The 238,568-nt window shown below is 51.7% G+C and overlaps 12 protein-coding genes across 18 annotated transcripts; 6 read left to right on the top strand and 6 right to left on the bottom strand.

Annotated features, from left to right (window-relative positions):
- Positions 1–8,801: 8,801 nt before the first annotated feature.
- On the bottom strand, positions 8,802–33,687 carry TADA1 (transcriptional adaptor 1). Of its 3 annotated transcripts, none has more exons than XR_003262687.2 (9): positions 33,516–33,687; positions 33,289–33,380; positions 32,317–32,382; positions 24,132–24,229; positions 20,897–21,106; positions 18,998–19,149; positions 17,845–18,007; positions 14,946–16,819; positions 8,802–12,233 (listed from the first exon to the last, which is right to left on the bottom strand). XR_003262687.2 is itself a non-coding variant. In XM_026123381.2 (8 exons), exons 1-8 carry the CDS (start codon positions 33,587–33,589, stop codon positions 16,667–16,669), a joined length of 1,008 nt encoding a protein of 335 aa, XP_025979166.1. In that variant the 5' UTR covers positions 33,590–33,687; the 3' UTR covers positions 8,802–16,666. The 3 variants fall into 3 exon arrangements, 1 of the variants encoding a protein (XP_025979166.1); XR_010390129.1 differs by having other exon boundaries at positions 8,802–14,486; XM_026123381.2 differs by having other exon boundaries at positions 8,802–16,819.
- Positions 33,688–33,714: 27 nt separating this feature from the next.
- PRDX6 (peroxiredoxin 6) lies at positions 33,715–48,024 on the top strand. Its single transcript, XM_026123384.2, has 5 exons — positions 33,715–33,907; positions 38,366–38,522; positions 45,053–45,199; positions 45,826–45,972; positions 47,288–48,024. Exons 1-5 carry the CDS (start codon positions 33,816–33,818, stop codon positions 47,417–47,419), a joined length of 675 nt encoding a protein of 224 aa, XP_025979169.1. The 5' UTR covers positions 33,715–33,815; the 3' UTR covers positions 47,420–48,024.
- Positions 48,025–50,224: 2,200 nt separating this feature from the next.
- FAM78B (family with sequence similarity 78 member B) lies at positions 50,225–65,140 on the bottom strand. Of its 2 annotated transcripts, XM_026123383.2 has the most exons (3): positions 64,667–65,140; positions 57,209–57,350; positions 50,225–56,524 (listed from the first exon to the last, which is right to left on the bottom strand). In XM_026123383.2, exons 1-3 carry the CDS (start codon positions 64,927–64,929, stop codon positions 56,249–56,251), a joined length of 681 nt encoding a protein of 226 aa, XP_025979168.1. In that variant the 5' UTR covers positions 64,930–65,140; the 3' UTR covers positions 50,225–56,248. The 2 variants fall into 2 exon arrangements, with proteins under 2 accessions (XP_025979168.1, XP_025979167.1); XM_026123382.2 differs by having other exon boundaries at positions 56,371–57,350.
- Positions 65,141–65,435: 295 nt separating this feature from the next.
- Positions 65,436–69,355, top strand: PLPP6 (phospholipid phosphatase 6). The gene is made up of 2 exons (XM_026123387.2): positions 65,436–65,922; positions 67,832–69,355. Exons 1-2 carry the CDS (start codon positions 65,535–65,537, stop codon positions 68,200–68,202), a joined length of 759 nt encoding a protein of 252 aa, XP_025979172.2. The 5' UTR covers positions 65,436–65,534; the 3' UTR covers positions 68,203–69,355.
- A 2,783-nt stretch (positions 69,356–72,138) lies between these two features.
- On the top strand, positions 72,139–76,963 carry LOC112997428 (flavin-containing monooxygenase 5-like). The gene is made up of 9 exons (XM_064515708.1): positions 72,139–72,252; positions 73,111–73,257; positions 73,582–73,770; positions 73,857–74,019; positions 74,348–74,490; positions 74,771–74,970; positions 75,323–75,672; positions 75,758–75,830; positions 76,124–76,963. The coding sequence occupies exons 2-9, from the start codon at positions 73,126–73,128 to the stop codon at positions 76,467–76,469; spliced, it is 1,596 nt and encodes a 531-aa protein (XP_064371778.1). The 5' UTR covers positions 72,139–72,252; positions 73,111–73,125; the 3' UTR covers positions 76,470–76,963.
- A 706-nt stretch (positions 76,964–77,669) lies between these two features.
- LOC135329010 (flavin-containing monooxygenase 5-like) lies at positions 77,670–83,149 on the top strand. The gene is made up of 8 exons (XM_064515706.1): positions 77,670–78,072; positions 79,744–79,932; positions 80,019–80,181; positions 80,713–80,855; positions 81,523–81,722; positions 81,846–82,195; positions 82,281–82,353; positions 82,647–83,149. The coding sequence occupies exons 1-8, from the start codon at positions 77,938–77,940 to the stop codon at positions 83,002–83,004; spliced, it is 1,611 nt and encodes a 536-aa protein (XP_064371776.1). The 5' UTR covers positions 77,670–77,937; the 3' UTR covers positions 83,005–83,149.
- Positions 83,150–83,636: 487 nt separating this feature from the next.
- PRKAB2 (protein kinase AMP-activated non-catalytic subunit beta 2) lies at positions 83,637–92,453 on the top strand. Of its 2 annotated transcripts, none has more exons than XM_064515709.1 (8): positions 83,637–83,772; positions 86,582–86,758; positions 86,918–87,084; positions 88,050–88,143; positions 88,740–88,860; positions 90,439–90,572; positions 90,931–90,999; positions 91,477–92,453. In XM_064515709.1, the coding sequence occupies exons 2-8, from the start codon at positions 86,597–86,599 to the stop codon at positions 91,552–91,554; spliced, it is 825 nt and encodes a 274-aa protein (XP_064371779.1). In that variant the 5' UTR covers positions 83,637–83,772; positions 86,582–86,596; the 3' UTR covers positions 91,555–92,453. The 2 variants fall into 2 exon arrangements, with proteins under 2 accessions (XP_064371779.1, XP_064371780.1); XM_064515710.1 differs by having other exon boundaries at positions 88,740–88,854.
- A 339-nt stretch (positions 92,454–92,792) lies between these two features.
- On the bottom strand, positions 92,793–120,587 carry LOC112997370 (myomegalin-like). Its single transcript, XM_064515711.1, has 38 exons — positions 118,935–120,587; positions 114,944–115,063; positions 113,089–113,208; positions 112,764–112,856; positions 112,438–112,653; positions 111,747–111,905; positions 111,253–111,366; positions 110,856–110,993; positions 110,343–110,522; positions 109,881–110,075; positions 108,831–108,977; positions 107,702–107,780; positions 107,062–107,150; positions 106,557–106,673; positions 105,859–105,996; positions 105,397–105,509; positions 104,532–104,659; positions 100,812–100,903; positions 100,546–100,706; positions 100,123–100,441; positions 99,876–100,044; positions 99,594–99,710; positions 99,043–99,508; positions 98,649–98,884; positions 98,377–98,428; positions 97,839–98,056; positions 97,178–97,372; positions 96,418–96,642; positions 96,110–96,241; positions 95,840–95,959; positions 95,572–95,749; positions 95,346–95,470; positions 94,980–95,081; positions 94,617–94,804; positions 93,879–94,016; positions 93,629–93,767; positions 93,432–93,478; positions 92,793–93,345 (listed from the first exon to the last, which is right to left on the bottom strand). Exons 1-38 carry the CDS (start codon positions 120,081–120,083, stop codon positions 93,313–93,315), a joined length of 6,747 nt encoding a protein of 2,248 aa, XP_064371781.1. The 5' UTR covers positions 120,084–120,587; the 3' UTR covers positions 92,793–93,312.
- An 8,680-nt stretch (positions 120,588–129,267) lies between these two features.
- PHGDH (phosphoglycerate dehydrogenase) lies at positions 129,268–133,108 on the top strand. Its single transcript, XM_064515712.1, has 12 exons — positions 129,268–129,580; positions 129,738–129,889; positions 130,007–130,072; positions 130,154–130,208; positions 130,287–130,385; positions 130,518–130,650; positions 130,730–130,878; positions 131,095–131,247; positions 131,463–131,595; positions 131,945–132,072; positions 132,337–132,565; positions 132,860–133,108. The coding sequence occupies exons 1-12, from the start codon at positions 129,443–129,445 to the stop codon at positions 133,012–133,014; spliced, it is 1,590 nt and encodes a 529-aa protein (XP_064371782.1). The 5' UTR covers positions 129,268–129,442; the 3' UTR covers positions 133,015–133,108.
- Positions 133,109–133,752: 644 nt separating this feature from the next.
- Positions 133,753–136,985, bottom strand: HMGCS2 (3-hydroxy-3-methylglutaryl-CoA synthase 2). 2 transcript variants are annotated; one of them, XM_026123409.2, is made up of 10 exons: positions 136,843–136,985; positions 136,207–136,646; positions 135,735–135,860; positions 135,468–135,632; positions 135,223–135,391; positions 134,972–135,142; positions 134,391–134,497; positions 134,166–134,291; positions 133,950–134,068; positions 133,753–133,855 (listed from the first exon to the last, which is right to left on the bottom strand). In XM_026123409.2, exons 1-9 carry the CDS (start codon positions 136,920–136,922, stop codon positions 133,962–133,964), a joined length of 1,491 nt encoding a protein of 496 aa, XP_025979194.2. In that variant the 5' UTR covers positions 136,923–136,985; the 3' UTR covers positions 133,753–133,855; positions 133,950–133,961. The 2 variants fall into 2 exon arrangements, with proteins under 2 accessions (XP_025979194.2, XP_064371783.1); XM_064515713.1 differs by having other exon boundaries at positions 136,207–136,709; positions 136,843–136,937.
- Positions 136,986–137,399: 414 nt separating this feature from the next.
- Positions 137,400–138,801, bottom strand: REG4 (regenerating family member 4). Its single transcript, XM_026123400.2, has 5 exons — positions 138,717–138,801; positions 138,169–138,250; positions 137,955–138,052; positions 137,642–137,879; positions 137,400–137,565 (listed from the first exon to the last, which is right to left on the bottom strand). Exons 2-5 carry the CDS (start codon positions 138,230–138,232, stop codon positions 137,492–137,494), a joined length of 474 nt encoding a protein of 157 aa, XP_025979185.1. The 5' UTR covers positions 138,233–138,250; positions 138,717–138,801; the 3' UTR covers positions 137,400–137,491.
- Positions 138,802–141,691: 2,890 nt separating this feature from the next.
- On the bottom strand, positions 141,692–234,293 carry NOTCH2 (notch receptor 2). Of its 2 annotated transcripts, none has more exons than XM_064515714.1 (33): positions 234,030–234,293; positions 222,103–222,184; positions 211,927–212,186; positions 210,881–211,216; positions 203,968–204,090; positions 188,058–188,291; positions 187,067–187,222; positions 185,822–186,010; positions 184,544–184,657; positions 183,217–183,330; positions 179,511–179,744; positions 178,874–178,984; positions 177,046–177,238; positions 174,661–174,806; positions 173,311–173,430; positions 173,046–173,198; positions 170,562–170,790; positions 167,855–168,056; positions 164,907–165,060; positions 163,717–163,901; positions 162,752–162,884; positions 160,406–160,651; positions 158,140–158,252; positions 157,067–157,596; positions 155,905–156,252; positions 155,512–155,654; positions 154,433–154,643; positions 153,084–153,180; positions 152,451–152,619; positions 147,472–147,773; positions 146,957–147,104; positions 146,349–146,446; positions 141,692–145,462 (listed from the first exon to the last, which is right to left on the bottom strand). In XM_064515714.1, the coding sequence occupies exons 1-33, from the start codon at positions 234,109–234,111 to the stop codon at positions 144,119–144,121; spliced, it is 7,299 nt and encodes a 2,432-aa protein (XP_064371784.1). In that variant the 5' UTR covers positions 234,112–234,293; the 3' UTR covers positions 141,692–144,118. The 2 variants fall into 2 exon arrangements, with proteins under 2 accessions (XP_064371784.1, XP_025979137.2); XM_026123352.2 differs by lacking the exon at positions 234,030–234,293 and adding an exon at positions 223,139–223,181.
- Positions 234,294–238,568: the final 4,275 nt, after the last annotated feature.

The raw sequence follows: 238,568 nt of genomic DNA on the forward strand, positions 1-238,568 counted from the left end.
AGCTTGTGCTCTTGCAGCATTTCTCCCCCTTCCAGACTGGTCACACGGCTGCCCCAGGCAGGGAGGGGGCCGCGAGCGGCCAGATCCAGCACCTTGCATGGAAGCAGATGGCTGCAACGGGACGCAGCCATGGAGCCTGAGTCAGTGCAGAGAAAAACCCCATTCATGGCACCCCAAGAGGTGCGGTAGAGCTTTGCTGCCCAGCACCACTCTCAGCAGACTGCCCCACCAGGGATGCAGAGCCCATCAAAGCCCAGCCTGGGCCCTGCTCCCTTTGTAGCTCCCCGATGGCCCCAGCTGGCCCTGGGATGCTCCTCCCGATGCCATAACGAGCTGAGCCTGGCCTCAGCCTCTGCAGACCTTGCCTCAGGCCTTGGCTTCCCGCTGGCTTGCGTTCAGGGACAGCTTCCCTGCAGAGTCAAGTCCTGGTGCTATTTCCTAATCCTCAACACACCAAAACCACATCCAGCTCTCCCACATTGAGGGTTTTTTTGGTTTTTTGGGTTTTTTTTTTTTTTTGTCCCCTTCCCTGAAAAAAAAAGCTTTGCACACAAAAGAAGACTTTTCAGAAGAAGAAGCCTACTTTTTGCCTGTCTGTCCCACTTCCTAGCAACCTTTAACACAAAGAATAATAATAGAGCTGTATTTTTTCCTAGGAAAGGCTGTCTACGCTGCAGCCCATCTGGTGGGGGCAGCTGCTGGCAGGCAGCACTGCGCTCCCATGCCTGCCCCCGGTTTGCACCCTCCGGGAGGAGGCCCGAGCACATCCTGCCCCATAGCTTGGGGTCAGCTCAGCCTGGACGCCCACGGGCTGTGCCGCAGGTCCTGCTGCACCGCTCCTGGACCAGCTGGGACACGGGCAGCACGGAGGGACAATGGGCAGCTCAGACACTTGTAGAGGTGGCTTGAGACCCGCATGTCTTTCCTTTGAAACTCAAGCAAGGCAAGAGCCAGCAAGTTTGCCGCTGCCCCATGGAGAGTCTGCCAGAAGCACCTTTTCTCCTGCGCCGCGCAGGATGTCTCTAGCTTGTACGCCGTCTGCCCGTGACTCAACTAGGTCAACTGAAGGCAGCTGTGGTGGAAGCGGTGGTTTCTTTTTTGTTACAGGCGATGAGCTCCAGTTAGTTTGGGACATTTTCCAGGCCCGCTCTGAAGATGGGAGTGGTTGGAGATCCATCTGCACCTGGATCTATTTCTGTGCAAACCCTGGGGCTTTGCTCCCCGATGTCCGCCCAAGCCAGGCCAGGCTGCGATCAGGAGCGAGCCAGTGGCTCTCCAGGCTGGGCTGCTTAGCGGGGAGCTAGGGCAGAGCCTCCCTTTCCAGCCAGTGGGGCACACTGGGGAATCGGGCTGCCACCTCAAAGCTGATGGCCCATCCTGCTTCGGTGCTGGACATGGGGGTTCCTGTAAGAGACCCAGCCTGGCAGTATCAAAGCCACCATCAAATCACAAATGGTTCATGCAGCACTTTGCTTTTCAGGCCCCTTTTCCCATCTCGAGGGCCAAGTCTCTCTCCCAATCGTTTTTCATTGATTTCTCTGTGGTTGTGTTCTTCCTGGCAAGCTGAGCACCATAATAATTGCGATTATGGATGAATAATATTTATGTTTATGAAGCACCGTTGGTGCTGTTATTGCCTACCCTATTGCCAAATCAGTGTAGATCTGGTTAGAGATATTGGTTAGCACTGGAAAAGAAAGTACCCGTGGCTTTCCCGTGCTACACGCTCACCTCCCTCTTGTGCCGTGCCACTCTCACAGTGGCACGGGTGAGAAGGGGCTTTTTAAAGCACTGTCCAGAGGTGTTTCATCAGGCCAGGTGGAACATTTGAAGAGCTCCCTTTGGATTCACTCACTCTTTGCTTTCTAGTATTTGTTTGGTATTAGTTTGTTGCAGTTAGTTTAACTGTGGAGAAATCAGCATTTTGGCTGGAAAAAAAACTTCTGGTATTTGGTGACTGAAAAAAAAAATTCCCAGAAAAGTTCAGCTGATAACGTGGTGGAGTCATCTGCGTAGTGCTGGGAGCGGGTGCAGTCATGTCTCTCCACGCAGCGATACCATCAATACTGCTATGACTTGTGCAGAATATAGGATGGAAAGAACAAAAGTGCTCGAGTTGGTTGGAAATTTTCGGGTGGACTGTGTGTCTGTGGGAGCCCAGCTCAGAGCAGCTGACAACCACAAGGCACAGTGTGAAAAAACTAATGGTCAACCAATGCTTGAATCCCCAGATCTTTGTAACCCTCCTTCAAAAACCTCCCAGAGGCTTATGCATTCCTGGGAGACCCCTGAGGTCTAAGAAGGGAGCCCAAGGGGCAGAAGAGGCCCAACCTGAGCTGCCTTGAAGGGTCAGATCAGCAGAGAGCAGCAGAGCCACGGCTCTCTGGTGATCGGTCAGGCTGTGGGCCACCATCAGCTTGTGGCTCCCAAATTTCTTGGGCAAATCTTACGCTCAGGCCACATTTGCAAGGAGTGCCAGTGCCTCTCTCCCTGTGCTGGGTCTGCTGAGCCCTAGGGAGGAAACCAAGCTGATTTCCTGGGAGAGAGGTCTGGCCACAATGATAGCAGGCAAGGAGGAATTTCATCAGCTTCTGAGACCTAATCCAGAGATGCCCCCTAAGTACATATTTTTATACTTCTTTTCAAGCTGGTGCCTTCTTCTGTCAAGAGTCTCTTGGTAATCCCCTGGCCACCATTTAATCCAAACTTCATCACTGCTATTTGCCCCAGCAGTGTTACCACTCTTTGGGAAGCCTTGGCAAAGAGGGGGCGGATGGGCTAGTAAGGCTGCCTGCCTGCGTCTTTCGCCATCTCGAAATCAGCCGCAGCACAGGCTGCTAAATACTGGGATCCCAGTCTCGGCTGAACTCTGGTGCTTCTGGTGGACACGTTGTTGACAAGATTTGCTCCAGTGCAACAGGGAGACTTGGTGGGAGGGTGTGTGGGACTAAAGCTCCTGGGAGCTGGACTGCAGCCTACTGGGGGCAGAAGAGGTAAGGATGTGTGGAGATTGCTGTTTGGGAAGCCAGCTCATTTAGCTCAAATAAATAACAGCACAAGCTGCTAGCAGAGCTGAAGCAGCCTGTGCGCCAGGGCGTACATGCGCCGTCACTCGGCGGTAGGCCACAGGGCCCGTTTGGCACCAGCTCCAGAGAGAGATGCCTTTGCATGTCTCTGGTTTCCTGCGGATTCCTGCAACATTAAGTCCATGAGTTACTGGATCTTGAGTGTCTCTGAGACTCATGCTCTCATTTACCGCGTGTAAGTTGTCCAAGGGAGGAAAACCACAGGAAATGAGCACACGGAGAGGGGGCAGCTTGATGGCAACTGCTCTGTCAGGCATCCGTGTGGTCAGTGGTATTTTGCACTGACCATCTTCATGGAAGTTAATGGAGATGCTCCGAGTGTGGCCGCGAAATCCGCCCCTTCCCACACGCTGCCTGTGTTCCTGAAAGCAGGATCGTATTCCCACATTGGTGGTGATTACTTGCACGTGTCGCAAGGCCCTAACCAGCAGTGTGGGACTGGAGACTGCTCCGTAGAGCTGTGTTGAAACATTGCCTGTTGTCAGGCTTTTGTTTGGGTTGCTTTCCTTTCCCCTTTTGCCAGGAACACCCCCTGCCAAACAGCACAGCCTGTCTTTGCAGCTAGCTTTGGGATGCGAGAAAATGAGCCTTTACGTAGTTAAAAAAATTATGTTAAAAAAAAAAAATCGAAACCAAAATAAGACCCCCCCCCAAAAAAAAGAAATTAGCTGCCAACACCAGGGCAGCTGTGGTGCCCAACGCGGGCCCCGGGACAGGCGGTGGCCTTGCGATGCGGGATGAGCGGGATGGGAGGATTCCCTCCTCGGTCTTGATGACATTTGTCTCGCGGCTTAGTCAGGCCTTGGAGGAGCGTTTCCACTGCAGGAGGTCACCGGGCCACCACCGGGCTGGGGGACGAGGGCGGAGGGGATGCAGGACCTGCCCCTCTGCCCCGGGGCTCGGCTCCAGCTGGGAATGGAGACGGCAGAGGCGCTGACGAGCTGAACGACCTGAACGTGTCCTTGGCCAGGATTCATGGTGGCGACAGATTTCCGCTGCTCTTTGGCCGTCCTGCAGATCTCTAACTCACCGAGATGCGGCCGAGCCCAAAAGGGCTGCAAAAAAACTGCAGCAAGAAGCAAGCGGAGATCGAGCGCTTGCTTCCCCAGACACCAGCAAATCCTCCTGGGTTTTTGCGGACACGCGCGTCGCTGGATGTAGCCCACGAGGAAGGGAAAAGCAGCCACCCCCATGCCGAGCAGGATGCGTCCCTCGGAGAGGGGACTGGGCCGGGCACCGAGCTGGGGAGCAGCAGCGGCGATGGGGAGCGGTGGGCTCCTGGCTGGCGGTGGCAGCAGGGAATTAGACTTGAAGCGGAGGTGCCTTAAATAGAAAGCTCACTTCTGAAATGAGCAGAAACCACAGATAAGGACAGCGCGAAGATGTGGCTAAACTGCCGAGGAATTCCCCCCGCCGGGGCACGGCGGCTCTGTGGGGCCGGCAGCAGAGCTCGCGGGGCACCGGCCCCGCGCGTGGGTCGCCCACGGGCTAAAGGGGGGGAGAGGAGCTTATCTGAGGTGCTCGGGGATTTCTGAGCGCGCGCCGGCTTTTGCCGGGCACGCTGAGGTGGGCACTGGGCATTTTGTCCTTATAAAATGTGTGCAGAGGCCGCGATGGCTGGCGTGGCCCCGGGCCAGCCCGGCAGCCAGCTGCGTCAGCTCAGACGCTGCCCAGGGACTGTTTCTTTTCTCACACTTGCCACTGTGGGAAAACATTGCAGAATAAACCAGAAAGAGCAGCAAAAGCCAAGAAGATGACTCTGTGACAAGCACTAATGCGCTGTTTGAGACTCCTCCAAGTTTGGTACCGGAGTAATAAATAATTAAAGGAACTCAGAAACGAGAGCAGCCAGGGAGCGCACGGCAGCTGGGAGAGCCCTGCCGCTGCTCCGGCCGCACAAGGCGCTGCTGGTGGGTAGCTTTTATTGTCATTTATTCCTCCTTGTTAGTGATTAATAGCCATTAACTGCCAGCTTCTGAGCTGGGGGGGAGGGGGGGAAGGGGGGGATGGGGACAGGGACAGGACACACAGCCATTCCTGCAGAAGAGTTAGGAGCACCAGGACCAAGTGAGCAAGCAGGGAGCAGAGGGAGAAATCAAGAGTGCCTCTGGGTTCATGCAAGAAGCTTCAGAAAGGGGAAACTTCAGATTATTCCCACAGCACACGCAGCAGCAGTGCTGTGGTTAGGCACCAGCTCTGAGGTATTGCTCATTTGCATCGTGTGCTACCTCAGCCACTTTGATGTCACACGTGAGGTTATGGTGCCCGGATCTCCTGTTTGCCCTGGGATGACTGGTGCACTGGCGCTTCCCTCTAGCAAGCACGGCTGTGGCTGTCAGAGCTGCCCGGGCTTGTCCCTGCTGCGGGCAGTGGGGCTGGGTCCCACTGCCCCCCCCATCCTCACCCCACAGCTGGCTGAGCCGGCAGTGCCCGCAGACCCAGCCCCACTCACCTTGTCGCTGTCCTGGAAGCCCGTGAAGGCTTCAGGGCACCTGCACCTCTTCGGGTGGCTGCGCTGCTTGCAATGGGCAGGGTGCTCCGTCCTTACCTTACTGCTCCATTCCCGCTGGACCTATGTGCTACGGGGCCAGCAGGTCCCTCTGCAGCCGCGGTGCAGCAGGCTTGCACGAGCAGCCTGAGCCGCTGGGGCTGCCCACACCTGGCAGCCGCCGGGGGGTGAAGGAGCCACCGGCCAACCGGCTCCTCGGGTGGCCGTGGCGCACACAGGCCACTGCAGCGCTTCGGCAGGGCGCGAGAGCCAGGCTGACCCCAACAGGCACCGCACAGTCCGTGGGTACCGGGGTTCGTCCTCCTACTTCAGTTGTCCCCGATTGCCGTTAGGAGCAAGCTGGCCCCACCAGCTGCCAGGGCTGTATTCAGCAGCCTCCAGCTGACCAATCTGATGCAGCCTGGTATTAATGCTGCTTGTCAGTCTTTGGGTTTTTTTGGCTGCTGATGTGGATGGTTAGCTTTACCAGGAGTTGCTGTTTGGGGACAGCAGCTCCACTTGCGTAAATCAGTGTCCTAGGCGTGCTCCAATGACCTGGGACTTGATCTTCCCTGTGCCTCTACAATGCCAAAGCTTAGAACACACCAACCATGGCATCCACTTGCAAACCAAGCCCTAGAGCGCTGGAAATACCAGCGTGAGGTGACTCATCATGCTCAGCAGGCTACAGCCAGGCTGAGCAGCCCTGCCTGCAGAACGCGGTGCCTTCCCAGAGCCGCTCTTTTTCTCTGGCAACCCACCTCGGCATGGCACAGCCCCACCACCACTGCAGCGGCGGCGGCTCTGCCTGGCCCCGGCACCCCGCAGCTCAGCCCACCCGCTGCATGGGGTGGCCGGTACAGGTGCTTGCCCAGGGTAAAGCCCGGCTTCAGGGTGCCAGCAGCCCCCCCCTCCCCGCATGCATCCTCCTTCCCCAGCGGTGCAGGGGCTGCTCGGCGGGGAGGGACACGGGGAGCGGGCTCGGGGCAGTTTGTGCCACCAGCACCCCGAGGACGCGGGCTGGTGGCCCCCATGGCTCTTGGTGGCTCTGATGCAGCGTGTTTTAGCGCAGTTTCCAGCTTGGGCTCAGGCCGTTAGTCATTGCCGAGCCAGCAACCAGTGGAAAGGAGAGCAGGGCTCTGCTTGGGTACCGTGTGTGCGTCTGGGTGGTTCCACACCCCCCCCCCCCCCCATTGCTTTTTTCCACCCGTAGGCGTCCTGAAGCCTCAAGTAATACAAAGGTCGGCACTACCGTCACTGTCCGAGCAGGATGAGGGGCGTCGGAGCCCACTAAACCACACGGAGCAAGTGGGGCTGGAGAGCAGCGCTGCCCTGCGAGACGCGCAGCAGTTTCCATGCATGGAGGGCGCGTGGCTCATGCCAGCCGGCAGCGTTTGTGCCCACTGCCGCCACCAGCGATGCCTGCGCAAGGGATGTGCGACAGCTTCTGCTGCAACCCCCATCCCACCCAGCCCCGATGAAATGCTCCCCGGCTGGCATCTGCCTCACACTGGTTTATTTTTTAAGGCTGAACTTTCAGCTCAAAAATCATAAAGCAAGCCCTGCATTTTGTATTTCCCTGGGCAGCTCCAGGAAAGGGCAGGGGGTCCTGCGTGGGACAGAGGGACGCCTGGTAGCAGTGATGGGCTTCCTGGCGGTCGCCTCCCTTGGCTGGGTTTGCAGCACCGGGAAACCGCCGGGAAGCTGCACAACCGCATGCTGCGCCTGTGCACTGCAGCCCGAGCCCTGGCTGCTCCACGCAGCACCCTGGGGACCCAGCGCTGCCCCAAATCCTCACAGGTTTTGGGGCCATGTTGTACCCTTCCTTCCTTGCTGCTCACAACATTGTCTCGTCTTGATACTCTTTAAAAAAAAAGGGCGGGGGGGAAAGAAAATTCCTGCCCTCCCATTTCCTCCCCTTTTGCTCCTGGCTCTCAAGTTCCCTCCGTTTCCCCTTAGGAACATGGATGCCAAAGGCAGCGGGGCTGCACTGGCTGTTTTGGAAACAGGATGCCTGATCTCGGGTGCTGCGTGAGCGCTGTTCGAATGCGTCACCGGCTCCGGCTTTCGCAGCCGGCAGGAGCGAAACTGAGAAAGCCGAAGTGGAGGGATAACGCAGCCGGTGCACGAACAGCCTCAGGATGCAGCGGTCGGCCCCGCGTGGGGGCGGTGGCACCGGCGGGGGCACCCACTCGAGATTCAAATGTGGGGCAGCGCAGGGCAACAGGCCCCGCCGCAGGCGTCCCGCAGCCCTCTGCAGCCCAGGAGGCAGATGCTCCGCCGGCTCTCGGCAAGCTGGCCGGATCTCGCCACACCTCGCACCACCAGCAGCGCCGGGAGGGGACCGCTGCCACAGGGAGGACGCAGCTACTTGATTAGCTGCTGACATCGTTAATTAGGCCCCATATCACAAAAGTGGTTTTGGACAGAAGAGTAGCCATTTGATTTTTTTCCCCCAAGGATTTTTTTTTTTTTTTTGGGGGGGTGCCTTTTTTCAGAGCCACATCTCAGAAGTCCTCTGAACTGTGGCTGCTGCACCCTTGGATGGCTCGCAGGGTGGACAGTGCTCCTGGCAGCTCTGGGTGCCTGCTAGAGGCAGCAGGGATGCCAAGGCAAGCCCCACGCAGCATCCCGGGCACAGAGTGAGGTGCACATGTGGCCTCCTTCCTTGCCCCACAGCCAGACCTGGCAGGACAACAGCCACCAGGCTCTGCAGTTTGCTGCCTGCACTGGCCAGGCACAGGGGCTCTGCTCCCTTCACTCTCACCCCCACTCTCCTGCAGCCCTTGCTCACAAGCTCCAGAGAAGCCCATGCACAGGGGTTGTACCTGAGATGTTTTGCAGGGCATAAGGGATTTCAGCAAAAAAAGAAAGCAAAAAATCTGCTAAACCCCAGAGGGCAAGGTTACATCTAACAACCAAGCCTTTACAATGAGCGCTGGGAGGCCGAGCTGCTGGTTTTGGACCCAAAGGTGCTCCCTATATAGGCATCCACAGAGAAGGCAGCCTGGAGTAGGCAGCAGCATTCGCCACACAGCCCCTGGTGCAAGCTGTTGGCCACATGCAGAACAACAGGGCTCCACCTCCACCCAGCACACCCAGGCTGAAGGACAGCCATGCTCTTGCATCCCCTTTTTTGGCCTTAAGGGAGCAAGATGGGGAGGTAGGGGGGAGGATGGAGGGGAAGCTGGTGGATAAGCATTACTTTGCAATAAGCTGCAAGACGGTAAGAGCATCAGGATTTATTTTAGAAATAAAAACCAGATTTGACAACTTGGAATAGGAGTTTTGGGGCCAGAAATGAAAATAAAGCAGGCTAGGTTGCCTTGTGATCACTTTCTGGTGAGAAAATAGCATTTTGGTGAGAAATGAAAGTCTCAGTGGAAAACATCTGAAATTTTGCTTTTCCCTAGAGCAGCACAGAGTATCTGCTACCATCAGCATTTTAAATGGCCTAATAACAGAATATGAATATCATGTCTGCAATTCAAAGAAAGAATCAGGCTGACCTCCTACAGCTCACAGCCAGCCACCTTGCTGAGGCTCCACACCAAACCCTGCCTGCAACATCTGTGAGACCAACATCTAGTCCCGAGATAAAAACAAAACTAGGTGGAAGGCTATTCCCTAAAGGGACTTTACTGCTACTGTGCAGCCTGAGATGGAACTGAAAGGCAAACAGGATTTTCTACAATTACCTGTGGTATGATGACAATGTCAGGAATTGCTCGGGAAAACTGCTCGGCCAGAGTCATAGCACCTGATGGGATGCTATAGCAAACTATCTCCGACTGTGCATTAAGAGGGATAAGGGATGTGGGCCTTTGCCTACCTGTACCACCCATACCACTGCTAGGACTTGTACAAGAGCATTGCTCCTGCACTCCAAAACAACGTCTAAAAACCTGCAAAGGGTTTAAAGAGGTTATGGACTGCTCTGTGGTGAGGACAGCAGCCCTTCCGGCAAGATGAAAGCAGACCCAGCTCCTTCTCTCTTATCAAAAAGAAGTTTCAGAAGTGGCTGTGTCATTGCACAGAACAAGATATCTGATTCTGGGAGCTTTTAAATTCAAAGACATAACAAAACCCACCAACGGGAAACTGAAGTTTCAGAAATTCAAATGGAAACAATACTTTTTAATGATAACCAACCATTACAACACATACCCAGAGAGACAATAGTTAAGCTGATGTCTGCAATCTTTCTGATGAGACCTCTTTAGAGAGGATTCCTCCAGTGGTTACCCTGTTACGAAACCCAGAGGGAAGAGAGTGAGCTGTCACGCGCCCTGCCAGCCAGACGTCCACCCCAGCTCCTGGCAGCGGTTCCCTCAGGGTGACAGTAAGGGCTAGACGTGCGACGAAGGGCTCTGCTCACAGGCTGTGCAATGGGGACAGCCCCACTGCATGCACGCCCCTGAGCTGGAAACAGGGCCATGAACTGACACTTGCTCCATCAGCAGTGGTTTATAATTCTTTCACAGACCATAGCCCCACTATTGCATGAGGCTGAACCCCCCAAGCAGAGGACCAGAAACAGCTCATACTGCTCAAATGCATAACCATTTGCCCTAATGTAAACTGCCCTCAGACAGAACAAAAGCCCAAGTCTGGCTTGCCTGTGCTGCACATGAGCATCCTCAGACTCGGGATGGTCTGCAGCCATACAACCCACATCGGCCAGATGTTATCTGGACATATAAACTCATTTCCTGGCAAGAAATGAACTGAAAATACCACAAAAAGCTTCACTTATATGAAACACTTTTCAGTGAAAAGTTTCTTTTATACAAGCTCTCTGTCCAAGCCCAGTTATAACGTGATCCTGCCTTGGCCTTTTGTTATCTACGAAGAAAAAAAGGAAAACTCAGCATTTGATTAGTACCTTTGATCACAATCAAACTCAATCCCAGGGCTGAAGGCAGATAATGGAAGCGGCTTAGTGGTGGCCTGCAGCCTGAGTTTGACCTAGAAGAAATCCGCATCTCATTTGTGTCACTGCTACACACCCTCACTCAAGCCGTGTCTCCATAAGGATGCCCATGCCAATTAACAGGATTCCTCAGGAGATGCAAAGTCTTAAAAGAACCTGAAGTGCCCTGGCTTCAACTTGCAGTGTGAACTAAGGTCTCTACACCTGAGGAAGGTAGATATCTAAGGGCTGAAGACACTAATGTCCATGGCCTGGCTTCATGCTCTTTGTTAATTCACAGCTGCTGTGCAAGCAGTCCTCAGCGGTGCCAAGCAGGGGACATTTCCATAAACCTGTGGTTGCTGGGGTGCACATGTTTGTGCTTGCTCAGGGCGTGGAGAATATCGACCTTCTCAGGGACGCAAAGGGTGCATTTACCTGATACCGCCTGGCTTTCCAGCCTCCAGAGGGGTGTGACATTCAACAGCAGTTTCATAAGCTCTTGGGAAGCACATGGAGCAGCTCACAGCAGGACCTTACCCACCTCTTGCCAGGGCTGTGGCGAACAGTTAAAACAAATTTTTCTAACCTGCCTCTCCCTGCCGGGAAGGAGAGGGAGAGAGATTGCTTTTGATCTATAGCGGCACATGAGGAATTTTGCTGCAGTAACTGCAAGGCAGGCTGGTGAATTCTTCCTCTCCTCCTGCCAACCAGACCATGCCAGTAGCCACACTGGTGTAGAAAGGTAACACCACAAACAAACCTCTCAGAAGTGATTTCCTTCTAGGTGCCAGCTGAAGTTATGCTGCTAAAGCACCTCCTGCAGCAGCATGAGCTGTGCCTCTTGCTGGGGGGGGAAGCTTGCTGGCATCAGGCTGTTGCTGCAGCGCTGCCTGCAAACCCTTCTGCACGTCATTTCAGGCCAGCAAGACACATCCATCATCACCTACAAGTTCCTGAAAGGGAACAGCCACCACAAACCTCTCTCTGCAGCTGCTTTCTCAGAACTGAGGAGAGAGTCCCTGTTTCGTGGAGACTTTCTTTGACAACTCCTGACTGCAGCAATATGTCACATGCTTCCTTCCACCCCCGGAAGCCCAAGAGAAAGTCTCCTTTCTTGGTTTAGTTTGGCGCTGCTGGACAGCAGGGCACTTCCGCAGTCCTAGCTTTCGGTTCCTTGGTGTTCAGAGTTAAGTGACACACAAATGCAGAGTTCGTGGTTTCTTCTTAAATGCAAGCATTCTCATTTCCTCATTTTCCTCTCTGCTAGAGGTATCCTAGACACAAAGATCATCCCAGTACGAGGAAGGCGGCACAAAGTCACCAGTTAAGTTTCTCTGCTGAAAAATCTGCTTTCTACAGCAGCAAGATGTTCTGTTAGGGAAGACAAACAACTGTAATAACTGAGGTGACAACTGAAATCCCACCTCAGCTGCAGAAGACTGAAGGCTGGAAGGAGACACGGGAACAGCTAAACTAAGAAAAAGGCAGTGGATTGCAGTGCATGTTCGATAACAAGTGCCATGCTTCAGATTTCTGCTCTGAAGCAGCAACAAGAGATGTTTTTCCCCTATGTCAATGCACAGCATGGGTTTGGAGAACGAGGGATGCAGGTCACCAGTTTCAGGAGCATCAGAGTTTGGCCATTTGGGGTGTTACAGAGGGATGTGTTCATGCCTCTAGGACCCTCCTCAGCATCCAGCTGGAAAGGCTTGGTCAGACTGAAGGTCAGGTCTGGCAGCTGGAACTGTAAAAAAACAAAACAACAAAAAACCCAACACACAGGATTCTTTTTGCTTTCCACTCTCTCAGAGGCATTGGCCACCTCCTAAGATTAGGCAAAGCTCTGGCCATAAGGGGAGTCAGGTGGAGCTCTCAAGCACTTTTTCCCCCCCTCTTCCTGTGGCAGCTGGTAGTTTGCAGCTTCTTGAGGACTTAGGATTTGCAGTGGGAGAGTGGTGACTTACAGCACATTGCAAGATTCCTACTGGATTAAGCATGTAGGATGCAACTCTTGCCATTGAAGATGTGGCAGATGATGTGCCATTTCTTGCCTTCCATCCCTCCATACAGTGCTCTGTGGTGAACAGGACAAGAAGTTCTAGGTCTAAGCTAGAGCAACAGACTTTGATGCAAAGAAAGGCTGAGGACTACGGGAAAAGTGTACAGTGATAAGACAGCTGAACAGCAGAACAGATTGTTTAAGACTATGGGAAAAGTGTCCAGTGATAAGACAGCTGAACAGCAGAACAGATTGTTTAAGATAACTGAGAAAGCTTCCATCATTAGCTTTTAAGGTGACATCCGTCAGGAAAAGTTTAGGTCAAGCCGAGTCTGCTACAGAGCCAGAAGCAGAGAAGGGACTAGATGGGTCTTGGGGCAGAAGATGAATCTTTCAGGGACACTTCCAAACCTAATTTAAGCAAGCGCTCTTTTGAGCCACCCTTTTGAAATTCAGCAGTCTTGTTCATTTTACAGGACTAACTACTGCAGCGAACACACACATACACCACATCGCAGTGAAAGCCATCAGCCCAACAGCTCACAAGAACCAACTCTTCCTTCTCTCATAGTCCACTAGATTTTCAGATTGCCCTCTTGCCTGTCCTACTCCCTAGGGCAGCCAAAAAGCCTCCACGCACAGACAAGGCAGTTGACACTGCAAAGTCCCTCAAGGACACTAGCTCACACCTCCCACACCACTTCAAGCAGCCCTTGACCTAATGCAGATTGCCCAGAGCCTTCCCCTCTCTGCTCTCCCAGAGTGGGGGGAAAGCCCCACACAAGGGGTATGGCTATATATCAATACCATCACCCTGCTCTCAGTGCAGGTCTCCAAGAGTACTACTCTTGGGGTTCAGAGTCCAGCTGGCTACTGGATGCCAGTGGCACTCAATAGTGGGGCCAACACTCAGGGGTCAATACTGGTTTGATGCTGTTTAACATTTTATTAATGACCTGGATGATGGGATGGAGGATACAGGCAGGAAGTCTGCAGATGACAGCAAACTAGGAGGAGCGATTCACACACTGAAGAGCAGGGCTGCTATTCAGAGCGATCTAGACAGGCTGGAGAAATGGGCTGAGAGAAACCTTAAGAAGTTCAAAGGCAAATCGCCAGTCCTGCCCCTGGGATGGAATAACCCCTTGCAGCAGAACAGGCTGGGGACAACCGGCTAGAAAGTAGCTCTGCAGAATTCGGCCTGGGAATCCAGGGGCACAAGTTGCCCAGGAGCCAGCAGTGCACCCCGGCAGCAATATAGCCGTTAACATCCCGAGCAAGGGTGCAGCCGGCAGGGTAAAGGGAGGGCTCCTGCCCCTCTGCCAAGTACTGGTGAGGCCATCCAGAGCGCTGGGTCCAGTTTGGGCTCCCAGCACAAGGACAGTAATGTATCAGAGCAAGTGCTGTGGAGGCCACAAAGGTGGTCAAGGCTGAAGCACACAACATAGGAGGAAAGGCAGAGAGAGACAGGTTTGTTCAGCCTGAAAAGAAGGTGAAAGGGAGATCTTATTGTTGTCTGCAGCTCTCAAATGGGGGTTTACAAAGATGATGTGCACAGGAAAAGATCGAAAGGCAACAGGCACAGGTACAACATGAAAAATTCTGGCTAGAAGCAAGGAAAAACTTTGCAAAGGCAGTCAAACACTGGAACAGTGACCAGGGAAGCGGTGGCACATCCATCTTCAGAGATAAGTAACACGCTCTAACTTTGAAGTTAGCCCTTCTTTGAGAAGGGGGGTGGACAAGATGACCTCCAGATGCCCCTTCCAACTAACTTACTCGAGAAGTAGCACCACTTCTCACCAGATCTCACACTTCGTGGGTAAGTGCATTGAGAACATGTGCCACTCCATTTTCCGATCTGTGAAATAGGGCTGACAGGATTTCCTTACTCAGGCCTTGGCTGTGTAGCAGGTGTCCTGGTTAACCCATTTCTTCAGTGTGGAACTGATGACTCAGCTCTCCAGAGCAGAAGGCTCTGTCTGCAGAGCCTTCCTCCTAGCACATGCAAACAGAAGAGAAAGGCGCTTCTTGTGCTTAGTATTTTGTTTCAGAACTCACTCCTGATACTGTCGGAGGCTGCATGCTTCCCTCAGACCCGAAATCCTCAGAGCTGCCCCAAAGTTTCTAGCAAACAAACTTAGTGCTTTCATTTTATACCAGAAGCATAACAATTATCTGGGAAATCCCCCTCCCACGCCCCAGAGTACGTACTTTGGGTGACTTGCTGATCTCACCACATACAGTTACCTGGGTTCAACGTTGCTTTTAAAAAACATCATGTAAAAGCCACTGGGGTCAAATTCTGAGCTAATGGCTCACTCTGGACAGTTAGGTATGCTTAAATAAATAAAAAATGGCAACTAGGAGAAGGGGACCAAGACATCTTCAGTCTCCTCTCTCGTGCTCCACTCCTGCTTAACCGTACACTGCCGTATTTCAGGAGACGTGACCTACCAGTGCACGATTGCTCTCATCCTGCCAGGCCTGTGGTAGCTCTCCGCTGACGCCTTCCCCAGCTTCTTCATAATCCTAAAACGTTCTTCTCACACAGACAGCCATCGGTATCTGCATGGGCCCTGGCTCTCACTGTGCCTCACTCCAGAGCACATCCCTCAAGGAGGGTAAAGGAAAACCAAAAACACAGTGACAGCTGCACAGCCCCTTGCAACAACTCTGGCCCCAAAAAAAAAAAAAAAAAAAAAAAAACACCAAAAAAAAACCCCAAAAAACCCACTAGTCATGTGGTTCAAAGGAAATTACAAAAAGGACAGATAGCTAGAGGGGACCTGCTCCCTCTTCACTTACAGGGGGGCAGCACATGTGGAAGAGGAAACTGCATAGGAAGAGGGGGAAGATTACAGCTCTCCCATCCAAACACTTCCCAAACAGAGGAAAAGCAGGACGGAGGGGAGCCATATGCTTCGCCTTTCAAGCTGTCTTGATCCCACCCCATGGCACAATAGGAAAAAAAAGCCATCTCATCCTTTGGGAGATACCTGCATATTTGTTGTTAAAAACAGGTCATATAGAAATTAACTTATAATATGAGAATTCTATAAAACTGCTTAATAAGCCTGTTCCCTTCAGCATCTGAGGAGGACGCAGCTGACTCATGAAGACAGTAAAGTACCCAAAATAAAGCAGGTGGAGTTCCCCCTTTTATACACAGATCTGCATGGCTCCCATGTACAGATGGGACTGTATTTTTTTTGATTAAGTAATAAAAGATATCTTTTACATGCTTCTCTTTCACCCAAAGACTCTGCAACACCAGGATATTGAATTGGTGGCTTTAGCGTACGTATGTAGGAGTTGCTGTCCCCCCTTGGGGATGGTCAGGCTGCTTGCTGGGATGGCCAAACTGTTGGCTGTGCTGATGGGGCAAAGAGACTGCCTCTTGACACAGGTCCAGAAAATTCCTGCAACATGTGATCGCAACTACTGCCTGACAGGGATGAGAGAGAGGGACCAGGCTGATAGGAAAACATTACTCACAAATCTGGGGGGGTTCCCCCACACACACATTTTGGTAACTGGTGAGAGATTCCTATGATAGCCAGTGTACATCTTTGTGTTTAATAATACAAAGCAGTTCAAAAGACAAGGCAAAAAAGGAAAGGTCCCTTTCTAGCTAGTTTTCTCAGATTTTCTAATTGTTCCTCTTATACCAGGGGAACCTCCAATGTCACCTTACAGAATTACATATCTTCACTTCCCAAGAGTCCATCCTGTTTCCAGGGAAGTGAATGGAAAGCATCCCACCAACTGCAACAGAAGTTGGACAAAGCCCCTGGAGACTGTGCTCAGAAGGGAAACTGCCTGAGAGGGGAAGATGAGGAGACAGATTCCACACACTCACAAGTGAAAACACAAATACATCTTCTTTAAAAACAACTCTTTCCACCCTCACATTTATTTTTCCTAAAAAACAGTCTTTACAAACAAATCTCATTTCCCCTTTCCAGTTCAGTGGGATTGCTGCAAGCACTCCACAGCACACCGCTCTGATTAAGCGGACAAAGTGTATACCACAACTCGGTCATATTTCCATAGGAAAAGGTGACTCATAACTTACGTCTTCCTTGAAATGCTGACACAGGCTTGTAAGAAGCATCCCAGCGTCAAGTCCAAGGAACTGCAGTGTAGCAATCTGAGGCCTGACGTGCCTCCTGGCTCTAGCAGAGCAGGAGACCCTCTTTTGCTGCTAGACGCTGGCGATGAATTTTATCTTGTTGTAGCTCCTCATGGTTTGGATGCCAGAGTTTCATGACAATTCTCTCAATGTTTAGAGCATAGACAGTGTGTGCAGGAATAACTTCTTTGTGCACCTGGAGATACATGTTAAAAAAGTTTCATGCTTTCATACTCACTTCCCCATACTGCCCAAGGCAGAACCAGCCTCTACTACAGGATAAGCAGAGAACCAGGCCTGCAGAGCAAGAATGCAGGATGTCACACGCAAGGAGAGCTGTAACTTGCCAGTACTGCCACACTGACCCACACAGACCAAATGCTTGTTCCAGTGTTTGGTGAGGAGGTGAGATGGCAAGGCAAAAAAAAAAAAAAAAAAAAAAAATCATTCTGCTCCAAAATCTTGAGGTCAAACAACTCTATCTGACCAAAAATAAGACATGAATTCTTGAGGTCACAGCTCTTACAATGAACACTCTGCTGCCACAGCCTTGAGACAAAGCCCCAAGGCCTGTTCACAACAGCATAGATCAAGGGAAGATTTCTTGCAGCTAGCCTTAGACATCTAAATTAGTATGCATATCCCTAGGACTGATGAAGAGGGAAGGAGGGACAGGAAGCCATCTCTACAGAAGAGTCATCCAGCCTACCTGAGGTTGGTGGGCATCCAGCCCACCCAAGGTTGGGGTGATCACAGGTAACTCACTGCAGCAGTCTGCATGCTGGAACCAATTACTCCTCTAAGCACCCAGGTGGAACATGAAGAGAAATGCAACATGCCAGGCAAATCATTTTGCTGCATTTCTGTCAAAATCTCAGTCTAGATCAGTTCCAGCATGATAACTGCAGTCTTGATACAGAGGAAGAGTTCACCCTTCCTATGGCAGCCATAAGGAAAGAGAGGGATTTCTTCACCAACACTCTCATAGAGGGGAGCAGAACAGGCATCAGAGCATGGGCTGACTGTGCACCAATATTTAGCTAATGGCATGAGCAAGCCAAAGCCACTGGCTGCGAGCAGAACTGTTAATTTGAGAGGGAAAGAAGGAAACAGACTGTAGGAGGAGACCTCCATGTATTTAAACCAGATCTGAGAGACTGGCAGCTGGTATTCAGGACAGCACTGCTCTGAGACACAACACAGCATAATGTGAATAGTTACCTGCAACGCCTCAAAAAGGTCATACATGTTCACCGGAGGGAGAGAAGCTGGTAAGGTGTCTCCAGAGCACGCTAACAGTAGAGCTGCTTGCTGCTCAGCATCATCGGGTGGGGGCTGGGGAGCTAGACTCTGACCAGCAGAAGGTGCCACACAGGTTGGAGGGCTGCAGAGAGAACAGGCAGTAAAATTTTTCAGTTGAGAAAAAATGCACTAGCTTTGCAAGTGAAGCTCAGGGGCCAAGCCCCTGCTGTGTTACTTTTCTGTTAGTTGATTTAGGCCTTGTCTACACAAAATTATATCAGCTGTAATTAAGATCTTTAAATTCCAGTTTTAACAAAATCAGTGCAAATTGATTCCCAACATCAAACCTGCTTTATAACTGATGCTGATTTTGTTACTTTTATTTACAGCCACCAGCTTCCACCCAACATAAGAAGTGAGGCACCCACAACATGAAATTAAAAGACATGAGCTGTTAGACAGAGTTGTCTGGAGTGGATTGCATCTGTAGTGTTTGTAGTGCTATAACCAATTCTTAACACACCCACGATCTCCTGCCAACTGAGAGCAACTCTGATAGACAAACACACACATGCTGCCAGATACACAGCATAAGCTGTTTGACATTGACACTTTGGAAAACAAGATGACCTTGGAGCTCTGCTAAATGGAAAGGGCTGCCAACGAACTGTAATACATTTGGATGCAGCAAATGACAGAATGGCAGGGTCCTCCAGAACCTCACTGAAACCCCATTCCTATGGTACAACAGAGGTGTCCCCCCAAACGCAGGGCTCTTCTGCCCCAGGACCGCTTCCCTGAGGCCAGCAGCATTTCTGTGGTACTCACTACAGCTTCCAAACAAGTCATGATTAACAAAACATTGAGTGCCAGGGCTCAGCTTCATAAATTGATGGACAAGTGCAGGCAAGGAAGAAAGACTTAACATTGTCCTAAACTCTGTTGCTGAGAAATCCCCACATCTTTCCTCCTGTTTAGCAGTACAGTCCCCTGTACTACTCCTTTCTTAGTGCGTGAAAATTAAATAGCATTACTAACAGACGCTGCTAGGTAGAAAGAGAAACTGAACAATGGAATAGCTTCAGGGCTAGCAAGTTACATTTGAAGTTAACAGCCTGCTGAGCTTCCTTACCATTCAATTAAATTGTTATAAGCAACAACACTGTTCTTCAGATATGGCTGAGGGTTAACGTTGCTTCCGAAGGCATATTTGAAATGGCCATCTCTCATGCGATAGGCTTTTCTCCTGGATATTACAGATGTCAGAATATCCTTGAGATGGTTCTGCAATGAAAAACCTTTTTGTTACATATACTGACTTACTCATCCTACCAAGCTACTGCTGTGACAAGTGCATCACCAATTGGCAAGACAGAAGTAGTGCTGCCACGAGTAGTAGCCACAGGGACCTAAAGATGTAAGGGAACCAAAATCTGGACAGCATACAGTACGCTCTAACTACCTGATACAGTTGGATAAAGAAGACATGACATCTCAGAATTCCTCACTATACTTAGCATTTCTTTGTAGAAAGGATTATAAAAGAGGCAGTGAACTGCATTATATATCTGTCCAGATAGATAATTTCAGAGATTTCTTCTTAATCTGGGGGGGCTGCACACAGGGGGAAGGCAACCTCCCAAACCAGCAATATAGTCAGATAAAAGTTGAATTAGCCGTGGCCTACAAACTACTTGAAATTACAAAGATGACAGCCAAACTCTTCTCGGCAGCAGCAAGCAATGTAACAAGGGACAACGGCCACAAGTTGCATCTGTAGAGGTTGAGGTCAGACATTAGAATAAGCTTCTTCCCCAGGAGGGTGGCACAACCCTGGGACAGGTAGGGGATCTCCATCCTTGGAGGTTTCCAGGACATGGCTAGACAAAGCCACGGCCAACCTGATTTAGTGCAGAGGATAGTCAGCCCCAAAGTAGATATGGGACCAAAGACCTCCAGTGCTCCTTCTTCCAGCCAACAATTTTGTGCTTGAACTTACAATTCATTTTACAAACATCATCTTTCTAACACTGGAATTTTTCAATTATTTCTTATTACATTAGTTTATCTTTTTCTTCTGCTTTATTCTTGTAAACCAGCAAAATGTCAAGTCAGCAGTTCATTACACCATTTTACACAGAAACATTATCCTATTTATAAGAAGAAAAGACAAAGAGGACACTGCATATTAGCCTGTGACGTGTAGTTTAACATGTGATGTGCTGCTTCCTATGTCAGAGAGGTCTCTTAAATGCCAGGAAATCCCCAGCTGCAAATCTCTTTAGGAGAGTTAAAGAATTTAATTATCAGCAGCAGATGTTACACTCACACTGGAATACTTGCCATAAAACTACAGCAAAAAGCCACTTATTGCTCTTTTTCAGACTGTGCAGGTACCTTGAAACTGTGGGAGAAGCAGTGCTCTGAGGAAAAAAAAAAAAAAAAAAAAACAGGCACTGCTTCTTAACCTAGCCTCATTCCTGGATGAGGAATTCAGGTCGGCCTCCAAATTGTGACTCAGGGAAACCACCTACAAGCCAAAGCTCCAAGTAGTGGTGGTATCACATGGTCCCAACTGAGACATGTCAGGAAGCACACTACTGATGGCCAAACACAGCAGCAGCAGGCCCTTCACCTGCAGATATTACACAATTCTGCCACTTTGCTTCCACGACAGATATTTTTGCCCACAATGGATTATTTTTTAATAGAACTCTTTAAACTGGAGCTGCCATTCTGATAATGCTTCCAAATGACAAGAACAGCATTTTCCAAACCAGGCTCTCAGGTGTGTCTAGAGTTCTTCATAGGCAAATATTTCAAAATTAACACTTGCAGGCACAAATCCAAGACTGCATATCAGTGATGCCACACATCTGGAATCCCTTTGATTCTGATCTTATTTCTCCCATGGCAACTGGGCAATCAGAGAAACAGCCCCCTCCCCCCAGGGGCACTACCTCCATATTGCACACAAAGCATTTTGTTGCTGGCATAATGGGAACGCCACTGCTGCCCAGCCCAGTCTCACCTCCACAGCGTAAACAACAGCTGTCACTGCTTCCTCGGTGACATTGTCTAGCCCGTGCTCATATGCAGTTACAATCATCCTTCCTTCTAACTGGCCACGTGTAGGAAGCATCATAGTGTGGGAACACAGCTTCAAATCGTCGTCCTCCTGAGGATCCTTTGCCACGAATTGCTGGGCTCCAGACAACGGATTCTGAGGCTGGAACCGATGCTGTTATCAACATAATATTAGAACACAAGAAGAGAGATGCTTGGTCAGATCCTTTGATTCATCTAGCCAAACATCCCTTCTCCAATTGGAAAGCAAGTGCCTAAGGAAATACGTAACAGTAGGACAAACAAAGCAATATTCACCCCCAAGATACTCTCCCAAATCCCAACAATTTGTGAGCGAAAAACTCCCTGAGCCAGTGCTAGTGTCCTTTTATTTAACAGCCTGTGAACTTGCCCAGTAGCACCCTGAACCATCTAAATCTCTGGTGTCCATGACATCCTGCAGCAAGATATTCCACAGTGTAACAATGCCCTCCATGAAGAGCCATCTCCTCTAGTTTGCTCTGTACTTCCCTCTTGCTAGCTTCCATTGATGCTTCTGGAATTCTCAGATGTGATCACTGTTCCTTTTATCCCTATCCACCTATCCAGGCTAGTCATGATTTTATGGACTTTCACACCTCTCAGCCACGCTTTCCATACAGAAGAGTTCTCATCTACTTCGTCATTTCTTGTATAGAAGCTTTTCGCTATTGGACAGTAAGAAAGGTATGTATTTAATTACTAACTATACAGTTTCCTACCAAGGGATAAAATGATGGTCCTAAGCTTGTGTGATCCTTAAAGGTCTTAAGTCATTTTTCACAAAAGACTAAGGCTTTAAATGCAACAGGTTATCCAAATTCCAGTCCTGGATCTTGTATTCTAGTCTCCACATGCACTTTCACATCTTCCTTTAAGCAGTACTGTGTTACTGAGCAGCCACTGTTTCTAAGATGGAAAATGGCTATTACTCAGGACTAACTCAATTATTGGGAAAAGCAAAAAAGGAAAAAAAAATCCACCACACAACTTGAATTCATACCACAAGGTGGAAACCCACAGTTCTTGGGCCACGCACACTCCAAAACAACTCCCTTTTACAGCTAGCAAAGGACTTGTGATAGCTTCTGGGAAGCCTCAGTCTCCAGGTAGGGGAAAAAAGCCAACAGGAACTGGTGATCCTTGGTCCCATACACCTGCTCAGCCCAGCCCTGACCCACGAGGAAACAAGAGAGCACTTGCTCATGAAGTACTCCCAGAACTCCTATTCCTCAGCTCTGCAAGGCACAGATCTCATTGCTCTGCAACAAAAATTCCCATCAGGCTCTTACAGGGCATCATGATAAACCCATACTTGAAATATAAACAAGAAATACAAAGCTAAGTGGATTTCTGATGTCTCAGTTTCAGGAGAGAAAGGGGAACTGCTTTATTCAAAGGCCAGTGTGGCATTTAAGTCAGAGTGAAAACCAATCCACCTACTAATAATGTGAAAAGTTTTCATCCCAGTAATTCTGAAGACTTAGGCTTTCATTACAGGAAAGCTACATTCCTGTATGCCTGGAGGAAATAAAAATAAAAATAAAAATAATATTTTTTCAAAATGTAGGCAACTCCAAAAGGAGCAAGGTTTGAGAAAGCAGAAGCCAGATGGAATGAACCTGTGATCATTCACACAGTTGTTATTCTGACCAGTGAGGGAACCATCCACAAAAATTAAGGCACTTCTAAGTTCACAGTACTGAGGAATTCCACTAATAGCAGACACTTTACGTAGTACTTACCACCAAATGTTCCAGGAACACGTGTATAAACATATACTAAAAATGTGATAAAATGTGGGAGTGTTCAAGTAAACCAAATTCCAAGACTTCCACCATGCACCACAGCTTATCAAACTCTCCTTTGATCGTTGTAACTTTTTCAGCAATAAGCAAGAAATTTTAAAACAAAAACAACACACACTGCTGTGACAAGTTCAGGTCACAGCTGCAAACAGCACAAAGGATTTTTGCAGTTTCTGAATACAATAAGCCTTCAGCTGGATTCATGATCCTTTCCAACAGCTCTTCTACAAAGCACACATATAATTAGAGTGCCTCAAAGTGTGGTTCACAGTTTGGCTGAGCCAAGTTAACTTCTCACAGCTGTAGAAGGGGGACGTTTCACACGCCCAGCTTTCTTCCCTACTCTCAGCCATGTGGCTGTCCCTCCTTCCTTTGCACTGGCTTTGGCATTCATCCAATCACAAGGAATGCTAGATCCAGCTGAATAAACCAGCAACAAAAACACTTTCCCCCCGTCAAGCGGTCAGCTTTCTACCTTGTCAGTGACCCAAACTCTATCACTGTGTGGTCAGACACCTGACAAAATTGGCACAGGAGGAGAGCAGACACTCTCCCTTTCAACAAGCTGTTTATCTGACTCAGGCTGGCTCATGAAATCCTTCCCAGGTCCCATCCCAATCCTCCTTCATGCCTCCTTCATCTGGCAGCACAGAAACAACTTTAGAACAGGCTCGTCACCATATCAGATCAATGTAAAGAGCCTTTGCTTCAAAAAAGAACTGAACTTTGTGTGTTTCTCTCCCATCCAACAGGAGATAGCAACTTTGCAGAGGAGAGTTTTTACAAGGCATTTTCAATTCTGAAACAACTAAGCCCTCTAAGAGGTTCCACTTAAGAAACACCTTACTTCTAACCGTTCAGACTGTACAAAGTCCTGTGGAGGGCATCATGCTTCAAGGAATTTTGCCTGACTGAGAATAAATAAGAAGTCACTGTCGCTTCAAGAGCTTAGCAGCACCATGAAGCAAACAAGAGATTACAGAGAAAGGGAAAGATGAACCAGCCTATAAGAGATCTGTCCAAGTGTTACTGGAGTGGCCACAGAGCAAGGGCTGCTCCTTCCTGGTTCCTGAAATAAAAGTTTTTGCAACTTTGATATTCAAGTGTTCTTCCATGTATTTTCTGGTGTCTTAAAGTCAGGACACGCTGCAGCCTTCTGGAGAAGCTTCCACATGAGAGAGCAGCAGCTACTAGCTCCCAGCTCCTGCTCCAACTTGGAACAAATCTGACATATGCCATTTCACATGAAATGCTTTCACCACCCCGGTAGTAATGAAGACCATATACCATGCAGACCTCTTCATCACCAAGACAATTTTGAACAGCTAAGACCACTTGACCACAGGCACTTACATCAAATTTTTGTCGAACTGAAGAAATCTTTTTCTTTCCTTTGGGCTTTCCAGGTTTAGTTGCAGAGCCACCTGGCCATGGCAGAGATCCTGCACCTTCTATGAATTGGAGGGGGGGGGGGGAAAAAAAAAAAAAAGGACAGGTGTTACACTTGATTTAGGGCCAGGATGATCCTGTCAACATGAAAAACTCTAACCCTAGGCCCCCAAGCTAGGATCCAAACCCACAGCCATGAACCACAAGAACTTCTCAGGGCAGAACTCTTTCAGCAGCCCACCTCATCCTTTGCTAGCCCCACTGACTCAAGACCCCTACTTCAGTAGAAGTTTTTGTCTGCACACCACATAAAAACTAACAGTAGAAGGAGAGAGATGAGCACAGCCTCCAAGGAAAGCCATGAGGAAGTAACAAGCCATGTTTTGTCACAAAAACAGCAGGTACTTGCCCTGAGGGGCAATCTTGGATCAGGGCAGATGCTAGCCTGGACAATACAGGCAGTGTGACCCATTACATCTGCCCTTACAGTTTCCCCATCAGCTTTAGCAGCCTTTGTCTTGGATTCATTAAACACCACAGACAATCAGTCTTGTTGCACTCAAGTGGAAAGGACAGGGTGGGAGAACTGCAAAGGCCATGGAGCCCAGGAACAGGATGACACCAATACGAACAGTGAACTCTAAACTGTGTGCTACCGGCAAGCAGCAAGGGAAGATTACTGCATAATATCAAGAAAAAATAAATAAATAAGTAAAAACTGCCACCTTGAGACTGCTCAAAAATCCACTGTATGTTGTTTGACAGCTAGCTACACCTACAGCAGGCCAAGCCATGTCTTGATAATCATACAGCTCTTGGCGAGGACAATCTAGCAGATTTGCCACCAACAGGTTTACAAGATTTGTATCTGAATGAGAATTGTGCACATCTGCACTTAAGAGGAGATCGAATCCAATGCCTACATGCTTGCTGACAGTGAGAAAGTAGCAGCACTTCCTGCAACCCAAAGACCGGACCGCCCTCTTGTGGCTACAGAAACAACCTCTACTTCATTTCACCAGTACTTACTTTGGTTTTGCACAGAAAAATCAGCATCCTTCTTCCTCTGGAGCTCTGAGCACAGTGTACCCAGCACTGGGGCCAAATCCAGGGAGCTCAGACAACCTGCCTTGAAAGACACTCCAGTGGGCTCTGAAAGGGAGGTTGGGCTTCTGCTGCCCAGGCAATACTGACGGCAGCACCGTGAAGCCTCAGACGTTTTCTGGCCAGACCTGAACCAAAGATGACATTTGCCATTCCCTCCAAATTTGGGCAACGCATCACAGCAGCCATCCCATGGCTCACCATTCACAGACAGGCCTACCTCAAGCATGAGTGCTGAGCGTTGACAAACACTCGGCCAGTTCTGCTATTCTCACCTGTCACCACAGCCTGCCAAGGCCTTGCGAGACCAGCTTCACACCAATCTGCTTGCCCAAGGCTCCTGCAACTGCATCTAATTTGCTGCAATTGGAATTCATAAATATAATTATACTGCAGCCCTGTTTCTAAGAATAAGGCTGGCTGGAAGTCCTTGGCTAAAGTAGCCTCACACACTCAAAGGTGCACCAAAAGCATAGTGTCCTGTGCCATGAAGAAGGAAAAAAAAACACCCTAAAAGATGAATTTTTAGGATAAGGCTAAAACAGAGGATGCAGATGAAGTTTATGAATGATCAGCTGTTAAGAGGCTAAGAGGCTAGAAACAGCCTACACATTTAGAGACATGGCATACGCTCCCTTAATAAACTGCCCCCCCCCTTTTTTTTTTAATACAAAGTTTAGCTACCTCCTCTTAGTGATGAGAAAGCCATACAGTTTACAGGGAAATCTGTTGTCAAAATCTCAAAATCTAACAGTCAATTCCAGGGAATTAGGAGAAGGTCTAATTATTATCTTTTAGATTCATAAAGTGAGGTCACTATGTCACTGTCCATCAAGAATATCCTGCTAACAAAGCAGTATGGGAAAGCATCACGGACAATTACCATGGACCACTGCTGCCCTCCACTGAAATATCAAGATTTACATTTTAGGATATATCAAAATATTGCTACTTTTCCCTCCAAGACACTTTGCTCTTTACAGAAAAATCCTTTCTTTCCTTCTCCTTTCCTGCATACTAGGTCAAGTCCATTCTAGGAAGAAAGGGTTTGGTGTGTTAAGGACAAACATAGAAATTGCCTGGCCCATTTCAAAGTTTCCAGTAAAAATGCCTCTCTTGTCAGCTTGTAATGTTATCCATTCCAGGCCTTCCTCCCTGTCAGAAGTCTCACACAGCTCTTTCGTAGCTTCACTTATCAAAGTATCCTTAGCTAAGTGTGTGCCTGGATGAAAGTGGCAGAAATAGCAAACACAATACCCTTCACTTTATCTGATATAATGTCTAATAGGTTACAACAGAGTCCTAGTTTTAAAAATGACTAAAAAAAAGACTTTTAAACTAAATGGCATTAAGTTTTAAGTCTTTAATAATAGGTCAGAAAGATGCAACTCTATTGAGTCTGAGCTTGCAAATTTAACAAAAATGCAGCCAGATCTAGAACAAGGAAAGGGTGAGCTACAATTTCCTATCTCCCTTCACAAAGAGCCCAGGGCAGAATTTTTTGGCTCCTTTCTAGGTTTTCATATTAATAAGCCTGACTGGCTCCAAATGAAGAAAGCAAAATTTCCCGCCACTATTCTAAGAAAAACAGTATCTGCCTTCCTGGCCACAAATGAGAAGGCTGGGGTGGCTTAGGCATGAAACTTGAGATATTAGTATTTATTTATTTATACCTGCCAGCAAGAGAATTAGATGTTAACAGATCAACAATGGCTGCTGAACTGCTCTCAAAGATGAGCAATAGATAAGAATGTTTTTCTAAGAGCTGCCACGTCTCTGTGGTGATGACAGCAGACAGGCCAGACAGAATATGTCGGGTTTTCCTGCTGTGCTGAAACAGCAAAGCACAGGAGGAAAGGACCAAGATACACAGAGAACAACAGCCAGGCACAGAAAATATGCATTCTTTCCTCCTCACCATTTATTTGACTTTCAGTATTTTATCTTCTCACAGGGTGAAGATTTAGTCAAATATTTTCTGATAACTCTTCTGGCAGGAATTCACACTCCTGTTTTCTTCCTCACACTCTTCCTTTTACTCTCTTCTCCACTCTCCAGAGAGAAGCACCACACAGGCAACCTGAGCCTGTCTCTCACAGTTGGCACTTTTTTATACTTTGCCCTTAAAGCAAAGCCTGAGGGCAACCCTGATATAATAAAACACTCCTGCTATCCTGGCAAGAGTTTCAACTCTCTGAACCAACTCTTAGTTGGCCCAAGATTATTAGTAAATAAGCTATATGCTTTCATCACTAACTCAAGTGCTTGCAGTTGTTTAAGTTTTATTAAATTAACTTTTAGTTAAGGAGGAAGGTAACCAAGTGAGATTTATTAACTCAAGAAATCTTGCTAACTTGATTACTTGCAATTTTCCACAAACAAAATAAGCTTAGTGAGCAGATACATGAAGGTTAAGAGGTTCTAAAGTGGATTTACTTTTCAAAGAATTTCTCTCAGAAGAGAAAACTCCAGACAATCTCAGACAAGAACTTTTGAAAACATCATTAAAAAAAGAGAATACCAAAGACAACAGTTTTCTTGTTATGGGAAGTCTGCCACACCACTCAGGCTAATATAGCCAACCTGAAACCAGCACTAAGGCAGTTCCTAGTATTTTAGATAGCATGTTTCTGGGAAGTTCATCTCACCTTCAGGCACTTCCACAACTGCCCAGTTATGCTGCAACTGAGTGTCACTCAAGTATTTTTGGATACCTTTACACCAGGATGGAGAGACATCATCACTTGTTTTTAAAAAAAGGACAGAAAAGTCAGGTTTAGGATCTTCCAGGCAGTGCTTCCTCAGGATCCTGCTGTGTCCTCAGCAGGAGCTGAGCATATATTAAAGAAAACTGGTCATTTCACTGAAAAGATAAGAGCCTTCCCCCCCTCTCCATTACCAAGTCCTAAATGTCCTGTGTCACACAGGATGTTGAATTGGGACTTGAAGTTTGTGTGACCAATAGCCTAAGCAGATAAGAGATGGAGGTGGAAAGACTTCTTTCTTACCAAAGGGTCACATTCACCCAGTCTTCACTTATAAGCCCAGGTAGAACCACCACTACCAGAGGTAGCAAAATTTGGATCAAGTGGGTTTGTTTGTATGGTTCAACAGGTATTGAAACACCTTCTCCAAGGCTTCCTACTCCAAATGCTACGATATCAAGTGTGCTTGTAACACCAATCCCACCTTTTTTTTTTTTAAATATGAAATAGCATTTTAAAGATGGTTTTTCCTCCTTGTCTCTCTCACATGAGGGTGGAAACTACATGCATCAGCAACACTTGTGATGGCATGCCAAGCACATCAAGTGCACTTCTTTAAAAATCACTTGTTGCTATGAATCATGAAGTGAACACCTTTTACATAATAGATGGTGGTGGAAACAAGACCCTGTTAGCTTTCAGGGGTTTTTCTGTTTGTCTGTTTTTTTACACAGAAACTACAGATGTCAGACAGGCATCTAGGGGAAAAAAGTCTCTAGACATATCATCCAGTATTCCATTTGTACTGCACTTGCATACACAAGTCACTAAGCCATGTACAGGAGACTGTCTAGTAAAACACATGTGTAATAGATCTACAAGTTAGCCAGTCAGCACCCAGACTGACGTGTCGCAGCACATATCAGCTCCAAAGTCCTTGGAAGAATCTGCATAAATCTGGCAACTGAGGAGATCGAAACAGAGAGACTCCAGAAGGGACTACCAGCATGTACTGTTAACTGCCAAGCACCAAACCACGTCTTAAGAACACAGACAGGATCAAATTGATTTTTTTCAAGATGGTTTATACAGATCTGCAGACACCAAGTCAACAAAAGCCTGCCTGGAAGCACTGGAGGTCGCCAGCTAGTCAACACTTAGTAAGGTAGCTGGTCAGCTAGCACTAGCACTTGGTTACATGCTGTTGCCAATCTGCTGAAGCATTACAAAGTCAGGTTCAAGGGCTCTTAGAGGAAGTAGGCTTGAATAGGACAAGAGGCAAAGTCCTTGCAAGGACTTGGAAGTTAAAAAGGTTAACAGAGAATGAGTAGCTTTCACAGCATATGGAAGGCACCTGGGGAGTGCAACACTGCTTTTTGCTGGGGCTCATACTTTTAACACATTCCTAGACTGACTTGAAAATGGGGTAATGGGGAACTAATAAAGTTGGCTGACAATCTGAGCTATTCAAGCTGGTAAAGATGAAGCCTGTCCAAACAGCTGCAGAACAGCTGCATGAAACTAAATGACTGGGTGATAAACTGACAGATGAAATTCAATACAGTTAAGCATAGAGTGGTCCACACAGGAATAAACAACCTCAACTTTAGCCACACAGTGATGAGCTCTGACCTAACTACTGTCACTCAGAAACAAGACCTTTAGGTTGTGACCTCTGTTACTATGTTCACATCAACTCTGTGCTCAGTAGTCATCACAAAAAGCGAATCAAACACCAGCAAGAGAGAACATTGCTTTGTCCCTACATAAAGCCAAAGCATGCCTGCACCCTGAATACAAAAATCTGAACAATAACAGAAGACCAGAAAGCTCAAAGGTATGGAAAGGGCTCCATGCATGAACAAAGTAGATTAGGATTAGGATTTGTCAGCTTGGAAAAGAAAAGGCAGGGTGGGAGAAAAAGTAAAGTTAGGAATGCCCTAACTTTATCCATACCTATGATGGATAGGAAACGACTGTTTGCCAAGTGAGGTAAACCTTGCTATACTATAAAACACTGAACAAGCTTTTAGTACCACGGGTTCAGAAAACAATTGGAAAGTGCATAAGGAAAACAAAAAAGAAAAAAAAAATCCAAAGCAGTGCCAAATCAGGGCATATATGAACCACAAATTTCTGAACACTGGCAACATACATCAGGGGAGTTTCACTGCATTAGTGCCCTATTTCTATACTTTAAGTGTCCACTAATGTCCACCATCTACCACTGGTAGGACAGGTCTAAGCCAAAGAACAGAAGATGGCCACAGACCTGCGGGGTGTTCTGTCATTAGCGTTGGAAACCCTGGGATAGAAAGCCAGCTCCTGGCACACAGACAGGTATTCATAAAAGGTCTCAAGGAATGGAACAGGGGGCAGGATATGAGATTTCAGAGGCACAAGCCTTCAAGAACATAGCTTTAAGTCACAAAATCCAGACGAGAGAACATTTTGCTATAGCTCCATCAAGAACTTAAAACTAAAACAAGCATATAGAAACAAACAACGTGACAGAAGTCCTACTTTACCACTCATAAATCCTTTCTACCTCACATCGTGCTAAGAGTACTTTAGGAAACCAACTGTGCTAAAAGGAGGTGAATGACTTCAGCCTCTTTCCAATGCACACAACATATGTCATTTGCTGGCAACATATTCCTTAACCTCAAGCATCAGTTTGGAGTCAATTCCTGCAACATGAATTGATGGCACTGACAGCTCAAAAGTGATGCCAGAGAGTCTGGACACTCAGCAAACACCTGCATCATTCACATTCAGAACCTCCTGAGGCTCAAAGCGCAGCCACGTCCGTTCCCATCAACTCAACGGGAGCGTGTGCACTAGCACTGGATTAAGCAAACAGGGATGGGGGAGATACAGACGGGCTACCAGCCAAGAGACTGGCAATGAAGGGGAGGATGTGCAGGAACATTCCGAAGAAGATTTGGAATATAAGACAAGTTGTGTTCCACACATATACAGTGTTTCACAGGAGTCACAAAACATCAACATACTTTCAGCAAGGAAAAAGAGAGGTTTTTTTCTTTTTTAAATATAAATTAAACAACTTTTTAGTTCCTAACTTTAAAAAAAAAACCTTATTTTAACTAGTAAATACTGAAAACTCATAGCATTATTTTTGTATCATATTAAGTATTTTATGGGATATCATTAGGATATAATCACTAATAATAAGCCTCATAGAATGAAATCGCTTTTGGAAGACCTCCAGATCTGTAGAAATTTAGACAAAAGACATGCTAGGCTCTGCTGTTTCAGGTAAAACTCACAGTGGAATTCCTGCTCTTGACCTTTGTTTTATAATCCAGCTGTAAGCACTGTAAGGCAGAAGCAACAAGCAGCAGGATTTAGACATAAATCTTCTGAATTACATGAGTGCAGACAGCTAAAGAGGACCAGGCTGAGACAGAAGAGGTGCCTGTAAAGCTCAAGAGCAGACAAAGCAAATTCTGAGAGGGGAGGTAATATTTTATTATCCCAGCTGGTACAGTTGAAGAACCGTTATGACACAAGAGCTCTAAATTTGGCATTTTTCCTTCCTCCAGCTACGTCAGGCACTCTCTCATCTCTAAAACCTCATTTCTCAGATTTTAGCCTGCCACAGCTACAACATTCTCTCCCTAACCACGCAGCATTTTCATGTTCTAAACTGCAGCTCAATTATTGTTCACGTCAGATCTCTAGATGGAGATATTTTGTTCAGTCTTCAAAAGAGCTATCTTGTCACCATGACAACAACCTTTCTAAACACTTAGAGAGTTAAAGAGGTTAATTATCACAGCTGCAAAGGGCTGAAGTAATTGGCTATGGCTCAATTAAGACTTTACTGTAGGCATGCATAGTAAGCATTTTTCTGTCACATATATACTTGATTTCAAGATCAGTCAGGAAAACCCAGCTCCCCCAAGATGTTATCCATATCAGAGAGAACAAAAAGTATGACCAAGTCCAAAAGAAATAGGAAGCAATAAGCAAAGCATTTCAAAGACAGCAAAGCAGTATCTCCCTTTGCATTTCAGCTTTCAGCACTTGTGTCCCAACAAATACCCAATCTAGAAATCAAAACAGCATATTGCAAACAGCAAACGAAAGCATTGGCTTCTAACCAGGTATACAGTTTATTGATAAAAGTGTTTCTACTGAAGTCATCTGGATCACTACCACCTAACACAGCATCTACTATACGGCAAAAAGAACATGAACATTGAGGCCCAGAAAGTTAGAGTGCCTTATACATATATTTAAAAAAACAGTACTAAACACACATGTGTGAAAGCTCTGCTATCTGTTTATTTTTAATGAATCTTCTTGGGACTTACCTGGTGCAGAAACCAGGATTTGGCATCGGGTAAGGATAGCCAGGAGGAAATCATTGTGAGAGTGGACTGTGTAAAGACAGACACTTCATTAGCAACACATCAGTCCAGCGGTCTCAAAGTAGCTTGCTACACCTTCCACAGTCAGGTTTTCCCCACACATTTAGCTGGCTAGTCACGCTTTCGATTTACATTTTTAGAAAGATTTTTTCATTTGACCCAAAACCTACATAGGAGACGCTTTTCATCCTAACAAAAGGCTATTACATGGCACAAGAAGAGTCACTTCCGGCCAGCCACTTCACCACATGAATTATAGAAATCCAGTCTTAAAACATGCAACACACCAAGTTCAGTGTATTCAGTCAGTGCAAGAGAATATCGGTTTTCCCTTCTCCCATGGAGATTGCTGGTAGCAGGGCTTTTGGTTTGCTTACCCCCCCACCCCCCGCCCAAATGAGCTGGCACCAGGAAGGTTAAGTTAAATCAACCAGTTTCCTAATAAGATGCAACTTCCCAGCAGGGCAACTGAAACGCAGAATGAGTAATTATGACCAGAGTCAGAGGATTATAGCATCTTCTTTAGCCTTTGAACCAGAGAAGTGACAAGCTCCCTGCCCTTCCCCTCAGGGATCAGGAAAGAGGAAGTCAGGTGCTCCTGCAGCACTCTCAGCAATGCTAGCCAGCGCTCGCAGATCTGCACTAAGGCGATTACAGAGGACTCTCACCCTGCAGAGCTCCACCCAGCCACCGGCAGAGAGGAAGGAGCTCTTCCTGCAACTGCCTCGGTGAAGTCTGGATTTCCCTCCCTCACTTCAGCCAGAGCATCAATGTAGCCCCAACGAAAGAGAGAGCACCACACAGAAAGCTCTGCGTCTCTGGAGTGGCACAGAAGCAGTCTCTCCGGCTGCCTGCACAGCACGCTTTACCTACACAGCGCAAAACCGCACTGCCGGGCCGCGGAGCGCCGCTCACCGTTGTCCTGCGTGAGCAGCCTGCGCGCCTCCAGGTCGAACTCCTCCTTGCTGATCTTCTGCTTGAACCACAGCTTCAAGTTCGCCCAGTACCTGCGGGCGACACGAACCGCTGCACCGCCCGCACCGCCCCACCCGCCGCGGGGCCCGGCCGGCGCGCAGGCCCCGGCGAAGCGCTGCGGCGGCAACACAGCCCCCCAGCCCCGGCCGCGGTCCCGGCACACTCACTGCTTCACGTTCTCGCCCAGCGCCTCGCTCAGGCTCTTCTTGGCCGCCTCCAGCTCGCTCACGTACGTCGCCATCACCAACGCCTCCCCCCGCCCGCCACGCCGCAAAGCGTGCCGGGAGCCGCACAGCGCCCCGGCGCCGCCGTCACGTGACAGCCCGCCGGGCCGCCGGCGGGGGCGTGGCAGCGCTCAGGCGCAGGCGCCAGGCCCCGCCCCCGCCCCCGTCCCCGCCGGATCGTGGGGGCCACACCGCGCCGTGCCGTGCGCGCCACACCGCGCCGTGCCGTGCCGCGCCGCAGCCATGCCGGGCCTGCTGCTGGGCGACGAGGCGCCCAACTTCGAGGCGGACACCACGCAGGGCCGCATCCGCTTCCACGACTTCCTGGGCGACTCGTGAGCACCGGGCCCGGGGCGGGGCAGCGCCGCGGGGAGGGAGGGGGAACCCCCACCCCGGGACGGGACCCCCGGGAGGGCGCGGGCACCGCCACCTCGGTCCCCGGTGCCGGCCAGGACCGGGCTGGCTGCCTGTGGGGGACCCCTGTGCCCGCCGTCACCGGGAACCGCGGAGCCTGTGGGCCGCGAGCCCCCCCCGCCCCCCGGGGTCGGGATCCCCCAGCGTTAGGATCCCCGGAGCTCTCCGGGATCGGGTGCCCCGGGACCCCGGGAGCCTCCTGGGTTGGGTGCCTCGGGATCCCCTGGGGGCTCCGGGATCGGGATCCCCTGGAGCTCTCCAGAATCCGGTGCCCCAGGATCCCCCCAGGATCGGGATCCCCAGGAGCCCTCTGAGATTGGGTGCCTCGGGATCCCCAGGAGCCCTCCGGGATCAAGATGCCCAGGAGCTCTCCGGGACTAGGATCCCCAGGAGCTCTCTGGCATTGGGTGCCCCAGGACCCCAGGACCCCCCAGAATTGGGATCCCCAGGATTGGGATCCCTAGGAGCTCTCTGGAATTGGGTGCCCCAGGACCCCAGGAGCCCCCAGGATTGGGATCCCCAGGATTGGGATCCCCGGAGGGCTCCAGGCCCCCGTGGGCTGTGCCAGCCACGGGGGAGGGTGGCACACCAGGAGCTGGGACCGCCAGGACCCTCTCAGCTGGGCTGGAGCAGAGCTCGCAAAGGTGAAAACGAATGAGAAGGGGAGCAGAAGATCCCATCTGTAAAACCAGCCCGGGTGGGCCAAGCGCCCCGGCTCTGCGCTCTTTCAGCCCCCTTCACCACTACTGGACATCGGGGGGAGGAGGGAGCTGGTCTGTCTCCCCCTGTGCGCACAGCCGCAGGCAGTGGGAGATGAAGCACCGTCCCATAGGGCTGCTGCATCGGAGCCCCAAACAGGAGTTCGCTCCCCTGCGGACCCTTGTCGTCCCACTCGTTGGCCAGGGAGATGCCAGCCCACCCATTTCTCTTCTGTGCACAGAAGGGAAAGATGAGATTTTGAACAAAAACCCATCTGTTTCCCCAGATCACATGGTGAATGTTCCCAAGGAGTCTGGCAGGGAGGGCTTCAAAATCTTGTTCTCAGTCTATCCTGGATAAGTAATAAGTTCCCATGATCTCATTTACATAATCCAAGCCCTTTGCTGTTTCCTTTTTGCTAACGTTTATTAACTTTCGTGATCTCTGCTTCAGCCGTCTAGCTCAGAAAGAGCAAATCTGGCTGGAGTGAAGGTAGATCTTGAATCAGAAGGCTGGCTGTGGCTTGCCTCCATGAAGCTGTCTGCCAAATTATAGACCCACTGCTTTAAGCACTGTGACCAATTCCACCATTAGCTAGGACAACCTATGCTCCCTGAACAAGAAACACCTTCTCTGGGAGGACTCTGGGCAGGTCCATATTGATAGTGCCTGGGTCAAACCTGTGGACCTGCACTGTGCAAGTCATGGTGAAGCTATGTGACTGTCCTGCGCGCTGCTCTCACCGTGGCGGCACTGTGGCTGCCCATGCCTGAGCAGAGGGAGAGTACCGCTCTCCTTTTCAGTCATGTGTCATTCTTTTGGCTCCCAAGTGCTGCAGCTGAATGCTGAAAAGCCAAACAGGCTTTTTAATTTCTAGAAGTGTAATAAGGAAGTTCTGTAAGATCTTCCTCCAAGGGTTTGGCCGCTATTCTGTGTGCAGGGAGCATCCCCGTAATAACATTGCTCTCATTCAACGCTTTCATGGCCTGCAATCAGGATGAGTGAAGTCCTTCCTTGGTGAAACACACCTAGACTCTAAACTGTCCCTCATGAGCAGGGACAGCTCAGTATGGATGGAGTGGATGATTTGGGGGGGGGGGGGGTGACCCTAACACTGTCCCCAGGAAGAAAAGGCTGTTTACCCTTCAGTCTGAATAGCAATGTAGGACACATGCTCCCAAGGAGCTGTTTTTATTCTGCAGTTGGAAAGCTGGGCCTTGCGGGTTTGGCTTGTTGTCAGGGCAAGGAGTCAGCATGCCTCCGAAATGAGCTGCTGTAGCCTGTGTGGAAGCAAAGGATTTCCTACAGGTTTCGAAACCCGTGATTTGATCACAGTGTCAGCCTGTGCTTTTTAAGGCAGATAAACGAGAGAATGGATTTCGGCAGTGTGTCAGCTATGCTCGGTCCTGGATGGGAGGCATGAACGAGCGTGGCCTTGTACACTGTGTGCAGATCAGCCTCAGCCCACAGGCAGCGTGACTGGAATAAGGAGGCACGCCTCTGCCAGTCTCTGCCACGGTCTTTTTGGACGATGTTTGTGGCAGCCCTCTCAATGCCTGCGCTTTGAGGCTAGGGAGGCCACCACGCTTATGTGCTGGGCAGTCGGACACTGGGATATTGCAGGGGCAGCCAGTGGTGAGGCAGGTACAGGCTCCTCTGAGAGGGTAGAGCCATGCTAACAGCATTTGCTGCATCACTGGAGGGAGTTGCTGGTCTCAGCAAGCGTGAGAGGCGTGATATGTTAGACTTGGCGACAATGATCCATGTTGACCTCTAAGCTGCGTGTCCTGTCCCCTGGGGATGACGCTTGGTCTGGGTGTCAACAGAGATGCCTGTTGGAGCAGAGCTGAGCTCTGCCTCACAAGGCAGGCAGGACAAGCAGAGGTTTGCAGCAAGGATGCCTCTCCCCTCGTGTGGGCTCCGCTGCGGGTGGGCTGAGCCCTGGAAGAGAGGGAGGAGGTACTCTGAAAACCTGGATGCCCGCTCCAGTAAAATGGCTGTCTGATGAGCCTGAGCATGGAGCAAAGCCAGACCTGCTGGAATAGCTGGAACAGCATATGAGTCCAGGCCAGTCCTGGGGATCAGCTCAGGTGTCACGTACATCCTTTGTGAGTGAGCCCATGTACATGTGAAGACGTGTAGTCAAGCCGTGGCAAAGGTCTCCGATCCTGTTTGAGCCTGACATGCAAAGCCACATACCTTCAGGCACGATGTCCTGCAAAGCCTGTTGCTCCGTTTCTGGCACAGACAGGAGGGGTCTGGCACAGCGCTGCTGGGACGCGCTGGCTGCAGGGCTTGGCACCCTTAATGCAGCGTTTTGAGTCCTCTCCTTTCAGCATTGATGAGTTGGGCAAACCAGGTAAAAGGAAACTTGTTAGCTTAAATGAGAAAATAAGGTGTTGCTTGCAGGATTTTTTAAAACAGGCTGTTCCAGCCTAATCATACACATAGCAGGCTTCTTGGCCAGCATCTACTCAGCAGTTTGCTGCCTTTTTATTCAAGTAGCATAATATTGTGTAAGACACATTGTAACACCAGTGACTGGGTAGCTGCCCCTTAACTTCATTAAGAGCTATGGTAATTGCACAGCTCTGTCAGAGCTGCAGGGTGCCTTGCTTCATCCCTCTGGCTCTGTTCGCAAACCACTAAGGCAGGACTTGCTTCAACTGCTATGACAAACAGCTGTATTTACTGACCACTGGGGGCCAGGGGTGACAAGCTGTGCAGTAAGACCTGTAAACATTGGCTAAGTTAACGTAGGAATGATGCAATTCCTGGGCAGAAATTTTTAAGTGCTGGGGCCTGGCCTTGGATTAGCCTTTGGAAACTCCTGAGAGTTATGAGCTGTTCTGTCATAAACCCCATGGTGTTGTGATCAGAGGCCTGGTAGACACAAGTCCTGTTCTGTCTGGTTGCTGGCCTGCTGTGCCATATTGCTGCCTTTCTCTGTGCCTCAGTTTCCTCATCTGTAAAATGGGATGAATGGTATTCACCTGCTTTGTAAAGCCTAAGAAATCCATGATGGCAAGTGCTGGGCAATAGCAAGGTGGCAGTATTGTTAAAACTGCAGCCGTAATGTAATGTTGACTCCTAGCACCCCTCTTACTTCATTAATTCTTAATTTTTACTGAAGTACATTTGGAAGTTCACACCAGCAGTTGGGTTAAAGTTTGGTCCTGTGTTGTTCCTTTAAGTTGCACGATATAAATGGGTATTTTTCCTCATGGTGATTTATGCGGTGTATAGCATAGTAAATATGAGCTTTATAAACCAGCAACGATCTTTGCAATAGCATGGCCTGCAGGCTGGCATCTCTGTGGTCTCTGGGGTATGGCGCAAACACATAGCTCTCACAGACTTTGCTCACGTGGCATCGTGTCCTTCTCCGCTTTAGGAAATGTGGGCTATTCCATCATCTCTTGGGTAGGAGGGAAGAGAGGGGTTGTGAGGCTGGAGTTCCTCAGAGCACCATGAATGCGGCTTCTCTTGTGAAGGCTTCCAGTGCTAGGGAAGAAGGAGTTCCCGGGACAAGATTTCCTTCTCCACTTAGCAGGGAGACGAGCTGTTCCCTTAGCTGCTGCATTTGGCCTCTGTCCAACACAGTATGTACAGCTCTTTGTCCACACTGTGAATCGGAATGACAGCTCACCCTAATGCTGTCGCTTGCCCTCTTCTTTCAGATGGGGCATCCTCTTCTCTCACCCCCGGGACTTCACGCCCGTTTGCACCACGGAGCTTGGCCAGGCAGCGAAGCTAGCACCAGAGTTCAGCAAGCGCAACGTGAAGATGATCGCCCTCTCCATTGACAGCGTTGAAGACCACCTCTCCTGGAGCAAGGTATGGGGCACGGGGAGGCGAGAGAAGCTTGTGCAGCTGCCTTACAGCAGAGGAGCATTCACACGAAAGACCAGAGGAAAGGTCCACACAGAGATGAGCCCAGGCTTGGAATTACACATCTCCTGAGGATAACATTATAAGATATTTGAATCCCAAAGCATGCAGGATAGGGGATGCTAAAATTCAAAACAGGAACAGTAGTGAGAGGTCTGCACAGATACTTCATTTTCATGGAGCCTTCCAAAAGTTGGCCCAAGCATGTGCGTTTCTTTCTGTGCAGCTAACAGGTCAGGAAAGCAAGACATACAAAGTAATGCTCCTGGCTGTCCTTTTGTGACAGGCACGTTGGAAACTCACCGGGGTACAAACACCAACGTACACCCGTTAGGACTGGTTTAAAGTTCAGTTAAGTGAACCAAGTGTGTCAGTGAGTACTGCAGACTCGCTGTGCACTGATGCTTTGAAACAAGAAGAAAGTGCTATTACACCTCTCCTGTCAAACACCAAAAAGAGTAAAATGCATGCAAGGTGTATGAGGCAGTGTCAAAAGCTCAGAGGAAGGTAGTCTATCCACACACCCTAAAATAAACCTCTGCAGTAAAACAGAAAAGTAAAGGCATGAGAACTGAATAGCTTCAAAGGGTGCAGTTCATGTCCGGGCAGGGAGGAGAGAAAAAAAGAATAAATAGGGGCATGTTAAACATAAAACCACAACTAGGAGCATGTTAAATATAAAACCACAGTAAGGGGGAAAAAATGACAACAAAATAACTTGCTAAAGGAACAAAAAAGAGACTAATGAAAAACTTAAAATGGAGCCTCAGCAATGGTGTGCTGCCAAGGAGTCTGACTCCAGGACTGACAGGTGACAGGGGTGCAAGATGAGCATTTCAGAAAGATAAGGTCAGAGCACAAAAAACCTAGGTGAATTATCAGCCTCTTTGTTAACTCTTGAACTTAGGAACATTGTCATGTGATTTGCAGGGGGCTAGTGATGATTGTGTGTAATAAGAGGTGGTAAAAGTGAGCAACTTCCCCACTCAAACATTACTTCATGTCTGAGAGTTCATGTTTGACTTGCTGTAGAAATTGCCCAGTTACTCTCTATTGCTTAAATTGGCCTTTGTACCTGAATGGAGCATGGCACATGTGATGCCAGGTCTCAGAAGGGCCTGGGGAAAACATACAAAACCCACACCAATAAATCAGATTTCTGCATTGGTCAAACTGGCCAAAACCACCAGCTGAATTAGCAGATATGTTCCATTAAGTGTAACAGAAGGTTTTGGCTTGGCTTTGGTAAGGGAATCTCATCTCCCAGTTTGTTAGAGCCTGTGGAGGGACTGTAGGGATATTGCTGACTATAAAATCCTTGAATTTCCAAGAATCTTGAATGAAATCAACTGTGAAAGGAAGGCTTTCCTGTCCATTCTTTTTGGGAGATAGGAGGAAGTGATCATTTGTTTCGAGGGAGGGAAGGCAGCATGCAGCTCCCCTGAGGGTCTGCAGGGATGTGTATGGTTCAGCATACTCAGATGATCCAGAAAAGAGGTGAACAATGAGCTGAGTTTGCTGACGCTACAGGATTATTCAGCATGGCCTCAGGTAAAACCAGGAGTTGCTGAACAGCTTCGCAATGCTGACTGATGGGAGACGGAACAGCAGGTTTGGAAAACCTTCCAGGACAATTGCAGAGGAAAGCAGAGGGCAACAGCATGAGCTGTGCATCACAGTGGTGAACTTTCCCTCAGGGAAGGGAGAGGCCTCGGAGACAGTAGCATAGACATGTCAGCTCAGTATCTGTCAAAAGGAGAACACTTAAACGCAGCCGGAGCAAAAGTTAAAAACTGGTGTGGATAAATCCGTAGCAGATTTGACTCTCTCATGCAGCCTGTGTTTGAAGTTGCCCATCTCACAGACTACAGGGGAACAAGGAAAGGTTTGGATGCAGCATGCATGCAGCGGAGGGGGAAATAGGCTGCTCAAATGTTTGGAACAGCTTCAGCACAAAGAGACTGTGGCTCTTCCACTTGGGAATGGGAGTACGTGCCAGGCTGCAACATCATGAGCGGCATGGGAAGGTTGGAGGAGCAATGAAGTCAGCAAGTGTGCATCACAGGGCTAAGGGAGGACAAGGGGGCAATTGCTCTGCTCTTAGATCTGAGCCATAAATGTGATCCTTTCCCTGGTGACAGCTCTGCCATCTGGTTAACAAGAGTGGAAGACGAAGGCTTCCCCAGTGCTGCTTTGGAGGTTGGCTGGGCAGTATGCCTGCCTTGCAGGGCTGTACAGGGAAAGGTGAAGGGAGGACCTCTAAACTGTCAAACAGTTGCATTTCATGCAGAAAACCATAGGATGACTCCAATCTCATTCATTAACTTAGCATTTCAAACGTGTGCAACAAAGAGAGGTCCTTGACAAAGCAGAGAAGAACTTGAAATAATGCAGAGAGCCAAAGAAAAGAACTAGGAAGGCAACCTGTAAAGCCTGCTGCAAGTCTGAGACCACAGGCAATGCCCCAAAGGTTCTGCCCAGCCACGGAGAAAAAAGAGCTTGAATGGAGATACCAAGACCTAGCAGCCGATGCCTGTCTGGACAAAAGCAGTCTGCATTAAATGCTAGCTTGAGATGGAAAAACTGCAGCTTCCCTCACTAGATCTTAACCTAGAAAGAAGTCCTTGAGTCAAGCAAAGCTTTTGGCAAACGGTTAGACCTCCGTGCAACATTCCTGTATACAGCCACACTTCCTCTTTGGATGAAGCTACTAACAGTACTGAGAGGAAGAAGCTGTTTTCATCTAGAGCACAGCCTGCAAGAAAGCAAATGGGCAGCAAGGACTGGATGGCTAAAATTCTGCATGAAACAGAGAAACCTCTGCTTTCCTTGCTGCCAAATTTCAGTGAGCAGATAGGAAAGGAGATAAACTAGGCAGGGACAGCTCATCTAGCAGCAACAAGCAGGCTTGTAGACTACAGCGTGACCAATAGCTGTCACATCACTTTTCCCATTCGTGCTTTCCCGGCAAAAGATGTCACTGTTCTTAGCCATCTCTAGCCAAGGCTCAGGAGCTTGGTCCAGCTTTCTCAGCCTTCCCAGTCCATGCACTGCTTCTCTAAGGCTTGGCTGAATGCACAAGCTCCTTAGGCAGGATTAGCCAGGGCATCTGCACCAGGGGCAGGGGTACCTGGTCTGTGGCGCGTAGAGAGCTCGTGTTCTCCCCTGAGCCCAGCAGTCGCTGCAGGGGTGATTGGCATGTGTTGCTCATGTCGGAGGAGGTTTCGATGTTCTTTTTAGTCACCAGCGCCTTTTGCCTCCGTGAGTCAGGGGTGAGTAAATCTCCCCTGCAGTGTCTGGTTTCAGCTTGGACTCTGTAAAGAAAAATAGTTTGTAGGGAAGTGAATGACTCTTGGTGTCCTGTTGCACAAGAGGGTAGGGTTTAAGATGCTGTTTTGTACAGAGATCCCCTGGCTGAAGTTACGTGCATTTTGGAACAAGTTATAATCAGAAGGATTTGATTATTGCTTTTTGGAAGTGCTCTCCATCCTAGAGCAGAGCTTTATGCAAAGGACTTGTTTCCACTTTCTCACCTTTCAGTGTACCATCAAGAGTGCTGCAGCAATAAAGGTTGTTTCTGGGCAACTTAAACTGCTCCAAGCAAAAGAGATTTTTTCAGATAGACCTGTGACTTGTGATATAGAAATCCTGAGGATGAATTGTCACTTGGAGGGCATAGTGCTGAGAAGGAGGATATGGTGCTGAACACCCATGGAGAAAACCTTTATTCCTTTAAATCTATGACTGATGATTCTCTTTGCAGTGTTATCATGTGGGTAAGCGGTCTGGCTGTGGGAAGGAGCAAGACTTCTGCTTTGGGCAGGACATGCATCATATGAGAGTCTTTTCCCGTTTCTCTTACGCAGCTGAAGGGCAGCAGATGCTTTTACAAACAGTTGTCTCAGCTAGCTGAACTGAGATTGCCAAACAATTTTTTTAAATCCTGACTGAACTCATCAAACTGTGCAACTTTAGGTAGAAGTTCACAGCAGCTCTTCTTTGCTCATTAAACCACCCTCATGCCTGCAGCCTGTAAGAACGGCTCTGTAGTAAGTCTCAGGACTTTGACTGTTGCAATTTAACAGCAAAGTGCAATACTGCACATTTCCAAAGAGTAGCGTCCTGTCCTGGTACAAGATTTCTTCTTGCAACTCTTCAAGGAGGTGAGTTAGGAGAAATGAAGTCAGAAAATCTGAGAGCGCATCCCAGCGACATTCTGCTCACAGGGTTCAAGCCAGTAGGCACGATGCAGCCAACACACACTGGCCAACGCTTGCAGGGAATGGGGAGCAAAAGCGAAGGAAAGTCGGGTTATCTTTGAAGAAGAAGAAACCAATTCAGCTTGAGGTAGAGAGAGACTCCTGCTCCTGCAAGACTTGATCTGGTCACTGAGCTTTTGCAGAGCTTCCCATGCTTGTTCCAGTAGCTGATTCTCACTCATTCAAGAGGCCTGTATAGAGCGAGGTACCTCCCACGTCACTGGCTTGCTGGAGTCACTTGTTTCTGCCTCTGCTTTCCACTTTGTTGAACACAAGACAGGATGAGCCCTCACTAAAATTCATGAGTATAAGTTGCAAAAACAGTCTGTCCATGAACATTATGCTCCAGCGGAGTTCAGAGACCTTCTGGGGATGTAGAAAGAGTGAGAGAGTGGACACATCGCAGCATCAGCCAAGGAACTCCTCCTAAGGCATTTTTCAGTGTTCAAGGCAGGGGGGAGATGTCCTGCGCCTGTCCTCAGTGCCCAGCTGGCTGTCTCTGTGGCTACGAGGAAAGGGCTTCTAGTTGTGGCAAGCAGAAACATGTTCCTGGCCTCAGCTGGCTCTGTAAAGATGGGTGTACGTACTGCTGTCACACAGGACTCTACTGGGAAAGGCACACACCCAAGCCGAGATGAACAGCCCCTCTTGGCAGTGTAGTGCTGACTTGTGAAGGCTCTGAGGCGGCAGCAGGTGAAGAGAAAAGCTGTAAAGGAAACATCCTGCTACGTGTGCACCCTCTGACCTGCTTGCAGCATCCTGAGCAGCCAGTGCTCACCAGGGCAGGGTTACAGCTCCCTGTGTCACTACCATCAGCCTGGGAGGGCTGAGGACCAGCGCTGGGCCTGCCTGGCCTTGCTGCCTCTGGCACGATCTAAGAGCAGTTGGCAGTGCCAAAGGGCAGCATTTCCAACCCTTCCCTCCCTGTGTTCCCCCTGAGCACGGGCCAGCCTGTTCCCCTACCTTCAAAGCCTGAGGGAGGCAGAGAATTGTACGCTCTCATTGCCAGCTCAGTCAGTAACTGTGCACCGCAGTGCTGTGGGGGAGGCTTATGTCAGCACTGGAGTTGGGTTTGTTCCCTTGTAGCAAAATGAGAATGGAAAGAAAAGAAAGCTCTGTTCTGGGGCAGTGACCTTGAATTCACACTTGCTTTAATGCTGCCAGCTGCTCTGCTTGTGCTGCCTTGAGCAGGCTACTCCTAGCCCTGCTGTGGCTCAGCCTGATCCATACAGGAGTTGCCCCAGATTATAAGGAAAACTTGAATGTTTTGGCCAAATCCAGACCAGTTTCAGGGAGGTTAAAAATACAGATTCCCTGTAATACAGACCAAGTTTGGACTAGCATAGGGAGCAACCTCATAGACTGAGGTCATGAGGGGGGAGTGTAGGCAGCTGTTGAAGATGATGGTTGTTTTCTCTCCTGTTCCCAGATACTGTTGAAAAAATCATGCTGCAACCCAGCATATGCACTCAGATTTTCACTGCATTTTCAAGAGCCTTTAGGTAAGGTAGAAGTGACTTGCTGAATAGAGCTGGCCCCCTCCCACAAAACCTGTGAAGTGTTTGACATGCGAGCTTTGTTAGCTCTAGAGTCACTGGTTTGCCCTACCACTAGGAAAACTCTTCTTTAAGAGTACAGTCCGATTCAGATGCTATATTGACACATCTGTCGGTCATGCTGGCTCATTTTCTGGGAGAGGGCTCAAAGAGGGACCTCCATTCTCAGAGCAAGGTGGGTAAATCCCCATGTCACCGGCACAGGCAGGACTTTTCCTACTTCTGTGTGCCCAGGCGAAGATGGGCCACAGGCAATTCCAGAGGGTGAGCAACCTGGCATGCAGGTGTCTTGTTTGTTGCCCTGTTTCTGGAAAGCTAGAAACTTCATGGAAGGCTATGGGCCCCTGGCTGTGCAGCCCCTCCGCAGGTGCCATGGCAGCAGGGACACAGCACGGGAAGGTGTCAGTCCTGGCATCAGTGTGTAGAGGGAGGAGGTGCTGTGCACAGGAGCAGGTCTGGCACACATCAGAGCACAGCTAGGGTAAAGGAGCAGGCGAGGCATCCACCCATACCAATATAGCAGTTAAAGACTGCATGACACTGCCAGAGCCTGCCCCACACACATTCAGCCTGCTTGGAGGGCTGCCTGCTTGGCCTCTGTCCCCAGCATGACGGCACCCAAGATGGGGAGCATGAGCATGCTGATGGCTTCTCTCTGCAGGACATCAACGCATACAATGGGGACCAGCCCGAGGAGAAACTCCCCTTCCCCATCATTGCCGATGCCAAGCGGGAGCTTGCTGTCCAGCTGGGCATGCTGGACCCAGACGAGCTGGACAAGGACGGCATACCCCTGACTGCCCGTGTGGTGAGTACCCTGATCATGCTCTGGCCTTGGAGCACTGCAGCAGTAGGCATGAACTACCATCCTGCCCTGTCTGGGGCATGGAGACGGGGGCAGCCTACCTGCATGGACATGACCATCCTCAGGAGCTGAGTTGACTTCCCTGGGCTAGATCCTTGGGCTGTGCTGCAAGAAGAGGCTAGGCGCAGCCCTGTCTCACTGGGAACAGCTGTCCTGCTGTTCCCACCAGCTCATCTTGGTTGTGCCGGTCTAGGCAGAGAGGGGACATCCCGTAAGTCCTCGATATGCTGGACTTTCCCTCTCCCCTCCAGCACTTGTGTTAGAAGGGGCATGGATTGAGGTGGGGAGGAAATGTTTCAAACAGTGAAATAACCTGATGTTGGAAACAAGCTCTCAGAAAACACACCGTGTTCCCTGTGCCAGGGTGGGGGCACTAGTTGTTCTAGGAGATACTCACCACAGTGTCTCCACTGTCCCAAGGACCTGTGATCAAATAGGGTCTTGGCAGGACACCTCCCGGGGGAGGGAGAAGCAGAAGGGCTGGGCAGATCCGGCAGAGCAGTAGGACATGCACGCGCTGCTTGACCCTGAGGGTGCCCAGGAACTTGACCCTGTCTCCCTGTGCTCAGGTGTTTGTTTTTGGCCCGGATAAGAAGCTGAAACTCTCCATCCTCTACCCAGCCACCACTGGGAGAAACTTTGATGAGATCCTGAGAGTGGTGGACTCCCTGCAGCTGACGGCGTACAAGAAGGTTGCTACCCCTGTGAACTGGAAGGTGAGGAGGGGAGCAGAGCCCGCAGCCCAGCACTGCAGCAGGCGGGTGACATAGAGGTGCCCCTTGGGCGGGCTGCAGCATGGGGGGAAGTACTGAGATCCTGGGATTTGAGTTGGATCCCAGCACAGGCTCCAGGGCCATTGCAGTCAGGAGTTAGCCAGAGTCCTCCCTTCCCTCTCCTCGGTCCCAGGTGCTGGCAGATAGGGAGCCTGTTCCTTCGGGCTATCAGTACTTGAGCTCTGGGGCAAGGCAGGTCTTGCCCTTGTTGTCCATGATAAGGAAGAGCGTTACTGGGTGTCAGCTGCCAGACCAAACTCCACTCAAAGTCGGTGCCACAAACCAACAAAGCAGTAAACACAGGGTAGCTGGTTCCCGGGCTGGCACACTGCTCTGCTCCCTTCGTGACAGGAAAGGCCAATGTGGGCGCAGGCCCACTTTGCCTGGCAGGTACACACCCAAGCCCGAGCCTTGTGGAAGATAACTAACTGAAGTTGTTTAGCTGCCGTTACAGTTCAAAATTGTTATTTAAAACTCCAAAAAATAGTTTGGGCAGCCAATAAAAAGCAAGAACAAGCAGCGCACTTTAGCTCGCCAGCATTTCCCTGGCCTGGCAGGGCTGCTCAGCTCTTGGACCTGTCCTGCTGCTGGCTGTGAGAGCTGTTACCAGAGAAGCCTGCTTGTCTGGAGCCAGAGGACACACACCTGCTGCTACTGGGTCCCCAGAAGTCCTAGGCACCTAGTACTTCTGTTATGAGGCAGGACCAAGCTCTCAGAAGCAATGGCCCAAATGCCCACTCCATATGATCAGGAGGTTCCTGTGGGCAGTTCCCCTTCCGCTTCCCCAGCACAGCATAAGCTGTCAGCAGTTTTGGGCCAGCTCACCCACCACTCCTCCTCCCAGGGAAGCGCTGGGGCTCGGCCTGGCCAAGCGCTGTCTTTCCAGGGGCACCTCAACAATAGGAACAGATGAGCAGACGCAGGCCTTGCTGTGAGCCCTGCTCGGCAAGGAGCACAGGTGAGCTGTAGAGACCCCGTGCTGAGCTCCCCTCCTCGTGCTCCCCATTTCTTTGGCAGTACCATGGGGAGGGCTGGCAGGTGGAGCAGCTCTCCCCTTCCGCATCGCCCACACCTCCTGGTGCATCTCCCACTCAGTCCTCGCTACCACCTATGGACAGAGCTGCAGGGGACATGCCTGAGGCACTGGGGCTGAGCATTCACAGGGAAGGTGACACATCACCTGCCAGCAGGGAAGTGCCACCTGCAGCCAAGCCTGCCAGTTCCTCTGCTGCTCTCATGGTTCCCATTTGCTCCCCAGCCTGGTGACAGTGTCATGGTCATTCCCTCCTTACCCGACGACGAAGCAAAGAAGCTGTTCCCCAAAGGAATCTTCACCAAGGACCTCCCGTCGGGCAAGAAGTACCTGCGTTACACGCCGCAGCCAGAGTGAGCGGGTCTGCGCATTCGCCACGCTTGGCTGCGGGTCGTTCGGCGTTGGGAGCCTTCCCTGGATGCAGCACCTGGAGCCACCCGTGCCCAGGGCTCCTGCCTCCCTGACGCCATACGATCAGCAGCCTCATAGTGTCACACTGGTGTTAAATCCCAATACTAAACCAGTCCTCCACATCCCCTTTGTCCCCCATATCTTCTCAAATTAAAACCCTGAGTGCTTTCTTGCTTTGACTCAGCCCAGCAAGGAAAAGGTCAACAGGCTCTTTGGGGCTCCTGGGCCAGCGCTGTGTAGTCGCTCCTGTTCAGTGCTGGCCACGCTTGTTCTGGAGGCACAGCAAGTAGTGTGGGGGTCAGCAGCCAGGCCTTGGAGGGGTTTCCTGCTGGGTTCACAGGTCTCCCATCAGGTAGCTTAGAGGGCTCCAGACTGCTGCATGCCTTTAGGAGCAGCCATCACTAACTCATTAACACCTTTATCTGTTCCCATGCGTTGGGGAGGAGCTGCAGAGCCAAATTTTCTCACTGCTTTCTTTTGCTGAAAGTTGACTGATGTTTTCAGCTTTTCTGGAAGAGGGAATAGAGCAAATAAAGCACTCTTCAGTACTACGTGCAGCATCCCTCATCTGTGCCTCTGCTGGCATGCACAGACAGCATCAGTACTTCGTCCCCGGCACCCTGAAGGATTTCTTTGCTCGCTGTGGCTGTGCAGCTGCTCTGTGGGTGGCGGCGCCCCAGACTGGCCTTGTAATTGCTCTTTCAATAATGCACTTGGGAAACACAGGTTGCCGTGAAGCACATCGTCCCAGGTGAGGCAGCAGGCCCGGGGCAGCCACACTGCTCCGTTTCACAGAGGAGCCTTGGGGGACAAGGTGGGAGATGTCCACAATGGGGGCAAGGCCGGGAATGCCTCTCCCCTTCCCAGGACCGGACCATTCCTAAAGGCCTCAGCCCCACATTAGCTTGGGAGCTGGTCCCCAAGCCTGGTGCAAGCCTGCCCTGTGCCCCTCAGTGAGCCAAAGCCATCCTGCTCCTGGCACGGGCCCCGCAGCCCCTCAGCTAGGATGAGGCAGTCGCCGGTGGGAGCTGCCCCACAGGGCCATGCCGTCCCAGCCTCTCCAGTACCGCCAGTCCAGGCTGTGCCACTCGGAGGCCAATATTTGCCAGGTACCGGTCCTGTTTGTCCCAAAGCCCATTTAGACCCCCCGATCTCAGTGACTGCAGCTCTTACCTGAGGACGGACCCCTCTCCACAGGGGCAAAGCCACCAGGCAGGATTCACAAATTCTCCTAAGCACCTAATCGCACCGAGAGCCCCTGCAAGGAGGCCGCAGCACCCCACAGCTGCGCTGGTGTTTCTAGGGCTGTGCTGCGCATCCGCTGCTGCCTTCCTCCGTGCCTGCAGGGACCAACATTTGCTGCAGTCCTGAACTTGTTAAGTAGGTAAGTGCTGGTTTAATATAAGCCTAGGAAAGAAACCCACTCATTAAATAACACATCGGCTGTCTGCCAGCATCTCTTGGCGCCCAGCACGACCAGCAGCACTTAAACAAGCAGCTATTAAAGAAACCAGCCTGCGCGGGGCACAAATGTACTGCACAGCAAGAGGGGACCAATAGGGTTGATGCTCACTGCAAGTAACACATTGCCTCCCTCCCTGTGCAATGCAAGGGGACGCATCTCCAGGACCCTGCAAGAGCCTAATCCTGCAGCAGCAGCCGCATCCAGCGTCCCCTCCGCCTGGGACACAGCCCAGCAGTCCTCGGACAAGACTCAGCCACCAGCTCCTTCCCCGTGCCCATCGGCTCTCTTCCACCATCCCTGATGTGCAGGCAGGGCTCAGGCTGAGAAGAGAATTCCTTCTTTCATTACCAAAAAATAATAACAATAATAATATTTAATGGCTTTCAGAAAATATATTGCAAACATTTATATTTTTCCCAAATGTTTCAGCTGCTCTTATTTTCCCCTGGTTGTGGATTTTTTTTAAAATGAACCTTCATTATGAAATTCTATATTATCCTCATGTATTATTTTTACTAGACAACTGCAGAAAAAACTACCACCTGGTCTCTGGGTTGAATCTTGTTCCCCCTTTTTCCACTGTGCAAGAAGTAGGAGAGAATCTGCAATTTCAAAGGGGAAATTTTCTTTGTATTTTCTCAGCCTAAGTCCCTTCCCCAAAAAGGCTCAAGGCTGGCAGCCCGGCTCGCCCCAGCCTGCCGCGTCTCAGCCCGTCGCCTTCCTGAGCTCAGCAGCAGGGAGAGCTCCCAGGTCTCTCGCGTGTCTCTCGGCACGCAGCCCTCACCTTGGCCAGGTTTCCTGTCATCTGCACATCCACCGCCTCCCTCTGGAAGGGGAGATGCAGCCCAAGGACACAGACCCCTACAAGACTTGTGAACATGCTCTGAGCATCCCCAGGGAAGGGACGTTGCAGGGCAGGCACAACCTCTGCGGGACGCCAGAGAATCCCCCGGGAGCTGCTTCAAGGGGCTCACCTTGCAGGCGGGCGAGTCGGCACCCTGCCAGACCGCAGAGGCACGAGGCCAGAAGGGGAACAGGTCAGAGCCCGACGGGGCATAGCTTCTCCCAGCCCAAAGCCAGGCCGATCTGAGCCCGTGGGGGCCGACTTTTGAAACCCTACGAGCTCATGGGGACCCCCAAGGGGCTCAGCACCACGGCTCTCGGGGGCTTTCCTCCTTCCCTCTGCAGCCCCCCACGTTCCCAGCATGGCCTCGCTCTCGGGGGCAAGCTTCAGCTGTAAGAAAATTGCACCTATTCAAGGAAACACAGTTTGGTTCCAGTACGGATTGAGTATTTGTCTTTTAATCCCAGAGAAGTGAAATGCAACATTTGTTTGAGTTTGTAATAACATCCAAAGACAGAAGAATCCAAGTCCCCTACTCGGTAAAGTCATTTGTGTTTAAGGCACTCTGCAAAACCAGCTTTCGTCTCCTCTTCCTTCTGATTTTCCCCACACGGCAGCAGAATACCTGATTTTGTCTTTTCTCCATAGCGACACCCACACGTTCTTGCTCTTATCACCATCTCCGGAAATTAGCAACATTAAATACAGCGTGAGCCAAACAGAAAAACACGGGGAGGCCGGGCCAATAAATACAGACGGGCACGGGAGGGAGCATCGTGCCTGGGAAGGGGGACAAGGGGGCTTTGAGCTGCTGCGGGAAGAGGATGGGCCCGGATTTCCCTCCCTGCGGGCATTTAGGTGAATCCTGTTCCTTTTCCCTGGTTCTCCCTCCCCTGCAAAAGCCGAGGCAGGGAGGAGAAGCAGAGCCGCAGTCAGGAGAGGATGCAGCAGGGCTCCAGGCAGGCGTCCCCCCGGCAGAGCCCGCAGGGTCCCGCTCGCCCCTGGCGGGCCCTGAAACGCACGGCGGGCCCAGCCGCATGCGCCACAGGAATAAACCCCGAGTTTATTAAGCAATAAATACAAATAAATAACTTAAATAAACCGTAAATAAATACAAATAAATAAATACACAAACCAAACGCACACGCAGGTGGATGGGTCTGCTTGCACACCGAAGAGAGGGGTGGCACAAGCCCCGGACGGGGTCGGTCGCACCCCGCGTCGGTTTTGCAGTTTGTCTGTCTGCTCTGCAGGCGCCTCCCGCCCCGGGCGCGCGCAGCAGTGCCGTAAGAGCAGACAGACGGACGCGTCCCGCACAGCCTCGCCCGGGGCCGGCGGGGCCTGCCCGCACAGCCCATGGGGACGCGCGCGGCGCTGAGGCACGGCCATGAAAGCGCAAAGCGGCGGAGGGAGGCGAGGGGAGGCGAGGGGCCCGGGCACGCGGCCCGGCAGGCCCAGCCTCGGGGCGGGGGGAAGGTGTGGCAGGTGCTTCTGCGACCTGTCCCTCCCTGAGATAACAAGGTGCTGGCTAAAAAGAAGGGGAGCAGGGAAGGAAACAGCATTGGAAGGAAGAAGCATCCCACTGTGCGGTTTTACACACCCCGTCCCAGGTTCGGGATGCACCAGGGCAGGTCCTCGCTGAGGTGGGCTCCTGCTCAGCCCCTCCGGCCCTCGCAAACACAGCCCAGGGCCGCAGAGATGAGAGGCACAGCGCTTCCACCGCGCTCCCAGCATCTCACCGGCCTTCTGCTCCCTCCCACCACAAAACCTGCCCAAAGCCCTCATGCAATTCCCACTTTCTCCATCTACCAGGAAGACCACGCGCTTCTCCCGCCGGGACAGCCCCCCGCCACGCTTGCTGGTGGCTCTCGGACCCCGCAGCGATGGACGACGCGCGAGGACACAAGCAACCGAGAGCAAGAGGCGCCGGGAGGCCTCGGCTCCACGCCAGCCAAACAGCTTTGCGTGGCCCCGGTGAGACAGACGGGCACGGAGGAAACCACTTCAACAGGCTCAGCCGCCCTCTAGCCAGGCGGCGGCTCTCGCACTCAAACCCGCTCCCGGCCAGCACAGACCCAACCTGCCTAAGCGGCACGCTGCAGCTGCAAGCGCAGAGCTAGGCAGCTGCATGGCGGCACCCAATTTTCATAGCACTTTCCCACACACACTCCAACACCAGTTTCGCAAAGCACACAGGGTGTGCGTGCTTGCGACCCACTCAGCTCAGCCTCCCACAGACTGGGTCCACGCCTGCCTTCGGTCACAAGCACAGCAGAGCTGGGCTTCCCCTACAGCACGCAGCAGCGGTTTGTCTGCCGTAGGACACCTGATGCCTGTTGCGGAAAGCCCAACATGAGGACGACAGGTCTGGGACAGCCAATGCACTCGTCAACGCTACTGAACTCGGGGATGCTCAGCTGGCGCCTCCATCCAAGGAGGATCTAGTGACCACGCGCCGTTTGCAAACAGCATGGGGTAATGCCCACAAAGACAACCGACAAACCAAACCTAGCTCTGTGCATCAAATCCGGACATCAGAGAAGGAGCAGGCACGGGAGCCAGGCAGAAGAGATGGACGGGGAAAAAGGCACCGGTGCTGGCAGCACCCTCCCAAACGAGGCCACACAGCTCCAGGCAGGCTGGCAAGCAGCCATGGCCGGTCCAAAGCAACGTGGTTCCTCCCTGCTCCTCGCAGAGGACAGACTTCCCCAGGCCACTCAAGGCGCTACACAGCTGGTCTGCAACCCATTCCCGGGGCTGCTCCCAGTTCAGGTGTACCTGGCATGGTCCTTAGTGCACAAGCACAGGGGAAAACTGCTCTAGAGGACAACATGGATGAGAACAAGGTGTCCCAGAAGAGTCCACGGGAGCAAACCCCCACCAGAGGTGGGCCCACCAGCGCTGGGCCAAAGCACAAGGCTATGGCTGGGCTCTGAGCTAGATGCCAGCAGCAAGGTCAGCCATCAGCCCGCCAGCACAGGGCACAGCCAACCCCGGCACCCCGGACACGACCCAGATTTCACCAGCGCTTGGCACAGAGCACCCCAAGGGGAACACTGCAGAAACACACAGACAGCAACAGCGGCTGCCATCGTCCAGGTCTTGGGAAATCACAGCAGATGATCTGCTCAGGCTCCAGCCAGCCAACACATCCCAAAAGACGGCAACAAAATCAACAGCATCTCTCCATCAGCTCCCTCCTTCCCTCTCCTATACCAACCGGCTGGCGTCACTGCGGGGCTGCAGCTGCTCCCAGGGCCGCATGGCCAGCACGCAGCCTCCCCGAGCACAGCCCCCGGACCATCTCCGCTGGGTTTTGGAGCGCTGACAGATGGCCACGTGTCTCAGCCGGGCCCCACAGCAGCCTTGCAGGACACAGCGGTGCTCAGGGCGGCTTCACCTCCTAGCTTGTGCCTGGCCGAAACGTGGGAATGGCGGACGCCAGCTCTCAGGCTCCCATCGCGCACTGCTCAGCGGTCCTCTCCTAGCTTGGAGCTCACCTTGGGGAAACAGATTTGTCAGGGAACCCCTTCCCCAGGTTCAGATACTGCCTGAGACAAGAGACCTTCAAATGCACCACAGAGACCAGGACTACGCTCAGCACCCCAAAGCCAATGCACACGGTCTCCCCCCCTGCATCCCACGGCCACCAGCTGGCTACATCTCCAAAATGGACTGAAACCATCTCATAAAGGCAGGTGGAAAAACCTCTGCACTTCAGAGATGGGACCTGGCTAGCACCCTGGGAAAGGATTTCACAGGGTGCTTCAGGATTGTTTCTGTCCCACTAGGTCAAAAATATATTTGTCTGTCTTTTTACAAACTGAAAGGTACCCCTCCTCCCCCAAGTTTTACTGAAAATTGTATTTAAAATTTCTGCATACCAAAACACCCCTCCACACACACTTCTGATAAACAAAACATCAATGACGGCAAAAATGCCTTTGATCACATATCAGTATAAAAACACCAGCAGAATCTCACAAAAATGGGATATTTTCCCATGCTGACGATTTCCCTGTAGAAGGTCTGCTCAACAAATCAAAGCTCTTTGCCCACTCCCCCTCCAAACCTTCCTCACTGCAAGGCTTCACCCAACCCTCAGCTAAATCCAAACTTAGGCACCAAAATCAGCAGGCTGGTTCCCAGACTACCAAAGCCCTCTGCTCACGCAAGGGTGAACGGGAGGAGCAGGACCGGCTCCATTGGCTGCAACATTTGAAAGTATTCATCGAGGCTTCAACATTCCCAAAGGAAAAAAAAATTGAATCGGTAGCAAACACCGCTGAGAATAATAAATAGCTCGGGGCGATCACAGGGATTTTTGGTCTAAGATGTCTGGGGTGTCCCTGCGCTCTTGGGGACCGGCTCCCAGATGCCCGGGGTGCACATCCCACCATGGGAAAGCACAAGCAGCGGCTGAAGCTTTGCAGGAAACCGTGCGTGCTCTGAGGAGCGACGTTCCCTGCCACCTGGGAAGCTCGAGCTGGTCCCTGCCACCAAAGGGGCTCAAGGTACTAAGGTACAAGGCAGCGGCAATGCAGGAATCCTAACCAGAGGGCCTGGAGAAGCACCGTGGCGTATGTTAACCAGGCACGATCCCCGCTCAGCCGAGCTCGCGCTGCTCCTAGGCAGTTCTGCCCCTGCAGCAGCCAGCAGCCTTCCCCCAGCCTGCCGCCGCATGACACCCGGGCTGCCCAGAAGCGCGAGGCTTGGCGTGAGCACACTGGGGTAAACGCTCCTCCACCGAGGGGGGAAAAGCAGGCTCAGCGTCTTGGGGGAGCAAAGCAGCTCTGGGTTGTGCTGCCCGACGGCCAAGCTCAGGGAAGCACTGCTAATACTGCAACTAGGCTTTGTGCAAAGTGTGGAACGAGACCACCCTGCCCCTGGCCCTCCCGCAGCAGGGAGGCGCAGCTGGCCGCTCGCTGACAGAAGGCAGGTGGCACGGGAACCTCCGAGCTGGGGAATTACGAGGAGGAATTACCTAAATCCCCACAACAGTAGAAGCTGCCAGTCGCCAGCTCGCTGGCTCCCAAGGGCAGGAACCCAACCAAGCTCGAGGAGCTGCTGGGCAGCTCGTGGTTCCTGCCATGGGCAGCATTCAGCAGCCGGCCGCCATGCACCCTGCGCAGCAGGGTCTCCAGATAGCAACGGAAAAACAAGCAGGGTCTCATTTCCCATAGGGAACTGAGCTGGTCTAAAGCACAAGCCTCGCCAGAAGCTATTCGGCTCTTCCCACCCCACTCCTGCCCTCCCGGTCCCGGGCGCTACCTCCCTGCCAGGCCGAGAGCCTCCGGGTGCCGGGGCTGTCCGACGGAGAGGGAGGCAGAAGCCTGTCGGGAGGAAGCAGCTGAAGCCGTAACCATCTGTTTCACATCCTCGCGGCGCTATGGGGTGCCTGGAACCGCTTTCGTGGTGGTAGCAGCAGCAGCACAAACATGTTTTTTGCCTCTGGTGCATCCTGAGGGAGCAGCTAAAGTGCCACCTCTCCTCCCTGGTGGGACAGGGACAGGAAAGAGGAGAAATCTTGCTCCCAGGGCTAAAACAAACAGGAAATTGCACATCGCAATCCACCACGTCAGCACGTCCCCACGCACCAGGATGATGCCAGCGACCCAGGCAGCGAAGAAAGGGTGAGGAGTGAGAAGAAAATAAATAAATAAATAAAAAATCTGTTATCTGCCAAACATCTGCAACAGCACGAGGTAGTGCCCAGGGAGCACGCTCCCTTCCGTCTCCCTATGCAAACCCCGCCGCACGCTAAGGCCTGCCCAGAGCAGCATCTGCTCACATCTGGGCCTCTGACCCATGGAGAGGAAACCCCCCCAGGTGTTTTCATACACCCCCAACCCTTGCAGAGCTTGGGGAGTTACAGCAACGCACGCAGTGCCACCCTCACGAGCCCAGGCCTCGGTTCAGGTGCTGGCATCCACAAGCACTGTGTGCAAGCACACATGCAAACTTCTAGCTGTGCTGCTCTGTGGGTGGCTAAGAATGAGGCTCTCCACATGAACAGGCATTTGCGTGGAAAATGAGCAAGCACCCAACTTCTCGCAACCAACTTACGTCTGCAGTGGAAGCGCTTGAATCCTGGAGTACCTCCAAGCTTTTTTGGATACCACGCAAACACAATCACAGTCAGTAACAGCCTGGTCTCCCTTGGCTGAGTAAACAGGCATTGCTCGCAATTTCTCCTTCAGCCGAGAATAATTTTTGCTTCTGTAAAAGAAGGGTTGGCGGGGTGGGGGGGGAATGACTGAGGAACTGCAAAGGCTTAGTGCACCTTAAAACTAAAGGACATCTAACCTGCCGTTAGATTTCACCCCAAGATTGAAAAGAACTATGGCATCTCCTATATTCACAACTACTCCAAACACACCGAGACGCATGCAAAATGTCCTGCTTTGAGTCGGCTGCAGAAAACTCCTCTCGGGCAGCGGCGGCTGCCGGGCTCCAGCTCAGCACCTCAGATGGCACCAGCTCCCCCGCCGCCCCGGGCCTCTCCGTCTCCCGGCAAACCTCCGCCGAGTCCCAAAGAGCATGGTGATGGGTTGATTATCAATCCAAATGCATAGGTATAGACACTGTGGTGACACCCGCTCCCTGTCAGGGCAGACAGGAAGGTTCGCTGCACAAGCCCTCCACGTCTGGTAGGCATGGTCTCCGCTTCTACGTCTAATTGGGTGGAAAGCAGCATTTGCCACAGGCACGGTTTGATCATATTCTTGCTCCTTGCATTTCCCTGCAAGGAAACATGAGTTGTTCAGGTAAGACAGCCTCTTTTCCAGCCACAGTCTCCTAGAAGTACTCAATTCCACCTTCTGGGCAATCCGCCAGCTCAGCAATCCCTCTTATATGACCCGGTGCTGGCCAGGCCAGGCTCACACTTTCTTTCCGACTAAGAAAAAGCCGTATTTCCAATCACAGCTACAAAGGCAGGTGAACCCAAGAGGTCTGCTTTGGCTCAGAAACCCCGTTCATTTGCACCATGCTGACAGCACCAAAGTCCTCACATGCACACACTGGTGTGCGCCCCGGTGCTGCTCTACTTCGGAGGTATAACTACTATAGGCTGGCCTCGCTTGGGTCTCCACATGAGGACTTGGGCATCGTTGGCGTTGGGTTTCACTAGTGCATTTGGCGGGATGGGCTCCATCCTGCTCAGGATCCGGGGCTGCTCCTGCTGAGTCCTTCCCACCAGCCGTGCCCGCTGCCCCAGGAGCTGCATGGGATCAACCTCAATGTCCACTCGCATCCTCCACTTTATAGTCTGCAAGATGATCTTTTCCTTGGTGGTGGTGTTCATGGCCACCAGCCACGTGGTAAAGCTCTGGTCCCTTTTAATCCTGGTCAGCAGTGGCACATTACTGTTGCTCACAGGGACAGCCCACGTCACACTGGGGTAGAAATTGTCATTCATGCTCACCGAGAACCTGGAGATCTTGTTAGTGGGCCCAACCAGGGTTACAGTTTCTGTGGTGTTTCCGTACCAGGGGTAGCTCACTCCATCAGAATCACTGATGGCTTTTACTCTTCCTTCTCTCAAGTCGGGCAGCTCCCAGCTTGATCTAGTGAAGAGAAACAGAAAGGCCAGGTTATCAGGGAAACAGCAACAAGGATGCTCAGTCAGTGCCTGCAAGGGAAGGACCAAGAGGCAAGCAGCTGTGGGTGAGCACTTGCACAGTAAAATGACTGCTTTAGAACAGGGGAAAAGAGCGCAGACAAAAGGATAGCAATTCAGCCTTTGAAATCCTGCTGAAAAACTCATTGCTGCATTGCCAGATTTTCCTAAGAGGGCTCACATAATGGAGGATAAGCTGCTGGGATCGCTGCTGGTGCCCCCCCAGCATCGCTGTTACAGAGCACTGCCTAGACTTTGCCACCACATGAAACTTCCCAGCAAGGCAGGAGCTCTCGCTGCCCACGCAGGACATGGGCATGGAACAGGGCAGGCAGAGCCACGCAAAGCTGCCAGGGTTCAGCAAGGCATTAACAGGCTTTTCAGTGACTGGAGCCACTGGGCAGCTTTGCAAAACCCAACGTGAGTGACTTCAACAAGGCCACGTGCCTAACCAAAGCTGTTCCCAATGTCCATCTCTTGGGTTAACCACCAGGTCTCCTTGCTTGCAGCATGAACTCTAGAGCAGAGGGCAGCACTTTGAGCTTGGGAAATACTTCCCTACCTGCAGGAAGCTATCAAGGACCTCATTCAAGAACAAATTCAGCTTTAGTTCCTTTGCTGATTCAGTCACAGCCAGCTGAAGCCTTTGCTCTGCCAGCAAAACAGTATGTTAATTAACCTGCAATCTAACCAACTGGGCCAAAACTCATTTCAGAGTCTCTCTCAGGTCACCCTCTCCTTAATCAGCTCCTGTACTGGAAAAAACAGCCTTTCCTATCTGTCAGCTGCAGCACAGCTCTGACTGCACAAGCCAGCCCCGGAAGCTGCTTCCCCCCAGCCTGCAGCTCAGTGTGCAATTTTTACGCCTCTAAATACACGCGCTTGCATAAACGCATATACGATAATTAGAAATCGCAATTACGTCTGCCGTTGGTGGGATGAAATCCCTGTAACGTTGTGGGGGTTGTGGGTGGGGGGAAATTCCAGCCAAGAGCTTGGCTGGCGACCACATTAGCAGCACCATGCGAACACGGCAACGGGAGCAGATTGCCACGTAGTAATCGCCAGCTGGGACCGGGACAGCTCCCAGCCTCGGCGACTGCCCCGAACAAGCCCCAGCGCAGCTCCCAGGCACCTTTCCTGAAATCCCAAGAACTGGAAAAGCAGACACTCTCTGAATGCCGAATACAGTGTCAGTCTAAAGGCCACTCCCCCCACTTGTGGAAAGGGGCAGGAAGAATCACCTCTGTGCCATTTTGCTAGGTCTCGGTCTCAAGGCAGGGCAGGTTCCCGGAGTGCAAGCATCTTTACTCAAAACCAAAAATTGGTAGCATCACTGCTAGAACGAAAGAAGGGAGAAAAGCACAGGAAAACCTGAAAAACACTCAGGCGCTTTGCTTTGGTTGAAATCTCCTGTGAGTCAGGGCTCTGGCTTCAAGCAGATCAGGGCTCCAAAGCTACCTACAAACAGCAGGGGACATCTGGCTTCCATCCTGCCCGAGGAGTGATACTCTCCCTTCGCTCTGACATTCCCAAGCACTCTAAAGCAGCGTGCCAAGGAACCTGCCCTGCTACGAAAGCTCGAGGACGTGGATCAAGTGCTCACACCACGCAACAGCAGCACGCAGGCGGCATTTCACCAGCTTGCAGAGCTGCTGCTCCCCCCTCCCCTCACGCCAGTGCGTTTCCCGGAGGATCCCAAGGGCACACGGTCCTGCGTGCCACCCCTGCACCAGCCCCGGCACCAGAGCCGGGACAGCAAACCCAGGGGAACAGCTGGCAAGGCAGGAGTCTTTTTTCTGGCACTTACAGCAAAAACACCTTAAAAAACAACAACAAAAAACAAGTTAGGGGTTTTCGTTTTATAGGGACCAGCTCCTCTGCCGTCCCCAGCGCCCAGCCCCTCTGCCCTTGAGGAAGGGCCGGAAGCTGATCCCAGCACGTTCCTGCAGCGTCTGGCGCCCACGAGAAACCCTGGGCAGGGTTTGACTTTCAGGAAGGGCTGCTGGGACAGGGCAAGCTCAGCAGTTTCCCTGCCACAGAGCAGGGGTCTCAAGGCAAACCTGGGACAGGCCCTGGCTGCTCCCACTTCCCACGTGGGACGAGGGTTGGGGGAGCTGTGACACCCCCAGATGCAGCAGGGGCAGGGCAGAGCAGCTGCAGGCGCTCCCGGCAGCGGGGACAGCCCCGCGGGCAAAACCGCACCAGCACCGCTTCTGCCGCCACTCCCTGCTGGAAAGCGGAGCAGCCCGGAGCTGCACGAGGTGCCGCGCACCTCCAAGCCAGGGATGGCTAGGGCAGCCTCCATCTGCTCCCTCCTCTGCAGACGCTAGCAAGCTGTCTCCGAAAACGACTGCACCACAGCCTCCAGGCTGTGGAGAGAAGGTGCTTTTCCAGCACAGGAAAGTGAGAAACCGGGGAAGGCGAGAAAGAAAGCAAGTCACACTCCTACGTGGTGCGGGGAACACCGCTCAGACCAGGGGTTCCCAGGGACCACCCTCGACAGCTGGGGCGGCAGCTCCCAGCGCACGCCGAGGCGCTGCCCAGGCGCGCAGACAGGGTTTGCGCACCGCTCCGCGCCACGCGGGCTGGAAACCCACATTTCCAAAAGAGTCACTCCTTGCCGCTCACTCACAACCCCAATTTCTGTGAACGGAGGCAGACAGGACTCGACTACGTGGTAAATCCTCAGCCGCCATCACTTCTCCAACTGCCTCAGAGCAGCAAGGACCAGACCCTCTGCAGCGAGGACCCTCTGCCGGGCTCCACGGCAAAGCGCCCAAGGACAGTAACAAGCCAGGCCTGGACCTCACAGTGAACAGCAAAGGTAAAAAACGAAATATTCAACAGCTGCTTCACTTCTTAAGCGCCCCCCCCAACTGAGCAGGGGTACCAAGGGAAACAGCATGCCACCCTCTAATTAGACACCAGATCACAGCACAGGGGATGATGGGGGGACGGGACTGAAGTCACGCAATCAGACTCCACTCTGCCATTTGCTAACTTGAGAGCACCAACTTTATAACCTTAAAAGAAGGGCATTTAGCACAGAGCCGCCAGGGCTTTGCTCTGAATGGCACTTTATGCAGAGCGCAGCACTGGCAGGCAGCAGGAGCACCCGGGCACCGACAACCCGGTAAGCTGGATCCGCACCCACCAGCAAGAGGGGAAACGGAGGCAACGGCTCCGCTGCCACGAGACTAGCTCCGGATCGCGTGTTCCTCCAGGGACCGCGGGCAGCACAGACAGCAGCAGGGGTGCAAAGCTGCCAGGGGCCACCCATCCCTCCGGCAGCACCGTGCCACGCAGAGCCACCCCCTCCTCTACCTGCCCTGGGAAAAATGAGGGCTCTGCTGTTCCCAGGCAGGTATCAGGGAAAGCAGCGGGTTAATCAGACGAGTGCAGCTGAGGACAAGCCTAGCCACGAGCACGGCATTGATCGGCAGCTTCTCACACATGCACACATCTAATCGGAGACAGATCCCATGATGAGCTCTGGTCACAGGGCCAGTGCCTCCTCCTCGGGGCAACCATCTGTCCTGCTCCGAACGGGCATCTCAGCCAGGCTCCAGAGGGAGACCGGGGGCCCCGGCACTCACAGAAGTGTCTGCAAGACTCCTCAGGCTCCATGCAGGCCCCAGCGGCTGGGGCAATGTCACACGAGAGGGCAGACTGCCCTTCCCTCCGATCGCTGACGGCCCTGCTCTCTGCCTCTCCTCAGGACCAGGCTGAGGACTTCAGCCACTTACCGAATTAGCAGGGCACGGCCTGTGGTGCTGCAGATCGCCATGCACACCGTTAGCTCCGGCTGGGGCGTTAGCGGTGAGCCCACGGCCAGCACGTTCTCCCGGCAGACGAGCATCCCCAAAGTGGCGCAAGCCCAGGACACACACCCTGACCCATGCGACGTGGCATCAAGACCACGGCTTTTGTTTCGCAGTACCACGAGGTACTGCCTTAACAAGGCTAACGTTAGTGAGAGAGGCAAGGTCTGCCTTTAGACCCACAGGTACAGTCAGAAGGAAGGGAAGGGTTTTGGGGCACGCAAAGGTTACCTGACTTCCACCAGCCAGGTACCAGGACGGTCTCAGCGGAGATGGTGCCCGGAGCAGAGCCATGGGTGCTGGGGCCAGGCAGGTGTCCGGAGCCCCGGCCCACAGCGATGCCACCAGGACATCTCCCAGCTGTCAGCTCCTCTGCAACGTGCACCAGACCGGCCAGTCCTGGCACAGCCAACCACCCCTCGCCACTGGCACCACTGAAGAGGGACTCACCACCAGGCCGTGGAAGTCACATCCCCAACCCATCGCAGACCTGCGGCAACCCCATTTCGGCTGCTCTGGCTGCTAGAATTGGGGGTCCTCTACAGTCCGATGCCTGCTACTTTCTGTACTGAAACTCTCCTTAAAGATGGCTCCCTCCCTTTCTAGTTTCTGCAAAATAAATAAAGAAAAAAGCTGCCCAGCACTTTTTTCATGACAGAAAAGGACCAACAATTTGGTTTTGCCTAGGCTTTTCAAGCAGGGCTGCAGCCCAAGACAATTGCTGTCTGAAACTTCCCCGCTCTGCCCAGCTCCTCTGAGCTTCAGCTGCCACTGCATGCAAGCAGCAGCGCTTGAGATGTCCCCGCGACTCCCATCATCTGTCTTTGGGCTCCGATCGCCCCAGCCTGGAACCCCCCACCTCCAAAAGGCAAAGCAAAAGAGCCTGAGCCAGTGATAATGCTGCCAGGTCCCAAAATGGCTCTGCCTCTGCACTGCCGGACTGTGCCTCAGCCTGGGTGCAACCCAACCCAGCAGGATGCCGCGGTGGCCCCCCCTTTGCAGTGTGGTGCTACTCCCACAACGCCGCCAAGGAAAGAGAGGCCGAAAGGCTGCAGCAACCACAAAGCACACGGGGAGCCCTCCCGGGGCCCGGCGGCAGCAGCCAGCTGACATGCTGAGCAGTGCCCACACGTGCACCGAAACCGCGTGCCACAAGCTGCAGGCACGCAAGCGGTCCCGCAGGCTAACGCGCCCGGCGCACAGCAGTCGGGACACACTGCCGCCTCTCCCTGCTCCCCCCAGGGGCCAGCAGGCACAGGGTGCAGCAAGGGGGTGCCATGCCCTGCTCAGCCCATCTCAGCCCCCACCCCCTGCAAGCGAGCGGGAAGGAGCAGCAGCCCCGCGAGGCTGCAGCGCTCTGCCAGAGCGGCAACCTCCTGAGGACACAGGAACGTGACGCTGCAAAGCACACGGAGCCCATGCCAGCACGGGCCAGCGCAGCCCCGCAGTGCCTCCACACTGGGTCCTCGATGTCCCCCAGCAAACCCCCTGCACGACCACCAGTGCCACATCCCCAGCTTCAACTGCTTCGAATCCGCGCTCAGCTGCTCTCACAGCAGGACACCCTTCGGCGAGCAAACTCCCGGAGCTGCTGGGGATGCCAGGACGGCGGGAACACGTGGGGCAGCTCCTGCGCGGACCCTCGCCGAGGAAGCCCTGCAAGGCTGTCGCGTGCACCCCGATCCTCCGCTTACCTCCCCGGGCAGTGGGAGTGCACAACCCTCCCCACTTCTTACGGGGGATGGCAGCGTAACAAAAGGGCACGCAGCACTACAGGCTCTGGGCCTCCCCGCGCGCTAGCAGCACAGCCCACATTCACTTAACGGCTTTCTGGGCAATTATAAACCACTGGCAACTTTCACATGCAATACACCCAGGCACCAGCACCAGGAGCCTGTAAAACAGATCCATCTAGCCATTTGCAGCCGTATTTTCTGCTTTTCTCCTATCACCCATTTCAAACAGCAGAAAACACAGCCACAGAGCCAACAGCTTTGTTCCTCTGCACCCTCCCCAGTCATCAGCACATTCTTAACCTTGGAAAAAGTGTGTTTCCTACAGCCTTTATATGAATACCACGAACAGAGCAAAGCTTTTCCCTTTTAACAGCAAGCAGAGGAACTCCTCTAGAGTTGTCTGCACTCATAACCCCGCCACCAGAAGAATCGCTGTTCAACAGGGCCCAGCTGGAGCAAAAGCCTTTGAACAATAAAAATCCAGAAGTTGACAAGACTCCCAGCGTTAACTCCGCCTCCAGCAGCAGAAAGTCCTTGCATGTCAGAGCCTGGGTACTGCCCGCAATTGAACTTTCTGAAGTCTTAGGCTTATGCGCGCTGAAAGGCTCGAGTCTGGTTTGCTTTGGGAATCAGCAAGAGAAATCCTGCAGGAGGCCGAACAGGAGGGTTAGCAGGGCTCCAGGCAGCGTGAAAAGCCGTCACCTGCCTTCCATGCAGCGAGGAGCTCAGGGTGCAGAGGGACTGCCCTCTGTCAGCCGGAGCTGGCAGGAGCACTTTGCAGATTGGGGTTTTTCATTCATTTACCAGCTGATGCAGAAACCTGCTCTAGGACAAGAGGAGAGGAGGCAGCTCAAAGCAGGGCCATCCCCGCTGCCACAGGGCTGCCAGCTGGGCTCAGAACCAAGGCCCAGAGGCAGCGATTTGCTGCCGAAGGAGCAAAGCACCGGGCAGCAGCTACCACTCTGTGCCCACGTGCACTGGTCAGAGCAAAGCGCTAAAGCTAAAGAGGAGTTATTGCTACCACAACCTCGTGCTTTGCTCTTTGCAAGAAAAATGCCCCCCGACCTTCTCTCTACAGCTCCCCAGGCAAGGGTTTCTGTTATCCGCACGTTTCAACACTGCCACGCTAATACTCCAGGCAATTCCTGTGATCGCTGGGTGTCAGCACCGCTAATAGCTGAGCGTTTGCAGAGCTTGCCAGCTCCCGGCCACGGCAGGCTTCCTGACAGCTCTGCGAGCCGCAGAGGGACCGGGGGCTCTTCAGCCAGCTCGCCCTTTCCGCGGCGGCACTCCGCAGGGCTGCCGCCAGCAACACGCACTGCAAACTGAGCAGAACGGAGATGCTGCTGCCCTGTTCCCGGGAATGCAGCGGGAAGTCCCAGGCTGCCTGGACATCCTCTCTGGACCACGCCGCCACGCACCCGGGCGGGCGCAGAAATGCCTGGGGCATTCCAGGCGGCCTTCGGCGAAGGAATTCTGCTCGCCTCTTCTCCAGCAGAGCTGAGCCGCAACAAGCACAGCAACATGCAACTAGGGAGGGCCCCGAGGTCCACACCAGGCCCCCAAACCACTTTCCTTCCCTTTACACGCCTTAAACCCACCCTAACCCCCTCAGCTGCTGGGGGGCAGCGGAGGACAATCCGGGGCGCAGGCAGCCCCCCAAGCCGAGCCCCCCCTCCCCCGCCGGGCCCGCCGGTGCTCACACGCCGAGGTCGCTGTAGGTGTTGTAGAACTCCATGTGGTTGCAGGCCTGGATCCAGCCCACCACCCAGGTGTGCCGCCGGGCGATGGGCGGCATGAGGACGCGCGCCGAGGCGCGGAAGTAGGGCGTGCGGTAGCGCAGCACCACGGGCGAGCTCTCCTCGATGGCGGTGGCCGCCGGCTCGATGGTGGCCGACACGTCCGACACCACGATGTGCTCCCGCCGCACCCGCGCCTTGCAGGCCACGCTCTGCAGGCACCCCATGGCCGCCGCCCCGCCGCGGTCACCCGCCGCCGCCGCCGCGCCGCGGGCGGGGGGCGGCCCGTCCCCCCGCCGAGCGCCCGCCGCGCCCGCGCATCGCCGACGCCGCCCGCGCACCGGCGCCCGCACCGGCGCCGGCAGGGCGAACGCGCCGCCGCGCCTCTTGCGGCCCTCGCCGGCTGCCGTCCGCCGGCCGGCCGGCCTGCCGGGGGAGGGGGGGGTGGGCGGGGCGGCGCCGGGGACACGTGCACGGGGCGGGCGGGGCCACATCACGTGGCGCGGCGGCGCGGCGGGAGCGCGCGGGGCGGGGGCGGGGGGGGGAAGAGGGGGCAGCGCGCGTGGCCGCGCAGCGCAGCGGCGGGGGGTGGTGCGGGGAGGGGGAACAGCCGGGGAGGGGGAACAGCCGGGGGGCGCCCCGCGGAGGCGGTGCGGGCGGCCGGGAGACCCACGGGGCGGGGGGGGGGAACGCGTCTCCACGGCAACCGGCGGCGTCACGTGGGCGGCGGAAGCGGAAGCGGGGACGCGGCGCGGCCGGGGCGTCGGCGGGTGCCGGTCGGGAGGACCGGGCGCAGCGGCGGGGTCCGGCCGGCCGGGGACCCGCCGCCGCCATGCCGAGCCCGCGCAGCAGCCGCGAGCGGCGCGGCGGCCGGCCCGAGTTCCTGTCGCTGGTGAGCCAGCGCGGCGGCGGCGCCCCGGAGAGCCCGTGCCGCCGGCGGGAGGCGGGCGGCGCGACGGCGCTGCCCGAGGAGGACTGCATGCGGCTGAACCCCTCCTTCGCGGGCATCGCCCTCCGCTCGCTGCTCGCCGTCGACCTCTGGGCCTCCAAGCGCCTGGGCGTGTGCGCGGCGGAGGGCTCGGCCTGGGGCGGCGCCCGGCCGCTCATGAAGGTCGTCGAGGTGTCCGGGCACGGCCTCCCCTGGCTGCTGGGCACCGCCTACGGGCTCTGCCAGAGCGACAGCGCGGCCACCCGCGAGGTGCTGCTCAACCTCCTCTTCGGTGAGCCGGGGCCGCCTGCAGCCGCGGGGGAGAGGAGGGCGCCCGGCGCGGGGGGAGCTCCCGCAGCGCGGGGCCCGCGGGGCTGAGCGACCGGGGCAGCTGCGAGCAGCCCTCGCGCTGGGGAGCGCGGAGATGGCTCGTGCGTCGCGGCTCGAGCCGCACGCTGAAATTTCTGATGCCCAGATGCTTTCCCCGGTTGTACAGAACTCTGGGGGAGCTGAACTCTGTTTTAGTCCCTCAGCTTACCGGAAAAGCGCGTTCCAGATGCATCTGCCCGGTGCTGTGACACCAGCCGTTTCCCTGACTAGCTGCTGCTGCTCTGCTCCGGAGTACAACCATCTGCGCCCTTGGGCCTGCCACACACCGTACCTGCATGGAGTAATAATCTGTGTCAGCCAGTGGGAAGGCTTGGCTTAGAGCATACATCTTAATCTTGTGTGCTGTAACGTTCCCACCTGCCCCCAAAGCCTATCCTGTTTGGCATACCTCAGCTCACCTTTGCTCGTTTAGAAACTGTAACCACCCTAGAGCAACAGACCTTTTCACATTCCCAATTCTTACATTTTTATTAGTTGCAAAATAACAAATGACTCACATTTATTATGCAAGTCAAAACTTGTTTGGCTGCAAGCTGATGGTTTTGTGCATCTTTTTGCATTTAACAATGCATGGTTAAACTACAGCATCATATCAGAGCCAGAGGGGAGGGACCTGGAGGCCTCTAGCCCAGCCTCTGCTTGGCACCAGGTTCAGGTGCCATGGCGAGGCCTGAAGCCCGCTAGGCTGGAGACCCCCTTACCTCCCTGGTGCCCTGTCCCAGGCTGCAGCACCCACCTGGAGGAAGGCGTTTTTCCTAGTGTCCAAGCTGTATGTAAGAAAGAAAAAGTGATCAAAAGAAAACCCATTTAGGTTTAAATGGAAAAATTGTGTTCTCAAATGGTTATCCAAAGAGAGTGAACTAACTGAAGTGACTGAAAGATCTGGTGCCCAGAAACATGCCTGGGAACAAGGGGAAATCAGTCTCTTGCATAGGCTTCCTTGGAAGAAGTGGCCCCAGCTGTCAGCACTGCGAGCTAAGCTAGCTGAGTTGCAGGGATGGAGAAGGCACATGCTGTCCTGCACAAGAAGTTGTTCTTGCCAAATGCTGGCTGAATGCTTCTCCCACAGAGGTGCTTCTCTGCCGACTTCTACTGCAATAGCTGTTAGTGCTCTTTGAGCAAGCCAGCATTATTTGAATCATCTTTATTCAGCTCTTGAAAAGCCAAAGCGTGATTGACTTTTAGGCATTAATCCCGCCAGCAGCAGGGAGAGGCCAGGCTGTAGGAGCTCTGGAGCTGTGTACCGTCACACCTACTAGGGGGAGCTTGCAGCCCTTTGGACTGAGCTGCAGCTGAGCAGTTAAAGTGGACTGATCATTCACCACTGTTGCTTTGACCCCAGCTGCTAGGGTATGCAAAGCAATGCTGAGTCAGAGTGGCTGACAGGGCCCTTTCAGGAGAGGACTCCTGGGAAATATTAACCCCTTGGCTGCCTTCAAAATAAGGGGCCAGTTTGAGCCCCAAGTCTTGGAGAGAGCAGATTTTCTAGAGAAAGAAAAGCCCTTGAGTGCGAGTCAGGCTGAGTGATGGTGCTGGCTGTGGCTGGCAGAGGGTCTGGCCTCTGCGTGAGGGCTGCATGTGGTAGAGAGCACATCTTCAGTCTCCATCAACACATGCGGGCAGAGGCCAGGCCCTGGACGAGTGCCGTGCTCTCCCTACCCAGTCATTGCTGCTGTGGAAAGTACTGCCTTTTCCTGGCAGGTTTCAGTAGCCGTGTGTTTTCTTCTCGGTAAATGGCTTTGCTTTGATTCCTGCCTTGTTTTTCATTGAGACAAAGCCTTCCTTTCTCACTTGCTCTTGCTGTCTCCTAGCATTGCTGCTGGATTTAGTGCTGGTGGCGGTGGTGAAAGGGCTCGTGAAGCGGCGGCGGCCCACCCACAACAAGATGGACATGTTCGTCACCATCTCCGTGGACAAGTACTCCTTCCCATCGGGCCATGCCACCAGAGCCGCCTTGGTCTGCCGTTTCGTTCTGCACCACCTGGTGCTCGCCGTCCCGCTGCGGGTCCTCGTGGTGCTCTGGGCCCTCATTGTCGGCATTTCGAGGGTCATGCTGGGCAGGCACAACGTGACAGATGTGCTCTTCGGCTTGTTCTTGGGCTACGCGCTGTACAGCGTGGTGGAGTACTGCTGGCTGTCACCGCTCAGCGCGCCTGCTCTGTTTGCGCTCTGGAGCAGCTGATGGCTGGGCCTCCTCGAGGAGGAAGTGCACACCCTGTTCTCTATGCTGTGCACAGGGCGGGTACCGGGGCTCGTTGAACCAACATCTTAGATTTTATCTAACCAGCCAAAACTACAACACTAACGGAGCTCCCGGGGCTGTACTTGGACATTTGGTGCTGTCTTGCCCTCCCACTGGGCTCTCAGGCAGCGCGCACCAGCCACATGGCTGCACTCACTGTTCTCCTGGGAAAAAACAGCCCTTGCAGAGCCTGGGGAGGAGCTGACACATTCATCTGGCAGCTCGCTGCTGATACTGTGAATCAGTGTGCCCTTGCTGGGCATCGGCTGTGTTAGCCCTTGCAGTGTAAGTGGCAGCTGTGGCTTTGCAGGGATTTCTCAGTGATTGCTCACATGTCTGTGTGCTGTAAATACGCTGAGCTATGCTGTGGTGAGCATGCACTGTGCAGCCTGTTCCATAATGTCTGACTGGAGGGGACTCGCTGGGGTCTGTCCTCTTGGGTTTGTAAAAATATCTGCCTTCCCAAGCAACGCATGTGTCTCTCCTGTTGCTCTTCAGTTAAGCACTTCACCGAGGCCAAATCTCAACCTAGAAGGATGCAGGCATCAGGCTCCTAGGGCCTTGGGGAAAGGATGGGGTGACCAAGGGTTTGGTCTGGCCATTTCTGAGGCAGTGGGTGACTGGAGAAGTGGCTCCCAGCAGCAGGCTGCTCTTAAAGCCATTGTGCAGAGCCTTCCAGCTCCTGCTTTCTCCATGGGATTCCTGCTTTCTCCATGGGATTTTTTTTTTTAATCTCCCAGAGAGTGGTAAAAAGAGGGTTCACAGCAACTTAAATTTGTTAGTGCGTGTTATGAGTGCCACTGACAGTGGCACACAGTGTGAGCCGCTTCCCCATAGCCCTTGCAGCTGCAGCTCTCTGTACACCCTTGCCCAGGCTGCTGGAGTTGGGCCCAGGAGTTGGGCCTTACCTGCATTCCTGCCAAGAGGTGTCCCTGGCTGCACCAACAGCAGCTGCAGCTCCCTGTGCTCCAAGGACATTGACTCTACATTTTTACTGTGACTGTTTGCCCTAGCAACATTTTTTGTTGTTGTTGTTTTTAATAAAGCAGAGAATGGGTCTGAGTCATGCCTCACCCACTCCTGAGGCCTAAGAGCAGCTGCCTTCTATCTTAAAACCTCTGCTTTTGCCTTGGGGAACTGACTTGCTGGGGGGAGGCAGGACACAGTGACCCTTAGCTGGCCTGGGGCAGCCCTGCTGTGCAGCAAGTGCTGCCCACATTGGGCAGGACCACACCTGAGGGAAGCATTGCTCCTCACTGCAGCTGAGCTCTCCATCCAGGAGAAAGCCTTAACCTCTCATCTGCTGCTGCTGGGAGGGATCATGTGTCTCCTAATTCCTGGGACCCTCTGCATCAGCCCTTCCCCACCATCCACCTCCCCAAGATACCTGCTCAGCTCCAGCTGGTGGGAAACAGGGCTTTTGCAAACCACCTCCTGCTTTACCGGAAGAGAACGTTGCCTGGCCCCAGCAAGGGCCAGGGCCCAAACCCACAGTACCCAAACAGGGCAAGCAGGGCAGGGCAGGAGATTGCAGCCAGGTCCATCCAAGAGTCCAGATCACCAGCCAAGTTTGCAGTGACAAGACAGGTCCAAGATGAAGCTGGGAAGGAAATCCGCAAATCAGGGTCAGTCAGGATCAAGTGCAGTTTCAGTGACTGCCAAGGAGGCCCATGGTGACAAAGCAGAGCTGACATCAAGCTGGGAATATGACCCACAGGTTGGGGCATAGATGAGCAGTGCAGGGGCATGGCTGGGGTGGAGCTGGAGACCAGCACTGCAACGGCATTGCTATGGACTGAAGGCCCCAGGGGGAACTGAAATAAGCTCCTGGGCCCATGAGCAGAGGGAGTGGGTGGAGGCCTCAGGTGAGGCTCTTCAGGGCCATTAAGTCTATCAGTGCACTCAGTGCCCTGGGGAAGGTGAGCTGATGAAGCTGTTGGCAATATGTTTGCATTGCAGTTTGGGGGTTACACAGTGGCAAACAAATTCTCTGGGTTGCACCACACACCAGACGTCTGGCCAGGCCCGCTGAGACAGCACCTCGCCACCCCTTCCTCTCCCGGGGAGAGGAGAGCAGTGGCTGTGGGTTCACAGGGCGTCTGCGTGCCGCACAGCAGCGCTCTTGGATGTGGTCAGGGTTTGGGGCAATCAGGGCTTGTCGAGCCATGCCAAAACACCCTAGCTGTTCTTTTTCCTAAACACGGGGCGCTCCCTGTCCAAGCGGGTCTTACGGCCACTGGGCTCTTCCTCTCCTGCCCCTGCCCCACTGGTCACGTGCTGCCTGCGCCGCCCTTCGCCTTGGTTCCGCTGCTCCGCACTGCTGCCAGCGAGACCTTTGCATCTCCTGGTGCGTGGGAGAAGGGGAGGTGTGTTTGTACATGCTTTCCAGTTTCCAGCTACTGGAGCCATGGGCTGCCAGTCCTTTGCCTGCCCGTGCATCCAAAATGCTGTGGCCCGGCACGCTCCCTCTGGTCTGGGTCTGACCAAGGCCTTCCCGTGAGGAGGGGAAGAGCCCAGCCCCTCGCCATGGGACCGAGCTGGGCCAGGGAGCCCTCAGCGGCCCCGGCTGCAGTCCTTATCACTGAGCCCCTTCCCTCACCAGCAGGACTGGAGCAGTGCCTGCAGAGTTTACAGAAGAAACCAGCAGAGATCGGAGCAGAAAGGAAAATAGGCCCAGCACTGCCTCCCTGGTGACCCCGTGCCGATCTCCGTGCCTGGTGTGAGATGCTCCTGCTGGTTACAGGCGGAGGTGCGGAGCATGGGTTGGCAGCACAGTGCCTCCGCCAGAGCCAGAGCTCAGCCTTTGCCAGCGGCAAGGGGTTGTGCCGCGATGGTGTGGTTGGCTCAGCCCCCCACAACTGGGGAGCCCAGTAACAGCCGGGACACCTGAACAGCCCAGCAAGCTTTGGGGGCCAGGGCTTCTCCCCAGATGGTACCTTTGCCTTGCAAAGACGGCAGCCACCCTTATGCCCAAGGCTGCCTGAGGTGTGAAAATCTGTCTTTTCATGGGCAGAAAGAGCTTTATGATGTTTATTGCTAACCCACTATGAGTTTTAGAAGCTTAAAATCTATTTCAGCTGCAAACCTTGGCCTCTCCAGCCCGGCACCTTGCTCAGCTCCGGAGGGGTGCCAACATCAAGTGCTCTGGAGCCAGCAAACATGAGAGCAAGTTTCCACCACAGCCTTCAGTCGCTCTCTGGCTACCAGTGCTTTGGGAGCCAGCAGCGTGCTCCTGAGCCTGCTGGTCTCTGCCTCGCACAGCCCGCAGAGAGCTGTACAGAGCCGTGGTGTCTTTTCCGACCCAAGCCCCCTGCCAGCAACACCTCGCCCCACGGCTCCCAGCCCAACGGTCCTCCTTGCACTGGGACCTCCTGGCCCCTGGGGTGCAAACCGGCTGGGAGCATAGCAGGGGCTACGGGACGCCACGTGCTGACATGCCCAGTGCCGGTCCTCCCGGGGCGGTGGGGAATGTGGGCGACCCAGAGCAGGGCGCCTACGGGGCAGACGGGGCAGGTGGAGCCACATGTGCACCCTGGGTACTACAGGGTTTAGCATAAGTGGGGTTGTGCTGATCCCGATAATCTGGAAGGTTAAAGTTCAAGGAAGCGCTTGGCTTTCCAGCCCTGCTTTTCCAATTTGCATGCGCAGCGCCAGGCTGTATCTTTGCCTCTTTTGCAACCCCCTCCCCCCTTCAGCCCTGTGTCCCCATGGTGAAGGCAGCACAGAGGTTCCCCTGCGTCCCAGCAAAGGCAGCTCATTAAACAGTAGTTCAAGGCTGCTGCAAAAGCCCCCGCCGGAAAAGCAGAGCGCCGGGCCGGGAGCGAGTCAGTGGCTGGCTCCTGGCCCCGTGGCCGGTGTGGGAGGAGTGTGGGAGGCCCTGCTCGCGCCGTGCATCATAAAACCAGGCCAGAGTCCGGCGTCACAGCTCGGAGCTGGGGCGACGGGGCAGGGACTGGCGCAGCGGCTGGGCACGGCTCGCCGGGGCTGCAGGTCAGTGGGGGCCCCGGTGCCCGTGGCGTGGCATGTGCCCCCGCGCGGGGCGCGTGCCCGCAGGGCTGGGCGCTTCCTGGTTCCTGCCGGACCGGGCGCCCCGGGGGAGCGCTGGCAGCGGGGCTGCCTGGCTGCGCTCTGACCCCAGCACAGATCCGTCTCCCTTTGGGGCCCGTCGCGGGGTGGGCGCTGGTCGGGGTCAGCAATGGCAGACCGCACACAGCAGACGTGGCAGGCGCTGGGGGGTGTAACGGGCACCCCAGGCATTTCAGATGGCCCCTGCTGCCCTGGGCAAAGGAGAGCAAAAGGCACGCAGAAGCCCCATGTGCCCAGGCGGGGCTGGGCTGGTGGAGCCCTGCCCGCTGGCGTCAAGGCAAGGTGCAGCAGGGCCAGGCGCAAGGTGCACTTGGCTCGCAGCGCGGCTCCCCATTGTTCCAGGCACATATCAATCTCCAGGCAGGGAGATTTGGGGGAGTTCGGTGCTCAGGCCCCCGCTCCTCTGGGCCCTGGAATATTTCTCCATCAGTTTTCCGGGGGCAGCACCGTGGAGGTGCAAAACTTCAGCACTTGCCGGGTCCCTGTTGGGGCTGGATAGCAAGTGCTTTGCAGTCCCATCAAGACCTTCAGCAGTTCCCGGCAGCTGTCCGTCAGCCTGAGTCTCTTTTGGTCTGGAGGGCCAAAATCTAACCTGCTGGGGGGGGTGGGGGGGGGGCTCACCCAACCTCATCCCTTGCTCCCAAAGCCCTAGTCTGCAGGGTAGAGGGTTGAGTTGCTCCCAGGTGAAATTTTGGCTTTCGGAGCCCGGCGAGAGATGTGTGAGGGATGCGTGGCCAGGACCATCACTTGCTCTCCCCGCAGGCAGCGAAGGGCAGCATGGCAAAGAGGGTCGCGATCATCGGAGGGGGGAGCAGCGGGCTGTGCGCCATCAAAGCCTGCCTGCAAGAGGGGCTGGAGCCCGTCTGCTTCGAGAGGACCAGGGACATCGGAGGCCTGTGGCGGTTTGAGGTAATTCGCACTGGTCGCAAGGCAGAGGTGCTGTTGCCACTGGCAGTGCAGTAGCCAGGGATCGATCCAGCGTGGCTGCACACACCTGGCCGCAGGAGGTCCCCAGGGTGGGTGCTGCAGGCAGGATCCCATGCAAAGGGCCTTCACATCAGGCCCGTGTCCTGGTGCCTCTCTGGGGCCAGGCATCCCAGAGACCTTCCCTCGCAGCAGCCTTGCTGCCTCCTTGGGAGCATCACCAGACCCTGCGACCCCTCCATTTGATGGGACCCCCGACTGCCCTCCCCACCACTGTCCCCAGCATCAGCGCCCCCACCCATCCCGCAGGAGCACCCCGAGGAGGGCCGCGCCAGCATCTACAAGTCCGTCATCATCAACACCTCCAAGGAGATGATGTGCTTCAGCGACTTCCCCATCCCTGACGACTTCCCCAACTACATGCACAACTCCCAGATCATGGAGTACTTCCGCATGTATGCCCAGCACTTCGACCTGCTCCGACACATCCGCTTCGAGGTGAGTGCCGTGGGGTGCTGCGGGGCACGGGGGTCTCGGGCAGGCCGGGTGCAGCCTGACACCCGCTCCCTGCCCCCTGTACCCAGACCAGCGTGTGCCGCGTGGCGAAGCGCCCTGACTTCGCCGTCACTGGCCAGTGGGACGTGGTCACCGAGAGCGATGGGGAGCAGGAGTCGGCAGTCTTCGACGCCGTGCTGGTGTGCACCGGGCACCACACCAATGCACATCTCCCGCTGCACAGCTTCCCAGGTACGCTGCGCCAGCTTCCCCTGGCCCAGCTGTTTGCAGCTGTGAGAAGAGACCTCCAAAAGCTCTGATGCTGCAGCCTCTAATGTCACTGCTGCTCCCTTGCTGTTGTGGGCCCATGCACTTCTCTGCTCACACACTCCCCAGGACACACTTGGCCGGGCCAGGAGGGCTCTGCCTGGCAGTGCCGTGGGGATGGCACTGGCCAGGGGCTGTGAGCTGGGCTGTGCCGCAGCCCCAAGGCCGTAGCACTGGCCCTGCCTCGTTTTTTTGAGAGGTGACCTTTCTGTCTGGCGCCAGAAAGCAAAGCATCCCTCCTCCCTCCCCACAGGCATCGAGACGTTCAGGGGCCACTACCTTCACAGCCGAGACTACAAGGACCCCCAGGCTTTCACAGACAAGAGGGTCGTTGTCATCGGGATCGGGAATTCAGGGTCGGACCTGGCTGTGGAGATCAGCCAAACAGCCAAGCAGGTGACAACAAGAGTGGGATCCCCACAGGCGGGCAACCCCCCATGCCCAGCAGACTGTTCCCACATGGGATACCCACAAGTTCAGATGAGGCCTCTCCTGGAGATGTTTGAGATGGAGCACTCTGGCCTCCAGGTCTCTGCCCAGCACCTGGGCAGGCAGCCATTGGGACTGTGGAAAGAGGAGCAATTGCATGAAGAGGCTGCATCCCCTCTGGTGGAGCCCTTGGGTGCCCCCATGACTGTCACAGCATTAAAGACGTGATGTTTTCTCACTCACCTAGGTCTTCCTCAGCACCCGCCGGGGTGCGTGGATCCTCAACCGCGTTGGAAACCAGGGATACCCTGTGGACATCCTCCTCCTCACCCGTATGAAGAACATCCTCTCAAAGCTGCTGACCTTGTCCATGCTGAGCGACTGGTCAGAGAAGCAGCTGAATGCAAGATTCGACCACTCAAACTACGGCCTGAAGCCAAAGCACAGGTGCCCGCAAACATTCCCCTTTGCCCAGGAGAAGAGACCCCCTGGCTCCCCCTTCATCCAGATCAGATCAAGTGGAGGGATGATGTCCCAGGCATTTCCATGCTCCCTATACACAGCCTCAGGGTAAAGGTACTGACCCAGGAAACCCAGCTGATAGCTCTGTTGTGCCCCCAGGCAATGGTCAAGGCTTCTGCCTCTTTCTGTGGTTCCACCAGAGCAGGGACAGCTGATAAGCACCATTGGGGCTGAGCATCCCTTGGGGACCAGCAGGGCACTGGGCACCCAAGCAAGGAGTAGTAGACAAAGGCAGGACACTGACTCCATCATCCCAACGGCTCCTTGTGCCTTCCAGGATCCTCCACCAGCACCCAACCATCAACGATGACCTGCCCAACCGCATCATTTCGGGCAGGGTGAGGGTCAAGCCGAACATCCGGGAGTTCACGGCAACCGCTGCCATCTTTGAGGACGGCACCAAGGAAGATATTGACGCCGTGGTCTTTGCCACAGGATACAGCTTCTCCTTCCCCTTCCTCGAGGACTGTGTCACAGTGGTGGAGAACCAGATCTCCCTGTACAAGTTTGTGTTCCCCGCCCACCTGGAGAAGCCAACGCTGGCTTTCATCGGCCTTGTCCAGCCCCTGGGCGCCATCATGCCCATCTCCGAGCTCCAGTGCCGCTGGGCCACCCGTGTCTTCAAGGGTAAGCGAGGCAAAACGTGCCCCAGGGCTATAGCCTGCAGCCCGCACACCTGAAACCCAAACCCGCTCTGGCTCTTCCCCTCCAGGACTGAACAAACTGCCTCCGAGGTGCGACATGGAGGCTGACATCAACCAGAAGAAAGAAGAGATGGCCAAGCGGTAAGGTCCCACCAGGAACCGCTGGGACATAGCGCCAGGCTTGCCTGGCTGCTGGCAGTAGAGCAGCCCCCGGGGTCCTTGCCCTTCCCGTCCCTCCCTGTGCGACCCGGTCCCTCCCGCCTTCCCGCGCACCACGAGCGGGACGCGCCGCTCCCTCCCCCTTCTCCTCCGGCCCCGCTCTCTGCTCACCACCCTCACCCCCAGCAACCCCGCCGCCATCCCCGAAGCTCCCCGCTCTGCGCCCAGCACGCCCCCAGATTGCAGCCCTAGCGCCCGTCTGCCTCCTCCCGCAGGTACGTGCGGAGCCAGCGGCACACCATCCAGGTGGATTACATCCCCTACATGGACGAGCTCGCCTGCCAGCTGGGCGTCAAGCCCAACCTGCTCACCCTCTTCCTCACCGACCCCCGGCTGGCGACGGAGGTGCTGTTGGGCCCCTGCACCCCCTACCAGTACCGCCTGCGGGGCCCGGGGAGGTGGGCAGGCGCCCGGCAGGCCATCCTGACCCAGCAGCAGCGCGTTGTCAAGCCCCTGAGGACAAGGCAGGTGGACGAAGTCACCTCGTCCTCCTCGGTGCCGCTCTTGGCCAAGCTGGTCGGGGCTGTGGCTGTCTTCGCCATCCTTTTCACTTACCTGTAGACTCCTGCTCCGGGCTGCGCTGCTGGAGGGAAAGGGAGGCTTTGGAACGTGGCAAGGGAGCCCGGCCAGCGCACCCACACACCGGAGACCTCCTCCTGCCCAGCACGGCCACGGGAGCATGGCGGCACTGCCTAGCAGCAGCAGCAAGGGGCCAGCAGCCCCCAAAGTCTCCGCAGCTGCTGGGAAGAGCCAGGGCTCAGCGTGAGACCTGAGGTGAAGGGCAGCCCCAAACATGTCCCCTGCGGGCGCAGGGCACTCGCAACTGCTCTGTGCTTCCTCCTGGGAGCTGTGTCTGCAGAGGTGTGAGAAAACCTGCTAATGCTTAGGGTGAGATCAGTCCCCCCCAGCTAAAGCTTTAGCCTAAATGGAGACTCGCCAGGCTTTTCTGTCGCCTCATCTAACCACAGCACGGCACCATGAATGAAACTAACACTGTAACTAAAGAGCAAAGGCACTGGGAACTTTCTAATCGGATTAAAGAGCATTAAAACGAACCAGACTGCTGCACGTGAAGTAGGCAAGGCGGGAGCTGGCGTGGTGGTGCTCGGGCTGCCAACAAGCCGTGGAGCAGCACAGTGCGGTGCAACGGCTTCAGTGTGCAACCCATCGCAGGCGCCACCGCGGCCTCCGTGCACGCAGCAGCCTCGCCGCAGCTGCCTGGCTGTGCACAGCGCCAGCGCTGGCTGCACGTGCGTGCACACGCATGCAGGCTCGCACACACGTGCACACATGCAGCCACAACAAAACAGCCTTGCCTGGGGCAGAGACGGTCAGCGTTGCCACCTTGGAGCCAGCCTGTGGCCAGTGCGCTCGGATGGAGCGAGTCGCGGTGGCTCGCAGCCCACGTCGCACCTCCCGCGGCCCTGCAGCAGCTCAGTCCCACGCGGCCACGCTCGCCTCCTGCATGGCCCCTCTGGGGGACCGCCTGGCAGCGGGTGCTGCTCAGGGACCCGGAGCAGTGGCAGCAGGTCCTGGCTACCCTGTGCCGAGGCTGGCAAGGCTGCTGCCCACCGGCACCAGCATTTCTCCCCGCCACATTGCTTTCCACATGGTGGCCTGCCAAAATCTGCAGCCAGGCTACATCTCAGCCCCTGCACTCAGGAAGCCCCTGGGGCTGGCCTCAGCATCACTAGGTGCTTATATACAATAATGACACCTTTGAGGAGGGAGGGAGGGCACATGGGCAGGAGGCGTGGCATGGCCCCGTCAGGAACCTGTAAATCATGTCTGGGAGAAACACTTCTTGTAACACCCTGGTTCGCCTCGGCTGTCTGCGCTGTGCCAGGGAGCACAGGGAGGCGTCAGCCCTGCTCCCACCCTCTCGCTTGCCCAGCGCCGACCACACGCAACCGGACACACCTCTCCATCCCTCTTCACTGCACGACCCGCCGGGCCGCGTGCCCCCTCCTGAGCAAGCACCACCCTTGGCCAAGGCTTCCCCACCATCCCTGACGCTGGACCGTGGGACATGGCCACCCACAGAGTAGCGATCATCGGGGCCGGCGCCTCTGGCCTGTGCGCTGTGAAATGCTGCCTGGACGAGGGGCTGGCACCCACCTGCTTTGAGAGGAGCAGGGACATCGGCGGGCTCTGGCGATTCGAGGTAAGTCTGGCACCACACTGCAGGGAGCTGCGGCAGGGTCCCCCCCTACCCGCGTTTGGCATCCTGGCACGGCAGGTCTCCCCACACGCCGCGGCAAGCAGAAAGCCTCAGGCTGGGCTGTGGCAGCAGCTCCAGCACAGAGAGTATCCTTCGTCATCAGCTACCAAAGCACCACACCCCTGCTTTGCACTTGCGCGGCAGCGCAGCAGCCAAGGCACGCTGTGGAGAACTGCTCCAGCAGCGGGCTGCTCCCTTGGCGCAACCTCGTGTGCTGACCACACGGGAACGGGCTCCTTTCCACCACCAGCGGCACAGGACCTTCCTCACAGACCCACTCCTTGGGCCAGCACTCACTGCCCTGTCTCGGTCTTCCCATCTGTCCCTCCCTGTGCTGTCCCAGTCTTGCTCCTGCTCCTGTCCATCCCTTCCTTGGCTCTCCCCATCCCAGTCTGCTCCATCCCTTCCCGGGCTGTCCCAGTCCCAGTCCCAGTCCCCTCCATCCCTTCTCGGGCCACTCTCCTCTGCTTCTGTGCTCCTCTCTCAGGCAGACACAAGGAGCACGCCTCTGCCTTTGCTCTCCCTGCCTCCAGGGAAGCCACTGAGCTCATCCCTACGCTCGCCTTGCAATGCTGCTGTGTTTTCCCCCCGGGGAACCACCTGCCACAGCCCCCAGAAAGATGGGCCCTGCTGACATGCCCAGATACCCTGGGGGGACACTGCACTATGCCAGTGCAGGGATTTGGGGTTGTTTGGCTGAAATGCCACTGATTTTGTCCATGGTGGCTTTGAAACAGCAACGGTGCAGCACAGTGAGCACAGGGCAGCCTGAAGCTGAGCCGGCAGGTTGGTCAGGCAGAAATCACCCCGAGGACAGGAATGGTGGCTGAGCCAGAAACACCAGAGCTGGCTCAGCAGCCTGAAAGCCCTGCTGGGGCAAGGGCATTGGTACGGCGGGTGCCCGAGGAGCACGCTGCCTTATCGAGGCCTGAGCACCCCCACCGCTCCCAGACACCACCAAGCCCCATATCAAAGGCTGAAGGAAACGTGGAAACAGGGCACCAGTGGGAGCAGGGAAGTCAAGGCACTGGACTGCCCACCATGCTGCAGAGGCACACACCTTGCTTGCCCGCCACATTACCACATTTCTTCATACCAGTTCAGAGCTTCCTCTCTCATTTTGTGGGTGGCCGGTCCCACCCGCAGCTTCCGGAGTACACCATGGAAAACAAGAACGGCTCCTGCATCGGGACGTTCCCTCGGTGCAACCTCGTGTACTGACCACACTGGGACAGTCTCTTTTCCACCACCAGCAGAATGGGACCCTCTTCACAGACCCACTCCTTGGGCCAGCCCTCACTGTCCTGGCTCAGTCTTCCCATCCATCCCTTCCTGGGCTGTCCTAGTCCTGCTCCCGGCCCTGTCTACCCCTCCCCAGGCTGTCCTGGTCTCAGTTCCCTCCATCTCTTCCCAGGCTGTCTCAGTCCAACTGCTGTTGCAGCTCCAACCAGCTGCAGCTTATTCCAGACCCCAGGTAGGGCCTGACCCTGCAGGCATGGCAAGCCACGAGCAAAGACATGCCAAGCCAGCCAGGCACCTGCACAGAGCACCCTGCAGCCCTGTCCCTCGCCCCGGGAGTCCCAATGGGTGCTGAGCCATGCTCCTGTCCTGCAGGAGTACCCCGAGGAGGGCCGCGCCAGCATCTACAAGTCCGTCATCATCAACACCTCCAAGGAGATGATGTGCTTCAGCGACTTCCCCATCCCTGACGACTTCCCCAACTACATGCACAACTCCCAGATCATGGAGTACTTCCGCATGTATGCCCAGCACTTCGACCTGCTCCGACACATCCGCTTCGAGGTGAGTGCCGTGGGGTGCTGCGGGGCACGGGGGTCTCGGGCAGGCCGGGTGTAGCCTGACACCCGCTCCCTGCCCCCTGTACCCAGACCAGCGTGTGCCGCGTGGCGAAGCGCCCCGACTTCGCCGTCACCGGCCAGTGGGACGTGGTCACCGAGAGCGATGGGGAGCAGGAGTCGGCCGTCTTCGACGCCGTGCTGGTGTGCACCGGGCACCACACTGATGCGCACCTCCCGCTGCACAGCTTCCCGGGTACGCCACGCCAGCTCCCCTCAGCCCACCACGGGCCTCACAGCCCTGCTGGCCCCTTACCCGCTCCCCGAGGCCCCTCAAAGCGCTGGCCTCTCTGGCATAGCTCTGGCCCTGCTGCGCTTGCTGCCAGAAACATGGGTTCCTGCACCACTCCCCATAGCTGGAATGGGCACTCCCACCCATTTTGGTGGTCTGTCTGCCACGAGGCTCTCGCAGTGCCTTCAGCATCTGACCAAACCACTCTGCTCTGCGGGCAGATACTGCTGAATTCCAGGAGGATTTAGGGAAGGGAGCCGGGGAGGTCTCCAGTCTCCGCCCTGCCCCACGCACTGGGCTGCGTCCCAGTGAGCATCTCCCAGGCTGGAGATGCTGCCGCCTCTCTGGGCACTGTCGCAGGGCTGCTTCACTCCTGCTGGTCACGGTGGGCTCAGCTCCTTCCCAAAACACATCACCAGCCCGAGCAGGGGGACAGCTTCCCCCTCGCCCCACGGTCCCTCCCCAGCACGGCTCTGCTCTGCTCTCTTCTCCCAGGGCTGGAAAGGTTTGAGGGCTGGTACCTGCACAGCCGGGAGTACAAGACCCCGCAGGCCTTCTCAGAGAAGCGAGTTGTGGTGATCGGCATTGGGAATTCAGGCACCGACATTGCCGTGGAGCTGGGCCCCACGGCGAAGCAGGTCTGCCCGAGGCATGGCTGTGCGCGCATGGGGATGCCCTCTGTCCCCTGGGAGGGCCTCATTTAAAACCTGGCTGGGTTTTCGCCCAGTGCCTGTGCTGCCAGAGCCGACCGGTGGCCAGACACTTCGCATCTCCCTCATCTCGCTCCCAGACTATATTTATTCCTGGCCCATGCAGACCTGTCTGATTTCAGGCCAACATTGCACTTCAGCTTAAAAGGCTCTTCTCCCTCACTGGCACGTTTATTTATAGAGAGCAACCTGATCCCGAAGGGTACCAGCAGGCCTCCTCCATCGCCTGCAGGCTCCCCTGCCTCCTGCACCGTATCCCTTCAAGAACATCTCCCATCCCCTCTTGCAGGGGGTGGCTGTCATTACCCCAGCAGCTGTGTCAGCAACCCCAGTGTCCAAGGGGCACAGCAAGAGCATAGCTCAGTCCTCTGGCTGCTGCATGGAGCCTGGAGGCAGCACGCAATTTGGAGGAGCACCCACTGACTGGGACTGTGGTGGCACCCCAACCCCCCTCCCAGCTGATCCCAGCTGCGCGGTTGCCAGGCAGGGGACTCGCACGCCTCTTTGGGGTGCAGAAGGGAAACAGCTCTCAGCACACAGCTCTTGTCCCTCATGCCACCTGTGGCACCTCCACTTCCCCTGTCCTTCCTCCCAGGTCTTCCTCAGCACCAGGCGCGGGGCCTGGGTGCTGCACCGCCTTGCCGAAAGCGGCTACCCCTTTGACTTCACCTACATTACCCGCCACATCCAGCTCCTCCACAGCCTCATTCCCCTCTCCATCAGGCGGTTCACCCTGGAGAGGAAGCTGAATGCTCGGTTCGACCATGCGCTCTACGGCCTGCAGCCCCGGCACGGGTAAGCGTGGGGAGAGCATGCCAAGGCCCTGCCCCAGGTGCTGGGAAACACCGCTCACCGGCCTGGAGAAACCACCACGCACCCGCCCCAGGCCCTTTGCAAGGTTTGTCTGTGCCCTTCCAGGATCCTCCACCAGCACCCAACCATCAACGATGACCTGCCCAACCGCATCATTTCGGGCAGGGTGAGGGTCAAGCCGAACGTCCGGGAGTTCACGGCAACCGCTGCCATCTTTGAGGACGGCACCAAGGAAGATATTGACGCCGTGGTCTTTGCCACAGGATACAGCTTCTCCTTCCCCTTCCTCGAGGACTGTGTCACAGTGGTGGAGAACCAGATCTCCCTGTACAAGTTTGTGTTCCCCGCCCACCTGGAGAAGCCAACGCTGGCTTTCATCGGCCTTGTCCAGCCCCTGGGCGCCATCATGCCCATCTCCGAGCTCCAGTGCCGCTGGGCCACCCGTGTCTTCAAGGGTAAGCGAGGCAAAACGTGCCCCAGGGCTATAGCCTGCAGCCCGCACACCTGAAACCCAAACCCGCTCTGGCTCTTCCCCTCCAGGACTGAACAAACTGCCTCCGAGGTGCGACATGGAGGCTGACATCAACCAGAAGAAAGAAGAGATGGCCAAGCGGTAAGGTCCCACCAGGAACCGCTGGGACACGGCGCCAGGCTTGCCTGGCTGCTGGCAGTAGAGCAGCCCCCGGGGTCCTTGCCCTTCCCGTCCCTCCCTGTGCGACCCGGTCCCTCCCGCCTTCCCGCGCACCACGAGCGGGACGCGCCGCTCCCTCCCCCTTCTCCTCCGGCCCCGCTCTCTGCTCACCACCCTCACCCCCAGCAACCCCGCCGCCATCCCCGAAGCTCCCCGCTCTGCGCCCAGCACGCCCCCAGATTGCAGCCCTAGCGCCCGTCTGCCTCCTCCCGCAGGTACGTGCGGAGCCAGCGGCACACCATCCAGGTGGATTACATCCCCTACATGGACGAGCTCGCCTGCCAGCTGGGCGTCAAGCCCAACCTGCTCACCCTCTTCCTCACCGACCCCCGGCTGGCGACGGAGGTGCTGTTGGGCCCCTGCACCCCCTACCAGTACCGCCTGCGGGGCCCGGGGAGGTGGGCGGGCGCCCGGCAGGCCATCCTGACCCAGTGGGAGCGCGTCGTCAAGCCACTGCACGCGCGGGCCGGGGACGCGCCTCCCCGCACCACCTCGGTGCCCCACATCTTCAAGGTCTTCCTCAGCATCGGCCTGATTGTGGCCACCCTCGTCTACGTCTCGCTTTCTCCTTGACTCTCCAGCCGAAGGAGACGGAGTCCTGCTGACACTTGTCTTCCTCCTTTGGGGCTTTGGCAGGCGCAGAGGAAACCGGTTCTTCGCAACACGCTGTCTCCACCCCCCTCGCTGCCCTTGGGGACCCCTTGGAAGAGGGCAATAAAGTTGGCCCCCAAGCCGAGGGGGTTGCTGGCCACACTGCATGAATGTCTTGGCCGCCCCCATCTCGTCTCCAGCTCCAGCCTCGGTCCGCGAGGTGCCTCGGGGTGTCCCCCCCCCCCAGCCGCCTGCGCACCCCGCCACCCCCGGGCCTCCCACCTGGCCCCAGCCCGGGGCCTGCCCTCAACCGACATGGCCGCCCGCCCGCTCCGGGCGCCTGGCAGCCCGAGCTGCCCTCAGCCAAGATGGCCGTGCGCCAGCCCCACCGCCCCTAACAAAAATGGCTGCCGCCCGGCTCCGGCAGCCGCTTGAAGTCAGGCTGCCCTCAAAAAAAATGGAGGCTGCCCAGCGGCCGGGAGGCAGCAAGGCGGTGCGGAGGGGCCAGCCCCGCTCCTGCCCGCGCGCGGGGCAGCCCCGCAGCCCGGTCCGCCCTCGGGGCGACCGCCCTCTTACCGCCCGGTGGTCGGGCAGCCGCGGTGCTCGGGCAGGCGGGGCGCGGGGGCGCGGCCATAGAGAGCAGCGCGGGGGCGGGCCAGAACGTCTCGCAGGGGCTGGCGGTGGCGGCCGGGGCGTGTCGCCATTTTGGACGGAGGCGGAGAGCGGGGACGCGGTGGCGGCGGCAGCCAGGTGGGGCCGGGGCGAGGCCGTGTCCGTCGCTGTCTGTGCTGGGGCGGGGGGCGGCGCGCGGCGCGGCCGGCAGCGCGGCGCTCGGCGCTGCCCGTGGCGCAGGGGCAGCGCGGGCCTGGCTGGCGGCGGCCGCGGCGGCGGTTGGCGGGGCCGGTTGGGGGGCGTTGCCGGGGTGGCGGGTGTCGCCGCGGGCGCCCGCGCGTGGGCCGCGGTGGCCGGGCCCGGCTCCAGGCCTCGCGGGGCCGCCGCGGTGTCTGTCGCCGCCGTGGAGATGCTTCGCTGCGACCCGCCAGCGCTGCCGGAAAGGGCGGGGGGCGGCGGAGCGCGGCCGTGCCGGCGGGGTCCCGGCGGGGTCCCGGCATTGGTTGCGCTGCTCTGACCCGCGCTGCTGCGGCTGCGGCTGCTCCGCCGCGGCCCGGCCGGCCGGGCCAAAGCCCTGGTCGCAGCTACGGCCGCTCGGTGCGTTCAGCAGATCCAGGATGAGGCGCTTCCTTCTCCCCGGTTTCCAGGCTCGTCACCTTGGGCTCGGGCCAGCACGATCACTGAGCTCCTGTTTTCTTTTCTAAGAGAGGGGGACAGGAGAGTCCAGTGACATGAAGCTCTCTTGGCTAACTTCAGTACCAAGAGGTGTCAACTGAGCAGGCTGTGGGCAACTGCTGGCTGAGCAGCAAACCGATCTCCTCATAATAAATCTCTTCAGGCTGCTCGGGTATTTTTTTGTGGCAGGGTAGCTGGCCCAAAAGAAGGGGGAGAAGCAGTAAGTGTGGTACATTTAGGAGGGCTTTGTGCACATCACGTGCCATTTTCACAAGGAAGCTGGAGGCGTAGGGGCCAGACAAGGCTAGCACTTTATATAGGCAGTGTTTTCATTAATGACTTGCATGATGCATTAGAAGGTACCTGTATCAGACTGTCAGAGGATGCTGTGCTACAATGGGTGGCTGAACCTTGGAGGGTTTCATCAGTAAAAGTTAATTCAGTAAAGCGAAGCACAACAGGCTGTGCGCAGAGCACTGAAATGGACTGGCATCAGAAGAATTTACAAGCTGCGTGTGAGTTGCTGCAGGAGGATATTGCTATTCCAGCACAGCAGTGTGGCTGTGTGCAAGATACAGGAGATGGTTCTTGTCTGCACTGAGTTTTAGGTGCCATGCTTTGGAAAGGAGTAACCACTTGGGAGGAACCTTGGGGAACATCTGGAGAATGTGTCCACTGAGGGAGAGTCAGAGGGATTGGATTCCTTCTAGAAAAGAGAAGGAGGAGCTTTCAAATCTGTAACAGTCTGCACATTATCTCTCAGAGCTGTCTTGTTCAGCCCTTCTTACCTTGCTCCTAGTAGATGAGAAGTAAGAGAGTCTTAGCTGAGATAGCAGGGAAGAAACTTAACACCATATATAGTTTAGCAGGGGCAGGTTTTATGAGGAGCTGGTTCAGTGTCCTCCAGGGACAGGGGAAAGGGGGAAGATGTCAAAGCAAGTGGAGCATCTCTCCTATCCTGGGCTGTTCAGGCACGCTTGATCTTAGCTCAGCGAGGGGGTGGTAGTATGGGTAGCTGTCCTCTTGAGCTGTCTTTTAGCCCTAAGGATTTAAGAAATACTTTAGTAATTGCTCTACAAGTAACGTTCTGAAGCCTGGCTTTGGCTGGCATCCTTGCCTGGCACCCTATGCATAACCTAATCTTCTAAACAAATCTCAGAATGTCACAACTAAGTGTATGAAGTAAGGCTGGCTATCCTACTGCCTTGCCCCCAGAGCTGGAGATCAGCATAGTGTGACAGAAAGCATGTGAGCTACAGAACAAACCTGGGAAGGGGGCAAGACCTGCCATGCTTCTCAGCTGCTGCAAGTTGGGTAAGGCCTGGAGCAGGCCTGAAGAGACCTCTGTAACTTGTGATGGCTTTGTTGTTTGCCCTGAGAGGTGTGTAGCTGTTCATAGCTTGACACAATATGGCAAGTTCTTCCTGCTTTGCATTGCTGAACTGGATGAAATTGAATGATGCCCAGTCTCCCACAGAGCAGTGCTGAGGCAGCCAGACTTACCTTTTGTTCATGGTGTGCCTCTGGATGGCCAGCCAGATGCCTGACCGCTCATGGTAGTGCCGCTGGCGAGGGCTATAACAAGTGGACACCCTTGCTGTGCTGTGCCAGAGCTGACGTGGCAGCTTGCCTGGTGAATGATAAGTGAATGCCATCAAGAGCTGAGCTTTCTGCAGACACCAGGGTGTTAGCCTTATGCCTTGGCCAAGCTCCAGCTTGGGCAATTCCACTTGAGCACTTTAAACTCTCCCTGTTGCTTTTGCCAGGCGCAAGGCTCTGCTTCTCTGTCCACGAGCCCTTGGGAGTTGTTGAGCGCTGTTAAACAGCTGCTTCTCTCACTTCCTGGCTGTTTTCTTACTGGATGTAGAGATTTTGTCTGCAGAGCCTGTTGGGACTGTGAAAGAGGCTCTGTTTATGCTAAGCAATTGATTTGCCAATATGCCAATAAAGGTTGGCTTTATTTTTCTCATCAGCCCCTCTACTATGCTGGCTAGTGAGGGCTGTGTAGGATGCAGTGTAACTAGTATCTGTTTTAGAGTATAACACCAGATTAACTAGAGCAATGGCTCATAAGGATATGGCTATAATTAGGTCAAGTCATCTTGTTTGTTAAATTCCTTTTCAGCTCCCAAACTTGGCAGTAGGAATGAACTTTGGGCCTTTTTTAGGATTGCTGTCAGTCTCCCCAGGCAAAGGACATTGGGAAATGGTGCCTTCACTGCCTCACTGCAGGAGCCTGTGAGCACAGAAACAGTCGTCTTCTCTCCCACAGGGCTGCTGAGCTGCCATGGGAAACACCACCAGCGAGCGACTGTCTGGGGAGCGCCATGGCTCCAAGTCCCACCGCTCGGACGGCTCTGGTGCTCCCCATTCTACCAAGGAGCACCCACACAAGATCATGGTGGGCAGCACCGACGACCCCAGTGTTTTCAGCTCCCATGACTCCAAGGTACAGGCAAGCCAATGCCTTCCCTGTCCTTCTGCCTGGAGTCCTGGCTCTGCAGTGCTCTTTTCTATGATGTGCAGATGGGCTGGTGGAGTCAAGAGAGAAGTGAACATGGTTCCAGTTGTCTCTGTGTCTTGGTCAGACTTGGTTTTCTTTGCTCAGATTCCTGGGGACAAGGAGTTCGTATCCTGGCAGCCAGATCTGGAGGAGTCAGTGAAACCATCGCAACAGGCTCGTCCCACTGTCATCCGCTGGGCTGATGGGGGCAAAGAGGTCTTCATCTCTGGGTCTTTCAACAACTGGAGTGCCAAGATCCCACTCATCAAAAGGTAGCCAGGCCCTCAGATCACCTTCTGATCCCTGTGTTACAGGCCACGCAGCTATGCTATCCCATTAACTGTCCCCTGCTCCATCACTGGAGCTGTTTTCCCTTCCCTGTGCTGGTTGCTGTTTCCTTTGTTTACGCAGCTTTTCTCCATTCACAACGCCCAAGGTAGAGCACAAATATGTGGCCCAAGCACAGGTATCTAGTCAGCTTCTTCCCTGGGTGGTGTGGCTGTGGTGGTGGGAGGTTGTGAATCAGAGGGACAGGACAGGATGGGCCGCTTTATTTTCCCAGATGGATGTCATGCAGCATCTAGTCCTGGCAGCAGAGCCCTGCCCAGGTATGCAGCTATTTCTTGGAAGCTGTTAGCTCTTCCCTTGTCTGTTATCTTACCCCTTGCCTAGTCGTATTGTTGCTGGCAGGGGTTGTTTAGTTGTCCCTCACGTGTCCTCCTGCCCTAATGATTTTGTTGCTGCTCTGCGATACAGTAGTGATTTCCGTGGAGTCACTGTGAAGGAGGACCCTGGGCATAATCCCAGCAAATCATATGGACTGCGTTTATCCCAATTGCAGACAGCACAAACAGAGCGGCTATACTTTTCTGCTGCCCTCTCGCAGTGCCAGCCCAGGTTTAGGTTTGCTGCCCACACATTCTGTCTGGTGCGTCTTTCATGGAGTGTCTGTCACGCTGACTTTCCCTGGGGATGCAGGGCAGGTTTGCAAGCTGAGTTGCCTCCTGTGCTCTTTGTGGCTGGACTCCCAGGGGTTCGAGCTGTGCTTGTGCCCTGAATGCTGGTGCCTGCTGTGCCTGTGCCTCAGGTCACCAGTGATGACCAAGCTGAATCCTGGGCTGGGGGCAGGGGGACTGGATGGTGTGGGACAAAGTGCTGTGTCCTGGGACCCCATGGAAGAGCAGCGGCCAGAGCAGCACCAGGGTAACGCTGTTGCACATCTGTTCTCTCCTTCCAGCCACAATGACTTTGTTGCTATCCTGGACCTCCCTGAAGGAGAGCACCAGTACAAATTTTTTGTGGATGGCCAGTGGGTCCATGATCCTTCTGAGGTAACTTTCAAAGTTTTATGCCTGTGGATCTTGCCTTCTTTTGAGGTACTAGATGTTGTATAACTGCAGCAGAGGGGGAGCAGGAAGAGCAGGGCGTATCTGCCAAAACAAAAGGAGCACCTCCATCCCCTGAATCTTTCCAGAGGCTGGTACCTCTGGACTTAGACATGCTATATGGGAGAGCGTCAGGGAGGAAGAAGGGGCAGTGAGACACCAGAAAGCCTTTAAACCCCATTTGAATTGGTTGTAAAGGAAGGCAGGCCACGGGCCATTGTTCACTTACAGGTTCTCCTCCAAACTGAATCATGCAGGAGCAGCATGGGAAGGAGAGAGGACACTTACCCATCAGCGAGGAGCAGGAAGGAGGATGAAAACAGGAGGTGTTGTAGGGGTAGGAGCCTGGGAGTATGGGAAAATCCTCCTGGGGTAAACAGCAGAGATCTGCTAGCATAGAACAGAGCTAGACACTGGCCACTTGTGCTCTGAGGTTATGGCATGGCAAGGAGAACCTGGGCTATGAGGAGCTGGGAAGGGTCCGAGTGTGATTCAATTGAAGGTGAACATAGAAAGACTCTTACCTCAATTCTTCTCTTCAGCCTGTAGTCACCAGCCAGATGGGGACAATTAACAACCTGATTCACGTCAAGAAGTCTGACTTTGAGGTGTTCGATGCTTTGAAGGTGGATTCTCTGGAGAGCTCAGAAACCTCAGGTCGGGGTGAGTTTTTTGTGGTATTGCAGCTTTGCATGTGCCATTTTCCACCTCCTTCGCTCTGAGACTTGCTTCTCTGGTGGTAACAGGCCACCTGAGCAGAGGTGCGGGCCCACCTCCCAGGGAGAGTAGTGTTTGGTGGTGTGTCCTGCCCTCATCCTAAGCAGCCCCTGGCCAGGGCCTTGTCTTTGTAAAGGGGCTATGCTGGTTGTAACTCGTTCTGTGGTATCGCTGGCCCACAATGGAGTCAGTGCCTGCATGGGGCTGGGGCCATTTCAGACTGGCGAATGCCAGAGCCTAGCCTGCTGGGAACGTTACCTCCTTCTGTCTCTCAAATGTGAGTAAGTCATCTGATCTGGGGTATAAGTTAGGTGGGAACAGGATCCAGGTTATTTTCAGCAGCCATTCTTGGCTTTTGTGCCAAGGCAATTTGTCCTAGTGCTAACCCATCGGAAACCTCCCTCTCCACTTGTGTTACAGCAGCAGGTTAGGTTACCGCTCGGACACTGGCAGTGCTGGCTCGGTGTGCAGTGCTGGCAGGTAGCTCAGTCATGTTTTGGTCCAGGGCACTCTGAATGTGGCCTGCTGTCCATGGCGTGAGCCCTGTCTAAGGTACAGGCTCAGCTCCGTGTCCTTGCCCAGCCTGAGCAGGAGGTACTTCATCGGAAAGAAGCCAGCAAGCAGCAGTAACTCCAGTGAGGTGGAGCCCTTCAGGGTGCTGGCTGTCCTAAAATGATCAGGTCAGATATGGCTGGGCGATGCGGCCAAGCCAGCTTCCAGTGTCCACGAGCTCCTGTGGTCTCCTCACCCAGGCTGAACGGCTGCTAAATCTGGACTTCCGTTTGCCCTTTGCGGACCTCCTCGTCAGGCAGTCCTGCGACACCGGAGAGCGTGCCGGCGTGCTGCTTGGTGTGCTCCTGCGCCTGCTGCAGAGGGCGCAGCTCCTGGGCTGGCAAGCCAGCTGCTTGCAACAGGGAGAAGAACCCAGCAGCGCTGAGAGTCGTGTGCAGGGGTCTGGGGTCGGATGCCACAGGCTGCTTGTGTTGTGTCAGTGCACGTACCAGCTTACAGCCATGCTTGGAAATGCCCAGCACTTGCTTGGCTGCTGTGAAGAGGCTGAGCTGTTGCTATAGGATATATGGCCAAGGGGAAACTAAGGCTTGAAGACCCCTTTGAAACAAAAGAAGCTACCTTCTGTCCCCATGCTGTGGGGAGCACTGGTGTTACAGCATGACGTACAGGTGGCTTTCTGGAAACTGTGAGGAGGCTTGCATGTGGGTGTGCTGTAAGGGGGGACCTCAGCCTCCCCAGTTTCTGTACTCCTGCACCATTGCCAGATCTCTGGGCTCTGAGGCCCTGCAGGGGAGAAGGCATTGGGCTTCCAGCCACAAAGTATGTGATAAGCCTGTGCTGCTGCCCCACTGCATGTTAATCCCAGTCTGCCCAGTAACAATTGCAGGCTGGGCTCATGGAAGCCCTTAGTGCTGGATAGACCCTGCTGGGTCCTTCTCAGCATCTTGGGAGCTGCTCTGTGCTTGGCAGTCCTGCTTTAGCCTTCTCACGTCTCCTTTCTATTCTTTTCAGACCTGTCAAGCTCACCGCCTGGACCCTATGGCCAAGAGATGTATGTCTACCGGCCTGAGGAGCGCTTCAAATCCCCACCTATCCTCCCACCTCATCTCCTCCAGGTCATCCTCAACAAAGACACCAACATCTCGGTGGGTACCAGCCACTGCCTGCATGCTGTGGGCTCCTGCTCCTGATGTGGAGAGGTGGGCTGGGGCTGGAAGGGGAGTCTTGCCTGCAAAGAGCCCGGTCTCCCCTTGGCAGGTGCCTGGCCCTTGCCATGTACTGGGAAAAGGGTCAATTTTCCCCTTAACCTCTTCCATTTTAGTCTCTTGCTCTGCCTGGTGCTTAGCTGGAATCTTTTCATGTTCAGAACAGCCAGAGACACCAGCAGCTCATATCACCTGAGACACCAATTCCCATCTCCCTCCCTGCTGCCTGTAATGGCTGGGGCTGGATTTGGGGGATCAGGGCTCTGCTGTTTCTGTGTGACACTTCTTCTCTTTCCAGTGTGACCCAGCTCTGCTGCCTGAACCCAACCATGTTATGCTCAACCACCTCTATGCCCTCTCTATCAAGGTAAGGGCAGACCCCAGGTGGCTGCTGTGTGAGGGAAGGGGAGTTGCATTGGTTCCCAAGAGCCTGGGCAGCTGGGGTGTGGAGCGGGGGGGTGCAGGGACAGAAAGACTCACGTGAAGACTGCTCGGCTGCTCGGTGAAACATGGCACATGCAGGGATGTGGGCTGTGGTCTCCTTACAGCCCCCAGTTTCCTGTGGTTGCCTCCCGTCAGTCTGGTGGAGCTGGGCAGAACTGGGCTCTCCTGCTGCATCCTCGCTCTGCCCTGGCTCTGGTCACGGATGTTGGATGTGTCTCACACGCGGCAAGGCTTGGGACAGCAGGGACTGGCTGGGGCTGCTCCCCAAGCCCCCAGAGCTGCGGGGGGCTCCTTCCCCACTGCTGCCTCAGGGGTGCACCGCTCCCAGGTCAGCGTGCCTAGGCTGCGACATGGCGTTGAGCGCGCCTGCCTGCCTCAGCTGACGCTGTGCCTCTTGCAGGATGGCGTGATGGTGCTCAGCGCCACGCACCGCTACAAGAAGAAGTACGTCACCACGCTGCTGTACAAGCCCATCTGAGCTGGCGCCTCACCGTCCCCCCCACGCAGGACACGAAATGCCACTTTGTCTGCACATGCTGGGCCACAGGACTGTGTGAGAACTGGCTGCTGGCTCCAGCCTCGAACCCGACAGGGACACAAGCCCCAGCGATGAGCCCAGGCCTGCTGGGGCCTGTGACACTCTCCCATCCTACTGGTGTGGTTTGATTTAACCCTTGGTTTCCACCCACCTACAGCTCTGCTGGCTTCTGCAAGTCCCTGGGGGCTGCTTTGTTTGCTGCTCACCAAAATCACCTCCCCTCGTTCCCCACACAGAAAGGGCTTCACCCTCCCCTCTTCTCCAGCTTGAAGGGGCCCTGAGGCTGTCCTGGCGCTGCCCTGCCACCCCCAGCCCAGGCCTACAGGGAGCACCTCCTCCCTGCTGAAGATTGCTGTGTTGTGCTGGTGACGTCCCTCCAAGGCCTCCTTGAGCCCTAGGGGCTCTGCCATGTGTCCCCTGCATCCCTGAGCCCTGGCCTTGGGGCTGCCCCCTCCTGGCGCTCCCCAGCTTCAGGGAGAGCGCTCACCTCTGGCTGTGTGCCCGCCCACCGCTGCAGCACCAGCCCTCTCGGGTTCAGCGTGGCGCCAGCGGGAGGGAGGGAGGGTGCTGCTGGAGGCAGCCATGCTTTACCTGCCGCCAGCCCAGCACTGATGAGGCCCGGACAGCCGCCCTGTCCTCGCTTTGGAGCGCTTCCGTGGGGCAGGGCTTGCTTTGGCGCAGCTAGAGGGGCACCCGTGCTCACGTCCGCTAGAGCGGGGCCCAGGGAGAGCGGAGCAGGGCAGATGCCCCAGGACTCTAGCCCCAGCTGTGCTGTCTGCTGCTGGGGCAGTGCCATGTGACAGGGTTTTCTCTATTTATTACAGTATTTATTGTTCTCAGTGCTGCTGGCCTGGTGTTGGGGGGGGGGGGGCTCTGGAGCAGCGAGGCAAGCGCCTGTGCTGCCCCCCCGGGACGCTGGTTGCAGGAGCTGCACCAGCCTGTTTTGCTCTGTGGCTGGGCTGCCGGCTCACAGGCCGTGGGACACCTGCCAGGTGGGCTGGTGTGAGAGGGGAGGGAAGGGAAAGGAGGGCCCAGTGGGGCCCAGGGCTGCCCTCCAGGCGCTGGTGTGGGGCGCAGAGCTACACCTTAGGGGCCAGCTGATGCCCGGGGATGGGGGGGGTCCTCTGCGTCCCTGGTAACCTGGCACGGCTGCAGAGACCAGCATGCCACAAACACCATAACCCAAAGGAAACGTTTATTGGGGGCGCTCCAGCTGCTGAACAGAACACATCATTTCTTACATCGTCCTCCTGCGCTGGGGCCCTGATGTGCCCAAGGAGCCCCCAAAACGCAGCTCTGATATCTATCTATCTCTCTATATATAAATACATACATCCACAAGCAGGGACAGGTGTGCAGCAACATTACAAACAGGACAAGGTCCCAGGGTGAGAAGGGCCCAGCTTGGAGGGCTGTGCCCCTTGAAGGGTAGGAGGAAGGGGCGAGCGTTGAAGTGTGGGGCAGGCATAGCACAAGCCAGCAGCTGCTGCTGCAATGCCAAGCAAAGCTGGATGGAGGGCACAGAAGCGTCAAACACACTCCTTGTCCAGCGCCCGCAGCAGGCCTGGCCCTGGGACAGCGCTGCAGGCCCCTTGACCCCCCTCCCCTGGCCCCTCGGCAGTAGTACAGACTGGGTCCAGGCCAGCACTCCAGTGCAGCAGAGCAGGGCGCGGAGGCCAGAAGGCTCGCAGGCAGGGCTCACGCGACGGGCAGGGCCTGCTGGGCCTTTACCTGGTGAGAGAGCACGCGTGGCAGTGAGGGCTCAGCCGGCGGGGGCACCGGGCCCTGTCCTGCACCGGCTGCCAGGCCAAACTCACCTCCAGGTTTGTCCTGGCCTTGCGCAGCACGTTGTGAGTCCTGGTGACTGTCAGGAGGAGAGGGACAGAGTCAGTGAGAGCCCTGTCCTGAGGAGCAACCGCAGGTGCAGGGGGCAGCAGGCCTGCCCACACCACATCACCCCAGCGTGGGGTGCTCTCCCAGCCTGCCCGCCCACCCACCCATCCTGGCCACCTACGCTGGCTCACGATGAACTGTTCCATGCTGTCCTTGAGCCGGGCAGTGCTGTGGAGCTGCTCGGCCGCGCTCTGCAGGGCATCCTCCCTCTCCGAGAGCTGGGCCCGCAGGGCCGCGATCTCATCCTGCAGTGCCTGCTCCTAGGATGACACAAGCGCGATGAGCTGTGAGTGCCTGGCCCTACCACCCCGCCAGCTCATCCAGGTATTTGGGACAGTGCGAGCTGCCCTGCTCCCCAGTCCGGTTCTTACCTTGTCCTGGTGCTGGGCAGGGGCAGCGGGCAGCACAGTCCTCCAGAACGCAGCAAGGAGAGACGCACACTCCTCCAGCGTGCGGTGCAGGGTGCTGGCGCTGCCCCACAGGTGCCCTGCGCGAGCACACCCCAGGGCCTGTGGGAGAAGGGTGCGGGAGCGGGTGCTGCCAGGGCACCCGCTGTGCCCGAGAACTGGCTGTGCCCAGCCAGCACAGCAGGGCAGTGCCAGCAAGAGCCCACAGGCTGGACACGACCAGCTGCCTGCCAACCCTGCATGCTCAGGGCTGGGTATCGGGCTCCCGCGCTGGGAATAGCTGCAGCAAAAACCAAGCTGAGCAGGGGGGTTAGGGGCCTGCCACAGCTTGGGTGGCTCATGTCCTCGGCATGCACAAGGGTCAGGGGCTGGGGACCACCTGGAGGTGCAAGCAGCTGCAGGAGGGCATGTCCAACACCAGGGCTCAGCCCAGCACAGCACAGCACGGCACTGGGCTGCAGCCTCAGCTGGACATGTGCTGCACCAAGCACACACATGCGCCTGCTGCGGGGAACCCCCGCTGCAAAGATCCAGCCTGGCTGGGAGTGTGTGTGTGCACCCATATGCATTTAAATCACCCAAATTGCCATCTGGCCTCACTGGTACTGATGGGGCCTCCCGACACACGGCCCTGCCTGCCCCAGGCCATGCAGCAGGGTCCGTCCCCTGGCTGGCTTCAGCCCCATCCTGCCCGCGCTTTACCTCCTTGCCCGGGAGCCGATGGTTGGGCAGCCTGAGTGCCGGGCGTGTAAGACACATCAGCTCACAGGCCAGCGCCTTCCCCTCGATGATGCGCTGCTCCAGGGTCTCATAGGTGTCCAGGCGGCCAACAACGTGAGCCCCTGTTGGCCCCTCGCTCTTCCTCGCTGGTGGGTTGGCTCCACGCAGCTCTATGGGCAAAGTAGGGCTGGGTGAAGGCCACTACCTGCTCTCCCTCCAGCCTCCCCATCCCAGAGGCCTGGCTCTGCCCTAGGCTCTCCATCCCTCCCCAGTAAGGGCAGTGCCATGGGTTTGTCAGGTCTCAGCAGCCTCAAGGCACCTGTGTGGCCAGAATCCAGGACCTACCGTCCACCTGCCGGGTCACCGATGTGTCTGAGGGTGGCGGGGAGAAGAGGGGGGCTGCTGAGCTCATGCCAACATCCCGCACTGGAGGAGATGGGAAGCAACCTGCAACGAGAAGCAACAGAGCCCCTGCAGACAGCTGTGGCTCCATGCCCAGGGCTGCCGGAGGCCACCTCTCCCTCCCTGCCCACAGGCCATGTGTGGCCACCGTGTTCCTCCAGCTGCCATGACAAGGAGAGAGGCATTTGGGGCCTGCAAAGACTGCAGAGGGGATGGGCACCCCAAGACCAGCAGCTGGGCAGAGGAGCTGGGGTGCCCGGGCTGGTGGCAGGGTGAGGGCAAGCAGGTGGCTGGGCATGGGGCCTGTACCTGCACGCGTCTCGGCAGAGGGGCCAGGGATGTTCTCGTAGACGTGCAGCTCCGCGCGTAGGGCCTGCAAGAGCAGGCGGTGCTCCTCGCACTGCTGCTGCAGGAGTGTCACCGTGTGCTGCAGCCTGTGGATGGGCAACGTGTGGATCGAGGTGCAGCACATGGGTCAGGGCCAGCCACACTGCCCAGCCCTGCTGGCCCTGGGGCCACAAAGCCCCAATTCTACCTGTTGTTGTCCTCCTGCAGAGAGAGCCGCTCGTCCCGGAGCTGCCGGATGCTCTCCTGGCACTCGGCAAGCTCGTCCGCCAGCCTCCGCTGCTCCCCACGCCTCCGGGCCACCTCCGCCTCAGCCTCCCGTGCCCGGGAGCAGGCAGCCAGGAGCGCCTCCTGCACCCGCGCCAGCTCTAGGGACAGAGAGCGTGGAGATGTCACTGCAACCCTGCTCGCTGAGTATGCACGATGTGGGAGCCAGGAGCCAGGCAGCCTGGCCCTACCTTGGGAAAGATGGTCACGCTGGAGCCGCAGGGTCTGGTTGTCCTCATGCAGGGCCCGGTTCTCACTGCTCAGCCGGGACCCCAGCTCCTGCCCCTGGATGTAGATGTCGGTGGAAAAACCTGCAAAGGAGGGATTGGTGCTGAGCCCCTCAACCCAATGCCTCACTGTCCATGGGGCAAACACCTTCCCCATGCAGTAGGGTGGGCAAAGCCTGCCCCTCATTGAGCCCCGGGACCCCTGATGGCCCCAGGCTCAGTGCCGCTCCGTACCGCCGGCCTTGCCGGTGGAGGCCAGGCGCTGTTCGAGCTGCTCCCGGAGCCGATCGTTGGTGCAGATAGACTCCTCAAGGCGCTGGCGCAGGCTGCGGATCTCCAGCAAGTGCTCCTCCAGCAGGTCTGCCCCTGCCGCGGCCAGGGGGACAGCTCAGGGCAGGGGGTGGCAGGGTCCTGTGGCCCGTGCCATCCCCACCGTCCTGCCCCACACCAAAGCTGTGTCCCACAGCCCTCCTGGGGCTGGGTCTCCTCCCCGTCCCCCGATGCCCAGCCAGGATGCCCCCGTGCCCCCTCTCAGGACTTACCTGTTAGCTTCTGGCTGGATGGGTGCCCCAATGCCAAGGCCCCGTAAAACGGCCCGTGCAGCGGCCGGCTGGGAGGAGGCACGTCCCAGATGGCACGGGTCTTGGCAGCCCCGGGCGGCTCAGCCAGGCTCTGCGGGGCACCGTGCCGGCAAAGGGACGCTGGGGGGTTGCTGCCCTCTCCAAAGGGGCCCAGTGGGGCTGCAGGCTTTGCTGGCAGCGTCACACCTGCACGCACAGGGCAAGGTGGTAAGGAAGAGGAGGGCAACGAGCAGGGAGGAAGAATGGGAGTAACAAACCCTCCTGCTACATGCTTCTTGCCCCCTTCTCCCTGTGCCCAGCAGTGTGGCACAGAGTCCCCCACGGTGGCCCTATCCCCAGTCCCACTGTCTGCCCCCTGCCCAACCCATTCACCTTGGGGAGTAGAGGCTCTCCCAGGGCACCCTGATTACATGATATGAGTTGGAGGTCTCAGCCCCACTCCTACACAACGGCTAACCAAACCAGCCCTTTTCAAGGGCACCCACCAAAAGGGCGGAGCGGCCTTGGGGCTGTGTCCACCCCACCCTCCCCGTCGTCTGCGCACGAGAGCTGCCTGTCCCCATCATCCCCCAGGCAAGCAGAGCAGCAGGATGTGGCCTCGAGGCCCTGGGGAGCAGGAGAAGGAACCAGGCAGGACTGGCAGGTCAGAGGGGCAGGGGCCATGCAGCACAGCATGCCGGGCAGGCAGGACCGACCCCGCGCCAGAGCCGCACGTGCTCACTTTCTCCCAGCTGTCTCCGGAGCACCTGCAGTTCTTGCTGCGCCTCAGCCAGGGAGCAGACGGGGGGCCTGCAGCAACCCAGGAGCGCGGGGGCTGCAGCAGGGGGGGGCCCGGCAGGCAGAAAGGGGGGCAACCCAGGGACCAGTGCAGGCAGGGGGGCACTAACAGGTTTGGACAAGGAGTCAAAGTGAAGGCCTAGAGACAGGAGAGAGACGGGGAGAGACGTTAAGGTGACTCTTGCTCAGGCTGGAGCGAACATCTCCTCCCTGGGGGTCCTGTCATGCTCCAAACAGCCAAGTCTGTCTGCCATCGCCACAGGCTGGGACACCCCATGGCTGCGATGCCCCATGGGAGACGGGTTGGGTCTCGGCCTTGCAGCACTGCGGGTACCACGGCAGGGCACCCATGGCATCACGTGCTTGGCCAAGGCGTGGAGCCAGGCTGATGTTGGGGGCACGGTGCCGCGCGGCAAGGCTGTGCCGGGTGGCCTCCACCAGGACCTTGCAGGCAAAGTGACCAGGGGGTGCAACGCAGTGAGAGCAGGCTGGGCACCCACTCCTGCAGGGACCCGCATGCCAGAGAGGGGCTGCGTCTCATGCCATGCGTGGCCCCTGTCCCCAGCCCGTGGCCACGCTCCCTGGGCCTGAGCACCCTGGGGTACCTGCGCCTCGGGCGGGCTCCTTCCGGCACTGGCTGCACTCGCTGGCCGTGTCCCCGTCGGAGCAGGGCCCTAGCCCATCGGAGACAAAGGAGGTGCTGGTGACGGAGCAGGATGACTCGGAGGGTGGGCGGCTGCTGCCCGGGGACTCGCAGTGCTCCTGCAGCTTCGCCTCCAGACTCTCGATCACCTTCTCCTTCTCCTGGAGCTCCCGGCTGAGCCTGCGGAGACGGTGGATCACCGGGAGGCACGGGAGAGGCAGGCAACCCCTAGCCCACAGCCCTTCCCACTGTGCTGTGCCCGCTCCGGCCAGACACCCCAGGTCCTGCCCATGCCGTGAGGCTGCCCTGGGCCATGGGGTGCCCAGTGCAAGCCTAGGACTCCCCATCCCAAGAGTGGAGGCAGCCTCAGGGCATCCACCGAGAGCAGAGATCTCAGAGCAGCCCCTGAGGATATCTGGGACCCCCCTCCCAAAAGCAGCGATGGCCCTGGGGCGCCCACGCAGAGCAGGGACCCCCAGGCCCTCCCTGGGAGCAGGTACCTCAGTGCCAGCAGTTCATGGCTGCTTTTATCCTCCCCATCTTGTTGATCTCCTGAAAAAACAATCCGGAGAGGGACAGTCAGCATCTCCATGCCTCGATGCCACCCTCCCACATGCTCGTCTCCAGATGGAGCCGTAGCGAGACGGCCCCACTCAGTGCGGACAGCCCACGCGGCACAGGGCATCTGACGGCACCAGCCCTTTGCAGCACCCATTGCAGCATCCCTTCCCATCCCATCCCATCGCCCCAGCACCACCCCATGGGCACTTACTGGTGCCCAGCTTGTCGCTGAGTCTCTCAGCCAGCTGCCTGCCCTGGGCCAGCTGCTCCCGGAAGCCCTGGCCCAGGTAGTAGTCGATGTCCGTGCCGCGGAGGAGCTCCTCGAAGGACCGCACGGCGTCACGCAGGTGCTGGGCCAGGCCGTGGCTGGCCCCGTGGCCCTCCCGCAGCGTCTGGCGCAGGTGGGACAGCTCCCGCGCCTGCGCTTGGATCAGCGAGTCGTACTTCCTAGGGGAGGTCGGCGAGCGGGGTGACCCCGGGGCCGCCTGCACCCCGCAACGGGCACAGCGGGGCCAGGGCAGGCGTCCCCGCGCAGCCCAGCCCCGGCGCTCTGCCGACGGAAAGCCCCGTTGGCCCTGGTCCGAGCGCAGCACCCGCGGTCATACCCTGGCCAGGCGGTGGATTGCAGCTCCTTGGGCAAAACGGCCCCGGGCTTGGCTGCAGGCAGCTGCGCCTCGAGGAGGGCGACGCGGTGCACCAGGCGCTCCAGGTCACGGTGCGCCTGGAGGGCGGGCGGGCAGAGGGTGCCGTGGCCATCCGACTGCCAGCCCTCGTCCTCGTCGGTGAGGCTGCGGGCAGGCGAGGCCAGGGCCGCGGGGCCCGGCAGCAGCCGCTCGGTGCCCGAGGCATAGCCGCTGGTGACGGAGATGGAGCGGGCCCGGCGCTGCAGGCTCTGGATCACCTTATTGGCATTGAGCAGCTGCACCTTGAGGTCCTGGATGTGCTGGTGCAGGGCCCCCACGTCCGGCGGGGGCACGGCCTTAAGGACAGCCTTGCCGACCCCCGGCCGGCGCAGGGACCCCAGCTCCTCGCCCAGGCTGGGCTCACTGAACACATCCGGCTCCTCGCACTCTGCGGAGCAGACAGGGCACGGCATCACCTCTCTGCGCCAGGTGGCCAAGGCCTCTGGATGCCTGGAGCTCCCAGCCCCGCTTACCGGGGCTGGTGGTCTCATCCCGATCGGCCTCAGTCTCGCTTCGCCCACACGTCTCGTAGCCCAGGTCCTGGAAGTCCACTTGCACTTGCTTGCTGAGCTGCTGGGCATGGGGTTCACCTGCCAGGCAGCCCTGTCAGTGTGGGTCCCCCCTCCGGGCAGCGGCCGCTGCCTCCGCCCCACGTACAGTGCCTTGCACAGGGTGTCCCGGGCTTGGCTCGGGGAAGGTCCCACAGTCAGGCACGGACCCCCGTCCTGTCCCATCCCTCCTTGGCCGTTACTCACGGAGCAGGACGTGGTACTTCTCCAGCTGCTCCGCCTGTGCCCGCACTGTGGCCTCCGACGCGGCAAGCTTGTCCCGCAGCTCCTGGCACTGCCTCTGGCGCTGTGCCACCTGGGAGCGCAGCTCCGTGCCCAGCCCCGGCCAGCCCCCGCCGGGGGCCGTGCCCTCCTCCTGCCGGAGCAGAGACGGGCCTTGAGCAGCCGCCTGTGCTCCCATCTGCATCCCTGCCCCGGTCCCCATGGCACTTACGTGGCTCCCCTCCTCCTCTCCATCTGGGGTGCTGGGGCAAGGTCTCTTGGGCGCCTCGTCCCAGGACCGTGCCTCCAGCGCGGGGCGCTTGGCGGGCACCGCTTCCCTCTCTGCCGGCAGCCCCTGGCCGTCCCCAGTGCCGCTGGCTGGGGGGTCCCCCAGGGCGCCGCGACCCTTCCGCTGGAGCCGGCGGGGCTCGGGAGTTGGGGGGCCACCTGCCCCGGCCTCCTCCTGCTCCCCGCTCTCCAGCAGCGACGTGGCTTCGCCCATCCGCTCCTTCAGCTCCGCATTCTCCAGGCACAAGCTCAGCATCGCCTTCCTGGGGGCACGTGGCACCATGAAGGGCAGGTGGTGGCTGGGACATGGGGCGTCCCCCACCCCAAGCTGCTGTCACTGCCAGGTCCCGAGTCCCGGGGATCTTGCCTGATGTGGGAGACGGAGGAGAAACCGGCTTCCTCCAGCTGGGCCTTCAGCTCCCGCAGCTCCTCTTCTGCCCGCGTCTCCTGATCCGGCAGGGTGGGTGCCACGCTCCCCGGTGGGAGACCCTCGGTGCCCCCGCTCTCCTTGGGGACTCGGGGGCCGTTCTAGAAGGACAGAGGCAGCGGGTGATGGGGACATCTCTGAAGGGGCCGGGGCATGGTGCCCAGCTCCGGGACCCCCGTTCCCGGTGCCGTGCTGCCTCAACTCACATGCTGGTTCACAGCGCCACGGGCTGCCTCCTCCTCAATGCTGTCGGTGAAGTCGGTGCTGGCGTCATCACCGTCCACCCCCACGGCCTGACCTAGGAGACAGCACAGCGAGGTGCTCAGACATGCTGCCTCTGTGCCCCGGCAGTGCCTGTGGCTGGGCTGAACCACGGAAGCCCACCACGGGCAGCCTAGGGAGCCCCACTGGCAGAGCTTGGTCTTGGACATGCCCAAATTGCAGCATTGGGCTCTCGCAGTGTGGCCAAGGTCTCCCTGTTGCCCCTGACCTGTCCCTGCATGGCAGGCCCTGTGCTGAGGGAGGGGACAGTCCCAGCTGCCCCTGGCAGCACTGTGCCGGGGGAGACAGCCACCCCAGCAATGACACGTGCCACATTCACAACCCTACATTGATGCCACCTTGTACTAGACACTCCACTGCCCTGTGCTGAATGCGCATCTCACCTGTGCCATGGCATCGCGCGTCACAGCCACCAGCAACAGCAAAGGCTCGGGCACAAAGCCCCTGCCATGTGCTACCCCAGCAGTCCCGTGCTGGCCACTGCCTGTCTGGGCACAGAGGAGCACCTGGAGGGCACTGTCATGCACATGCCATCCCCATTGCGCTGTGCAAGCCTGTGCTGCCCTCACTGCAGCAGGGCCGGAGGGGCTGCTGCACCCCGTGGCACAGGGTGCCCCAGAGGCAGCAAGCCGGGGCCGGCTTTCCTTGCACGCAGCTCTGCTCCCGGCCCCGCTCTGCAGGGCAGGGAGCGAGGGCCCATGTGCCTCAGCTGGCCAGCTCGGCCCTCACGCCCTTCTCCCGCACAGCTGCATGGCCCAGCCTGCTCGGCTCCGGCTACCTGGATTGGGACAGCTCAGGCCTGCAAGCAGCGCCTTGCCGCGCTCGCAGCTGCTCACAGCCTCCCTCGTCCCCAGGGGCCCGAGGCCGCCCCCCGGGGCTGTGCAGGGCCGGGTTTGGCAGCCCCCTGGATGCTTTGCCTGCAGCCAAACCCAGCGCCGCCGAGGCCAGAGGGGTGAGCCAGCACCCCAGCACAGCCTTGCTCCAAAGCTCCCGGGCAAGATTGAACACAGCACCGGGGAAGGCAGGGAGAGCCCAGCCGGAGGAGAGGCACAAACACTTCTGGGGAAGGCGAAAGCAGCAGGGAAGCGCTTGGCGGAGGAGTTGTGTTGCTCCCGGGACAGCAAGCAGAGGGCGGCCAGAGCACGTCTTGGGGTACTGCGCAGCCCAGCCCCAGTGCTCTAATGCAGGGGGTAAACACCCCTCCACCAGCCTCTAACTGCACCAGCCCCCTGCTCCCTGCCAGGGCCCACGGCCTCACGCAGCTCCCAGCACTCCAGGTCAAGACAGAAGGGAGCATGAGCCTGGAGAAAAAAAAAACAGGGGAGGAAGAGGAAGCTGGTACAGGGAGCAGCAGGGGAGCTCACGCATGGGCCAGACTGGCCCCAGGCTGGTGGTTGCTGAGCATTTGAACCCTTCACAGCAGCAGGAGCACCCCAGGGCGCGAAGCACAGGGGACAGGGGCTACCAGGCAGCCTTGCTTGGCTCCGTGTACTACCAGCAGAAAAGAGATGCAAACGTGAGCATTTGTTTGCCACAGACCACTGCTCCTCTCACACCAAGCTTGAAGGGGATTAATTGTATGGCTTGAAAACTGCACAGGAGCCTCAGGGCTGGAAGGACTCCCAGGTGCGTTGGCTGCACTGGAAATCTTCACACCAAGAGGAGAAGGGAAACAAGGTCCTCAGGGAAATCAAGAGGAGGAGGAGAGAGCTCCACAAGGAGCTGCGAGACAGCACAGAGCACAGCACAGTTCAACAGAGGGTGCTCTTGGCACAGGATGCTCAGCCTAGCCCTTTTGCAAGACCAAGGAGCATACAGCAAGGGACAACAGGGATGAAATAGGGCCCTGAAGAACAGGGCAGAGAAGGTCGGACACCTCAGTCTAGGTCAACACTCACCCCAGAGGGTGTCTAACACTGGTGATACCAGGGGAAAGAGAGAGATCAGAGACAGACCTGCAGCAGAACACAAGCACAAGTGATGGGAGCTGCCTGAGCACCAGCCAAGGCAGCCCTTGTGCTATGCCAAGGAGCCTGCTCTCTGTCCTGGGCTCCACCCTTCCTGAGGGACTGGGGAACAAGCCGGACATTGAAGGATGGAGTGGAAAGGTTGAAGACAAGGATAGGGACACAAAGGTTCCTACAAAGTGAGATGCAGGAGAGAGAGAAGATGGCGCTACACAGAGAAGTGGGAGGAAGCATATGAGGTGAAACACAACAAAAAAAACCAGCCACAGAGCAGAGCTGCCCAGCAGCCACATCCCTTCAGGCCATGTGGCCTTCAGATCACTGCTGAACTCCGCACACAGCTAGGTACAGACCCAGAGGTGCAACACTGACCTGCTGCGTGAAGGCAAGTCTGTGCTGACTCCTATCCCTGTCTCTGAGGCAGGGAAGGGAGGATTTGAACATGGGTGCAAGGCATGGGATACAGGCCAACACACGAAGCTGTCACAAGGAGGCACGTAGCAGAGCAGTCGCAGGTCCAGACGGCACAGCCCAGCAAGATGGAGTTCTTCTGCTCCACCCTCTAGGTTTGACTTCCTCTGGCCAGCACAAATGGAGGTGACCAAAGGTACAAAATCTAGTTCCACCACCTTGGGAAGTGATCGAGTATGACATGGCTGATCCAAACCCCTCTGCCCACAGGAAGCACAGGCCATCGGAAAGCTGCTGCCATCACTTTCCAGTTCTTACACTAATTCCAATGCTCCCAGAGGAGAAAGATGCCCTGGAGAAGGTAAGCAGTAGTGCCAAGGGGGGCTGTCGCTGGCAAAGGGGAACAGGGCCCGCCCCTTGCCCAAGGGGGTTGTAGAGCCTGTGACTGAGATGCACACATACTAAGGCAGCAGAGCCAGCACTTCCCAGCTCAGACCCTTGGAGCAGGGACAGGTCTCATTCACCCCAAACCATCTGTGCTCTCTCTCAAGGCACAAAAGTCAGGCTGAGGCACAACTTACAACCAAAAAAATAAAATAAAAATAAGCAAAAAAACCCAAGAGAGTTCAGGAAAGTCTTCACTACAGACATAGCATTTGGTCTGAGCATAAAATGGATCATGGACTCTATGCTCAAAACACAAGCAGCACCCAGACGCTGCTCTATGGGTCTTGGGGCTTTTCCCAGCTTCCCTAGCTCTGGACCCCACTTGTCCACATACACCTTTTCCTTCTGCACCAGCAGCCATCAACCCAAGAGGGGGATGTTACTGGGGAGAAAAGGGGGAGGGAATATAAAAATTCACACTCATGCACTTGGGAGATGACAGAGCACATTTGGCGTTTCCTTCAGTGAAAGGGAATCTTTATTTGGCCCATGGGGGAAGGGAGAAGGGAGATGAAGGGAAATCAACTAAAATGGAATGATTTGAGTGTGCAAATACATCAGTGACCACGGGGTGGGTCAGACAGGAACGTACATGAGACACAGGTGGATTGCACTGATTGCAGTTTCCAAGCAGCTCTAAGAATATAACAAGAAACCCCGCACCAGCTCTATCGTACCATTACTAAGTACCAAAGCAACCCTCCCAGAGTCAGTGAGGCAGGCTCGCTCAGTTAGTGAACCGTTTCCATGGCAGGCGGGTGAGCGCCAGGGCTCAGAAGGCATGCTGGGGTAGGACTCTCACACGCTCCTGTTCCCCACCTCCTAAGGTGCCCTGTGTCTCCAGCCTGCTCAAACGCTCCAAGCTTCTTCCAAGAGCTTCTTCCAGCTGTCCCCGGAGCTCCTGGACCCCCTCCAGCTCCACCTGCAGAGTGTGGTCTCTCGCAGCGCTAAGCAGACACGCCGCACAAAAGGGAAGAGGGTTAGACAGGCTGCAGCAACCCTTAGAGCAGCAAGCGCACATCAGATTGGGTCCCTCCATCCAGGAGTGCCACTTACTCCAAGCACAGGCCTTCCATACTTCATAAGCAACTTGGACACCTCCTGCCTCACCCCTAAACCTCCCCAGAGCACACCCATCCCAAAAAAGGCTTCAGCCCAGAGCATATGGCTGTTAGTCACAGCTGTTCTCCAATACTTACCAAGCACTCCACATATGTGCTCTCTTGGTGGCAGGTAGCTCAAATATCCCAGAGACTGCAGCCCCATGAAGGGCAGGAGATTAGTGTGGAGGACAGAGAATGCAGGCCATGCTCTGCTGCAGGACAACAGCCTGGACAAGCACCTAGGCAGACCCTTCTCATCCCAGTAGTTGTAGGGTTGGGAATTTGACATGGGGAAGAGCAGCCTCCAAGAAGTGGCTGAGTGTGGGTGGGAAGCCCAACAGGAAAGGGAAAAGACAGGGAATAGGGATGGAAATCCCAGGGCCTGAACAAGTGCTAGCAATGGGGGCAGTCTGTACCATTTGAAGCTGGCCACTGCAGTCTCTTTGGGGAGGTAGGATGCCCAAAACTGGCCTTGTCCAATTCCTCACCCAGGCTCCCTCTTTTGCAGAACACTCACTGCTTCAGGGGTCATCCGCCTGGACCACCCACCCCTGCCCCAGCAGCAGGGTGGCCTTGCTTACCTGTCCGGGTGCATGTGGAACTTCACCAGGCTGCTGTAGAGCTGCCTCTCGGCTTGGAGAGCCTCATTTAGCCGGTTCCTTTCAGCCACCAGCCCTTCTAGCATCAGTAACAACTGGCCAGAGAGAACAGACAAGGTGCAACACTTAGAGGCAGGAATCAAAGGAGGCATCTAGCCACCCCTGAGAAGCTGAGGCTTCCCCTTCCAGATGTACCAGCCACCTCTCTTGCTTTGTCTAAGTGATCAAACCTAACCAGAGTATCACCCCAGGCTCCCCAAAAGACTGCCCTGGAGGCCAATGCTAGAAGAAACCCATCCTCCTCTCATCTTCCCCCTTCCACACACAGTCAGCCTCCAAGAACAAGAGCACCTCAGCACATCCAGAGGCTGAAAAGAAAGTCTCATAACTGTGAGCACCGGCAGAAAAATGACACATCCACACTTGCCCCATAGGGCACACTACCTGCTGCCTTCTGTTTCCAGTAGCCTCTTGTACTTGTGATTCTGCTATGGCCACTTTCTCCCGAAGCACCAGCACTTCTTGAGTCAGCCTTTCCACGGCTGGAATTTCTTCGGGATCAACCAGCTGCATCTGAAGATCCTGAAAACCAAGCGCAGGAGGGTTCAGGGGAGAAGGGCTCAGTAACAAGGACAGCTAAACTGCTGCAATCCTCCTTGGAATGCAACTGCCAGAAGTTTCCAGTGTTAGGGAAGACCAGGGTCTCCAAAGACAGAAACACCAATGCAACCAGGGTGCGTTAAGCAGACGATGGCCTGAAGCAAGATTTGAAAAGGGACGCAAGACACTCTGTTTAGAGGACTCCCAAGGGAGGGCACTTCGTACACAAGGAGCAAAAAGACAAATAATGGCACTCTGGGCAAAGGCCTGGGTTTGGGATCCTTGCATTCTGGGCAAAACAGAGGGCTATAGGCAAGTCAGCAGCAATATCATCCACAGCCAGCCACCCACGTTAATCCGAAGAGGCCCCTCGCTCCTTAGCAGAGGTATCCAGTCACTGCTACCACAGAAACCAACAGCCTTGTTTCTGACATCTTGCCATGCAGTAGAAGTGAGCAAGTGACAAACAGGACACAGGGAAGGAAGAGGCTCCTCTGCAGCCTTCCTGGGCAGAACTGCCCCAGCACAGTGCATTTCCTCACCTTGATGAGGTCCTCTTTGATCTGGATGTTCCTGGTCAGGGATTCAATATCTGAGGCCTGCACCTGCAGCTCTTCCTCCTGTGTGGCCATGACGGACTGGAGAGCAGTGAGCTCTCGCTATGGAGGGAGGAGTCCGTGAAAACCCCAGAAAGCCAAAACCCCAGAAAGCCAAAACCCCAGAAAGCCAAAACCCCAGAAAGCCAAAACCCCAGAAAGCCAAAACCCCAGAAAGCCAAAACCCCAGAAAGCCAAAACCCCAGAAAGCCAAAACCCCAGAAAGCCAAAACCCCAGAAAGCCAAAACCCCAGAAAGCCAAAACCCCAGAAAGCCAAAACCCCAGAAAGCCAAAACCCCAGAAAGCCAAAACCCCACTGCAAGCTGCTGCCCTATGTCTCCTGCTCTGGGTGCCCCCCATGATATGGGGTCCAAAACCTCCCACAAGGGGCAGCCCAACAGTTTCCCATAGGCAAAGCAGAGACAAGCACAGGCTTTAGCACTAGCTCACCCTGCTTTCCCTTTCTTTCCTTGCCATCAGCTCCAGCTCCTCTTTGGCATTAACAAGCTCCTTCTCCAGTTCTGCTGCTGACACCGTAACTGCGGAGAGAGCTAGGTTATTGCAGGGTTACCATGTGTTACCTGGTCTCTCTTATCCCAGGATTAGACAGAAACCATCTCTTTGGTAAGAGACAGGTCCATGATGCCTGCTCCCCAGCACACTTCATATTCCTAAGGACTGCTGCTCTCTTACTGATCCTTAAACAGCAGCCCTAGGGAACAGCAGTGTCCCAAGACTGCCGTCCCACTCCTGGCAAAGTTCAGGTGTCCTGGCCCCAAGGCTAACCCCAAGCCAGCCCCACATTCTCACCCCCAGCCTGAACCATCAAGTCAGAAACCCCACGCTGGACAGCATAAACTCTTGAGTTGAAGTGTCTCAACCCAAAATCAATGTCAACTTTTCCTTTCCTACACTCACACCCCCACACACCCTCTGAACCATCACCCAAGGGAAGGCTCAGCTTTATTTCAAGACACCCATTCTCGCTCAAAGCTCTTTGCCCTCCCAGAGCTTTGTGAAACTGTTTTCTCCACAGCCAAAGCTCTGGGTCATTGTTGGGGACCTTGAGAGAAGCTGTCACAGCACTCACCGCCCTCTGTCCTGCAGCTGCTGTGTCCCTGTGGGGGTTCAGCAGTTGCTGTAGCTCCACAAGCTCTTTGCAGTATTTCCTGAAAACATAAAATCCTCCTGGTTTGTACCTTTATGGGGAACCTAGCAGGCTCTCAGATTCCCTGGATCCCAGGCTCCAGGACTGCAGCAAACTGCTGGCTGCTTTGCCGGTGCCTCTGGAGACATGACAGAGCAGCGAAGGGGAGCTAGCCCAGCAGCAGGGCAGGCGAGTTGCACCCAACCTGGAAGCTTCATGTATGGGAACAGGGCTCTGGCCTTGCTTTATATGGGACTAGAAGGTTGTTGGGAGAGAGCTCTTTTATAATAAGGATTAAACATGTTTCACTCAACCACAGCAAGCCCATCTTTCAACTGAGACTATCTAGACGAAGTCTTCCTCCAGGGATTTAGCCTAACAGAGGGACCACACAGGAAGGAAAGTGCAGAGCTTGGCCCATATGTACATCTCTGGAAGTCTCTGGAGCTCACTTTGATCCCAGGAATAGAAACGAGCCACCTGCTTACAGCTGTTTCAAAACCCTCAACATGTCAGTTCACCAGTAAATGACTAACAGCTGCTCAAGTAGGAGTGTGGTGTATATAGCCTGAGTTGTGCTGAGCCTCAAAGGGGTTTTCAGCAAAGCTGCTTTAAAAATACCTCTTCCAGAATTGGAACTGATGGCAAAAGGCCAGCAGGCTCTGCCAAGAATTAGTGGGGCCTGAAATTAGCTCCCTTGTCCCTTCCAGAATGCGACAGTGTCAGGGAGGAGATTACAACGCAGTGGCCCAGCCTGGCCCAAGGAAGGACTGGGTCAATGCTGGAAGGTCAGAGGGTGGATTTCTCACATACACGCACATGCCCAAATACCGCCTTATCAAAATGAAAGGAGAAACTGAGTGACAAAGGCTTGTGAGATCAAGATCAGAACATCCAGACAATATTTCTGCTCCTCAGTTTTGCCCCTTCCTCCTACAGAAAGTCTCTTCCCTAATCCTACTCTCATTACTACCATTCTGTGTGATGCTTCCCTCTCCCTCATTTCCTCCTGCAGCAATCATTTCTCTGGAGTCCTGAGGCTGCAGGCAGAGAAACAGTGCACGATCCTTACTTGTATGGGCTGTTGTTCATCCTGCTTCAACAGCCTGGCACCAGCTGACTGAGTTCCAACAGGCTCCTTCCCTGACACATGCTGGCGCAGGAGTTGTAACTCACAGCTCCTTTCAGCCAAAGCACGTGCCATCTTCTCGGCAGCAGCCTGAATGACCAGGAAGAAAAGGGGAAGGCAGGGCTGTGACCAAGGCTTAGATCCCTGTCCCTCACCTTCCTTAGAGACTAAGGAAAAACATATCAATATTTATCTGCCACTTGAGACTATGAGAAAGGCTCTACAAAGCAGTCTGGGAACTCCTGCTCCCGGTCCCTCACAGTGGCCCTCCCATCTCTACTTGCCAGACAGCTGCAACAGGGCTCAGCCTCTGCCTACGGCAGAGCAAACTCCTCAGTTTCCCTCACCCCACCCAGAAGGGGATGGAGACACAGGAGAGGTAAAGAGAACAAAGTGGAGATAGAGCTTAGTCTTTTAGCCTCCTTTTTATGAAAGGAAACTCAATCCAAAGTATCTCAGGTAACACTGAGATGCATCCAGTGTGCAAGAGTAGGCAGAGTAGAAACTGTGGCTCTTCAAGCAGCAGTTACACTCCCAGGATCATGCACTAGTTCGATTAAAATGTAAATTAACAGGCAGTGAGCTGGGTTTCCTCATACTTCTGAGCTACACAACAGACAGTTTGGAGACTTCCCTTCTGGTCTGCTAACACCCATATGAAGCAGTGACCCTCCCCAAAGCCCCTCTGCTGCCCCACACCTCCTTCCCTACCACGTGCAAACGTTAAGAATACATAAGCCACAGCCCAGCTTGCCTAGTGGCAGGGACCTGACCCCTGAACACAGCTAAGGGAACTGCTGCTCCATCATTGCTACCACGTGATGGGTTGAGACCCACCTAGAAGGGACCTCATGCAATCTCGTGTCCTTCTCCAACACCGAGCAGCTCCAACCAGGTGGCACTGATTGTGGCCAGACAGCAGTTTCCATCTGCTTAACACAAGGCAGAAGCATCTGCCCCAGCCTCCCCGCTGCTGCACCACACACAACTCACTCGGCTCCACTGCTCCTTGGCGCTCACAGCCTGCAGCAGCTCCCGGATTTCGACATCGTGCTCCATAGCCTGACGGTTCCTGTCACCGAGGAGATCCTGTAACATCTTCTCCTTGCGCTGGAGACGCAGGCACAGCTCCTCTACTACCTCACTCTGCCCTGGGCCCAGCTTGCACAGCAGGGTTGCTGTGAGCTCCTGAAGAAGGGAGAGGAATGGAGAGATGTTGCTACTACTCTCACCAAGGCACAAGCTGTTCAGGGCAGAACAGCTCTTCAGCCTGGGTATAGCTGTGAGTAACATCTAGGGAGCACAGCTATCCACACGTGCCAAGAGCAGCCAGTTTCCAAGGCACTGACATGGGTTTAATAAGCACACTCCTCAGAGGCAGGCAGGAAGCTCCTGGCACTACTCTCTCTGCAGACAAACTGACTGAAGGCCTGGGAGGCCAAACTACAGCCTTACCTCCACTTCCTTGTTCCTGTCATGCAGGCAGGTCTGCAGCTGCTGGATGATCCCCTCCTGCTCCTTCTGCCTGCTGCAGGATTTGGCCTCACTCTCCTCCCTGAGCCAGCGGAGGTTTTGGCAGGTTGCTGACACCTGCTCTAGTTCCAGGGTTTTGGCTTTCAAGAGGCTCTCCAGGCTCTGGGGACCACAAGAGAGGCAGATCAACCAGGGACAGGGCCCTTATCCTGAATTAAGCAGAACTGGTACCACCAGTCTCTTCTGCCAGCACTGAGTCATACAGACTCACCCCCTCCTCTCCAGGCTCTACACTCACCTCCCCACCCAGCCCAGAAACACCACAGACTGACCCAGGAACTTGCCCAGCACATGGGGCCAGAGAAAGACCAACACCCTGCACCCGCAGAGACGACCACAGCATTTACACAAGAGTTTGTGTAGCACTGGGCTTGTCTAGCACAGCACTGCACTGCAGCCAGGCTGCACTCTGCATACGCAGGTACAAGCACTCACATGAATGGTGGCCTCGTTGCTGGACAGAATGCTGCGCAGCCTCTCCAGGTCACCTCCCCGCTCTCTTACCGAGAGACGGAGCTCTTGCAGCTCTTGTTCCTTCTTCTCCAGGGCACAGAACTTTTCATCTACTGCTCGCTAGGGTGAAAGAGGGTAATCACTCAAAATTGGATAGAGTACTTTTAAAAAAACACTACTTCATGTCAAGCACCTCAGCTCTCCCTTCCAGAGGGCTCCTTTGGCAGATGGGGACACACAGAGCATTTCAAAGACATGGTCACCTTGGGGTTAGCCTTGGGGAACAGTGTGGGGCTGCACCACTGATGGTAACCCAAAGGCTGAGCTGCCTTTGGTTTTGAGGGAAAACAGGGAGGCTTCACTGACAGACTACACTTACCTCCAGAGCAGCATCCCTGTCACTGACTCGCTGCTGCAGTTTCTCCAGCATGGCATCCCTGGCTGCGGGGCTCCTGTCCAAGCTCTGCTGGCATTGCAGAAGTCCCCTTGATTCCTAAAGGGATAACGTGAACCCCCCCAACCCCAGTAAAACTGTCAGTCCAGGACATGTCCACACAGCAATACAGGAGAGTCTGGGCCAACTACCTACACCTGCCAGCTCTACCAACCCCCACCATTAGAGGACAGCAGAGTCCCAGCACCTGGAGGCTGGCTGACTAAGCACCTGTGAGGGCTCGTGAGGCACCACCTCGGGCTGAGGCACTCAGATAGCTGTGCCTCCTTCCTCATCTTGGAGTCCAGAAGCATCTCTGTCCATCCCCTCTCTGAGGGGCATGTGTGAGAACTACAGATGGACATCTGCACCTCCAAATACCAAAGGAGGAGCAGAACCCCTGGCTGCTTATGCTCTGCTCGAATCTTTCTGCATCTCACCTGCAGAAGTTGCTCCTTGCGAGCCAGGTGCTGACTCAAACGCTGAACCCTCTGTTCCTGGGCCTGCAGCTCACGGCATTTCTCCCACTCCGCAGCCTGGAGCTGCTGAGCCTTGTCCTGCAGTTCTGCCTGCAGCTGCTGCACCACAGCACGCAGCTCCTGCAAGGGAAAGCATTTATCTTGTTTACAGTCCTCAATGGACCCATAAACAGGCCAATCTGAAAGAGGTGAGAGCAACAAGGGCTGTGGAGCAGCCAGAAATGCTGTGTTCCTAGACACAGCTTTCACATCTCAAAATACAGTTCCTTGCTAACGATGTTTGAATTTATTTCCCCTTCCAGGGCACCCATCCATTTTTAAATCCCTCACTATGGCCACAGGTAAAGCTTTACAGTTTACCACAACTAGCCTGCTGAAGCAGTGAACATAGCTTTGTAACATTACAGAAAGAGATAATGACATGTGCAGCAGCTAAAGCCATAAAAATGACATCGTACACACTATCACACATCTTTGCTGATTCTAAGTCCTAGGGTAAGAAGATAAGGAGGCTGCAGTAATCTCCAGAGGGCAAGTGTAACCAAGCATGCTCAGAACAGTGTAGGCAGAGATGAATGAGGGCAGAGTACAGACTACATCAGTACTTAACCCTTGTAACCCTACAGACTACCAGGCTTAGTGCCTGTCATACCTGGTTGTGTTTCCAGGTTGCCTCTTTTTGCTGCTCTTCCTCATGCACTGTGGTTTCTAGGAGCTGGGTCACTCTCCTGGCTTCAGCCAACTGATGCTCTTTCTGGCGCTGAGCCGTTTTCAACTTCTGCACCTCGAGCTGGGTGCAGAAAAGTGTGTTCTGAAGATCCAGCAGTGCCACATGTTGCTGCTGGGATGAGGACGGACTCTGTGACATCTAATGAGAGGGAAGCAGAGAAACTCAAGATCCACTTCACATGAGGGGTCTGAAGTTCATGAGCCCTGCAGAACAACAGCTGATGTACTCAAGGTTTTCCAGGGACATACCTGCAACTGTCCAAGTTGGCTTCTGTGTAACATGTCTCTCAGCTTGGCCATTGTCTCATTCTGCCCTTCAATGACATGGTACAGCTCTTCTGTCTACAAGGCAAAGGACAGGAAGCCCAGTCATTGGCAAGCCAAGCACACCCTCCCTGTCCCAAGCCTCCAGCATGGATTATGACACATCAGACTCACAAGAAAGCAAAAGCTTCTCCAGAAACAATTTAATGAGATCCAGGATGCCACGCAATGGCTCTTCAGTCACTGTCTACAAGGACTAGCACATTTTCCTCCGTCAGTGAGGAAAACCCCACCTGCCCAAGGCTATTACCTCACTCTCCTTGCTCTTCAGGGCCTCATTCAGACTCTGGATTGTACGGTCTTGTCTCTGTGATGTTTCTTGGACAGATTTTAATTCAAAGTTCAACTCATTCAGTTTTTCCTGTAGCAACTGAACACAAAGAAATATGAAATTTGGCTTATCCTGCCTAACGCTCTATCTAAACACACTTAGGACTCCCTCCAGCCCTTACTCAGTCCATACAGCCCACATGTTCACCAGATCAAGACCAACATCATTTTCTCCAGAGTCTGGATATGCTGTTTGAGCTGCGTGGAGACCACTATGAAGAAAGACAAAGCCTTCCCTTTTTCCACAGGACTTTTTCAGTGCTCCTAGTTCCTCCAATACAGCACCCAGGTGCAGGGCAGAGTTTCTGGGCTTGGGTTTCATATATTGCACTACCTCCCACATACCCCAGCAGAGTCTTGCTCAGATTACCCAGCACCCTTCCCCATTTCTATCATTAAACAAATGATTCTCTAAACAAGATGTTCCCTTAAGAAGGAAGGGCTGCTTCAGCCCAAAAAGCTCCCAAGAGATCTGAATAAAAATGTCTCCATGGAGAAGCTACACACCATAAAAACCCTTGGCTTTTGAGGCCTCCCAGTGCATTGCAGCTACATGTCTACAATCTTCCATCCCCTTCTCTTACTACCTCCTTACATCACCCAGGCATTCTTGCAGCAACTGCTGGTCTAGGTAATTCCACATTTGATCAGATCAGTGGTTCATCTAGCCTCAAGTTCTGGCTTCAGCAAAAGGGAGCCTACTTCGTGCCAGCTTTCCAACAGCACAGCTGCAGAGCAAAGTGGAACTTCTTGCTATACTCCGTGGTTGATTTAAAACCTGAAGAACAATTGCCTAAGAGCAGCATAGCTCAAACAGTTTTAGGACAGTTATCTTCTTTCACTGAGATGTACATGACAGTGCATTATTAAACATGCTCGTTTTGACATTCTTAGTCTTAGACGACACACGTCTTTCTTGGAACTGACTCCAGTCTTAATTTCCCAAGGAGTTACAGCCATATGATCTCCTCTGTGTTGTTTACTGGCTTACACATCTGTCACATTCTCTCTTCTCCAAGAGACACTTCCCCCCACACGCACTGTTTAAACTCTTCCAGTGGCATTCACCGGGCCTTGAGCCTCTTCTATTTCCCTGTCAACCTTTGTGGACCAGGAGGCTCCAACAGCTCACAGCTGTCCTTGGATTTAAATAAAGAACCTATCCAGTGATGCTTTTCCTTTTATCCCCTCCATTTTCCCCATGGGTACGGTTACCTTAGAGTTCAAGAGTGTAGCTAAGAACATCTATCCCTTGCAACATGTGCTAAATTTGATCTGCCTCAAGACTACCCAGCTTTCTTAGCAGAGAAACTTACAGCCTTGAAATCTAAGTGAAAGCAGGACCACTCCCCACCCCCAAGCTGATCTCCGTTACTGCTTGCAAAAAAGAAGCCAGTTGTCTCAAAGGCAGCTGCTCTTCTCCCCTGCACCAGGCTCAAACCAGGCAAATACACAAGGCGGGAAATAAGCCTCTGGGCATCTCTCCTTCGTTAACTCCCAGCAGGCTTACAAGGCAACCATGAAGTTCCTCCAAAACACAATTTGCAAAAACAAAATATGGAAAGTTTACACAACACAGCTGCAGGAAAAAAGCAAGTGCTTTTAACTCAAGCTGACAGCTAACAGCACCAAGAATACAGTGTCAGTACATGCACCCTTGTTGAAACAGGTGCAGATGTCTGCCTCCCTCCAGGCTGGGGGAGGGGGGGGGGGTTCCCCCTTACTAGCTATGTAATACTCGTTAGGCACCAAATTTGCTGTTCATGAAGAAATACCTTATTGGTGGCATCAAGTTGCTGAATTTCGCCCTGCAGCTCTGTAGCACACAAATCAGACACATGCTCCGCTGCTGCAGGGTCACCTGGAGTTGGCTGCTGATGTTCATCTTGCAGATTCTGGAAAGGACAGAAATGGTTCAAATCTTGCATTGGTCTCCATTCAGTTGCCAGCCTTCTGACAGACCTTACAGCACAGGCTTAAACAAGCACCACTGGGTTTTCCTAACTGCCTTCTAAACATCATGCTGCCTATGCCTCCCTCCACCAGGATGGCAGGTCAACACCTGGCTGCTTTCTGCCAGAAGCTCCCCTGCTGCCCTGAGGCTCTGTTTTGGCTCCCTTTCTCTCCACACGCCCTGGCGGTGAGCTCAGCAGCTCGGCTGGCTCTAACTGCTGTCTCCAGGCCGATGACAGATCTGCTCCCCACACCCAAGCCATGCCCTGAAACCTCCCTCCTACATGCCCTGCTGGCAGCTCCAGCCAAACTAAACTCTTTCTACCCATATTCTCCTAAGCTTATTCCTCTTAATCAAGCCCATAACCTTCAATCTCTCCCTGCATCTATCAGCCTGTGTGACACAGAGTCACCCCCTGCTCTAAATTCCTTCACTCGTGGTTCTCCAGGCTCTCCTTCACAGCTCTCCATGCTCCAGCACGCTCGCTTTGTACAATTCCCTTCAGCTCCACAAATCAAATTCAATGCCACAGCTGAGATTTTATTCATGGGAGACATCTATTTACTGAGAATGAAAACAGCCTACTGTCTCCTAACGCACAGCCTGCCAGACTCTGCTGCTTAAGCGCACACTAAGCCCTTGTCATCCCTTCTTACTATTTTGCTGCCTCCTGACCAGCAACTTGTACCACTCCCTAGAGCAGCATTCAGGTCCAGCCACCCACCCCAGCCCTCACAGGATACATTAAGTACTACTGAGTACCTTTAGCGATACAAGATTGATCATACTAGTGTCTATTGCAAGCAGGAGGGAAATGAAGGCCCTAATAAGCAGGGGATACGGGAAGATGCCAGACCCTTTTCAGAAATCACACAGGAGCACCAGCTCCAGGCAATACAGCACCCAGGAGAATAATAGCTGACTCCGATTAGCCCTGTCACGTTGAATCCTCGTCTTGAATACCCACAGGAACACAGTCCCTGGGAAAGGCAAACAGCACGGAGGAACCCTTCCAGGCCTATGCACTGCCTCTCACGGTCTGAATAGAAATGCTATGGCATTTCTGATTTCCACATCCTCCTGCACTCTTTACTCTGCTTCTCCTTCCCCACTTTTTTTTCCTGCTCCTTTTATCCATGCTGATTTCTGCTTTCTTTCCCTCTAGTCCATCACCTAAACTGCACCCTTATTCCCTAGGACAGTAACAGAACCCAAGTCCATTCCTACAGCACTGAGCTACCAACATAGTCTTTCCTGTACAGCCAAAACTCCTAATTGTGATATTTTCCTGTTAATCAATGCTTCCCTTTATACTGATATTTTAAGATTTTAGTGAAAGCCTAACCAGTCACTGCAAGTAGTTTCAACTTTGCCCAGCCAGAAGGCTTCAGATCAGACAGGGAGAGCTGCTGGAATCTCTCACACAACTATTCTGCAAGTAAGGGTGATGAAAAGAACACACAGAGGCAAAAGAAAACCCTTTCCTTGCAATTTGCACATTCCAAAGAAAAATAAACAAAAATCCTGTAAACAGCAAAGAGGAGGGAGGAAAGAGGCAGAGCCAGCCAGCTCCAGAGTCCAAAGTCCCTAAGCCCAAGCTGCCTCCTCCTTTGTGCTTCACTGCAATCATGTCACATGAAGACGAGCACGGCTCCCCAGAGTCTCTCCTACATCAACATTTGCTCACTGCCCTCTCTTCAACGCAGCTCCAGCAATGTCAGCACACATTAGCTTAGACTGAGTACTTCTTAAAAAAAAAAAAATAAATAAATAAAAATAATAATAATAATAATAATAATAGTAATCACTGCATTGCCTACACCTGCCGAGCTCAGATCTCCCAGAGCAGAGGGTAAAACACCAGCTGGCTGTCAGTACAGCCGTGCTTCCCTCACTGCCAGCATGGCTCCAGAGGCAGCTGTAAGAGAGGGCTCAACTAAGGCTTGGTTTGGTGGTGTTTTCTGGGGGCACTGGTGCTGAAGGGGAAGAGTAGATGGTTCAAGAAAACACCCAAGACGACAGTACCTAAGAGATCACATGCCCCAGACACCAGATTGCTCTCAGTCATCATAACTTATGGCAGTGAATTTAAAGAGCTGTGCTTCCCCTAAAGCCATAAGGAAACTGGTCCTGTATATTCCTTTCATGTTTCCAGACAGGCATTCAAGCATACAAATCACTGGAGAGCAGCATCTGACTTTTAGAAAGAGTGCTGTTCATACAAAGACAGAGAAGGAAAAAAATAATAATTTATACAAGAACCATTTAGCTTACTAGAAGCATCCGACTTATCACTTTCGCTGTTAAAATCATCCGAACACTCAAGCACTCTCCCCTTCTGCCAGACCCAGCACTGCGGTCAGCAATTGCCATTGGGTTGTTGCCATGGCAAGAAATGGCAAGTAAAGAATTCGGCAGGATGAATTCCCTGCAACGACTGTTGTGCAGCAGAGGCTGAGGTTTAAAGAAACTCCTCTAAGCAATTCCAAGATACAAGGATAGCAAGACACAACACAAAGCCAAGCTACTCATGTGTCACACCGACTGCTCTATGCTCTGTTAAGAGAAACCCTATTTTTATGCTGAAAATATGTCCCTAGAAGTGAAAACAAGCAGCAGTTGACAGAATATACCAGCAGCACCTATGCCCTGCTTCGCATCTTCAGTCGCAGGCTATAAATACAATGCCTGAGCGCACCACATGAAAATTAGTGTTGTTGTTTTGCATTCCTCCATAACGTCATTTCTCGAGCACACTATTACGAGGAGCAGACAGCTCTGGAAAACACCCGAGCAGATGGGAGAGTAAGCAGCGCTCACTGAATAGGAAGTGCAACTCAGTACAGCTACAGTTGCCATAGTAATAAACAAGCATTTTTCTCCTCCCCGAGGCTACCTAGAGTATTAGGCAGCACTAAGGCTGCTAATGTGAATGCAATTAGGCTGACACGGATATTCCTGAATTAAAGCTGACTGAGGCCTTCTATTCATTAAGGGAAGTGATAAAGGAGTTACATGCGCAGCTTTCTGACTGCATACTAATGAAGATTTTATTAAAGCCAGCAGAGCAGAGACAATCCAGCACTACAAGAGGACTAAAATCTAAGCAGATAACAGCACTTAGGCATCTTGTGAAAGCAAGAGAGCTCACTGCCTCTCAGCAATAACTGCCATTAATTGATGAATCTTTTTACAGGATCAGAAAATAAAACCAATTATCTAGAATACCAACCCTAAAGTCATCCACTGGCACAAATCCACCTGCAAAGAAAACGCCTTCTCCTCAGGGCACACACCACAGATCACTGCACAGATCTGCATGTTGGGCTGGTTTGAGGTCTGATCGATAGAGGCAGGGCTCTGAAGACAGACGAGCCTGACACTGAGCCATTACCAAGGCACAAAGAAAAGACATTTGCTGGAAAACACATGCCCACAAGCTTAACACACTCCCTTCAGTTGTGGGTAAAATTCAAATCAGCTGTTTAAAGAGAAAGCTGAAGTGAAACTGGCATTTTCTCAGCAGAAAATGAGAAAGCATGCAAAGACCTCAGACCTAGCTAGTACCCTGCACTCACAGGGAGGGATGACCGAGGCAGAGGTTAATTTCGCAGAACACAAGGAGGAAACAGATCACAGGAGAGGGACAGAGAGAGGGACCACACCTAAAAAGGACTGAGCTGCCTATTCTTAGCCCTTGCTTCGGCAACACGTGGCTATCCGCATTATCTCAACCCAGAGGAATTCCTAATGGACCTGGAGTCGAGCTGCAGGGACGCTGCTCAATTGACAGGCTACACAATGACCTCTACCTGTACCCGAAGCGGCATATAATCCTCACAGAGATCGTCCCACAGCTCTTGCAGGTCAGAAATCTCCAGGGAAAGACCCAAATGAGCTCTGGAAAGGGATTTCCTGTCTGCATTCAGGAAAACAGAACCAGCATACATTAAGCTGGCAGAAGCACTTCCATCTGCCGAGTCGCGGCTGGGTTTGGGAGGTGGCAAGCTGGATTTCACAGGAATAGGTAGCCTGCTGCCTCTGGGACTCCGAATGGGTTTGTACTCCAAGGCCTTGATCAAGCTGAGGGCCAACTCCAGCCTATTCCCACTCAGTGAAGAGTGTGGGGTCAGGCGATCATCTGAGAAATCATCGCATTTCCCACTCCCTTTCACCCCCTTATCTGCATCTTCGTCTTTCTGCTGCAGAGGGCTAGCCTCCACAGTTGTGTCCAGTGACTCAATGGAGGACGCAGGCGTGCCCTCCTCCATGCTCTCCCCATCCACCGGCCCTCTGGCACCAGCTGACTCTGCAGTGTCGCACACAGATGATTCTTCATTGCCCATGCTTGCTGACCACCGGCTGGAGGGCCCGCAGGAGATGCTTCTGGCCACCTTCCGCGGCACTTTGCAAATCGCTTCGTAGTCAGCATCGGCCACACGCAGCGTGGCACAGCCGCGGCAGCGCCGCGGGCGGTTACTCGCTCCATCCGAAGCATGGCAGCTGTATGGCTCCAGGCCGTGCTCTTCATGATCCGTCCAGCACTCGTACCCAGAATAAGCAAAGTCCTCCTGAAGAAGGGCAGCATACCGAACATCAGGCAGGTTAGAAAGGTCCACGGTCCCATCCCCAGCTCTGTCATCTGCGCTAGAGTCATCGTTGTTCCTACGGTACATGCTTGCAATGCAGAACTTGAGGCGGTCCTTCTCCAGCAGCAGCTTCTGCAGGCGCTCGATGGAGAGGGCTTCGATGCGGGCGATGACCGTGTCGAACCTGTAGATGCGGTCCAGCATGAAGGCACACTTGCTGCAAGCGAACTCGGCTTTGCCGTCCCGGCACAGCTCCCTGCCCAGGACGTGGGAGAGCAGCACCTGCAGGTTGAGCTTGGCCGTCGTATGGAAGATCCATCGCCGCTGGTTGCCGCACAGCTCCCGGGCGCAAATCCGGCAGGTTTCCTTCATCTTCCCCCCTGACCAGCACCCCGAACTACTCCAGGGGGGTCGCAAGAGACCTTCCCCAGGCCCCCGCCGCTCCCTCAGCACATCGCCCAGGCCATGGGCCCCTGGCACACCTCACCCCGGCTCCCCCCTCCTGGGGGGTACACCCTGGGACCCCCAGGGCTCCCTACACTGCGGGAATTTGCCGCCCTACAACACCTCCCCACAGCGCAGGCCCCCAGGGCTGCCCCCTCCTCTCCTTGCAGCCCCCGTCACCCCGGGGCTCCCCCGCTCCTCACGGCCCCCCCCGCCCCGGCCTGGCCCCTCGCCCCGGAGCTCCCCCGCTCCTCACGGCCCCCCTCCCCCCGGCCTGCCTCTCGCCCCGGGGCTCCCCCCTCCCCTTGCAGCCCCCTCGCCCCGGCCCCGCCGCTCTCGCCTCCCCCCCCACCCCGCCGAGGATGCTCCTGCCACGGCGGCGCCCGGCTTGTGGCTCAGATTTCAAGATGGCGGCGGGAGGCGGTTCCACGCGTACGCAGCAGCCGCGGCGCCTGCCGGGATTTGTAGTCGCCCCGCCAGGCGGGCCCGCATGCGCAGTAGCCGCCCCCAGCACCCCCGCCCCCCCCAGTACCTCCCAGAACCCCCAGTACCCCCAGTACACGTCGGGCGGGCCCAGCCCCAGCGGCACGTCCCAGCCCCAGGGCCAGGTGCCTGCCCTGTCCCCCCAGCGGCAAGGCCCAGCGCCACGTGTCCCACGCCAGACGTCGCGGCTGTCCCCGTGGCAGCGCGCCCGGCCGCCAGGAGTGCGCATGGCCGTGCAGGCCGGCTGCCACATGAGCGCGGCCCGCAGGAGCAGAGGGCGAGCAAGAGGCAGCCCCAGACGGGGACAGGGACAGGGACAGGGACAGTGGGGGAGAGCCCACCGCACCCCCCAGCCGCCCACCCACCTGCACCCGGGCGGCCGCGGGCTCCTCGGGCGGCCGCGGCAGGTCGCGCCGCTCGGCCGACAGCAGCTCCACGAGCTGGCTCCTGGCCGCCAGCTCCCGGCTCAGCTCCTCGATCCTCCTGCGAGGGGGAACGGCGGGGCAGGCTCAGCCGCGGGGCCGGCCGCACGCAGCGCCGGCCAGCCCAGCCCCACAGGGCCGCGCCGCGGGCCCCGGGCACCCACCTGTCCCTCTGGGCCAGCGCGCTGCTGTCATCGGCTTGCCTGCTCTCCTCCTTCCTCCTCGCCACCTCCTTCAGCTTCGCGGCCAGCTCCTGGCACCGCTCCGTCTCGGCTTTGGCCAGCGCTGTGGCCTTTTCTGCCTCGCTCCTGGCCAGCCTGGCTTCCTGCGGGCAGCGGGAGTGAGCCCGGAAGGACCGCGGCTCCCCGGCCCCCTCCCGTCGTCCTCCAGCGAGGGGGTGCCCATGGCCCCCGCGTCAGGCGCTCACCTCCTGCAGGAGCTGGATCTTGTTCTCCAGGAGCTCGTAGACGTGCTCCGACTCCCGCTGCCTCTCCTCATACTGCTGCCGGAGTGCTGCCTCACTGCGGTTTGTCTGGTTCTCCGCGGCCACCCTGCAAGGCACGGCTCAGCTCGGCACGGCATGGCACGGCACGGCCCCCACACCGTCCATGCCCATCCAGAGGGAGAAGGAATGGAGAAGGGGCTTGGGAAGGGACCTGCACCGCGGGGACTGGCCAAGCAGGACCCCACTTGGGGTTCATGCAAAGTCCCTGGGCCCTGCAAACCTGGCTCTCTGGCCCATCCCCATGGCCAGGGCTCTGCTCTTCCCCATGGGGCACGCCAGGCGTGCAAAAGCCCCAGCCCCACACCAGCTGGGATGGGAGAGCTGAGCTGCCCCAGCACCCCCAGCCTGCCCTCCCCTACCCAACCCACCAGCGGGCACCGGCTGCGTTTTTTGCAAGAGCACCCAGGCATGGTGTATTTTAACCCCAGAAAGCTACAGTCCTGGGAACACTGACTCATTTGGCATCGTTAGGTCCTGCTTGGGGCTTAGGCAGCACATGGCATGTTTTGCAACACCAAAGCTGTCCCTGCACATCCCCAAAATGACGGAAATGCCCCTAACGCCCCCCGTGCCCGGGGGAGCCCTGCTGCGCCGACAGTAAGGTACCTGCGCCGCGGCCCCCGCAGTGCAGCGCTCGCCCTCCCTCAGCAAACAGGTGCTGCCCTTTATTTTTGGCTCGCCGACAGCCGTGCCGGGTCACGCTGCAGCGGGGCTGTAAGAGGAGCCCCGCGGGCCGCTCTGCCCTCCCAGCAGGACACACAGCCCCTTTGCAAATCCCCACCGCTGCCGCAACCCTGGCTCGCTCTGGGAACTGACCGCCCAGGGCCACGACACCTGGTGTCCCTGGTGCCCATCCGCAAGTGCCACCAGTGCTGCGGACCATCCGCAAGTGCCACCAGTGCTGCGGACCACGCATGTCCCCGCACGAGCCTCAGCCGGTGCCGCTCACCATGTTTTATCCAGGGCCTGCTGCTTCTCCTGGAGCTCCCGTTTCAGGCTCTCCACCTCCACCTTCAGCTCGATGTTCTGCAGGGGAGGATGGGGACAGTGAGGATGGCACCGGGGAGCTGTGCAGGGCAGCCCCGCGCTGCGCCGGGGCAGCGCAGTCCCGACACGCCGGGGATGCGGGAGCTGCTCGGGGGGGGGGTTCGGGCTGCTGCTCCAGCTGGCTCTGGCTGCTGGCGCCGCCAAGCCCGGTGGCATGGGTGCTATTTTAGCCCACCCCGCACGGCCTTGGCAGGCGCCGGGACGGGACGTACCCGCTCCAGCTGTCTGCCCGTATCGGGCGCCTGCCCCAGGTCCCTGGCGGGTGCGGAGAGGGGCTCCTCTGGATGGGGCGGCTGCCCGCCGCTGCGGGACAGCTCGGTATTTATAAATCTGGCTTCCCGCAGCCCCGTCTCAGCACTGCCACGCTTCTCCCTCCCACACACGGCCAAGCCAGGGAGCGCGGGAGAAGCAAAGGCTGCCGCGGAGGGTCTCGAGACCCGTGGCAGTGGCAGCACGGCTCGGCGCCTGGCGGGGGGACCGGCCCAGCCTCGGCGTCTGTTCTTCCCCCACGGGACCTAAAGGATGAGCCGGCGGGTCTGCTGCTGGCTCTCCCACCGCTCTTCCCTCCCTGGGCAAAGCAAGCAAGGGGTAAAGCCCCACGAGACAGCTCCCGGCACCCCAAAGCCCCGCGGGACGTGAGGCGTTCTGCAGAACATGCTTCATTCGCTGTCCCTGTCCCAGCCTGGGTCTGCTGCTCCCAAACACCCTCCTGGGCACCCCGACCCGCTCCAGTGGCTCCGGCACCCCGTCCCCCCCAGCGCAGGGGGAGGGAGAACCCCGCCACAGCGCGCTCACCCGCCGGTAGACATCGTCCCGGCTGCCCTCGCCCTTCTGCTGCACGCGCTCCTCCAGGAAGTAGATGCGCAGCTTGAGGCTGAAATTCTCCTTTTTCAGGTCGTTGAGGTGCTGGGAGAGCGTGCGGTAGCCGTTAGCCATGGCAGGCGCTCCATGGAGGGGGCATCCCCGCGCCCCCCTCCCGCGCCGCCCGGCCCTGCGGCACGAGGCTCCGGGGACGCGGCCGGGTGCCTGGCGCCCGCCCTGCCCGCTCGCCGCTCCCGCGGGTGCCGCGCCGGCCACCGCTTCCCTTTTTTTGCCTCCTGGAGCTATTTGAGGAATCCCTGGCGGAGAGGGGACAGGCAAGTGGTGAAACCCGAGCCCCAGGCAGCCCCCGTGCGTCACCGTCACCCGTCACCGGGAGGGCAGCCGGGGGGAGTGCCGGCACCGACCCGTTGCCTTCCCGGCCCGCTGCCTGCCGCACCTTCTCGAAGTCCCGCAGCGTCTGCGTCTGGGTCTGCGCGAGGGGGCCCGACTCCAGGTCCCGGGGGAGACACGTCTGCGCCGCGGGGCTGTGGCCCAAGCTGGGCCGGGCGTGTGGGGTGCGAGCGGGTGCCGCCGGCGTGGGGGGCTCATCGCCCTCGCCCGCGGGCCCCACCTCTGGGGCATCGCCGAGGACAGCTGGGAGGGAGCAAGGCTGTCAGCCGGGATGTCTCCAAAGGGATGCCTCGGCGCTCGGCAAGCGCAAGGCTGGGGGATGTGCGCTTTTGGGGCGCCAGGCACCCCTGCGCCACCCCCCCGGGGCACAGGAACGCAGTGCGCGGGGTGCTTGCGGGGCTACTTACCCGTCATGCAGGCGGCTCCGGGCGGCGCGGCCGGCCGCTTGCCGCTGCAGGGGTCCCTGCGGAGAGGAGCGCACATGGCCCACGTCACACACGTGGCACGACACCGGAGCGGCACAGCCTGCCGGGCCCCCCGGGCCGTCACCCAGAGGTGCCGGAGGTGGGAGGGAGGGAGGGAGGTGGTGTGTGTGCAGGGGGGTGAGCACAAGCGTGCACGCCTGCCTGCGAGAGGCGGCACAGGTACACGTGCACGCGTGTGTGCGCATGCAGGCTGGTGTGCATGGGCAGGCGTGCGTGCAGGAGGGTGCATGGGTGGGTGTGCATGCACGCGTGACGGTGCCCGTGTGCACATGCATGCATGCACGCGCGCGTGTCCCTGCAGCCGGGAGGCATCTGCCCTAAGTGCCGAGCCACGAGGCCCTCGGGGCCGCACAGATGGCAGAGCCCCGGCCAGAAGCACTTCAGCCCCATTAGCAGCCCTGACCCCCACCTCTGCAGGCAGTGGGGCCACCTGAGCTCCCGCAATGAAATCCCCCCACGGGGGGCCCTGGGGCAGGCGGTCACCCCTTTACAGCTCCACAGTCCACCCCGCGCATCCCAAGCAGTCCCCAGCTTCGAGTCACAACGATGCGGAGACCGAGAGCACGTCTCACACCACTCTCCCTGCTCCCTGCGCCGGCTGGGGCCCTCGGCGCAGCAGACGCAGGCCTGCCATCGCCCCCCCCACCGCGCGCGGCAGCAGCATCTCCTCCCAAAACTTTGCCAGCCTAAAGCACCGCTCCTCCACGCCGCTCTCCGAGAAGGTCCCGCACCCCAGCGCTATCGTGGCTCACCAGCACCTAACTGCAACCGCACTCAGGTTTATTTTCAGAAACAGAGAAGTGTGAGTCATTTCAAGATTAAAGAAAAAAAAAATCAGATATTTTTCCTAATCCCAAAGCGACAGCGTTTCAGTCAGGCAGCAGGCGCAGCCAGGCGTTGGCGCCCGGGGGCAGCGCCGCCAGCTCCCCCGCACGCCAGGCGCCCGCACCCGCGCCACGGCGGCGGCTGGGCCCGCAGGAGCCCCGGGAGCTGGCTGCAGGCTGCCGCGGCGCACCGGGGCCGGCGGGGGACAGCACTGCCAATTTGTTCTCCGTGCAGGGAAGGCCGCCGCGGTGCTGCCGGCGCTGCCGGAGGACAAGGGCCCTTTCATGCCGGCCGCACTGCCCTGGGGCGCGCTGCAAAGCCATGGGGGCACGGGCGGTGCGGGGAAGGAGCTGAGCGCCGCGCGGCCCCAGGGCCTCTCGGGGCAGCCTTTCCCCCCTGGAGCGCCCCGGACCTGCCGGCAGCCGGGCACGAGGGGCGCCACGCAGCTCTGACTCAGAGCGCCCGCTGAGTCACAGCGCCCGCGCAGCGCCCAGGGAGCCCCACGGCGGGCGCCCGCACCCCACGGGGCCACAGGGGCTCGCGGCGGGACCACCACATGCGGAGACGGCCGCTGCCCCACGGCACAGCATCCCCAATGCGGCCGGCTCAGCACGACACACTGAGGGGGGGAGCTGGGAACTCACCTCCTCCTCTGCCTGGCTCAGCTCTCCTGGACAGATGGACGGACGGACGGGCAGCACCCCCAGCCCCTCGCTGCGGGCACGGCCTCTCCAGCACCAGCGGCAGCGGCCCAGCTGCACAAGGGCTGGGGATGCCGGGTTAGGGCGAGCGTGGCGGCTGCGCGCAGGGCCATGGGGCCGAGTGCGGCGGAGCCGAACTCCCGCTGACTCGTCGGCACAAATGTCTCAGCAGGTCGGAGCATTGACGCGAGGGAGGTGGAGCCCAGGGCAGCGGCCACGAGCGTGGCAGCCGCCCGGCTCCCCCGGCCAGCCGCGGCAGGGCACAGCAACAAGGGCCCCATTGAGCTGCGGCCGGATGGGTGGCCCAGGCTGGGGATGAACAGGGACCGACGGGGAGGCTTAGGCTGGAACTGGTGATCGGCGCGAGCTGGGGGAAGATGCGGGAGGGTGCAAAGACGGAGCAAGCCAAGGCCAAGCACATGGCGGCAGGGCGCCTGCGCTGGCATCCCCAAATTACACCCCTGTTCCTCTAGCGCTGAACAAGTTGCTCTTGCTCCTGCCCCACACGCTCGCAGCTTCCCTGAAACGCCTGCAGCAGCCAGGGGACACCGTGGCCCCGCAGGCTCCGGTTGGGGAACGGCGCACACGACACGCAGCCTCCGACACCGCACAGCCCCGAGGGCAGCAAACCCGCAACTCAGCCACGCTGACATGCCGGCAGGCCTCGATCTGCCACGGCCCCGCCACTGCACCGCCTCGGCCCTGCAGGGGCACACGCAGCCCGCACGCATGTCCCGGGCGTGTGGGCACCCTGACCTGCATCACCCACGGACACGGGCGCATGCACACACCAGATACACACGCACACGCATGCACATGCACACGCACACGCACAGCCATGCACAGACATGCACATGCACACGCACAGCCATGCACAGACATGCACACGCACACGCGCACCGGCATCCCGGCGCCGCCCGCCCCGCTCCTCACCTCCGCTGCGGCGCTCGCATCCTGCCCCGCCGGGCCCCGCCGCGCCGGCAGCACCGGCAGCACCGGGCCGCGCCAGCAGCACCGCGCCGGGCCGCGCCGCGCCGCACCGGCAGCACCGGGCCGGCGGGTGTCGGCAGACGCTGCCGGGCCGCCCCAGCGTGCGCCGGGGAGGCGGCTCTGCGGCACCGGCCGGCTCCGCCCGCCGCGCCGGCATCCCCTCTTCCTCCTCCTCCTGCCTTCATCCATCCCTCCCTCGCTCCATCCTTCCACCCCTCCCTCCATCCCTCCCTCCATCCCTCCACCTCTCCCGTCTCCAGCGCCCCGCCCCGCGACCTGCCACCACCGCCCCCCGTCACCCCCAGCTGGCTGCCCTGCTCCCGACCCCCAATCCCTCCCCAATGCCCTGCACCCCAGCTCCAAGCCCTGATCCCTCACCGACCCCCCCGGTCCTTCCCCCCCCCCCCCCCCAGTGACCCTACGGGACCTCCACTTAGCCCAGATCCCCCATGGCACCTCGACCCTCCGTCCCAGCACCTCAGGTGCCCCCAGTCCTCCTTGTCATCCCCTACCACCCCCATCCTCCTCTGACCCCCTGTCCCAGCCTGACACCCCCAGTCCCCCTTGCCACCCCCAGCACCCCACAACATCCTCATTTACCCTCTGATCCTCCACGACACCCCAGTTCTCTGCTGGTACCCCCCCATCACTCTCACCCCCCTGACACCCCCATCACCCTGATCCTCCTTAATACCCACAATCCCCAACCCTGCACCCCAGCTCCCTCACACCTGCGCTTCTCCTTCTGTCACCCCCGTCCTGACCTGATAACCCCCTCTGGCACCCCTCATCCCTTCCCCTGCCTCCATGCACCAAATCCCACCCCCATCCCGCTGCCGCCCCTGCCCCTCCCCCAGTGCCTCATCCCATCCCCTCTGTGCGGGGTCTCCCCAGCCCCCCCGGCCCGCCCTGCTCCCCTCATCCCGCACCCATCGCATCTCCTCAGCCAGGCCCCCATCCCCTCCGCCCGTCCCCTGGCCCTGCCTGCTCTGGGTGCCCCCCAGGCTGAGGGGACGCACATGCCCCCGTTCGGGCTGCTCCAGGCTGCTCCCCTGCGGGACCAGGAGCGTGAGGCCGTGCGCCGTGCCCGCCGGCGCCCCAACCTGCAGCCCCCTGGCCTGCAGCCCCCCCGGCCCGGCTGCCCCAGCCTGCAGCCCCCCGGCCTGCCGCCCCCCAGCCCGTCCGCCCGTGAGGGCCCGCGGTGCCCGGCTCTGCCCCGGTGCCTCCCGCGAGAGGGCACCAGCCGGCCGGCCTGGCCGCCAGCCAGCTCTTGACGGTGACCGGAGGCCGCGGCAGCGCCGGGCGAAGCGCAGGGCAGCTGGGGGCCAGTGCCCCACACCGGCCCCAGTTCGGGCATCGCTGCCCCTGCTGCACGGGGCCCCGTCTGCAGCCCCGGGGCCAGGGGCCGCACGGGACCCCGCCACCGCTTGGCTGCCGCTGCAGCCCTTGACCCCATCCCTGGCCCTGCGCCGCCTGCCCTGGACTTTCCCCCATGGCGTCACGGCTGTTCCCTGGCACGGCGTGCTACCGCTCGGCCCCTGTGCAGCGGGGCTGTGCCCCACCGCCCACCCCATGGCCCCCCGAAAGGGCCGGATCCTGGCCCTGCATCTGCAGGGCCTGGGGCCCAGCAGCACCGCGCCGTTTCGCCCTTGCGGGGAAGGCCCCTGTCCCTCTTCATCCTCCCCGCTGGGCTCTGCCCCCCCCGAAGGGCCGATGCTCCCCCCCGCGGGGTCACCAGACGTGGCCGGGTGGCTTTGGCCCCGCGGAGGGCGTTTGCGGGGCGGCTCCGCTGCTCCCTGCGCAATCGGGGGCTTGTGCGGGGCTGGAGCGGTGCCCCCGGCGCCCTGCCGAGGCGTCGCTCAAGGGCGGGCACGGCGGCGGCGCGGCCTCCCCTCCCGGCGGCCTCCCCTCCCGGCGGCCTCCCCTCCCGGCGGCCTCCCCTCCCGGCTGCGCCCACCGCGGGGCAGAGACCCCGTGCCCGGGGGGGCCGGGCCGGGCCGGGCTGCCCCCCGCCAGCAGCGCTGGCAGCTTTGGGGCGAAGCGGTTGCCCAGCGCCCCGGCCCGGGCCCTGCGCACGCTGCACCCCCGCAGCAGCCGGGAGCCCCCCGCTGCCGCCGCCACCCCCGGGTGAGGACACTGAGGCGCAGCAACGGCGCGGGGGGGCCCGGGCGAGCACTTCGCACCGCGCCGTCTCCACGGGGGGACACGGTCCCCCCGCCCGCTGGGCGCCCAGGGCAGGGCCGCTGCTCCGGGGCTGCTCCGGCACCGCGGCCCGGGCTCTGCTCCCCAGCCTGCCCCGGGGGGGGGGGGGGGGCGGCAGCCCCGGGGCGGCGCAGCCGGGGACCCCGGGCTGCGGGGCGTGCGGCCGCGATGGGGAGAGGAGAGGAAGGAGGTGGGAAAGAGGTGGGATTATGGAAATGGCATCCAATGAGACGAAAGCGCAGCCCGAGAAACATGCCCCGCTCGCAGCCCATTTAGCGGGGGGGGCGGCCTCCCGCAGCCTCCTCGGTGGGAGCCGCACCGACGGGCGGACCGAGCCGCACCGACGGGCGCACGCAGCCCCGGACAGGCGCACGCAGCCCCGGACAGGCGCACGCAGCCCCCCGACGGCTCCGCCATGGCCTTCGCGAAGCTGCAGAAGGTGCTGATCAGCGACAGCCTGGACCCGTGCTGCCGGGAGATCCTGCAGGCCGGCGGCATCGGCGTGGTGGAGAAGCCCGGCCTGAGCGCGGAGGAGCTGCTGCGGGAAGTCAGGGTGAGCGGGGCGGCGGGCTGGGGGGGCCCCGGCGGCCGGGGGAGGGGGCCCGGCGGCGCTCGCCCCGCGCCTCCCGCCCCGCCTCCCGGCTGATGCAAGAGGCGGCGGGCGCGGGCGGCGGGGAGCCCCGCGCCCACCGCCGCCCCCGCCCCGCCAGGACTGCGACGGGCTCGTCGTCCGCTCCGCCACCAAAGTCACCGCCGGCGTCCTCGGCGCGGCCGAGAGGCTGCGGGTGGTGGGCAGGGCCGGCACCGGCGTGGACAACGTGGACGTGGAGGCGGCCACGAGGAAGGGCGTCCTGGTGATGAAGTAAGGCGCGCGGCCGTGGGGCGGGTGGTGGGGCTGCGGCGAGCCGGGGGGCCACGGGGGAGCCCAGGCCAAGGCCACCGGCTCGCCGCCGCCAGCGCCGCCACTCTCTGCCCCCAGCACGCCCGCCGGGAACAGCCTCAGCGCCGCCGAGCTCACCTGCGGGATGATCCTGTGTTTGGCCAGGTGAGCGCGCAGGCAGGGCAGGGCGCGCATCCGTCCCCCTGCCCGCCCTGCGCCCCGGCCCAACCGTGGCTCCGCTTCCAGGCAGATCCCCCAGGCAGCCGCCTCCATGAAGGAGGGCAAATGGGACCGTAAGAAGGTAGGACGCGGGCGCAGCGCCTTGGGCCACAGGGTCCCCACATGGGAGCCCCAGCTCACGGTCTGCCCCACGCCCTAGTACATGGGGATGGAGCTGAACGGGAAAACGCTGGGCGTGCTGGGCCTGGGCCGCATCGGCAGGGAGGTGGCCACCCGCATGCAGGCTTTCGGCATGAAGGTGAGGAGCTGGGGCAGGGGGAGCAACGGGGGACGCGGCCCTTCCTCGGCCCGGCTGCTCCGGCACCAGCCGCGGCGCCCCAGCGGCCGGCACTGCACCAGGCCGCAGGAGCGAGCGCCTGCTCTGCCTCAGACCATAGGCTACGACCCCATCATCACCCCCGAGGAGTCGGCCGCCTTCGGTGTGGAGCAGCTGCCGCTGGAGGAGATCTGGCCCCAGTGCGACTTTATCACGGTGCACACCCCGCTGCTGCCCTCCACCACGGGTACGGGGCAGGCGCGCGGGGCGGGGGGCTGCGGAGCGCCCGGGCGGCCCCGCCTCACCTCACCGCGCTCCCGCCGCAGGGCTCCTGAACGACAGCACCTTCGCCAAGTGCCGCCGCGGCGTGCAGGTCGTGAACTGCGCCCGGGGCGGCATCGTGGACGAGGGCGCGCTGCTGCGGGCGCTGCGCTCGGGGCAGTGCGGGGGAGCCGCGCTGGACGTCTTCACACAGGTGAGCAGCGCCGCGGGGCCCCTGGGGATCCTCTTGTGTCGGCGTCACCTTAACTCTGCCCTTTCTGGGCCAAGGTGGCCCGTTGAAGCCCTGCCCTGGCTCTGTCCCCTTGTGAGAGAGGAGGGGGGCAAATGCACCCATGGGCTCCCGGGTGCTCCCGGCCCTGGGTACTCCGGGCCCCGGGGACTGAGGGCCGGGTCGGGGCTGTGTCGGCAGGAACCCCCGAAGGACCGCGACCTGGTGAACCACCCCAACGTCATCTGCTGCCCGCACCTGGGCGCCAGCACGCGGGAGGCGCAGAGCCGCTGCGGCAAGGAGATCGCCATGCAGATAGTGGACATGGCCACAGGGAAGGGGCTGGCCGGCCTGGTGAGTCCCCCCGGCGGCGACGCACAGGACACCCCCCCATGAGGGCCAGGGAGGAGGGCACCTGAGAAGGGGAGTGAGGTTGCAGCTGAAACTATGCCCCGGAGGCCAAGCTCTCCGTGCCTCAGTTTCCCCATCCGTAAAACACGGGGGCGTTGGGCACCACCCGACATGCTGGCTGGTGGGGTTCCCATTGCTCGCCCCACTCTTTCTTGCAGGTCAATGGGCAGGTGCTCAGCAAGGCCTTCGCACCTGAGACCAAGCCCTGGATCACCCTGGCCAAGGCCCTGGGCACAGTGCTGCAGACCATGGCCAAGCAAGCGCACGGCAACGTGCAGGTCTGCACCCTAGGTGAGCCAGGCAGCACAGGCCCCACACCCAGGCACAGGGACTCCAAGGCATGTGGGGACCCCGAGATGTGGGACTGGGGGTGCACGAGTGGACGCGAGATTGCATGGCTGGGAGGATGGATAGGAAGGAGGTTGAGGGAATGGGCAGATGGACAGGAAGATGGATGGATGGTGGGGCAAAAGGATGGGAGAATGGGTGGTGGGCGATGGATAGGAGGATGGTGGTATGGACAGATGGATGCATGCATGGGCGTGCAGATGGATGGGTGGGTCTCGGATTGGTGACTTCAGGGCTGACCTCTCCATCTGCTGCCAGTCCATCCACCCCCTGCCTCCTCTCTGCATCCCAGGGACACCCTTGCAGGAGGCCGGGAGCTACCTGGCACCTGCTGTGGCCTCAGGCATGCTGGCCAGAGGGAAGCAGGAGGAGGTGACGCTGGTGAACGCCCTGCTGCTCGCCCAGGAAGCTGGGCTGAAGGTGTGTGGGGACCCCAGGGCACGCCACGTTGGCCTGGCACAGCCAGATGCCTCCCTCCCCTGCCAAGCAGCACGAGCCCAGCCTGATGGTCATAGCCCGGGGGGTGGGATCACCCCATGGAGCCGCTAACATGGCTCTCAGGCTGGGGGTCCCCCAGGGATGGCCCAAAAGGACGTTCCCCATGGCCCCCTGTGGCCAAACCAGGGAGGGAAGGGTGCCCCCATGTGCAAGCCTGGGCGCTGAGCCACCGCGTCTCTCCGGCAGGTCACGGCCACCCACAACAGCGTGGCTCCCGAGCCCGACGGCAGCGCCGGCTTGCTGCAGGTGGCCCTGCAGGGCACCCTGCACCGGGCAGCGGGGACGGTGCAGGGCAGCACCCCGGTGCTGCGGGAGCTCAATGGAGCCCCCTTCAAGCAGCCGGCCCCGCTGGCTGGGCCTGTGCTCATCTACAGAGCCAAGGCCTCCGAGCCCAGCACGCTGTCCATGCTTGCCGGTGAGCACCTCGCACCACACCGAGCCGGGCGGCTTCGTGCTGGGCAGTGGTGGGGAGGGGGCCATAACAAGGGCACAGACACTGGGGGGGGGATGTTGCACGGAAAGACAGGGATGGGGTGGCTGCGGCACAGGGTTAGGGGACTCCAGAGCAAAGGACGTGGGGTGGGGGGAGAAATGGGCATCATGGACCCTTTGGGCTGGGCAGAGCCCTGCTGCCCTCAGCCCCACGCCACTCTGGGGTCCCGGCACAGCGAGCCAGGCTGCAGCCTCTTACCTCTTGCCTCTCGCCCAGGGCTGCTGGGGAAGGCGGGGGTCCAGCTCCAGTCCTACCACAGCTCCAGCATGGTGGCGGGCAAGCAGTGGAGCGTCGCGGGGCTCTCAGCCCCCCTGCCCGACCTTGGCGAGCTCAAGGCGCACGTGACCGAGGTCTTCCAGCTCCAGCTGTAGCCCCCGAGCGCCTGCACCCCTCCAGGCCGGCCGAGGGAGCAGCGCCCCGGCCCCCTGCCCTGGCCACATGCTCAATAAAGAGTCCGGGAGGAGAGAGCACGTGAGGGCTCGTCTGCGCCGCTCCGACCCCAAACCTCCTTCCCTGGCCCACAGTCCTCGGCCTCCCGTCCCTCCTCCCACCCCCTGGCCCCTGGCCCGGCTGGCACGCGCGGGGCTGCTGAGGCCGTGGGGCCGCGGTCCTGTTTGCTCAGGGGGTGCAAAGGTCTCCGCAGCTGCTGCTGCTCAGCCGAGGTCCCGGACAGACGGACAGCCCCGGCCCCCGCGGGTGCCGCCTCCTTCTGGCACGGGATGTGGGCTCAGCCCTGCTGCCCCCGAGGGGGGGTACGGACACGCTGCCCCCGCCCCGAGATGGACGTGGTGGGGAGGCCAGGAAATGCCCCAGGGAGGGCTGAGCCCTCCCATGAGCCCCGCGTCGCCCCACGCCCTCCCGGCCGCTGGGAATCGGCCCCTGGGTTTTCCCGTGGGGATGTTTCAATTCACAGGGGAAATGGCATTTTGCTACCCCCCCCCCCCCCCCCAAAACTGGGGGTCGAATTAGGCCCCAGGCGCGCGGGCGCGCGCCCGTCCGGGGGCGATGCGGCACGGCGGCTGCAGCCCCAGAGGTGCTGCCGCGGCCGGGGAAGGCGCTTCGGGTGGGAACCCGCGGGCCCCTGCAAGGCACAGACTGCGACACTTCCCAAGCTCGTCCCGCTCTTTATTCCCCCGCGCTCCCGGCGTCCTCGCGGGAAACACCGCTGCCACCAGCCTGGGTGCCCGAACCGCTGCACGCCACCTCGGGTACCTGCATGGAGGAGTTTCCCGCTGAGGCCAGCCCCGGGCTTTGGGGCAGCAGGAGAGCCCGCACCCCCTGCGCCCACCCTGCGACCGCGGCTCACCGGGGCGCCCCGCTAGAGCGGCTTCCTGGCGTACTGCCGGCGGTACTTGTTGTCCACCCGCGTCAGGTACCAGGTGCCGGGGAAGAGGTCGGCGGGCGAGCCGTGGGGAGTGTGGTCGGCTGCGGGCAGAGCGCAGCCAGGCTCAGCGCGCCGGCGGGCCCGGGGTGCCGGTGGGCCGGTCCCGGTCCCCCCTTGCCGGCGCCCGGCCCCACTCACCCAAGTGATGGGTCTCCTCCCGCCGCTTCATGATCTCGGCAAAGTCCTGCGGGGCGACGCGCTTGCGGGCGTCCAGGCGAGCCGGCAGGTCCGCCAGGCTGGACACCAGCCTGTCCAGGGCCGAGCCTGCCGGGGGGGGGGGGGGGAGACGCCGGTGAGACCGGGGAGGGAGGCAGCAGCCGGGCTCGGCCGAGCCGTGCCCCCAGCTGGCAGCACGGGACTCACCGGGGGCGGCGTCCGGCGAGACACGGAAGGAGAACATGCTGGCGGCCAGTCCCGAGCCGTAGGAGAAGGCCCCGATCCTGGAGCCGGCCAGGTCCCGCGCTGAGGACCTGCAGCGGTGGGGAGTGTGGGGGGCACGTTGGGGGATGGGGGTTTTTCTGAACTCTCCCTCCGCATCACCCGTCCCCCCCTGGCCATCAGTGGGATTTGGGGCAGGGGAGCAGGAGAGTGGTGGGACGAGGCCCGCGCGGCCCCTGGTGCCCAGCCGTCCCCACGGCCCTTTCCGCAGCAGGAACAGCGGTTCTCCAGGGCACGCCGGGGGGTTCATCCGCGCGGCGCTGACAGAAGCGCTTTGTGTGTTGGCCCGGCCCCAGCCAGCGGGCACAAAAACACCGGCTTGGCGGCAGCCCAAGGCGGGAGGAGAGCCAGTGCCCGCGTCAACAGGGGGGACAGGGGTTATGTGCAAGGAAAGCATCGGGTCTCTGCTGCAGGCAGTGAGCACCGGCACCCACCCCCCCAGCCAGGGCAGGGACCCACGGGACTGCCCTCCCCCAAAAGCAAGCCCAGCATTTGGGGGGACTCACTGTGCCAGCAGGGAGGCCAGGCAGCCGTACATGGACGGCGTGTACATGTTGCCGTTGCGGGAGGACAGGAGCAGCGAGGGCTTGGTCTTCTGCTCGAAGATCTCCTGACTGGCCGCCTGAAAGGCCTTCTCCACCTCCTTGCTGGTGTAGGTGTCCTCCAGCTTCACGCCGCTGCCCGGAGAGAGGCCGGCTAAAACCCCGCAAGGGCCAGACCCACGGCGAGCAGTGCCGTCCTCGCCCCACGCACCCACCGGAAAGGCTGCAGCCCCTTGTAGCGGCCAGTGGCCGTGTCGGGGGCGGGGGCGGCGAGGAAGTCATTCAGCAGCAGCCGCCCCACCGACTTCTGCACCAGCTTGCAGAAGGGCGTGTGGAAGATGACGAAGTTGAAGTCGTCGAGGGTGATGGGCCGCTGGGCGCCGGCTGGAAGGCAAGGCGGGGGCCATGAGCGGGGCGCCCGGAGGCGGGCACGTGGGGTGCGCGTGGGGCACCCCCTTACCCTGCTGCCGCTGGCTCTCGGCCTTGCGGCGGTACGTGGCGTAGCAGCGGTCCAGCGCCCGCAGGTAGCACTGGATGGAGAGGGGCCCGTCCACCACCGGGTACTCGGAAGCCAGGTCCGGCTTGTAGAAGTCGTAGGCGTGCTCCATGTGGGTCCCCCGCAGGCCTGGGGGCACAGGCGGCAGCCGTGGGTCAGTGTGGGTCGGCGTGACTCCAGGGCACCTGGTCACTCCCAGCCGCAGGGGTCTCGCAGGGCCGTGGCACCCACCTCTCTCCAGTGCGAGGGGGGCGTTGGGTCCCACCAGCATGGCGATGGCGCCGGCACCCCCCGTGGGGCGGGCGTTCCCCGTAGCGTAGACGGCAATGTCCCCGCACACCACCACAGCGTAGCGGCCTAGGAGAGGGCACAGGGGCTGTCAGTGGCGCGGCACAGTGGCATGGCTGTGGGTCCCACACCGCCGATGGGGCAGGATGGGAGAGGGAGATAGAGCCACAACCCAGTGCCATCATCACCCTCATCTTTGGGGTGCTGTGGCCACCAGGGGCAAGCAACATGGACCACCGGGTGTGATGCAGAGCCTGGAGGGGCACCAGGGTTTGCAGGAGCATCTCTGGGTTTCAGGCAACCTCCTACCCCCGCCAGCATGCCACGGTGCTCACACCCACACTGAGCTGGCCCCGGGAGCCCAAGGCACCCCCGGCGGGGTCCCAGCCTGCGAGGCCCCTGGGCGCCGACCCACCATCCCAGGCGCTGGACTCGACCCAGTCGGCCGCGTTGAAGAGCGAGGCCGTGCCGCCGTAGCAGGCGTTGGTGGTGTCGATGCCCTCCACGTCGCTGTTGCCTGAGTCGCGGAAGAGCTGCATGAGGACGGTCTTGACGGCCTTGGACTTGTCGACGACGGTCTCGGTGCCCACCTCGAGGCGGCCGATGGCGTCCCAGGAGAGGCGCGCGCGCTCCACCAGCCGCTGCACCACCGTCAGGCACAGGGAGTTGATGTCCTCGTGGGCGGCGCAGAAGCCCATCTGCTGCTGGCCCAGGCCCCGCGTGTACTTGCCGGCCTCCACGCCGTCGAAGCGCTCCAGCTCCGCCTGCTCCACGTACTGCGCGGGGAAGTACACCTCCAGCGCCAGGACGCCCACGTCCTTGGGCCAGCCGCCCGAGCCGGCCGCCCCGGAGAGGCTGCGGGCAGAGGGAGCGGAGACCGTCCTGGCGCACGCCGTGCTGCGGGGACGGGCGCTGGCCCTGGCGGTGACGGGGATGTCCTCGCTTGGGACATCCGCCCCGCGTCCCCGCCGCCCCCTGGGAGGAGGGGGAGCGCCTCGGTTCCCTCCGGCTGCCGGTAACCCGGCTCCCCCCGGTCCCCGCGCCCACTCACCGTGCCCGCTGCTCGGCCACCCGCTCCGGCCCCCGCCGGGCCCCCCAGCAGCGCGCCGCCCGGCCCACCAAGCGCAGCATCTTCTCCCCGGCCACTGCACAGATGGACGGACGGACGGGCCCCGCGCGGTGCTTTTATACCCCCCTTATCAGCACGCTGACTCAAAGGTCACTGAGCGCTGGCCAGTGCGACGGGGACGGCCGGGGAACCGCTGCCTCGGGGGGCCCGGCGGGGGCCTCCCTCCTGTGCCGCGGGGCAAGCGCCGCCGCCCCTGGCTCCCGTGCCAGCTGCGGCAGCCCCACGCCGCTCCGGGATGTGGGACACCCCGGCCACGTGTGGGGGAGAAACACGGGGTGGGCCGGCGGCAGAGTCACCCTCACAAGCGCAGAGCAAACAGCCACGTGGTGCCTGTGGCGACACCGTCGCGGTGACACAAGCAGGGACCTTTGGCCCCGCCACCACCGCTGGCACTGCCGCAGCCCCCCAGGCACCCCACAGCCCCCAGCCTGCGCCCCACGGCCCCCACGCCCAGCCACATGGACCCCCACACTCAGGCAATGGTCTTTTATTTTTATTTTTGTCGTCTTTTCTCAGCAGCGGCGCTCCGGGGGGCAGGCGGGTGGGCGGCATGGCGGCGCGGGGGCGGCGCTCAGGCCGCGGGGGTGCTCTTGCAGAGGAAGGGGTGCTGCTGGGTGCAGTTGGTGCCGGACCAGCTGGCGAAGCCTGCGGGGCAGAGCGGGACGCTGTCAGCGGCGCCGGGGGCCCTGGCGGCGAGCGGGGTGCGGGGGGGGGCACTCACCGGTGGTGTAGGGCAGCATGGCGCAGGTGCCGTCGCCGCCGCTCCCCGGGAGCCCGCTGTCCTCGGTGTAGTTGGCCCCGTTGGCCCAGCGCCAGGCTTGGTCCTGCGTGGCGCGGAGGCCGATCCAGACGGGCTGGGAGCGCTGGTAGTAGGAGACCACCTTCCGCAGGGTGGCCGCCTCGCGGGGCTCCTCCACCCAGGCGAGGTGGGCGCCGGGCTCGCTGGCCTGGCACTGCGCCTGCGGGCACGGGCGGGCGTCAGCGCCTCGGCCAGCCGGGTGCCGCGTCCCGCGGGGGCCTCACCTCTGCCTCACCTCCGCCTCGTCCCAGCTCTGGAGCTGCCTGAAGTACTTGAAGCAGCTGAGCTTGTAGTAGGACCAGCCCTTGGGGCAGTGGAGCAGGTAGCGGGTGCCTGCAGAGAGCGGCGGGGTTCAGCCGGGCCCTGCGCCCTCCCTGCCGCTGCAAAACCCACCCAGGAGCTTCTCCTCCGCCCCAGGGGCGACGGCATCCCGCCCCGGCGAGACTCACCAGTGCAGCGCAGGAGGCCCGTGCAGCCCAGCAGCAGGAGGGCGAGCCTGGCCATTGCCGCCATCCTCCTCTCCGACGTCCCCTGCAAGAGGCCACGGAGGGTCACAGGGGTCTGGAGCCGCTGCCTCCCCCCAAGGCACGAAAACCTGCCGGCCGTGGGCTGCCTGCCCCACGGCCTGGGAGGTGCCAAGCAGCCACCCCGTGCCCAGAGCTGCGGCCACCAGGGCTGCAAGCGGCGTTCCCGATTCCACGACCCTCCCGCACCCGGAGGCGCAGCGCCCACATCGGTGCAGTTCCCCTTTACCCGGGCTAATCCCTGGGCCCCAGAGCCGATTTGCCGGCTCAGCTCGTCTTCCCCTCCACGAGGCAGCAACAAAAGCCAGCGCGGGACCCAACGCCGTGCTGTCGCAGCCTCCCCTGCCCCAGGAGCTGTCACGGGGCTCGGCACGGCTTCCGCCCCCGACCAGGTTGCCCAGGACCCGGTCGTGCTGCACAGCGGGTGCCGGCGGCCCTGCCGAGCTGCTCAGGGTGGCGGGGCGGCCGCTCACCTGCCGTGCAGCGATCGGGAGGGATAACGGCTTCGCCTGGCGCGCCGGGACTGGCGAGCAGCTCCCCTATATAACCCCGCGCTCACCAGAATCACTGTTTGCCGAGCTTGGGTGATTCCCATCATAAAAATCTTATTGCTGACTCTGCCCCCTTCCCTCTGCTTCCCTGGGAAGCAACCCAGATCTTAGCTCTGTTTGCACTTGACGTTTCTCTAATGAGGGCAGGAAGAACCTCTCCTAGTTGGTCAATAAACCCCCTGCAATTAGCACAAGCAGCTAATGCGAACAGCTAATGCAAACACCGTGATGGCTTTCCACAAAGAGCAGCTGCCCACCCTCCAGCAGCAAGCAGGGGCGCCGGCGTGGAGCCAGGCAGGACGGGGGCAGCGGCCGGCAAGGAAGAGCGTTTTCGGGAGGCTGCCACCGGGCAGGGCTGCAGCATCCTGCCGGCGCGTGGGTACCACCGGGCGCCCAGCGACAGCTCCCAGGGGATGCCGGGCGGCCCCACGCCCTGCGCAGCGCCGCTGACGCCAGCCCCGTGCCACCCTTGTTTGATCTGCCTGCGGACCGCTGCCAGCAGGATGCAGGGCTCAGGGATGTGGGAACAGCCGGGCACCAGCGCCCCGGCCAGCGCTATCAGGCAGCGGTGGGGTGCCCAGCCCCGTGCGCCCGGCGCTGACGCAGGGCTTCGTCAGCCACGCTGCGGCCCGGAGGGAGAGGCAGGTCCTCCGGCAGCAGCCCCTCGCCCAGCTCTCCCACACAGCAGCGAGCGGCTGAAGCCTGCCTGCCTGCCCTATCGCTCCAACCGCGTTGCTCCCAAGCGTCGCTTTGTTGGCCCCCTTCGCCCTAGCAGCCCGCAGCAGCTTTGCAGACCCTTCCCATCGCTGGCTGCGGCTCCCTGCCGAGCTGCCAGCTCCTGCCTGCTGCTCCCATTTTGGCCCAGCACCCCCCAGCCCTGCCAGCTCCGAGGAGCTGCCACCACCATCCAGCCTCCCTTCTGGCAGAACGGAGCATCGAGGCAGCAGCTGCCTGGCCCTTCTGCCTGCGCGGCACGGACTTGCTCACACAAGGGCCGGGAGGCAGGGTGCCAGCACAGATGTTGCACTGGTACCAGGAGCAGACAAGCGTTGCAGGTGCCGCTCACGGCACTGCAAGAAAAACAACCAGGGACCCTCCCTGCTACCCACAAAGCTGCTTCACTGCAGAGCTGCAACCAGGACACAGCCCTGGAGCCGAGCCCCTCATCCCCATGCAGATGGACAGCACGAGCAGAGAGGTCCACTTGTAGCCAACCCAAAGCTGTGACTCCTCGCTATCAAGCTAGACCCAAGTCCTCTGCCCTCCAGTGATCTCACACGGCTCCTTTTTGGCAGCACTTTCCAAAAAACGCACGCTGAGTGCTGCTACACCCACAGGTAATGGCTGCGCCATGGCGTGTGCAGGCAGGTCTGGCTTTCGTCCTGGGACAGGAGGAGAAGCAGGCTGGTCTCCTTCACCTACGCAGCTGCGGTACAGCTACCGCTGCACCCCCACAACTGCTCCGAACCTGGAGAGCTTGCTAGGCACTCTTGGGGCGGAAAGGAGGGTAAAGTCCCCTTTCCAAGCAAGGCACCTGCCTGGTGTCATTTCTGAAAGAAACGACCTTGCACAACAGACCAGCCACTCTACAAACACAGCATCCCCCCTCCCCACCAGAAGCCAAGCCTCCATCCCTTTTATCAAAAAGCATGAAAATGTCCCCTGAAGGAGCCGGAGGCTATCCCATTGCTCCTCCATTAAACAGGGAATGCCGCAGTTCCCTGCCTGGCTGGCTCAGCTAGGCCTGCTCGAATGCAATATAAGGAGTTTTCGCAGAGTACTGATCATCTCCATTGGGGGAAGATGCACGCGTGCCATCGCTGAGGAGCAGTTTCAGGTTTCAGCCTGAGCACTGGCAAACTCGGTGCAGCCATGCCAGCGAGGCCGTGCTGCTCTGAACAGCAGAGCTCCCTAAACTTTGGCACAGATGCACAACCCGTGGGAGAACATGCACGAAAGCCTCCTGCAGGTATTTACTTGCCGAGCTGGCTCTACTAGCAGATAAAGGAGCTGCTCTGTTTGAATATTAAACCCCCAAAATGCCTCCCAGCAGCTTTTATGCCTGTGGGTGTTGTAACTCAGCTACCAGCTTCAGCAGAGCCCACAGCAAGAGTGGAAAACCTGCCAGGTGACCACTTGCTGGGCCCAAGGCTGCAGTGACAGCTCCCTGCTCAAAATACAGGCATGAAGCCTTCGTCAGTTCGTTCCCTAGTTTTTCCGGTCTGAGTGCCCAACGTGGATGAGCTACACTTCCCTGTTTTACGCCTTTATGCATAAAGTTGACCCTCAAGCCAAGCACAGGGAGGCCTCACAGCTCCGAGGATGAGGTTCCTCCTTCGTGGCTGGAGAAACAGTAAAGGGCCCAGGGAAGCCAGCTTCGGTCCGAAAAGCAGAGCGCAGCGATGTCTCCGCTAGCTCCTGCCTGACCTGCCCTTGCCCACGGCCTTTCTAAAAGCCACACACAAGCCCCAGCCCTGTGCCAGCTCCCAGGCTCCCAGGCAAGCAAGAGCTCTCGGTGAAAGCACCTCAAAGAGGCCATGTCCCAGTTCCCCCCGTCCCTTCCAGTGTGCATGGCTGCTTGGCTGCTGGTCTCTGACCCTCTCCACAGCTCTCGAAAAGACCCAGGATCCTTCCCTTACCTTTGAGCTAGGATGCTGTTAGCTCCCAGGCACAATTCCCTTGGGCTTAGCAGGTCAATGGGGGTCATGGGCTGCTGAGCCATGGCAAAGAGCTCTCTTGATCCCCCAAAGCCCTCTCCTGACCTGGGCTGCAGCAGTATCAACAGCTCCTCCCTTGGCAGGGGTCCGAACAGCCATCACACACCAGTGAGCTCTTTATAATCCTGCGGCTGCGCCACAAGAGCCGGGAAGACAAATAAAAACAGCAGCACAAAGACACTGGGCACATACTCTTTATTCGGGGGATAAAAATTGCTTATACATTTTGCAGCAACTATTTTCATAAAAGACTTTTATAAAAAATGTAAAAATAAGCAAATATTTTCCATTATTAATATAGGAAAATGCTGCTGTGTGAATGGTTACTCTACGACTTACGAGATAAAATACCACCTTAAGGAGATATTATCTTTACAAGTAGTTAAAAAAAAAAAAGGCAGAGGGCCATCATATTAACACACCAGGCACGAAACTGGCTTCATTCCACAGAGGGCATCTTGTAAATGGTAGCCACACATATAAAAAGGCACTTGATTATTTGGGGCCAATAAGGAAAAGCCCTTTGTTTCTTTAGCACTGATTTAGCAACACTTGATTATTTGCAGTGAAACATGTACCTGGACAGACCTCCCGGAGCGCCAGGGCTCCTGCCCGGAAATCTGAGTCAGTTGCATCTAAACTTCACAGTACGCACTGCAGCCAGGGTGCTGGGGAATGCTGTGCGCGTCATGAAAAGCAGTAACTTCAGAATAAAAACTTCAGCCCAAAAACATGGCCCCGGGAACCAGCTCCCCCTGAGGCCCTGCCTTCATGTACCATTGAGTCGAATCAAGGAAAAAAAAAAAAAGAAAAAAGAAAAAAGGAAAAAAAAAGAAAAAGCTTTACTCTTGACTTGATTAAGATGAAAAGAAACACTGGAAGAAATACTGTACATGGTAGGATGCTAAATAACCACTGCTCAGAGGGGAGCGGCCTCCTCTGTCTTTTGGCAACAGCCGACAGCTCTCAGATCTCTTTGGAAAGCTCGTTTGCAGGGTTCCCCCGAGGAGGTAGAAGTAAACCATCCCTAGAAATGTACACTTCTACTTTTGACTTGTCCAGAGCCCTTCAGGGAAGCGTTACTCTTGCAACACAGAGATGCAGACAAAGGAGAAGCAACGGCATTTCACCTTATGTCAGCAACAGCTGGTTTCTGTAACTCCAGAAATACCGGGGGAGCTGCAGTACAAATGCCACCACTGTCCCACAGCACACGTAAGGAACGGCACCACAGCTGGGAAGTCTTAATACAGGCTGAGAGCAGAGCACAGCCCCAAACCCGTTAACCAAGCTGCATTTGATAACGGCTTCTAAACTATTTGGTCTGCCACTTAACCCAGCTCCTGGTTTTAGATGTGCCGCCACTGCCTGAAGCCTGTTTAGCAGTCAGCGCTGCAGCTTCCCTTTTGGAAGGGGTGGGCAAGACAGCACTGTCCCAGGACTGGAGTGAAACAGCCGCTTTCAAAGGGCTGGTCGCCCTTCCACAAGACTGCGGGTTTCGTGACACAGAACGACACACGCTGCAAACACAAAACGACATCCTCGGCACTTGTCGATAATACCATAGAGGCAGCACATGACACCTGTAGGGTGAGACACACAGCAACCCACAGATGGAGGAAGGGGCAGATCTGTGCGATGATGCTGGGAATTTGTTTTATTAGGTTTTGAAACACTCATTCTGATCCCAAGAGTTTCCCAACAAGCCTGTCCAGGGCATCTCTTCCAATCTGGGAGCAGTCGAAGGCTGTCGCGGACACACCTGGCATTACTGGGGCACAGGCAGGGTAGTGTGTCAGAACGGTCAGGTGTGTCTCAGGGAAGACGCACAGACGGGAGAGATGCGCCTGCAGGCCACTTCAGGGGGAAGACCAACTCAGACCAGTATTTTGAGGACAAAAACAGATGCAAGACAAGACTGTATGGATATATAATCTCAGGACACTTGGGGTGTGGCCAGTTAGAATGGTCACAGATATTAGTGGGTTTGTACAAGAAAAAGGCTCTTGAAGGGGAAAGGCTGAGGCTGCTTGACAGAAGGTGATGGCTCCAGTCACTTGACCTGCAGGTGTTTTGAGAAGTCTGGCTTTGCTTGCCGAGCAAGAAGAGCCGTGGGAAAGAGGGGTCTAGGAATGTGGGTGCAGCTCTGAGCTGAGTCAAGACAAGGCAACTTGAGCTCAAAAAGAACTAGTAGAAGGTGCTTCAGAGAGAGGTTAGGTAGGTAACAAAAGGAGTAACGAGCATACAAAGCTGGTTTTGGCTAAATTTCTGGAGAAATGACCGTAAGATGCACTAAGCTGAAGAGCTGTCTCCTCAAAGAAACGGTGGAACATACTTAAAAGCAGACTGGAGAATCCAGTGGAGGCAGCAATCACATCCTAGGTGCAAGGGACTTGGTTAGAAGTGACCCAGTTGGTCTTCTCCATCACCAGCTTCTACAATTCTCTGTTCAGGAAAGCATAAAAGCCTACGGCAACCACAGTCCCTCCAATGAAAAACAGCCTGGGCTCATTAAGACTCTTGGATACTAAAATGGTTCTTCATTTCCATCTGGAAGACCTTCATCAGTTCTGGAGTCCATTTTATAGGCTTCACCTTGGCCAGCCTTCAGGCATACACCTGCATGTTGTTCCGCTGCTGCTCGGACATGTGAGCAGCTGCAGGCCCACGCTGGTTGTTACTGGGACTGGTTGCCACATCAGACCAGTCGGAGGCAGAGTGTGGGGAAGAGCTTGACCACTGGTCTGGAGATTCAGGTGATGGAGTCAGGTATGGGTGCTCCCCTTGTAAGTGCCGGTTGTGGCTAGGAGTCCGTTCTGTGGCCGAGGAGTAGCAGCTGTGCTGTGATGGAGGCGTGGGGTACTTTCCCATCGAGCTCTGGAACTGGTGGTAGGCTGGGAGGATTGTCTGAGCCACCTGCCCGTCCTGCTGAGGGATGGCAGCCATGGAGAACGAGGCACTGGGCAGCTGAGCTAAATCCGGGATCTGGTACATGGAGCTAAGAGGACCAGCCATGTTCTGAGCGCAGTTTGGTTGGGCCTGCTGTGGCAGTGCTTGCTGGTTTATGCCGCCCTTGGGAACCAGCTGGAAAGTCATGATAGGGGGCAGAGACTCCCTGGACACTCCCAAGTGCTTTGCATCTGCTTGAACCAAGCCGCTCTGCTGAGAAACACTGGGGTGTGAATGCATCACCTGGGGCACCATGCCAAACATCTCATTGTACTGGGATTCATTCATTTCCATGCGATTCATCCACTCGGTGGAAACATTGGCTGGCCGGAGCCTACTGAGCCCACTGTTTGGAGGAGTGGTTCTGTGCTGTGAAAGCAGCTGGCTGACGGATGGGAGCACAGTGCCGGATCCACGTCCTAAGGGCTGCATCTCATGGAGGTTAGAGAAGGACATCGTGTGTGCGGCCTGCACCGAGGGGGCAGTCAGAAGTGAGCCAGGGGACGAGTGTAACACCCCCGGTGACGGCATCACAGGCGAGGATGTTGGTTCAGATGCAAAAGCATGGGGCGATTCTAGGGAATCGACTGGTGACAGGGTCACTGAGCTCTCTGAAAACTGCCCTTTGCTTTCACTGAGGGACTTCTTCCTTCTCCTCTTCGCGTCTTTGGTGAGGTTTGTGGGTATGATGCCCTTAGCATTCGGTTTTCGTGACTTCTTGCTTAACGAAGCGTGCTTCAGATTGAGGAAGGATCTGTTTGGGCCACAAATGACTGGGGAGAGGGCAGAGTTCAGCATGGCGCCTGGGTGCCCAGCAGGGCTGTGTGCTACATTGTACTCATTGAGAAGCTGCACTATGTCATGGTGCATCCGGTCCTGGGCCACGTCCCGGGGCAGGCGATCCATGTGGTCTGTGATGTCTCGATTGGCAAAATGGTCCAGCAAGATCTTTGCTGCTTCGAAACTGCCTTCCCGAGCAGCAAGGAAGAGCGGTGTCTCCTCCTGAAAACAAAGAGAGGAGATATTTCAGCGGCTTCGCTAGTATACCAGACAGAGGGAACCATATCGCTATGGGGAGACTGACTTCTAGCTAATGCTCCCTTGAGGGTGCAGTAACACACAGAAGCACAGTCTAACGTGGTGTATTGCTAACCGCCTCTAAGAACACCCTGCTCCAGGAGATGATCTCTGAATAAGGCAGATTTCATACATGACAGTGGAACACACAGGCTGAACTATCCCACCAGGCACTGTTCTGCCACGGGTCCTTCGAGGAACTGTAAAAGCCCCTGGTGCCTTTCTCCCACCATCCCCCATGAGGGGGAAGGCACAAAGGACTAAAATAGACCAGTGAAGAACTGGAACTTGTGGGTAGTTCTGAAATCTACTGAGCAACATGTAATAATCAAAAAATGAAACCTCAAATAGAAGAAAGAAATCGAGCATTAACACACAGCAGAAAAATAAGAGCAATGAAACAACATGAGGTCTGCATAGCGCAGGCTTCCTCTCAAACAGAGAGGTTGCATTGGAGTCCCTGGTAACGTGACAGAAGGTGACTGCTGCTGTGTCACCAGACCTGGCTCTCTGCTAAACAAAGAATTCAGCTGCTTGGCACGAGCAGCGTTCCAACCTGGTGCTCTCGCACCACTGACTGCTGACTGCGTTCCTTTCTGCAACAAAAGCAGGGCAACACTGATGCCCAGGACCCAGCCAAATAAGAATGAGAATTGCTCTCCCACATCAAAAAACCATTCAACTGGGAAAGTTCCAGTCATGGTCTGGGTTTGGAAGACCTGCACTGAGCACTCAGTTTAGCTCACTTCCAACAGCAACGAGATGCTCTGAGTGAGAAATGACAGCCACGCTGAACGCACTTGTACTGTACCTTGTTATCCTGCATGTCTCTGTTGGCTCCATTTTTCAGCAGCACCAGTGTTGCTTCCACATTGTTGACAGCAGCAGCCCAGTGAAGAGCAGATTTACCTAAAGGGAAACCCATCAACTTCAGTAACAAGCTGAGAAGCTATTTTTTAAAGCACCGAGATGGACAACAGAATACACTTGGAAAAGAAAAAAACTAAGGATCCGTAGTACAACTTGCAGTAGGGTATGTCCTGAAGGACGTGCTTACATTGTGGTAGCCATCATATTGTGACATACCCCCACATTCTCACAGTGCGGTGGGACTCTCAGCACAGGCTTTGGGATTTCCTTAAGTAACCTACCCCACAGTGTCATGTCTACAGCACAGAAGATCCCAGCATAACCAATCCCGTATTTCTCCCTTTCCCTTCCAGGACTGTAGAACCAAACCGCTTTGCAGTGGTCTGCAGTCAATTACTACTGGACAGGAGCTTCTGCAGGAGACACTGCGTGCCGTATTTGGCTACAAAACTCATGAGCAGCCTGTGCTCTGGAGGAGCAGAAGTCCACCCCTCCCTTGCTCACACCATGACAATTGTCTGCCCAGCCCGGTACATCATGCCACATTACCATGGTCATCCACTGCATTCACATCTGCCTGGCAATTAATTAGCTCAGCCACCATTCCTTCCACAGCCAACCGTGCAGCCAGAATTAACGGGGTTGTTCCATCATTCATCCGGGCATCCAAATCTGTCACTCTGTTACGGATCAAGATCTGGACAATAGGGGAAGACAGAATTTTTTTTAATACTGTTAAAGAGTGAGACTGAGGATTAATGACAAACTCAGTAGAAATTTTGTAATGAAATAGCAGCATGAGGGCTGAAAGGCAAGGACACAGGTAATGGGTAAGAGTGACATAGAAGCAAAGAGACCTAATATATACGTGCAAGATTATTTGTGTGTACTGAGTTCTTCGAGCTATGAATACCTGGGGAAACTGGATAGCCAATACAGTTTCAGCTAGCAATCACACTGTGCAAGGCACAAGGGCAGGGCTGTGAGTGAACAGAGCACGACGCAGGGAGGCTCAGATGTTACAGAGTACAACAGCTCTAAAAGGGTTTCTTTAATTGCTGTACCTGAAAGACACCCTGTGCATCAGCAGCTACAGCTGCATGCAGAGGAGTCCGTCCCATGTTGTCCCGTGCATTAGCATCTGCGCCAGCATCCAGCAAACGTTTCGCAGCATCTGCTCTTGAGTAACGGGCTGCTAAGTGCAGTGCCATCTCCCCAGTACGGTCTGTTTGGGCTTGCAGATTGGCACCTTGATAGATCAGATCTGTTATTATATTTGCCGATGAATCTTCTGCATCCTCATCATCCTCGCTAATATCAGAGCTGCCCACACGTAGAGATGCCAACATAAGCGGAGTACATCCATCTGCAAAGGAAGAGATGTTATCACAGCAGCCTGCCAGTGAGAGCAAAGGAAAGGAAGCCCTCACGCATTACACCCTCTGCCATCAAGCACTGGCAGCTAGAGACAATCCCTCCAGTCACTTCAACTCAGAGCCGTTCTCTTTATCTGAAATCCCAACAGAATTAGTGGCCTGTTTTCCTTCCAAGCAGGATGTTAACAGCTACTGCAACCACAACAGAACAATTCATGTGGATGTCCTGATAATGTACCTAGGGAAAAGAAGCAATTTACAGAGAAAAACTATTGGTGGCAACTATTTAGCAGACAGTAACCTGAAGAGAAACATAGACAGAAGTCTTCATATCTGTTACAACTCTATACCTTCATTAAAAGGGCACTGAAGCTGTGAAAATCAAACTCTCAGAAGCTGAAAAATGCACCAGTACCACTGCCTGAACCAACCTCATCTTGCTTTCAAGGACATCCATCTTCACAGTACTAAACAAACTAACCAAGAACATGCTGTACTTTCACAGAAACTCTGCATAGGAGTAGATCATGGCACAGGATCTAAGTCAATTTTATTCACAAGTGTACCAGCAGCATCCTACACACGGCACAATCTCGTTCCCCATGCACCCCTCCATCATAGCACTAACTGCCCACAGCTAGAAATCCCTGGAAGTCTCCCCACAGTCTGGGTGTTTTGGAAGACACCAGGCTCATCTCTCTCCACAGGTCTCCATGATGGGCTCACATTGATGGGATATTCACAAAGGCCAACTTCAGGCTAGGGTGGTTTATTCCCCTAGGATCCATCTGCCGTCACTGGAAGACAGACAGACTCCAGGCAACTTCTAATTTAACTTAGCTCCCCTGGGAGAATCTCCCTCTCTTTGCTGATCACAGAGGGTGGCCTACGAAGGCCAGCTCACTCTGCTTAAATTTCCCCCTTGTTAATATTCCCCTTGACACAGTGCAATTAAGGCCTAAAACATCTCCACTGATTTTCAGAGACCATTCGGATGTCACAGGCTTGAATTTCAGCACACTCCGAACTTTATAGCATCATTAGTTCCTAAAATCACAGACTCCAACTGTAGCCTAATGCTTGCTTACTGATTTTACTGCTTCACCCTATACACATCATCTTAGACACCCAAAAAGTAAGTGGGACCCAGAGGGGAGCAGTAGTGGAACGTTTTGCCCTAAGATTTGCTGCTCACCCCACGGGAGCTCTGCAGAAGTGAACACAAATGCTGCTTCTCCAGTGTGGCTCACTAGCAGCAACTCAAGACGATCTTTCAGGAACTGCCTGCTTTATTCCATGTACAAGCAGAGGACTTGCTGTACCCTACAGACAACAGCTTCCCTGCATACACAACTCTCAATCTACAGTGCACGGTCTGTACTGAGCGAGCCCTGCAGAAAGCAGCATGGTGTGATCACAGGATTAGGATTCTGTGTGTATAAAAATGTGGTTTTCACCTAATGAATGTAATACAGAGAACTAATACCCTTCCCTTCTACCCTCACTTCCCTTTTTTTGTTGATCACCATGCTTTTCTGACTTTCTTTTTTAGTACAATTCCAAAAGCTTTACAAAACTCTAAAAATCTGTATTTCTACCGCAGGGAACCCACAGAGATCACAGCCGCAGCTTTTAGACCCGCAGCGCAGAGCCGGCGCAACAGCAGCAGAATGCACGCTCCTCCTAGCGGCGCAACAGCAAAGGACAACGGCCTCTCACCAAACAGCTTTCTCCAGATTTGCTGGACGGCAGAGAAGGGTTGGCGCACAGGTCTGGGTTCAATTCCAAGATCCAGTCATGTCTATAGACCCTGCTGCCTGTTGTCCAAGGCTACACCTCCTTTTGTGCTTCTCCCTCCCACTGCTGGCTCTGTTTTCTTGTCCCAGATAAACAGTTCTCAGTATTCAAGTCAGGCTGTGGTCTCCTCCACGCTACCCCGATAAAAAGAGTGGAGAGATGGAGCAGACAGAGGAGCCTTCCTTCCCTCTAGCACCACAATCCTGGGAAAAGCACTTGCAGGGAAGGTCTTGCTCAATCACTGCAGCTGTCCTGCACAGACTGTGGGGCTGCTCGGTGGGACACACGGCTATAGCATGCATAAAATCCTGGAAAAAATTAACTGCCACCCACCAAAAAGTCTCTCAGCTATGTGCTTTTCAGAGCCTCATAAGCTGGCCACATATGGATAGTTTCATGAGGCTGGCAAAAAAGCACATCCAGCTAGAGTGTCTCAATTAAACGGGTCTTGGAGTACTAGAGAAAAGCCATGGACACAACGTCTTTTCTCCTCCTTCAAGCTTGTTCTCTGAACTAGCTGGAAAAGAATTCAAAAGGATCCAGCTGGAGGCAGACACACTGCATGGAAAATTCCAGTCTGAACCACTAAAGTTTAAGCAACTAAAAAAAGAGGGCCATATAATAGGGACAGTTAATCAGTTTTAATTATAGGTGGTGTTACCAGCTATGCCTATAATTGCATTACCCTGGTTACACACTCACAATAACTCCACTGAAAAGAATGTCCTCACCACTCTGGGGGACACAGAGAAAGAACAGCTTGGGGAGGCAAAGGTGAAAGCACCATTGTATAAAAACTCTTCTGTTTGCTGTCTTCCAAGAAAAGGGCCCCCTGAGTAGATGTAAAACTTACAGCAAGATGGTAAAGCCTAAAAGTTCACCCAATAGGTACAGCTGAAGGACTGTATACAGAAAAAAAAGAACAAATCCCTTCCTCCCTGCCAAAAAAAGCTGTGATGGAGAACCCATTGGCAAAGTCTCTGGGCAATACTTTGACAGCAGATTGGCCCTCCTGGATCCCCCCTAACCTGGAGAGGGTGCAGAAGGTGCTGGTTTAAGACTGGGAACAGCCCCCCGGTGTACCAAGGCACTTTGACTTACCTCTGCTCTCTCTAGAAAGAGATCTCCACTCTTCTGTCAGCCACCTGGACATGTGGCTGGGATCCAAATCACCTAACTTCAGACAACTACAACCCAGACACCTGCAGCTGAGACAGTCAGCCTAGACTGCCTTTGTAATGAGGGGCAGCAAGGTATTGCTAGAGCATGACTTATCTAATCTATAGGAGAGTTTCTGCTTGAGACAGAGACAAACTGCATCTTAAAATTGCCTATTTCTTCCCTCTGCCTGTGGAGGAGGAAGATGACCAGCTCAGGTGAATGTCAACATTTACTCTGATGGATCCTACCCCTCCTTACTAATCCACTACTCCAACACTATTCTGACTTTTAAAATAATTTCTTTCCCTGAAAATAACTCAGCAGCTTGCTTCTGATGCTGCGGAGGGGGATAGCTTACAGCAGCTTGCTGCAAATTTCACAGCTGCATCTGAACAGCAGGAAAACAAATGATAGGTCAACCTTATTCATTGCTTTTGCAGGACAACACTTTGAGAAGATGCAAAAATAGGCAATCTGAAGACTTAAAAACATTATTGCCTGCACTTGGAAAGCTTCTACCCTAGCCACACAACTAGAAGCTTTGACGGGGAGAAGAAGAAAAGCCTAGATTTGGTTTAGGTTCTCACACTCATTACAGTGAAATCCCTCCTTCCCTATGCTTTGCATTTAGGAGTGCTAATGGGTCAGAGAGCAGAAAAGACAATAGATGAGAACTGGGAGAGGGGTCCAGTCATCACTAGATTGCATGGAATGATTCCCACAAAATGCAACATAAAGCAGCTGCAGCAAGATCGTCAGAACCAACTCTCAGCATATGAACGAGAGTCATGCTTACAGCTCTTCTGACCTGGATCAAATTCCTAGTCTAATCTCTTCCCTCAGGAATTCCTAGTCTAATCTCTTCCCCTCTCCATCACAGCAGGAATCAGTTAATTACCAAACAGCCTATGCAGTCCCTCACCAGATTACACAGTCTTAGAGCTACACCTACTTACATACACAACAAAATATTTTTACTACAGGTAGTCGATTGAGACTGAGAGCGTGCACGCAAGCGCAGGCATGCCTGTGGGGCTGAGTGAGTGGGTGGGTGTGTTAAGCAAAAATTTCTTTCCAAGTCTGAGGTTATGGTACGGTGACCAACAATTTATTGAATCCATAAGTTGAGGATATAAATCAGGGAATAAAAGAACATTAAAAAGTTTGCTGCATTGATACTCTGTTCCAGCACAGACATTTTACACAGCGCCAATCATATCGTCTGCCAGAAGTTTCCTCATTGAAGGAAAGGCTATCTTTGCTCCCACCCAGAAAAAACACCTTAGTTATAAAAGCCTGCTAAGTTGCCGCTCAGCAGAGTCTGGCATAAAACCTGGCAGTGAATGAACTGGACAAGTTGAAGGTAATTTCCAGCACAACTGCACATTCCGAATTTCTGCTACAATGTCATTCTGACCACATCTTTACACATGCATTGTCCTGCAGGGGATCACAAACCACTTAAGTTAGTTCCTACCACTGTGTGACAGGTGAATTCTCTTCTTCCTGTTTACATGATATTCCTTGTGTTGCAGACCATGATCCAATCTCCCCAGCTTTCTTTTCTGGAATGTACACAAGCTTTCCTCGAGCACTGTAAAACTTTTGCTGGTGTCTCTGCATTACCCGTATCTACTTTAAACATTAGCAGTCTCAGCTGCTGGAGACATGGGAGGCTTGGGCTGCCTGGCAGCACACAGAGTACTGACCTGGCCCTCTGACGTTGACATCCAGAACATCCACTTCTTGATCTGCTTGAGGTGGTGTAAGGGCTAGTGATGTGCTTCCACAGATGTCTGCTGCCTCCAAGTGCTGCTGTGTCCACTGGCGCTGATCTACCTGTTCATCGCCTTCCGGGAGCAAGGCCTGATCTTCAGCCTGAGCACAGGAAGAAAGAAGTTGCTTCAAAGTGCTCATCAAGAGGCCAAAGACACTGCAAGTTCTTACATTTTCATTCTTTCTTTTTTTTTTTCCCCCAGCTATTGAAGGCCTCCATTTACCTCAGCTTGGAATTCTTAACTTTTACATTTCCACCACACATGATCAGGTCTGAGCCGCAAGACATTACCCTCCTGTTAACCTTCTCTTCCCTTTGGTACAACGGGGCCTGGGTAAGGAGGGGACAAGGGAACAGAAGTTACCTGCTTTCTCTACTGGCCTGGAGTGGCTATGCTAACCTGAAGATTTGCTCATCAGGTGTCTTCAGTTATATCCAACACACACCTGAGTAACAGGAGGTTTTGGGCAAGGAGCACACTTTGGAAGTTAATGCAGCTGTTTTCCTTGCTCGCAAAAAGCAGTCTCAGTGGTAAGCAGGCAATATTCAAGACAGAACTTCTTACCTTTGCTCTCTTCGGCTGCGGTCCGCCATCGCCTGCCCAGTGTTCAGTTGGTCCAGAATCTGCCAGGTTACCCTCCGGTATCTGCACCGACAGATTTCTAACAAAGGAGAGCACATCACTTTGCAGGCTGACCAGGTGCTACTACCACTATTCATACCGGTCTGCAGAGACCAGGAATGGGCTAGAGTCAGCGTGGTAGTTTGCAAGCAGAGGGACCAAGAAGTTAGAAAGGAACAACCAAAAATCTCAACTGAAACAAATGTCACACAGCTGCTGCTTGGCAACAGGCATAACATGGATTAGTGGTGCCCATCCAATCAACTACAGCATGGAGCTTCTGTAGTTTCTGCTTGCAAATATCAAGCATGGCATAAGAAGACTGGGTCCTGACACCCATGACAGGCTTCTAGAAGACAGACAAGCTTAGCAAGCAATCACAACTGTCACACCATCGTGCTGATTGCAGATGCTGCCTTTCCAGTCAACACAAGAAGAGCAGATCAGATTGCACATATCTCTCTACCAGAGCTCTATACGGGCTATAAAATGAACTAAGTGTGCAATTGGGTGCCTGGTTTTATTTTTAACAATGTGTTATTGGGATGTCTGCAAAGTGTAAACCCAAGCCTTCTGTCTCTGAAAGCACGTACTGCATTAGCTGCAGAAAAAACACTGAGCATTAGTGTAATACTCAGGTTAGTAACAACTGAACTCTAATGAACAGGACTTAGAAATAAAAATATTTTCCAGGCTGAATAACATCTCATTAAAGTATCCATCCCTGGTTCACATATCTCCACATATCTCTTATTCCATGCAGACTCAGGAAAAGTAGATAGAGTTCATTCCCTGCATTAATTTTAGCCAGCCAACAGTGGCATTAATACATTTAGAACTGTACACTTGGTTGATTCAGCGGAAAGTCAAAACTGCACAAATAGGATTCTTCTTTTGAAATTTTCCATTATTTCTGAGTCACATCTTCCATGCTTTGAGTTGAAAGTATTAAAAGTTCATTGTCACCTATGAAGTCAAAAATGTCACACCTAATCCCAGAGGAAATCATGCAACAAAGAGTACCCAACCACTGAACTAAACAAAGCATCAAATAACCAAATGTAATCAGGAGATTAGATTCCTTACTGATATTTTATAGATCATGGTCATTTAAAATTCCTCTGTCCAATAAGGAAGTATTACATTTGGAGAGAGAAGCTAAACAGTTTTAGCTTAAAAGGCAGCTTTCCCTATGGAGCTAAGCGCCTTTAATGAAAGATCTGTAAACCATGTTCTTAAAATCCTGCAGCATGTTAGTAGACAGGTGATCAGTGGCCCAAATGCAGACTTACTTGAGTCCAACTGCATCTTCCCCAACTGGCTCTCTACGCTTATGATTACTAGGATCTCTGCGCAGAATAAAGCCCTCTGGGAGCCACAGTGAACCATGCTTGCGTTTACGCTTTGCCATCATCACGCCCAAGAGAAGGATTAAGAGGATGATCAAAGCTGCCACAGCAAGTAGGTAAAGCAACTGGGTCTTTGGTGGTAACAAGGGTTCACCTAAAAATCCAAATTAAAACACAGTGAGATTAATGAAGTTGCGACAACAATCTCCAACCTACACGTGCTCTTTTCTCACCTAGTGTTTTCCCCACAGAGATGGCATATTGTTTGTACGCAGTGATGCCTTTAGAACAAACGCTTCAGGAAGCTTAGGTTGTGCTGCAACTGTCCTGAGAATACATCCTGTCTTCTCAGCTTCCACTGATATTGTTTCTCACCCAGTATTTTTTCAGAATATATGGCTGTTGAACTGAAGATTTTATTTCTTCAAGAGTCTGGCTGGCTGAAGACAGCCACCCTGAAACAGTGTGGGAAGATTTGATCCACATAAAGATCTGATTGAGCTCCAACTAGGAATCTAGCAAAGCTACCAATCCAGCATGAAACAGCAGCTGAGCCTCAGACTGCAGCAGTGGGGGACAGAAATCAAAAGGAATACATAGCGCCAGAGGAAGACACATCTGGAAGACTGAGGCGCATCCCCCTCTTTCTTTCACTCTAATGGCATCTTCTTCCTTCAGTTCATGGCTTAGAACAAAAGAATTGCTTCGAGGGCAGACAAGATGACTGCAGTGTGTGATACACCACAGCAGCATGTGAGAGAGCATGGTTTCTCCATGTATTAAAAATGACGAGGCTCCCAACTTATATGACCTGCCTTACTAATAAAGCAGGAAAAGTCCTCTCAGAAAAAGCGTAGCGCACATGCATGCCTCTATCACCGGGGACGAATAAATTATCTCCCAGAAACCATACTGAACAGTGAGACATATGAAGATGATCAATAATCTGAGTGTGCATTTTGTAAGCTCAGGGTTACTGTCTGCCTCTCTGTACAAGACATTTTCCCTCTCAGATCACTTACTTTGGACAGACACAAAGGGATAGGGCAACATGCCCTTGATGGCCTGAGCAGCTAAGAGAGCCGCAGCAGCTTCTGTGTTCTGAAAACACTGCTCTGAATCCTCCGCACACTGACGGTTGTCAATCTCCAGGAACACTCTGGTGCTGCAACAACACAGTAACAGGGCACGAAGTCAGCAGCAGAAAAAGAAGTTTTTGCCAAAAGCATTGCTAAGTTAAATTGTGGCCTTTTAGGTTAACCTTTCCGCTACAGCACTGAATTTGGCACTCTCAGTGATTTTAATTTCACCCAAGCAAAACAGATAGGGGCTACAGCCCCAGACAGTCCAGAGCACCCACAAAGCAAAACCTATCAGCATAACAAGGCCAGAAAAACACAACAGCATCCACTTACCCAATGACCTCTCGCTCCAGTTCTCTGTGCTTGCGAATGATCATGAGAGATCGCCGACTCCGTGCTGCTGATTTCTCCCCATAGTATGGGAAGACCATGGGGTTTCCCTGGGAGTCCAGCTTGATTCTTAGGTTGGTATGGAGGAGAGTTCCTAAAGTGCGCAAGAAGCTGCGGACATCGCCCAGCAGCTCGTCAGGAGGCATCAAGACCACAATGATTAGGGTCCCCTCTGCTAATTTCTCAGCTTTGTCACCAGCACAGTCCAGGCCGTCCCAGCCACACTCCTCGCTATTACAGCCCTGGTCACAGCGTCCATCTGCATAGTGATCTGCGCAATACTTGTCATACCTAGAACAGTCAAAGGGTTACAGTCAGCATACAGGATACACCTGTACAGTACACCTGCAGTCTAGGGGCTTGCAGATTAGTATACAAGGCCTTACATCTCTTCAGTCATTCTCACTTACAGTTGACGTCCAAGAACACTTGCATTCGGGATATAAGGAAAAAAGATACAACCCCAGGACGCAGATTGCGAACTGGTAGGGTGGAAGTAGGAAGTGCAGAACATCCACTTCAGTTCTGGTAACAGTGGAAGAGAACTGTTTATTCTGTTTACTGAGATAAAGCTGTAAGACCTGTCTCAAGTGACAACCATCACAGCAAAGCTGTAGCATTTATCATGAATGACTGAAGAGAAAGCAGCGCCATGACAAAAAGGCAGGAACACACATTCTGAGGCAGCAAATGTTCCTGGGACAAAGATACAGGTATTGTAACCTGTATTGTAGCAGATATTGTAACAGCTATGGAGGGAATCCAGGATGGGAGGCAGCACTATTGAAATCTAGCACAAGGTGAAATGCGTTCTGTTTACATTCCCACAGAAAGCAACAGAGATCCATCAAGCAGGTCAATACATTACCGTTGCTCAGGGTATCAACTTGGCTCATAACATACAAATTCCAGAACTTCTTTCCAAAAATAGATGAAAAGTATACAAAAAGGAAAGGAAACTGCTTGATGCTCAACTTTTAGCAAGAGCATGGACCAGCAACAGAAAGGGAGAGGAGGAACAGGCATGAAGCATACTAGCTATTGAAAGCTTTAGCAGGAGACATATTAGCGACACAAAGAAACAGTTCTCAAGATCCAGCCTTACTTGCATGTCTTGCTATTTTGCTGACATTCAAAGTTGTCAAACAGGCACTCAGGTGTGTTGCAGAAGTCGTCACACTGTCCATTGAAAAGCATCCAGCAGCGCAGCGAAGACGAGCAGTTGGCCCAAGGATCTTCCATTGTCAAGGAACAGTCGCCTCCGTCCCACTGGCAGGCATGAGTGTTACAGTCTTCATCACAATAGCCATCCTTTGCCTTTTCCGCGCATTGGGAATCCAAACATGCTAGAGGCTCTTGGCTGGGATGTACGAGCTGTTCACACCGGCTGCCTTGGGCGTGATCGGGGCACTGACAGTAATAATAAGGAGACTGGGAACGAGGGTGGCAGCTCCCACCATTCTGGCAGGGGGCACTGGCACAACCGCTGTGTGTCTGGCATTCCTCTCCCGCAGACAGCTTGGGGCAGTAGCACCGGGGACCAGACGATGTCTGGATGCACTGCTCCCCCTTCTTGCATTTCACTTGCCCGCAAGTACTGTGGCTGCTGAACTCACATTTTGACCCAGAATAACCCTAGGGGGAAGAAAAAAAAAAGAAAGAGGCTCACAAACTTACTCTTCAGTGCTCTGAGGGCCAGAGGCAAGATGCCATGTGCAAACCCTTTCTCTGCAGTAATTCTTCTAGTCTCATTGTAGGAGCATGTCATGCTTTTCTGGGTCTAGCCTCAGGGATAAACTAGGACCTTACAAGGCTCCGCTACCTTTTGGAATGGGCTTAGGAGAGCCTTAAACAAGGGAAATCTTGCAATAAGAACAGAGAACATGGGAGAGCAAAAAGCCTGTTGAATATTTAATACTAGCTTTACGACAAAAAATCAGCTATGCTGCCTCAAAAGCAAAAGCAACGCCATTCTCCTAGGGCACCTGAAACCCCGGGGTTTCCCAGCTAGGTAGGTAACCTAAAGGATGTGGGAACAGAGTGCCCAAGCACACGGCTTTGCAGATAGTACAGAAAATAAATACTTCACCTACAGTGCACCAGTGAAACTAATGTCACTGCAGCCAGAGAACCCTACAGCCAGGGCAAGCTAACCAAATTTCAGGATACAGCACTTACCGGAGGACACTGGCAGATGAACCCATCCGGCATATTGCTGGCAACAGCACAGGTACCTCCGTTCTGACAAGGCTTCCGGGGACACACATCTATTACACTCTCACAGTGACGACCTGAGACACAGATACATGGGCAGAAAAGAGCAGAGCAATGTCTACATGTACCAAAAAGCCATCACGAAGCAAAACACTCTAATTAGCAGCCCATAGCCACATGCTCCAGCGAGGCCTTCCCCTCAGAAGAGGCAGAGTACACCTCTTCAGGTAACATACACTGTTTAAGCAGCAGCCTCTTCCCTGATATGAGGAAGGCCCAACACTCAGTACTCGTGAGGGGTATCTGGAGACACCCCACCTCATCCGCCTCTTCTAAAAGGTGTGTGACCCAACACTAGGACAGAATTTGTTGCTGTCACCAAGGCATCCAGGTACAATGGCTAAAGGTGCTGTACCACATCGACTCCAGGTTTGCTAAGACTTCTGTACCTTTTAGGAGGTTCTCAATGAATCCAAAGGCAAATCACTCTCTAACCATGAATGAACAACCCTCAGTCTCTGGCAAGGAGGTACTGAGACAAGGAACATATCCAGTACCAACCAGTGCTGGAAGTAATGTAGGTGCCACATGATGGACAGAAGAGAAAGAAGCCCGGACAGTCTCCTGGCAGTTCACCTACTGACAGCGCCTGACCACTGATAGGGTATGCCTTAAGACCAGACACAACATGAGGGAATAGGACAAGCAAGCAGAGCCTCCTCAGATTCTGTCAGTTATACAGAGGGGTCCTGTTGCCCTGACTAGCATTTGCAACAGCACACAAAGGCAGCCCTCACTGGTGCCAGCGTTTAAAAAGATGAGGATGGCCTAAGCATGACTTGGACCCCTAGGAACAAATTAACAGAAGCCTCCACACGTGTGGCCAAGACTGACTGCTCACAAACAGGAGGAGACAGGGCAGGATGGCCCAAAGAGTCCTGGCACCCTATCAGTCACAAACCACACCAAAGGCACCCCTTCTCCTCCCAGGCAGACGGTCACTATGGAAGGTGCAGAGGAGGAGAGGCTAGAGGAAGAAGCATGCTCCCCCTCTGTGCCTAACATCTCCAGATGGATATCATGTCTGAGACACAACCACTTCCCCTGCTCCTACAAAGGAGCAGCAGGTCTGCACTCCCACGCTGCAAGTTCCAGCAACACTTCTGTAAGAGCCAGGAGCACTATGAGGCATAACTCATAAAAGCAAGCTTAACAGACAGACTTAAACAGAAACCTATCTAACATTTAGCGCCAGTGTCCCACTAGCTATCCTGCTCCAGTTTCCCCATACATTGCTGTTTTAGAAACTCCTTGTGTCAGTTAATCTAGTTAATGTTCAAAAACTACCACATGTATTCTTCAGATACACTACGTTCTTGTGATTTCTTTGCATCTGACAACCACAAATTTAGTGAATAATCTCAGCATCTTTAAATTTTAAGAAAAAAGAGTAAAAAGTACTGGTGAAGCTTGCAGAAAAGGCCACTGGTAAGCAGGGAAAGTGAAAAGTTTAATGGAAGAAAACTGAATCTGTAAGCTAAACTGACATGCAAACTCAAAAGCTGAAAGTTAATACACATCTGGAGACTATTAGCCCAAACTTATACCCAGCGGGACAGAGAAAGCAGAATAGCAGTAATACTGACAAAGGAGAGATCTAGAAGGAGTGAGGCATAAGTTTGTGCAGAGTTAAATTTTTGCAGACTTGTGATTCAAAGTTGGACTGTGGAAGGATCACATCACTTAGCTAGGAACGTAAAGTCTGTCTACGCACAGAATATTCCATCCTGACCACATCACCAATATAAGGCAGAAAGGGAGCGAGGGGTAGAAAAGGAGGCCAAAAGCTAATTATGGATACCATAAGACTGATATACAGAGAAAATGCATATGCTGCTTTGCAAAAGGAAAAGCTATGGAGAGGCTGACAGATGAAGAGTTACCCTTCCAATATTAGAAATGAGAAATTATGAAGGAGAAGAAAATACCAGGAAAAATAATCCTGGCAGCCAGGTGTCCCTGGAGATTCCTTTGTCTGAGACAACTCTGGAAGACCCATTTCTTAGAAGCTCTAAAGAAAAAGACTGGTTAAAAAACTAAGACACAGTGCTGGGAAACAATCGGGTATTGTAAAGGAAAGGGACTAGATAATATGATTCCCAGAAAGTGAATGAAAGACCATTTTTCATGATATCACTGTGAAATTGGAAACAAGTTTCTGAATACTCACCAGTGAAAGCACTACGACAGATGCATGTATAATCATTTATCAGCTGAACACAGTCCAGACTTCCACGAGGGCTACAAGGGTTAGAGAGGCATTCATTGATATCCCCCTCGCATCGCTCGCCTGCAAAGCCTGGGAGACAAACACAGCCATAGCTCCCGATCTGGTCAATGCACTGTCCTCCATTAAAGCAACGGGGTACTCCTGAATCCGAAATACAGTCATCGACGTTCTCCTCGCAGAAGCGGCCTATCAAAATAGTAAAAGGAGCAATTTGAGGATACGGTGTCATGGCCTCATTTCCTATATTGTTCAGCAAGTTTTAAGACTGCTTCACATGCAGTCCTAGATATAAACAGGTAAAGATCCCATTTAATTCAATCCAACCCAGTGCACTCAGTCAACCTCACACTGGACCTAGGGAGCATGTGTTTCAGATTCAGCCTGTTCTCAATGGTACGTTATACTGGTATTTAGCAGCTTTCATTCTTGACTTAATTTAAGGGCATAATTAAAAACACAAAAACAAAACAAAAACAAAAAAGATACACTGAATTTGCTCCTGTGACTGAACTCAGCCAGCCAGCCCTGCGCTGTCTCTTGCAAGGCTGTAAACCTCCCACCATTCATTTACTTTGGTGGTAATGCTGAAACTCTGCAAAGGGCTTTTGTATCGTCATCATTAAAATGAGAAACAACAAACGAACAGAAAAACAACTGTGATAAAACACAGATTCCTAGCCAGTGTACCATTTCAGCAGTTTGACTCATGGGGACCTACAGTAAACTCTCAACACTGCTAGGGACGGCAGCTTCCCCCCCTCCCTACAGGGTGCCCGTTCAAGAGAAAATGTCTGTTACTGGTTCTGCTTTAGCCACACAGCATAACCGATGAAGGGGCACAGAGAGGGCAAGCTGAGCACGGAGCTTTGCCTGTTAATGCAGTTGACCTATCCAGAGCAGATAAAACCATCCACCTAAACATAAAGGATGTCTATACTGTCATCGGTAAAGTATTGGTTTCAAACTGAGCCAGGGACAAAAGTTAACTCTTGACATCATAAGCAGTGAAATCACTCTCTCCTAATTCCTTTCATAAAAAAAAGATTAAATCCAAGAAGTAACTCATCACAACAATTATAGCTGGAAGAATTACAAGAAGTACTTTCAGAACTTCAAAGATTCTTCAAAAGGAGGAGGAGTACTTTAGCACATTAGAAATACCCTGGCAATTCAGAATTTGGTACATAAATACATACTTTGATGTAGAGTCACTAGAATCAAATACTTTTTTGATTGGAATATCAAATTAAAAACAATACGTGAAGAGCCGCTCTCACAATGATTTACAAAGAAATAAACACTTATGCAGATTGCAGACATATGCTGGCAGTCACACTAAAGTAAATGAACTGATAATAATGCATGTGCAGGAGGCAAACATTTTAGATGATTTTATAATCTTTCTCAGGATATGAGCCAAGAATTTACTTCTACCTGACATGCATTTGGCCTCAGCTGAAGATTTTTTTTGTTGTTTTTTTAGTTTGAGATGTCACACTTCAGAAAGAAAAATCAAGTTCAGAGGAATATAAAAATCTTTAACTGATTTGAGAAATAAATCGGAGGAAAAAAAAGTGAGAAAGCACTTGGTGATGGGTTAAAAATATTTGACCTGTGCTCTCTGTGCAGTCCTCAGTATTTGCAAGTGTAGAAGTTAGGGCATCAGGTCAGATATAACAGGGAAATGGCAGATTAGGTTTGAAAACCACCATTATGTAACTGTGGACTTAAAAAAAAAAAAAAAAAAAAAAGTTCAAATTTGCTGAAATAGAATAAGCTAGCCTAGAGGCATAGAATCCTTCCACAAAAGACTCCAGGACTGAGGACAATGGAGGCCCGAAATTTAAGTGAGTAAAGGACACTGGAAATTATGCAAGAACTATGCAAGTTTTCTGTATAGCTAAGAGCATCTTAGCTAAAAAGAAACCTTGAATTTACTGTCACAAAAGAGATATGGTTGGGAGAGACCTTAATGGATCATCTAGTCCGTCCCCATTATCAAAAATGGATCATCCCTTCCCAACAGGCATTGTCCTGATCTATTCCTTAAAAAGAGAAAAAAAAAAAAAGGGGGGGGGGAGCGCTTTGCAAGACAGAGACCCCACAGCCTAAAAAATTTATGTATTTATTTTTATAGAGAAAATATCTGTCTCAAGGGATTCAGTGCCCTTTGGGAACATTCTTCACAGGAAATAATGTATTCTCTGCAGAATTTGTGGCATGAAACCAGTTATCAGAGAGGAAAAGTCACTCTTGTAACATTCGCTTAATTGCCAAGTTTCATACCCCGAGTTCCGGGTGGACAGGAGCACTTGAAATGATTGACGAGGTCTATGCACGTTCCTCCATTCTGGCAGGGCTGAAACTGGCACTCGTCCACTTCATATTCACAGTTGACACCCTGGTATCCAGGCACACACTACCAGAATAAAAATAAGAGTGAATAATCTTCATGTAACAAATACATTAGCAGCCAACTGAAAAAGGCTAACAGAGAGGAAAAGAACCCTCCATGGGACAGATTTCACCCTCCTTTGTAGCTGTACAACTGTAAGTGATTTCAAGGGCTGCACAGACAGACAGCTTAAGCACCGAACTTAACTGTGTGCCCACTCAACTGCACAGTGAATGTCTGAAGTTGAGTGACTTTATTCCTATAAAATATGACAATCAAATCCTGGAACTCTTTAGCACTGAGCTCGCTGCAGAAGTTTTGACTTAAAGTTTACACAAAATTTATCCTTTTCTTCTGGGCACGTGCTCCCAGGGTATTCTACCATTCTCAAAAGCCTGGAAAGGTCTGGATGCCGTAATCTCTTGATCCACACTGCTCCGTGCATCAGCTGTAGGAATCAGACAGCAACAGAAGGCATCTCCCACCCTGACAGGCAAGGGATACTGCACCCAAGTAAGGGAAATACAACATTCCTTTATATTAAAATATATGTATAGTGCATTAAATTATAGCTAAGAAATCTCTTCAGTTAAGAACTCTGCCTCCAAGAAGGAATGGAGTTCAAATGACTACCAACCTTACCCCCTTACAAGCACACCTCTAACCCAGTTTTAATAGCCTCTCAGGAGCACTGCTTCTGCCACAGCCAAATTATAAATTATTTTCAGGTGCAGACTGCTTTTTTCTCTGTTTGAATCTATTCTACCACCTACATGTTTCTAATTTCTTTTAATTCCTCTGCATTGCAATCCTCTTAAGCATTTAGAGCTCTTCCTGCCAAACCACTGTGCATTACCTCACACTGGTAACCACCCAGGTGATCCCGGCAGGTAGCTCCGTTCTGGCATGGGTTGGAGTCGCATTCATTCAGCTGCTCCTCACAGTAACTGCCGGTGTAACCCACCCGGCACTGACACCGGTGCGTGTTTCCAACGCTGAGGCAATGGCCAGAGTGCTGACACAACTGGTCTACTGTGACTCCTAAAACAAAGTTTACTAAAGTGAGCAAACAGGTGAAACACACTTGCCATCAGCGTTGGTATTTCAGCCAAAAATAAGTATGGCCAGACTCAATGAGCAGAAACCTTTCATTTGAAGAGCTACTCCTTAAATTACAAAGGGACAGAACCACTTCTGGCTTCTGAACGGAGTTGCTGCTCCATCTCCTTTGGACCATCAACACCAATACTGGCATAAATTATGTGCACTATTATATTATTTTACCATTGGCTAGCGAATACGCATCTCTGAGGTGTTACTGTTACAGTACAAAGATTCAACGTTGGTATCTAGAATGTTTGCAAAACCTATTGCAAATCCTATTCCTTTGACAATGAACCTGCTTGTTTAGATTTCCTGAACTGAATGGCATGACATTGTCTATCAACCTGGGCTCCAAGTTGACTTCCAGGAAGATATTCACTTCCAAAACAAGTTTTTGTTTGCTTGATTGTTTGTTTTTTAAAGATGTGCAATATATGAATTAGGAAATTACTACTTTGGAGGCCCACAGTATTAGCTACAGCCAGATAGAGGATTTGGTAGCTAGTATTCTCTGACAAAATGCTTAAAAAGATGAGAAGTCACCCCATAACTTTCATGTACAAGGACGGCATGTCTTAAAGCTGGTCTGCCTGGGATTTATTATAAAGGCATAAAAACAGCTGATTATTTTACAAAAAGGCAGTTCACGTAGAACAGTATTACTGAAATTGAGACTTCAGAAAATATTTAATTTTTCTTTTCTAATATTTTTACAGTAAGAATTAGCTTCTTATGTCAGGAAGAATCAAGAGAGCTTTGACTCCCAATACAATCTTGGAAAGATTTTTCTAGCTTCGAAGTGATTGTGAATGACTTCCAAGAGGCCAGGCGCTCTGGGATTTCCAATGCGTGCTGTGTGCACAGGGGTATGAGGAAAGGAGGAATGGATTAATAATGCACTGGGAAATGCTTTTAGCTAAAGCACCAGAGAGCCTTATTTACCCCTTTGTGAAGCCGCCACCTGGCAGGAGACATTGGGCACATCACAGTAAGCACCAGTCCAGCCAGATGGACAGAGGCATCGAGTGTGAGCTGCATTCTGGACACATGTGCCTTTATTCTTACAGGGAGACTTGCTGCACAGATCCATAAGTGTCTGGAGAGAAAAAAAATCCAAAAAATTATACATAAGAGCTGCTGGGAACATTATTCAGCATACAAGTTCAAGAAACACAGAAAGGAAACCAGGCTCTGCAGAACTGGCTCCACGTGGCATTGGAAAGAAAAGGACAGTACTTCCCTAGAGTAAGCTAAGCGCTTCACTGACAGAGTCAAGAGTTCATGTCTAAGAGAGAGCAAATGTAAAGAGAAGTAAGCCTCAGATGGCAGCATCATTTCAAGAGTAAGATTATCGCCATGCTTTACTATGCAGAGGGATCTTTAGCAGGCTGGGTTTGAGAAAAATCAGTTTTATCTCAGACTAGGCTTTTATCTTCACAATTAGCAGGAGGCTTCCAGATATTAAGAGCACATGCCCCTTCTTCTCCAAAGCTCCCTCCACCTTCACCACTTTTTGAGGATGACAGATGTGTTGCACATTTCGATCTTTGTTTTTTCCTTTTGTTGTTAGTTCACCATACCTGCTTTTGGCTCCATTTGCTCTAGTATGTTTTCTCTGAATTCTTCCATATTCTGAGATTCAATTAAAATCTCACAACTGTTTTATAAACTGAAGATGGGCCAGAGTATACTGCATTTCTTGATTCTTTACATAAAAACAAACAGTATCCAGACAAAGACTAAAATTCTCTTAGTAAATCATCATATGAAAGTGGAGTAAGGATTCAGAATAACTGTCTGACCTAATATGAATCAGCCACTAACCATCATTTCCTTTTTGACCACTTAGTCTCCAAAGTAATACAGCTATCCAATTGATTTCAAGCTGACTTGATGGAAGGATGAAGTTTTTAAAGAGAGTAGAACTGAATTTTGGCTGTAACTGCAATTTCAGTCGCAGAAAGTTCTGCTTTTCAGATGCAAACTGTCTCCTCACAAAGATTAAAGAAGAAAAATCTGTGCTTTCACATGTAACTAAGAAACTTGGAATTAAGTTTTATCACATGCATTTGAGTGTGAAGAAGGAAAACACTGAGCCTCTTGCTTCCGCATTCGTAATGAGTAGCTGACTGTTTTACATGCAAATTCCATAACTTATGAATCATTGTCCAATTTTGTTCTGCTTATTTAGCTTTGCTAATTAGGTCAAGCCAGTTTTCCACTAAGACAAGAACTACAGTGTAGCTGTAATCTATAAATCACTGCAATACAGCTTTCAATAGTATTTATAAGCTTAGAAAGTTCACATTCCCAGTGTAAAATGAATAACACACTATGATCAAGCTTCTCTCTGAATGTAATGCGAGCAGACTCTCAGAATCTACAACATTTACTTTGGGGAACATTAATCCTTTTCTCAAGTAATAACAAAGCAAATGTAACAGAGGAGGAACTACTGAACTCCACAGTACTACTTTATGATCACTCTCAATGCTAGTTCTCCCAGTGAGACTGAAGCAGTTGTCCAGAATACATAATTAGGGTAGCAGAGGGGCTGTTTCTTTATACTTCATTACTTTGCATTCACTTCCTCCATTAGCAATACCTAGAAGCAGATCTGACAATTCCAGTGTCTGGCAGCATACTTCTAGAAAAGCATCCCCAGCCCCAAGTAAAACACTTCCTCTAACACCGTGTTACCCAGACACATTAGCACGAAGGACAATTACAAAAGCCTTACGAAGCCGTAGTGCTTTCCAGTAGTTTAAGACATTCACAGATTTCTTTTTAAAACACGGCAGCAGTCAGACTGCTTGAGGAAGGAAGCCAATGTCAGAATGTCAGTGCTTACTGTTCCAAAGCTAGATATAGTCTCAAATCATTCTTGCTGTTTTGATAACCACAGAATAATAATAATAATAATAATAATAAACAACTCATTCATAAAGTGAAATCAGCATTCTGCTTCCACTGTGATATGCCAAGTTTCATAGTTTAAATTCAGCTATTTCTATGCTTAGAACCGAGTACCAAGGCTGAAATCAGATGTATCAGTTCTAAAAAGGAAACTGGAATATTGTCAAGACAGCATTTTCCCGTTTATCCCATAACTCATCTCTTACAATTTCCTTGTATTTGTGGCAAACAATCAAATTCACATGAATCTTTAATAAGCACTAGTCAGTCATTTATAATATGGGTTTGCAACTCCCATGCTTATTGTGGAAAACCATAAACACCTGAACCGAAGCCTGTGAGTAAGGCTAGAGTATTTTACTGAAGTTGTGAACAGGATGATCACTTCAGTTATCGCCCCCACACTTTGTCTCTGATCCAGATACGGTTATCCTAGTTATCATGACTGGCTTTTTACGGAGGGGAAATCTGCAGTCAGCCTGGAAGAAGGGAGCCACAGCTGCCAGTACAAAAGAGAGCAGTTAAATCAAGGTCCTACTAATCAGATCAATATTCTTCCATTCAGGTGGTGTCTATTTTTTTTAAACACAAGATACTGTCTACAACCAGGACAATTTTATGCTTCAAATGAAGTGCAGCCATTTTCAGAGCTAACACCTATTTTTGGTTTTAGAAAACTAATCCAAAAAGCTCCAGTAACACCTTCACTCAAAAATAAACATGTTTTCTTCTTCTCTTCATTGTACCTAGTAGACACTGACTGATTTCTAGAGTTTTGAACAGGGGCAACTGTTTTGTTACAGAGTGGCACTGAACTAAGTTTTCCCTGGGCTAAAAGACCAAAGTCAAAGGAACAAGAGCTCTGCCATATTTAGAGATCTGTTCTACCTCACATCTTACCTGGTAGCTTCTGCTGTTGTTCAGTTCAAACAAAAGTTCCCTATGAAAAATGGGCATGACAAAAGATTACCCACCTGACAGTTCTTCCCAGTGTAACCCAAAGGACATATACAACGGTATGTCCCTAGGCTGTCCACACAAGAGCCTTTGTTCAAGCAAGGATGTGAATCGCACTCATTGATTTCCATGAGGCAGAAGGATCCCGTAAATCCCACTGGACACAGGCAAGTAAAGGAATTGATCCCATCCACACAGGTACCTCCGTTGAAACAGGAACTGCAAGACAATGAGAACGAAACTGAGCTGACACAAAATGCAGTTAGCTCACATTCAAAGACAGCATATAAACATTCCTGAAATGAGGCAGAAAAACAGATTACAGGATCATCTATCTATTGGTTAGCTCCTACTAAAGAAGCATAATCCAGACGATGGCAAAGCAACGGGATAAGTTTACTGTCTTTTACCTTTACAGACAAAGAAAGTAAACCAGGGTTTCAGTGAGTCATTTCTTATGGAGTTAACTTCTCACTTCATAAAATCTTCCCAGCTTCAATGTCACCACAAACAGTACTATATCATGTATGCACATGGCTTGCTCAAACTGATAAATTTTGTACAAAGTCTCCTCAATTTTATTACAAATTCTTGAAAAAGCTGCAAAACAATTTGGCCTCTTTTTTTTTTTCAACTTCAAAGGAGTCCAAGGTATGTTTTCTCAAGGAGGAAGGCCACAGAACATGCAAACACAAGCATGTTCTTTGTTGAACTAAGTGAACGCATTGGTATTACTAATTCTCTTCCTCCTCTTCCCATCAGAGCCTCAGTGAAGTCCTTGATTTGTAAAACAATCCATCTATGCCATGGCTGATGCAAACTGAAGGAGCTATCCCCCCGATCTTTTGATCATAAGAAATCCTGATACAGTAGAAGCCCTATGGAGAAATTATTGGAAAAGATAGGGGTAGTGAAACCTCAGGCAAAATTAACTTGTTAGAATTTTTCCCTCCAATGAAACAAGTGCCAGGAAACTCCTGCTCCTCTGAAAATAACCCTAGATTAGACACTCAAGATGATCACTTTGACAAAGAACACAAACGAATTCATGTTTGTCATCTGTCTGGTGCACTGTCAAAGGGTACTTCCATGAGAGAAGACACTGACTCATCTCTTTGAACTTGAGGTACAAGTTTTAAATATCTGAATCTTGACCGTGAATATGGTAAACAGATTAATGTTGATATCTCTATCAGAGCTGTTCTTCTGCCTTGTGGGCTGAATTCTGTTTTACAAGGAGCAAAAACTGCCTTTTACATTCACGACAGAACAAGGCAAGAAGGAGAGGAACTGTGAATCACGTGAAACATTTCACTGAAATCAGCTACTCATCTCCAAGCGAAGACGGCACTCTCATAGGAGGAGTCTCACATGTGACAAGGAAGAATCATTTGAACTAAATTCAAATTACTTAACCATCACGGCGCTATTAAGTGCGGCTTAGTAAAATTTGGTTGAGGTGGTGTGACTGGTTTAACTTGGCAGAGCTTTGAAAATTGCTACATCTTTCAGTCATACCTGCAAGACTGGTTTCTGCTCTGACTGATCATGAAAACAAAAACAGGACGATCATCAAGGAAAAACCAGACGTTCTGCTAAAAAAAACACCCAAGTACTTCACTTGATTAAACAACTGTTGTGCAAATCAAACGCACCCTCATCAGTGACACAATTCTGTTCTTAAGCAAAAGATGTTAAATACTTCCACCCCCACAACTGCAATTCTATAAGAGATAAGAAAGAAATATTTTCTTTGTGTGCAGGAAATGCATGAGAGTAGCAAAAGCTTTACATTTATGTACCTCATCCATTTCTTGTCACTGAAATAGATCAGAAATTTGTTCCGATTTGCTTTCTTTTTTTTAATATTTCAAAGTATTGGAAATTATTTCTGTTTGAGAATCTAAATCTACTTACAACGATCCTTTAAATTCTAAAAATAAATATGTAGAAAGATGAGACATCCACAGAGAGTCCTCAAAGAGAGTTTTTAAAAGGTACTAAGTGAACCAATTATTTGGGGGGGACAAACTGCTGAACTCAGTTCCACAACTCCTTCTTAAAATGAATTTTTTTTTTATCTCAATACTGCTAACCCACATCCAATTTGTTAGCATTAAAAGATCTCTCTGCTGATTAAACCTTTCTAGTACAGAATTTGTGGAGTCTGTGCTCCTTCTGGCTGCCTCTTCACATCTTTCAAATTTTTCCTCCTTTCCTATTTTTTGGCTTCTATTATTTGCAGTGAATAACTTGACTCTTGGCTAATTTGTTTTTCCCGTGATTCTGAGAGTTGGCCGTTGCTTCCAGTTTTGCAGTTTTTGTATTTCTCAACATAGTAACTGTTCATAACCAATCCATTCTTCTCCCTCCTCTGTATGATAACGCTCCTATCAAAATACAAATTATTCTATTTAAGCTAGCATCTGCTACTGTCTTCATGTTTGCTAAACACTGTCATATTCCTCTTATAATGGAACTAAGCTCCTAACTGGTCTTGCAGACAGAACACCAACTCTGACAGGCAGTTCTCCTTCAGCTGGTACCCTGCGCACAAGGTAAGCAAGTTTCCTTTGCCTGAAGCTCAAGTATGGTTCAGTGACAGGAGGCAGGAAAACAGATCCTCATCCTTAAATACTGCTTCTGAGTGGGACTGGCTTCAAGCCACAAGCACACGTTGTGTGGTTCCTTCCTCGGCACACCAGCACAGCGAACTTATCTCACCTCTCGGTGCATTCATCAATGTTGTTCTCACAGTTGGTTCCCTCAAACCCAGGCTGACACTTGCAGGTGTAGCTGTTGACATAGTGGGTGCATGTGCCTCCATTCCTGCACGGTTCACTTAGACATTCGTTGGTATCTGTCTGACATTTATCTCCGTGAAATCCAGGCAGGCAGATGCACGAGAAAGAGTTTATCCCATCCACACATGAAGCTCCATTTTGGCAGGGATCTAAGACAGAGGCATTACAGTAAGTTTCAAAATGGGTAGCAGCGAAAGCCAGGTCTAGAGTAGGAGCTTTTCAGAAAAAAGGATTACACAGCCTAGAGGGTGACAGCCTACCGAAAAGCCTCTCTGAACTGCTTATGGAAGAGATAATCCCAAAGCATTACCAATAATGGTAATAACTACCACTGCATTCCTCCTACTTCCACGACTACCCACCAACTCTAAAGATTACAGTCATTCAGTAGTTCCTTCTTATTTTGCTCCTTCCACTTTTTGGATTTAAGACCCACATTCCTCTGTCAGATGCTGCTTCTGAAGCCAGTTTCCTTTTCTGCTCCACATTTGTGGAGGTAGGGAGGGGAATGGGCAGGAGGGAGAAAAAGAAGAGACAGGAAAGGGGCAGGAGGAAGAGGTTACTTAGGAGTTTCTTGATCTATGACTACCTTTGAGTACTAATCAAATGCATACTTTAAAATGCAATTAAGCTCAAAACAAATACGTTGCAGTTCAACCTAAGTACTAGATCATTCTGTTCATTGATACATGAAGATAAACAGATGTGAAAGGTAATTAAAGCTCATTTACTGACTGAGAAATACGTTCACATGATAAAAAATTTGTGTTATAAGAGACACCTGCATCCATTTAAAGGTCATCTGACTACTGCAGAGAAAAAGCACATTCAAAGTGAGAGCCCTGGCAGATATACTACATTGTGCCTATGGCAGTCAGCCATTTATGACTGAAGCCAGAAACTGTGCATTAATTTTCTGTGCTGCACATTTACTGACAGAAAAAGCAGACTACAGTATCAACTCTTCAGTAAGTTCATGTTGTTGGAGGGTTTGCTTCATAGATTAAAGACACTTGGCCCACGCCATGAAATGTTTCTGTTATGCTAAATGAAATCAGCTGCAGCAGTAATTTGAAATTCTTCTTCACCCTCATGGGTGTGCTATGTAACAGATGATACTGGATGAATCTCACGATTCTCACATTTAGGAATGGAGAGAGATTTTCTAGTTGTTAAAAAGAGGATGATAAACACTTTAAAAATGCAGACACCCATATAAAACCTAACAGGACTAGCAATAATTTTGTTAACTTCAGCAAACAAAGCTTTGGATAGATGAACCAAATTAAAGTGACACTTTTTGTATTGTACTTGTTTGCTCAGAAAGAGGGAATCAAAAGCCAGACGCCTTAAACTTTTTTCAACAGTGCTGTTTTGGGGATCCCCCATGATAGCTTTTACTAATGTACTTGTTCAGATCTTTCTATATAGCAGTCACAAATTTAATTCTTTTCAGTGTAAAATACAGCTCTCTAAATTCATACCTAAAGTCTTAAAGACTTTGGTTTGCTTCCGAGCTAGTCCAATAGCAACTATTCCTTTTCTTTCTTTTTTCCTTTTTTTCCCCTTAAAGAACCAGCCAATTACAAAAATCTGACATTGCAAGCAACTCCAAGGTTTCATAGAGCACTCTTCAAATAGCAACAGATGAACTTTAAACATGACAGTTTTCAGTAGACACTGATTTTATCTGATGATGATACAGAATATGCCCAGCAAGAGAAAGAACTTACTATGTATTTTGTTTCCTGTGTACGCGGCACAGTCAAGCACATGATATAAAATGTAAAAACTGAACATTTACTTTCTCAGAATTTAGACATTTTCAAGACACATCTGTATCTGGGCTATCCTCATGCAACCGATACTTATTCTGGACTAAGAGTGCCTTCCTGCTGCTTAATTTGTTTTCAAATACGGATTAACCAGAACAGCAACCAGACACTCTTCTTCCAGAATATTAATTTCAGACAGAGACATTTCAGGAAGGGCTGCTACACTTTATATTCCCACCACACCTCAACCAAGCTTAACTTTGAAATACTGGCAATCCCTGCAATGTTACTTTAACTTTGTATATTAAAATTTCAGGCAAATTTTTTTAATTCTTCATTTACCAGCATTCCTTATTAAAGTATGTAAACTATAAGGACCATTTCAATTTAAGAATCTGAGAATAACTCCTACTATCAGCTAGAATACTTAAGTCCAATTAGAGGAGTTAAACATGACAGGCTGTCTGTCTTAAATGTGCAAGTCTTAAAAAGCTTTTTTTTAAATTTTTTTTTGGTAAGGCATTATAAAGAAACTGTTTCAAGTATCTGTCAAATAGTAGTTACCACTGGTACAGCAAAGTTATTTCTAGGGAAAAGGGGAAAACACAGAACAACCCACTGATACTCACTTGAAAGGCAGTCGTCAATGTTACTGTCACAGTCTCCTCCAGTGAAGCCTGGACGACATTCACACAGGTAACTGCCTTGAATATTATGGCACAGAGCATGATTTTTGCAGGGCTTTGAGAGACACTCATCAATGTCCACTGTACATCTCTCCCCTGAAACACGGAGAGTCCAGAAGTAAGACCCCCCCATTATGTCAATGGTCAAAAGGCTCTGTACCAGCATGGCTCGGAGTTGAAACTAAAATATGTCACCCGTCCACATTACCTTCCCAGCCAGGGGCACAGAGGCAGGTATAGCCTTCAGGGTCAGGAGATTCTTGGCAAATTCCTGAGTTCTCACATGGATCGGGGGAACAAGGAGCCACCACCACCTGGCAGTTCACACCTGGAGAGCAGAAGGGGAAAAACAAAGAGTGCATACTGCTAGCTAAGAGCCTGGTGCTTCTTGGAAGAATGAATACAGCAACTGTAACTTGCACGATTATCCTACAAAGCAGTGGATGGCATTTCCATTTTTGGAAAATCTCAGCAGGAGAAAGAAGAGATCAGAACGCTCCTCATGGGCTCACTGGGTACAAACAGGAGGCAGCCATGTTAGGTCCAAGTAACACAAGTTTTTTGGAGGGGCGTGACAGAGAGCTAAACTCACTGCAGTGAGCTGTCGAGAGGGACAGAGAAGCAGGAGGCTCTAAAATTTCAGCCCGAGAGAGAAAGGCTAAAAGCTTGCTTGCAGAGGAGACATACAGTGAGTAAGAAAGGCACAAATATGCAGCTAGTACTGCTTAAACAAAGCTTTAGTCTTTGACATCTTTGCCCACTATTCTTCTGACCACATCTTTCTTTTTATTTGCTCCTCTTCTAGTTTTATATTGTCCTTATAACCTGATTCTAACATTACGTTCTTTCACTTTTTCCTTTGACTAGTTTTTGTAAAGTAAATGCTGGAAGAACTCGTGGTTAATGATTTATTTGTCCACTGTGCAAAAACATCACCAGCATTTCTATAAAGTGCCACAACCAAGCATAGCTTTTTCACCCAAAGATTAGCCTATCAAATTGCAATGCACTGTACATCAAACAAACTGTTGCCTGAAAAACATTTCTTGCAGAGTAAGACAAACTCATTGTCTCACTAAATGCCTAGTTGCTTTCATGCAGCAAGTTACAATACTTTAAAATATCTTACCTGAACTCTGTTATCTGAAAAAAGGAAAATGTTATCTTTCTGGAGTAGCCTTATTCCCCATTAAGAGGTTTTCATACTTCAGAAGATTAATCTGAACTAAACTGTATTAAACTGGCTGTAAATTAATGTCTCTTCAATTCTCAATGCATTTACATAGCTCAGTTAAACTTTCTTACCAAGTAAACTAAACTGAACTGCAACCAGGACATTTCTTAGTAAGAAAATCCAAACAAGAATTAAAAATGGTTTTACTAAGCATTCTACTACCACACTGTGTCTGTAGGAAACCAACTGTAGTTTAACTTCATGTAACCATGGCATTTCCCTTTTCCCTATTTCCATGAAGTTTAATGAAAAGATTAAAATGACAATGAGGGTGTAATGAAGCCGAAAGATAAAGAGAACAGAAGCTTCTGTCTGTATTTTCACCTTTGAATCCTTTCCTACAGGTGCACCTATATCCATTCAAGAGATCCTCACAAGTTCCTCCGTTCTGGCACGGGTTTGATTTACATTCATTCCCTTCTGTTGAACAGTAATCTCCTATCCAGCCTGGGTCACAGACACACTTGTACCTTTAAAAGCAAAAACAGCAGCAATTTCAGAGCATTCTGAAATAACTCTTCCACCGCCCACTTTCTCCTGCAGATGGTCTTTGAGAGAAAACCAGACTTGTCTTTAGAATAGTCCTAAGTTACATTTATATTGCTCACCCTAGCTGCGTATTTTCCAAAATACTGGAAATAAACCTACCATTAAAGCCACATCCCATTTCGTTATAATTTTCACAAAGTACTCTGTTAATCCGAAACATGTTTTTTTTTGAAAAGACCATCTCAACACATATATAGACAGGCAGAAAAAACAAAAAAGATTTAAAAAGGGGGGGGGAAGGAGGGACAATAGGTTCCAAAGACAAATAGACTGATTTAATATAAACTAGTGGCTACAAATGAAAACAGCTGGCTGGGAGCAGCAGCAACTGACTCCATCATGCTTCAGAAGCTGAAGCAGGACAGCACTCCACCCACATGACATAAAACCAAGGACTCAGTGAATCACCCTGGGCTCAGGCCACACAACGTGCACACTGATCTCCCTCCCCATCGTGCAAACAAGTCTTATTTTTATCTGGCACCCAGCACAAGGTGCAAATGGGCATAAATCTGAATGCAGGCGACAGAAGACAGATGAGATGAACCAAAGGCTTTCCAAGCTCATGTGGAGGCTAAATTAGAAATAAAGACAGTCTTCCTGATTGCTCCAGAGAAAGTGCTGAATCCTGCTCCAGAGAACAACCTGCAGTGGTAAATCACTTCCTTGCCCAAGCGCTGACAACCCTTCCCAGGACACAGCTCAGGTCTGGGAGCCACCACCATCCACAGTGGAGCCCCCCATACAGTTTTACAAATAAAAGCCTTCCCTCCCTACACCTGCCAACTCCACAGACCCTAGGTTCCCAGAGCCCAGGTCATTCATTTACCACAGACTCATCATTAGCAAAAAGGAGTCTCAGTTCAAGGCTCCTGACCTCAGCATTTGGGTTTCCTGGATGGGAAGATTCACAAGCGACTACTGCCATCAAAATGGCCAGAAAGAACTTTCCTTTCTTCTTTCAGGCACGCAACAGAGTGACTAAAACTGATGGAATCAGCCTTGGATAAACTGTACTAGACAAGCACTGCTCAGCAATAAATCTGATCTTGAGAAAGTCGCTAGAGGAAACAGTCAGAGGCCAACTGCATGTCATCAATCCACTGACTCAAACAAAATGTCTTGCTTAAAAAGGAATGCTTTCCCCAGAAATGTAATGACTGATCTTGTTTTAGACAAAATGTTAAATAAATTTACAGAAGGAACAGGAGGAAGATGGAGAGCATGAGCTATTAATTTGTACCTTCCCCTTGACTTTCTCTACTGAGCTCCTTTTCTAACCTTTGAAGAGGTACCTTTACCTAATCCCCTCTAACGGGTTGTTAATCATAACTTTCCCCAGCCAGCCTTCTGACGCTGTTCTCCATCTCCCAGTGAACTGTCAAAAAAGTTATTTGCTTGTTCTTTAATACAGAGTATTTGGGTAGCAAAAAGGCAGTAACCACAAAAACAAGACAGCCTCTATGCTCCACATTTTAAAATTTGATGGAGTAAGTTGCTGCTGCACACACACAAAAAGAAAGTGGAACCATTTCTTTATTTCACTTTTCTGCTTACTTGAACGACACAGAACCCTCCTTTAGGCAGTGCCACACCACCCGTGCTACATGCCCATGCAAAGACAGCAAAGAATACAAAGCAGAGACAGAAAAACCAACTTTGAAACAGCACAGACTGCAGCTGGTGACTAAAGGTCTACAGCTTATTGCGATCATGTCATGGGCAATGGACATGTTTGGATTCTAAGCTAACTGAGAAATTAGTGAAAAACCATAAGCCTCAAGTTACGATGAACTCTGGGCAAAACAAAAAAAATTTACAAGGCAGCAGACAAATGTGAGTTTGTCATAGATGGACACCCTAAAAAGTCATGCTGCTAGGAAGATTTTACCATTTGCAAACGGCGCATTTAGCACTGCACCAGCAACGCACAGAAGAAACCCCATTAAAAAATCAGTTTTCAAACATGTTTAACAGTGCCCTCCTCATTTGATCAGGTGGCTGTTTTTAAAACTACACATATGGTTTGGACTTGCTTTTGAACCCACACTCAAAAGACTTTAGGCTGGGGGCATAACTGTAGCCTCGTGAATATTCATATTCTTGTACTACTTCTAAAATAAGGACTTCAAGGCATTAAATGTGACAGTAAGAACTTACCCACTAATAACATGTGTGCAGTTGCCATGTACACAGGGATTACTAAGACAGCCATCTGCCTGTGACTGACAGTGAGGATGATGGTAACCTTCAGGACACACACACCGAAAGCCATTGATCTCATTTATACATGTTCCACCATTATGACAGGGGCTGGATGTGCATTCATCAATATCCACACTACATCGTGGGCCTATAAAAATATTCTTTATTAAACAGTATTTCTTATAAAAACATTTACTTTGCATATTTGCAAGAACAAATGTTGAGAGACAGTTCAGTAAAGCCAATGTGGAGGGACAGATCTTGCGTGCTAGAGTGACTTTAACTTCAGCTGAAATCAACAGAAGCATTTTTGAAAGACAGTACTTTTCTGTGCCTGGAAAATAGCATTTATACTTAACAAGTATTTATAGACCATTCAAGAATCTCAACAGAATTCCATTAATAATAACTAGTTAATAATAGGAAGACAAAAATTACTCAATTGTATCATGCTTGGAACAAACCTCTTGAGCTCCACTTGTCAAAGCCCTGCTACTCTGCATTGAAGTAGCTACCCTTTGAACAACCAATACCGCTATACTCTCTGCAGTAAATATAGTTCTTGTGGTTTATCGCGTAAAAGGAAATGTAAATAACACCGTTTCCTGTTTTGCCCAGCCTCTGTTTACTGTGTATGCCTGGACTGCAAGACCTTAAAGTTTTGACCATAAGATCTTGTGAAGCAGTACTCATTCTGCCTGTAGTTTTCCAGCAGTAAGCTGAAAAGCATTCTGAGCCTAAGGAAAGAACAAAGTAACGAGATCCCAAGCATGGCCACTCTTCGATGACTGAAAAACGCCAATTCATCAAATAACTGAAGTATTTTAAGAGCATAACAGTAAAGAGTCCACTAGAAGAACAAATATTGAAGGCAGACAAAAAGGAAGACTGTTCTGTGGGCTGGACAGTACCACCATGCTAGGGCCCATGGAAGGAACTCCAGAAGTTTAGAGACGTGCACGACACATGAACATCTCAGTGCTGTTTCTAATGCATTTCAGACCAATTCTAATTAGAATCATTCAGTAATAAACAGTAACAAACGCGATGAGAAAACTGTTATAAACAGTATCGATTGCCTTGAGACAATTTTTTTATGAGCATATTATCCAAGATAGCTCAAAACATATTACGTCTATCATAAATAACGCTGAGATGTGCTTTAGTCATCAGAACTAGTCCTGGGGAAGATCTACAGATCTGAGCACCAATCTGAAGGGGCATAAAAGCTTCTTTTTTCAGTCTTGTTTGTACAGTATTACATAAGTCCTTATTATTTAAAGGGGAAACAAAAGACATGACATTATGAAATAGAATTAGTGAAGAGAACAGGTTATTCAATGGGAAACTTCAGAGTGGAAAGAAATCACTAATGTGTTCACTAGAACACTGAATTAATGTTTTTCACTCCCAGAAACACTATTCATGGTCAAAGCCCAAGATACTCTTCAAACACACACCTGTCTATACTGTTCAATATTCCCTGTCCCTGGAAAGAAGCTGTAAACAATAAACCAAAGTCGCATGGGTTTGTTTGTTATAAAACGGAGAACCATGGATTGGACTTATTTACCTAAGAACAGCATTTCACAGCACAGATTAGGACATTTCTCTGCATGGTAGAGCTTGGTTTTAATGTAAGATGCCAAGTTTCAAAGATTAGAAGGATTTACTGAGATACTAACCGAATCCCTTGTAGTCAGTATGCAAAGAGCAGCTTCCTTAGCTACGAGACAGGATAACTATCTTCAGAACAACTCAAAGCTATCAGGTAGGACTTTACCTGTAAATCCAGGTTTGCAAGCACAGTTGTAGCGATTAATGCCATCGATACAGTCCCCGTGAATGCAGGGGTTACTCGCACAGTCATCAAAGTTATTTTCACAGTTCACTCCTGAAAAAAAGTTAGAAGAGGCCAAATGTTACAAGATGGACAACAAAATTATTTCCTGGGGAAAGAGCCAAATTAAGAATCCTGCCTACTTTGAAGTTACACGTGGACTGGTGCAATTTATACAGGTGATGATGCAGAAGCAGTGTGACACAGAGGAACGTCACCTGAATCAATGGATGCTGACTATGACACTGAACTTGTCAATAAGTCATTAAGGAAAGGAATAAAGCATCTTGAACATCAGACCCATTTTTTCCAGGAGATACACCTGCAGGCTTGAATTTTGGGGGTAAAGAGGAGGTAAATTCTTCCAAGACTGGCTGAAGTACCAGTGAGGGTTAGACAATCCACACAAACACAGGAAAATGCAGCAAGCAAAATTCACGTGAAGAAAATACAATCTCCTTAACCTCATACCATAGGCTTACCTCTCTATGCAAATTCAGCGCACATCAGAGCAGACATAAGAACTAACTATGCTTGAATTCTATTGGAATTCAACCCTTTCACCTTGTGCATTATGTACCTGAAGTGCCCAGCAAGCAGTTGCACTGATAGCCATTCACCAAATCGATGCAGCGCCCTTGATGGAGGCAGGGGTTGCTGTGGCATTCATCTATCTGCTCGCTGCATATGGCACCCATGTAGCCAGGATTGCATATACATGCGTACGAATCAATTCCATCTTGACATTCACCATGGTGGCAAGGATCAGGATCACAGTTGTTGATATTCTCCTCACACAAAAGGCCAGTAAAACCTAAGGAAAAATGACCAACAGGAGTAATTAAGTAATTAAGGTAAATTGGTATGATGCTGTAGTGAATATAATGCAGACATAGAAAGCATCATATTAAAAATCAGTGAAGTGGCATACAGAGCATAAAGGGTATCTGGGCATCTCAGCTGTTGTCCATTTCCCAGCCCTGGAAAACAACAGACTCCTCTACAGCTCACAGCATTTTACAGAACATCTTGCATGGAGAATCCTGGCATCAGAAGTAGTTACCCTCACTATATTCAAAACACAGTAGCAATGAGAGGAAACACGTAAATCACCATCAGAAATATTTACTTGCATCAATGTCAACTATCTGAAAGCACTCTCTTGTCATTATTTCCTCTATACAATAATCCGAAGGATTTGACTTTTTCCTTACAGGAAATCATTGCAAAGATGCTGCAGAAACTCTCCCAAGGGAGCTCCCTGGGCTCACATCACAGCTTCTGCAGCTCTCCTTACTAAAAAGAAAAAAAACGTCTCTTGCCCCTCTCACTGGAAAACCTTTCAATAACTCCAGTCACGCACCAACTGCAGATTTATGAAAGACTGAAAGCAACCTCTTCACTTATGAGCAAATGAAACAAGCAGAAACTTGGCCTGTTTCATTCTGCTTCAGCTGGGAAACATCCTGAGCAACAGAGGAGGAGGACAGAATCTATTCAATGGAAGGGCTCTAAAAAGAAAAAAAACTTCTGGAATGATTAAAACAGCAGACAACTCCCCCAAGAGCCCTGTTTTCCACAATAGAGCAGAGCTCTATGAAACAGGGACAATTTAAGAAAGGTTTGAGAGATGAGGTTTTGGAGCTCATTCTGCCTTCCAGCAGCTGGAAAAAAGGAAGGTAGAACTTAGTATTTCAAGCATTAGCAGGAGACTGATACAAACCAGGCTGCAGGGAATTTCAACAGCTGAAGAGTGATTCTCACCTGAGTATTATAACTGGTAACAGGCTCCCCATTTTTCATACAGGTTTGTGGCTAGTTCTCTGTTCAAACATACCAGGTGACGGCTAACTTTTCCAAGCTCTGCGAACGTATGCATGGATGAATGGGTGTGGAAATAGGTGAGGAGAGGGAAGGGAAGCTAGTTAGAGAAATAGATATAAAAAGATGTTAGAGAAGGGAGAAAAACAAACCGAGAAGAGGACAAACAGTGGCAAAAAACAGAGGTCGGAGGGAAAGAAAAGAAGAAAGACCTAAGACAACTGAAGAAAAGGAAAGCCATGATCTACCACTGGGAAGGAGAAGTGGAATAATGCCAGAAGGGAAAGAAAAGACAAAAAGCAAGCAGTAAATAGAGCTATCTGTACAGCATTTGGCCAAACATTCTGCAGTTTTCAATCAGTTCTGCAGCTGGTGATTATCATTCAGGGAACACGTAAGTCACTCATTTATGAGACAGAATAAGAACATATTCAAACATTATTTTCCCATAACTGAGCTGCCCCATGCTGAATTCTATTTTTCAGTCTTATAGAAAGCTAACTGCCATATTAAATACAACACCTAGCACTTATTTGTTCAAAAAATGATTTCCTTGCCTCCTATTGTAGTTCATCTGAACCACTTTAGTCCTAAAATCACATACACTTTTTTTTTTTTTTTTTTTTTTTAAAGATTTCTTAACTGCACATATCTTAGTGAGACATGAATTCACTCTTAGACTAGGCAAGAAAAGACTCTTGGAGAATGTAGAACAAACAAATCCCTGAGAGTGCACGGAAAGAAGTCCCAGTACAGACTCCCTCTTCAGTTTTCAGCCAGCGTACCTAACCAGGGATGTCACTAAGAGCTGCAGCACCAGCACCCCATACATTTGGTTGCTTTCAGCCCATTCCTTGAAAATTCTCCATATGCCATGTGCCTTCATGGAGAAGGAATTCCCTCCTCCTTTCATGGGAAGCCCAAAATTTCTGTACCTAGATGGTTTCCAAATAGCTCTGTGCCCTAATTCAGAGCATGTTTTTCAAGGTGCAGCTCTCCAGATTATCAGGAATAGGATACAGTGCTGTCTTTTCCTGCCAGTCCCTTTAGCAGAACACTTTCTTCTGCATCTTTAGAGCAAAAATGATCACCCACTACACAACCCAGAACACTCCTAGGCCCAGAAAGCTCTGGAAAGAGTTAATAAAGCAGCTCTGCACTCTCAGTGAATGAAAGCAAGCAGACCACACACCAGCTTGAGAAAGACTTTCTAAGATAGCTTCCAAGTTCAGAGCAGACTTAAGCTTTTCTTCTTTCTGCAAGTGTCAGCTTATTCTGTCACACACAGTAATCAAAAGGAGAATCTTAACAAGAATAACTACTCCTCTCTTGATTAGAACTATTTCATTCCCCTATTTGCAACACATTCATTGTTTTTTCAGGCACATTATTGGGGATGAGGGGTGTAAGAAGAGGAGGAATTTTTAGGCTAACCTCTGTTAGATTCTGTACAGTGCAGAATAAGTTACTGAAGCCAAACTAATTGGCTTTAACAATTTGATTTTGGAATGATTCAAAATGAGAAAAAATGCTCATGAACCTAATCAACCTAACAGTACATTTCTGGGACAGAGGCAGCTCCATGAACGATTCAGCCTCTTCCCTAACAGAAGCGCTAAAGCCAGTGAATTCCACACCTGGCCAGGCTGAATCTGTGTCATGAGCCACCATTAACTGAAAGCAACCAAAAGTCATCCATCCTTACTGAGATTTAAAGAAGTGTAATAGCTCTCAACTGCCCACACTCTCTTATCTGACCAGATATAAAAGCTACAGTTGAAATATATCTACATCGCTCTTAGAGGTTCTAAGACAAGCAAATCCTATAATTAAACCTGACACTTCCTAACATAATTCCTTCATTCCTTGGTTAACTGTAAGTACATTCAAAAAACCTGAGTTCCATCCATAGCTCTGTCAAAATGTCTGTATGACGCTCTACAAATCTTTTAAACTACATTCTGCCAGGTGACTATGTGCGATACTTCTTCCAGTGCACTCAATTTTTACTGCACTTAAATCTTCCACTTTTGATATAAAATACTCTGAAGCAACAGAAATAAGAATACACAATAGTATAGCGCTGTCCATCTCTTGTTCTCCAACTGAATAATATATACCGCCCCAGAAGAAAGAAGGGAAAACCACAGATAAAAGGCTTCACACTGCTGTTTTTCCATTCAGGGATTCCATAATCAATACAGAAGAAGCTATCACTTTCTGGGAAACAAGAGATGGGACTGAAGGAGGGAGGCCAGAACTCTCATCAGTTGTGAACTCACTGCTGCCACAAGTCAAAAGGTTTCTTTATTTAAGTGCTATTGTCTGCCGCAAAGGAGTAGACAAAGCTTTATGACAAACAAGAAGTTTTTCAGAGAAAGAGAGAACACTGACGCTTCTTTGACCACCCCTATATTTAGGTCGCATGCAATTGCCAGTCCAGGGGCTTGGAACACGAGACTAACCTGTGGCACACTGGCACTCATAGCCATTGGGATGGTCAATACATTTGGCTCCATTGAGACATGGCGTGCTGGAGCAGTCGTCTATATCAATCTGACACACGGCACCACTGAACCCTGAAAGGCAGAAAAAGATGAAAATCCAGAAGTAATTTGAAGTGGTAACCTAACAGCTGCACTGTCAGGAATTACTTATTAGCAAATTCTTAAAACCATCCAAATATAAGATCAGCAAATCTAGGCTGGATTGCATCATTAAGCACACACACCACAACTGTGGCAGATTGGTTCCTCATCGAAACCACCAGACAAAACAGTTTCTCTCTTCCAGGTCAAAGGAGCAGGAGCAGCCTGAAAACAGGGCTGGCCAAGGCAAACAGAAACAAAGCAAACAGAGCACAAGTGGTGTCCACCACTGACCAGTATGCCTGCCTAAGAAACTCAGAGGCCATCAACAAAATAAAGGGAAAAATTTTCCAGCAATCAAAGCAAGCGACTGCCAATGAACAATAACGCATTCATTACGAAAGCCTCCAGACTAGAATTACTACAGCAGCGTGGGACATGTAGTACAATGCAGCTCTGTATCTTTCAATATGTATCTTGAAATAGTCAATAAACTATCAGTAGGTTATGTCACTTATGATGCAGATCCCTAGGCACTTCAAGCAAAAAATCAAAAGCTTCAGGAATGTTTCCTGAGGGAAAAGAACTAAAGGAAGAGTGGGATAAAAGCCAGATCATCATTACTCAGTAAGAAAGGATGCAGAGCATGCTTTTGCCAAGCATATTCTGATCTCAAAACTTTTTGCGAGCCACCAGGAACACAAGTGATGTTTACTCTATAGCTAACATTGATCCCTCAGCTCAGCATTTACCCCTCTTTCGTAAAGTGGAGACCTAATCCACCTCTCTCCTCCTCGTGCAAGTAACACAAGCTATACTGATGGAAAATGGTTTCTGCCTATATACCTCAAACACAGGAGAAAAAGTATGCAGAGGCTCTGGTTTTTAATACATATTTATAAATATTACTCTATATCTCACTATGATATCCGTAGTGACAGCAGTTCTTGCTGCTAACTATCCTTTAACAAGAGACATCCAACTGTATATTCCTCAACACTCACCCAGTTACACGCATAATCTTACTGCAACCAGATAGGTATTTATTCTTATTTACCAGTGATTGCAACTAACTTGTTCAAACAGATGTGGCACTAGGACCACAAACACTCGCAAGAAATGTACTTTCCACAACCTTTCACTGGTGTTCTACCGATTCTTGGTAAGCTGATGCAGGAAAAAACTTCCAGAAGTAAGTACTCACCAGGAGGACAGACACAGAGGAAGCGGTTGACTTTGTCAAGACACTCTCCATTGTTCACACAGGGGTTACTTAGACACTCATCAATATCTTCTTCACAGTGAATACCTTTAAATCCTGTAAAAAATAAACAAACAAAATAAAATAAAATAGGTGACTGAAGGCATTAGAATGTGCCCGAGACTCTGACTGCCTCTTTTATCAGTGCTGAAAACCTAAGCCTAGTATGACTGCAGTAGAGTTTGCAGAACCTCTGAGGTTAGAATGTGCATCAGAGGCTAAAAATGGACGTTGAAAGTGCATTTTTCAGTTGTTGAAATAAATATCCTGAATGTGCCCATTTCATCAATGGTAACAGATGAACAAGTTCGTACCAAATTAACATCTAATAGTTTCTTCCATATGATGACAGGCGGTTATGTTCTAGTGTTTTGGAAAAGATCATCAATAGATTTAGGTATGCACCAATGTAAAGCAATAGGTAAAGTAACAAACAGCAGACATTTCAAAAAAATCCTTAAGCTAAAATTAATGACAGAATAGAAAGACAATTTTAGGAGAATTTTAGGAAAAACTTGGGACATGAGTTCCACCTCTCTTCAGAGATTATATACTAACATAAACTTATTTTAGTTTTCATGGTATCAGCTGATCACCTGCAGGGGTCACAATTCTTTCATCATACTTTATATGATCGTGCAACTGGCAACCTGCACTTTTTTTTTTAAAAAACCACTTTTTAATCAGAAGGCAAAATAGCAGACTATACAGATCATTGGCATGTTGGACATGGTACATTTTATAAGCAAGACTTCCATCAGGTAACATTATTATGGTTAGTTCCCCAGGTAAATGGAAGATTGCATCATTTGGGTTATTTTAAGCAACAAAACCCAAAAACAATCACACTCTTTTATCCAGAACCATAAAACACATACCTCAGAACATGGTCATTCTTTTAAAGTTTGCACCTGCTTTGCTTACACTGATATAAATTTTCATTCACATGCTTTAATAGGTAGAGTAACAAACATTCATGGGCATTCCAGCTTAGAAGACAAACTTCATTCACTGACGTAAGAGATCGCTTTCTCCCCCCCCCGCCACAAACTGCCAAGCCTTTTTGGGTGGTGTTGCCACAGCCATCACTGTTTCATTTAGCCTCACCCCATCACAGCTTTGCTTTCCACCTTGGCAGAGCTGGCAACCTTTCCTGTGCTCCACCTTCTGATTTTTTCCACCTTTGCTGGAAGCCCCATCTTTGTCAGTAACTCGCCTCACCTGGCATGCAGAGACACGTGAATCCTCCAATTTTATCCAGGCAGGTGGCATCGTTCTGACACGGATTAGAGTGGCATTCGTTGATGTCCATTTCACACCGAGGTCCTGTATAACCCTTCAAACACTCACAGTGGAAAGAGCCTTCTGTGTTTACACATTTCCCAGCGTGTTCACACGGATTGCTGTTTGCTGCAAGAAAAAAAAATATCTGTGTCAAAATCTCTCCTCTGAGCAGGAAAGTCACAGCAACCTTTATTAGTCAAGATCTTTCTAACGCCATTCCTTTCTGGCAAGTAATACAGGGGAAAGGACCGTTCATCTATTGGGAAAAGGCTACCATCATTACCAATGGACCAATGGAGCAATTCTGGTCCATATTGCTAACAACAGTTCTCAAAGAGGAGAGCATCAACTAACACAGATTAGAGAATTAACTCTGCTTTGAAGGCCTCATCTCTAGGTTATCTTTTCCATTTACTTCACTCCTGATGCTAAGATGCTGAAAACCACCAAAACCACCTTTCAAAAAGGAACTGCACTCTTGTCCAAGGCAGACTGAAGAATGAAATTCACAGAAATGCTTTTTTTCCCCCCTGTTACTTCTATGAGTCCTGGTAAGGCATTACCTTCACAAAGCACATTCTACAAACAAACACACACACCCAAAACTATAAGGAAATGTGCAAGAGTCCAGCTAATCCCCAGCACAACACAATAGAAAGATCTATCAGAGATAGATCTCTAATCTCTCTAATCGGAGAACTAGAGCTTTAAAGGCCCAGATGGTCACCAGTCTGTAAAGGCAGTCAAAAGACCCAGTCACATTCTGGCTGTTTCATATCCTTTGTATATTCCTATCAAGAGAGGAGCTGCAACAGCTCCTACATGAACTGAGGACTGCAGTGTACAACAGAAGTAACCGAGTGCCAGTTCAATTATTGCAGCTGTTTGTGTGCACCCCTAGGATAGGGCTAAAGCTCTATCATACGACGAAGAATGGTTAAGTTTATCTCACTGCTTTTCATATTTCACAGGCTGACAGTTCACATACAGACAGCTCCTCTGACTCAGCCCTTTGCCGCAAATCTCAATGCAAGATTCAAACTTCAACTAAGGACACTGAAACGGAAGGCAGAGAACAGGGAAGGAGTGTCACTCATGTTGAGAAGCTACGACAGAATTTGTATTCCTACGCCTCCATTAGTTTGTAAAGCAAACAATCCCAAACGGCAAATGGAAACTCACCCATTGCACATTCGTCCACATCCTCAGTGCAGTCTGCTCCCTTATGGCCTTGAGGACAAGTGCAGATATAATGACCGTTCACAGGATTAGTATCACACAGAGCACCCTTCTGACATGGATTGCTAACGCATGCATCATCCAAGTGGCACAGAAGACCTAGAGAAGCATACAAGAGTTCATTCAAAAAAGTGAGATACAGCAGGCGGACTGCATGTTACAAAATCGAATTCTCCATCCTAGTATTTCAAATAGAGATGCCCATAGCTAGAAGTGTGGGTGGCTTCTTGTAGACTTCAACTCACAGACTGCCAAAGGAATTTCACCATGCACTTACAAAACATTATTAAATACAGAATCTATGACTTCAGAGGTGTCTCTAGCACCTCTGGAACTCTACAATGGCTTACTGTTACCAAAACCTCCTTTTGGGAGCAGTTAACTAGTTCTTCTCTCCAACTAGCATGATGATTCCTCTGACAGCTGAAAATACAGGGATGCATGAAGCTCTCTTTCTTAGTTCAGGTATACCACTTATGTTTCTAGTAGTCGTTAGGAGACCTCAACCTTTTTACCTACCCTACAATAGGAACTTTTCCATTATGCCAGTAAAGGCATCCTCAATTGTGCAAAAATATCTGAGTTCACTTCCTACACTTCTGAGTACAGTTATTGTAAACGGCACACAACAGCTCATCTCCACCCATAACTTCTCAAAAATAGGCCCTGCTAAGCATTGGAAAAACATCTACTTTCTCAGCAATAAAAATTGTTAAAAGTTTTTCCACTAGCTCAATACAAACACTTTTTGTTCTTAGTTACAGAGGTGTAAGAAGTCTTTGCTCACAGACAGCATGCGTTTGCTTTTGTCTCTCCTGGTTTTATCACAAAACATTTAAAATAAGCACACCACTTTAAGCGATGCATCAACTTCAAAGTTATGATGTTTTATCTTTTCAGAAGTGACAGAGCTACACATATTTTCCATCCTTACCTGCCTTTCCTTCTGGACAAATGCACGAAAAAGAAGCCACTCGATCAATGCAAGTAGATCCATTAGCACAGGAGGCAGTGAAGCAATCATCGATGTTCTTGCTGCAGTCGTCCCCACTCCAGCCATTGACACAGACGCAGGCATACCCTCCGTTGTGGTTGGTGCAGGTACCTCCGTTCTGACAAGCATTGGGCTGGAGCTGACACTCATCAACATCTTCAGTGCAAAATTGGCCTGATACACAAAGAGGGAACAAGTTTATTAAAAGTCCAGACACTCTGACACAAGAAGATTCTTACAAAGATATCATAAGCAAGAGAAACACTGAAGTCCACTTCCTAATTCTAGGATATCCACAGTCAAGCACAAGCCTGAAAATTTCCACAAAATTTCCACCAATTTCAACATTGTTGTGAACTTGGACAAAAAAGAACCAGCATCCATACATGACCCTAAAGAGGAAGCTGAACTGCAAATAACTTTGAAAGTATACCGCGTAAGAGCCAGAAGAAGGCCTGCAGAGTGCAAAGATACATCTGGGATGATTTCAGATCCAGAATGAAGGAAGCCCTGCCTGCAGAGCAGCCAGAGAACACAGCCCCTCAAGAGAAATGTGGCCAAGGCAGTATCAACTGGCCAGCAGGCAAATAACTCGTCAACAGAACTTAATTTTTTCCTATACAGTTAGGTAATACATATTACTTGCTGAAATACTACTTGATGAGGCAGAATAGAATTCTTGAGGCTCTTCTACCTAAAATGGTCATTTTCTTATCCCCAGGTATTTCTGCAAACAATCACAAATAGCTTGCTTCAAAAAAACCCCAACCAACGAACCAAAAAAACCCACCCCCAAAATCATCTGAGAATAAATAACTGCTCTCTAGTAAGATTTTTTTTAATGACTGGTGATATTGAAGGGAGGGAACAGAACTACATTGCTTCCGTGAGGTTTAAGGGAAAGGGCCTCTAGACCACCAAGTATGACCGACTAAAGTTGCTTTCACGGCACAGTTAATTGCACAGGCACATCTGTAGGAAGCTTGGCAATTTGTGTTCCCAACATATTTATTCATCCAAACAGACATCTCTTCATGATTTGGCATCAAGATGTGGAAAACCTACCACTTGCATCAATAGTTTATTTCAGCAGTTATTCATCTTCCCTATTCAAACTGCATGGTTTACTATTTTAAGCTGAAATTGTTTAGCTTAAGCTTGTAGTCATTCATTCTTACTTTGAGTTTCTTCAACAAGCTAAAAATAATGGCTCAGCACCAGCTAGTTTCGTCCCAGCATGGTATATAAGCACACATGTGCAAACACTAAGTACTGCTCACAGTCCACAATCATCTTCTTGATAAACTGTCTCCTCCCTTCCCGTTACACTGAGAAACCTAACCCTGAAATCTCTCTTTAAAAAAAGCCAACCAACCAACCGAGCTTCCTTATAACTTACTGCTTTTCAACATCCTTCCTAAAATGTTGATGTGATGTACATAGCACCAAAGGAAGTCCCTTTATCTGAGAATAAAACTAGATTTGATTTGGCCCCCCCTTTATTATTATTATTTTTTTAAGTTGACACCACCCCCTCCTTTAGTAGCCCACAGCAGCTTTCCATTATTTTGGCCAAGACTGTTTTAAGTAACTATATTGCTATTACTAAGATCCTCCCATTCGTCATCTCCAGCTATTGTATCAGCTGCACACATATTTGTCTGGAATTTCCCTAGTATTCCAGGAATAAGAAATTCAAGAGTAGGCCACTGATCTTCCCTGCCAACTTCCTGGGGTACAGCGTATCCAGGTTTGCCAATTTAAAAATACTTACTAGATGTTGCTTAGTAGTTGCCTCATTTATGAATGGCCTGGAAATTATGATGCTAGTACACAAACGTAGACTTATTTTGACACACAGAACTAAAATATTTATTGCTGGTAAGAATGTAAAAACACAAGCCGCAACCATCTCCATCTGCTACAGCCAAGCCGTGATTCCTCTTCCTTTTGTTCCCAAAACACTTCAAGAATTCTTAGCCTTTGGTCCTGTCAGCCCTGGATTTTTCCCCTCAGTGGCAAAAGACAACAAAAAATAATCAAGTTACACAGCTGCACTTTGTTTTGTGCAAATGTTGTGTAATCTTCTTCCAGCAGTACTACTTCAAAACCAGGATTTTATCACTTGGAGGAAAAAAAAAAAAAAGAAAAAAAGGAAAAATAATAATAGTAATAATAATGGCAAAGTTTTCAGAATGAAACCCCATGCTGAGTTACTCAGTAAAACAGTTAGGGGCAAAATATAATACCAAAGGACTGTTATCTGCAAAACATAAGTCTCTTCATTATAAAAACCAAAACAATGCATGTGTCATAATGCAAGTCATTTGTTCATTAGCTTTCATTATTAGCAAATCCATTAGCTTATCAGTAACCAAACTGAAGCGAGTCAGTTATCTCAGACTGGTGCCTAACAGTCGTGCGTATCACAGCACTCATCAACACAACTGACTTCCTTTCAAAAAAATAATCAAGACGTTATTTGATTATAAAAGGTTTTTTCCTCTTATTCTTGGAGGGGGCCCAACGCAGATCAAAGCCCGCACGCTCTGACCAGCGCGCGCTCAGAGCAGAACTGTTTTGCAGAAACATTCTTGCAGCATCTGCATCCTCCTTTCGACTGCAGCCAATTTTCACTTGATACCGTGAAAGCGTGAGGAGCGCTCCGGCCGCTGTGCTTTTCCCAAAATCACTCGCCTCGCGGCTGGCTGAGCAACGCCTGAAATGCAGACTGCAGTTAGCAAAGGTGGGCAGACTACTCCCTCACGTAAACTTTGTGCAGCTGTTTTTAACTTTCCATCGCAGGCGTCACCAGCAATACTTCGGGACTGTTTTTACTTCCTATCACTCATATGCCACTTCTATAAAAGGCAGAGTGACATGTTTGCAATAACCCTATTTTTTAACTATACAGCTACTGCTTACTTCTCCCTCTCCACCATCAGAGAGGAAAATAAATTTTTAAAGGTATATCAGGGTCTCCACAAACGGGGAAAAAAGCAAAGGTTGAAGTTCTACGAGCAATTCAACGGCATTTCAAGAACATAACATGTTTGAGTGCCTTAAATTTGATTTTTTTTTTATGCAGCTTCTCAGATTTATAATGCTCCTTTTGTAGTTACTAGATCGCAATCACATTTGCATTTAATTACAAATATGACTCAAACAGCCCCATCTTAATGTAGTTTGTTTTAAAAGCAAAGAAAATTCAGTTCATGATATGAGAGGCAAAAACGAGCAAGTTACTATTGCATTTTACTATTGAATATTTTAATGAAGAAAACTTGCTCTTTATTGAGGTTATAATTGAAATCCAGACTCAAATAAGTTCTGGGCAAAAAATACAATGATCAAAAGCAGCATAAGGCCAGCAGAGGATATCAATCTAACTGCATTTTTAAGTACTCAGTCTCATGACAACTAGGCAAAATATGTAACAGTTTTTGAAAGACTTTGGAATTACATTTTAAAATACTACAAGTCCCAGACTAAAGTCCAAGGCACCACTGGCATGTCTTAAACAGAGCTGCTGAACTCAGGAGCATATCAAATGATCTCGAGTTCACGGAAAAAGCTGGGCCCTCACTGTTGAAATGAGTGGCTTGGAAACGTATTCTGTAGTCCAAAAGCTTAAAAAGGGAGAAAAAATAAAGTATATTTTTATAAACCTTGGGATTGTTTATGTAGTGTTTTTTAATCCTTAGGTGTTAACAAAATGGGATTAATGGTTATTTTGTAATTCCTCAACACAGTTTTTTCTTTCAGAAAGTAGCACGTATCTATAAATAGTTTCCAAGACTGCCCTGCCTCAAAGCAGCATTGCCACTTTATTCTCCTAGCGGGAATAAGAGATGGCCACAACGTCTCGCTCCCAAAGGGTCGCCTAGCCCCCAGAAAGGATTTCACCTCCTTGTACCAATGAGAGGGGGAGATGGGTATTTTGGGCAGGTGCTGTAAAGAGACTTGACACTTTTCTCTTCAGCAGCCTAGGTCTTCAATATGGTGCCTGGCCTGTGAGCTTCTTGAATGACTTCCTCCGCAGCAGAGACAAAAGGCCCTTTCACTGTATTGCGTAAAAAAGGGATTTAATTCTAGGCTTCTCTATGAATATTCTGCACAAGCTTTCCCTCTGCTTGTTTACTTAGATTTAAATCAAGTGAGACAAAAAGATCTCCGGAACAGTTTACTTAAGGGATACAGCCTGATTTAATTGTAACTGAATCCAGCACATTTATTTGTAGATCTGTACTCGATAAGCTTGTCTTCTGCTTGCTAAGAGTTTTAGGAAGAACCAAGTCTTTCATTCGCAGGGCTGAGATTCAACTTCCAAGTGCAAATTCCACTGTGAATTGTACAGTTTAATACTCTTCATAATCCTAGTGTTTCCGAAAGCCACAAACAACCATTTCATCCGAATGTTAATTCATTTAGCTGGCAGTTTCTGTAGGTACATCTTTACTTGTGTTCTTGCTACTTTCACAACATTTCTTTTAAAAATATAATTAAGTACAGCGTGAACTAGTGAAGGTACGTCCTTAAACAATGCTTCAGGTGCAAATACACTAATCATACAACATTTTAATGGAAATGTAGAAACACATACATAAAGCATGACAAGAAAGGAAGCACAAATTACTCCAAGAAGCTGATATAAACCTAAGCCGACCTTGATATTTGCAGAGCCTGGGAAATCAGTAAAATGCAGACTCAGGTCCTAAGTGACCTTGCACAGAGTAAACAGCTAGTCCGTGCGGCATTTCAAAATTGAAAACCAGAAGTAGAAAAAGGGAACAACCTTCAACTCTTAGTGTTTTTTGCCCACTATGAAACTAACTGACTTCCTGTACGTTTCCCCTCGGAGAAGCCGTAAGGAATACAACGCCTATCTGCTGCTCTGATTGCTGCCGCTGCCGGAGGCGGCAGGAACTCGGCAGGAGCCCACGGAGATCCCCGGTGGGCGGCACGGCACGGCACATCACACCACGCGGCGCCCCGAGGCCCCCCCGTTACTTCCACCACCCGGCTGGCATTGAGCAGAAACAGCACATCCCTCCTCCTAGAGCTCTTCGTGTTAAAAGCAAAAGAACAAAAAAAGCCTCACGCTAAAAAAAGCAAAACAAGCAAAACCAAAAATTAAGAACAAAAATACCCCACACCACTGATTTACAAAGGTAATGAAGACTGTGCATAAAGCGAGTGCCACCCTACTCTGAAAGAGCCCAGCATTAGCTTAGGGTAAGTAAGAAACCTGAACAGTCACACAGGGAAACAGCAACAGACGCCTCCAAAAAGCTGATCCTACTGAACCTACAGTCTTGGTATAAATCCCAGTTCCGAGACAGGAAACTGCACTGATCCTACAGCTGAATGCTGGAGCTTTAATTAGTCCTGCAGAGATCATCGTCTTTGGCAGGACAGACTTTCCATAAAGGGGAAACTTTTCTTGGTCTCTTAACAGCGCTCCAACGGGAAAGGCTGCTGACGTTCACCTGCACAGCTGGAGCACCAGAGGCCAAAGTCTCCATGAGAGCAGATCTCCCACGCAATTTAAGCACTAAAAACATTTACTAGGACGAAGGATGTAAATACCTTGTTGTGCCTGAAAAATCAGTTCCTTAAAATCTGAGCTGTGAGGAGATGCCAGCATCCATTTCTCTCAAAATCAAGAGCGCCACAGCACTGGACTTGGACTGAACTGGAAGTCAGAATATCTTAGAAGTTCGGTGGTACTGGAAGGGAGCTGGATAACGCAACACGGACCCAACATGGATCCTCACGGTCCTAAGAGACCAAGTGGCAGAGGAGCGGCAGGCTGCGCGACCGCCTTCACGGCACCATCCTCCCAGCACCTCACAAGCAGCCGGGCATCTCTCACTCCCGCGTTCCCACATGCAAACCAAGTCTCGCTGGCCCTCTTTCGAAACAGCAGTCTGGGAAATTATAATCCAGTAGATCTAGACAGAAACTCTCTGAAAGAGCGATTTAACTTGGAACAAAGTATTCCAGAGATCATTATAAGGTTTTGAAATCAGTGTAGCTGAAGAAAGGCTGCATCTCGTTAGAGCTGTTCATGCTTTTTTTCCCAAGTTTCAAAGACTTCACTACAAGGTGAAAGGCACCTTATCGAGCCTCAAGAACTGCCTAAGAGATAAGAAACGGTATTTGTATAAATGGCCAATTTCAGTTATGGCAGAAGGTTAACAGTGCCGCACCTCAACGGATCATACCAATTCCCCTCTAACCACCCTTGTACATGTCCAGGATCCGGGCTGGCAGACTGCATCTGTCCAAGGAAAGACGTTTCTCTGTCCCGTCCTTTCTTCTAACCCACGGGAAAGGTCTGTGTTGCCCAAGTAACCCCAAGCATCCCAGTCAGTCGGGTCAAAGATCAGCTGCCTCAAGCTGCTGTGCAAGTCTCCTCAGTAAATGGAAAAGCACAGGAAAAAGAAAAAAGAAACATGGAACCAACAGGCCTTCTAATAAAATGTTTATGAAAAATATTTTAATTTCCATGTTTTTGAACTATGAATTTGTTAAAAAAAACCACACACAAACATTCATTTATCTTTAACCAATGGAATGATTCCTACTCCTTGAAAAAACTAAGTTGCAATTAAAGAATACATGCAAGCACTGGAGCATTTAATTAATGGTCTGGAAGGAGAGGAAGGGTAGGCAGTGCTATCTTTAACACAGTAATGTTTATGTTAACCAAGAGGAAGCCAGGGAATTTCAAGCAGACTCAACTAAGTGAGGTTACTGGGCAGCGCAACAGCAGACGAGGTTTGATGTGATAAATGCCAAGTAATCACAAGGGTAAACAGACTTCTTGTACAAATTTTAGGTTAGACACTCCTCAAAGAACAACTTTAGCTGGCCTGGAACAATTCAATGGGGATCTCTGCTCAACTCACAGTTTTAATCCCCAAAACAAACATCGCTGACAAGACATTTGACTGCAAGGAGGAGTAAGTAACGCAAACTTTGTTGTATAATAGCAGTGGCATAGCCTCAATGTGGAATACACCTCGCAGCACTCAAGTCACCGCCTTAATAAAAAACAATGAAATGGGGGTACAGGAAGAATTCAGAGTCCAACAGACCGATGAAGAGGAGAATTCATAAGAGACTAATAAAGCAAACACTACCCACAAAAGGAGAAAGATATTACGGTACAAGTATAATACAAAAGGTACTGCAGGGAAAATACAGCATATGGCAAAGTATACAAAAAAATATTTGACCATTTATATAATTAGCTTTACTGACCCAAGGTATCACCAAAAGCAAAGAACTTCAAACTTCCCCCAAACAGGTGACATCTTTGTACAACAAGAACGCCCGGAGCAATAAACAAGTAATGCTGAGAAAAAGCACAGAAATAAAGATTGTATCAAAATTTGAATGCTTTTTTTTATTTAAAATACGTTAAGACCTTGAGGGTACTGTCAATCCCACATCAATGTATGATGGCAGCTCTCAAACCTCTTCAAGACGAAAGGCTCACACCGCTCATCTAAGGAGAGAGATGACTGCTCAGCAGACCAGGGATTTCCACAGCTTGCTAACACCCAGGTTACACCTCATGGAGAATTTAACCCTTTTCTTTGGGAATACAAGTCTGGGGAGAGATGAATGTGACATCCAGATCACATTCAAATTGCAGATCTTCGAAGCCATCTTGACAATTCCCTGCGGGGAAATCTGATGAACGGGACTGCTACTGCCAGCCTCAGGGATGGCTGCAGACACACAGAGGAATCCAGTGGACTACACAGCTTACATCTGCAAAAGGTCTCCCCACTTACACATATGTTTAGTAAAGGACTTCCCTGCTTGAGTACTACGATAGTTTCTCCTGAAAAAGGGACTGGAGCCAAATATTTTCTCCTTTGTAGGAGCTTTCTGGAAAAAATGAAAGGCATCACAGGCCTCAGAACAGTGCTTCTTTTCCCAAGTTGCCCACATTATCTTTTTTCCATTTGAAATACAGAACTATAGAGCAGCAAAGCATGGGCAACCATACCCAAAGCTCATTTTTTTGTCTTTTTTTTGTTTTAATAGACCTGCTATCTTAAGCAATGTCAAAGGCTATCCAAGTTATCATGATATTTAAGAGTATATTATAGAATTTGAACAACTGAAGAAGAATCTATACAATCACAGCAAGCACAGTAAAAAAACCTGTGGTCATTTTAAGTTGAGATGATAGGGAAAAGGGTTTAATTTCAAAACCACACTATGAAGCACACAGTAGAATGAACAGTCATTTACTAGGGATCTAACGACCTGCAAATGCAAAATTCTGTACTCATGCCCTGATCCACTAAGACTGCCCTGAATCATCCCACAGACTACAGGGTAAGGAGACATTTGTGCCGGAGCTCTGCAGCAGGACTATCACAAATGAACAAAACAAAACTCATGAAACGTTCCTAGTGACGTGGCAGCGATAGACTAGCTTAACATGGTGGTGGCAGATGAAGTGGCTGGGGCAGCAGCAGTATGGAGAAGAAGCCAGAAGGAATTATAAGTCACCACAAATTATTCTCCATTTTGCCCTTCTATTAACCTCCTCCAGAAAACCAAGGAAACTAGGGAAATACCTAACAAGTGAAAAGGTCTGCAAGGCAAAATGTAACAGCTGGAGCTTAAACTTACAAAAAAAGCTGCATATTCTCAAGCTAACTCAACAATGCATCTTTAATAATTATCCAAAGACAAATCACCTCATTCTAAGTATGAGGAAGTGATAGAAACTGCCAGGAGGAAAAAAAAAAAAAAAAAGTCAGATGCAGATAAAACAACTGTTACCTATTAGTCTGGTCTCATAGCACATACCCACCAACCCAGACTCACAAGAGAGCAGTCTAGTCTACTTTGTCTTAGAGCCAAGCACATGCAAAACATAGTGAAATGTTAAGACAGCCCATCAAGAGATTATTTGGCAAATCTGACCTCAAAGAGCAATTCCCAGCCTGGAACACTACCAAATGCACAATGGAAGCGGCAGCAGCGTGCTCTAAATTGGATGCTGTGGTTCTACCATCAGACCAATTCAGCTGTTAACACCTGAGGTGTTTTACTACAGCTGCCTCCTAATCAAGGCTTGTTACGGGGAAGTGGAAAACAGCATGCAGCAAACTGAAGGCTGTAGTAGGTGTTCCAGAATTCGGACTGGACGAAGCGCTAACCGCTGGTGCCGTTTTTATGGCCTTTGAAATGAATCTGCTCCACGCACTGCTGGAATGGAGTATCATGAGAAAAACAAAGCACCCAGGATGAAACCTGCTTAAATCAGATGCTTCAAATCATTTGCATGCTCAAACTTAATGCTGCCAGCTCTGGAGCCTGCCATGTGCTCCCTTCTCCCTTTGTATCTGCCTATTCATACATGAAGGAAGAAAAAGAATCATAATCCCTCTTGGCCCCTTTCCGAGAGCTACATCTCTTGGAGATACTACTGTAGAGATAGGAAATCACTGGCCAACATGTCGAGTTTGGCACAGACAGATGTGAGCTAGTACCAAAAAAGAAAAAAGCTACAATGCTTTTTAATATAAACTTGGACAGGCACCAGAAAGTCTACCATCGCTGCACAACCGGGAAAGATGCCCGCACTTCTTGCAGGAATCTGAGCCAGCCTCCATGTACTGACCCAAATGCAAGGACTGCTCTTTGCACTTGATGCCAACCAGAATTAGAAAAGAGTGCAATCCCAACAGCACTCTCTGGCAGATGATAATCATTTCTATAAAGCAGGAAGGAAATACATTGTCATTTAGGCAACTGGCATGTTAAATACTTCAAGATTTGAGATCAATGTTATTTACCATCAGATTTAGTTCCACTAAATTTCAAGCCTCTAAATATTCTAGCAAATAAGTTTTTTTTTCTTTTTAAACTTTAAATTAGCACGATCTGTTAGTGTATTTTTTCTGATACAGAAGCTGGTAGAGAAAGAAAGTGGTATTTGGCAAAGAAAGCTAACAAAAAAAAAAAAAAGAGAGAGAGAGAGAGAGAGAGAGAGAGAGAGAGAGAACACAAAATACCAGAGCATACAATCTTACATAAAAATGTTAAACATTAGCCTTTTGATGTTTATCCTCCCTTATAAGCAATGAAAATTCACGTCTGCCAGAGTTTAAGGCCTGGATTTTCAAAGAAAACCAAGGTAGGGAGCAAATCTCACTCTAATTAAATAGGAATTGAACCCTTAACTCCCCCCATTGAAAATTCCTGCCTAAAGCTCTGCAGAAAAAGTAACCCTTGTGCTTGTGTTCAAGAGCATATGACCGAGCCACCAGCCATTTTAATTAAAAAGCACTGCTCTCCTGCCTGAAGAGGGTTTTTTTTTTCTTCTTCTTCTTCTTCTTCTTTTTTTTTTTTTTCTTCTGAAGACAAACATTTGCTTCTTAAGCTCGCTTCCAATACTGGAGGTATTTGGTGGAGTCAGCTGCTTCCCTCAAGACAAAGGTCTCCTGGATTTTAACAATGCACAGATCACCAGAGCCCCCTTCGCAGGCCAAAGCCGAGCCTGAACAAATACAACTGCCATGGGAGCCTCACTTGCTCAACCACAGGGGAGAAATGAAAGAAAGCAAGGAGGCCAAGCCAACCACTGAGGCGATATAACATAGTTCTTCCAAAAAATCATCTGAGCACAGAGACTGCGTGTGCCCCAAACCCAAAGACTCACCCTGATGCAGCACTTCAGGAGCAAACAGTGCAAAACAGTGCAAAGCTCAAGGGAGGACACAAATCTCAGCAAGTTCTGTGCTCCATTCCAGAAAAACTATTAGGGTCAAATGCAGATTCATGATGATCCTCTGAACTATTGCAAACTTTGCACAGCCAAGTAGGAGTCCTTCTCCGCTAACCAAAACAAATGTGTTTACAGTATTTTATAGCGTTGATCCCTTTAGTACCCAAACTCTAAAGTCATGTTCACAAAATGCTCTCTAGGTTAGATCAACAGAGCAAACAGGTGCATTTTAAAGAGAGCCTGGTTTCTTCATACGAACTGTAGTCTGGGAGGGCTGCAAAGCGTTTAAACCCTCCGGTGGTTTCACTGCCTCTTGTGGAAGGATGCCCTAACAGCTCCCACCGCCTAGCCGCACCGCTCTGGACTCCCCTTGCTTTCTATCAGCTCGCTCACGAGACCTTGCTGTGAGCCATTTTAATTTCTGATCCCAAGCAAGGGGGGGGGGGGGGGGGGGGAGCGGGAAGCAGCTGAACAGGGTTTGGGGGGGGGGTTGGGTTTTTTTGCTAGATTAGTGAATTCAAGTGGCTCACTCCAACAAATACCAGAGCCAGCTCAGAGGAAAGGGAAAGGTGGCTAGAAGCAGGTAGAAAAAGAAGACACATTCCTCCTTCAGACAGCAGTGAGCCATTAGGTTGGTTGAATTTCCTGCAGAACCGCAGTATAAGACAAGGTTTTCACATCATGCAGATGTTAGCCAGGACTTTTGGCTAATTTTGGCTAATTAAAAGGCACAAAATTCTCTGGCCTATCAGGCAGTCTTTCACAAAAGCATCCTTAACTACTTCAAAGAAAAAAGTGAGCTTCAGTACACACGTGCAGCATAGATAGTGCCTTGAAAGGACACAAGGAATGCTGATAAAAAATAATAACAGTAATAAAAAAAAAAATCAGCTAACAATCAGCAACAAAGAATATTTGGGGAAGAGTTTCCCCAGAACATGCCCAAAAGATTGCCTTGCCAGTTACAGACTCAGGAGGTTGAAAATCATCAGCATTACAAGAAACATGAGAACTCAGGAGGTTACAAAAACTATTAGTGACAACAGGAATTTCTGGTCATTGTCTTTGAAAGGCAAGATTTTATCTTTCTGAAAAAAAGCAGCGCAGGAGAAAGAAGGAACACACTGCAACGAAAAGGGAGCAGCCATCTCAGTTACAGGAGCAGGAAATGAGGCTGAACGCAAACAGTCTCAAACGCTGGGTCCTAGTACCAAGCCGAAAACACGCAGGCTTATGTCCTCCAGTCTAACACCTTCCTGGCAATCACAGCAGGCAGCTGGCTACCAAGAGGAATTGCGACAGATTCTGTTTCAGTAAAGGATGCTTCGATATTGCTTTACACAAAACTGTGCTTCACTAGCTGGAGTACGGCTTCTCGATTTCTTAGCAAGGAATGGCACTGGTTTCTGTATGCTACGAAGCACAAATTATTTTAACAAACATGCTAAGTCATCATTCACAGCACAAAGATTACATCAAAACTAAGACTGCAAATAGTCCAATTTGAACTTTCCCAGGATTACTTGAGAAATAACTATTAGAAAGACTGCAGAAGAATTGTTACAAAGACCATATATCTACGCAGTGAAAGTATTTTGTAAGATTTAACAATCTTTTGTTTCTAAACACATGGGTAGGGGCCCTTCTCTCTCTCTCTCTCTCTCTTTTTTTTTTTTTTTTTTTTTTAATTAAAGTACCACTCAGTGTCCTCTAAAGTCAAGGTCTCAGCCAAGGCTTTTGCTCTTCTGAAGTGTTGACTCTCTCACGGTTCCACGCTGTTGCATTACAAGCGGTCACCAGGACAGATTCCAAAAACGTTGTTTGTTTACTCCTCCTTTCTTCACTTACCTTAGAGATGATTTACAGCGTTATAAGCCATGTTTTTGCAAAGGATGAACCTGCACTTATACAACATTTCCGTACTGCTAAGTAACTCTTTTACTGTAGTTTCTTTGCTCCCCTCAGAATCAGCAATGGTTTAATCTTGAAGAGTCACCTCTCTCTGTAAACTATCCTAACCTGCTTTCCACCTTTTTGTGCCCTGCCTCAGTTAGACATAAGCAATGCTATTACTCAGACATCTCTGACCACATATTGCCTCCCTGTTTAAACGGTATGAACGGCTCCATTCTGCTTGCTCTTGCACACGTGAGGTGTCAGCTTAACTAGCAAGCATGTCTCACATCACTCTTTAAGGAGGTCGCACCTCTTTATCCTACCACCAAGCTGGAGATGGACTATTATCCTGAGTGCCCTTGGTCTCTTACAGAAGGCACAGGAAAGAGTTTGAAACCCATTCAGAGAAACAAGCTTCTTTTAGGGAAAGGCTACTGAGATAACCAAAGCAGGTCACAACTGGGATGACCTGCAGGACTACCTCAAAAACAAGAGACATTTGGGTGGCTTACAAGACAGTTTGCCCACTCGCACTGCGTGGCTGTGCTCACTGTGAAGCTGGACAGGATTTTGGGGCACCATGGGACATCATCAGTTGCCCACACGTTTTTGGGGCAAAAGGAAACTTACGGATATTATAAACAAATTCTTTCAGGCAAGCTGGCCAAAAACTTTTCAGTGCACAGGCTTTCAAGCAAAACTACACAGAGAAGGCCCTAAACACAGTCCTCCATTGCTGCTGTTAGCCTTCAGCCTCCAAAAACACTCAGATAAGAAATGCTGAGGTATGGTTATTGCTAAGACATCCTGTGGACATGGGCACAGAGCTACTGCCCTGCGTATGTCAGATACAATGAAGTATATGCAGAGATGACATGAAAACATGTGGCTACTTCTTGACTAAGATACTCATGTTTTAATTCAAATGCCAAAACTGAAACAGTTTGACATTTTAGACAAGGTAATTCAGCTCCCCCAAAGCTCTGATGGTTCATAGTTCAAGCAGTCAAGCTGCTATTTCCGAAACTGTGAGATCAATTTCAGTTCCAAATTGATCTGGTTCTTGAAGTTTAGAAAATCAACAACCCTGAGAAGCCGTTAACTAAAACCACTGCTGCATTCATAACATTAACTTCACCATAAAGGAAGGGAAATCTCAGAAAACCCATTCCGTTAAATTGTTCTAGAAAGCTGTGGGGACAGAAGCCTTTGGGAGTTCCTCTCTCTTTTCAGGTTTTCACAGGAGAGAAGCATCCTTCACACACACAAGATCTGCTGGCGAGCCCACGTGCAAACAAGAAGGATGGCACAAGACTAGGCCACGACATGGATCTAGATCCCAGTGCTGGTCAGTCAGGGGCCATACGAGGTTCAGAAGTGGGAACCACCAACGGCACTGAAATCAACTTCAGCCTCTAATCGGAGAGACAATCTACCACAAAACCAAACAGAATCGCAGCCTACTGCCACCGAGCCCTCCGCCAGGTGAGCTGCAGAAGTCGTGCCCCTTGTTGACAGCAACCGCCTACCCAAATCCTGGTAAACTTAGCTCAGTTTACGATGCCTCTTCAAAGCAAATCAACCCCTTTTACGCTTTAAACTCATGCTGCAAAACACTCTTGATCCATCACATCCTCCACACTTCAGGGAGAATCCAGAGATTAATTTACAACAGAGAGAAGCTAGAAGCCCTAACAAGGTTCATAACTTGTGCAGTGTGGAACAAGATTTTGGGGGTCACTGCAGGGTTGTCTGCTCCTCGTCCATGCTCTCTGGCTTTGTTTTCCTTTGCAGGTTTCACTTTCTGCAAACTTTAAGCTCATGTAGACAGCGAAACAGTAGAGAAGAAAGGGTGCTTGCTCATCAAGGGCAGGACTAATTTTCTCCTATTTACACCAAGTTTCAAAGAGCCATGCAAGCAGTGGTGCATTATGTTCTTTCATGTGGTTTTAAATTTATTTAAGAATATAGAGATTTTTTAAAGTTAATGAGGGTTTTTATTTATTTATTTAACTGACAAGCTTCCTTCACAGTTAATGAGAACTGTTTTATAATAAGAATGATGCTCTGAGGAAAAAGCTAGAATAACATGATGAACTGGTCTTCAGCAGTCAAACTCCTCACATTAAAATTACCTGAACTACCAATCACTAGAGATGTTCAGGTTTAAAACATTATCTAGATACAGAGTAAAATGTGTTCGCGGTTCTCCAGAACGTGAGGAGCTAGTTCAGGGCCAGTTCCCCCAAAATACCCCGAATTAGTAAATAAGAGAAAAAAATGCAATTAAGTCTATACCTCAGTTTGCCAGTTTTAAGGCTGTGCCTTCACCTACGATTTTGAAAGAAGGGCAAATTATACTTAACTGAAACAGTGTGCCAGCTAAGAATGACTACTATGACTCAAAAAAAAAAAAAAAAGTATTTGTTTATTTTTGAGGTATGGAGACATTTTGTGACCAAAGATGACACTGAATTTCCTGTAAACTGCTTCTTCACGTCAAACATAATGCTTTCTTGAAATTCACACTTTTTCCACATAGACTCACTGTAAAGCAGACTCATTTATGAAGCAAGACTAACTTTGTCAGTCAAAGAACTCCAGTTAAAAAGCCAGACACAGCAGAAAAATAAGCTTCCCGTACACACCCTTTCTTTCTCTTCCCTCCCATTCTCCTAGCTATGTTATTCTAGATTTGCCCGGTTCTGCACACTGTTACCATCATCTCAAATGAGAATTATTATCCCAGGTTAAAAATACCTCAAGCGTATCAGCAAAGCACCTCTAATGCATGCACCTATAACAGCAAACCCATGCTTTGTACTTTTGTAAAATACATATTGTCCGATACAAAGTAACCTATACAGGCAGGAGTGCAATTCTGACAGTGGCACTGCCTTGCAGTTCAGAAGTCACACCACCTGTCTGCCTGCCATAACCATGCCCACATAAACCCGTAATACTGACTAGCGCAATGAGAAACTGCCCTGAGTTGCAGTGACTTTGATGTGAACAATCTTCTAAGGGCTTCACTGACATCTACCCCACAGACTGCACAATGCAGTACAGATGTAGCTACATTCAGGCACTTGAAACTTGCGCTGTGCGTTGGGTGAAGGCCAGAAGTCCTGCATTTCATTCCTATAAAGTTAGCTCAGCCCATACAGGAGCATTTTCCATGGTACATACCTGTCCACTGGGGCGGGCAGCGGCAATTATATGTGTTCACGCCATCCACACATACACCTCCATTTTGGCAATTATGGTTTGGGCAGTCATCGACATTGCGTTCACAGATGCTTCCCTCGAAACCTAGAAAAAGCAGAAAATAGGGAGACTGAAACAGGCTCTCAAGTCTCTTTCAATGAGAATTAATTCTTTACACAGGTTTCTTCCCCTCCCCCCATTTTCTTGTGTTAACCTAATCCTGAGGAACTTCAGCAGAGCAAGCTGATCAGTGACTTGGTAAAACGCCTTCGCATTATCAAATGTGTGGGTCAGATTACATGCTTAAAATCCTAGTGCAGTGGATAGGAAATGACAAACCACGTTCTCACCAATACAAAGACAAGACAAAGTTTTTAAACATAAGTGAGTAATAAGCATTGTCATTCAAAGTAAACAAAGTGAAGACCAAGAGATTTAGCTTACTAGGAGATAGACTTGTTGCTACCCAACCTCCAGTGGTAAGAACAGCATCCAGGACTAGTTTTCCCTATGGCAAAGAAGTGCCTGGTCTTCACTTTACGAACTTCTCAGGATTGTTCATATGCTTTGGCTATGTCAAAGTAAAACCTTTTATGCTTTGAAAATGAGCATTCAAATTCCTGACATGGCCCTCTTTGGTGGTTGACGAGTCAGTCAATCAGCAAATCAGACACCACCCATGTTACATGGTTAATGCTTATAAACTAAGTCCCGACTGAAAAGGAAGAGACTTTCCCTAAAGAAAGTCAAGGGTCCTGATATAGTCACACTGGCAAAATACCTTTTCTCTCCTCTGCTAGATTTCCTTTTCTCTTTAAATTGGTGGGAGAAACAGGGACATTAGGGAAGGGAGGCATAAACACACCATCTTCCTCTAGATTTCCCCTGCTGGTTTACCTCATACTTCATTAAATAACCTTGCCATTTCTGTTGGCTGAGATAGCTATTTATCAAAGTACAAGTGGATAAATAATTCCAGAACACAGAGATTAATTTAAAACATCAGCTTTGCCTCTTCACTACTTGGGAATGCAACATTAACATGACACAGGCCTTTCATCCCAAACCCTGTCTTTAACCACTCTCTACTCTTAACATCCCATTCCAGAAGGTTCCCTAACATCTGTGTCAAGTCATACAGACCCTCTGAACAACATCTGGTCTCACAAAGATCCCGTTGTGTGGCAGATGAAGCTTGGCCTGCAAAGCTCTGAAGCAACTTCTCCAGACTACGGCCATTCTAAAGAGACTTGAAAAGATCCGTATCAATTCCCATCTCGAACTTCTCCAATACTACAGGTAAGGGTCAGAAGGGAAGAAGAGCACTGTTCCTTAGCCGTATCAAGTGCTATATGACCCACAAGCAAGGAAGAACAGCTTCAACATGACTTCTGTTTAAAAAAACCTGTAACATTACCCTCTTCCTTCAAAGCCCTTCCCACCTTCACTCAAGATCCCATTGATTTCATGGCAGCAGGGAAGGCAAAATGAGGAAGAAGTGTGACAAGCTTGGTCTGAAGCCAATTCATCACAATAGCACCTTCCTGGCATGGAGCTGCCAAGGAGTGACTACCAAAGAACACAGTTAATATCAGATCACTATATTTAGAACAGTATAAAGCTAACAAGCATGACCAAAGGCTTGGCCATATAACACAAAATGGGAGTGTCCTACCAACTTGCATTTGAGCTGAAGGAGAATCATCCCACTGACCACACATTCCACTCATGCCAGCAATGTGATCAGCATGGAAATGCACCCAACCATGAGGTCAAATGGTCTAAGTTCCTGTCATCTAAGCTTGAGCAACACAAAGACCTATCCTACTTTCTAGTAAGTACTTCATAACACTCATTTATTTAAAACCGTCTCATTGCACTGCAAGTTTAGTGTGTCCCAATGATTCTGAGCAATATTACAGTATGGAATTCACTGCATTAATAGAACCTCATCAAGCCATTGCACATTTTTTACATTTTCACCAGCTATAAAGTCTAACAGCTGCTCCTCAAACATCTCATGCAAATACATGAAACCATTAATCCCACCCCAAAAGCAAGATAATACCACAGAGGAGAAACAAAAACAGTTGTAGTAGGGGGATGTAGTAAAAGATTCAAGGGCAGCGATACACAGCCAAGCGTGCTTAGTGAAAAGACATGTCCAAAGGAAAGGAATCGAGAAGGACTGAAATGTTGACAATGACACTATTTGAGTGTACAGCTGAAGAAAATACAAGTTTCCTTTTTGGTAACTTCCCAACTCCCAAATTCCTTTCAATTTTTTCTCACTCTGAAGAACTTTGGCTTTGTTTCAGAACATCTAGACATTTTAAAGGCATGCTTTTCATGTTTGTTTCAAGCTTGATACACACTACAATATTGTGATCTGCTTAGTTTGTGAATAAAATGGTCCAAAGGAAGTTTAGCTTTCATTTTAAATCAGTCCTTTTGAGTTATGGCTGTTTGAGCCAATGCACCTACATCCGAGCGTTAAAAGCACAAAGTGCTCTAGGACACGTGAGCAGTATCCCACATTTTTCATAAACTGGGTCCCTAGATCCGATTTTGCAGTTACATAATCGGACTCTTTTCTGGAAGGCCAAAGAGTTCACAGTTTCAAAGTGTTTCGACACCTGACATGGTTTCCTGCTTCCCCCGTGCTGAGACTGACATGTTGTCCTCTGCTTTCCCATTCTCCCTCTGAGAGGACAGTTTGCAGCACATACCCTAGCTTTTGCTCTACATCCCCAAGCACAGAAAATTGAGGAATGAGAATCTCAAGGAGCAAAGCGTTCCCATAGCTAATGGCATGTTCCTTCTTCTCTAGTACACAAAGAGGGACGAGAGTAGAAAAATTTACTCTTATATCAGCCGAGATCTCCAACCCATTCCATAGCACGATATCCAATTTCCTCCAAATTTTAAAAGAATTTCCTTAGCCTTATTTGGACCTATATATCAAAAAGTAAGTATGCACCTCAGACTTTCTGCAGGACCAATTAGGTATGGGGGCATAAAGCTACACCTGAACAAAAATTTCAACTTTTTGCCAGATTTAGGGATTGCTGACTAGAAATCAGGCAGTTCAACACAGAGCACTAACGCTGACCACATCATTTTAATGCATAAATAAATTTCTGCATACCAGGTGCCCCACGGTAGCTGTCTGCATGCAGCTTGGACAGTTAAGTTTCTTGAAATAGGTGCGAGATAGGTTGCTTAATGTGAAAGAGTTAAGCTGCCTCATGCTGAGCAGAAAAGCATGCACACAGACGGTACCACAAAACTGCTGCTGCCGCACAGTACCTCATACCCCACCATAAGCAGCTCATGTTTCAAAAACCCAGTAAGCAGGGTGATCCGCACACTGCACACATCACCCATGACATAACACCTCTAACTCAGCGTGCCCCGTAGGCCCCATGTGCGGTGCTCACTCCGCAGCAAGCGGCCTCTTGCCGCCGCGCTACAAAATGCCGTGAGGTTACTTCCCCTTCCCAGGAAGCGTTCCAGTTCCCATACACAGCCGATTCTAGTTTGACAGATAGTTTCCTGAACAAGCTCTTGGAATTCCCTAGGGTTCTTATCTTAGTTAATGGGTAATTATTTTGATGGATAACAATGAATAATCACTTTCCCAGCTAAGAACTTCCTCTATTGACTTGTTTAACATTCCACTATGGGTTAGTTGCCAAAAGAGCTCCTTTTTTGTCAAATATTTATAACTACGAGCTCATTTTTATATTTAAAGGAGTTAATGCTTCAGGTTACACCTCTTTCACAGAAGTATTTATTACAACATCTATTATGATTCACCCAGCATGCTTCTTTCTTGTCTACAATCTTGTTTTATTTAAATCCATAAAGCCCGAAGGAAAAATATGATTATGGCAGATGGATACAGAACAAGTATATACTTTTCATACAGACAAAATATGGACAGCATAAATAATTCTTCAGTTACACTTGCCACTAAATGCTGACATATTCCAATACACACATCTTTATAAGTTATCTAATGCAAGGTTTGGTTCATGTAAACCCACAACTGAACTGGGAACCTGAGAACTGAAAAAATATCAGCCTGACTACACTGTACATGAACAGTAGTTGTACTACTGCAGAAAAAGCTGTTGTTACATGTGTAACTCCATGGATTCCCCCCCTCGCCATATTTTCAAGCTCTCATTCTCATGTGCCTACATTTACAAAAAATGAAAACCACTTAAAGTAAAAGTGGTTTTGTTCTGGTTTAAGTGTGAGCATAATCTCTTCAGCAGTTTCCACTAAAAGGATACACATAAGGGGAATATCTACTATTAATAGAAAAAACTTAAGCTTTAGTATTTTCAGTGGAAGACCACTGCCCAAATTGGAAGAGATTAGAAGAGAACATCTACAGGAAACCGGAACCCATTTCAGGGAGAGTTCAGAAGTAATTTTATTATGCTTAAATTGCTGATTGGGCATAATCCATTTCTTCAAAGCAGCATCACAGGTCACAAGATGCAAGGTCTTATCAAAACACATCCAAGCAGTTCAAGACATTACTACCTTTTGCCTCTACCACCATAATGCTGAGCTATGGTAACATCTTAAGCCAGTACAGAAAGAAGGGCTAGAGCAATTCCATTTATAGTCACAGCATCATCGGCATTGCTCCAGTGCAGAGGGAATCTAAAGAGGAATTCCTAGCTCATGATCTTGGCACTCTCTTCCAGATGAGCAGGACTTGTTCACATCTTCCCGCTGTGTGACAGGCCACTATTTCTCTTCTCTCTGTTGACCTCTCCTTCCCAGACAAACCCCTTCCCAACACTGCAGAAATTTCATGGTACACACTTGACTGTAAGAGGGAAGAAATGGCTGGGTGCCTTGCCCTTATCAAACAGGTTAATGTAAGCATCTTGGCTTCTCCAACCTCTCCCTTTCTTGCTGTTTTTCATATGACTACTTTTAAAAATAAAGTTAGCAAAACATGGCCAACTTAAGTACAGGAAATACAGAAATGAAGGCTCTCAAAGCAGCATTAACTCACCCACATTATTCATGTTGTGCTACAAGTCCAAAAAAGCAACTAATAATCCAAAATGTGTGTGAGCAGTGTGGGTGTGTAACTGTTACTATAGTAATTGCCTTTTCATTTCCTGACCATAGTTTAGCCAGCCCACACACTTGTCTAAGGCAAAGTGCTTCTACCCAGTCTTGCATCCCTGTAAGAGTCACTAATGCAAACTGTACTATCAATCTTACAGGATCAAGTCCTTTATACTTCATCATCCTCTCCTCTTCCTCTCACCATGCTGCTTCTGCAGGATATCTTAAATACTTTGTACTGGTTAAATAGACTTGAATTTAAGAAAATTCTGAATTTCAGTGATGGAACTAGTCAAGTCTTTTAATCCAGAAATACCCAGTTTACAGTTTCCTTTTAAAAACATGCAAAATGGAAAAGCAGTAAGTTCCCTGAAAGCAACAATTAGTTAGGATATGAAGTTTTCCAAGACTCTGTATGTTCAGCATTGTTTCTTCAAGCACAGTTAGATACAGTTGCTTTCACACAAAGACAAAGATTAGACGGCTTTCTATTTTAAGACCAATTTTCCTAAATTCTTCAAAGTCACATGTTTGCTCAGACTACCCTGAAATTTGTTGTGCAGACACCAGCTAAGGTTGGCAACATGCATTAAAGGTCACTTGAGCCAGCACTTCAATACAAAGGTTTCTTAGAAGAAAGTATTTCTCACAAGTTGAGTTCTAAATACTCTTTCTGCACATACTTAGGACTCGAGATAATCTCCAAGAGAATCCAGTCTCTCAACATTCACCCTAAACAGTATATGGCAGCTACATCTTTCATATAAATAACAACAAAAACAAATGCTTAAGGGAAGAGAGTTCAGTTTTCTAGATTACCACACACTAAATGTTCACGTGCCAGACTTCAATACACTTAAGTAGGAAGTCCAGTCAAAAGAATTTCCAAACAATCATTTTCCCATGGGTTGAATCACTCTCAGTAAAAAATTTCATCCTCTAAAAACCCTGATATACAAAGAATAGTACTGTCCCATGGTCAGTATGACAACTGGATAGGGAGGAGCAAGGTAGGATGAGCCCATTAGGGTTCCAACCAGGTGAGATCTGTTCAGTTGTAGAGACAGGTGCCCTTGGCAAGTGGAGCCCAGCTCAACACACAAAACTAATACGCAGCACACAATCCTGAGTAAGAACGTCATCCCTGATGTGGATGAACTCAGAGCAGGTAAAGCCATCAGAGAACAAGCAGCCATAAGTTATCTGCAGGTATCATGACACAGAAAAGATACAGCAAGTTGGAAATAATACCCCACAAGATTTGGAGGAATGGAAGGGAAAGAGAAGGGAATAAGAACTAATATGTTTTAGGGATAACAACTGAGAAGGAGAAAGACCAATGGTTGTCTTCATTCAAACTCTGAATAAGTTAATTATGGCCTCTATTGACACAAACCATGTATTTACAGAGCTTCAAAGTTTTTATGTACCATGGAATTTAGCATTCTTGCTGGGCGTAAGGAGATAACCTAACTCCTCAAATCTACATGATAGTTTTTACCTATTTGATTATTTGAGCCTCTGCCCCTAATTGAAGTCTCATTTTCTATCTATGATCTAACCAATCCCATTATGTTTGATCTTTCTTTCTTCTGCTCCCCTTTCATATTACGAAATACTGACACTTAAAGTAAGATCTCATCTGAGTTCGCTGCCTTGCTGACGTTTCTCCCTTCAACTCTTACATTACGCCAGTATCACATAGAAACTCCAAGAGAGAAGTTTTCAGAAGACTGCAGCCAGGAATCCAACAACGAGACTACAAAATCAAGCACTTTGAAGAAGGAGCATTTACCTGGCAGACAGTTGCACTCAAAGGTAAAGTCACTGGTTTGATGGCAAGTCCCTCCATTCATGCAGGGTGATGGTGAACACGGCACGTATGTGCTCTCACAGCGATGCCCTGTAAAGCCTGGCTTGCACTGGCATCGGTAAGAACCAGGCAAATTGACACAGGTTCCACCATGTTGACAAAGCGCTAAGGTAGCACATTCGTTTACATCTATCTCACATTTCTGGCCAGTGTAGCCAGATGGACAGATGCAGGAGAACTTATTTCCAGATACAGTACATGTACTTCCATTGGCACAAGGCTGAGATGTACAGGCATCAATCCACTGGCAGTCCTTTCCTGTAAAATCAAGACAGAGCATTACATTAATAAGAAACTAATCAGATGGAAAATAATATTTCCTTCATGCTACCTCATAATGATTTAGGTGAAGATTTGGTACACCAATCACATACATAAAAGTATTACAGGAAAATTAATTTGTGTCTGCATCTTACAGTATTGTATTTGAAACAAAAGCAACTTGCTAGCTAAATTAAGAAATTGTTTTACATTTATAGGGTAGCAGCAAGATGTAAAAGATCACGATTTATAAGAAATAACCCACAACCTGAGATCATACTACACACCGACAGTCACTCTCTTCTACAGTCCATTCAAGAGTGAAAGAAGTGAGTTTCCATACTTCCCCTCAGGCAAGAAATCACAGCTTTTTCCATAGAGACATTCTGCTAGCCAAGGTTACTTTATTTTTTTCTAGAAGGTAGACTATGCATTTGAAGTGCAACAGCCATTCCAGAATAGCTTCCACAGTCAGTCTTCCCTTGTGGACAACACCACAAGATCTAAATGCCTTCCTGTTTAAGTGTAAAGGGTAGGATGTTTGATTTGTCCACCCGCTATCCCCCTTTTTTGGTCATCAACTCATATGCACTTCCTCTCACTTCCTGTGCTGGAGCTTTGAAAGCACATTACAAATGCCCCAGAATATTCCAGGATTAAACAGTTCACAAAACAGGGAGTCTGAAGGTATAAATGCAGAATCCCACCTGTGTAACCTGGAGCACAAACACACTCATATGTTTCCTGGCTGCGGGGATGGCAAGTTCCTCCATGCAGGCAGGGCTGGGACACAAAGCACATGTGCGATTCAGAGTATTGACAATCCTCTCCTCTGAACCCGGGAGCACATTTGCAAGTAGCCTTTCCTATGAGAGACGTAGTTTCACAAGTTCCCCCATTCTTACAGGTATTGTTTTCACAGGGGTTTCTGTACTGACAGTAGTCTCCAAGAAAGCCTTCTCGACACCTGCAACAGAGAAGAAATTACTTGCAGTACATTCACCTCAAGCACTGCGCTCCTTGGAAGATGCCAGGAACAAAGTCCCATTACCATCTGAAGCCTCAGAATCTGCAATATCTAAACAGTAACACCAACATCCTAAATTGTAAGGTCACAGATATAACAGAATGGGCCATCCTCTGCAATTGTCCCAGCTCAGTCTCCTGAAAATTTAAAACTAAAGTTTCTTACAAACACTTCAGTTCAAATTGTGAAATTGTTCTAAAAATATATATACACACTGCAAATACTGCATACAATCAGAGTTATATCAAATGCAAAAACTTCTTGCACTTCCCTTCAAAACTTAAGTAAACGTCTGAGCATTAAAAGAACTGCTGAGTAACAATTAATTCCTTGCAGCTATCCCTCCTCTTTCTCAGAGAAAAGCCTAGCAGTTTTAGTAACAGGTATTAGCACCATGTATTATCCATCTTCAGAGGCATTTATAAAGCTTGCACAAATGCAGTGCCTGAAGGCCTCAAGATCTTTAGCAGATCTTTCTCCACAGGGCTCCCGTGAGACAGGAATATACTGTTATCCTCATGTTGATAAGCAAATCTGGGGCTGTGACATTCTGAAGTCTGCGCTCAACTAGCAACACAGGCACGGAGCTCAGGTCTCCCACGCCCCCGGCTAGCACCCTAACGACGAGGTCATTGTTCCTCCTCTCCCACAGAGAAATGAATACACACACACTATCTATAACTAGGGTAATATTTTATACAAAGATCTGTGATTGCAGAATAATTGCAGTTATTTCTTCTCTAACCTAAACTTATGTCAATACAGTCTGACTGCACTTGTCAGCTGTAATCCATCTTTTATTTGGCCTTTGTACTATGAATTTTCCATTTAATTTCCAGTGATACAGGACACAGGCAAGCATGCAGGCAAACACCACCTCTGTGTCATTCACTCTTCCATTTGCTTCTTTCAGGTAGCAGATAGCTGCAAGATTATACAAAGTACAAAAAAAAAAAACCTAGCGCACACAAAACGGGACTGTCAACTTGCAGTTTTTCCTGCAGTCCACAGCTACATGCTTTAACTGATAAGTAATCTAAGATACACACAGCTTGTGTAAGAGAACATTTCACTATAAAGACTTTAGAGATGAACATAGATGCACTTTCTTCCAGGGCAGGATAGGTGCAACTATTAAACCAATGGATTGTTCAAATCCAAAGGGAGGAGATTCCAGCTCCGAGAAATGCACCAAGTCTCTGGTTAGCCCCAAACAAGAATGCAACAGTGAAGGAACCATAACAAACCATTTCCTTGGGTATTTAAAATGTATGGCAGATTAAAAAGCTCATTAGATGGGCCTTAAAATTCAGTTTAAAAGTCAAAAGAAGCTCATAAAGCAGTGTTTTCAGCAAAATCTTATAGGGGCCTGCTCTTGTTCCTATGTTATTTAACACTTTCATCAATGAATAATAGAAAACACCAGCGCTGGTCAGACATGCAGGTAAGACAGAAGACGAGGTCTCGACAGAGAACAGCACAGACAGCCGAGTAAGCCAGCCAGCCTGCAACCTGCATTTTACTACTGCAAAGTCATACATCTAGAAAGAAAACATGCAAAGCATCTTCCCCCAAATAAGGCACTAATCCAGGAAAGAAAGATTTGGTCTTAGGGTTCCTAACAGTGAGCTGAACGTGAATTCCCAACATGACAGTGTGGCCAGAAAACCTCTAGGTGTACAAAGAGCAAATATCAGGTTGGAATAAATGAGATTATGTTGCACCTGATAACCTTCATGGCACAACCATTACTGGACCACTACATAGTTCTGGTGTCTGTTCTTTAAGAAGGAAGTTGAAGAATTCAAATATATTCAAAGAAGTGAAAAGTAATGATTTATATAAAATTCTTGACATCATGAAAGGTTCAGGTCACTCGGTCTATTTATCAAAGGGAAGATGACAGTTAATCAAAGGCTGTAAGTACACAAAAAGAAACTAAGATTTAACAATTCCCAATCTAGAAGGTACAGGAATAACAGGACTCAGCAGCTTGAAGTTCCAGTTAGATACAGTCAAATTAGAAATAGAGTAATATCTCCACTGGAACAATGTATTTAAGGTTGCAGTGGACTTTCTCCATCATTCCTGCTTATTTAAAAAATATCAAATTGGTTGTTTTAGAAAGAGCATACACACTAACGCAACCATAGCTATTCAGAGGAGCATTATCCAAGTTATGCAAGAGGTCATTACTAGATGACCACAACTGTTTTTTTCTCATGTTTAAATCTATTAACTAGCTTTAGCCATAAGTTTAAAGCAACTAAGTCATATAATAGATGTGTGTAATCATAATTTACTATTCCCCACAATCAAATCAGGCTCCTTTCACCATACCTTAATACTTTCAACTTTGTATGCAAGAACTGACACGGAAGGAGAGATTTAGAGGGCAAGGCAGGATTAATAAAGTTACACAAAGCAAACTCTGAGACAGAATACCATTTATAGAATATCCTCCGACTCTTGCGCCATCCTTGGTGAAACAGCTTCAGGCTCTCTGTGAGCATGAGCTGCTGTCACACCACACAAAAGGCAGTCTTCATACATCCTGGGCCTAAACCACGGGTAGTTCTACGGATTTCCTTTAACATCCCAAAGCACTCCGGGATGCAGGCTAGCAATCGGTACCTGGCACCAAATGCAAGTCTGGCACCAGCAAACTTTCCTGTGCCAGAAGCTGTAGGTCTGCTAGGCTCCCGCGGCATTCGAGTCTGCACGCGGTACGCTGGCTAGCTCTGCTCCGAGCTCGTCTGGATAACTACAATTAAACGATGTCTCTGGACATCTATAAGCAGCTGAGGACTGCGTAAGGTCAAACTGAGTTTCACTCCCCGAAGGCCTACAAGCTTTCATTATAGGGGGTTTCTTCTGGTTTCACCACCCCCAGTGAGCGAGGATGTGGGGTTTGGGCAGCTCAGCCTCGGTCGCAGTCAGCAAAGCATGAGGCTCCTCACACCAATGACAGGGAGACAGGGTACGCAAAATGAAGTCCTCCCCATCACGAAGAGAGGGGCAACGAACCGGAGCTCCACCGAGCCCCACCTGGGACATCTCGGCAGACAAACGAGAGGCTCTCCAACACTACCCACGCCTCCAACAAACCCAAAGTTAACCAAAGCACACCAAAAACCTAAACCTTGAAACGCTTTTTCATTGACCAGGTCAGCAGTTAGGCCACCATCTCACTTACTGGTGAAAGAAACTAGAAAGTCTACAGAAGCATCCCACCTTCTGTCCACGAGGAAAGCAACAAAATGACGCCCTCGCGCCAGCCCCTCTGCCACCCCCAGCACGCAGCAACAGGCTGAGAGGCACTTAACTTACCCGAGGTAACAGTGCGGAGGGAGCCTCAACACCGAGTAAGAGCACTGGTGGTAGGTTTTAAGAAGAAAGGTGGGACCTACGCTCCAGGAAGACACTTACAACCCTCACCCACAAATATCCCCACATTTAGTACATCATTGTTCTGGTGCAAAGCGGAAGAGTGCTCCAAGACCAGACCTGTTCTAGTGTCTTCTAAGGCTGAAGAGAAAAACATGAGAAACACTCCAGCAAGGAAAGGCGAAAGCTCTTTTAGCTCAGGCTTTTTGTATTTGGATAGGAAAGAGTACTACAGAACATGCCAGAGAGAAAATGCCTGCCTGTGGCAAGATGGTAGGTCAGGTAGACAGCCTGTACACCCACCATTTTCTTCTCCTCGTGGTTAAGTGCTCCATCACAGTTATCCAATTTTCTCCTCCAGCAATTCAGTGCAGTCCTTTTTGAGTGTCAAGGAACAAAAAAACCTACAGTCCAGATTTTCTGCCACGTCTCCCGTCAACAACATTTACAGGCACAAATACTAGTAATTTAGTTCTAAATGTTGGTGTACGCAAAACTGCAAATATTTGCCCTCTATTCATGTCAGGCACCAAATTGTTTCTATAAAAAGAGAGCCAAATGCTGAAAAATCTGGGTCTAAGTCCAGTCTTTTTTAAAAGGATATGATTATCTACTCTATTCAGAGCCTCACCAGCAACTCCAGCTTCCTCCACTACCCTGACTTGGTCCTCATCCCAAACTACCCTTTCAAGTCCTCAAAAAAAAAGAAAAAAAAAGAAAAAAGAAAAAAAGCCACTTGTCTACCAGAGCAGCTTAAAATTGTAGCAGCTTGTGTCAGCTCCAAAAGACATGCTCAGAACAGGAAACCAAATCTTTTCCAAATAAAAGCCACTGTTTCTCCTCAGTTTTCCATCTGATACTCAGAAACAGAAACAGGAAGATGAAGTTTGTTCTGGCACTTTCTGGAAATACATGAGCTCGCTTAACCTACTTCAGCAGGAATTTAATCCTTTAAGAAAAAAATTCACATACGACTTAATTCAAATCATGATTTCTGAAAGCTAGAGAATTTGAAATGGGAAAATGTCCTGTGGGCTGCATCAGCTATGCAGCTGCTTCTAATTAAAGCTTCTCCTTTACTCTCTCTGGGCTACTTTCCAGCACAAATACTTTAGTCAGAACTCAACTCATTTTTTTTTCCTCTCCTTTTCAGCTCCGGCCTGCATTTGCCTTAACATGGGCTCTCATGGAGCTGAACAAGAGATGTAAAAACAAAATGAAGGTTATCTATCCAAATCTGAAGTGTTCACATATCCACAAGGCTACGTTCACTCTAACAAGCTAACGCTACAAGGAGAACATGCAAGATGCACAGAAGTTGTGGGTTTTTGGTTCTTCTGCCATAAAACTACGTTGAAGTTACCTCCCAAAACCGAGTTCTCACTTTCTTTCAAAAGTCTTTCGGAAAAATATGTCGGTTCTACTGGAAAGACCTCCTCACCTGCCATAATACTACATTTGCTTGGGCACATTCATCAGGATAGCCTATTTAAATACACCTTAATACCCTGTTTTAACCAGTCTTCTAAATGTTTGATTTTCATGGGAGTTTCCCATTCAGGCCCACTGATATCATCTGAAGATGCACAGAAGGAAGCAGATGGTTTTAATTTAAAATGTGAAGGCAAGAATTTCCTAGTAGTCTTGCTTCTCCCCCCCAACCCAATACTCCCTTCACTTTGATTGGAGGATGCTTCAACAGAGGAAAAAAAATGCAGCCTGATGACTAACGTGAGAAGGGTCTCAACTATTTTGCTACAGATTTTAACCAGACTTCCTTCTGGCTCCCACACCTACACCTCCTCTCGGGAGGGAGAACAGGATTCTCTGGTTAGCTTTTTAAACGATCCATCCCATGTCTCAAGGCTCCCATTTGTGCGTCATACTTTGAATGCAAACTGTGGGATGCGACGGCCTCTCCGTTCTGCTTTTAAAGCAGTACACAACTATTGTTTCTAGCCCACAGCAAGAGCTGCTCAGACTCCACAGCATACAAAGCAGTGACAGCAAGTGAAGTTTGAAAGGGCAAGATTTCCAATTTCAAGCATTTTCTGACCACCTGAGCTCTGAACAGCTTCTGGTCTGCACAGATCGACCACAACAGAAAATTCTGAGCAAGTGACTCAAATTGCTACTCTTTATTCCCAGCTTTGACAAGGGTGTGCACTCTCCCTTTTCTCTTCTGCCCTGGTGTCTAGGGTCTCCTTCAAACTTCTGAAAGGAACGAGAAGGAGACAAAAAAGGGCAGCTTATTCTCAGATTTGGACAAGTTTTCAACTTGTGCATTCAGCTTCTTCTGGAACGCTCTCAGACCCCATTCCTGCCACAAGGTCTCCTGTGGATATTCCCCATTGACTGATCTAGGACCAATTAGTCTCTCAAGATAGATCCTGAGAAGATATCCACTGCAGTTCCTGAAGCAGTTTTCCAGGCTAGGCTCTTGCCTTCAGACCCATAAGTCTTCAAAACTGAATTCCAGACGAGATCTAAGATCATCCATCTGGAGAGAAAGGTAGGTCGAAATCCTAGGAAGAAGAGGGCTCAACTTATATAATGGGGTGAGAAGTCCCTTACTGACCTACTGTTGCTCCTTTGAGTTTAGCATGCTTAGAGGTCCTCCTCTTACCAATCTGCAGTTAAGAGATTAAAAACTGCATCAAGCAAATTAAAAGTGCACAAAAACTTCAGCACGTGGTCAGAAAAACATCTTACCACTGAAGTGGCACAGAAGTACACAAAGCTGCACAGAGCCCGACAGCTTTGGGCATAAGAGATGCCTTGAAGGAGACAGTCCCTTTGGCACCAGCCTGCTGCAGCAGTCTCCATGTTTGACTGAGCACAGCAAACAAGCCTGTGGTTGCTACTGCACTTCTTAACATCAGGGCCCGATAAAAGCATTAGTGTTAAAGGAGTACTTTGGTTCATATTTTAGGTACTGAAATCCCTTATGGCCACACAACATGCAGCAGTCCCAAGGTCAAAAATCCTATCTAAAAGCCTATAAAGCATGAAAAGCAGCAAGGCCCAATTTCCTCCCTAAGCCTTGGAGCACTGCTACCCCAACTGCCTTGTCACTTCTGCCTCTTCCCCTGGCACAGTCTTGTTCCTGTTCCCCATCACAGGGGTACACTGGAGGGAAGCGTGGTCAGGCCGCAGTTGCCAAACCTGGGGGAACAAGCTGCACCCCACTCCCAGCACGAAGGGGCAGCCCCGTCCTGCAATCACATCCACAGGCAGCACGACAGATCCTAGTGCACAGAAAACAGCAGGCAGCATAGGCAAGATCTCTGGCCAGTTTGTCCTTGAAGTACCCCCCCGCACGCACACCTCCTCATGCTTCCTGCCCTTGCAGAAACGCTGCAAGGCAGCATACTACCACCAGACTCTTCCTACTACAGCTTTCCCAGCCAGCTAGCAGCAGGGAGAGCAGAAAGGGTTTTCCTGTGATGTCCACAACTAGCACTAAGCAGCAAGAAAATGTTATCTTGCTCCTCTGCTGGGTACAAGAGTATGAAAGAAGGCTGCTTCATGCTTAACACCCTGATGTACAAAAGACTGTCAACAGATGCTGGGGGTGGGGAACAAAACAAACAAAAAACACACCGCAGTGCAGCACCAAGCCAAACTACAAACTGAAATTGCCCTTTTTCAAAGCAGAGCCCAGCAAGCTTGAACGGACGGGTCCCCCGCATACCGTTCTGCCACTCGCACTGCTACTCTTGCGGCAGATACTCCATACTCCCGGGAATCAGGTCTGCGTCCCCACCACGCTCGTCACCGAATGCACGTAGAAACCTCTCTCAAACAAAAATTCTGACCTTGGAAGAAGCAAACACAGGAACATGCGATTCTCTAAATATAAAATCAAGGTCAAAGAAGGTCAGTATTTCTATCAAACAAGTGCCACAAGATGACAGCCAAGGGCCAGCAGCGTCAGCAGGGGACCTGAGCTAAAGGGCACTCACGAGAGCAACCTGATAAAGATCCAATTCCAATTTCCTTACGAGGGTCACAATCTCTGTGCCCATAACAGAAGCCAGATGCACCAGAATAAAGGTTTCTTAGAGAAAACTAGCTTTCTCTTTTAAGGGAGTAGATAGTACAGGACTCTGACAAAGAAAGCTGTTTCAGCACTAACCTGTCACTTGCTGCTTTGCCAAATACTCAGACTGGATGTTTTACTTATCAATGCTCATGTTACCCGTGTCTTATTCATCATATATGATTCTCTCTGATGCAGCTTCTCTTTCAGATGTTCCCTTGCTTCCTACAGGCAGCAAGATTAACTAGATGGACTGACCACACACTGGAACAAACAACTCTGCCGAGAGGAGGCACAGAAAGAGGAAGAGAGCCTATTATAACAGCTTATTGCCAAGTAGAGGAAGTACTGCAGAAAACTTGAAAAAAGTGCAAAGGGTGGAGATTTAACTAATCAGTGAGTGATCCTGCAGAGCTAGAAGCCAAGCCACTTGCCTTAGTAATAAGTTCAGTTTTCTGAATAAAACATTTCTATTCTCACAGCCACCAAAAATTCAGAAAGTCATTTAGGTTACTACACCAGAAAGAAAGTTCCCCTATTCAGAGTTCCTCACAGTGCAGGAAAGAAAAAAAAAATTAAAACCAAAACAGGATGCTAAGAATCAGCCTGCTAAAGGTAGAATCTCCACAACTGAGTTTTTTGCCATTTTTCCTTTCCTTTTGCAAAAAAAATTTTTGAGCCAGAACTTGAAAACAGGTACATGCTCATCTCTGCAAACAGGCTTGCATTAGCCTTTCCATTTACTGCATCTGCAAAAGTACTGAGTTTTCACTCAAAGCAGAGGTTGGCTTAAGACCTACAAGAAGACTATGCACAAAAAGGAGGAAGGCAACATCAGAATTATAAATAGCTCTGCATTCTAAAAAATGTAGAAGAGCTGTCAAAGCTGCCACTGATAGAGGAAACGTGTCAAAGCCTGGCCCGCACCAAGAACATTGAAATTTTAAACGAAGTTAAACCATCAGGTGAACTGACTAAACAATTTTATACAGCCTAAAACACGGTTAACAGGAACAGGCGAGCTGCAGAAAACATCTGCAGCAAGGTATGAGAGGCACTGACAGCAATAGCAGTCTTTTTTAATATCTTTATTGTGACCCACACATTTTGGCTCCAGACTAATAGATTTAGACAGGCATTCATCAGCAAGAGCTGCTAACGTAACACAAACAGGTTCTTTTTTTCAGTCTTAAAATAGAGGGGGAACGTAGGAAAAATTTCAGGTTTCTTTTCAGAATGACAGTTCATTTCTGCTTTCAGTAATCTAAAAGCAATGGAAAGGAAAAGCCTAGGGAGTGGTAACAGTGAAAAATTGAAAACACAGTTGGGAATAACATGTTACTTTTTTTTCTTTTTCCTTCTTCCCTGTGACCCTTCTCTGCATCAGATTTGAAACTGAGAAGAACCTCAAATTAGGTTATGATTTCCCCTTTGTGTGCCACAGGTGCAAATTAAGCGTATCAAGTTTTGTGCACTGTATTAACAGAAAGAACTAACAACTGCAGACACGGAAGACAGATGGGTAGAAAAGGGTGAAGGGGGGGAAGCAGAGTTATGTGTTAGCCACGCTAAATCAATGCGACAGAATCCACCAACATCTAAAGAACGTAAGTACTAAGGAGAGAGGGATTTAGCATGCTACAAAATGGCACAACTTGCACTGATGAAGTAAACAAGGCCTAGAAAATAAATTCATTTACGCCAGACACATGGTAATCTAACCCCAGCAAACAGAAGAGATTTATTGTTTTGCAGAATAGAACTTCATTTAAAAAAATCCAAACTTTGCAGCTGAAGTTGAAAAGGTGAACTGCATTTAAACAGATGTGATACCATTCTCCAGGAGCTACACATTCCTCCAAAGCTCCTGCTGAGCAGCGTCCCAGGCAGCAGCAAAGCGAAGGCACTAAAGAAAGGTGTCAGCCTTTCCCCCTGCCTCAGCCCTCCCCTTTTTAACTCTCACATATTGCTTGCTGTCCACTACATGGAAAAGAACTGGCACACTCAAAAGTGCAGAGCAGTTCTGAAAAACCTCGTAAAAATATTCAGTTTTGGGGCTGAAGTTGTATAAATTAAGTCAAGCTATAAGATGGAGAGCAGGTTCTGACTTAACTTGTGGATTTCTTGAATCAAGGTACACAGTTTGCCTTAGGTTAGAAAGAGAGGCCACATTAGTCATGTAGGTGAAGTAATCAAACTGGTAAGGTCCAAGCCCAAAAGTCAGGACAGAAACTCCAGATTTCTTATGTTACAAAAAGCTAGCATAGAAGAATTAATGCACTAGCAAGAAACACAACCTGTGCTAAAACATTTACACTGAATGCACCTGACAATAAGAAAGCCTTAAAAATTCACATTTCCTTTCTATTTAGGACCCTGACTGAAAGAAGATTGGCAACTGAAATATTAAAAATAAATGTGACTTACTTGCAATATCCTGTACCATTCTGATACGGAATGCACCTTCCCTCATTAATACAAGGCTTGGAATCATCCATACACTGCAAAGCTGAAAGAAAAGTAAATGATGGTCAGATCAGTAGTCACACATGTAAAGTCAAAGCCTCATTAATATATTTTGGGGAATGCAAATGTTATACATAGCAAATTCTGTTATAACAGAAATAAATTTTATATGAGGGGAACAAAACCAAAGACGCTATCTCATAGTTTAAATTTATCTCTCACAGCATCAAAAGAGCCAGACTGAAAAAAGAATCAAATACAGATTATAAATACAAATACGTCAGGCAACTGAACACTTCCAGAGTTTCTTTTAGGTAGCTCTTGAAGCAAAGCATGCATAATTTCAGCAAGCTACACACACATTCACACCAGCACTTGCACATTTTGGCTTTAGTGCCACACAATTGCTACCTTCTGATCAAAATTTGGCACTCAGATTCTCTTAGGTAAGTGGCAACTACTCCTAAGCTATGTTTCATGATATCTTGTCTCGAATTTTTTCCTTCCTTTCTATTACCTCCAGGGTCACATGACAGTGAAATGGGGGTCTCTCTCCCTCGTAAGCTCACCTGCTATATTTCTAGCAATCCAGAATTTGCTGCAACATCACTGCTGTTACGGCTACTCTAATTTCAGTGATGGCTATGTTGGAGAGTAAATAAAAATGTATGAGATCATAAAAACTTGCAGTAAAGAATTTGATGTTTATGAGGAAGAGATACTCTATAGCTCAAGGTTGTCATTTTCAGTATGATATTTTAAATAAGGCATCAATTATGATCTACTTCAAGACTAATCAGTTTTTACCCACGTCTACTGGAAATTTTAGCAAGGCCTGCTGGAAGGAAGCAATGCATTCGCTCCAACTCTGGCAGGTGCTAGTCTCTTCAGTGGGACCTGAAGCAGCACGCTGTAGCTATGTCTCAAGCAATCAGAAAGGTTAGAAATATGGAAAACCTGCCGGAGAAGACAGCATTCTGGAACTGCAGAGACTTACCCAATCCATCCAGGCCAGAAACTGCCATTTGAATAGCTCCCAGCTAGTGGATAAAGCTCGAGGAATCAGAAGTTGCAGCTTCTGTCCTAAGCTTTACCCACATACCCGAAAGTCGCTTGATCTTCCAAGCCTCCATTTCTGTTTCCATCCCTCCAAACACATTTCAATGCCTTTATGCATCTGTGTCAGCTATCGTACTGCATTTGGGAAAGCATGTAACCAATGTTGGCTACGGCACCTAGAAGCACCAATAATATCCAACCACCTAATCCACCACATGTGCTCCAGCTGCTGTAGGGCAGATGGCCTCTGTCCTATGGTTTTGCTTTCCTCAAACAGTATTAAATTTTCCACACAAATTCAGTTTCTGTGGATTATCACAATTTAAAATGAAGCCAACATCCATTTCAGGAATAATCTTACAAGTCCTGAAAGTATACCAAGAAGGACTGGTCCAAGCTACCGCTAAAGCTTATATTCTGGTCATTACAGAATGGATTCAGAAACAAAAGGGATAAAGGCATCAGTCACACCAAGCTTTCTCTGCAACCAGCCCCAATTCAGTCCAACAGTCAGACAACTTGGAACCAACCCCAGTTACTATCCAGGGCTTGAAATGTTATTTCTCAATAATCCTGGAACATGTGAACAGGTCATATGCGCTGTTAGGTACGCAGGGACAATTTACACTTGCAATCGCAAGGGAATACGGTAAAATTAAATCCCGTTGTCCCAAGACGTTAACTTTATTTCTCACAATATGAGCACGGCTGCTTCCTGTTAACTTGCTTTGTGAAAACGGGGCACCAGATAACGCTGCTTCTGCAGGGCTCTCGGGAAGCGAACAAAATCCCACCCCGAGCCCCTTTCGGATAACCTCCGAGGTCAACGGCACAACGGCAACAGAAATATTAACACAGATTTTGGATGCTTTTCCCCTCCCACAACGGTGAGAAACATTCTGATTTACCTCTGTCTATCAATTTTTACCCCATTTACCAGCAACATCCACAGGTCTTCAAGTCCTGACTTAATCTGCGTCTGACGCTACAGGTGCGGCAGCTTGCTTCCAAAGCATGCGTTAGCTTCGCTTAGCACCGTTCAGTTATCCAGTGCTCAACCGACGACCAAAAGGACAGGCATATTCAGACGTTTCTCACTACTTAAGCTACTCCAAGGAAACGGAGGAAGGTAAAGTGAGCCTTGGCACATTTTAGAGAACGGAGATGGGAAACGGACTTGGTTTTCTCATCTCGCTACCTTAAGATTCCTTGAATTTTCATTCTTTCGCATCAATAAAGCCAATGAAGCAAATAGTCGGAGGATTACTTCTTTTGTGGCCATGCTTTCAAACACAGTTTTGTAACCCCTTCGAGGACCCGCATCCCCAGTGAGAGCTGACCAGCTATTTGTTTTTGTAACCCATATAGTAAAAACCCAACTAGCATTCGGCCAAAACCTCCTTTGCACGACTGCACGGAACGAAATGAGAGGACGACCGCTCTCGGCTTTTCAGTAAGGATATCCTGAATCAGCGAAGCAGAATACAGCACCGCTTGCCTCCCTCCTCTCCCAAAATCAGTCTTAGAAAAACTGCAATTAAATAACTTCTGGTCTAGCTTGCAAGGCCAAACACAGATACAGGGGAGAGACTTTGGCAAAGTAATGATTAATTTTCTCCTGTTTCTTGACAAATTATTTTTGCCTTGAACTCCTGTTTAGCAGGTCATTAAAATACTTCTGGCCCTTGTAATTCTTTTTACAGAGACACAAACTGAACTGGGGAATGCAGGTAACTACATATATACTGCATATAATATTTTAGTAGTGAAGAAAGTAAAAAAACAAAAGCAAACTGACCACTGTACCTTTTTCAGCTTAACACTAAAATAGACTGGACACACATTCAAATGTAAATAAGATTAAGTTAATATAACTGTAACAATATTCTATATTAAAATGAGTATTAGAAAGTAACATTACTCTTTCTTTAAAAAAAAAGAAATCAAAAGGGAAATTGAAGACTACAGTTCTCACAAGGAGGTTAGCGTTTCTGTGCTCAAAGCACTGTCTTCCGGTACTTTTTGCTAACTTTAATAACTTCCCAATGCATGCAGAGAGCTAGGCATTTCAACATGATTTACTTCAAAAGCTACTTTTCTGCTACCCCACCATGTTGTGCTCAAGAGTCAATAGTATCAGAAGCTTTATCTTCTACCTCAGCCAGCATAATGTATAAAGTTAAACATCTGTGATGTTAGCTGGAAGTCTTTTCTTGCGTACAGCATGGGAGAGGACAGTCTTGTCTTGAAAGGAAACCCCGGTTAGCCCTTTTTCCAGAAGATGAAATCAGCAGAGGTGTCACGGCTCCGAGTCTAACAGGCTGCTTCTGACAGTTTTCTTCTCCGTTAAAAAACGGTGGGGAATTGTTTGTTGGTTTTCTGGGCTTGCCCTAGCTTGCAAACACAACTGAGATGACTGGTACCGGAGTGAGCCTAGACCAAGCGCGAGCAGCAATGTTGCAAGTCCTCAAGCTCTCAGGTGGTGGAGCGCTAGCCCAGGTATGCCAGCACGACCTCATGGGGATATCTCAGGGCTCGTTACCGCACTGAATTGCCTTATGATTTTTATCAGTCCTTTTGGGCATATCAAGGTAATACTGGGAAAACACCCAATGATTATCAACAGTTTGGCTCAAGCCCTTACTATGCAGTGGCCAGGCCACCACTGAGTGAAAGAAATATCCAATTTCTAGCCTGCATTCTAACCAAGTTTAAAAGACGTATCAGATAAAGACTTTAAATGTGTACGAGATGAATGTTATTAGCTAAACTACCCAGCTTGGAGTCCATATAAACCATTGCAGAACACCTGCATTTAGACACAAATTCTAATCTGATATTTTAACTAGCCTACCAGGACCGTTTCCCAAGGCTAGAGTGAAAACCTGGTAGCCACTGTTGTAAAATGAACACAGGCAGAAAGTGATACTCAAAAAAACTATAGGAAGTGCTGTGACTCTAAACATCTGAATCAGTCTAAGGTCACATCTATTTGGAGTACAATTTAGACCAGGTTTAATTTTTCTGGCTAAAGAGGCAGTTAAAGAAAATCTAAGAGGAAAAGTTATGTTTCTTCCTTATTGTTCTTTAGGATGCCTGGATGATCTGAAAGTTGTGATTTGTTTTCCTACTCTTCATCTGCACACTATAAATTCAGACTCTTTTTAGGCTAGAAAATTAAAAGAAATAGTGAAGGAAGAAGCTGTAAGTGCCAGCATTCAGCTTTTAAGAAGACAGACTGCTATGGGGGGTGGGGGGGAAGCTGTAACTGTAGAAAATCCAAAGGGCTTCGTAACAGATACTAGAAGGGGAGTAAAGTTAATAAACTGCTCACCTAGGAGTTGAGAAAGAGTCAAGTAGAAACAAAAATGCAAAATACCAAAACAATTAACGCTGTGAGGAAGAGACGTTACGAAGCTGGTTTCCTGTAACTCTGCGAACTGTGGTTGATTATCCTGTATCTAAGAATGTGCAGGCTCTGACCAAAGCTGCTTCTGCAAGCAAGGGGAGAGCGATAGTCTGACACACACTGCTAGATAACTAACAGAGCTGCCCTCACGGTACAGCCTTCTCCTTCAGAGGACGCTAACAGGGTGTCTTTCCTCTTTCAACCCACAAATTTTCTATTAAGTTGATAGAAACTTATTCTCTTCTAAACATCTAGCCCTCTCTCATATACGGTTGAAACGAGTCAAAAGGTTCAAGAGCTCTTGGGGGAGAAGGTGGACAACAACCTACCTAAAATAGAGAAAAAAAAAGTCAGACCAAAACTAACGTGTTGAAGACTAGAAAGAAAGTTGAAAGACAGGACAGGTTTCAATAAGCTTCGTGTAGTTAGTGGATTTACCGTCCCAATTGACATTCATGAGAAATAACATGTCATTTCAACTCTGTTATTCCCTTATATACCATGAGGAAGGAGGAAAGCATTCAAAGTTGTCAAAGAGCTCACACAGCGGCACAGGCATGTACGGGGAAACATCTGTGCACGTTCAGACTACTTTGTAGCTGCGGAGTTGTATCAGCTCTGAAGAGAAGGGCCATCAGCAAGGTCAGAAACACAACTCCACCACAAATCAAGGTGTCTCAGATTCCCAGAGGGTAACAAACAGCCTCTGATTCCCTCCCGGAAAAACACTACATGAAGAGAGGAGCTAAGAAAACAAGGTTGAAGGACGAGGTGAAGTACCTGTAAAAAGCCTGGTAGCTCCTTCCTGCGAGGAAACCGACAGAACACGTCAACGGCGACAACACACACAAGCTGAGGAAGCTCAATGCTCAAAAAAAACAGTAAGGACTAAGAAATTGCATAAATGCAAAGAATACCCTAAGATAACCAAATTTTGGAGGAAAACCACAAAGTAGAGAACTAATTAGGCTATTCACTAATCTCAACAGATTACAGTTCAAATGAGGTTATTTATCATGGAAAGGAACCACTAATAAGTAAGTGCTAGCTGACAACACTAGAACAGTTTATTTTTTGGAAGTGAACAGATCACCCCACAGCACAGGGAGAAAGGGGGGAAAAAAAAAAGGGAAATCCTTGCTGTGAAAAAGTGATAAAGTCCTTACATTCAGCTCAAACAGATTTAGAAAATGTTAACATTTTAGGAACTTAAGCAAGCTGAGCAGTTTGCCTGTCACAGGTAGTAGTTAACGATGAAGCTTGTCTATACTGCATGGAAATCAATAAAGTAAACATAATCAGATTGTTTAAAGCATTTTAAGAGATCCATATGCATCCAGTTGCTATGAAAGCTTCACTTATTCAAAAGATTCATGGTTCAGCACTTTCAAACAAGACACGCTCAGCTCAAGACTTCCTCTTTATCTTTGTTAAGATAATAGGTGATTAAGAGCTGACATTCCTGATACCTCTAAAGTAAAAAAAAGGTAACATGCATGTAATATTTTATTAATTACAGGCTTAGCAGTACTCAATAATAGCTCTAATTCAAATTTAAGGATTAAAAAAAAAAATCATTAAACAGATAAATCCTCCCTTCGTGTTTCTCATTTCTGATACCGAAGCCTGCAAGACTTTTAACACCTGCATATTTATTCAAAGCTCATCTTGTTAAGACCAAAAGGAAACCAGGAATCATTTGGGAGAAGTACTCGGAGCTCTGTTGCGGCAATAAGTCAAAGGATCCAAAACAGCGATCCATGAGGGAGTCCTGATGCCTTGCTAGACTCCTCAAAGACACCCACTGCACAGGAAGCAAGAGGTGACTTCTACCATCTGCTACAAAGCACACATTACAGCAAGGTGTTTCGTAGGTGGATGGTCCACATCCGGATACTACACAAACCGCCACACACTGAGAAGAGGTGCTCAAAATAACAATAGCTTCTCACAGGTGAACAGTTGGGGAAAATGAGTAAGAAAATTGCAAAAAAGTCCAGCCATGCTAACTGCAGGGTGGAGCCTGAAAGCATTTATATGGTGCTGACTGGGAAAAAGAGATGCCTCCCCCCAGATTCCAGGACATCCCAGGAACAAGTAAAGCTAAAAGAAAACTGCCAGCAGGCCACATTCAGCACCCTTCAAATGTTCTCCGCTATTTGTACAAATAAAAGCCTGAAATAAATGGGATAGCTCAACACGCCTCAGCTCAGAAGCCGACCAGAGCTCAGAGGAGTGGGAAGGGACACAGCCAGTCCCCCATACCTTCTGGGAGAGAAAACCCCAAGGGTCTAAACTGCTTTTCTTCACTAGCTTCTCTAGACTCCATAAGGCAAGCATAAAAACAGTTGCAAAAATCAAATATTTAATGGATTTCAGAAGAAACAAGCCTATAGGAAGAAATTTTGCTTTAGAAGTCCATCAATCTGTTAAATTCAAGAATGCAAACAGCAAACCCAACTGCATTATATAAAGCTAGAGGTGATCCCATAAGCTCTCAGACCCACAGAACTGCATGCCCTACAATCATGTTTCAAATCTCTTCTCCAGTCAAAGAGCCTGAGCATTTAGCAACAGGTAGAAAGTATTAATTTGTCCTCTTAGGAGCAGAGCTGGGAACTGTTGTCCAAATTCACAGACAAAATTGGAGAATTTGTCCTCGAGGTCTTAGACCTAGGGACCTGTAGGAGGACTACTATTTCTATCAGACGTGGCCCCAGTTCATGTGACACTATTCCTGTTCAAGAACTCCTGATAAAAGCTCAAGTTATAAGATATATTGAATTTTAGATACACTTTTAATACAGTTTAAAAGTCTGTCAACTATATTCTCTATTTACTTTCACAGCTGTTGTTTCCTGCCTTCCCATATTTTCGGAGTTTTCCGCACAAAGCCAAAATATCTAAAATCCAGAACTGCAACGCAAAGCATTTACTTAAAAAAAGTTTTCAACAAAAAACACAGTTAAGGCAATTAAAGAGCTGAAGAGGTATTGGTGTTTCCATGGAAATCTGGCAGACAGAAACTATGTTTGCCGCATTCTCCGAAGTCTTCCGTCATCCTCCATTACTAAATCTTTATTAATTTGAACATTAAGAATGTTTGCCTCTGCAGAAGGGGTAGCCCACCACTTGCCATTATCATTGCTTTCCCCAGCAATTAATGGTGATGTCAGAGAAACAAGATTAAGACTTGCTGTATGGAACAAACATCAGGCACCAATGCCATTTTGAGATACAAAGCTCTTTTTTCATCCTTCTGCAGGCTAAAAAAAGGACATGTGCCCTAGGAATGAGCTATTTTCTAAATAGAATGAAAGATTATTTCTGTAGCGCTCAAATGATCATGTATTTAGAACGATATAGGCACTATTCCTTCTGGATGGGCATTGACCAGACACAGCCCTTGACTTTTGTTGGCAAGATGATCTTAGAATGAATTAATAGAAACTAAGAATATAACTACAAAAGGCCATTTTAACACAGATGCTTTGGAAAGTTCTTTTTCCAACATGGATGACATTTCCTTAGTAGGCCCCAAAGGAGGAGTCAGGATTAATAATCACTATACCATTCCTTGGCTTCATAGTCAAGAGTACAAACTGAAAGGAAATGAAGTTATGTCAACTGAAAGTTGTGAATGTTTGGTTTTGTCTTTAAGTAAGATTCCCAAGTCCAGAAGAAGCAGGCTGTAAGAGTTCTGCTGATCTTCTTACATTTACTCCTAACTTTACAGAGAGTATACATTCCAAATCCCATCTGCCCCAAACCATTAGGACAACGATGGTTTCATTCAGGCCAGATGCTCAAACCCTAGCCACGGTTCCCTTTCACAACACAAACAGTTTTTAAAAATCGGGAGAAGCTGAATAGGACCAGATCAATAATATTAAAGAAAAATACCAACCTACTGCAGCAGCAGCAAGACAAGAAATAAAAGGAAAAATGAAAACTGAGGAAGCTGACAAAAGCCCAACCCACCCATTGCAAGAAATTCAAATACCAAACACCACCAGAGGCATAACTCCTCTTTTCCCAGTGATTCAAGTCTTGAGAACGTTTGGGAGAGTATCTTCACATATTTTTAATTGACTAAATGATGCCCTACAGGAAGTGATGTAAGCTAGCCAAATTATAATCACACTCAACTTTGAAAGTCTAAATCAGCATCTTTGATAAGAACAAATTTGATAGACAGTAACACCTTCAAACGATCAAGTAAAACTTGCTCTTCAGCAAATCCACCTCAAGCAAACAGACCAGCACTGTCAGCGTTACCTAGTCTTCAAAAGTTTTGCTGTTTTAAGAGTAAAGATCCCAAACTGCGGCTCACAAAGAGATGCTCTAGACGTACTGCATTTTGTTAGAAATCAAGGGCTGACAGTCAACTGCAATCCAGTGAATTTGGGCTTAAAGAAACTCAGAGTTCGCTTCTGCAGTAACAAACGTTAATAGTAATAAAGCTCACTGTAATTATCCACCATTACTAGGGAGGATTCCCGTTTCACCCATTGCTGTCTGATCAGAAAAGGAACAAATGCTGTCAACATTAACAGCAATCATCAGGAGAGTGTTCTCACCAGCAGTACAGGTGTTCCTGCCCCACCCCAGCTTACTGCAACCTCAGCTCCAGCCTTTCAGAAAACAAAGGCTCAACTGGAAAAGCAAGTTGCTACACCATTGGGCTTGCATGATGAGGCAGAGCTGAGGAGTCCAAACCATAGCACTTAACACATCCAGGAGCCTCCCATGCACTGACAGCAAGGGCTGATACCAGATACCTGCCGTCTCTTGCACAAGAGCATCATGACAGGTGAATACATATGCATCTGAAAATACCCTTTCGGTGACTTCATCTTTCCCTTTTCCATTCATTCTAGCCACAGCTTCCACTCCCAAGAACCATATGCAGTATTTCATGAACACCAGGAGCCGTTTTCATTCTAGATTTGTCATCTCTGACAACCAGTCTTTATTTAGCACAGGAACAAGTTCTGATCCACAGTGCAAATTCAACTTCTGCAGCATGGGAGGACTTAAACCAGCCTCCTAGACAGAAAAAGTTAAGACTTCTTCCCTATCAGAAAAAGAACTTCTTAGGGCTAGCAACAAACTGCGAAGTTGCTAGCATTAAGCCACAGTGTAAATAAATGGGCATGACATGTAGTCTCTGCAAAAAGAGTATTTTGCCATCTTTCTGGATTGCATAAATCATTTTCAGAAATAACAACCCCAACACACACCACACATCAACCCTACCAAGAAAACAAGCTTCTCAATTTTTAAGACACCTATCCTCGAAAGAGCCTTCATTTTTCCCATTCTTTTTGAGCAAACTTGGCCAAAATATATTCAGCAAGTAGCTTTTTTGACTCCAACCATTTTCTTCTAACATAGCAATAAGACTAAGCAAGTCAGATTTCAGATTCACAGAAAAACATTCCTCCCAAAAGACAAATAACGATCATTCCAAAGTCAAAACACATAGATAGATTTACCAGGCTACTCAGTATCCAAGACAGCAGTGGTGGTCAAAACTCTGCAGATACCAGCTTCTATTCCTAACTATAACAAAGATTAAAACTGCTGAAATTATTAGCAGCTCACTTGGTCAAGCACTAAACAACTTCCACTACCGCTCTCTCCCATCACTTCAGTTTTCAGACGACTTGTGAAGAGTGATCTGCCTTACTAGGAGCAAAAAGAAAAAAAAAGAAAAAGAAGAAAAGAAAAAAGAGAAGTCACACAAGTAGTCAAAGACTGCTGGTCCTTGATAGCTTTCAAGTGCTGCAAGGCTGCACATGATTTATCCCCTGAACAGGGAAGCTCCTCAGAGAGGCATGAAATCCATCAGGACCAATCAGTTAAGGCTGTGGACCACATCCTCCAGCCCGGCAGTAAAACCTACGGCCAACGCCAACACAGAACAGGGAGCAACGATGAAACACAGCCGTTTCTTCAGATACACAAACACGCACACATAGATTCATCTAGCCTGAACTGCTTGTTGATTGACAATTAAAAAAGGAGGGAGCAATTTTAATAACTCTTCCCATCTTTCTGAATACGTAGGTATTTCCTCAATAAAGTTGAAATACCTATGCATCACATTCATTTTAAGTGATGGAAGATAGTAACCTTTTTTCCTCCCGTATTTGCAAAGCAAAACCTCCAACACTCAATTCGTCCTTTTGCAACAGTATATAATACTACTACTACACTGAAAATAGAGGAATATTTCCATATAAGCTTCCCACACCAGAGTGTGATTCTTAGTCTTCCTACCACAGGATTTTTTGAGGCCCTCTCACTGTTTTAAAGCTAGCTGCACTCTTGAAAAATCTGTGCTCTGAGTTCACAGCACTGTGGATCTGCAGGTCTCCGGGAAGTCAGTGTTCCCAAAACCCGCAGAGCGCACCAAGGCGAGTCGGGGGTGGCTCTCCGTCACTCTGGCTTTTCACGCAAGGACCGCGCTTGGGCCAAAGAGATGAAAATCCCCATTGAGTAATTCCTGTGTTACTTGCACCACCTCGCACAGACATTACGCCACTCTCCAAGACGCAACCGACATCTCGCCGCTCAGCCGCTGCTGCCCACTCCCACCCAGAGGAAGCGCTGGGGTCATTCGTGCCCCTGCCCCCGGGTGAGCACCCGCCCGCGGCCCGGCGCCCTGGCGCAGCACCGTCCTGGTTGCCCGGTAAACACCCACACGTCAGGCGGCCCGATCGATTTTGAGGCAAAAACCCAAAGAGAAGCCTTTCCTCCTCCGCCCCGCGGGGCCTCGCAGGCCGGCCGGGATGGCTGGGGGGAGCCATGGCCCCAGGCACACCCCCTCTGCAGACCCCCCCCCGGGGGATAAGGATCCTCTCCTCACCCCACGGACACGGCCCCGAGCCCCCCGCACCCCACAGACCTGGCCCTGAAGCCCCCCACAGCTCCCCCAAGCTGCACCCCACACAGCACCTCATCCCTTGGAGATGACCCTGAAGCCCCCACAGCTCCCCAACCCACACCCCACACAGCACCTCACCCCACAGACGTGGCCCTGAAGCCCCCACAGCTCCCCCAGCCCGCACCCCACACATCACCTCACCCCTCGGAGATGGCTCTGAAGCCCCCACAGCTCCCCAGCCCGCACCCCACACATCACCTCACCCCTCGGAGATGGCTCTGAAGCCCCCACAGCTCCCCAGCCTGCACCCCACACATCACCTCACCCCGCAGACATGACCCCCACACTGCCTCGCCCCGCGGACACGTCCCCAAGCCCCCCGCAGCTCCCCGCCCGCACCCCGCAGACACGGCCCCGACCACCCACCCGGCCCCGCACCCCAGCGCCGCCCGCCCCGCACGCGGCCCCCCAGCCCCCGCCCCACATCCCCCACGTCGCGGCCCCACGAGCCCCCGCCCCCGCACTCACCCGCCGCGGGCTCGGCGCGGCTCAGCACGGCCAGCACCAGGCCGAGGAGGGCGGCGAGCGCCGGCCCCGCTCCGCGGGCCATGGCCACGGCCGCTCCCGCCCGTCCCGTCCCGGCGCGTCCCGTCCCGGCGCGGCGGAGCGCGGCGCGGAAGGATCTGCGCCGCCGCCGATGGCGCCCGCCGCGGAGGGACACGGCCGCGCCGCCGCCGCCGCCCCCGCTTCCTCCGCCGCGCCGCGCCGCGCCGCGCCCGGCCGCCCGCCCGCCCGCCGCCAGGAGGCGCCCGCGGGGCAGCGCGGGGGCTGCGGCACCCGCGACGGCGGGGCCGGGCCGCCCTGCCCTGCCCTGCCCTGCCCGCGGCCGCCTGCGTGTGCGCGGCCCCCCGCCGCGGCAGAGCCGGGGTCCGGTCGGCCTGGCCGGGCCGTGTTGGCGCGGTCCCGCCGTGCTTCGTGCGGGGCACGGCCTGCAGGGCCGGAAGCGGAGCCCCGGGTTTGGTGCAAAACTGGGCAGCACAAGGTTTCCTCGTATGAAATGATGGGCAGCGGCAGCCGACACGAACGGGAAAACGAGCACCGGAACAAAGCTGGGGGGGGGGGGGGGAGAGGCAGGCGTGCAGCCAGAGCGCGGCGGCTCCGGCTCCTTCCCCCTCACACAGCTAGTTCGGGAGGAATCCTGGTGTCTCCCTGCAAGCGGCAATTTCCCGCTCCCGCCGCGCTGAGCAGCGCTTGTTATCCCCGACCTCGAAGCGGTGACTGCTCTCGCGGGCGCTGTGTGCGGCCCCATCACGAGCTGCCGCCCTCCGCAGCCAAGGGCACCACGCGGCCCGCGGGGTCCGTCGGGCCCGGCTGGGCGCTCCGGCCGCGGCAGCGTGTCGCGTGGCGCTCGGCGGGTTTCCCCGGCGCTCGCGGCCCACGGTGCGACGCTGGGGCTGTGCCGGGGAGCGCCGGTGCTGTGAGCGGTGCCAGCTGAGGGATTACCGGGGCTGAGCGGGCGGCATATCCGCAGTATCGCTGCTTAAGCGGTCCTGGCACTCGGGGAAATCCCGGCGCTTGGGCTGACAAAGGCAGGAGATCAGGCCACCAGCCAGCCCCAGCGGCACCTCGCAGCCCGGGGGCGTGAAGGCGGAGGCGCCCTGCTCTTCCCCTGCTCCTCGCCTTGCAGCAAGCTCTGGTGCCACCAGCTCTGCAAGAGCACACCGTCTCCTTCCGAATAAAATGTGTTTTCTCGCTATAACCTTTCTGTGACACTATTGTCGGTCTCAAGCTTTCAAACACCAGCTCAGCCCACACCCAAATGCCTGACCTAAATCGTAGCATATTTATTTAGCACACGTAAAAACATTGCCTTATTTTTATCTGCCCCTGTTTTGGGGATCTTTAGGACACACCAGAGCCATATATCGAAGCTTTCTCTTTTGCAAACTTAAGAACTGGAACCTTATTAAAATGGAAGCTGAGGTTTTTACATAATTACAAGACTTCGGGAATCGAGAGGTTTAAAAAAAAACACTAGTGAGACTTCCAATAAAATCCGAGGGGTTGGCAACCTCGCAGTTAAACCGCAAGTAACTCCTCCTGTGCCGCATCTGTTAGCTGTTAAAATTCACATGACTTGGCTTCAGCGGTGATTATCTTACCTGCTAGCTAGTCTCTTCTTAAAAAAAAACCAAAAACAGGAAAAAAAAAGAAGCGAGAAGGCATTCCTGCATAAATCAGCATTCATTCGCGGGCAGCCCCGGGGAGACGCAGGAATGCGCCGCTTGCCCCGAGCTGTTCGTGCCGCCGCACTTAATCGCACGGGGAATTTCTACCTTCTGACTTCCCTGCGACCGCGGCCGCTTTCGGGAGCCCCCGGAATATTTATAACCAGGCTGCCGTCCAGACGGAGCAGCGCAGGCTCGACTCGCCCTGCTTTTTACCAAAGTTGGTCTGACACACGGGATGGCGGTCAGACTCCTGGAGCGTTCCTGCCTCTGGGCACACGACAGGGGAAAAAACATCGCTAATTTGCGGCTGCCCTTAAAGCAGCAGCCGGTGCTGTGACTGCGATGGCGGAGCACCCAGCGCCCTGTGCCCACGCGGCAGCCCCTTCCGAGCAGCCCCCGGCGCGGGACGCGGGCCAGGCGCAGGGCGTGGGGACAGCGATGCCAGCAAGCGCCCGGTGCTGTCGCAAGCCCCCGCTGCATGGTCCAGCGGTCCCTGGTGGCACAGGCATGGCCTGAGAAAGGGGCAGCTCTGTCTTTCGGTTTCATTTTTCGGTTTTGTCCCCAGCCGTGTCGATGTGAGCCCGCAGCTCTCCCCCTCGGCCGGCAGCCGCGGGCAGCGACGCAGGTGCTCGTGCCGTGATTTCGCGGACATCGGCACCGGAGGCTGGACCCGGCGACACCAGCCCGCGAGCCTGTCCTCGGCTCTTCACAGCCGACCAATGCGTCGGTCAGGCTCACCCGGCGCCCGGCATTGCCCGGGGCCAGCGGTGGGGCTGACCCACGGCGGGGGCCCACGGCGTGCCTGAGCCGCGGACAGGGCAGAGGTCTCGGGGCTGCTGCCGCCCTGCGGAGCCCGGTCAGGTTTGGTGCCCTATGCAAATCCCATGTCTGCTTGCATTTTCGGGGCAGAGGTGAGGGCAGGCTGCAGCTGAGGGGAGCGTGCGCTTTCACCTGCGCCAGGGCCCGTTTCGAGGGTGAGCGGGCAGCGCGCCGGGCCGAAGCTGCACCGGGTGGCTGGGGTGCCCACGGGACGCGCCGCCGAGCCGGGGGGTTTCGGGGGGAGGATGCGCTGATGACGGCTCAACAGAGGGGGGGGAAAAAAAAGAAACAACACAGGAAACAGGTTTATCATCTCTCTGCAGAGCACCAGGGCTTGGCCGCAAGGGGTTTTATGAGCTATGATTCAAAATCAGGCTGGGCTTCTCCCCGCTCGCGTCACGCCAGCGAAACCCCTTCAGTGTGGGTCCGCCGGCCCCCAGGGTCACGGCGGTGAGCGGGGCGGGGGCTCCCCTGCGCCCGCCGGGGCAGCAGGGACCCACCGGGGCCACGGTGGGACGGACGGGACAGGCAGCCCGGGGACGGGAGGCCTCACGGCTGCCCCGGGGTGGAAACCGAGCCGGAGACGTGTGTGGGTGGCTGAGTCAGACGCTGTCCGGGAAGCGCGGGCAGAGCAGCGGCGGGGTGACAGGCCGCTGCTCTCCTCTCCCAGGTGCTGGCTGGGAGGCTCGGGGGCAGGCTGGGGCCCCCCACGGGCTCGGGTCCGAGGCTCAGCCCAGTGGCGTCTCCCTGGATGGGACGGGATGGGATGGGAGGGGATGCGATGGGATGGGAAGGAGTGGGACAGGAGGGGATGCAATGGGACAGGTGGGGAGGGGATGGGATGGGAGGGGATGGGATAGGAAGGGATGTGATGGGATAGGAAGGGATGTGATGGGATGGGAGGGACACATTGGGATGGGAGGGGATGTGGTGGGACGGGAGGGGATGTGATGGGACAGGTGGGGATGCAATGGGATGTGATGGGATGCAATGGGAAGGGAGGGACACATTGGGATGGGAGGGGATGTGGTGGGACGGGAGGGGATGCGATGGGACAGGTGGGGATGGAATGGGATGGGATGGGATGGGAGGGGATGGGATGCAATGGGATGGGAGGGACACATTGGGATGTGGTGGGATGGGATGGGATGGGATAGGAGGGACACGCTGGGATGGGAGGGGATGTGGTGGGATGGGATGGGATAGGATAGGATGGGATGGGATGGGATGGGAGGGACATGTTGGGATGGGAGGGGATGGGATGGGAGGGACATGTTGGGATGAGAGGGTATGTGGTGGGATGGGATGGGATGGGATGGGAGGGACACACTGGGATGGGAGGGGATACGGTGGGACAGGAGGGGACGCGATGGGACCGGCCAGCAGCGGTGCTGACTCAGGACCCGCAAAGGAGCGCTGCTTCTCTGCAGTCAGCTGCCTTTGGCCGGCCGCCAAGCCCCGCCGCAGCAGCCCAGCACTCTGCCATTTGAAGAGCCTTCATTTTCGGGCAGCAGAAAATAGACATCCTCGTTTTCTAAAGGTCACTTCGTCGCCAATGCAACGGGGCAAACAGCAAGGGGAGGAGGGGGCTTGTGGCGTGGGCCCAAGCGGGGGCTCAGCCTCTCACCCGCCTGCACAGGCAGGGCGAAGCGGCCGCCCCTCCGGCAGCTTCGGGGCCAGCGGGTCCCTGCCGACGGGGGCAGCTGGGGGCTCAGCACCTGGGAGAGCTGGTGACAAGCTGCCCCGAGAGCGACATCCCGCAGCCCCACGTCGACTCGCGAGGGAGGGAGGACAGGCTGAGGGTGCCACAGGGGCTGAGCCCCAGCCCTGCTGCCCAGCCTTTCCTTTCCGGGCCAATATTTGGTGGCCGGAGCCACAGATAAGGAGAAACAGGCAGGCCTAAGCGGTTGGCTGGCCCCACACACCTCCCAAGGCCTCAGCCCCGGCCCTGAAATCCCCCTGCAACACCTCCTTCAGCGCCTGCAGAGCGACGACCTCCCGTCTCACGGGAAGCTTT

This window comes from Dromaius novaehollandiae, chromosome 8, assembly GCF_036370855.1.
Source record: "Dromaius novaehollandiae isolate bDroNov1 chromosome 8, bDroNov1.hap1, whole genome shotgun sequence".
Classification (NCBI taxonomy): domain Eukaryota; kingdom Metazoa; phylum Chordata; class Aves; order Casuariiformes; family Dromaiidae; genus Dromaius; species Dromaius novaehollandiae.

Bases quoted from the DNA above. Each gene is read 5' to 3' on its own strand.
- NOTCH2 (XM_064515714.1), bottom strand. From the start codon at position 234,111: ATGGCCCGCGGAGCGGGGCCGGCGCTCGCCGCCCTCCTCGGCCTGGTG. The intron at 173,199-173,310 runs GTAATGTGGACG...TCCGTGTTTCAG, and splicing joins CTGTGCCCCTGGCTGGGAAG to GGGAGAGATGTACAGTGGAC. The intron at 163,902-164,906 runs GTAAATAAGGCT...ACTTTGTTTTAG, and splicing joins GGTGGCGGCTTCACAAAGGG to GAGTCACAGTAGACCAGTTG.
- LOC135329010 (XM_064515706.1), top strand. From the start codon at position 77,938: ATGGCCACCCACAGAGTAGCGATCATCGGGGCCGGCGCCTCTGGCCTG. The intron at 78,073-79,743 runs GTAAGTCTGGCA...CCTGTCCTGCAG, and splicing joins GCGGGCTCTGGCGATTCGAG to GAGTACCCCGAGGAGGGCCG. The intron at 80,182-80,712 runs GTACGCCACGCC...CTCTTCTCCCAG, and splicing joins CCCGCTGCACAGCTTCCCGG to GGCTGGAAAGGTTTGAGGGC.
- PHGDH (XM_064515712.1), top strand. From the start codon at position 129,443: ATGGCCTTCGCGAAGCTGCAGAAGGTGCTGATCAGCGACAGCCTGGAC. The intron at 130,209-130,286 runs GTAGGACGCGGG...CCCACGCCCTAG, and splicing joins GCAAATGGGACCGTAAGAAG to TACATGGGGATGGAGCTGAA. The intron at 130,651-130,729 runs GTACGGGGCAGG...CTCCCGCCGCAG, and splicing joins GCTGCTGCCCTCCACCACGG to GGCTCCTGAACGACAGCACC.
- LOC112997370 (XM_064515711.1), bottom strand. From the start codon at position 120,083: ATGAAGGAAACCTGCCGGATTTGCGCCCGGGAGCTGTGCGGCAACCAG. The intron at 96,643-97,177 runs GTGAGCACGTGC...CTGTGCGTGCAG, and splicing joins CCGGAGACAGCTGGGAGAAA to GTGTGACGCTGCCAGCAAAG. The intron at 95,471-95,571 runs GTAGAATTGGGG...GCCCATCCACAG, and splicing joins CTGCAGGAGGACAACAACAG to GCTGCAGCACACGGTGACAC.
- FAM78B (XM_026123382.2), bottom strand. From the start codon at position 64,929: ATGGGGTGCCTGCAGAGCGTGGCCTGCAAGGCGCGGGTGCGGCGGGAG. The intron at 57,351-64,666 runs GTGAGCACCGGC...TCTCTTCACTAG, and splicing joins ACCTACAGCGACCTCGGCGT to ATCAAGCTGGGAGCTGCCCG.
- REG4 (XM_026123400.2), bottom strand. From the start codon at position 138,232: ATGGCGGCAATGGCCAGGCTCGCCCTCCTGCTGCTGGGCTGCACGGGC. The intron at 138,053-138,168 runs GTGAGTCTCGCC...CGCTCTCTGCAG, and splicing joins GGGCCTCCTGCGCTGCACTG to GCACCCGCTACCTGCTCCAC. The intron at 137,566-137,641 runs GTGAGTGCCCCC...TCTGCCCCGCAG, and splicing joins CATGCTGCCCTACACCACCG to GCTTCGCCAGCTGGTCCGGC.
- HMGCS2 (XM_064515713.1), bottom strand. From the start codon at position 136,922: ATGCTGCGCTTGGTGGGCCGGGCGGCGCGCTGCTGGGGGGCCCGGCGG. The intron at 135,861-136,206 runs GTGGGTCGGCGC...GCCCTCTCCTAG, and splicing joins CGAGTCCAGCGCCTGGGATG to GCCGCTACGCTGTGGTGGTG. The intron at 135,143-135,222 runs GTGGGTGCGTGG...CTCTCCGGGCAG, and splicing joins AAGGGGCTGCAGCCTTTCCG to CGGCGTGAAGCTGGAGGACA.
- TADA1 (XM_026123381.2), bottom strand. From the start codon at position 33,589: ATGGCGACGTACGTGAGCGAGCTGGAGGCGGCCAAGAAGAGCCTGAGC. The intron at 32,383-33,288 runs GTGAGCGGCGCT...GTCTTTACACAG, and splicing joins GCTGCTCACGCAGGACAACG to TCCACTCTCACAATGATTTC. The intron at 19,150-20,896 runs GTGAGACTGGGC...TTTTCATTGCAG, and splicing joins CTGTTGTTTACGCTGTGGAG to AACCATCTCAAGGATATTCT.
- PRKAB2 (XM_064515709.1), top strand. From the start codon at position 86,597: ATGGGAAACACCACCAGCGAGCGACTGTCTGGGGAGCGCCATGGCTCC. The intron at 87,085-88,049 runs GTAGCCAGGCCC...CTCTCCTTCCAG, and splicing joins AAGATCCCACTCATCAAAAG to CCACAATGACTTTGTTGCTA. The intron at 88,144-88,739 runs GTAACTTTCAAA...TCTTCTCTTCAG, and splicing joins GGGTCCATGATCCTTCTGAG to CCTGTAGTCACCAGCCAGAT.
- PLPP6 (XM_026123387.2), top strand. From the start codon at position 65,535: ATGCCGAGCCCGCGCAGCAGCCGCGAGCGGCGCGGCGGCCGGCCCGAG. The intron at 65,923-67,831 runs GTGAGCCGGGGC...GCTGTCTCCTAG, and splicing joins GCTGCTCAACCTCCTCTTCG to CATTGCTGCTGGATTTAGTG.
- PRDX6 (XM_026123384.2), top strand. From the start codon at position 33,816: ATGCCGGGCCTGCTGCTGGGCGACGAGGCGCCCAACTTCGAGGCGGAC. The intron at 45,200-45,825 runs GTGAGTACCCTG...CCCTGTGCTCAG, and splicing joins TACCCCTGACTGCCCGTGTG to GTGTTTGTTTTTGGCCCGGA. The intron at 45,973-47,287 runs GTGAGGAGGGGA...TTTGCTCCCCAG, and splicing joins CTACCCCTGTGAACTGGAAG to CCTGGTGACAGTGTCATGGT.
- LOC112997428 (XM_064515708.1), top strand. From the start codon at position 73,126: ATGGCAAAGAGGGTCGCGATCATCGGAGGGGGGAGCAGCGGGCTGTGC. The intron at 74,020-74,347 runs GTACGCTGCGCC...CCCTCCCCACAG, and splicing joins CCCGCTGCACAGCTTCCCAG to GCATCGAGACGTTCAGGGGC. The intron at 74,491-74,770 runs GTGACAACAAGA...TCACTCACCTAG, and splicing joins TCAGCCAAACAGCCAAGCAG to GTCTTCCTCAGCACCCGCCG.